Genomic DNA, 288358 nt, shown 5'->3' with positions numbered 1-288358 from the left:
TGGTGTACCTTAATCTCTTGGCACCTACAGCATGCAAATATGCGGCCTCTCGGTGGGTTGGCCTTGACGCAGATCAGCCACATATTTGCATGCAATATTGCAAAACAAGCGGTGCCGAGAGCATGTTTCCAGTACAGTTACCAGCGGCTAACGGAAAGCTCCTAATGACTCTAACGATTTTGCCTCTTTAAGGCCCAACTCACCACCCTCCCTCCACTCTAAAGCTAGCCATACATGGCTAGATTATCTCTTCATGGAGGTGATTCCCACGTCCATGGCAATTCCCCCATTTACAGTGTGTATGAAGGAATTGCCATTGCCATTGGTTGCCTAAATATATTGGTGCTGCCACACAGTGAGTGCATTTGAAGGGATGCAATCACTGTTTGCCCAATAATTTTCTAATGTGGCTCAGTCAATTTTTAGATATACTTATGTTGAGCCAAAGTACTGCCTGCAGGGCCACACATAACTTGAATTTCAGTTGAATAATCAAAACTGTAAGTAATCTATGGCCAGCTTGATTAATTCCTGGCATAGAAAAAAAAAACTAAAATGCTCCATTTTCTTAGCTAAATCTACAGCCACGTGACGTTCTGGTCCCAAGTCTTTTCCTGTGTTCAGAAGGCAGGGTCTCTCTTTGGCTGTCCATATCACTACCTGCATGACATGGACTACTTCCCATTGGCTGTCCTCTGGTGTCCTATCAGGATCCAGAAGGTGAGCCTTGGTGGTGAAGTCAACAAAAATGGGGTCTGCCTGGACATGAGCTATATAAAGTGTAACTATAGACAAAATTAAAAAAAACGACCTCCTTCCCCAGCTCCCTACTCTATTTTTTTCGCTATCCCTCTCCCCATACCTAACTACTCTCTACCCCTTCACCCTCTTTTTCACTCCCATTTAGAATAACACTACCCCTCACCCTCCCCTCCCTTCTTTTTGTTCTCTTCCCTTCTTCCTTCCTTTCCTTCAATTCTCCCTCTATTGATTTTCTTATCCCTATATTCTTGTCCGCACAAATACATCAGAATACAGTTTATCTAAATCACAATATTGAGATATTGACATAGGCAGATACCGCCCTGCCACACCTTTCCTCTCACCTGTTGGATTAAACAAAAAAAATCGAGACAATGTTAAGCAAATATTTTCACTCTTAGTAAGTGGTAGCAGATCACATCAAATGGTTCATAGAATGAAAAAAAATCAGGACCCTGATGAGTCTCATTCTGCTATTCAGTCTAATACGACGAAACTGGTTAAAGTGCAGTCCCACCCAAAAGTGGAACTTCCACTCATCTGATTTCTCCCCCCCCCTACCGGTGCCACAATTGGCACCTTTTTAGGGGGGGAGGGGGTACAGGACACCTGTCTTTGACAGGTATCCTTTCCCACTTCCGGGAGCCTCAGCCGCGGCTATTGACGTCATGGCTGGGGCTCCCTCCTCCTCCCTTCTCCTTCCCCTGTCGCCGGGCCAGTAGGAGAGAGGAACGGGCCAGTAGGGTTCCCGGCGTGAAGCCGAAAATGCTACACTGCCGGGTACCCTTACCAGCAATGGCGGCGGCAGCACTCAACAGCTGATGGAAACATCAGCTGCGATGCCGACATCGCTGGACTCCAGGACAGGTAAGTGTCCTATTATTATAAGCCAGCAGCTGCAGTATGTGTAGCTGCTGGTTTTTGTTTATTTATTTTTTTTGGCCACTTTAAATACTGTATGTAATGATTGTAATGAGACTGCAATGTTGTCTTAAATAATTATTTGTTAGAAGAGTATGAGTGATGAATGTGAGGCAATTATGACTCTACAAAGGTACCATCCTATATAAAACAATCACCGAATGGGAACAAAAATGGGGTGGGACTTTACATGTACCTTGCAGCGTCTAATACATTTTTGTTCTCATTCGGTAATTGTTAAATAATTATTTGTCATGATCTATATGCTGAGTTCCTTGTTGTTTACTTAAAATAAAAAATGTCTACAAATTAAAAATGACATATATGAGGTAGACGTGCAGGATCAATGGATAGTAAAACTATGCTCATTATTGCCAATAAAGATTATCACCTAAACTCTAGTGTGAAGATTTTGTACCAGCATAAAAAAAACAATATACATAATGCATGCTATTTGCAAAGTTGAATATTTTGCCGCCCTGGTTTACAATATCCACCTAGCCATAAAAAATAATATAAGAATCAAAGTTTTAGTTAGAGCTTAGGCGTCAGAAGCAGAAAACCTACCTTACTGCTTCTTTAGAGGTTGGATGGGTTTTCTGTTCATAAGAGGCTGCACTGGACATACGCAGTTTAACAAAGCTGCTCCATAAAGCACCAATCACTGGTAACTAGCAGTGTGCCAATAGAAGAGAAAGTGCTGAGCTGATTATTATCTGTCTGACCCAGCTCCCAGATATTATCAGAAGCAAAGATACAAGGACTGCCAAGGGTGGTGCCCAAATCTGCTGTCCCTTGTACCTACTATATTACATCTAATGATGTAAGTTTGGAAGCAGGTGTGATCATAATATCGTATATTGTTCCTGTTTTGCTAGATAGGTGTTCTGAAAAGCTGATCAGGAATGCAGCGAAACATGTAAATCTAAAAAAAGAAATAATCCCAGGTAATAGGTGTCAGTAGCCCACAGACAGGGCGTGCTGCATTGCTGCGATGTCATGGTGTATCCTGCTGGAAAGGCAAATACATCTGTCCGTCCACTCAGAGAAAAAGCTTACAGATGAAAGGGAACTAAAGCCTATACTGTGTTGTATCCCAATAACGCAAAAGTGTCAATCCATCATTGTAGGGAACAAATGTTAGATCTGCTAAAATGGCAGACACTCAGTAGGGAGGGTTGATAAAGTGGATAGAAACTTGCTTGTCAGCTATAACAAATAATGGGTTTATGGTCATCCAGCTGAAGGTCAAGTGGTCTGAAGCCCTGGAGGCACTGCACCGAGACCCGGACATCAGAAGCAAGGATGAACGACTCTGCTCAGGTTCGACTCGCCAAGTCCTGTTTGAAATTTATAGTATTATATAAAAAGTCTTGCTCCACAAATCAAATATCCACAACAGTAGCAGCAGTTGTAATAACCCTATAGGGTAATAATACAGAGCCTTGAAAAATTATTCATACCCCTTGAAATTGTCCACATTTTGTCATGTTACAACCAAAAATGTAAATGTATTTTAGGTGATAGACCAGTGATGGCGAACCTTGGCACCCCAGATGTTTTGGAACTACATTTCCCATTATGCTCATGCACTCTGCTGTCTAGACAAGCATCATGGAAAATGTAGTTCCAAAACATCTGGGGTGCCAAGGTTCACTATCACTGTGATAGACCAACACATAATTGAGAAGTGGAAGGAAAATAATAAATGGTTTTTAACATTTTTTACAAATAAATATCTGAAAAGGGAGACGTGCATTTGTATTCAGCCCCCTTTACTCTGATACCCCTAACTAAACTCTAGTGGAACCAATTGCCTTCAGAAGTCCACCCGTGTGTAATTTAATCTCAGTATAAAAGCAGCTGTTCTATGAAGCCCTCAGAGGTTTGATAGGGAACCTTAGTGAACAAACAGCATCATGAAGGCCAAGGGACACACCAGACAGGTCAGGGATAAAGTTGTGGTGAAGTTTAAAGGAGGGATAGGTTATAAAAAAAATATCCCAAGCTTTGGACCTCTCACGAAGCACTATTCAATTCATCATCCAAAAATGGAAAGAGTATGGCACAACTGCAAACCTACCAAAGGAAAAGGGAAGTAGAATGTACACCGCTCCAAGGCTGTCTGCAAATTAAAGATCTCTTGATACTGCTGCGGCAACAAGACTGGGTGCCTGCCAAGGTCCGCAACCTGGGAAATCCATGCAACAAAAAGAAAAAGTGGCACATCCAGAGATGAAGAAAAATTGTTGGTTTATTGCAGAATAAAAGGTTTAAAAAACATGACACACGAGGGATCCACACTGTTCAGCAGACACAAGCTTAAGTGCTGAATCATTGCTGACTATCAGCGAGTATGCATGCTCCTTTGTAGACCAAAGTGTGTGACTGGAACCAATCACAAAAAGACAGGTAAAAATCAATAAATCACCTGTCAAAAAAGAAATGTTCAACACACCATGTGCAATTAGGATGATCAGTCAAAGGAGACATACACACCTGGACAAAACACATACACGTATAATACAGAGGCAGAGGGAGATTAGGGAAGTAAACAAGTGGCTGAAGAGCTGGTGTAGTAAGGAGGGGTTTGGGTTCCTGGAGGACTGGGCCGACTTCTCAGTCGGTAACCGGTACTATAGAAGGGACGGACTGCACCTAAATGAGGAGGGTGCAGATCTGCTGGGAATGAAGATGGCCAAAAAGTTAGAGGGGTTTTTAAACTAGGCGATGGGGGGGAGGGTCCAGAGACAGTGATAGCCAGCGCGGAAGATATTCCAGAGGGTAGTATTGGGGGCATTAGTGGTAGGTTAACCAAAGCACAAAAACACAAGGTGAGTATAGTAGCAAGTCCAAGTTGCAATCTTGAAACACCCAATACGAGGACAATATGCGACCGGTCTAATCTATGTGGCATGTTCACCAATGCCAGGAGCCTGGCGGACAAGATGGGTGAACTAGAGATACTGTTGTACAAGGAGGATTTGGATTTTGTGGGAATTTCAGAGACCTAGTTCAACAGCTCTCATGATTGGCTGGCAAACATTCAAGGGTATACCCTATACCGCAAGGACAGAGAGGGTAAAAAAGGGGGAGGGGTATGCCTATATATCAAGAATAATGTACAAGTGAATGTGAGAGATGACATCACTGAGGGGGCTAGGGAGGAGGTGGAATCTTTATGGGTAGAGCTCCAAAGGGATGAAGCTAAGGGGAAAATAATACTGGGAGTATGCTATAGGCCCCCTAACCTGAGGGAGGAAGTGGAGACGGATCTCCTATCACAAATTGGATTAGCAGCAAGGATGGGAAGTGTTATCATAATGGGGGATTTTAATTATCCAGACATAGACTGGGCGGAGGGAACCGCGCATTCATTTAAGGCTCGCCAGTTCCTTAATGTCTTGCAGGACAATTTTATGGGTCAGATGGTAGCCGCACCAACTAGAAATAAAACATTACTAGATCTACTGATTACCAACAATACAGACCTGATAACAGATGTGGAAATACGGGGCAATTTAGGTAACAGCGATCACAGGTCAATTAGTTTCAGTATAAATCACACAAATAGGAGACATGAAAGGAACACAAAGACACTGAATTTCAAAAGAGCCAACTTCCCTAAACTACAAACCTTGCTAAAAGGCATAAATTGGGCTAAAATATTAGGAACAAAGAATACGGAGGAGAGATGGGTTTGCTTTAAGAGCATATTAAATAAGGGCATTAGCCAAGGTATCCCATTGGGTAATAAATTTAAAAGAGCGAACAAACATCCTGGATGGCTTAACTCCAATGTAAAAATGCATATAAAAGCAAAGGAGAAGGCCTTCAAAAAATACAAGGTTGAGGGATCATCCACAGCATTCAGAATTTATAAAGAATGCAATAAGAAATGTAAGGGTGCAATTAGGATGGCTAAGATAGAACATGAAAGACACATAGCGGAGGAGAGCAAAAAAAATCCCAAGAAATTCTTTAAGTATGTAAACAGTAAAAAAGGGGGGACAGACCATATTGGCCCCATAAAGAATGAGGAAGGACATCTGGTTACAAAGGATGGGGAGATGGCAAAGGTATTGAATTTATTCTTCTCCTCAGTCTTCACGAGTGAATCGGGGGGCTTCAGTAACCAAAACTGCAGTGTTTATCCTCATGACACAACACAGGAAGCACCTACATGGTTAACAGAGGATGGAATTAAAATTAGACTTGAGAAACTTAACATTAATAAATCACCGGGACCAGATGGCTTGCATCCGAGGGTACTTAGGGAACTCAGTCAGGTGATTGCCAGACCGTTGTTCCTAATTTTTACAGACAGTCTATTGACTGGAATGGTACCAGCTGATTGGAGAAAAGCCAATGTAGCACCAATATTTAAAAAGGGCCCAAAAAACATCCCTGGGAATTACAGACCAGTTAGCCTAACATCAATAGTATGTAAACTTTTGGAGGGGATGATAAGGGACTATATACAAGATTTTAGTAATAAGAATGATATCATTAGCAGTAATCAGCATGGATTCATGAAGAATCGTTCTTGCCAAACCAATCTATTAACCTTCTATGAGGAGGTGAGTTGCCATCTAGATAAAGGAAGGCCCGTAGACGTGGTGTATCTGGATTTTGCAAAAGCATTTGACACAGTTCCCCATAAACGTTTACTGTACAAAATAAGGTGCGTTGGCATGGACCATAGGGTGAGTACATGGATTGAAAACTGGCTACAAGGGCGTGTTCAGAGGGTGGTGATAAATGGGGAGTACTCAGAATGGTCAGGGGTGGGTAGTGGGGTTCCCCAGGGTTCTGTGCTGGGACCAATCCTATTTAATTTGTTCATAAACGACCTGGAGGATGGGATAAACAGTTCAATCTCTGTATTTGCAGACGATACTATGCTAAGCAGGGCAATAACTTCTCAGCAGGATGTGGAAATCTTGCAAAAAGACCTGAACAAATTAATGGGGTGGGCGACTACATGGCAAATGAGGTTCAATGTAGAAAAATGTAAAATAATGCATTTGGGTGGCAAAAATATGAATGCAATCTATAGACTGGGGGGAGAACCTCTGGGGGAATCTAGGATGGAAAAGGACCTGGGGGTCCTAGTGGATGATAGGCTCAGCAAAGGCATGCAATGCCAAGCTGCTGCTAATAAAGCAAACAGAATATTGGCATGCATTAAAAGGGGGATCAACTGCAGAGATAAAACGATAATTCTCCCGCTCTACAAGACTCTGGTCCGCCCGCACCTGGAGTATGCTGTCCAGTTCTGGGCACCAGTCCTCAGGAGGGACGTACTGGAAATGGAGCGAGTACAAAGAAGGGCAACAAAGCTAATAAAGGGTCTGGAGGATCTTAGTTATGAGGAAAGGTTGCGAGCACTGAACTTATTCTCTCTGGAGAAGAGACGCTTGAGAGGGGATATGATTTCAATTTACAAATACTGTACTGGTGACCCCACAATAGGGATAAAACTTTTTCGCAGAAGAGAGTTTAATAAGACTCGTGGCCACTCATTACAATTAGAAGAAAAGAGGTTTAACCTTAAACTACGTAGAGGGTTCTTTACTGTAAGAGCGGCAAGGATGTGGAATTCCCTTCCACAGGCGGTGGTCTCAGCGGGGAGCATTGATAGCTTCAAGAAACTATTAGATAATCACCTGAATGACCGCAATATACAGGGATATGTAATGTAATACTGACACATAATCACACACATAGGTTGGACTTGATGGACTTGTGTCTTTTTTCAACCTCACCTACTATGTAACTATGTAACAAATGTCAAAATGTCACAGGAGATAATCAATCGCACACCGATGTAAATAGTATAAACATTGAAAAACATGCATAATGGGGTTAAAACAGTATACATAAAAGAATAGGAATGTATACGTATACTTTCAAAAAAACAAACATATAAAATACATATAGATACTAGCCGAGAAAAATCAAGAAAACCAGGCAATTATTCAAAAAATTGCATCTAAAAATCGCATCAGAAATCAGAGTTATAGGAGTTAATAAGAAGGACAAAAAATATATATGAAGCACATTAGAACTACTCAAAATAATGGGAAACATCCCATTCATAGTTTAAGCCAGAGGGAATACGGGTACTCAAATCAAAAATCCAATAAACTTCCCTCCTACATAAAAGTCTAAATAAATCACCCACTCTGGCGGAGAGTTTAACCCTTTCTACTATTTCTACTTGCTCCAGACCAGTATTACCACCGTGGTGGTTGTTAAAATGCGTCGCTACATTAGTGGATTTTTCTGTTCCTGTAGTCTGCGAGTTGTGCATCCCACATATTGGATATTCCATGATTTGCAAGTAATGACATAGACGACATACGTGGTATTACAATTGAAAAAAAAAATTAAATGAAAGATCCTGCCATTACTGCTGGACGTCACCTCCTGACCTCCAGAAATATGCGGACAGCAAGGACAATCCCTGGTCCCACACCTGAAGTTGCCTTTAAAGTGTAACCATGTGGTTGATTGTTTAGGCGTGGAACGAAAAAAGCTAGGAGAAAGAGAGGTACCTAGGGACGTGCCTTACTAGGTATAAAGTTTATCACCCCACTTAGAATCTTCATTAAAGACTTGTCCCATGAAAAGGTTGGTGAGAGAGGGTGAAAACTTAGCCCCCATCGCAGCCCCACACCGCTGGAGATAGAATGTACCATGAAAAATAAAAAATTGTGCTTCAAAAGATAGTCTAAAACGTCCAAGATGAATGCACGTTGAGTTAGAGGTAAAGTAGTGGAGTGTTCTAAATAAAAGGAAACAGTTTGTCTCGCCAGGTGGTTCGGAATACTCAAGTACAAGCTAGTGACATCACATGTCACCCACATATACTCCTGCCTCCACACCACCTCCCTCATGGCATTCAGCAAGTGATTGGTGTCCTTCAAAAAACTAGGTAGGGAACTCACTATGGGTTGTAACTGACCATCTAACCACTGTCCCAATCTCTCATTTAATGAACTGATCCCGGCTACAATTGGTCTACCATACAAGGGATCCAGACCCTTGTGCGTTTTAGGAAGATGGTGAAATGTAGGTATAATGGGGCATTCTGGAATAAGAGATTCTGCTTCCTTAATACTAAAGACACCTAAATGTGTACCTTTTTGAATCAAGTTATACAGAATGCCCCTATTTGTCCTGGTAGGATCCCCCTGTAGTTTCATGTAAATATTCTGGTCAGAAAGCTGTCTGATTGCCTCATCACGATACACACTGACATCCATGACAACTACCATACCTCCCTTATCGGAATTCCTAATCACTATAGAGACATCATCCTGTAAATCACGTAAAGCAGACTTGTCATCCATAGAAAGATTATCAAAACGTGTACTAGTAATATGGGTCAAGTGTATCAGATCTCTCTCCACGCATTTTTGGAATCTATCCATTCCTTTCGTGTATTGACAGGATAGAAATCTAATTTGCTTTTAATGTTAACCCTTTGGATGCTCTCATTCACCACATATCCTATTGAACCCTTACCATAGCTTTCTGCAGCTAGATCAGTGAGATCTTTAATTGAGCAGTGCTCCTGAAAGGAAAAACATTCTGGTATATCATCCTGCATAGACTTAATGTCAGGACACTCTTGGATATTTTCTTCACAGGACAAATAGTGTCTGTTAATGGTGATATTCCTTATAAATCTATTTATATCCAAAAGTGTCCCGAAAATGTCAAAATGCTGAGACGGACAAAAGTTCAAACCCTTTGACAGGAGGTCTGAGGGAATATGCCCCCCTCCTTCTTCTTTTCCTGCCTCCTCTCCTGTTTTTTTTCCTCCCCTCTTGCGGCCCCATTTGGCTTCGTGTTTCCCGTTTTTTTGGAGGGGCGGGAGTGCTCGTACCCAAACCGGCTTCCTGCCGTTCCGCATGATCCAGGTAATTGTCTGATTCAGTAATGGCCAGTGTTATCAAAATATTTGGTTTCAGTGTCTGAGAAACTGACCCTTTTTTCCCAAAATGTTGGCTCCGATTACCTGGTCTGTTGCTTTTCCAGGTGTACACATTGTCAGTGTCATAATCACATTTATCACGTAGCATTTTTTCTTTTTTGCCTAAGACAATGTTCTTTTCCAACTGGGTCATTTAATCATCCAATTTTTTGTCTAATTCAGCAAACTGAGACAAAGTTTTTAATGGTAACAAATTTTGTTGTATATTATAAATCTCCTGTTGCAATCTATCAATCTCTTTGGTCTTGGATTCAGTGATTAGACTCATCAATGTTTGCGAACAAAAAGAAAGAGCATCTGTCCATCTTTTCTTTAAATCATCATTAAAAAGATCGAACGTGGGAAATTTCTTGATCCTGAGTCCACGTGGGATGCGTGTTACACTCAGGTACTCTGTAAGTGTAGTTTTATACCAATAAGCCCGCATCTCTTTATCCATATTCCATTCCAGTTTATGAAATAATGATCTTAGAGAGCCCACATCATCCTCATTGTTGGTATGTAATGTGTCTTGTATATTGGCTCTCAACAGGTTGTCATTGGGTGTGTGGAAGGTGCAGCTGATATGTTGGTGTGAATCCTGTGTAGTCATATTAGATAAACAGTCCTTTAAAAAATAAATCAACTCTGAATGAACAATCCACAGAAGTATGTCAATCTATATAGGTCAAAAAATGGCCTGAGATCCTTATGGCAATAGTATTGCCCAAAATCCAATTAGATGAAACAATATAACATAGAGATCTGATCGGAGATATCATCCAAATAAATATAAAAGTAAATCCATATATAAGCTTCAAAAGACACGAAATAGATTAATCACTCACTTTAGACCTCTGTTGATTGTGTGATTGGAAAGCAGACATACACTCCGAGCTGATGAAAAGCGGAAATCCAAAGGAAAAGGGAAGTAGAATGTACACCGCTCCAAGGCTGTCTGCAAATTAAAGATCTCTTGATACTGCTGTAGCAACAAGACTGGGTGCCTGCCAAGGTCCGTAACCTGGAAAATCCATGCAACAAAGAGAAAAAGTGGCACATCCAGAGATGAAGAAAAATTTGTTGGTTTATTGTAGAAACAAAGAAACAAAGGTCTAAAAAACATGACACACAAGGGATCCACACTGTTCAGCAGACACGTAACCTACCAAAGACATGGCTGTCCACCTAAACTGACAGGCCGGGCAAGGAGAGCATTAATTGGAGAAGCAGCCAAGAGGTCCATGGTAACTCTGGAGGAGCTGCAGAGATTCACAGCTCAGGTGGGAGAATCTGTCCACAGGACAACTATTAGTCGTGCACTCCACAAATCTGGTCTTTATGGAAGAGTGCAAGAAGAAAGCCATTGTTGAAAGAAAGCCATAAAAAAGTCCTGTTTGCAGTTTGTTAGAAGCCATGTGGGGAACAAAGCAAACATGTGGAAGAAGGTGTGCTGGTCAGATGAGACCAAAATTTAACGTTTTGGCCTAAAAGCAAAATGCTATGTGTTGCAGAAAACTAACATTGCACATCAGTCTGAACACACCATCCACTGTGAAACATGATGGTGGCAGTATCATGTTGTGGGGATGCTTTTCTTCAGCAGGGACAGGGAAGCTGGTCAGAGTTGATGGGAAGATGGATGAAGCCAAATACAAGGCAATCATAGAAGAAAACCTGTTAGAGTCTGCAAAAGACTTGAGACGGGGTAAAGGTTCACTTTGCAGCAGGACAACGACCCTAAACATACAGCCAGAGTTACAATAAATTAGATCAAAGCATATTCATGTGTTAGAATGACCCAGTCAAAGTCCAGACCTAAATCCAATTGAGAATCTGTGGCAAGACTTTAAAATTGCTGTTTACAGATGCTCTCCATCCAATCGGACGGAGCTTGAGCTATTTTGCAAAAGAAGAATGGGCAAAAATGTCACTCTCTAGATGTGCAAAGCTGGTAGAGACATCCCCAAAAAGACTTGCAGCTGTAATTGCAGAGAAAGGAGGTTCTACAAAGTATTGACTCAGGAGGGCTGAATATAAATGCACGCCACACTTTTTAGATATTTATTTGTAAAATTTTTAAAAACCATTTATCATTTTCCTTCCACTTCACAATTATGTGCCACTTTGTGTTGGTTTATCACATAAAATCCCAATAAAATACATTTACGCTTTTGGTTGTAACATGACAAAATGTGGAAAGTTTCAAGGGGTATGAATACTTTTTCGAAGGCAATGTAATAATATTAAATACTTCAGCAACCGCACTCAACACTAGTTGAACTAAACTAGGTGTTGTTAAACTGAATAAATGTGCAAATCAACACAAAACCTTCACCCAATACAGTGAGTGAAAAAATGACTATTTACATCCAGTAAAATGTGTAAAGGTTCAAATTTATCAATCAAAAAGTCCCAATCGATCAATCATTAATTATAAATGAATTAATAAAAAAAGAGTTCATTGCTAAAAAAAAATTCAACAAAGAGTTCATAAAGTTGTAAAAACAATGTTCAAAAGAATATTCTGCAAAAAAAATAATAAACATATATAAAACGTCCTCTTCCTTATAACTATACAGAAAAAAACAAAAAATTTAAAAAGTGCAAAAAATGCATGAATCGTAATATGTGCAAAAAAGAGGGAACGAAAAGTTATGCACCCAATGTCCTCCACCCTCGCAAGGAACCGGGTACTCACTAAAACAAAAGTAAAAAACTTGTGATAGCATATATACTCACCGGCCACTTTATTACTAGCAACTAAATGCATTTACGCATCTAGACGTTGTGAAGATGACTTTCTGAAGTTCAAACCAAGCATCAGAATGGGAAAGAAACGGGATTTAAAGCGGAGGTCCACCCACCGCTGCAAAAATTAAAAGCTACACATACTGCAGCTGCTAGCTTTTAATAATAGGACACTTACCTGTCCTGGAGTCCAGCGATGTTGGCGCCGCAGTTGATGTTTCCATCAGCTGTCGGGTGCTGCTACCGCCATTGCGGGTAAGGGAACCCGGCAGTGTTGTTGCCAGAGAGGCTGGTCTAAGTACTTCAAAAACTGCTAATCTACTGGGATTTTCATGCACAACCATCTTTCGGGTTTACAGAGAATGGTCTGAACACCGAAGAAGAGAAACTATCCAGTTAACATCAGTTGTGTGGACGAAAATGCCTTGTTGATGTCAGAGGTCAGAGGAGAATGGGCAGACTGGTTAGAGATGATAGAAAGGCAACAGCAACCCAAATAACCACTTGTTACAACCAAGGTATGCCGAATACCATCTCTGTATGCACAAAACATTGAACCTTGAATCAGATGAGCTACAGCAGCAGAAGAACACACCAGATGCCACTCCGGTCAGCTAAGAACAGGAAACTGAGGCTACAATTTGCACAGGCTCACCACAATTGGACATTAGAAGATTGGAAAAATGTTGCCTGGTCTGATGAGTCTCGATTTTTGCTGCGACATTCAGATGATAGAGTCAGAATTTGGCGTAAACAACATGAAAGCATGGATCTATCCTGCCTTGTATCAACGGTTCAGGCTGGTAGTGGGGGTGTAATGGTGTGGGGGATATTTTCTTGACACGCTTTGGGCCCCTTAGTACCAATTGAGCATCATTTAAACGCCATGGCCTACCTGAGTAGTGTTGCTGACCATGTCCATCCCTTTATGACTACAGTGTACCCATCTTTTAAAGGCTACTTACAGCAGGATAATGCATCATGTCACAAAGCTCAAATCATCTCACCACTGTTTTCTTGAGGTCACTGTACTCCAATGGCCTCCACAGTCACCAGATCTCATCCAATAGAGCACCCCTGGAATGTGGTGGAATGGGAGATTCGCATCATGGATATGTGGCTGACAAAATCTGCAGCAACTGCTTGATGCTATCATGTCAATATGGACCAAAATCTCTGAGGAATGTTTCCACAACCTTGTTGAATCTATGCCACCAAGAATTAAAGTGGTTGGAAACCCACAAAAAAAAAAACTGCAAGACAAAGGCATAATGAGCTAGTATGCATAGCATACTAGCTCATTATGAAATATTCACCTCAGATCGAAGCCCCCGCAGTGGTTCTGGCAGACACACTGCTCCGGTCGGCGACATCGCTCCCGGAGTTACTTCTGGGTATTGCGGGCTCCGGCTTTGTGATTGGTCGGAGCCGCGATGACATCACTCCCGTGGTACCAACACACTAGCTGAAGCAACGGCACGAACATGCCATTGCTTCAGTGCGCATGTGCGATGACGTCGGCACATGCTGATACAGGGGATATCTCCTAAACGTGCAGGTGCGTTCGACCGTTTGTTCGGCCCACTGAACGACCACAATTCACTGCACCACCGCACAGTGCATTGAAAACCCTGATTGGCTGAAGCAATTAAAGCTTTGCCCAATCAGTGCACAGAGCACTTTCAGAGCCATGATTGGACGCTGTCATGATGACTCTATCCAATCATGGCTCATTGCGCTTAGTCCTACTCCACACTGTAAAAGTATTCTTTCAATAGCGGCCATTTTTTGTGTAATAGCGGCGTGGAGAGAGTACCTAGACTAACTGTCTAGTAGCCCTGAACAGAGCCCTGGACAGGGCTCTGTTCAGGGCTACTAGACAGTTAGTGTGCTATAGTGTGCAATTCTGATTCTATTTTCGGTGTAGAATATCAGTTCAGTGAATCTAGGAATAGTTCAGTCAGTGTGAGTATAGTGACCGTTTAACGCCATATACTGTATTTCAGTGTGTTACTGCAAGTTTAACGCTGTATATTTCAGTGCATTACGTGCCATTTAACACAGCATATTTCTGTGCGTTAGTGCACTTTTATCGCAGTATATTTCAGTGCTTTACTGCAAGTTTAACGCCGTATATTTCAGCGCGTTACCTTCCGCTTAACGCAGTATAGTTTAGTGGCAAGTTATATTTTAATGAACGTTAACGCCGTATTTTTCAGTGCGTTACGTGCCTGCTTATTGCAGTATCTTTCAGTGCGTTGCTGCAACTTTAACGCCGTATATTTCAGTGCGTTAAGGCAAGTTTAATGCCATATATTTTGGTGCATTACTGCAAGTTTAACGCCATATATTTCAGTGCGTTACTGCAAGTTTAACGCTGTATATTTTAGTGGGTTACTGCAAGTTTAACACCGTATATGTCAGTGCGTTACCTTTCACTTAACTCAGTATAGTTCAGTGCATTACTGCAAGTTTAATGCCATATATTTCAGTGCATTACATGCTGTTTAATGCAGCACATTTCAGTGCGTTAGTGCACGCTTAACGCAGTATATTTCAGTGTGTTACTGCAAGTTTAACGCCATATATTTCACTGCGTTGCCTTCCTTTTAATGCAGTATAGTTCATTGTGTTACTGCAAGTTTAACGCCGAATATTTTAGTGCGTTACCTTCTGTTTAACACAGAATAGTTCAGTGCGTTACTGCACGTTTAATACCATATATTTCAGTACGTTATGTGCCGTTTCACCACTTTTTTTTTTGCTAGAAAATTACTTAGAACCCCCAAACATTATATATTGTTTTTTTCTAACACCCTAGAGAATAAGATGGCAGTTGTTGCAATACTTTCTGTCACACCGTATTTTCTCAGAGGCCTTACAAGCGCACTTTTTTTGGACAAAAATACAATTTATTTGAATTAAAAATAAGACAACAGCAAAGTTAGTCCAATTGTTTTTATATTGTGAAAGATAATGTTACACCAAGTAAATTGATACCCAACATGTCACGCTTCAAAATTGCGCCCGCTCGTGGAAAGAACTTTTACCCTTAAAAATCTGCATAGGCGACGTTTAAAATTGTCTACAGGTTACCAGTTTTGACTTACAGAGGAGTTCTAGGGCTAGAATTATTGCTCTTGCTCTAACGATCATGGTGATACCTCACATGTGTGGTTTGAACACTGTTTTCATATGCGTGCGCTACTCACATATGCATTCGCTTCTGCGCGTGAGCTCGGAGAGACGGGGCGCTCTAAAAAAATGTTTTTCTTATTTATTTCATTTTTTATTTGACACTGTCTTTTTAAAACAAAATTTGGGGGTCACTTTTATTCCTATTACAAGAAATGTAAACATTCCTTGTAATAGAAAAAAAGCATGACAGGACCTCTTAAATAGGAGATCTCGAGTCAAAAAGACCTCAGATCTCAAATTTGCACAATGAAATTAAAAAAAAAAAATCTCATTTGAAAAAAAAAATTCTCCTTCAAGAGCATTGGACGGAAGTGACGTTTGACGTCGCTTCCGCCAGTCAATGCTATGGAGCCGAGTGGGAGGCATCTTCCCCTCACTGGGCAGCCAAGCAAAGAGGACCGATCATCTCCGCCGCTACCAGCGGCTCCTGTAAGTGGCGGAGACAACCGGAGCGTGGCGGGAAGGGGGCCCCTCTCCCGCCCCCCGATAAAAGTGATTTTGCAGCCAATCCGCCGCAGAGCTGCTGCCATAATGATATTCCTCTTCAAAATGCTGACGTATATCGTCGTGAGCCGGTCCAGAAGTGGTTAACGCAGTATATTTCTGTGTATTAGTGCTAATTTAACGCAGTATATTTCAGTGCGTTACATGCCGTTTAACGCAGTATATTTCTGTGCGTTAGTGCACATTTAACGTAGTATATTTCAGTGCGTTACTGCAAGTTTAACACCGTATATTTCAGTGCGTTACCATCCGTTTAAAGCAGTATAGTTCAGTGTGTTACTGCACGTTTAACACAGTATATTTCCATGCGTTATTGCATGTTTGACGCAGTGTATTGCAGTTTGTCAGTGCAGTTTTACTGCAGTATATTAGAGTGTATCAGTGGAGTGTGCCTGTGTAGTGAGGACTCAAGTTAAAGTGCACTAAACACCACTTTCCACTGATTAAAGTGCAACCACGTACACATTTCCACGCATTTATTACATTTTGTTAATAAGAACTCCCCCCCGCATCAACAATTAACACAAGTGATGCTGATGCAGGGCTTTCTCTCCCGCTGAGCTATTATATTCTGACAGGGGGGCTCAGGTCCCACCCCCTGCCAGAATACACTGATCAGCACTCACGATTGGCGTGAGCACTGATCCAGTGCTGGTTTTCCAGCATGACCATGCAACAGTTAAACTGTCTTCTATTGAACAGACAGATGTACAAACAAAGTGAAAGTCATTCGGTTCCTGCCAATTTTCAGCCTGTGTATAGCAGGCTTAAGGGAGGACAATCCACTGGCAAAATGAAAGTGGGACTTTTTATATTATTAGGCATTCATTTATAGATTTCAGAGCTGCAATAATTTAATGTAATACTAAAGTGTTTTTAGAGAGTATACTTATCTACTATCTGGAACGATATTGCACTGAAAGGCCATGTACCTCCTCTTCTGGCCCTGGCCCTGTTGACTCCCCCCCCTCTTTCAGGTGTCTCCTGTAGCAAGCTGGGTGCTGCTAAGGAGTCCTTCATGTGTGTAAGCTCCTGAGCTGTGTGCATCTATAGACACACACAGCGCCAGTAAGCCACACCCCCACTCTTTCTTCACAGGAGTTTGACAGAAGCAGAAGCTCTACTACCCTCAGGGGTTGATTTACTAAAGGCAACTAGACTGTGCACTTTGCAAAGTGCAGTTGCACGCTGCAGGTGCAATTGCTCCAGAGCTTAGTAAATGAGGTAAAGCTTCACTTTGCAAAGAACACCCAATCACATGCAAAGGAAAATAAAAAAAACAGCATGTTTGCTTGCATGTGATTGGATAATGGAAGTCAGCTGAGCTTCTGCTCATTTACTAAGCTCTGGAGCAACTGCTCTTGTAGAGTGCACAGTCAATTTGCCTTTAGTAAATCAACCGCTCAGTTTCTTCTATGAAAGCAGGAAGTGAGGGGAGCAGTGCTGGAGCCGGAGACGGTGCTGGAGCAGCAGTAGCAGCCATCAGCTTGTGCCTGTTTTCTCAGGTGGCTGCCCAGTTTCACAGTGCGGGTGGTGCAGTTTCCCTTGCATGTTTCCCGGGCTCTCCTGTTCTTAACAGGGGCCACACAATGGAGGGATTCAAAATGGCAGCTGGGAGGAGACTGAAGAACATACGTTTTTCAATCTCCTCTGCCTGGAAGGAAATCAGAAGCAACAATTTTGTCACTTCTGGCTTCAGAGCAGCCTTTTACCTGGCTTATACAGCCAGAGAAGCATGTAACTAAGCAGATCTGTGCACGATTACATGCTTTGGAGGGCATAGAAGACATTAGACCCCATGTCTCCATAAAGAGTACCTGTCACCTGTTTGTTACCCCTTGTGATAGCACTAAAGTTAACCACTTCAGCCCCGGAAGGATTTACCCCCTTAATGACCAGAGCACTTTTTACAATTTGGCACTGCGTCGCTTTAACTGCTAATTGCGCGGTCATGCAGTGCTGTACCCAAACGAAATTTGCATCCTTTTCTTCCCACAAATAGAGCTTTCTTTTGATGGTATTTGATCACCTCTGCCATTTTTATTTTTTGCGCTATAAACGGAAGAAGACCTAAAATTTTGAAAAAAAATTATATTTTCTACTTTTTGTTATAAAAAAAATCCAAAAAACTCAATTTTAGTCATACATTTAGGCCAAAATGTATTTGGCCACATGTCTTTGGTAAAAAAAATGTCAATAAGTGTATATTTATTGGTTTGCGCAAAAGTTATAGCGCCTACAAACTAGGGTACATTTTCTGGAATTTAAACAGCCTTTAATTTATGAATGCCTATGTCATTTCTTGAGGTGCTAAAATGGCAGGGCAGTAAAAAACCCCCACAAATGACCCCATTTTGGAAAGTAGACACCCCAAGGAAATTGCTGAGAGGCATGTTGAGCCCATTGAATATAAATTTTTTTTGTCCCAAGTGATTAAATAATGACAAAAAAAAAAAAAAATTACAAAAAGTTGTCACTAAATGATATATTGCTCACACAGGCCATGGGCATATGTGGAATTGCACCCCAAAATATATTCAGCTGCTTCTCCTGAGTATGGGGATACTACATGTGTGGGACTTTTTGGGAGCGTAGCCGCGTACGGGGCCCCGAAAACCAATCACTGCCTTCAGGATTTCTAAGGGCGTAAATTTTTGATTTTACTCCTCACTACCTCTCACAGTTTTGAAGGCCATAAAATGCCAAGATGGCATAAAACCCCCCCAAATTACCCCATTTTGGAAAGTAGACACCCCAAGCTATTTGCTTTGAGGCATGTTGAGTCCATGGAATATTTTATATTTTGACACAAAATGCGGGAACGTGACAAATTTTTTTTTTTTTTTTTGCACAAAGTTGTCACTAAATGATATATTGCTCACACAGGCCATGGGCATATGTGGAATTGCACCCCAAAATACATTTAGCTGCTTCTCCTGAGTATGGGGATACCACATGTGTGGGACTTTTTAGGAGCCTAGCCGCGTACGGGGCCCCGAAAACCAATCACCGCCTTCAGGATTTCTAAGGGTGTAAATTTTTGATTTCATTCTTCACTGCCTATCACAGTTTCGGAGGCCATGGAATGCCCAGGTGGCACAAACCCCCCCTAATGACCCCATTTTAGAAAGTAGACACCCCAAGCTATTTGCTGAGAGGCATGGTGAGTATTTTGCAGCTCTCATTTGTTTTTGAAAATGAAAAAAGACAAGAAAAAAACTTTTTTTTTTCTTTTTTCAATTTTCAGAACTTTGTGACAAAAAGTGAGGTCTGCAAAATACTCACTATACCTCTCAGCAAATAGCTTGGAGTGTCTACTTTCCAAAATGGGGTCATTTGGGGGGGTTGTGTGCCACCTCCTAAACTGTGATAGGCAGTGAAGAGTGAAATCAAAAATTTACGCCCTTAGAAAGCCTGAAGGCGGTGCTTGGTTTTTGGGGTCCCGTACGAGGCTAGGCTCCAAAAAAGTCTCACACATGTGGTATCCCCATACTCAGGAGAAGCAACAAAATGTATTTTGGGGTGTAATTTGACATATTCCCATGGCATGTTTGAGCAATATATCATTTAGTGACAACTTTGTGCAAAAAAAAAAAAAATTGTCTCTTTCCCGCAACTTGTGTCACAATATAAAATATTCCATGGACTCGACATGCCTCTCAGCAAATAGCTTGGGGTGTCTACTTTCCAAAATGGGGTCATTTGGGGGGGGTTTGAACTGTCCTGGCATTTTATGCACAACAATTAGAAGCTTATGTGATGTTGTCCCTCGCGCTGTATTGAGTACAAGGAATGTGATACAAATCAAAAATAAATATTAAGAATGGTGCCTACGTGAATGAATAGTGATGATGTCTCTGTGGACTGCAGCGAAATCAAAAAGTGTACACATAACACCCAACAAAACTATAACTATAAAGAGATTTCGCGCTTCAAATCTATCACATAATAAACGTGTGAGCTAACATATAGGTGAACGTGTATAGCTATAATAGCTGTAGACACGTGAATATAAACCTGTGAATAAAATAATCAATATGAACAAACAGTCTTTGATGCAATAGTCCAAATATGTGAATGTTATCTTCTCATCATAAAGTGAAAAAGTTCATGATATATGTGACACATCAGCTAGGATCAGATATGGGGGGAGATAATGATGGTAATCCTTCTATGGAGGGATCCGGTTACACCGGGCTCTCAAAACTCTCACCTTAAAGAAAATGGATACAGGCATCAAAAGGTTTCTTTAGTAGATGCTGTAGGATGTTGCTTATTGGTTGTCCAGGTTGGGCATCTCTGATGGATGGGTAATCCTCTTGGTGTATAAGACCTATCAAATAAAGGAGGGGTTGCCCACCATTGACCTGCGAGGAGCCTGTGAAGCCCCATGCAAAAGTGCAATAACAGGAAACATCGTGGACCAGAAGTCCCCTGAAGAGCCGTCAATGGTGGGCAACCCCTCCTTTATTTGATAGGTCTTATACACCAAGAGGATTACCCATCCATCAGAGACGCCCAACCTGGACAACCAATGAGCAACATCCTACAGCATCTACTAAAGAAACCTTTTGATGCCTGTATCCATTTTCTTTAAGGTGAGAGCTTTGAGAGCCCGGTGTAACCGGATCCCTCCATAGAAGGATGGTGATGATGATGGTGATGGTGATGATCGACCAGAGCCCCGGATCCAGGGTCCTGCTGCCACCTCAGGGCAGGAGATTGTGTCCTTCTCTGGGTGCCCTGTCACTAAGCCTGTGTTGAAGCCAGGAGCTGACAGGAGGAGAGGTGAGTGAGCCATCACACTGAGGCAAGTCCTTAGTGAGGTGACTGGGGTAGAAATTTGTGTGTAGGTGGTATTTGTGCAGTGTGGGGGGTAATTATGGAGTGTGGGGGGTATTTGTGCAGTGTGGGGGGTAATGCTGGGTTTAATAATGTGTCTGCTGACACCAGTGCTGGATTTAATAATGCATCCACTGACACCAGTACTGGGGGTTAATAGTTCTCAGAAGGGGAACTGTAAGCTCAGCACACAAATATACACACATTGGGGGTTATTTACTAAAGGCAAATCCACTTTGCACTACAAGTGCACTTGGATGTGCAGTAGGGTGCCCACGTGTTCCGGATTGCCCGGGACAACCCCGCAATTAGCAGGCACCTTCATTCCGGGACAATACGGTGTCCCGGAATTTCCCCCTGGCCCTGGACCGTTCTGATGCCCTCTAAAATATCCCTCACATTGCTGCTGTCACTCACTGACAGCCTGTGGTGGATCCCTGGCTGGTGAGACCCCTTTTACATGAGCTTCTGGCTCAGTGCCCAAATAGTTGCTAGCCACTGCCCGCCTCGCAACTAGCAACCAGTGAAGTCATGAGGAGGAGAGAGACAGAGCCCCAGCATTCACAGCAGGAAGATTTAACTTCCTCCTCCACGCCTACTGATTAGCTCCACCCACCTCCTCCCTGCATCGTTCAGCCAGCAGCAGGCAGAAGTGCATGAAGGAGAGATGAGTTTTGTAGAAAGGCAAGTGAATCCAAAGCACTCACCATGGACAGATCGGGCTTAAAATCCTCAGTTAGCTCTCCCCCAGCAGCCAGCATTCTGTGCTGAACTGTCAGCACTTCACAGGAGCTCCGAGTGTGTGTCAGCCTGGAGCTAGCACCGATTAAAGGACAGGCAGATAAGGGGTCAGCAGAAGAGGAGAGGACACTGATAGATGAGATGACATCCTCAGAGGGATGGAAGGAGGACACACCCTTAGATATCGGGGCAGGGTTTATGCTGAGATGTGACCCCCCCAAAAGTGAAGGACTACAGGTCCCAGCATAAACCCCTAAGAGCTGAAGATGTGACACCCCCCGCATGGGAGAAGTAACATCAGTAGCCAGCGGCAGGAGGGGCGTTCACTTTCCCGGGGCTCCGGTGTATCAGACTGGTGGCAGGCTATAGGTGACAAGTGGCACACTGCATCTGGTGGCAGGCTACGGGTGAAAAGTGGCTGTGACAGACTCACCCGAGACAGAGGCTATTGGAGGGGACTGAACGCTAGCCTGTTGCCTTTTGATTATGGGCCCTGGATTTTCAATGGAACGGTGCTCTTTGTGGGGTGAATTGGAGGTCCGGTTTGAACTGTATTAATCGGACTCAGTCGTGTATATATGTATATATTGTTTGTTGTTTGATTCTGTTGGGGACTCCTTGCTGTGGATCTGTGTCCCTGAAGAGGGAGGGGGGGTTCCTCCAGCAGCCCCCTGCTGATAAGACTGATTCATTCTGTTGGGACACATCCTGTGAGATGCTGGTGTCATCAACCTGTGTTTATGTTAATTGAATGAGCTAATGACATTGTCCTCTATACAATGTAGGAGACGGGACGACTGCCATTGTGTTGATATAACTGTGTGAAGCTCGGTGACCACAAGTCTGGGCGAAAGGTCATGTCTCAGTCACCTAGGCTGTATAAAGGATTAGATAATTAGCTCATGTTAATTAGGTTACGTTTATATTGTTAGAGTAATCTTCTCCTGTGTATATAAGACTGTATTCTGGTTCTGAATAAAGTGAGTTCTTAGTAGCAACTAGCAAGTGTCGCCTTGTTTGTGCTCAGAGAGGTTGGGATATCTGTATACAGACTGGGAGGAAGTGGTATATGACGGAAGCACTCAAGCGGAGTGTGGGACGTTCCGTGACATTAGTGGCAAGCAGCGGGAAAGCTTCCTGAAGTCTGGAACATCCGAACCTCCAACTGGATCCAAGATCAGCATAGCAGACTTCAGTCACCCCAGCGGAGATATGGACCTGGCATTAGAATTCCCGGGGCTGCTGCGGATCATCCTTTCAACATACACCAGGACTGTGTCTGAGGATGAATACCTGGAGCTTAGGCAGCAAATTCGGGTGGAGCTCTGGATTGCAGCCCTCCGTCTCGCTGGTATAAAACAGGGCAAGTGCTTTCCAACCCAAGAGCAACGGGCCAGTGACCAACGGGCATTGCGGATGGCACTCCTGGGAGAGCAGCCCCAGGAGCAATGGGTGACTGAGTTGGACAGGTTGGTCCAGCAGGAGATAGAGCTGGACAATCGTTATCGGGCTCTGCAATGGCACGCAGAGGAGGGATATTTAGGGGAGACAACAGAATGCTCTCCGGAGGGATATGACTTTGGCGGCCCTGGATTGCTGTGGGAGAACCTTACAGATCTTTTTATGTTTGGCGATGAAGGGGAACCTGACCTTGAGGACCTGAGAGACTATAGAGAGTCTATGCTCGGTCTTGCAGGGGTCTCAGAGCTCAAACCTGATCTGGACCATTTGCTAAGGAAGGAACAGCATCTGGAAAGGGCATACAGGAAACTGCTAGAACAAGTTCAGCAGCATGCCAGAGAATCGGCAGTGGAAAATCCGGAGATTGCCGTCCCCAAACCTGAAGTGCTGACAACAGGGCAGAGCTCTGCTAACCTCTGCCCAGAAATGATAGCATCTTCTGGGTTCCATGGACAGGAGATGGTGAACCTCTATCCCCAGACATCAGTTGCAGAGACATGGGATTTGATAGACTTTTCTGCTGAGGAAGAACAACCTGATGAGCCTCCAGCAGAAGAGCTGCTATCAGGGCCAAAGTTCACTGTGTTCTGCCCAGCACCAACAGTGGCTTCGGCCTTCTTGAGAGAAGAGGTAGTCGGCCTTTCTCCCACAACACTGACAGGGACATGTGATTTTCTGCCAGCAGCATCTATGGAGTTAAAACAAACTTCTCCAGCTGAAGATCTGGTAACTGAACAGAGGGTCCAAGACCTCTGCCCCACACTTTTACCAATTCCAGAGACTGGGGATTTAATAGACGTTTCTGTAGAGGAGGAACCACCTGGCAAACCCCCAGCAGAAGTGCTGGCAACCGGACAGAGGGTCCAAGACCTCTGCCCCACACCTGCAGCAATTGTGGAGGCTCAGGGTGAGAAGATGGCAATCACTTCCCAGCAGCAGATACAGGGGGAGAAGGGAGAGGAGGTGTGTGTTGTCCCTCCCCAACAGTTGGCCAGGGTGGAGGAAGCGGGCTTTCCTCCCCAGCAAAGATCCGTGTACCTGGGAGACAGTACCATCGACATGTCGTCCCAGCAGCCAGATGAGGGAATAGAAAAGGAAGCAGCTGGCTCCTTTTTCCAATGGCAACTACACAGTTTGGGAGTGGAGGAAGCCAGCCTCCTGCCCCAACGGTTAGCTGGAGCGGAGGATGCAGAGTCCCCAGCAGAAGTGCTGGCAACAGAGCAGAGTGTTACCAACCTTTTCCCAGCACCAGCAACAACTGTGGAGTTCCAGGGAGCCGGGGCAGTTGGCCCCTCTCTCCGACGACAAGCTGGTGTAGTGGAGCTGCTACTCCCAGCTGAATCGCTGGCAACAGGGCAGAGCACCGCTGGCCTCTGCCTAGCACCTAGTGTCCCTCTACAGCTTCAAGAAGCAGGGGTGATTGGCCCCTCTGCCCAGCAGCAGACCGAGCCCAGGAATGTTAAAAACAATCCAGCTGAAGCCCTGGCAGCCAGACAGAGAGTAAATGACCTCTGCCCCACACCTACTGAGGTCAACTATTCCTTGCAGCCAAGAATGGAGATCGTGCGGGAAGACTATGTGAGTTCACTCTGCCTGACTAACGTATGTCCAGACCAGGTGGAGGTCTGGGACCATGTTAGTCAACCTTTGATGGGGGAGAAATGTGACAGACTCACCCGAAACAGAGGCTATTGGAGGGGACTGAACGCTAGCCTGTTGCCTTTTGATTATGGGCCCTGGATTTTCAATGGAACGGTGCTCTTTGTGGGGTGAATTGGAGGTCCGGTTTGAACTGTATTAATCGGACTCAGTCGTGTATATATGTATATATTGTTTGTTGTTTGATTCTGTTGGGGACTCCTTGCTGTGGATCTGTGTCCCTGAAGAGGGAGGGGGGGTTCCTCCAGCAGCCCCCTGCTGATAAGACTGATTCATTCTGTTGGGACACATCCTGTGAGGAGATGCTGGTGTCATCAACCTGTGTTTATGTTAATTGAATGAGCTAATGACATTGTCCTCTATACAATGTAGGAGACGGGACGACTGCCATTGTGTTGATATAACTGTGTGAAGCTCGGTGACCACAAGTCTGGGCGAAAGGTCATGTCTCAGTCACCTAGGCTGTATAAAGGATTAGATAATTAGCTCATGTTTATTAGGTTACGTTTGTATTGTTAGAGTAATCTTCTCCTGTGTATATAAGACTGTATTCTGGTTCTGAATAAAGTGAGTTCTTAGTAGCAACTAGCAAGTGTCGCCTTGTTTGTGCTCAGAGAGGTTGGGATATCTGTATACAGACTGGGAGGAAGTGGTATATGATGGAAGCACTCAAGCGGAGTGTGGGACGTTCCGTGACAGTGGCACACTGCAACTGGTGGCAAACTATGGGTGGAAAGTGGCACACTGCATCTGGTGTCAGGCAATGGGTTACAATTGGCACACTGCATCTGGTGGCAAGTGACACGCTGCATCTGGCGGCAGGTAATGGTGGCAAGTGGCACACTGCATCTGGTGGCAAGTGACACGCTGCATCTGGGGGCAGGCAATAGTGGCAAGTAACAAGCTGCATCTAGTGGCAGGCAACTGTGGCAAGTGGCACACTGCATCAGGTGGCAAGTGACAAGCTCAGGGTCCCCACTGATTCTGCATTATGGTGAGTTGAACAATTTCATTATATATTACAATGTAGTACAACACCAGCCATTCACCCGACAAATCACCCCTGCCGCCGAATTCCCCGTCAACCCCGAGACTACATTCCCCCAAACCCCCCATCTTTTTTTGGGAAGGGGGGTGTATCTGAATGGCAGTTTGCAAATGTGGTCATCCTAAAGTGCAGTCGCTTTAGATCTGGAAGATATGCAAGGAAAATAAAAAACAGCATTTTAGCTTGCGCGCATGATTGAATGATAAAATCAGTTTGTAACTCGGGGACTTCCTGTACAGGCAGAAACATATTTCAGCATCTTTGTGATGTAATTTGATTGTGTGCCCTGCCTTGGGATAAATTCAGTCACTTTACTGAGGTATACTAGTTGAGCAGAGGCAATGTCTTAAAGAGGCTTTTTGAACTAAGGCAGGAAATCAATACATTTCTGATGGATGGAAGACTGGATGTTCCTGAACTTGATGATCCCAAGTGGATCATGGACTTAGCATTTTTGGTTAATATGACACAGGTGCTGAACAAACTGAATCTGAATCTGCACGGCCCAAACCAATTTGTCACTGTGGCTTTTGACAATGTGAAAGCATTCACCTTAACCACTTAACAACCATCCCATAGCCGAATGACGGCTGCAGGGCGGTTGCTTAACTCTGGGAGGGCGTACTATGACGTCCTCCCAGAATTCCCCTCTCGCGCGCCCCCCTGGGGCGCGCACCCGAACATATCCATGACCGCCGGGTCCGGAGGATCGCGGCCGTTTACCATGTGATCACGCCGTCAAATGATGGCGCGATCACATTTAAACAGACCGGCGTCATCTGATGATGCCGGTTCCTCTCCTCCCCTCCTGTGTACCGATCGGTACACTGTGAGCGGAGAGGGGGATGGATGGATGGCTGCAGCGCTGTGGGCTGAATATGTAGTGCCCACAGCGCTGCACAGTGACATCCAGCCATCCATCCATCCATGCTCAGCCATCCCTACTACTCTGCAATGCTGTGCAATACTCTGCAAAGCCCCACATTACCCTGGAATACCCCACATTACTCTGCAATACCCCCACAATACTCTGCAAAGCCCCACATTACCCTGCAATACCCCGCCATACCCCGCCATACTCCGCCATACCCCGCCATACCCCGCCATACTCCGCCATACCCCGCAATACCCCGCCATACCCCGCAATACCCTGCCATACCCCGCCATACCCCGCAATACCCCGCCATACTCCGCAATACCCCCGCCATACTCCGCAATACCCTGCAATACTCCGCCATACCCCGCCATACCCCGCCATACTCCGCAATACCCCGCCATACTCTGCAATACCCCGCCATACCCAGCCATACCCTGCCATGCTGAGCCATGCTCGGCTGTACTCGGCCTCTGTATGTGGCCAGGCTGTGGAAGTCTCACACATGTGGTATCGCCGTACTCAGGAGGAGCAGGAGAATCTATTTTGGGGTGTCATTTTTGGTATGTACATGTTATGTGGTAGAAATATTGTATAAATGGACAACTTTGTGTTAAAAAAAAAAATGCGTTTTAACCACTTCCCGCCCGCCGGCCATCATACAACGTCCTTGACTTTGTGCGGGGATATCTGAATGATACTTGCAGCTACAGGCATCATTCAGATATCAGCTTTTTCAGTCGGCGATTCCCTACACTATAAGAATGATCATAGCGGCTGTTCCACTGTTTGATCGTTCTTATGGGAGGCGAGAGGGGATGTCCCCCCCTCCCGCGCTTCTACCGACTCACCGCTACGATCGAAGCCAGGATCGTTTTTTTTTTTTTTTTTTTTTTAATTTCAGGCTTCCCAGCCTAGAGGTGAGATGTGGGGTCTTATTGACCCCATATCTCACTGTAAAGAGGACCTGTCATGCCATATTCCTATTACAAGGATGTTTACATTCCTTGTAATAGGAATAAAAGTGGTCAAAATTTTTTTTTTTGGAAAAAAGCATCAAACTAAAATAAATAAAGTAAAATGAACAATAAAAAAAAAAAAAAAATTTTCAAAGCGCCCCTGTCCCTGTGTGCTCGCATGCAGAAGCGAACGCATACGTAAGTCCAGCCCACATATGAAAACGGTGTTCAAACCACACATGTGAGGTATCACTGCAATTGGTAGAGCAAGAGCAATAATTTTGGCCCTAGACCTCCTCTGTAACTCAAAACATGTAACCAGTAAAAAATTTTAAAGCGTCGCCTATGGGGATTTTTGAGTAGCAAAGTTTGGCGCCATTCCACAAGCGCGTGCAATTTTGAAAGGTGACATGTTGGGTATCTCTTTACTCGGCGTAACTTCATCTTTCACATTATGCAAAAACATTGGGCTAACTTTACTGTTTTGGTTTTTGTAAAACACAAAACAGTTTTTTTTCCAAAAAAAACGCGTTAAAAAAATTGCTGCGCAAATACTGTGCGAGATAAAAAGTTGCAAGGACCGCCATTGTATTCTCTAGGGTCTTTGCTAAAAAAAACACATATAATGTTTTGGGGTTCTATGTAATTTTCTAGCTAATAAATGATGATTTTTACATGTAGGAGAGAAATGTCAGAATTGGCCTGGGCACTCCAGAATGCCTGAAGGTGCTCCCCTGCATGTTGGGCCTCTGTATGTGGCCACGCTGTGTAAAAGTCTCACACATGTGGTATCGCCGTACTCGGGAGTAATAGCAGAATGTGTTTTGGGGGGTAATTTGTGCTATGCACATGCGGTGTGTGAGAAATAACCTGCTAATATGACAATTTTGTGGAAAAAAAAAAAAAAAGTAAAAAAAAAACCTTGATTTTGCAAAGAATTGTGGGAAAAAATGACAACTTCAAAAAACTCACCACGCATCTTTCTAAATACCTTGGAATGTCTTCTTTCCAAAAAGGGGTCATTTGGGGGGTATTTGTACTTTTCTGGCATGTTAGGGTCTCAAGAAATTAGATAGGCCGTCAGTACTTCAGGTGTGATCAATTTTCAGATATTCGCACCATAGCTTTTGGACTCTATAACTTTCACAAAGACCAAATAATATCCACCAATTTGGGTTATTTTTACCAAAGATATGTAGCGGTATAAATTTTGGCCAAAATATATGAAGAAAAATTACTAATTTGCAAAATATTATAACAGAAATGAACAAAAATGTATTTTTTTACAGATTTTTCGGTCTTTTTTCTTTTATAGCGCAAAAAATAAAGAACCCAGCGGTGATTAAATACCACCAAAAGAAAGCTCTATTTGTGTGAAAAAAATGACAAAAATTTCATATAGATACAGTGTTGCATGACTGAGTAATTGTCATTCAAAATGTGAGAGCACCAAAAGCTGAAAATTGGTTTGGTTAGGAAGGGGGTTTGTCAAGTGGTTAAAGCTGAAAAACACAGTTCACCCAAAAAAACCTCAGCCATTTTCCAACATTTAAGTCTGTATTTGAAGAAAAGAGTGAAGATCTTTCTGTGCTTTGTATCGATAAATATGTCGGTGCCTTGGAGAACCTTCAACAGGAATTTGATCAGCGGTTTTCTGACTTTGCTATCCACAATGCGACTTTCCAGATGTTTGCAGACCCATTTTCCTGTGAACAGTGCTCCAAATGAGCTGCAAATGGAACTTATAGATCTGCAATGCAGCACTGACCTCAAAGCCAAGTTCAGAGATGCACAGGGAAACACAGAAATGATAGCTCTAGAACCAGGTCTAGGCTAACTGATGCCCACCTTCAGGCTGTTGTTAGGGTCTCAACTGCTAACTCACTTAAAGCAAACTTGGCTCATCTAACACAGATTAAACACTGCCAAGCATCTGGCAGTAAGCAGTGACCGGTAGCAAGCAGTAACTACAACTGTATATAATTTATTGTTTTTGAAGTTTGAAAGTTTGCATGCAGCCCCCATGGGATATGAAAACTTGTCATGTGGCCCTCAGGTAATTTGAGCTTGAGACCCCTGCTCTAAATGTTTTTAAAGCTTCCCCTTTAGAGATTTTTGGGTACCATAGTTTTTCAAGATATTACGGGCGCTCACAAATTTAAAACTTGACGTGTTTGGTATCTATTTTTTTTACTGCAACCTCATATTTTATATTTTGCCATAATTTGGGTATTGTATTGTATGTGTTTGTTTTATTATATTTTTTTCTGAAAATATGCTTTTGCCTGATATAAAAAAAATCTCAACCATGTTTTTTTTCTACAGGATCTCTGCTTTTAGAAACTATATCATGTTCTGGTGGTTTTAAATAATATTATAGCCAAAAATGCAGATTTTTCATGTTAAAAAATGAAAAAATTGCTCTAGTGCTGTAGGAAGAGGTTAAAAAAATCTGCATAACCTAAAGTGGTTCTAAAGGTAGAAGGTTTTTCACCTTAATGCATTCTCTTGCCCTAGCCCCCCCCCCCCCTCCCCAAATACTTACCTGCCTCTTAATTTGATTCATCAGTGTGCCCGTCTGCAGCAGCGCTGCTCTCTCTCTCTTCACACAGGACAAAGTGGCAGCTGCAGGCGCCCTTGGATCCTGCTGCTGTCAATCAAATCCTAAGACTGTGTGCGCTATAGATGCACACAGGCCGGCTCAAGTGCATGCCTGTATGAGTACCCCCACAGCACACAGCTTGCTGTGGGGCACCCAGAGAAGAGCGGACAGCACCAACAGGGGACCTCAGAAGAGAAGGTAAGGTGCTGCTTTGTGCAATATCATTGTACAGAGCAGGTAAGTATAAAATGTTTATTATTTTAAGAAAAAAAAGTGATGTTTTTGTTTTCAGGATTCCTTTCTTCGATTTGCACCTGGTGATCTGGTAAGTAATCTTGTTATTTTTCAAAAGAACAACCACTTTAATACCGGGCACTTTTGCCCCCTTTCTGCCCAGGCCAATTTCCTGCTTTCAGTGCTGTCACATTTTGGATGAAAATTGCGTATGAAAATAGGCAGCACTGATGGGCACTGATTGGCATCCTTGGTGGGCATGGGTTGGCACTCTAGGTGGGCACTTGTTTGCATTCTTGATGGGTCTGCACTGATAATCAAAGCGCCTTGTCAGTGCGAATAGAGGAAAAGCCAATAACCGGCACTTCCTGGTTACGATGTGATCAGCTGTGATTGGACAGCGTGATCAGCTCTGTCAAATTACAGCTGATCAGCTCTGACACACCACATCTCTGATTTCGGTAAAGAGGCTCTTTACCAAGATCGGAGATATGGTGTGTCAGAGCGACACACCGTACCGCCGATAGCAGCGCTGCGCGACCTCAGGGAAGGCTTATCCTGCTGAGCGTCATATGATTCCCAGTCAGGATAATGAAACCACTGCATGGCCGTCATTTTGCTATAGGCCGGTCGGGATGTGGTTCAAAAGCTGTCCTGCAGGACAGTTACCCGAGACAAACCATTCAACACTGGCAGGGGAGTGTACAATGATCAGGTTTTATTTATATAAAATCTTTATCCCAAACTGAACTTTTTTTTTTTTTTTTACTGTAACTGCTTAAAATGTGTTAGCTGGAGTTTGGCTTCGATTTGTTAGTGTATCTAAATCTGCTAGTATATCTAAGATTCCCCTTCCCCCAGACTGACAATGCTGCTGTCCAAATCTGCCCCCTGTACTGCTACATCCAGAGTGTGGGGGCTCTAATACAGGAGGTGTGTTACTGGCCAGATCACCAAGTGAAAACAGTGGGACAATAGACAAAAAAACAATATATTCTATTTTTGATTTTGGGCTTAATACCGCTTTAAAAAGCCATACCTAGAATGTGGTGGGAATGGTTAAAAAGTCTGGGGTATAAGAGTACTGATACTGCCATTAGGGCAGGGACCAGCTAATAAACATTGTCTATACAGGATTATGTAGTATGTATGCAGGTTGGTTAATAATTACATACATAAAAAATGTGGATTTTAGGAAAACAAACATAGCACATTTGCAATAGTACACAATGAATGCCTGGTAGTCTTATGCCCTGTACACACGGTAGGATTTTCCGACAACAAAACCGTGGATTTTTTTCTGAAGGATGTTGGCTCAAACTTGTCTTGCATACACACGGTCACACAAATGTTGTCGGAAATTCCAAACGTCAAGAACGCAGTGACGTACTACACGTACGACGAGCCGAGAAAAATGAAGTTCAATAGCCAGTGCGGCTCTTCTGCTTGATTCTGAGCATGCGTGGAATTTTGTGCGTCGGACTTATGTGCATGCGAAAAAACAAAATGAAATAAGGTAGAACCTATTGGAGTAGAGTTGGAACCAACATGCCAAATATTATATACAGTATCTCACAAAAGTGAGTACACCCCTCACATTTTTGTAAATTTTTTTTAGATCTTTTCATGTGACAACACTGAAGAAATGACACTTTGCTGCTATGTAAAGTAGTGAGTGTACTGCCCCCTCAAAATAACTCAACACACAGCCATTAATGTCTAACCGCTGGCAACAAAAGTGAGTACAGCCCTAATTAGCCATTTTCCCTCCCCGGTGTCATGTGACTCGTTAGTGTTACAAGTTCTCAGGTGTGAATGGGGAGCAGGTGTGTTAATTTGGTGTTATCGCTCTCACTCTCTCATACTGGTCACTGGAAGTTCAACATGGCACCTCATGGCAACTCTCTGAGGATCTGAAAAAAAGAATTGTTGCTCTACATAAAGATGGCCTAGGCTATAAGAAGATTGCCAAGACCCTGAAACTAAGCTGCAGCACGGTGACCAAGACCATACAATGTTTTAACAGGACAGGTTCCACTCAGAACAGGCCTCGCCATGGTCGACCAAAGATGTTGCGTGCACTTGCTCAGCGGCATATCCAGAGGTTGTCTTTAGGAAATAGACGTATGAATGCTGCCAATATTGCTGCAGAGGTTGAAGGGGTGGGAGGTCAGCCTGTCAGTGCTCAGACCATACGCCGCACACTGCATCAAATCGTTCTGCATGGCTGTCGTCCCAGAAGATAGCCTCTTCTAAAGACGATGCACAAGAAAGCCCTCAAACAGTTTGCTGAGAACAAGCAGACTAAGGACATGGATTACTGGAACCATGTCCTGTGGTCTGCTGAGACCAATATAATTGTATTTAGTTCAGATGGTGTCAAGTGTGTGTGGCGGCAACCAGGTGAGGAGTACAAAGACAAGTGTGTCTTGCCTACAGTCAAGCATGCTGGTGGGAGTGGTCTGGTGCTGCATGAGTGTTGCCGGCACTGGGAGCTACAGTTCATTGAGGGAGCCATGAATGCCAACATGTACTGTGACATACTGAAGCAGAGCATGATCCCCTCCCTTCGGAGACTGGGCCACAGGGCTGTATTTCAACATGATAACGACCCCAAACACACCTCCAAGATGACCACTGACTTGCTAAAGAAGCTGAGGGGAAAGGTGATGGACTGGACAAGCATGTCTCCAGACCTAAACCCTATTGAGCATCTGTGGGGAATCCTCAAACCGAAGGTGGAGGAGCGCAAGGTCTCTAACATCCACCAGCTCTGTGATGTCGTCATGGAGGAGTGGAAGAGGACTCCAGTGGCAACCTGTGAAGCTCTGGTGAACTCCATGCCCAAGAGGGTTAAGGCAGTGCTGCAAAATAATGGTGGCCACACAAAATATTGATACTTTGGACCCAATTTGGACATTTTCACTTAGAGGTGTACTCACTTTTGTTGCCAGCGGTTTAGACATTAATGGCTGTGTGTTGAGGTATTTTGAGCGGGACAGCAAATTTACACTTTTATACAAGCTGTACACTCACTACTTTACATTGTAGCAAAGTGTAATTCCTTCAGTGTTGTCACATGAAAAGATATAATAAAATATTTACAAAAAATGTGAGGGGTGTACTCACTTTTGTGAGATACTGTATATTTAGTTACGCTGCACTGTATATGTTCAATTAATTTAGAATTGATGGTGTTATGAAGTGTCCAGCTAGCAACCAATTGAGAGTAAATTTGTTTTATATTTTGTTTGATTTAATTTATACACTTGAGGATTTGGCGGCTGCGCTGATTGTTACTATATAGCTTCAGGGAATGCCTGGGTAATCTTCCTGTAATGCTGGATCCAAATCACACCAATATAGATGAGGATCCGACTTGGAGGCGACTTCCATTAATGTCTGTGGGCACAAGTCCGATAGAAGTCACCTTGAAGTAGGACAGGAACCGTTTCTAAAGTCAGAACGACTTCAGTAGTGCTGATTAAGACAGCTCTCATTGACTAAAATGTAATTTCACATGTCATGCGACTTAGGGTCTCACATGTCGGATCCCAAGTCGCGGCAGTGTGAACCGAGCCTTAACCATTAGTCTTATAACAAGCAGCTCTCAATATACACTTTTTATTATTATTTATTATCTATTTATTTATATATTTTTGTCATTTTCTACTTGTATTATTGTTTACACTTATTACTTTGGTTTGCGCGGGTGTGGGGATTTATGCTGTGAAAGTGGAATTTAAATGGAAGCCAAGTAGACCACATAAGTAGATAAAAGCTCAATATTTTATTAGAAAGTTGTGAGACGTTGTATAAAAGTAATATACATTGTGTAATTATTCCTTTGGGTGTTCCATCTCTCCAACCCAATACATTTATCAAATATATATCATGAACATAACATGGCATGTTACCCTGTAGTATATGGATTCCAAGAGATATTTTAGTCCATTTGTGACAGTGAATGTTATTGCTCAATAGATTTATTGGATAAACTGCTTTATCAGGGCATAAGGAAAGGAGTATTGACATAATCATGCCCTGGGGATCATACCCATGCAATTCCCACATAGGCCTTCAAGGGGCCACAAGGGGTGAAAGGTGGTAATACAGTTGTGCTCATAAGTTTACATACCCTGGCAGAATTTATGATTTATTGGCCATTTTTCAGAGAATATGAATGATAACACAAAACCTTTTCTTTCACTCATGGTTAGTGTTTGGCTGAAGCCATTTATTATCAATCAACTGTGTTTACTCTTTTTAAATCATAATGACAACAGAAACTACCCAAATGACCCTGATCAAAAGTTTACATACCCCAGTTCTTAATATAGTGTATTGCCCAATTTAACATCAATGCCAGCTTGAAGTCTTTTGTGGTATTTGTGGATGAGGCTCTTTATCTTCTCAGATGGTAAAGCTGCCCATTCCTCTTGGCAAAAAGCCTCCAGTTCCTGTAAATTCTTGGGATGTCTTGCATGAATGTTTGAGATCTCCCCAGAGTGGCTCAATGATATTGAGGTCAGGATACTGTGATGGCCACTCCAGAACCTTCACTTTATTCTGCTGTAGCCAATGACAGGTCGACTTAGCCTTGTGTTTTGGATCATTGTCATGTTGGAATGTCCAAGTACGACCCATGCGCAGCTTCCTGGCTGATGAATGCAAATGTTCCTCCAGTATTTTTTTGATAACATACTGCATTCATCTTGCCAACAATTTTGACCAAATTTCCTGTGCCTTTGTAGCTCACACATCCCCAAAACATCAGCGATCCACCTCTATACCTTTCATCACAGGCCTTGTTGGCCTCTAAATGTAGCATTTATGGTTGTGGCCAAAAAGCTCAATTTTGGTCTCATCACTCCAACTGACTTTGTGCCAGAAGGTTTGAGGCTTGTCTCTCTGTGCTGTTTGGCATATTGTAAGTGGGATACTTTGTGGCATTTGCGTAGTAATGGCTTTCTTCTGGCGACTCGACCATGCAGCCCATCTTTCTTCAAGTGCCTCCTTATTGTGCATCTTGAAACAGCCACACCACATGTTTTCAGAGAGTCCTGTATTTCACCTGAAGTTATTTGTGGGTTTTTCTTTGCATCCCGAACAATTTTCCTGGCAGTTGTGGCTGAAATTTTAGTTGGTCTACCTGACTGTGGTTTGGTTTTACCAGAACCCCTCATTTTCCACTTCTTTTTTTTTTTTTAAATCAGAAAAAAAGCTTTTATTGTGTCACAAAGCCAGATGTACAAAAAGAATAGCACATAAGAAACTATCATCAGCGTATACATTAAAAGCAGTATATTATACATGAAATGGTTCAGGGTACATAAAGCTAAGATATGTCATTTCCAGTCACAGCAGAGAATACTTATGACAGATGTACCCCTTCCCAGATTTTATTACCGTACACTCTCACAATGACAACAGACAACAGATTAGTGGACACAATCATAGTCAAATAAGCAAAAGTACTGTAGATGAACTAACTTCCTTCCAACCGGAAGGTAAACTAACTGGGAATTCTATCATAACAAAGACCCAAGGGGTAACAACAGTTATTTCTGTTAGCCGGCCAGTGAGAGAGGCGATACTTAAATTTAACTTTAATTTTGTGATCAAACACATAGCCTATAAATTGTTGTGCTATGGTGAAAGTAATTAGCAATGGTTTTGAGGAGGTAAGATGTTACATTTGAAGAAGTCGACTGAGGACTAGTTGGGAGGGTGCTAAGCCTGGGGTGTCTAGCCAAGGTTGCCATACTTTATAAAACTTATTAGTAGCGTTTCTATGTTGATACGTTAGCTAACCCCGTCCAGACGGCTCTGTGGTCTGGAAGGAATGCATTGTTAAGTGTTTGGGCATTTGTTTATGTACTTTAATAACCCCCCTGGGGCTTCTCTGTGTCATTACACATATCAGTCCTCCTATTCAAGCTATCGGACCAATCCCTGCTGACCCTGTTTCAAGTCCTCATTTGCATGGCCAAGAGGACCTAATTGAGGACTAGAGGGTACTTTACAATTGACCAATAGGAAAGTGGTTGTTGGGGGCGGGGTGTTCAAACTGCTGTGTATAAAAGTGTGTTTTGTGCATCCAATAAAAGTGAGATTCCTGTTTGAACTTACATACAGCCTGCCTGGTGTTTGTTCTGAGCTATCACAACTGGATTCAAACGGCACATAGCTGTAGTTCGAATCCCAGAGCATCAGATGACCGAACCATCAGACGTTGCGATCTGCAATCTGATTCAATAGCTGCAGAGGCGTGTCGGGAGAGTGGAATCAAGCGAGCAGGTGCTCATTACAGGCAATATACAGTATTCCCAATACTGCCACATTAATTGGAGTGGTAAAAAATTCCTCATCAACCGCGCCTAGTAAACAAGTAACTGGATGTAACAGAACAGTGGTTTGATAAACAGACAATATAATATCGGTTACAGCTTTCCAATATCTGAAGAGTTTTGGGCAGCGCCACAGCAAATGTATGAGGTCCCCGTTAGCTCCCTCACATTTGGGACACAAAGGGGGCTCCCTCTCACCCCATCTGTGAAACATCATCGGAGTACGGTAAGTTCTGTGCAGGATGAATAGCTGAGAGAGCCTGTACGAGGGTGAGACTGAGATGGCTGGCATAGACTGCAAACATAATTCCCAGTCCTCACCCCTAAACTCACCCAGCTTTTGTTCCCACCTACATTTACATGGTAGTCTAGCTGCATCCCGTATCCTCGAGGAGAGAGTTCTAGATATCTGTGAAATCATGCCTCTTTTATTCTGTGTGGTGAGTATGTCAGTTATGAAAGGATGTTCTATGAGTTCTAACCTGGACCGTTGTACCTGTGATTGTAAAGCATGTCGAAGTTGGAGATATCTATAAAAATTGTGTTTTGGCAGCCCAAACTCCTCCTGTAAGTCCGTGAAGGATTTAAAAATGGTCTGATTAGAGAGCTGGGAGATGTAGCAAATACCCTTAGACTCCCAGGACTTAAACTCCGCTAGATTGTGTAGTTCCGTGTAGCGAGGGTTACGCCACATTGGAGTATGTACCATGAAGCCCATCATACCCAGACTGTGTTTGATAAGAGCCCATAGTTTTGTCAAAAAAAGTATAGTGGGAATCGATCTAGGGTACTGGAGCAAATCGGCCTCAAGATGAGAAACAGTGGGGAGACGTTGCGTGCTAGAGAATAGTAAACTACGGATAGGATCCGCCATATCTACCTCCCCCAGCCTCTCAGGTGTTGAAGCTGTGAAGCCAGGAATCAGAATCTGATTTTGGGCACTGCCAGGCCACCCTGGTTCTTACTGTACTGCAACGTGGAGAGTTTGATTCTAGCAATCTTCTTTTTCCACATAAGACTTCTAAATAGAGTGTCAATGTGAACCATCTATGGGGAATCCACTGCGGGGAGTTATGGAGTATGTACAGTAGCTGAGGTGCCCACACCATCTTTATAAGGTTGGCTCTACCGGTGACTGAAATAGGCAGCTTACACCAGGCAGTGCATGTGACTTGTAGTTTAGTAAGGATAGGGAGTAAGTTGAGAGTTAAATACCTGGAAGTGTCTGGAGTGACCTGAACCTCCAAATAAATTAAAGGAGAAGACAATCTGGAGAGACTGGGCGCAGTCTGGTAAGGAGGCTGGCAGCTCATCCAGAGGTAGGAGAGCTGACACTCCAGTTTATGGAGAAGCCAGAGAAGGTACTGAATTGTGTTATTAGGGACATCACATTTTGCAGTGGGGTGAAGGTATCTCCTAAGTAAAGGAGAGTGTCGTCTGCATATAACAAAATTTTATCCTCTACAGGGCCTCTTATAAATCCGGAGATCAATGGCGATGCTTCCACTGTCTCCGCCAGATGTTTCAGGGCTAATGCGAACAACAGGGGCGACAATGGGCACCCCTGTCTCGTGCCTCTGTGCAGACGGAAAGGGTCAGAGAGATCACCATTAATGCGTAGCCTAGTGGTGGGATTTGTGTCGAGCAACTGAACCCATCTGATGAAATTATCCCCCAATCCAAACTTCCCCATGACCTCCCACAGGTACAACCACTCAATGCTGTCAAAGGCTTTGGCAGCATTGAGTGATAGCACCGCCCTATTGCCAGGGTTATCCACTGGGATCTGCAGGTTGAGGAATAAACGCTTTATGTTTAACGCTGTTGACCTAGAGGGAATAAACCCTGACTGATCACGGTAAACAAGTTTTTGAATGACAGACGCTAGAAGAGTAGCCAATACTCTGGCCAGAAGTTTCACATCCGTCGTTAACAATGAGATAGGCCTGTAGGGATCCGGAAGGTGGGGGTCTTTGCCTGGCTTAAGTATAAGAATTATGGTAGTTTCCATCATAGAAGGACGCAGTTTCCAGAGCCTCCGTTAAAGTCTGCTTCAGTTGTGGTAGCAGAGAGTCAGCAAACTTTTTGTATACCTCCGCCGGTAGCCCGTCCTCCACCGGAGATTTTCCAGAAGGGGAAAGGGACAGAGCCTCCAGTAATTTGTCGGTTGTGAGAGGGGCATTTAGCATATCCCTATCAGACCAAAAGAGTCGCAGCAAAGTACACCCCGAGAGAAAGTCCTGGACAGCCGTGGGAGTAGATGAGACCTTAGAGGACGACATTTCTGGCGACATTTCTGGAGACCTTAGAGGATGACATTTCTGCCGACATTTCTGGCCTTTATGCAGACTTATAGTCTATACTTATAAGTCTGTACTCATAAGTCTGCATAAAAGGCCAGAAATGTCATCACAGCAGCTATGAAGGAGGAGCCTCTACTGGACTTAGCCATCATGGCCAGCATGTGCCCAGTATTCTCACCCTCCTCATAGAATTTTTGTTGCAAAAAAAAAAAGTTTGTTTTCTGCCTTCGTTAAGGTCATCTGTTTAGCCATATTTTGTGCTTCCAACCCACCTCCTCTCGTTGTGATCTGTAGGGTTTGCAGTGAACCCCAACTTCACCTCTCAAAGTTCCTGTAATACAGAGAGCTCCCAGGCCTTGATCTTGGTCTTTATGAAGGAAATTGATTTAATAAACTGACCTTGGAGAAAGGCCTTAAGGGCGTCCCAGCACATACCTGAAGATGCTGTATTTCTATCGATAGTAATAAAATCAGGGAGAGCAGTAGTTACTGGGTCTGGGGTAGGAAACAAGGAGAGCCAGAATGGATTTATTTTCCAGTGTTTCCTTTTGCAAGGGCCAGAAGTGGTTATCTGAGCCCAGTATGGAGAATGGTCGGAGACCATCCTCGGTTCATACTGGGCATAAGTAATAAGTGAATCATTTCCTCACTGCAGAGACCAAGGTCAATTCTGGAAAGGCCCCTGTGTGAAGCAGAATGGCAAGAATAAGTCCTAGTTTGAGGGTTCTTTAGGCGCCATACATCATGAAGCCCTATCTCCGCCAGGCTGGCAAGGGCGAGCCACCGTAAATTTAACTAACTGTAAATTTAAGTAGTTATTGAAGTCTCCCACAATGAGGGCTGGAACATTAGGATGATGGGCCAAAAAGGCTGCTAAAATCTTAAGGACTTCTACTGAGAAGGGAGGAGGTGTGTACACATTGGCTAATATAAAGTCCAGTCCCTCCAAGTACCTCCCATTTTTATCCACTACTAAAAGTATGCATTAAAAGGGAATCCCTGGGGGGTCAATATACTCACTCCCTGAGAAAACAAGGAATAGGTAGAATGAAACTGTTGGCTAAACAAACAAGCTGAGAATTGCACAGATTGATCTGTATGCATATGTGTTTCTTGCAGACATAGCCGTAGGTGCTTAGTCACATGTGTCACAGCCAACCTTTTCACCTTGTTACCCAGGCCTCTAACGTTCCAACTAAGCACCACATGAGATCTAGCCATGATATGTCAGTGAGAAATAGGTGGCAGACAGATAGCTTTTAAAGTAAAACATAATCTCCCATCATAGAACCTATATATTCACCATACCATTGTCCATATAGAAAGAAAAACATCCGTTGAGCACGGAGAAGTTCAGTTGTTGACCCCAGATCAGCAGTAAACTGGGGAATTAACCCTCCAAAGCTCTGGATAGGGCCTTGATCTGTGAACAAGAACATCAAATAGGCTAACAGGGCCTTTGTAAAAAAACGTATGAAGAAACCTTCGTCCTTTGAGACGTCTGGGGTGTGGGGGACAGGGTATCAGGGATTGCTGTTGGTGCGTCTCATAAGCCTATGTGTCACAACAGGCGACACTAGCTTGAAGATATTTTCGCACATCTTTTAGTACATCCGCCTTGCCAAACATTGAATAACAGTGGACATCAGCAAGTCGTGGTGAAGTTTGAAGTAGATTCGCAGTAAGCTCACGGCCATCAGGCAGCTTGCCTACGGTTCGCGGCTTCCTCCCAAATGAAGCGCTCCTCTCTGCCCGGCCATTGCGACACCAATTGCATTTTTTTGAAGAAATGGACCTGGTCTCTTGCCACCACGCTGAGACGAGAAGGGTACAGCATGAAGTATTGTACGTTGAGGGCGTTTCTTTACTTAATTTAATTGTGTTCTCTGTTTCTGCACTTCCTCAGAGAAGTCAGGGAATAGTGAGATTTTGGATTTAGCCATCTGCAAAGCTTCCCCTAAAATTCCTGGCTTTTGAAAGGATCATGTCTCTATCTTTGTAGTTGAGTAGCTTGAATAGAAACTTGCAGGGGGGGGTGCCCGGCAAGAGTGGTCTCAGGGGTACACTGTGAGCTCTTTGAACACAGAACATGGGAGAAAAGGAGTCTTTCCCATAAATTTGCAGGAGCCACTGTTCAATAAAATGTACCAGGTTCTTCCCCTCGGTCTTTTCTGGAATGCCGATGGCCCCAACATTATTTCTCTGCATTCTGTTTTCCATGTCATCTATGCGGACAGCCTGCTTGGCAACCGCAACTGTATTGTAGCGCACATCTCGTTGTATGGGGGCCCAGTCATTCTCTAATGTACTTAATCTTCCCTCCAATGCAGTAGTGTGGTCCCACAATTTCTGCATGTCCTGCCTGACAAAGGACAGCTCCATTTTAACTCCTTTTATTTCAGCTGTTAGGGCAGCTATAGAGGTGTTGCAAGAGAGAACTGCAGCCATAATGTCGCTCAGGGTAGGTTCTGGGCCATCAGGGTCAGAAGGAGGGACCAACCGCATGTCAGAGCCACTCACAGGGGTACTCACACTATCCCATGGAAGAAGCAGTGTGTCAGGGTCCTTATTGCGGATGTCATCCAATTCAGCCTGGAGAGCAGGCAGCAGAGAGGAGTCCTTGGGCACTGCCTTGGCAAAAAATTTCAGGGCAGCCTCCTTGTATATCTCTTTGGCTGCACGAGGCGCCCCACCGCCATCTTGGCCAGCTTGGTTAAAAAATGGAGCGGGACGCCGATCTGTGTCTAGATGTTCAGCGTCTGAGTTCCAGCCTTGTGGTTTCCAACGTCTGGGTACAGCCTTGTGGTCACCTGCACAACCCTTTGGAGTCACTCTTGGAGGTCCTCGAGTTCCTTGGATTGCTCTGGAGAGCTGCCGATCTAGGCATCCCTGCTTGATTGACTTGTTGTCGCTGACACTTCTGGTAAGAGTACATACCCCTTATTTTCGGTGGAAGATATACTGTCCCTGATGCTCTACATGCCTGTCAATGCCATTGTACCCCATTTCTGAGTAACAACCACTCTGTGGTTGACTTTACAGGTTCATCATAGGATTGTTCCACTGATTGGACTTTTTTCACTTGTGTTTTCACTTTTTATATACATGTTATATTTGAGATTGATTTCTATCACAAAGTCATCATTTGCATATTTGGTACATATTTTTGTTCATTGTTTTTAGCGCTACATTCTTTACTATCCTGTCAACTTGTGTGCATGTTATCAGGCCAAAATCACCAGGGTATGTAAACTTTCAGTTGATTGATAATAAATGGCTTCATCCAAACACTAACCATGAGTGAAAGAAATGTTTTTGTGTTATCATTCATATTCTCTGAAAAATGGCCAAGAAATCATAAATTCTGCCAGGGTATGTAAACTTATGAGCACAACTGTATCTGAAGGCAAACATTTATAATCTAATGATTATCTTTTGTCAAGATTTGACCATTACATTTGGGACATTCAAGTACATAATAATATAGAGACCGTTCTTCCATTTTCAGTTTTCAGCTTTCACTATTGATGTGTTTCAGGTCAGATAGGAGACACACGTTCATTAAATCTGTAATTCTACTCAGATGGTATCACCGTATGTCTAATACATTATTAAACCTAATGAAATGGAAAGTTTATATTAAGGTCTGTGACACCAATGTCCTTTCATTGTTCACCATATCTCCAATCTTCACATGGGCTCACTTGTCATCAGCTTTCATATGTGAAAATGCCCATGTGATCCCTATGGTAATTACAAATGACCAGTATAAATACCTTAGTCCGAGTTTAAGAGGCACATGGGCAAATCGAAAAGACCCACCAACTTTATGAGTTCAAGGATGCAAAACAGAAAAGGATCGGCCAGTATAATAATATATTTATAATATGCTATAACATCATTTTTAGTTAAACCTGAAATCTGCCTCTAAATTAGGGCTCGCAGTATAAGTGCCTGCATTGTAAATGGCAGGTGGAAAGTTTGGGTACATAAGTGGGTTTACAGTAAAAAAGAGAGCTCGTCATTGACACCACCAGCGTGATGATGTTCATTAGCAGTTCAATGGTGGAGGCTGCAGGCAGGGCAGGGGCTCAGTGTCTGAAGAACTAGAACTATAGGCTATGAAAAATGTTGTCAACCTCTCTGTGCTGCTAAATAACACATATAGGTGGGCACATCACAAGTGTATGGCCAATAGTGGGCATATCTACCTGTGTGATACAGGGTTTTTTCTCAGAGAATAGGTGCAGGTAAATCCCCCTCTTCCAAGTTACCCCTTGTCTCCGCCCCTACCCACCTATGAGCACGTCCCTTGGTTCCACCCCTTACCCACCTTCCAATACCACCCTTTTTAGAGAAAACAAAACCAAGTATAATTTTGTGGTGATACGTAATTTGTATGGAATTTGTTGAGGTTACTATAAAAAGCAGTAAAATAGATCACCTGCAACCAGCAATAATAGACCCCCCAGCAACAAAATATCCCCCTGACAACAATAGACCCCCTTTAACAAAATACCCCCTAACAACAAATCTAGCTGAGGAACAATAGGTCCCCACCAACAACAGTAGATCTCCCAACAGCCAGTATTAATAGACCTCCAGCAGCCAGCAACAATAGACCCCTCCCTCAACAGTAGATCCCTCCTAGCAACGATTAACCCCCCCAGCAACATAAGACCCTCCTCCCTCTACAATAGATCGCTCCCTCAACAATAGATTCCCCCAAACAACAATAGATGCTCCAGCAGCCAGCATCAATGGACCCTCTAGCACAACCCAGCACCCCTTGCCATTAGATACTTTCAGTGCTGGAGGTGCCTGAACTGCATTCCCCATGTTCCTGCTGAAAAAAAGCGATAGATAGATAGATAGATAGATAGATAGATAGATAGATAGATAGATAGATAGATAGATAGATAGATAGATAGATAGATAGATAGATAGATAGATAGATAGATAGATAGACAGACAGACAAGTAGAAAAACAGACACAGATGAACATTACTATGCAATATCCTGAACTTTTTCCTGCCCATAATTTCCAACTGGAGTTAGACAGCAAACACTGCCTTCACTTCTTCTTAGTATGTATTATATATGGGTTTTTTGTTTTAAATATTTTCTGTGGTGGAATCTGTTGTGTGACAAAATGATAGCATTACTCACCTTGGTGGTTCAGGATCCCAAATACTCTGTCTGTAGGACCCGCTTTGTCCACTGTTCCAATGGCAGTTGTACCAAGATCAGATTCTTGAATGAAGATAAGCTACTGTCTTTGGGTTTGATTTACTTAAACTGGAAAGTGAACAATCTGCAGCTGTGCATGGTAGCCAATCAGTTTCTAACTTCATCTTGTTCAGTTAGGCTTTCACCAAAAAAAAAAAAAAAACCTGGAAGCTGATTGGTTTGCATTTCCAGTTTTAGTAAATCAACCCCTGTGTGTTAGAAAATATCAAATCCAGTATACCACCTTATATAATAAAGGCAAGCATAAATGACTTAAAATGACTCTGTTGCTTTTAAAAAAAATAAGAAGTTGCTAGCAGGTATAATATAACATACCTGCAACAGTACTCATTCACCTCTGCTATGGCTGAATGGTGGTCACTCTAATTCAGTGGTTCTCAACCCTAGTCCTTAAGTACCCACAATGGGCCATGTTTTGGGAACTTCCCTTAGATAAAATAGCTGTTATCAATACCATGTCATTGATATTGGTTTAAAGCAGCTGTGCAAAGTAAAGGAAAACCTGAAAACATGGCCCGTTGGGGGTACTTGGGGACTGAAGTTGAGAACCACTTCTCTAATTGAGCAAAGTTCTAACACTTCTAAGCAGCTTGCCTGCCTGCTTGCTACCGCTGCCCCCACAAATCCCTATTGACCTATTACTATTAGAGATGAGGGAACTTCAGAAACACTATTCGGTTGTGGTTTGACCAAACCATTTAAAAACGTGCAGCCCTTTAAAATTTAAAAAACATTAACATTTCCAAAGCAGAAGTTCAACTGAAGTCAATGGGAACCTGAATCAGGCTCCAAAAAGGTAGGCCTCAGGAAGCCGCAAATGATGCAAATTGTGCAGAATGGTTTGGCAGCCCTGCCTGGCGAGATGATGGGGCCAAAAAAAAAAAATGGAAAATTGACAAACAATGAGTTCGGTGATGTCAGAAAAAAGTATCAGCTCTGGAAATCCTTACATGATAACCTTTTATTGAAAAAAAAAATTATTCCAATCGCTATAAGTATTTGTGTAAGTATGAGAAGTAGCAGCAGCCAGTTATTTCACCAGGGATACCAAGTTTGGATCTTGTTGGTGGTAGGCTTGGGGTGGTAAGTTAACTAGCGCAGTAGGCAAAGGTGTACTAGCCTTTTGGTAAACCGATGCTCAGGACATCCAAATTAATGAGATTCTGTCTGAATCTAATGCTGTACAAATTTTGGGGTCCACTTTAGTAACAGTGACAGATTTCCTCCATGGCCCATCAGAACCATTTCAGGGCTAGAGGTAAACCTTTAGTGAAAGCTGTGTAACAAAACTGGCCACAGCTGCAAACTGCTTTTATTACCCCAGGGTCCTACTGTATAAGGTCTCCCTGCCGTAGTCCACATAAAAGATTATATTTTTCCAATCTCTATTTGAAGCACAGAAACATTATGACATATGGTTTTGAGAGTAGGTTTGTTGCGAAATGGTTATAGGGCTTCAGGGTATTTAATAGAGGGGAGACATACAGGGGAAGTGTAGGTGAGTATGGTCGTGTATGTAAGGAACCAACACAACAGTTACTATTTATGCACCAAAACTCTAGAGATTCAAGATGCGTTTCTGCTTTTTTTCTCTCTATAGAGTTCATAAAAAGGCACAGTGGCAAAAAGCCTCGTCACTTGGCAAAGGCACAATGGCTTTGTCTGGAATGAAATGTCGGGGAGTTAATACTTGATTCCACATGTTATTATATGTAGTTGAGCAATAATAAATAAGGACAGTTAGCTCATAAAATATTTTAATTGTACCAAGCACAAGATTGATGTATAAGCTAGGCATAATTATGGGATATACACACCAAGGCTCATTTGTAAATTCAATGTAAATTATATTGTATGTTTTAACCACTTGAGCCCCGGACCATTATGCTGCCTAAGGACCAGAGGTCTTTTTCCAATTTGGCACTGCGTCGCTTTAACTGCTAATTGCGCGGTTATGCAATGCTGTACCCAAACGAAATTTGCGTCCTTTTCTTCCCACAAATAGAGCTTTCTTTTGATGGTATTTGATCACTTCTGCAGTTTTTATTTTTTGCGCTATAAACGGAAAAAGACCGAAAATTTTGAAAAAAAATGATATTTTCTACTTTTTGTTATAAAAAAAATCCAATAAACTCAATTTTAGTCATACATTTAGGCCAAAATGTATTCGGCCACATGTCTTTGGTAAAAAAAATGTCAATAAGCGTATATTTATTGGTTTGCGCAAAAGTTATAGCGTCTACAAACTAGGGTACATTTTCTGGAATTTACACAGCTTTTAGTTTATGACTGCCTATGTCATTTCTTGAGGTGCTAAAATGGCAGGGCAGTACAAAACCCCCCCAAATGACCCCATTTTGGAAAGTAGACACCCCAAGGAAATTGCTGATAGGCATGTTGAACCCATTGAATATTTATTTTTTTTGTCCCAAGTGATTGAATAATGACAAAAAAAAAAAAAAAAAAAAATATTTACAAAAAGTTGTCACTAAATGATATATTGCTCACACAGGCCATGGGCCTATGTGGAATTGCACCCCAAAATATATTCAGCTACTTCTCCTGAGTACGGGGATACCACATGTGTGGGACTTTTTGGGAGCCTAGCCGCGTATGGGACCCCGAAAACCAATCACCGCCTTCAGGATTTCTAAGGGTGTAACTTTTTGATTTCACTCTTCACTGCCTATCACAGTTTCGGAGGCCATGGAATGCCCAGGTGGCACAACCCCCCCCCCAAATGACCCCATTTTGGAAAGTAGACACCCCAAGCTATTTGCTGAGAGGCATATTGAGTCCATGGAATATTTTATATTTTGACACAAGTTGCGGGAAAGTGACACTTTTTTTTTTTTTTTTTTTTTTTTTGCACAAAGTTGTCACTAAATGATATATTGCTCACACAGGCCATGGGCCTATGTGGAATTGCACCCCAAAATACATTTAGCTGCTTCTCCTGAGTATGGGGATACCACATGTGTGGGACTTTTTGGGAGCCTAGCCGCGTACGGGGCCCCGAAAACCAATCACCGCCTTCAGCGTTTTTAAGGGCGTGAATTTTTGATTTTACTCTTCACTGCCTAACACCGTTTCGGAGGCCATGGAATGCCCAGGTGGCACAAACCCCCCCCAAATGACCCCATTTTGGAAAGTAGACACCCCAAGCTATTTGCTGAGAGGCATGGTGAGTATTTTGCAGCTCTCATTTGTTTTTGAAAATGAAGAAAGACAAGAAAAAACTTTTTTTTTTTTTCTTTTTTCAAATTTCAAAACTTTGTGACAAAAAGTGAGGTCTGCAAAATACTCACTATACCTCTCAGCAAATAGCTTGGGGTGTCTACTTTCCAAAATGGGGTCATTTGGGGGGGTTTTGTGCCACCTGGGCATTCCATGGCCTCCGAAACTGTGATAGGCAGTGAAGAGTGAAATCAAATATTCACGCCCTTAGAAAGCCTGAAGGCGGTGCTTGGTTTTCGGGGTCCCGTACACGGCTAGGCTCCCAAAAAGTCTCACACATGTGGTATCCCCGTACTCAGGAGAAGCAGCAGAATGTATTTTGGGGTGTAATTTCACATATTCCCATGGCATGTTTGAGCAATATATCATTTAGTGACAACTTTGTGCAAAAAAAAAAAAAAAAAAAAAAAAATTTGTCTCTTTCCCGCAACTTGTGTCGCAATATAAAACATTCCATGGACTCGACATGCCTCTCAGCAAATAGCTTGGGGTGTCTACTTTCCAAAATGGGGTCATTTGGGGGGGTTTTGAACTGTCCTGGCATTTTATGCACAACATTTAGAAGCTTATGTCACACATCACCCACTCTTCTAACCACTTGAAGACAAAGCCCTTTCTGACACTTATTTTTTACATGAAAAAGTTTTTTTTTTTTTGCAAGAAAATTACTTTGAACCCCCAAACATTATATATTTTTTTAAAGCAAATGCCCTACAGATTAAAATGGTGGGTGTTTCATTTTTTTTTTTCACACAGTATTTGCGCAGCGATTTTTCAAACGCATTTTTTGGGGAAAAAACACACTTTTTTAAATTTTAATGCACTAAAACACACTATATTGCCCAAATGTTTGATGAAATAAAAAAGATGATCTTAGACCGAGTACATGGATACCAAACATGACATGCTTTACAATTGCGCACAAACGTGCAGTGGCAACAAAATAAATACATTTTTAAAAGCCTTTAAAAGCCTTTACAGGTTACCACTTTAGATCTACAGAGGAGGTCTACTGCAAAAATTACTGCCCTCGATCTGACCTTCGCGGCGATACCTCACATGCATGGTGCAATTGCTGTTTACGTTTGACGACAGACCGCCGCTTGCGTTCGCCTTAGCGCAAGAGCAGGGGGCGACAGGGGTGCTTTTTTTTTTTTTTTTTTTTTTCTTTATTATTTTTTTGCTTTTTTATCTTATTTTTAAACTGTTCCTTTCATTTTTTTTTTTTTTAAATCATTTTTATTGTTATCTCGGGGAATGTAAATATCCCCTATGATAGCAATAGGTAGTGACAGGTACTCTTTTTTGAAAAAATTGGGGTCTATTAGACCCTAGATCTCTCCTCTGCCCTCAAAGCATCTGACCACACCAAGATCGGTGTGATAAAATGCTTCCCCAATTTCCCAATGGCGCTATTTACATCCGGCGAAATCTAAGTCATAAAATGCTCGTAGCTTCCGGTTTCTTAGGCCATAGAGATGTTTGGAGCCACTCTTGTCTCTGATCAGCTCTATGGTCAGCTGGCTGAATCACCGGCTGCATTCTCAGGTTCCCTGTTGAGACAGGAGAGCCAGAGAAAAACACGGAAGACGGTGGGGGGGGGGGGGCATTCCCTCCCACGGCTTGTAAAGGCAGTCTAGAGGCTAATTAGCCGCTAGGATTGCTTTTACATGAAAGCCGACCGCTGGCTGAAAAGAATGATACCAAGATGATACCTAAACCTGCAGGCATCATTCTGGTATAACCACTCAAAGTTGTGAATGGCGTACCTGAAGACAAAAAAATGGTTAACAATAAAGCACAGTAAACAATAAAGTATAAATAATTACATACCTGAAAAACAAACATGATAAAACATAATAACAATAACAATAACAATAACAACACTGCAGAATAGAATACAGTAAAAAAAGAGCAGAACAATAGAGAGAGAGAATAGAGAGAGAGAACAATAAAACGACAACTATTTTTTTTTATTTTATATATATTTTTTTTTTTTTTTACACTTTTTTTGTAACTAACTTTTATAACTGTAACCGGTTCCAGGTTCGGGTCTCTCAAAATGCGATGGCATCTTGGGAGACCCTGTGAAAGTGTGCCTAGTCTGTGCAATGCTGTACCCTACGCTAATACTCAACTAGTGTATGGTAGCGTTCAAAACATTCACCAATGCAAAGACCAGGATTGTCAGGACAGAAGGGACAATAATAGCGGGTGTCACGCCTATATCCGCGTTTGCTGCAGACACAACATCTTTTTGGGGGGGGTTCGTTGGGTAGGGGTACTCGGGAGCACATAAAAATGCCTCTCATGCAGCCGACTGCATTTCGTTGGGGATGTGAATGGGGGAAGTACGGGCGCTGCAGAAGTGGTGGGTTCCCAATTAGGATTGGCGAATGCAGCAGGAAGGGCACTATGGGCACTACGGGCCTGTGTTTGTCTTTTTGGTGGCAGCGGGACACTACTTGTGCTTGTCACCTCACCAGCTTGAACTGCACTTATGGGACTCGCCACGTCACCAAGTGTTACTGCAGTGCTGGTTTGACTACGACCGGGGTGTACTAGGCCGCTGGTGCTTGCCAGTTCAATAAAAAGCTTCCAAAAAAACTGTTAGCGATCGCAGGGATCAGGCCTGACTCTGCGAACGCTGCAGTAATGCGTTTAGTGTTTTGTAAGTGACAGTGATCGATCGATACTGCACTTGGGTGGGCTGGACTGGGCCGGGCGGAGGGGCAAAACGCAGGTGCTAGCAGGTATCTGGGTTGATCCCGCTAACACTGCGTTTTTGGGAACCCTAAACTGCTGGGGACGCTAGTATAGATCTGATCTGATCGGATCAGATATTGATCCGTTCAGATACTATACCACTAAAGGAGGCGTATGCTGCGTGCGTGGGTGTTAGCGGTACTGGCGCTAACCTGACGCTGCCTGGGGCCGGTGCTTGCTAGTTCACCAAAATGCTACCAAAAAAACTGTTAGCGATCGCAGGGATCAGGCCTGACTCTGCGAACGCTGCAGTTATGCGTTTAGTGCCTTGTAAGTGTCAGTGATCGATCGATACTGCACTTGGGTGGGCTGGGCTGGGCCGGGCGGAGGGGCACAACGCAGGTGCTAGCAGGTATCTGGGCTGATCCCGCTAACACTGCGTTTTTGGGAACCCTAAACTGCTGGGGACGCTAGTATAGATCTGATCGGATCAGATATTGATCCGATCAGATACTATACCACTAAGGGAGGTGTACGGTGCGTGCGTGGGTGTTAGCGCTACTGGCGCTAACCTGACGCTGCCTGGTGCTTGCTTGCCAGTTCACCAAAATGCTACCAAAAAAACTGTTAGCGATCGCAGGGATCAGGCCTGACTCTGCGAACGCTGCAGTTATGCGTTTAGTGTTTTGTAAGTGACAGTGATCGATCGATACTGCACTTGGGTGGGCTGGGCGGAGGGGCAAAACGCAGGTGCTAGCGGGTATCTGGGCTGATCCCGCTAACACTGTGTTTTTGGGAACCCTAAACTGCTGGGGACGCTAGTATAGATCTGATCAGATCAGATATTGATCCGATCAGATACTATACCACTAAGGGAGGCGCATGCTGCGTGCGTGGGTGTTAGCGGTACTGGCGCTAATCTGACGCTGCCTGGGGCGACGCATATCACCGCCGGGCGATCAGGGGGCTAAACCTTTATTAGGTAATAAACGGCGGGTGCCCTGACACTATAAAAAATAAACAAACTAACCAGCGTCACCCGTAACAGTTATACGGTGATCAGTGGTGAAAGGGTTAACTAGGGGGCAATCAAGGGGTTAAAACATTTATTAGGTAGTATATGGGGGTCCCTGTCACTATAAAACGCTGACGGCGAACCTAAATATTTACCTCACTAACTAGCGTCACCAGCGACACTAATACAGCGATCAGAAAAATGATCGCTTAGCAACACTGGTGACAGGGGGTGATCAAGGGGTTAAAACTTTATTAGGGGGGGTTAGGGGGGTACCCTAGACCTAAAGGGGGGTAATACTAACTGTCCCAACACTGTAACTGTCACAAACTGACACTATGCAGTAATCAGAAAAAAAAAAAAAAAAAAAAAAAAAAAACCTGCTGGTGTCAGTTTGTGACAGGGGGGGGGGGGTGATTGGGGGGGGATCGGGGGGCGATCGGGGGGGGGATCGGGGTGTTTTGTATGCCTGGCATGTTCTACTGTGTGTGTAGTGTGTTGTGCACTCACATTGATGTCTTCTCCCCTCGGCGCTGGAACGGAAAATACCGAGCCGAGGGGAGATGACATCATTTCCTTTGCTGCTGTTTAGCATACAGCAGCAAAGGAGTGTTCCCATTGGCCGGCGGCGATCGCGAGGGGGGGGCCACGAACGGATGGCCTCCCCCTCATCTCGGATCGCCGGGGAACAGAACGGGACCGCTTCGGGCACCGGGGGGGGGTCCGATCGGACCCCCCACCCGCGAGAGGCAAATCACGTACATGTACGTGATTTTGCCTGCCCGTGCCGCCTTGCCGACGTAAATCGGCGTTAGGCGGTCCTTAAGTGGTTAACCATAGCAGCCAAAAGGTTGGAGGTGCCATTTGTTCTCTAGAGAGTACCTTCCTAGGTAACATTTGGCAGGTAAAAGGCAGTGAATGTCTAATAGAACCTCCATTAGATATTTGCTGCCTTTTACCTGACACCAGTGGTTTTTGGAAGGGTGGCTATCTGACTGACTGTAATGCCCCGTACACACAGTGGGATTTTCCGAAGGAAAATGTTCGATGGAATTTCCGTCACACAAAATTTGAAATCTGGATCTCAAATTTTCCGTCAACAAAATCTGTTGTCGTAAATTCCAAAGTTCCACGCATGCTTGGAATCAAGCAGAAGAGCCACACTGACTATTGAACTTCATTTTTCTCGGCTCGTTGTGCATGTTGTACGTCACCACGTCCTTGACGTTTGGAATTTCCGACAAGATTTGTGTGACCGTGTGTATGCAAGACAAGTTGAGCCAACAGAAAAAATCAATGGATTTTGTTGTCGGAATGTCCGACCGTGTGTACGTGGCATAAAGCTCTCCAGATTTCAGTAGATACCCTCCGGCCACCTTCAAAGGGTAAAAGACCATTGGTCAGGTTGGAGTTTTTGACAAGGAGCCTAAAGCTCATAATAGTCATACGCAATATATCATATTTTACCTGACATCTATTGCATAATGATGTTTTTTTTTTGGTCTTTTAGGAACAGCTTCTCCATAGATAAGAAAATTGTTTAATAAGAGGTAGTTGGAGGCCAGGGGAAATGTATTATGATTTTCTTTTTATTTTACTTAAATTTAATGTTTGCTGTTGTTTTGCATAGAATACGAAGGGGTATTAAAAGCCATGTCTTTTTTTTTATTTTTGCTAGTGGTGTTCAGTTGGGGAGATTTCCCCTACACCTCCTGTCCAGGAAACAATACAGGAAGTGAGAGGAAATCCAAAGTGAGGGGATGCCCCACTTAGACAGTTGTCATTGGAACAGATGTCCCCACTGGAAAGTTGCTCTTGATTTCCCATCAAGTTTTGGATTTCCCATCAAGTTTTGTCTCAGTGGGGATATCACCAGGACAGAGAGAGAGGGTAAAACTCCCCAGGGGTGCCACAGACAATAATAAAAACTGGATGGAGGTTCTAACCCTTTCCCTTAAAACTTAAAAATTGCTATCTATGCACTTTAAACCCAAAAATCCATTTTGACAAACTGATGTCCAAATGCAGATATCATGTTGTCATTGCAGTAATAGTTCTTTGCATTTGAATTACTAGGAGTCAAGTGTTTTTCCTATTTAAGCTGATAGATATAATGGTAAGGCAATTGGGTGTTTTCAGTTGTAAAGAAAAAATACTGTACCAAGATAAATTACATGCCAGGAACCAATTATTATTATTAAATCTGACTCTTGCCTAGATCTGCCCTACATAATGCCCTCACTGAGGTATGCTAAAGCTATAAAAGTCCCTTCTGGCTTAGATATTGATTAAATAGGAACTGATGTTGGAAGACCTGGCTGACAATGGTTATTCCATTTCATAATGTTGTATAATAATGCCAGAGTGCCACGTGCCGGGCTGCATGGTCACCACATGTACTCATTAACCCATTCATGCTTGAATGTGGCAATGCTTACCCAAAGCACACTGAGATCCTATGGGATCCTTGGGGTACCCAATGACCTTGTAATATACTATGGCTCACCCCTTTGCATGAGCTAATACCTCCAGAGACACCCAGCCTGGCCTAGCAGTATTCTCCAGCTGCACCTCCCATGCCTGCTACAGGCCCTACAGCAATAAGTCACACAGCAGCTGACAATCACACAAGTCCATAACAGGAGAAGTTCCTAATGCTGGTTAGGGGAAGGAAGTGTCCAGAAGAAAAAAGCTTACTTAACAGGTTGCCAGTGACAACTACAGTCATCCTAATCCCAGGTAACAGCACAAAACTTCAGTTACAAAGAGAACATTTGATAGAGAGTGTGGCTTGAGTCAAGCAGTAGCCTGTGCCTTACAGGGATTGCCCAGAGTCCTGCATCCCTAGACAGCAATGTACAAAATCAATAAAGTCCTGATCCTCTCCTTGTATTCTTCCCTACTAAGGGGAAGCTCTGAGATAGATCCTTACAGCATACATCCTGCTATAGATTGTCCCTCAGTGCTACCCATCACGACCAAACCCATGTGGTTCCCCGACAAAGCTATTTATATGCCAGCCTGCTACCCGGGGTGGGGTTGGCATTTACAACAAGTGCCCCTTACCTATCACTGGCATGCTACCTTTTGTGACTGATAGTGTCTCCTACGATACCTACACTACCTAATATTATTATTATATGGAAATTATATAGCGCCAACAGTTTGCTTAGCACTTTACAACGTGAGGGCAGACAGTACAGTTAAAATACAAATCACTAAGGAAATCAGAGGGCCCAGCTCAGTAGAGCTTACAGTCTAGAAGGGAGGGTCGAGTGATACAAAAGGGATGATCTTAATGGAGAAATTAAAAATACAGTAATTAGGTAAAGGCAGGATAGGCTTCTCTGAAGAGAAGGATTTTCAGGGATTGTCTAAATGTAGACAGAGTAGGAGATAGTCGGACAGATTGGGGTAGGGAGTTCCATAGCATGCGAGAGGCTCAGGAAAAGTCCTGGAGGCAAGCATGGGAGGAACTGACAAGGGAGCTAGATAACAGGAAGTCTTGGGAGGAACAAATAGAACAAATGTGGTTGGTATTTTGAGACTAGGTTAGTGATGTATCTGAGGGCTGAGTTGTGGACAGCTTTGTAAGTTGTTGTTAGTATTTTAAATTTAATTCATTGGGTGAGTGGAAGCCAATAGTGGGATTTGCAGAGAGGAGTAGCAGACACTAAATGGTTCGAGAGGTGGATGAGTCTAGCAGCATCATTCATGATGGACTGAACAGGGGATTATGTAAAGGTGAGCCAATGAGGAGGGAGTTATGGTGTCATTGGTTAGGAAGAGGCATATTTTGGAGATGTTGCATGGGTTTAGGAGGCAAGCTTTGGACAGTGATTAGATGTGGAGCCGAAAGGATAGTGCCTATTAATCCAAGTGATCATGGACCTATCCTAATCTATTAACTCTGGCGCCATTTTGTGACAAGAAAAGGGAACTACACCAGGCACATTGTGCCCTTACCTTACAATACCAAACACGTTCTGCAGAGTTGAGGTTAGGGCTATGTACAGGCCACTCAAATTCCTCCACACCAAACTTATTAAACCATGTCTTTATGAAGTTGGCTTTCTGCACAGGGGCACAGTCATGCAGAAACAGGAAAGGGCCTTCCCCAAACTGTTACCGCAAAGTTGGAAGTGCAAAATTGTTCAAAATGGCTTTGTATGCTGTAGCATTAACAGTACTCTTTACTGCAAGCACCTGAACTCAACACTTGGTGGAGTATTCCATACTTTTATTTATTGACACAAAATGCATGCATTTAGGGTTGGATTTCTAATTTTATGTTCTTTGCACATTAAGGCGCGTGGTGTATAGACTTTATCCAAATTAATAAAATGATATATGAAACATTATTTGTGTAGCACCCTCTAGTATGTGTGCTAGAGTTAGGGCAGGGAAACCATACGCTGTACCGCCCAACTTTTGAACTTCAGAATGAGGGACACTGGAGGAGTAAAAAGACCTTCGGCGAGTTACGTCGCAGCAAATTGTTGGAGTGGTCAACGCCTAGCAGTGGGAGGGGCTTAAGGGATGTGGTTAAACAAAACCGTGTTTCCTTGTACCTATAAAATATGCTTTGATTGCTTTTCCTGAGCCTAACTTAAAGAACTTAATTAAAATAGTCAGGGACTGCATAGCAGAGGTATGGACATAATACAGAAGATGTTCAAAGACTGCAAACATGATACAAGAGATGGTCAGAGACTGCGGACATGGTACAGGAGATGCTTAAAAACTGCAGACATACTACAGGAGATGGTCAGAGACTGTAGACATAATACACGAGATGGTCAGGGACTGCAGACATACTACAGGAGATGGTCAGAAACTGCAGACATAGTACAGGAGATGGTCAGAGACTGCAGACATGATACAGGAGATGGTCAGAGACTGCGGACATGATACAATAGGTGATCAGAGACTGCGGACATGATACAAGAGACATTATACAGGATACAGGAGATGGTCAGAGTCTGCAGACATGCTCCAAGAGACTGTCAGAGACTGTGGACATGCTCCAAGAGACTGTCAGAGACTGCAGACATGTTCCAAGAGACTGTCAGAGACTGCAAACATGCTCCAGGAGACTGTCAGAGACTGTGGACTTGCTCCAAGAGACTGTCAGAGACTGCGAACATGCTCCAAGAGACTGTCACAGACTGCGGACATGCTCCAAGAGACTGTCAGAGACTGTGGACATGGTCCAAGAGACTGTCAGAGACTGCAAACATGCTCCAGGAGGCTGTCAGAGACTGTGGACTTACTCCAAGAGACTGTCAGAGACTGCGAACATGCTCCAAGAGACTGTCACAGACTGCGGACATTCTCCAAGAGACTGTCAGAGACTGCGGACATTCTCCAAGAGACTGTTAGAGACTTCAGACGTGCTCCAAGAGACTGCGGACATGCACCAAGAGACTGTCAGAGACTGCAGACATTATACAAGAGACATGATACAGGAGATGGTCAGAGACTGCAGATATGCTCCAAGAGACTGTCAGAGACTGCAATTATGCTCCAAGAGACTATCAGAGACTGCAGCTATGCTCCAAGAGACTATCAGAGACTGCAGTTATGCTCCAAGACACTGTCAGAGACTGCAGATATGGTCCAAGAGAATGCCAGAGACTGCAAATATGCTCCAAGAGACTGTCAGAGACTATGAACATGCTATAGGGGTTGTTGGAGACTGGGGGCATGCTTCAGCAATCATAGACTGGAGTCATGGTACATGACAGATTACAGATAAGTGTCTACAGGGGATCAATGGGCCACACAAAAAGTGGCAATGGGCTACATGTGGACCCAGGCACTACGCACTGCATTGTAAGTTTGGAGGGAAGTGCACATGCTTTTTCCAAAACCCCAAGAGCTTGCACTCCTCTCCAGCTCTGGCAACACTGCCAAGATGTTGGCTATGATACATAAAATACAATCTATTGCTGGAGATTGGGGACATGTATGGGCCAGTCTTCACACAGCAATAATTCTACCACCTGGCAAACCTGAAGACATAACCTGAAATCCCTCAGCACTCTCCTAAAATGTAAAATGCTGTTTAAGTCCAGCTGAACTTGAAAATGATCCCTGATGTGCCAGGAGTGCAAGGGTTACCTGCATTGTAAATTTTTTCAGATCGACTGCTATCCAATGCCATTCAGGCAGCATGGGGTGCCTCCTCCCCCCTCCTCCTCTGTGTACAGGAGAACATTACAGCACAGGAGGAGGAGGGGCGGGTTCCTGCACTGTTTGTAAGAGGCAGAGGGGAGAGATGCGGCTGCCATGTAAGTGTAGCTTGCGGCGTGCGGGAACCATGGCAACCCGCACATGCCGCGGCCATTCCGGGACTCAGCCCTGATTCGCCGGGACTCCAGGAGAGGGTCCAATTTGCAGGACAATCCCGGCGAATCAGGGACGGTTGGATGGTATGCATACTCTGAACTCACACTGTAAATCTGTCTGTAATTGGGTCAGGGTTCTTGGAGTTCAGGCCAGATCCTTGGTGCCTCCCCCTGGTCTGAAAGGTTGGAGAAGCTTCTGGAATTATAGGGTGGGGGTTAGGAGGAGCTACTATGCCTCGGCCAATCCCCAGTAGTGAGCTGGCAGGGGGCAGAGAATACCTCAGACATGGGCCATGCCAGCAGGGGCAGTCGAGTGGAAGATAGAGATGCAGTGTTTGTGAGGCTGTCAGTGGCCCTGAGGGGTACCCCCTAGTCTGGGGGGGGTGACCTTCCTTAGGCCGTGGCTCGGGTGCTGGAGAGATCCTGCCAAAGACACAAGGGAGCAATCTTTCCTGGAGGCACTGGAGTAGGGGGAGGACAAAGTGAGTAGATCAACAGTGGTGGGGTCCAACAAAGGGGGGAGACTACCACATGTAGCCAGTCTCCCTTGAAGACAAAGGTGCACTTAAGTCTTCAGTCCTTTCTCTGAGAGCTCTCCAGAGAGTCAGCCAGGTAGGCTGGTGAGGTCAGTTGGGTGGACTGGTGTGAAGAGGCAGCCAGGAGGGCTAGTGAAGGAGGCAGCAGCAGTCAGGTGGGCTGGCAGGGCCTGAAGAGGTGGTGCTTGGATCAGTGACCACAAAAAGGAAACATGGCAAAGTTACATGCTATGTCACTCCACATGTACTACTGTTAAGGGACTGTGAATTCCTCCTGCTTGTAATGGGCCGGTACTGAAATGACAAAGACTGTCAAGTTCACCTAGGAGTGTACCAGCAGAAGCTGAGCAAGAGAAATGCCAATAGTGTGCAGGAGGAAAGTGAAGAGAAGCCTGTATATACATGTACAGTATCTCACAAAAGTGAGTACACCCCTCACATTTATGTAAATATTTTATTATATCTTTTCATGTGACAACACTGAAGAAATGACACTTTGCTACAATGTAAAGTAGTGAGTGTACAGCTTGTATAACAGTGTAAATTTGTTGTCCCCTCAAAATAAGTCAACACACAGCCATTAATGTTTAAACCGCTGGCAACAAAAGTGAGTACACCCTAAGTGAAAATGTCCAATGGGGCCCAAAGTGTCAATATTACGTGTGGCCCCCATTATTTTCTAGCACTGCCTTATCCCTCTTGGGCATGGAGTTCACCAGAGCTTCACAGGTTGCCACTGAAGTCCTCTTTCACTCCTCCATGATGACATCACGGAGCTGGTGGATGTTAGAGACCTTGCGCTCCTCCACCTTCCGTTTGAGGATGCCCCACAGATGCTCAATAAGGTTTAGGCCTGGGGACATGCTTGGCCAGTCCATCACATTTACCCTCAGCTTCTTTAGCAAGGGAGTGGTCGTCTAGTAGGTGTGTTTTGGGTCGCTATCATATTGGAATACTGCCCTGCGACCCAGTCTCCGAAGGGAGGGTATCATGCTCTGCTTCAGTATGTCACAGTAAATTTGGCATTCATGGTTCCCTCAATGAACTGTAGCCCCCCAGTGCTGGCAGCACTCATGCAGCCCCAGACCATGACACTCCCACCATCATGCTTGACTGTAGGCAAGACACACTTGTCTTTGTACTCCTCACCTGGTTGCCGCCACACACGCTTGACACCATCTGAACCAAATAAGTTTTTCTTGGTCTCATCAGACCACAGGACATGGTTCCAGTAATCCATGTCCTTAGTCTGCTTGTCTTCAGCAAACTGTTTGCGGGCTTTCTTGTGCATCATCTTTAGAAGAGGCTTCCTTCTGGGACGACAGCCATGCAGACCAATTTGATGCAGTGTGCGGCGTATGGTCTGAGCACTGAAAGGATGACCTCCCACCCCTTCAACCTCTGCAGCAATGCTTGCACCACTCATACGTCCATTTCCCAAAGACAACCTCTGGATATGACGCTGAGCACGTGCACTCAACTTCTTTGGTCGACCATGGTGAGGCCTGTTCTGAGTAGAACCTGCCCTGTTAAACCGTTGTATGGTCTTGGCCACTGTGGTGCAGCTCAGTTTCAGGGTCTTGGCACTCTTCTTATAGCCTAGGCCATCTTTATGTAGAGTAACAATTCTTTTTTTCAGATCCACAGAGAGTTATTTGCCATGAGGTGCCATGTTGAACTTCCAGTGACCAGTATAAAAGAGTGAGAGCAATAACACCATCTTTAACACACCTGCTCCCCATTCACACCTGAGACCTTGTTGGGCCCAATTTGGACATTTTCACTTAGGGATGTACTCACTTTTGTTGCCAGCAGTTTAGGCATTAATGGCTGTGTGTTGACTTATTTTGAGGGGACAACAAATTTACACTGTTATACAAGCTGTACACTCACTACTTTACATTGTAGAAAAGTGTCATTTCTTAAGTGATGTCACATGAAAAGATATAATAAAATATTTACAAAAATGTGAGGGGTGTACGCACTTTTGTGAGAAACTGTATATAGGAAGTTGTCCCTGAAGTTTGCTGAAGTTAAGTGGGCATCCCATAGCTTCCCATCCCTGTCCAAGTTTTTAACCCCCTAATAAATAACAAAACAAAGCTACGGACTGTTTTCTGACTCTGTGTGCCTGAGCTGAAGCCACCTTTCACCCACTTACGTTTATGCCACAGTAAGCTGGCGTTTGTGTGTGGATGGGCAAATTTTGTTGAAATACAAATAATGTCTCATATATCATTTTATTCATTTGGATAAAGTCTATACACCACACTACTTAACCTGCATAGAACATAAAGGGGAAATCCAGCCCTATATGCATGCACTTTATGTCAATAAAAAAAAGCACCATTTTCTTTAAGTCTACTGGAGCTTGACAATCCAATCCTGCCCATCCTGCCCCAATTTAATTATGTGCCGATCCAACTGATACAGGTTTGGGGGGCATTTGAGTGGTACTGTTCTTTTTATTTGTATTTAAATGGAATTGACTAAAAACCATTAGGGGTCATTTACACCAGTGTGCTGCAGTATTGAACATTATGTGCGTTAGTGCACTGTGGTGTAATTCATTGTGAATGGGGACCCATCAAACCCTAAAAATGCATGTGCACTGCAATGCACCACAGTCTAGCACAAAGCGAGGTGTGCTGCCCTAACAGGGCATAGAATTGATATAGACTGTTTTCCTAACCATTTTCTATGGACGTTTATATTTAGTTCACATGCTGCCATCTAGTGACCTTTTGTGGTAATGCACTTGTTTTCTCAAGTTTATTTCCCTTATGTTATCACACTCTTCCTTTATATGTAATGCTCCACCGTTCTTCCTGTGTTTGTACTTCCTGCGTCATGGATGCAGCAACAAGCTACATGTAGCAGGGCACATGTACTCTGCACTGTAAGTGTAGCGCGCACCTACTTTTAGGTAGGTGACCTTTTTGCTAGTTTACAATGTCAGGTAAATTTAGGCAGGCTCGTGCTATTACAGTAGGCCTGTTTGTTCATTTCTCATTTGAGTGGCAGGTAGTTTGTATGTTAGTCTCAGCCAATCATTAATTTGCTTGGTAATGCCTGGGACTCTCATATAAAAGCCGGGTCACATGGCTTAGGAAGGAGCCTTCCAGTTCTAGCATGGAGAAGCCAGCCTGGTTCCTGGAGGGGAGAGGTTTCCCCCTCCGGGGATCCAACAGAGATCCCTCCTTGCTAGAAGGGTGGGGAACCGGTCTCCATGGAGGAAGAGACGACACCGTACAGCATGTAGTCGCTGGTGTCGTTGGCCGCCCCTGCGGGAAGGGAGCGGGCCATAAAGGAGGAAAAAGGAACAAAGAATCATTGCGGGAAGTAGCAACAAAGCGGAAGGAAACTGGGCGATCGATCATTTATGTGGCACATGGACTATTGATCACGTGAGTGAAAGCCCAAGGGAAGGGTACTGCCAGAGGCTGAGGGATGTTGGTACGCAAGTCAGTGAGACAGGCGGTGATGGCCTGTGACTTTGGGTTCAGCAATGCCCCAGGGATTCCAATCAGTCAAGCGGGAGAAGTTATTCAGAGTGACTTTTTCTCAGCTCAACTAGGAAGTACCATGCAGATGGGAAGTAGTGGTAAAAAGGAAGCGGTGAAGCTGCAAGCACACATACAAAGATACAGACTGTTCTTGAAAAGTTCTGCAGATAAAGGAGTTATTCAGAGTGAATCTTTATCAATTATTATCTATCAAATCTACTTCCATCTTCCCTGATTGAAGAAATCACACAAAGTGATTCCCTATTATCCGCAATTGATTCTAGTTCTTCCATAAGAGATAGTGAAATGATGATAATGTAACAAAAGAGCATCTCAAAAGAAGTCCTTCTCCCATCCCAGTTCATGTAAATTAATAAAGCAAGAGAAAAAGCATTATGGACTGTGTTTTTTGAATCTATGGGCTGCGAGGGTTGATTGGTAAACAGGAATTACGGATATAACAATTATTTAGCCGCTCCTTCGGGGGTAAGCGTTTCATCTGGGGGCTCGTCCGGGATATCTGTTTCACGTTTACCGCTAACCATCTCCCATAGCAACGAAGTCTGCATTTCAGTAACTGTTGCCAAGATAGCCTGCAGTATACAGTATCTGCCACCAGGGGTCGCTGGTGAGGAATTTGAAAATGTGCAGCTACAGTTCCTCGCGCTCTGAACCAACAAGTGAGGGGTGGAGCCACGCCCCAGAGGAAAAGTTTTCATTGTTCAGCGTGCCACGCGCCAGAGCGAGACAGGCAGAGGAAGATGGCGGAAGGTGTTGGGAATACACTTGCCATGCAGCAGTTATCTGATTTGCAGGACGGGGTTCTGATTGACACCGATGTTCGGTTGGATGGCCTGCAGCAGCAGTGGAGGAGCTCCCGTCTGATTCGGCTGAATCAGAGCCACTAGGAGATCAGGTAGGATATGATGGAAAAGCCTGTAGCCTGGCTGGGGACCCAGGGACTGTTGAATTATTGCCCAGTCTTTGGAAGAAACCCCTGAGGAGCCGGTTAGCAGTAAGCCCTTTGATTTGCCCGTCCGGAAGGAGCCTATGTTACAGGAGGGGGATCCCTCGGGTGAGCCGGACAGGGTAGACAGAGGCCGGGCTGTAGATTGGGGATCACCGCAGATTTTGCAAAAATATGGATCTATGGACAATCTGTTGGAATGGTCATCTCCAGAAGAGTTTGATTCAAGTAGTGAGGAGGAATATTTCCTAGAAAGTTCAACTTCAGTGGAGGCTTCCACAGGAGCGTCAGGAAAGTTATCTGGTACAGTTAAAACTCCAGTACCTCCGTTTAATGTTTCGAGTACTACCCTTCCTACTAGGACAGCTACGTTTCAACAATGGGTCAACAGAGCTACTGACGCTTGTGTTTTGCCTGGTAGAGGAAAGGCTAAAGACTTGCCTAGACTCTCAAGTTTCCAAAGAGAGGTTCAGAGAAAAGTAGTTTAGGAGTGGGGCTTCGACTACCCCTATGTTCCGGAACACATTATGGAAATTATTGAGAGTTCCCGGGAAACATGGGAGGACGAACTTGTTTGGGATTATCTCTACGTTCCTAAGCCAAAGAGGACACCTGACAGTAAGGTTTGGGTCCGGTTTAAAGACATTCAATGGAGAATTGGAAGAGAGATCCACAAAGATAGAGTGTTGGTGGTAAAGGCCAGACAGAACACCCGTAGTTATTCTATCTCGGTGAGAGGACCGGGGGACCGTCGGAAAAGATTGCCTGACCCGAGGTACTACTTGTGAGTAGGATTGTTGAAGTGTATTCACAAATGTATTTCTTACCCAGATTGACTGCAGGATGGCAGATGGGTTAGGGTGGGTTTTCCCCAAATACTTTGCACAGCAGGAGACTCACATTCATGGTGCCTAACAAGGACAGAGTTATGGACACTAGGGTGTGCTGTCTCTGCTACAGTCAGGTCCATAAATATTGGGACATCAACGCAATTCTAATCTTTTTGGCTCTATACACCACCACAATGGGTTTTTTAATGAAACGAACAAGATGTGCTTTAACTGCAGACTTTCAGGTTTACTTTGAGGGTATTTACATCCAAATCAGGTGAATGGTGTAGGAATTACAACAGTTTGTATATGTGCTTCCCACTTTTTAAGGGACCAAAAGTAATGGGACAGATTAACAATCATCCATCAAACTTTCACTTTTTAATACTTGGTTGCAAATCCTTTGCAGTCAATTACAGCCTGAAGTCTGGAATGCATAGACATCACCAGATGCTGGGTTTCATCCCTGGTGATGCTCTGCCAGGCCTCTACTGCATCTGTCTTCAGTACCTGCTTGTTCTTGGGGCATTTTCCCTTCAGTTTTGTCTTCAGCAAGTGAAATGCATGCTCAATCATATTCAGGTCAGGTGATTGACTTGGCTATTGCATAACATTCCACTTCTTTCCCTTAAAAAACTCTTTGGTTGCTTTTGCAGTATGCTTTGGGATCATTGTCCATCTGCACTGTGAAGCGCCGTCCAATGAGTTCTAAAGCATTTTGCTGAATATGAGCAGATAATATTGCCCGAAACAGTTCAGAATTCATTCTGCTGCTTTTGTCAGCAGTCACATCATCAATAAATACAAGAGAACCAGTTCCATTGGCAGCCATACATGCCCACGCCATGTCACTACCACCACCATGCTTCACTGATGAGGTGGTATGCTTTGGATCATGAGCAGTTCCTTTCCTTCTCCATACTCTTCTCTTTCCATCACTTTGGTACAAGTTGATCTTGGTCTCATCTGTCCATAGGATGTTGTTCCAGAACTGTGAAGGCTTTTTTAGATGTTGTTTGTCAAACTCTAATCTGGCCTTCCTGTTTTTCAGGCTCACCAATGGTTTACATCTTGTGGTGAACCCTCTGTATTCACTCTGGTGAAGTCTTCTCTTGATTGTTGATTTTGACACACAGACACCTACCTCCTGGAGAGTGTTCTTGATCTGGCCAACTGTTGTGAAGGGTGTTTTCTTCACCAGGGAAAGAATTCTTCAGTCATCCACCACAGTTGTTTTCTGTGGTCTTCCGGGTCTTTTGGTGTTGCTGAGCTCACCGGTGCATTCTTGCTTTTTAAGGATGTTCCAAACAGTTGATTTGGAAACACCTGTTTTTGCTATCTCTCTGATGGGTTTGTTTTGTTTTTTCAGCCTAATGATGGCTTGCTTCACTGATTGTGACAGCTCTTTGGATCTCATATTGAGAGTTGACAGCAACAGATTCCAAATGCAAATAGCACACTTGAAATGAACTCTGGACCTTTTATCTGCTCCTTGTTAATGGGATAATGAGGGAATAACACACACCTGGCCATGGAACAGCTGAGCAGCCAATTGTCCCATTACGTTTGGTCCCTTAAAAAGTGGGAGGCACATATACAAACTGTTGTAATTCCTACACCGTTCACCTGATTTGGATGTAAATACCCGCAAATTGAAGCTGAAAGTCTGCAGTTAAAGCACATCTTGTTTGTTTCATTTCAAATCCATTGTGGTGGTGTATAGAGCCAAAAAGATTAGAATTATGTCGATGTCCCAATATTTATGGACCTGACTGTAAGTCCCTTTGCTGCACAAGTACTCCTACAAGGACTCTTGTTTAAGAGCCAAACAGAAAGTTTATTTGCCAACGGGCAGACGGATTAAACTGTTGAGCATGTCTGTTTAGGGTACGTTCTGCAGGAGGACTGCTGGACTCCTTTTGAGGGAGCGATGATCCTAACAGAAATGTACATGCCATAAAAACTGTATATATTTGATTGATTACCCTATAGAGGATGATAACCCCCTCTGTTTGGTAATGTGTGTGTAGTAGTTAGAGATATTTTGTGTCTTCTTTTAGAAATATTGAAGATATGACGGCTGTCTATCTCACAGATGAAGGCCTGTGGTAAGCAGAGTATTCCTCCTGCGGGAGCAGTGCTTTGGTTCCGCTTGTATGGAATGTTAGCTGTAGGGACCTACAGTCAGGCCATGAAAATTGTATAAGAAAATATGTTATGTTGCCATTGTGTACAGAGATATTGATGTTATTGTTTTTCAAGTTTATTTTCCTTTTTCCCTATTCCATTGATGTACTGAGATGCTCTTTCCTCCTTAAAACTAAGAAGGTACTCTAAATTCATTCCCCACAACTGGGGACAGTTGTGATTCAAGTGGGGGGTGTATGTAGCGGGCACCTACTTTTAGGTAGGTGACCTTTTTGCTAGTTTACAATGTCAGGTAAATTTAGGCAGGCTCGTGCTATTACAGCAGGCCTGTTCATTTCTCATTTGAGTGGCAGGTAGTTTGTATGCTAGTCTCAGCCAATCATTAATTTGCTTGGTAATGCCCTCACCAAGCAGAAATAGAAACACAAAAGGCAAAGATACAAGCAGGGATTAAAGCTCAACAAGCACAGATGAAAGCTCAACAAGCAGAGGTGGAAGTTCAACAAGCAGAGGCAGATTCCCAAAAAAAGATTCTACAAAAGGAAAAAGAGGAAGCAGCTGCCCTAGCAAGGCTGAGAGTCCTTGAACAAGCAATAAGAGAAAGTGATAACTCAGACTGTTCCATCCCAGCGGACCCAGATGAATGCACCAGTGAATATGTATTAAAGCAGCATGTTTGCAATGATACAGAGTTATCTCCTGTACGTCTTACTAACAACACTGTTCTGACTCTCAACACAGAGACCTCTCAGCTTCAATTGCCTGAGCCTCTTCAAGTCTACAACACAAGTGCATTTCTGCAACAAACCGCATCGCCTCTTGCTGACAACAAGGTAACTTTCAGGGACAAGCCGCAGCTCAAGCCACAGCCAGCACAAGCCTTAGGGACTACACCACAGTTAAACACTCTTGCAACATAATTTCATCCTGGTAAACCTCTCCCTACTTCACCAGAGAACTTTCACACCCGAGGGGTTCCACAAGTTACTTTGGCACCTAAGAGTGAGAGATCAGACTTGAATGACTTTGCCAGATATATGGTACGTAGTGAGCTCATTAACACTACCCTCTCAAGGTTTTGACGTCTGTCCGGAGAGCTACAGGGCCTGGAGATCAACCTTCAAAGCTGCCATTGCTGATCTCAACCTTACTACCAAGGAGGAACTTGATTTGCTCATAAAGTGGCTGGGGCCAGAATCTGTAGATCGTGTTAAAAGACTGAGAACAGTGCATGTTGACCACCCGGATGCAGGTCTTGTTGCTGCATGGACAAGACTTGAGCAAGCCTATGGTAGCTCTGAAGCCAAAGAAAGCGCTCTATGCAAGAGACTGCAAAACTTCCCAGAAATAGGGAACAAAGACCGAGTGATCTTGTCATGGAGCTGGAGTTGGCAAAGACAGACCCACGTCTACCTGAACTAAGCTTCTTGGACACTGCTCATGGTGTCAATCCAGTGGTGTCTAAACTGCCATACGGCCTGCAAGAGAAATGGGCACAACAGGGCTCAAGGTACAAAAGAGACTATAACGTATCTTTTCCTCCATTCGCATGTTTTTGCAGGTTCATCAGTGATCAAGCCTGAAAGAGAAACGATCCCGGCTTCAGCTTCATTGAACCCAACTTGCCTGCTTCATCATCATCATCTTCATAAAGGTATGATAACATAGCAGCAAACGTAGAGACTTTAATAGAGCAATATCTGTTAAAAGGACAGACATCCCACCACCCGTATCCTGTCCTGCTCACCAGAGCGATTCGGGTGACAGAGATAAAGACCCTAATTGTCAGTGCCCTATTCACAAGAAGCCTCACCCCCTAAAGAAATGTCGTGGGCTTAGGACAAAGACGCTACAAGAGCGCAGGGAGATTCTTTAGAAACTTGGAATATGCTACAGGTGCTGTGCTTGTTATGGACATTTTGCTAAAGACTGTAAAGTTGTCATCAAGTGCACAGAATGCAGTAGCGACAGACATGTTACAGCTATGCATCTGGGCCCACCCTCAGATAATTCACAGCAGCCTCCTATCTCCAACCCTGTATCAAGTCATGGCGGGGAGTAACAAGGTCATGCTCCAGCTACAGCTAACATTTCTCCTTCATGCACAGAAGTCTGTGGAGAAGGCTTAGATCACAAATGCTGTGCTAAGATATGCCTAGTCAAGATATACCCAAAGGGTCAACCTGAGGAAGCTATTAGGATGTATGCCATAATAGATAAACAGAGCAACAGGTCCCTGGTTAAGCCTAAATTCTTTGAGATCTTTGGTATAGAGGGACACGCATCACCGTATACTCTCAGAACCTGTTCTGGTCGTGAAGAGACCTTCGGTAGAAGGGCCGATGGGTTCATGGTCTCTCATATGAATAAGGGAGAGGGCATACCCCTACCAACATTAGTTGAGTGTGACCAGATACCAGACGAAAGGGAAGAAATTCCTACTCCAGAGGCTGCATATTACCATCCTCACTTGAGGCAACTTGTTAATGAAATTCCTGCAATGGACATGAATGCTGACATCTTGATCTTGCTAGGAAGAGACATTATCAGAGTACACAAAGTACGCAAGCAGTGCAATGGACCTCATGATGCCCCTTACGCACAAAAACTCGATCTAGGCTGGGTAATCGTGGGCAAAGTATGCTTGGATAGAATGCGTACATCATCCGAGATTTACTCCTTCAAAACGTACATGTTAGGAAACGGACGTGCATCCCACTTCAAACAGTGCCCTCACCATTATGAAGTAAAAGAGAAGCCTCTTGACATCATCCAAGTACCTGATGTCACTCCTAACCTTTGTGATGACAACATAGGTACCACAGTGTTTTGTATTACAAGCGATGACAACAAAATAGCCTTGTCAGTCGAAGACAGAGAGTTTGTCAAAATAATGGACGAAGAATTCTTCCAGGATGAGTCTAACAGCTGGGTTGCACCATTACCTCTTCGTGCTGCAAGGGTTAAACTCCCAAACAATTGTGAACAGGCTCTATCCAGATTCAACTCACTTCAACGAACACTAAAGAACAGGCCTGAAATGAAGGACCATTTCATCACCTTTATGAAAAAGATCTTTGACAATGATCACACAGAACCAACTCCACTACCAATAGACCAGCTTTCAAAGTGGGAGTCCTGGAAACAATCTCTACATGCCTTAGATGGAATCCGTATACCACGCTGCTATACTTCTACCTCCCTTGCCACAAGTCAGAGGAAAGAGCTTCACATCTTCTCAGATGCATCTACTGAGGCCATAACAGCTGTCGCTTACCTCAAGGTAAGAGATTCTTCTAATCAAGCCCACATAGGGTTTCTGTTTGGGAAAGCTAAGTTAGCACCTAAGCCTGAACACACTATTCCCAGGCTTGAACTTTGTGGGACTGTGCTAGCTGTAGAAATAGCAGATTTCAGACTGCGTGAGCTAGACATTCAGATAGATGACGTCAGATTCTACACAGACAGCAAGGTTGTTCTGGGCTACATAAACAACCAGACTAAACGTTTCTATGTCTATGTCAGCAATCATGTAGAGAGAATCAGGAAATCATCTAAACCTGAACAATGGCATTATGTTCCATCTGAAATTAACCCTGCAGATCATGCCACCAGGCCAGTGTCTGCAAGTGTCTTTGCAAATTCTTCTTGGTTAACAGGGCCTGAATTCCTGCTGGATTATCCAAAAGAAACCAAAGCTGATGTCTTCAGTCTTCTAGAACCTGACAAAGATCCAGAGACCCCAACTATCCTTACCCCAGTTACTCTTCTTACCCAGAAGCTTGGGTCTGTTCCTGTTCCACCTGGAAACTTTAAAACACGAAATCTGTGCTATGACCAGTGAAAACGCGTACAACACCTCGCCAACTGCTTCTGGAATCGTTGGAAGATGGAGTATCTTTCTACTCTGCAAGTACACAGGAAATGGCAATGGCTGAACCCTAATATACAAGTTGGACATCTTGTTCTGCTTAAGGACCAGCAAGCTGAAAGAATCGAATGGCCCGTGGGACTTATTGTAAATAGCGTTCCTAGTGATGACAGTAAGGTACGTAAGGTGGTGGTGAAGGCTTCAAGACAAGGGACTGTAAAGACTTACATCAGACTTATCATGGAACTTATTCTGCTCTTACCCTTTGGAGAATGAACTTGTTTGCCTACGCTACTGGATCCTACCTGTGACTTCAAGAAGAAAGTGTCTTGAACTTTATTTGACATAACTAGAAGCCTTGAATTAAGAGTTATTGTTATTGCATTATATGCATGTTCTTTTTATGTCTTTCAGGTCTTCAAGACATCCAGCAAGTTACACTGTTGTTATCTGCAGTTGCATAACTACCATTCTGATGTATATAGTGACATTTACAATGCCAGACGGGGAGTGTGCTGCCCCAACGGGGCATAGAATTGATATAGACTGTTTTCCTAACCATTTTCTATGGACGTTTATATTTAGTTCACATGCTGCCATCTAGTGACCTTTTGTGATAATGCACTTGTTTTCTCAAGTTTATTTTCCCTTATGTTATGACACACTTCCTTTATATGTAATGCTCCACCGTTCTTCTTGTGTTTGTACTTCCTGTGGCATAGATGCAGCAACAAGCTACATGTAGCAGGGCACATGTATTCTGCATTGTAAGCTACAGTCAATATCATCTTTTGACCGCATAAATACCACAAACTATTCATCTGTTTGTATCCTGTCATCTGCTGTAACCTGATGTTCAGAATAAAAGCATCTCTGTGACCTAATAGGGAAGCAAAGGACAATTCTCTTCGTGCAATCTCATTGATCCAATATGTCCAGAGGCGCTCCCAGTCCACCCTGCTCCTCTCCACTGACGCTGAGAAGGCTTTTGACAGGGTGGACTGGGAATACCTTAAAATGACCCTACGATACTTCGGGCTGGGCCCTAAGATGTTTCATCGAATTTCATCCCTATACTCTAATCCTACAGCGCAAATTAGGATAAATGGGATGCTGAGTGACCCTTTCGTCCTACACAATGGAACCAGGCAAGGCTGCCCCCTGTCTCCCCTTCTTTTTGCTATTACCCTAGAACCCTTTCTAGCAACAATCAGACATAACGTTGATATCAAAGGCATACAAATAGGCAACAGATCACATAAATACGCAGCCTATGCTGATGATATATTATTCTTTATTCAACAACCACGCATTTCAATTCCAAATTTAATGACAGAATTCTCCAATTTCCACTCCATTTCTAACTTCAAAATAAATTTATCCAAATCTGAAATTTTAAACATTAATATCCCTAAGTCGGAGGCTCTCTCTCTTAAACCTTTGTTTCCCTTTAAGTGGGAACCAAAATGTATGAAATATCTGGGTATTTATCTTACTCCTCACCCCCATTCTCTTTTTCAATACAATTATATCCCCTTGCTAAATAAGATTAGATACGATCTACGAAAGTGGTCCAATTTATCACATACTTGGCTGGGGAAAGTAAATATAATTAAAATGAATATATTACCTCGCATCCTTTTTATTTTCCAAATGCTCTCATTAGGTGTACCGGTGGGGTTTTTCACTATTTTACAAACCATGATTTCCAAATTTATTTGGAAGAATAGGCACACCGGGATATTCAGGGAGCTATTGTTCCGCTCTAAATGCTCTGGCGGTCTGGCTCTTCCTAATTTCAAAACATACTATCAAGCGGTTGTTCTTTCCAGACTGGCGGATTGGAAATATGCTCTCAAAACGAAATTGTGGGTACAAATTGAATACTCTCTAAGTGAAATGGACCTTTCTATAGCTCCCTGGATACCCCAGTCTTGCAGAAATCTGGCTCATAATACCTCGGTTCTTACTATATCCTCTTTAGATATATGGGATGCATTACACAAAAAATTTTCATGGAACTATAACTCCCCTTTAATGCCTCTCCTCAACCAATATTTTTTGCCGGGTCTATTAGACCCAGGTTTTAAATCATGGAAATCTGCAGAACCCCTACTACTACATCATATCCTCCGAGACAACACAATTAAACCACTGAGTATGATTCTAGCCCCTAAACCTGCTACATTTATGGATAAATGGAGATATCACCAATTACAACATTTTTTAAATTCCCTTCCTAAATCAAGTAGAGATACTGAGGATTTGCATGCTATAGAAGAGATTTTCTATCCAAAAGATCCACCTTTACATAGTATATCTCTATTTTACAAAGCTCTCATTGCTCTACAAAATCCCAACTTTCCACCTTTCCTTGCTAAATGGGAATCTGATTTAAATTCTTCCCTCACTGACAACCAAAAAATCAAGATTCTTCAATTAGTCCACACTTCTTCCATAGCCTCGAAAATGTCAGAGGTTAACTATAAACTGTTATCCAGATGGCATTACACCCCAGCTAGATTACACCAAATGTTCCCAGCCGGTTCCCCATTATGCTGGAGGAACTGTGGGAACAACGCTACTCACGCACACATCTGGTGGTTTTGCCCAATGATTAGACCTTTCTGGGATGCCATTCGTACTCTGATAACACAGATCTCAGATACGAATATACCCAATGACCCTTGGGCTATTCTCTTCCACTCTACAAATACCCCTATGAGATTATATAAACGTTCAATTATCCCCCACTTGCTGAACACGGCCAAAGCTTTAATCCCGACTCTATGGGGACAACCAACAATCCCTTCTGTTCGAGTTTGGCTACAAATGGTTGAAAACGTACATCTTATGGAGAGTATTACACACAACATCAGAGGTACCTCCAAGAAACATTCTATAACATGGGATTCATGGATAAAATTTCAATCCACTTCCACTTATAAAGACATTATAACACAAACCCCTTAAATTGACTTACTAAGAGTAGCTGTTTATATTCCGTTGTTCAGGTTCCTTTCAATGTGATAACATGTGTGCCAACAATTCATCCCTCCCCCCCTCCCCTCCCCATCCCTACTTCTTGCTCTCTCTTTTCCTCTATCCTCTCTCTCTATCTATACTTTCACTTTTCCTCTTACTCTTTACTTCTGCTAAACTAATACACAGATCATTTTTCATTATGTTTGACTTAAAGACTCAAAGACTGTGAACCTCCCCTTCTTTTTTACTTAAATACTGCAATAATACTCTTTATAAATATATAGATACTTGCTGGGTGTATGGTTCATATTTTACTGATATAGCCGATACAGTCTAAACCTAAATCTATCATTTTGAATTCTAAATATGTACCTTTTATGTGCATTATGTTTGTCTTTGATCTGTTTTTCTTTAATAAAAACTTATTAAACAAAAAAAAAAAAAAAAGCATCTCTGTGGATGGTATTTGGTGAGTTCAAGCTATCAGATGAGGATTGTCCTCAGTGGTTATATCTTATACAGGCCAGGCGTAGAGGTCTCTCAAGGGATAAATCGCTTCACAACAATCAGAGTCAGAATACAAGGTGTCCTATGGCTGTGTTGCGCTGCAGAAAAATGCAGCCTGCTCAGTTTTTCCATGCACTGTGGTGCATTTCAGCCCATTGATTTTCAATGGGCTATTTAACATACCACAATTTACCAAGTGTCAAGGAATATATATGTAACGCTATCGGTAACCAGTCCTGGCATATTTGGCTCTACTGATGTCCAGTAGGTACATGTAAATGTCCCAGACCCACTTACTTGGTGATAAATGTCCCAGGCACATTCCTTTTCAGGGTGTAAGTCCTTTTTCCAGGTGGTGGTGGATTAATTAAGGGCGCCAGTCACTTTGAATACATTTTATATGTTTTAATAATGAACATGCACGAAGAGCGGGAAGAAGGGTGGAGGGAATACAGGATACCTGAGGGTTCCATTAACAATACACAGTCTCTGGTCCCATAGATGGTCTTCTCACTAATATCAATCCTTCTGTAACAGAACTCTGCTGGATGGAATACATCTCATAAATGTGGCTCCTTGTCAACTGAGAAGGGTGGAGGGAACACAGGATACCTGAGGGTTCCATTAACAATACACAGTCTCTGGTCCCATACATGGTCTTATCACTAATATCAATCCTTCTGTAACAGAACTCTGCTGGATGGAATACATCTCATAAATGTGGCTCCTTGTCAACTGAGGTTCCTGTGTATTCTCAGTCTTAGGATACAAGGCAGGACAGCAGTAGGAAGGTTCATGTGGTGCTTCCCAGCTCGGTCGGTCACTCACCATCCCTGTGGTAGGACAATTGCAGATTTGCTTCCCCAAATGGCCAGTAGCACTTCATCTCAGCCAGCAGCTTAGGGACACCTCCCATGACAGGAGATCCCTCAACACTCCAAACCTCTAGGCCCTAAGACCTGAGGCCTAGATAATTGGATCACACAGACATCCTCTCAAGGTAATCCCTGGAGGGAAAGAGAAAGAGCAGGAAGTGACTCAGATATTTAATAGTTCTCCCAACATGCACAGCAAGCTCCCCAGGTCTGCTGATTGGCCAGGTATTAAATATATATATTGTGCAGTAAAATCTCTAGCACACCCTGCTGGAGAATACTCACACAGCATGTGACTGAGAATAATCACTAGACATGTGCACAACCAAAAAAATTCATTCATTTTCGTTTTCGTTTCATTCGTTTATTATTTGTTTCGTTTTTCGGGTCATTCGTTATGATCGCGATTCGTAAATTCGTTCATTCGTAAATTCGTAAATGCGTTCATTCGTACATTCGTTCATTCGTAATTCGAACATTCGTTCATTCGTACATTCGTATATTTGTACATTCGTACATTTTTACATTTGTAAATTCATACATTCGTAAAATCGTACATTTGTAAATTAGAAAATTCGGAAATTTGTAAATTCGAAGTTTGAAAATCCAAAAACCCGAAAATTCAAAAATCTGAAATAGTAACTAACTATTAAATTATAGGTATTGTAATTTCCTTTCAAACTTGACTGTCAGTGAACGTGACAAATACAAATTTAACCGAAGTTACGAATTATCCAAAACGAATGCTGCATCTAAACAAATGGAACGGAACAAATTAATAATCAATAATAATAATAAAACGTTGTTATTATTATTATTATTATTGTTATTTATTATTATTAATTCACTACGTTCCATTCCCTTTTTTCGGATCATTCATAACTTCGGATAAATTTGTACGTGGTATGTTCACTAACAGCCAAATTTAAAAGGAAATTACAATACCTATAAATTAAAAGTTACTAGTAATTACTAATAGTTAAGTTATTATTAGTTAACTATTATTTCAGATTTCCGAATTTTCGAATTTACAAATTTACGAATTCACTAATTTACTAATGTACGAATGCACGAATGTACGAATGTAAATTGCGAATGTACGAATGCCCGAATTTACGAATGTCCAATTTTATCGAATTTACGAATATTCGGAAAAAATTCATTAAACGGGTTATCGTTAATTCGGATATTCCCGAATTAACGAATTTGTCAAAATTCGTTAAAAAACGAATTCGGAACGAAACGATTTGCACTTGCCTAATAATCACTGGACACTTAGACCTCATGTATACTGCTGCTTGTAAACGGACGTTCAGAGGCAGTTGGCTGTTTTTTTCAGCTGCCCCTGAACTGATCCAATGTTATCTTATCAGTACATGTACAATTAGTTCAGATGCTGAGTTTAGAGGCATTTCAAGGACTAAACGTGGAAACTCACCTTTAGTCGCGTTTCATTTACAGGCATTTTTCATTTTTCGCTACTTTGAAAAAAAAATCTTTTTTCAAACGCTTCTAAAAGCAAACGCGGCTAAACGCGGCATGTAAACACAGCAAAACGGACGTTTTAAACGTGGGTTACTTTCTGTCAAGTTAAATCGTTCAGGAGAGGTTGTAAAAACGTCCCATGTGAGTGCACAGCCAGCACACAACTAAGCTGACTAATACTACACTAACAGATCACAATACACAGCAAAAAGAATTTAGGAAATCACTACATCCCTACATATACTTATGCTGTACCTTTTGGTGATGTAACATGACTAGCATACAGTGACAATAACAGAACCAGTAAGATAATAATAGTGTAACCAAATCAGACTGTGACCTTCCAAACAAGTGTACTTGGTGCTGTCATTGGGAAATACATAATTGCACACAATCCATTAGTCAAAAATTCCCAACTGTTGACTGCATACATCAGCAGGGAAACCTGATATGTACAGTACCTGACCGCGAGATTGTGTTTCCAGCGCGATCCCATCGCGCTGGTTCTCGGCGACAGGGTACTGTGCATGTCGCGCTGGCTCACTCATCGGGAAAGGAAAACTTTGTTTTCCTTCCCCGATGAGTGACAGGCAGTGCTGACAGCTGTCTGGTATGAATCCTGAGGCGGGAACATCGCGCCAAATTTTAAATGAAAAAACCGGCGTGGGTTCCCCCCCCAGGGGCATACCGCCGCTATCTTCTTCCAGCTCTATTGCCAGCGAGGGGCCTGGTCTGCTGCCGCTGTCTCGTCGCCGCTGTCTCACCTCTTCTTTTCTTCTCTTCTTCTCTTCTACCCCGATGTTGACACGACGCTCTCTCCGGCTCGAATGCTGTGTGCGAGCTGCCGAGCCATTTATATAGGCGGTGACCCCGCCCCCTTACGACGTCATGGTCCCAGCATGCGCAGGGACTCTGGCGTCATAAGGGGGCGTGACCCAAGAGTCCCTGCGCATGCTGGGACCATGACGTCGTAAGGGGGCGGGGTCACCGCCTATATAAGTGGCTCCGCAGCTCGCACACAGTATTCGAGCTGGAGAGAGCGTCGTGTCAACATCGGGAAAGAAGAGAAGAAGAGAAGAAGAGGCGAGACAGCGGCGGCGAGACATCGGCGACGAGACAGCGGCAGCAGACTGGGCCCCTCGCTGGCAATAGAGCTGGAAGAAGATAGCGGCGGGGCCCGGGAGAAGAGGCCGAACACCGGGAGAAGTCGGAAGGAGACCCCCGAAGTCGGAAGAAGATCCCGGAGCTGACTAATAAATTACTCTTAAAACCTGTGTATTGTGTTTTTTTTATATTGACACTTTTCCCTAGGTGAATGGGTAGGGGTACCATGTACCCCATACTCATTCACATAGGGTGGGGGGCCGGGATCTGGGGGCCCCCTTATTAAAGGGGGCTCCCGGATTCCGATAAGCCCCCCGCCCGCAGACCCCGACAACCAACGGCCAGGGTTGTCGGGAAGAGGCCCTTGTCCTCATCAACATGGGGAAAAGGTGCTTTGGGGTGGGGGGCCCCACAGGGCGCCCCCCTCCCCCAAGGCACCCACCCCCCCATGTTGAGGGCATGCGGCCTGGTACAGCTCAGGAGGGGGGGCGCTCGCTCCTCCCCACCCCCATTCCTGGCCGGCCAGGCTGCGTGCTCGTATAAGGGTCTGGTATGGATTTGGGGGGGACCCCCACGCCAATTTTTCGGCGTAGGGGGTTTCCCTTACAATCCATGCCAGACCTAAGGGCCTGGTATGCTCCTGGGGGGGAACCCACGCCGGTTTTTTCATTTAAAATTTGGCGCGGTGTTCCCACCTCAGGATTCATACCAGACAGCTGTCAGCACTGCCTGTCACTCATCGCGGAAGGAAAACAAAGTTTTCCTTTCCCGATGAGTGAGCCATCTCGGCGCTGGCTCCTGCGACGGGGATCGCAGGTGTCAAATCCCGCCGAGAAATGCGGCGAGATTGACACAATATCGCGGTCACCTACTGTATGAAACATTAGGTCTGTTAAAGCTGAACTCTGGGCTCCTGAGGAATTTAAGCTTGCATTGTCCCCCTACCACTACTGCACTACTAGGGTTAAAAGCTCATTTTGTTTAGTGGATAAGTCTGGTTGAAAAAAGTGCCACAGTAGAGTTAAATATTACATTATGGTACCTTCGTCCCAACGATATGAGAAGAAACTATAGAGGAAGGAGGCAGGAGTGGATTTTAATGGTACCTTATGACAACTGAAGATAACAATATAATATTTTTTATAAATTTTATTACAAAAGTATAAATAAAATATAATACAGGATATTTTAAAACCAACAAAGATATGTTTAAAAAAGTACTGCAGCAAAATTACATTTCTAAAGGAAAAAATGTCATTTAAAATTGCTCATGGCTGTAATGTATGAGAAAAGGGAAAAAGGCGGGACTTTATATGAAGCGCGTAGTCAATAGTGAGGGGTCAGGAAATTGTATATATTATGTAAAGTATAATAAAATCTTCCATAAAAATAGGTACATAGGTCACAAAAATTCATAATTTATTGCATATATTTATATTATAACGGTATTACACATTGCATGTACAAGGGTTCATAATTCATCTGTATTACATATGTCTATATTACACTGGTATTACACATTGCATGTACAGAGGCTCTACGCATTTCGTGGAGTATTTATATCCACTCTTCAGGAGCAACAATGTGTGTTAGCTGAAAATAAAACATAATAAGTTTCAAGATCAATGCTTATAAAGTATAGAAAAATATAAAAATGTATATAACTTGGGAATATCACTGGTTATGAATATACTCACAACTACCATGCAGTAAGAGTGCAGTAGTGAGAGCTGGGGGCTCCCCGAAGTGGCATCTTTTCCGGGAGCTGCGCCAGCGACCGGCGCATGCAGGACCCCCCCCCACATGACATCACCGGGGGTGGACGCAACTCCAAAGGGTGGTGGTCCCTGGGGGTTGTGTGGGTGATAAAAAACATATTGAGGGGTTTCTGAAAAAAATGTGAAAGTGAATTGGATGACGTGTGGGAAGAAAAAAAAAATATGTAAAAATGTTGGTATGAAAGTGTGAACAATATGAAGGCAGGGTATAGCACCCGTGTCAGTGATAGTGAACAGTGAAAACTAAACCAATTAGAACAATTGTAATGTGTGATATACAAATCCAAAATAAATAAAATGGCTGTAATGTATTGCCAGATCCTGGCAATATACATAAAAAAATCAGCATGCCCCCCCCCAGTCCATACCAGGCCCTTCAGGTCTAGTATGGATATTAAGGTGAACTCAACGCCAACATTTTTTATAAAAATGGCGTGGGGGTCCCATGCCGTTTTTTTCTTAATTCTGTCATAGGGCTCCCCTTAACCACTTCAATACACTATATTATATATATATATATATATATATATATATATATATATATATATATATTATATATTGTACACTGCACTATATACCCTGCACTGTATTACTACACTGAGTGCACTGTATACTCTGAACTGCAGTATATATATACTATACGGACTGCATTATATACTCTGCTAAAAAATTGGTTGGGCCTTAGGTGTTGGTGGTGGCAGAACACGGTAACCCCTCACTCTTGTTGGGGGCAGGAATGGGCCCTGCTGTTAAATTTTATTTCAAAAATTGTAATTACATGGCCCTGTCAAACAGGGGCAGAAACATTGGGCCTTAGGTGGTAGTACCAGAACACTATAACCCCTCACAGTTACTCTTGTTGGGTGCAGGAACAGTCCTGCTATTAAATATTATTTCAGAGGCTGCTTGCCCACTTTTAGTGACCTGTGAGCGTCTGCCTCTCCTTGGAGGCCTTCCAGATATGATGGGTATACTGTGTACACCACCCGAGGTGCATTTAAAACTGTTCACACTGTATTAGAAACTGTGTATACCGCCTGCACTGTATTAGAATCCGTGCACCGCCGAATGCACTCTATATATAGGCTACACTGAATGCAGAGTATATATATACATATATATATATATACTAGTAGACTGTATATATAAATATCAGATATACTGCCTGTACTGACTGAATATATATATATATATATATATATATATATATATATATATATATATATATATATATATATATATATATATACTAGTCTGACTGTTTATATATATATATATCCAATACACTGCCACTAACTAACCTGCCTGCCTTATCTAGCTCAATCTCTTTCTCCGTCCACTATAATACACTATACGGAGCTGTGTAAGCAGCCCTATATAGTGTGGGGCGTGCACTTAGTCCCCCTGAGCCATGTTTGGCCAAAGGCACCCTGCCTTTGGCCAATCATGGCTCTTGCTGAGAAACGCTCTGTGATTGGCCAAAGCATGCAGGTCAGGTGTATGCTTTGGCCAATCATCATACAGCAATGCACTGCGGTCTCGCACTGTGGTACTCGAATTTGCCGCGAACGCCTATTAAAATTCGCTGTTGGGTGAACACCTGACTTGAAGCTCATCCCCAGTGGCTGGTAACTGGATTTGTGGGCAGGTGCCCTCTCACCAATCTTGAGAACTTTGTAGGAACTTCCTGAAGAGCGATCCAAGTCGATTCTTCTTATTGTAGGTGGGCTGAGATGGCGAGTTGTCTGCTGGAACAGTGATTAGTCCGATTCTGCTGCTTTCAGTGATGCTGCGGTGCTACCCCTTGTGTGGCGGGTGGCTTCTGTCCCGCTTGGGCTGGAGCTGCAAGAGCTGTGTACCGCATGGTAGGCCGCAGTCCTCTCACAAATTGGCAAACAGGTGCTTACTTGATGGGACCCGGGAAGCCAGACAGCTTGGGCCTGGACTGCAGATCCCTTAATAGCCTCTCCCATAATTCTCCCCCTGGAGCAGATGGCTTGCTGGGAGGTGTAATTCATGGATAGTTCTGCAGTTCAGTGATGTCTGTTCAGGAGACTACAGTTTCCACAATTCTTTCTTTTTGGCTCAGGAGTATGATGCATGTTATCCTAGCCCAGCACTAGGGGATATAGAGACAGTCTGGGAAGATAGGGGGCAAGTCTGCAGTATCAGATAACTGTAGCCCGCTCCCGACTGCATACATTTACCACAGGTTGACTCCAATCAAGTTGTAGAAACTGTAAATGATTGAAACAACACTCCTAAGGCCACATCCGTATAATGTTTAACTCAGAAGAGGAGAGGATTAAAGGGGCAGAGGCCCTCGTTCTGACTTTTCAGGCAATGGACAAAAAGTATAATAAAATTATTTTATTAATAAACAAGATTACAACAGACAGGTCATATATAGAAAAGAGTTAAAAGCATACAATACATATTGACAAAAAATTTACACTGAATAGATGCTAGTGAGCCCCTGTGCGTCAATGCATTTTGCTATTGCTTCTTCAGGTTTTGGTTGAAAGAAAACAGGTCTCACTTACAGATAACCGGTTGTGTACACATGGAAATCTCCTGGATGATCAGAAGTAAATCACCATTTATAACAGGAGGTGGACTTTCAATAATACCAATAGTCGGAGGGTAGGCTGATAACATACATAGATATAGGTATATCATTCACCGGGGAGAGAGGGGGATGAGAAGTGCAAAACTTGAAAAATCCTGGATAATCAAGGAGGAGGCAAGAAAAGCCTCTCTGACCCTTAACAGTCCACATTCATTGGGAGATTAGACAATTAGTTCCAAAAGGCTGGAAAAATGCTTTCAAATAGATTCAGCAGGCACTTTTGCATCAACCCATCAGATGTCTGTAAAGTCCACTGTAGTGCGGCTCCACTCTGTAGGTTCCTGGGGGTATTACTGAATAGTCACCACTGCATGTTTAAACACTACAGTGGACTTTACAGACATCTGATGGGTTGATGCACAAGTGCCTCCTGTTGTAATCCTGTTTGTTAATAAAATTGTTTTATTATACTTTTGTCCATTGCCTGAAAAGTCCGAACGAGGGCCTCTGCCCTTTATTTCTCTCCTCTTCCAAGTTGTAGAAACATCTCAAGGATGATCAGTAGAAACAGGGTGTACCTGAACTCAATTTTGAGGGTCATGGCAAAGTCTGTAAATACTTATGTACATGTGATATTTTCGTTTTTTATTTTTAATAAATTTGCAAAGATTTCAAATAAACTTATTTCATGTTGTCATTATGTGATATTGTTTGTAGAATTGTGAGGAAAAAAAATTAATTTAATCCATTATGGAATAAGGCTGTAACACAACAAAATGCTGATAAAGTGATGCGTCGTGAATACTTTCCAGATGCACTGTACCTACAGTAGATCAGGAGGCTGGACGTATGGAAAGGGGAAGCGGCTCCCGTGCGCCCTCTATGGACGGCTGCCACTGCTGCTGTCAATTCTCTTCTTGGTTGTAAGTGGCCCCGGACTGGTGAGCTTCCCACTGTGATGATTTTAACACCAAGAATAGCAGACAGCAGAAGCTTTAACATGAGCCTGGTGTTTATTCAGCAGCATCCATCTTACAGAACTAACCACAGCTCCCCGCCCCCAGATCACATGACAAAAACTGTTAACTGTTTCCTAACATACAATTGAACTTGAATTATAACATAAGCATACACATCATTACATCTTCCCTCTCAAGTATGAAGCATTTAATATGAGACAAATCTTTAGTTTAATAGCTCGACCATAGCGAGAGAAAGTAATCGCTGGCTCATCATCCGCAGGATTGGTGTCCAGTTGAGAGTCACTACCAGCATTATCACATGCTCATACGTTTATGCTGTCCTCGGTATCCTCAGTAGACTCAATATCCGTGTTTAGGACTTCTGTGTCATCATGTGCTTGTTCTTTATCTCCATTGTCATCCAGTTCCTCTAATGATGTATCCTCTCAGTGTCTGGAGGAAGATGACGCCTGTTTCATCTCAGTTTCCATCAACACTTGGTCTCGATTATATATGATTTTGGTGAATTGGCTTCTTTGACAATTCGAGCAGGTTCCCATGTATTCCCAGTGACTCTGTGTCGCACAGCTTGCCCAGCAGAGAGTGGACGAAGGGATTTTGTAGATTTATCAAAATACAGTTTTTGCCTTTTCATGTTTATGATCCTCTGAGCTGTTACTCGATCCTGTGGAATAGACTGAGGCTGCAATTTCTGTGGTGCAATAAGCACTGTGGACCCCAGTGTTCTACCCATGAGCAGCTGTGCAGGTGAGCATAAACCTTCAATAGGTGTTGCACGATAGTTTAACAGTCCTAGGTACACATCCTGCCCTGATGATTGCGCTTTCAGTATAATGGATTTGGCTATGGCAGCATACATCTCTGCTAGACCATTGGCCTGTGGGTGATAGGGGCTTGTGGGTCTGTGCCTGATTCCCCATTCACACAGGAAGCACTGGAACTCAGAACATGAGAATTGTGACCCATTATCAGACACAAGTTCTTCACAAACTCCATGTCTTGAAAGTATTGTTTTGAAAGCCCATATGACTGTTGATGCTTTTAAATTTCTCAGCTGCACTAGCTCAAAGTATTTGCTGTAGTAATCTACTACTATCAGGTAATGGTTGTCCTCAAAATGAAAAAAATCTGTAGCCAGTCTCTGCCATGCCCATGAAGGAGCATTCCACGGTGTAAGAGGTTCCTTTGCATTGTGTTTTTGAAATGACTGGCAGGTTCCACACTTCTTCACAAGTGTCTCAATATCAAAGTCCAAATTAGGCCAGTAGACCAACTCCCGCGCTCTGCGCTTACACAGAGTGATGCCCAAATGCCCCTGGTGGATTTGTTTCTGCCTGCTGTGACTTAGGAATGAGAATACAGTCACCCATCAATATGATATCAGAATGAATGTATAGCTCATCTTTCATAGGCCAGAATCCCTGTAGTTCAGGACACAGCTTCTTTAGTTTTACTGGACAGCCATTGCACATGACACGAGTTAGTTTTTCTAGGACTTTATCCTGTTTGGTGTCTTGTCTTATCTTCTCCAGCCGTACATCCGATATTGGAATGTGCGCTAGTACTGTATGTACCAGTTCTTCCAACTCAGGTTCATCTCGTGCTTCATGTCCTTCTAGAAACACCCTAGACAGGGTATCTGCCATTGGAATTTCCTTTCCAGGCTTGTACTTTACTGTGAGATCATACTGCTGTAATTTCATAACCATCCGCTGCAGACGTGGAGGTGTAGAAGCTAGCGATTTCTTTAGGATGTACTCCAATGGCTTGTGGTCTGTTTCCACAACTACCGGGCGACTATACATGTACTGGTGAAATTTCTCACATCCATTCACAATAGCCAGCATCTCTTTCTCAATTTGGGCATAATTGGCTTGCGTTGTGGTCAGTGCTCGTGAAGCATATGCCACAGGATGTCCTTGTTGAGTCAGTACAGCACCTAACCCAAACTGGGATCCATCCACTTGAAGTACAGTGTCACAGTTTACGTCAAAATATTTCAGTATTGGCCCTGGATGTTTAGTGATCAGTTTTTCACTTTGTCGAAAGTCTTTTCCATGTTTGCATCCCAACACCAAACAGCATCCTTCTGTAGCAGTGTACGTAGCGGTGCTATCTGTTGAGCAAGGCCCTGAGAGAATTTGGATAGATAGTTGAAAAAGTTGAAAATACCTAGTGATGTCTCCAGCTCCTTGGGGCCTTCATGTTGAGAACTGCTGTAATCTTCTTTGGATCAGGTTTCAAGCCCTCTTTGGTTAGTAGGTGACCAAAATATGTAACTTCTACCCCAATTTGCATTTTGTTTGGATTGAGTGTAAGATTCTTCTCACAACACCGATTGAGCAAAGCAGTAAGGTTTTTGTCATGTTCCATTTGATCCTTTCCATAGACCAGCAAATCATCAACTATTACTTCAACACCCTGTAGACCAGCGATCAATTTGTGTGATTTCTTTTGAAATATTTTCTGTGCAGATGCTATGCTGAAAGGTACCCTTGTGAAGCCCCATCAACCCAAAGGGGAGTTAAAAGTGGTCAAGTAACTGCTGGCTTCATCAATACGCAATTGCCAGTAACCCGAATGGGCGTCTAGTACACTAAATACTGTTGCTCCTACTAGCTTGTGCTCTATATCCTCTATGGTGGGGAGTTTGTAGTGTTCTCTCATTATGACTTTATTCAAATCACGTGGGTCAATGCATATACGAATTGCACCTGTGTTCTTCTCCACCACAACCATAGAACTGACCCATTCCGATGGTTTTGTGACCTTTTTTACTACTCCCAGCTTCTCCATCCTAGTGAGTTCTTGTCTGACTTTATCCACAAGAGTTAAAGGTATTCTCCTTGGGGCATGAATGACAGGCTGTGTACCCTCTTTTAAACGTATGCGGCTTACACCCGGGAGGCACCCCAGGCCCTTGAATAGATCACAGTACTCATGTTTAATGTTAGCCTCTGTCAGACCTCTGTGCCCACCATCCACAGTCATTATGATCTTCACAAGTCCAATCTCTTTACTTGTTCTGAGAGCTAGCAGGGCTGGGGCTTGTGTTTCTATCACAAACAATTGTAAAACCTTTTCAGATCCCTTGTATGAAGATTTTGCATGACAGCGACCCATTACTTTCAGCTTTTCACCACCATATCCCATTAGTTTTGGTAGGTCCTGAGTCTCTAAGGGGGATTCATTACTGAGGTGTTCCAGGTATATGTGGCTTGGCACACAATTTACTTGTGCTCCTGTATCTATTTTGAATGTGATTGGAGTTTTGTTAGCCCCTATCTGTAATGTTACAGTTGCGTTATCTGCAGGCTGATGTGTTTTTTGTACTGCTGCAAGATATATTGGGGTTCAGTCTGAGTCTGACCCTGCATTGTCATCATTGTCCTCTATGGCGTGTACAGAACATGTTTTTGACCTTCCGGTTTGTGAAGATAGTTTACATATCTGCCCCCTTGCTGGACAGACACTATTTTTATGGTGCACGTTTCCACAATATCCACACGCTTCTTGTGTGTTATTTGTCCCAGTGCCATAGGTGTTCTTTATTCCTTCGTGTGTTCTTTCTTGCCCATATCTGCTGCTGTGATTTTCTATAGCATTAATCGGGAGCTGTGTTCCTTCCAGTACCTGCATGTCCTTTCTTGACATTTCATATGCTCTGGTAATCCTTATGGCTTTCTCAAGATTTAAGTCTTCTTCCTGCAGCAGCTTTTCCTGAACTTCCTTAAACTTACTGCCCACTAGAATGCAGTCTTTTATCATATCTCCAGCATCATAGAAAGCACAGTCTTTGGCAAGCAAGCACAGCTGTGTCACCCATTCATCCACAGACTCACCTCCACACTGGTTCCTCTCATAAAACAGTTTCCTTTGCACTGTGGAGTTTCTCCTTAGGTTGCAGTATGCCTCAAACGTTGCAAACAGTACCTTTGTTTAATTTTTGTCCTCTGCAGTGATCTCCCCACTTGCGTGCCAGCCTCGGCACACATCACGTCCTTTTTGTACCACACATATCAGAAAGTGAGCTGCTTTCTGCTGATCAGACCATTTGTCTGCATCTGGTCCTGCAAACACAAGCTCTATCAGCTCTCTCCATTGTGACCAGTTTTCAGATACATTCCCTGATTCCAAATCCAGGGATGGAATGTTCTTCGTGTTGCTGTTTGCTGCCATGACTCTTCTGACCCGACTTCTGGTACCATGTGATGATTTTAACACCAAGAATAGCAGACAGCAGGAGCTTTAACATGAGCCTGGTGTTTATTCAGCAGCATCCATCTTACAGAACAAACCACAGCTCCTCGCCCCCAGATCACATGACAAAAACTGTTAACTGTTTCCTAACATGCATAAGGAACTAGACATAACAATTGAACTTGAATTATAACATAAGCATACACATCATTACACCCACCAGGCCTTTTCTGCTATTGTTTTAATGCAATGTTCTTGCAAACGGGAACTCTGAGTGTTTACTCCCATTCACATGCAGATTTCCCCTTCACATCAGAGTTCCGTCCTACACATTAAACTCCCTCCTTTATATTGGAGCTACCCCATTCACACCAGAGTCCTCTCATCACACCAGAGTCTCCGCTTTACATTAGATCTCAATCATCACCATAGCTGTGGCAGCAGGGCGGAACAGGTCTTAGAGAAAGCAGGACTTTCACCCTTTTATGAATGCTTCAACCCTGGATCAATGATATCTGTTTCCATGGTGCAGACAGGCTGTCCTCCAGCACCATAGCAGCAAATGACGCAATGCTTCATTGGTCGACCCCCCCTGCACCATGGAAACAAATTAAGCTGTGTGGCGGATAGAGCAGGGCATGCTGACTCAGAATCACTGAGGCTACACGTTGTCCCCTGGTCCCTCCGCTTCCTGATACTGTTGTCACTGGTCCTGGGGGGGGGGGGGGGGCATAAATTTAATCTGGGGGGGTGCATCTCCCCCAGCACCACTGAAGATCCAGCCTTGATATAGATATGCTTAAATATTTTGAGACACTGAACTGAGACAAGGGTGCAGAATCAGAACTGTTGATTTGCAAACTTCCTTTGATTCAGTTACATAGAAAGTAGTGAAGCCAATGGACCAGCATGACAGGTATTTTCACATGGAGGGGTTGCCATTAGCATCTTTCATTATACTTCCCTGTAGGTTTCCTTTAAGTTTACACAAAGGATGTACTGCCATTATTTCTATCATTGTACAGTATAATGACACGGCACCATACAATATAATTACAGATCCAGATATAAGTACATTAGACTTTTGTTATTATTACGGAGACGTGTAATTACCTTGTGAAAACTCTTACACCCCATCCCACACTTCAATCCGGGATCTGACAGCTGACAAATCACAAGCCAGAAACAGGATACACCCACGGCGCAGCATAAAACTTTTATTTCTATTCTTGTTCAGTCAGCTCCAACATCATTGACTTTGGTGCTCCAGGCCTGTCTGTTAGCAGCTGCTTCTCTGAGCTTTATACATGTTTTATGTTTGGTGACGAGTCGATGATGTGTGATCTAGCTCTGTTTATTTGTCACCTCATAAAGTGACACTAAATGATATCCTCAGGGGCGGCTCCAGACAACATTTTTTAGGGGGTGCAGTGCAGGTGCCAGAAGTAGGAATGGGGGAGATGATGCAGCACGAGTAGCACACTATCCACATTTGCCCACAAGTGTGGGTGTGGCCAAAAGGTGGGTATGGCCCAAATTGGGCACGCCAAAAGAGTGTTTCCTCACGATCTACACCTCATAGTGTGCCACCATCAGGGCTGGGACAAGGGGTGGGCATGAGGGACGGCTGCCTTGGGCACTGTGGTGTCATGTGAGGTGGAGGGCACCACAAGGAGATTGGTGGGGGGATTTGTGTTGAGAAGGGGAATTTGGGGGGGGGCAGGGGGTAAGAATTTTTCTAGGAGGGCAAATTTGGGGAGGTATCCTAGGAGTGGTGATTTGGGGGGGATTTGTGTTGGGAGGGGGGAAGGGGTAAGAGGATTTGTGCTAGGAGGGGGAATTTGTGCTGGGAGGGAGGGGGATTTGTGCTAGGAGGGGGGATTTGTGATTGGAGACAGATTTGTGCTTGGAGGGGGGATCTGTGCTTGGAGGGAGATTTGTGCTTGGAGGGAGGGGGATTTGTGCTTTGAGGGAGGGGATTTGTGCTTGGAAGGAGGGGGATTTGTGCTTGGAGGGAGGGGGTTTGTGCTTGGAGGGGGATTTTTGCTTGGAGGAGGGATCTGTGCATGGAGGGGGGATTTATGCTTGGAGGGAGATTTGTGCTTGGAGGGAGGGGGATTTGTGCTTGGAGGGGGGATTTGTGCTATAAAAGTAAAATAGTAGGGGGGATATATTTTTGGTGTGTGTGTGTGTGTGGGGGGGGGGATTTGTGCTAGTAGGGATGATTGGGGGGGGGGTATTTGTGCTAGGAGGGGAAATTTGTGGAGTTTAGGTTATTGCTAGATTGGGGGAGGGGAATTTATGCTGGAAGGGGGGATTTGAAGTGAAGATGGAGACAATTTGAACTTGGAGGGGAAATCTGAGGGGTAGAAGATTTGTGCTAGGAGGGAATGGGGGGTAAGGATTCGTGTTGGGAGGGTCGATCTCATCAGGGAGGCAGATTTGTACTGGTCATTTTTGCTTAGGCGGGCAAGCATGCAGAATAGTGCTGAATTTTTTTGCGGGGGGGTGGAGGGTATTTTCGCTGACACATAATGCTCATATATCTTGGGAGGCACAATTTGGCATGTTCGCCCTGGGCTCTAGATGACCTTGTCCTGGCACTAGCCACCATTCCCCCCTTTATATAGACTAAAAATAATCTGGAGCAGGGGCCACACTCCCCCCCCCCATCCATGCGTCTGGCCCATATCAGGACGCAGGACGCATGAATTATTAGAGCCAGAGGCTCTAATAGGCTTCAAAATAGGGTGGGCTCTGGACGCAGAGCATTGCGTCCAGAGCCCACCCAGGTGTGTTGCAACAGCAAATGAATATTCGCTATTGTAACACTGATCCTCCTCTCGGCCAATGAGAAAGCAGGTCTGAGACCCATCACCCGACTGGCTGAAAGGATATCTGGATACCTAGGAGGGGAGGAGATGCACGGCGGAAGTGAGGAGGAGAAGACACAGGAGCCCGATGCCCACCGCTGCCTGATGCCTGCTGATTCCCACCGTTAGCCAATGCCCGCCACCTAGATGGGGTAAGTGCCAGAGGACCGACTGGCAGACAGCGAGTAGGGGGGTGGTGGTTGTTTGCGGCGGAGGATTGATCAGACACTTTTGACACTTTTTTGGGACCATTGATATTTATACAGCGATCGGTGCTATAAAAATGCACTGATTACTGTGTAAGGGTCAGTGGCAGGGAAGGGGGTAACACTAGGGGGTGTTCAAGGGGATAAATGTGTTCCCTAGGTGTGTTTCTAACTGTGAGGGGATTGGACTGACTAGAGGAGGAGCCAGATTGTTGTTCTTACTTCGTAGGAACAGACAATCAGTTTCACCTCCCTTGTCAGAACCGGATTTGTGTGTTTACACACACAAATCCCTGTTATGGCTCTCGTGCCCGCTGGCCACGCGCAGCAGGTCCCCCTGGTGTGTAGTGGGCGCGCACCTGCTATGGCTCTTGAAGGGTATGGGTACGGCAGTTCGCTCAGCGGTGCCATTCTGCTGACGTATATCGGCACGAGCCGGTCGGCAAGCGGATAATTTGGCTTCTTCACATAAGGCTTGCTCACTGTGGTGCAAAAATGTGTTATTTCCATTCAAAGTCTGCCAAAGAGACACCAGAATTTATCCCAAAAATTGTGGCCTCATCATACAGACTGGCCCCCAAACAAAATTAAGAAAGCTTGCAGGGAAAATAAATTTTAATGTCTTTTTTGTCTTTATATATGTCAGTTTTGCTGCAGCAGGTTCTATACACGGTACAGATGCACCACTTTACAGGCTGACAAAGGGGACACCCCCCAGGCACTATATTTGAAGAAATTTTTCATTTTATTGTTTCACTTTAAGCATCATTAAAAAAAAATCAATAAAAATAAGCTGGGTCCCCATATCCTTTTTATGGCTAATAACTTGCATATAAGCCATTAAAATGACTTTTGATTTTTCACATTCGGATCCCATAGACTTCAATGGGGTTCGGAGTTCAGGTCCAAACTTTTGCAATGTTCGAGAGTTCAGTGCTTAGTGTTACCTCTTCCATTGGTGGTCAGTGCTTAGTGTTACCTCTTTCATTAGTGGTCGATGCTTAGTGTTACCTCTTACATTGATGGTCAGTGCTCAGTGTTACCTCTTACATTGGTGGTCAGTGCTTAGTGTTACCTCTTACATTGGTGGTCAGTGCTTATTGTTACCTCTTCCAACGGTGGTCAGTGCTCAGTGTTACCTCTTCCATTGGTGGTCAGTGCTTAGTGTTACCTCTTCCATTGGTGGTCAGTGCTCAGTGTTACTTCTTCCATTGTTGGTCAGTGCTCAGTGTTACCTCTTCCATTGGTGGTCAGTGCTCAGTGTTACCTCTTCCATTAGTGATCGGTGCTCAGTGTTACCTCTTACATTGGCGGTCACTGCTCAGTGTTATTTCTTCCATTGGTGGTCAGTGCTCAGTGTTACCTCTTACATTGGTGGCCAGTGCTCAGTGTTACGTCTTACATTGGTGGTCAGTGCTCAGTGTTACCTCATACATTGGTGGTCAGTGCTCAGTGTTACCTCTTACATTGGTGGTCAGTGTTCAGTGTTACCTCTTACATTGGTGCTCAGTGTTACCTCTTCCATTGGAGGTCTGTGCTCAGTGTTACCTCTTCCATTGGTGGTCAGTGCTTAGTGTTAGGTGTGCCCCTGGAAGACGTCATCTGTGACGAAACGGCGTAGGGAGGAGCAGCGTGCTGATGTCACCACATACCGCGCTAGACCCGGAAGCTACGGGCAGCATACGAGAGCCGGCCGGCTCGTGATTCTGATTTTAATCCATCACTGATATTTATCTGCATAATTGTAAGTGCAATTTTTTTATTATAATAAATTTTTAAATACATATTACGCTATGGAAGCTTTATGTCATTTCACGGCTTATGAACACTCACTTGCCAAACGAGTTGACATCTTGTGCTGAGACTGTGAGAAATCCCCTTAGCGTTGACAGCCGCGACAGACCTGAGGCGGGGGTAGAAGCCAAAGGCACGTTAGATCTCCGTAAAAAGAGATCTAGGGAGCTGGTAAGCGGCAGCATTTCTCGTGGGTGGAGGCACTTTTGTATTGTACCCCAGCACATACCACCTCTAGTGTCGAAGTTGCATGTCACCGCTTGTAGGAAAAATATAAAGTCACCCCCTGGAGGACTGTCTATACAAGTGGGCTTTTTACATCAGCCTATTTGAGTGGACTTTATTTTTCTGTATTTTGTTATATATATTTTTTTCACTGTTTGTTTTTTTTTCTTTTTGCACATATCACTGGTGATAAGGAATGTTAATGTGATATTGTATATATGTATATATGTGTATTTACACAACCTTTCAATGTTTTTTTTTTCTTTTTTTTGATTTTTTTCAAATCAATTTATAGCGCAGCTTATTATTTTGTATGTTACTTTGAGTGTGTGTGTCTCACATTATTAGTTGCAGCTTTCTTTTACAGTATTTAAGTTGAACCTTACACACAAGATCACTTTTGGGATAGCGCAGTAAAAACAATTTTGAGTTTTACCTCTTACATTGGTGGTCAGTGCTCAGTGTTACCTCATACATTCGTGGTCAGTGCTCAGTGTTACCTCTTACATTGGTGGTCAGTGCTCAGCGTTACCTCTTACATTGATGGTCAGTGCTCAGTGTTACCTCTTACATTGGTGCTCAGTGTTACCTCTTCCATTGGAGGTCAGTGCTCAGTGTTACCTCTTACATTGGTGGTCAGTGCTCAGTGTTACATCTTACAATGGTGGTCAGTGCTCAGTGTTACCTCTTACATTGGTGGTCAGTGCTCAGTGTTACATCTTCCATTGGTGGTCAGTGTTTAGTGTTACCTCTTACATTGATGGTCAGTGCTCAGTGTTACCTCTTCCATTGGTGGTCAGTGCTCAGCGTTACCTCTTACATTGGTGGTCAGTGCTCAGTGTTACATCTTCCATTGGTGGTCAGTGTTTAGTGTTACCTCTTACATTGATGGTCAGTGCTCAGTGTTACCTCTTCCATTGGTGGTCAGTGCTCAGCGTTACCTCTTACATTGGTGGTCAGTGCTCAGTGTTACATCTTCCATTGGTGGTCAGTGTTTAGTGTTACCTCTTACATTGATGGTCAGTGCTCAGTGTTACCTCTTCCATTGGTGGTCAGTGCTCAGCGTTACCTCTTACATTGGTGGTCAGTGCTCAGCGTTACCTCTTCCATTGGTGGTCAGTGCTCAGCGTTACCTCTTCCATTGGTGGTCAGTGCTCAGCGTTACCTCTTACATTGATGGTCAGTGCTCAGTGTTACCTCTTTAATTGGTGGTCAGTGCTCGGTGTTACTCTTCCATTGGTGGTCAGTAATTAGTGTGTTCCTTTACATTGGTGGTCAATGCACCCTTTGACATTGGTGTCCAGTGAGTGAGGGTGAGGGCGGCTACATTACTACATACAATGGGACCATGGGGAATGAACGTAGCTACCTTCTAACAGGAAGTCAGATCACAGCAGCAAAAAAGAAGGAATTTGGGAAGCTGAGAGCAAGTACTTTTTAAGTTAGGAATAGATACTTTTTAACCAGAGTTTAGTGTCACTTTAAACAAAGTGGTTTAATACTACTTTAACAAACAAAATTAATACAAATGAGAAAAAAAATATGGAACAGCTCAAGAAGAGTGAGTACTGTACATACAGTATAGATAGTTATTATATACCAAAGGAAAATGAATAGTAGAAGCTGACTTTTATTTTATTTCTTCTAAATAAAGGTCTGATATTTTGGGACAGGAGCTTCAGTACTTTTGACTTTGCTGTGACCCCATATGCTGCATGCTTCTTCCAGGTCAGGGACTCAAAAAGTACTGAATCAGTTAAACAGGGATGCAAGTAATGCCTCGTTTCCACTGAGCGGATCAGTTCAGTTCGGTTTGGTATGGTACGCTATTTTGGGAGTTTCCATTATGAAAGTGGCCAACCGAACCGTTCCATTCAGGGTCCTGCTTCAGATGTGGGGCCATAGAAAATGGAACCGTTCGGTTAGGGCGGAGCTACGATACATTCCACTGATTGGCTGACAGAAAACCCTCTGCTGTGCTATGCTGAGGCATTTTTTCTAAACCCTGTATGGCCCCTTGTGGTCCCACTTGCAGTGGAAACGCTCACCAGAATAGACCGGACCATTCTAGGCCATTCAAACTGTACCGACCCAAACCGATCCGCTCAGTGGAAACAAGGCATTTGTGACCAATGACAGCCTACAGATCCCTTACAGTATAGGTAGCAGTTAAAACCAAAGTGAAAAAAGAAAAGTGTGTGAGTGTGGCGCTGTCCCAAAGTTGCAGAAGAAATGTCTGCATATATACAGTTTTATCAAAAGTGTCACGTGTGTATTCCTTTAAGTGAAATATGTATGGCAGTTATTACCACTCCTGTGGGTTAAAGTGACTGGTGATTTAAACATGAGAAGCATAATGAGTGCAATAAATCGCATCCAAGGTGTCTAGTGCTATATTCCCTCAAAAGGAAAAAACAGTATTAACCACTGCTAAGAGCATGAAGCGGTCTGTGTCTAAACACTAGAAAACACAAAGTTGCAATAAATACATCACACGTGACATGCAAAAAATTCTAAAGTGTCTAGTGCTAAATAAATAAATATTAAAATGTTGTTCTACAAACGTTGCAAATAACAAAGTGACAAGTGCCCTATGAAGAGGTCACTCTGAAAAGTGCTAAACACACGTGCCATGCAAATGGTTCTATGATAGTAAACAGTTCATATGGGTAAGTCCCCGGTGCACTATAAGTGAAAAAAGGCGTCCTTTGTGGGATTCCTCAAAGCATACAACAGGTGTTAATCCAGTGCTGGTGTCTCGCGTTGTGATTGTGCAGAGACTCACCAGCTGTATATCCCCTGCAGGGGTAACGAGTAGTCACAGTATGTGCCACTGTGCAGCAGTGCTTGGCAAGACCAGGACCAGGATGATATCATAAGGACATAAGAAGAAAGGATTCCATAGTGTGAAACCGTTTAAAACCACTATTTATTAGGTCAGATAAAAAGGGTACTCACATTGTAATGGAAAAAATGAGCGGTGTACAATGCTTACAAAGATGTTCCTAAGCGTCAGCTTTGCAGGGAGATGTCAGCAAGGCGTTCAGTCAAAGGCCTTTGACTGAACGCCTTGCTGACATCTCCCTGCAAAGCTGACGCTTAGGAACATCTTTGTAAGCATTGTACACCGCTCATTTTTTCCATTACAATGTGAGTACCCTTTTTATCTGACCTAATAAATAGTGGTTTTAAACAGTTTCACACTATGGAATCCTTTCTTCTTATGTCCTTATGATATCATCCTGGTCCTGGTCTTGCCAAGCACTGCTGCACAGTGGCACATACTGTGACTACTCGTTACCCCTGCAGGGGATATACAGCTGGTGAGTCTCTGCACAATCACAACGCGAGACACCAGAACTGGATTAACACCTGTTGTATGCTTTGAGGAATCCCACAAAGGACGCCTTTTTTCACTTATAGTGCACCGGGGACTTACCCATATGAACTGTTTACTATCATAGAACCATTTGCATGGCACGTGTGTTTAGCACTTTTCAGAGTGACCTCTTCATAGGGCACTTGTCACTTTGTTATTTGCAACGTTTGTAGAACAACATTTTAATATTTATTTATTTAGCACTAGACACTTTAGAATTTTTTGCATGTCACGTGTGATGTATTTATTGCAACTTTGTGTTTTCTAGTGTTTAGACACAGACCGCTTCATGCTCTTAGCAGTGGTTAATACTGTTTTTTCCTTTTGAGGGAATATAGCACTAGACACCTTGGATGCGATTTATTGCACTCATTATGCTTCTCATGTTTAAATCACCAGTCACTTTAACCCACAGGAGTGGTAATAACTGCCATACATATTTCACTTAAAGGAATACACACGTGACACTTTTGATAAAACTGTATATATGCAGACATTTCTTCTGCAACTTTGGGACAGCGCCACACTCACACACTTTTCTTTTTTCACTTTTTCCGCTCATTCCACCCCCTGTGGAGTCAGCGTATGTGAGGGCAGCAGTCTATCAATTTAGGAATATACTTCCCACCTAGGCTTCTAATTACACCCATTAGCGCGGACTCCCTATTTCCTCTGTTACAGCAGTTAAAACCAAAATTAGGTTTCCCCAATGTGACATTCCTAAATGGCTTTGTTATAATATCAGTACTGGTACTTCTATTGGTGTTGCAATGTCGCCGCCATGTGGACAACATACTAATTGTAGTTAAACTTATAGCTTTTTAAATATTATGTATTTAGATTATATAATATTCGTTTTTTTCTCTCTTTTTTTTAAATATCTTTATGTAAATGTAGCGCACTACTCCCTTGGGATCTGCTGGTAGTTCATTCTTTTCTTATAGATTTGGCATTAAGTGAAGCAAATCCTGTGAATACATAGTCCAGATAATGTAGAGCCACTGTAAATAACTCTTAACCTGCACTTGCTTCCAGTTGTACTGTGCAGCTTTCCTTCCTCCTGTTTATTGCTACTTCCTGACCGTACAGCACTTCCAAGTATTCCCAAAGAACGTTACTCTGAATAAAGTTCTTTCAAGGTATTAATTCTTTAAGGCCCAACTCCCTTTGCACAGACTTCTGTATTGACCCGCACACCAACCCTTCTTTAGAGGCATCGATTCTCTTAGGCCGAAGATCTGTACCTCCTCCAAGACCCGCACTTTAACACCTTTAAGTCTCTTAGAAGCACTGATTCCTTGGGTTTCCACTCACTTGTACATCTGAGCAACCGTCCATGCTTGCCACAGAGGGTCCTCTCCCAGTCTTTGTTTCTGTTAGTAATAGCAACTTCCTCCTGATGTCTCCTCCATTTCTCCTCTCCATATGGCACGTTCCCCTCCCCCAGAGGGGAGAGCCCCCGAGCTGCACCAGCTCCTACATGCTGTCTTCTTCTTCTCTAAATCTCAACCCCCCAGGAGCATGTGACCTTTGCTTTTATAGCAGTCCCGCCTCTGCCCAAGCAAAACAATGATTGGTTTAGAGGGGTCTCCAAAAACTACCTGCCACTCTACTCCTTTAGTCCACCCACTTTCCAGAACATCTCCGAAAAAGTGATGGAAATCTTGCAGGGCAGAGTGTAGGTGGCCACACCCCCCTTTATTCTAACAATTCTCCCAACCACATTAACCCACCAGCTTACACCAACAGGGTAAAACACTGGCAATTTTACCTAGCATTAATCCTAACTGCCTACTTTAGCACACACCTAAGTAGGTGGGCACTACATAAAAATATCAATAATATATAAAATACCTCATCAGTGTGTTGTTGTGCTATGTTCTATTGTATTTACCTATGCACATCAGGGCAGCCTTTTGGTTCTCTTATCTTACATCTGTTAGAAAATTATAGACTCGTTTCTGCAATGGGATGTTTAAGCTGACCACTCACTTTATCTGATTGTACAATCTCCTTTAGCTCTACGAATAAGTATGTAGTGCAAGGACCTACTGGACTGGATAGAAATTGATTGGTTAGTTTAGTTAGGTCCTCCAGATTACATCGTTTTGGTTACATTATTACTATTGTAAGTGGCGCTTTACCGTCGGTATTCGGCCGCTAGTGGGGGGGCAGTTTTACCCCCCCGCTAGCGACCGAGAAAGGGTTAAAAACCACCGCAAAGCGCCTCTGCAGAGGCACTTTGCCGGCAGTATAGCCGCGCTGTCCCATTGATTTCAATGGGCAGGAGCGGTGAAGGAGCGGTGTATACACCACTCCTTCAGCGCTCCGAAGATGCTGCTAGCAGGACTTTTTTCCCATCCTGCTAGCGCACCACTCCAGTGTGAAAGCCCTCGGGGCTTTCACACTGGAGATACAGCAGTGGCTGTTTCGGGCCAGTTTGCAGGCGCTATTATTAGCGCAATAGTGCCTGCAAACCGCCCCAGTGTAAAAGGGGTCTTTGCTGTGACACTCATATATTTAACTCGGGTGCTGTCCATTTCTTCTGATCATCCTTGAGATGGTTCTAATCTACACCTTCATTTGAGCCCAGCTGTTTGATTATACTGATTGGACTTGATTAGGAAAGCCACACACCTGTCTATATAAGACCTTACAGCTCACAGTGCATGTCAGAGCAAATGAGAATCATGAGGTCAAAGGAACTGCATGAAGAGCTCAGAGACAGAATTGTGGCAAGGCACAGATCTAGCCAAGGTTACAAAAAAATTTCTGCTGCACTTAAGGTTACTAAGGGCACAGTGGCCTCCATAATCCTTAAATGGAAGACGTTTGAGATGACCATAACCCTTCCTAGAGCTGGCCGTCCGGCCAAACTGAGCTATCGGGGAGGAGAGCCTTGGTGAGAGAGGTAAAGAAAAAGCCAAAGATCACTGTGGCTGAGCTCCAGAGATGCAGTCGGGAGATGGGAGAAAGTTGTAGAAAGTCAACCATCACTGCAGCCCTGCACCAGTCGGGGCTTTATGGCAGAGTGGCCCGACGGAAGCCTCTCCTCAGTGCAAGACAAATGAAAGCCTGCATGGAGTTTGCTAAAAAAAAAACACCTGAAGGACTCCAAGATGGTGAGAAATAAGATTCTCTGGTCTGATGAGACCAAGATATAACTTTTTGGCCTTAATTCTAAGCGGTATGTGTGGAGAAAACCAGGCACTGCTCATCACCTGTCCAATACAGTCCCAACAGTGAAGCATGGTGGTGGCAGTATCATGCTGTGGGGGTGTTTTTTAGCTGCAGGGAGAGGATGACTGGTTGCAATCGAGGGAAAGATGAATGTGGCCAAGTAGAGGGATATCCTGGACGAAAACCTTCCCCAGAGTGCTCAGGACCTCAGACTGAGCCGAAGGTTTACCTTCCAACAAGAAAATGACCCTAAGCACACAGCTAAAATAACAAAGTGGCTTCACAACAACTCTGTGACTGTTCTTGAATGGCCCAGCCAGAGCCCTGACTTAAACCCAATTGAGTATCTCTGGAGAGACCTAAAAATGGCTGTCCACCAACGTTTACCAGCCAACCTGACAGAACTGGAGAGGATCTGCAAGGAGGGATGGCAGAGGATCCCCAGATCCAGGTGTGATAAACTTGTTGCATCTTTCCCAAAAAGACTCATGGCTGTATTGGATCAAAAGGGTGCTTCTACTAAATACTGAGCAAAGGGTCTGAATACTTAGGGCCATGTGATATTTCAGTTTTTCTTTTTTTAATAAATCTGCAAAAATGTCAACAATTCTGTGTTTTTCTGTCAATATGGGGTGCTGTGTGTACATTAATGAGGAAAAAATGAACTTAAATGATTTTAGCAAATGGCTGCAATATAACAAAGAGTGAAAAATGTAAGGGGGTCTGAATACTTTCTGTCCCCACTGTATATTGTATATATAAGATTGGTTTGCGCAAAAGTTATAGCGTCTACAAAATAGGGGATAGTTTTATAGCATTTTTATTATTAAATTTTTTTATTAGTAATGGTGGCGATCTGTGATTTTTTTTTGGGACTGTGACATTGGCAGACACGTTTGACACTATTTTGGGACCATTGTCATTTATACAGCGATCAGTGCTATAAAAATGCACTAATTACTGTGTAAATGACACTGGCAGTGAAGGGGTTAACCACTAGGGGGCGATCAAGGGGTTAAGTGTGTCCTAGGAAGTGATTCTAACTGTGGGGGAATGGGCTTCCAGTCACATGACAGCGATCACTGCTCCAGATGACAGGGAGCAGTGATCTCTGTCATGACACAAGGTAGAACGGGGAAATGCCTTGTTTACATAGGCACTTCCCCGTTCTGAGGCTCCGTGACACGATCGCCGGGAGACCGGCGGACATCGAGTCGGCCGGTCCCGCGGGGACGGTCACGCTGTACATTGCGCCTGCCATCACGCGCGCCTGCTATCCCCCCCCCTATTAAAGTCCATTTGCCCACCGCTGCCATTGTGCCGACGTAGATCGGCATGCGGCGGTCGGCAAGTGGTTAAACATCAGAGAGAATTGGAAGACATTGTTACCAGAAGATTTAGACAGGGTACTCTAACTAAGAAAGAGAAACTGTTTCTAGTCCCTATAGCACCACGTACCCCAATTATCTATTATTTATCTATTATTTGCCCAACTTACATAAGAATCTCCCCCCCCCAGGCCGCTCAATAGTCAGTGGTAGTCAGGGGAGTTACAACCCGGGTGGGCAGGTATATTGATTTTATTTACAACCCCTGGTCCAAAATATGCCTTCCCACACTAAAGACTATAGACATGTAATCAATCTACTCTCAGGATATACTCCAAAACAAGGGATGTGGCTTGTGACAGTGGATGTTACCTCGCTTTATAGGATTATACCCCATGATCAGGGTTTGGGGGCTGTGAAATATTATTTAGAGCGAGATTCAGGTTTAGTTTCTGAACAGGTTACTTTTATAATGGAACTTCTTGAATTCGCAGCTTCACATAACTACTTTTGGTTCGATAATCTATTTTTTGCCAAGATAGGGGATTAGCAATGGGGGCAGTGGGGGCTAAATATGCCCCTAGTCTTGCGAACCTTTTTATGGCCCGATGAGAGGAGGATGTCGTCTATGCCCAACAGAGACCCCACTTGGTCCTGTGGGCAAGATTTATAGACGACATTCTCTTCCTGTGGGATGGTAGGGGCCCTGACTTGGATGTTCATGGAATCCCTTAATATTACCAATAAGGGGATAAGTTCTAAGCTATGAGGCCAGCCAGTTTGGGATCATTTTTTGGACCTTAAAATATCGGTTAGAGGAGATAAATTCTATCACCTCAACATATTTTAAGACAACAGACAGGAATTCCTATATACCTGTTGATAGCTGTCACTACAATTCATGGCTCAGATCGGTTCCTAAAATCCAATATATGAGGAATTCTTGGTGCAGGCTTACATTCTAACCAAGAGATTAGTTGAAAAGGGTTATGCTATAGAGGCATTGAGGGCGACTCTTGATCAAGTTTCACAAATGCATAGGGGAGACCCATTAAAAGAGATGTCCCTACAGGAGAAACAATTCTCCTCACCTGTAGTCCTTTTTATTACCACCTTCTCTGTGCATAAAAGTATCAATTGATTTGTAAGCATTGGCACATTCTGGGTAACGATCGGGTGTTGAATACTATCTTGCCTACTAAAGCTTAAGTTGTGTATAAGGGTGCTCCTTCTCTTAGGGATAGAGTAGCTCCTAACATATTTGACCCCCCCCTACAATTAAAAGAGACTTTTTTCAAAGCCATACGGGTTTTTATTAATGAAGGAGGTGTCGAGGGTGCTCTCCAAGTGAGTGCACACATAGGAGAATTGAACGGTTTACCTCCACTAGCACTTGGTGGAATGTACAATTAAGCCCTTTCACATGTTCTACGGTAGGAGTGGTTTACATTCTTCAATGCCCATGTGGGCTACAATATGTAGGTAGGACTAAATGCCCCCTATAAGTTGGACTAAACAAATATATTACAAACATTAAAACAGGGACCACTCTGTGTTAAAACATCTGACTTTTCATAACAAGGACCCCATGGGTTGAATGTGGACGGTGACGTGAATGTATTTATTGATAATTCTTGATAGGAATATTATTGCAATGTAAACTCAGTCTGAGTCTTGGGTTGTAGCCTTAATCTAGATATGTGTTAGAATATCATATATCTACATTGATTATGATGAGTGCTTTTATTAGGCTGGTTCTTTATTTTTAGTCAACTGCCATTTCCAGTTTGATCGCTGGGGTCCACTGCGAAGAAATTGTTCGTGTCCCCATGGTGATCATCCTGGTTGTTTTTGTTAGAATCACCTAATTATATAGTTTAGAGGTTTCTTAATTTTTTGAGATATGTAGGCCCATGGAATTTGTTGCTTAGGACGAGCGTTCCATTTTTTCAGTTGTCCCCTTGATGATCATCTTGCTGTGATCCCGTTAGATTTGCTCTTAACACACCATTCAATTTTGTTAATAATATATTAAAACAATTTTTTTTTTTTTTTTTAAGATAGAATCCCTGAGAGGTGATTGTGGAGAGGATTCAATGAGTTAGTACCCATTTCCAATTTAGCCTTTTCCCTATTTGTTAATATTAGTTTAAAACTTGGATGTGGCTGTGGTTGGCAGGTACTAATAATTTTAATTGACGTTAGGTATTAGTGATCCTGCTATGCTAGTTACGGCCACCCTTTTTTGTTATGGATATGTGCGTTTCACCATGATGGTCCGAATTGGGTGCCAGATTTGTTCCTTTTAGAGCAGTGGTCTTCAACCCTGTCCTCAGGGCCCACTAACAGGCCAGGTTTTATATATTACCTTGGGGAGATACAGACTAGAATACTGCAATCACTGAGCAGCAAATGATATCACCTGTTATGTATTTCAGTTATCTTGCAAACCTGGCCTGTTAGTGGGCCCTGAGGACAGGGTTGATGACCACTGTTTTAGAGGCATTGTTGGTTATCATACATATCCTTATAAACTGGAAGGGTTCCCATTTCCAAAATGGTGGAACTTTGGCCAGCTGCCCGAGACTCAGATTGAGGTGTGGTTCTTTGTTTGCTATGTAAGCGGTGAGTCAGCACGCCACCCGTGCCCCAGAACGATGTCATCTTGTGACAAAACACGGCATGAGGAGGGACGTGCTGATGTCACCACGTTACTAAGATTGCAGAAGGATGGGTGGTCTATGCAAGCCGGCCGGCTTTTTATTCCTTGTTTTTTTATCTGCTCTTTGCTGTAAGTGCAATACCATTTTTTACCAATAAAGGTGTAGTTGATTTTACACTATAGCGAGTTTTTCTTTTTGGGTATCCTGGCTCATTGTCCATTGAATGCTGACGTAGAGGAGTACTCCTTGGTTCTTGCAAAAGTGGTGAGACGTCTGCTTGACTTTTCCCGCACGGAGTGAGATCCCTCCTAGAACTGCCATCAGATTTCTCCCCAGGATAAATGCCCTGGCTGGGTATTAGCCACAAACTTTCCAAGCTTACCACCTGGTAAGCATGTTTTTTATGTGGTGGAGGTGCACGTATTTGGGCTGTCAAATACTGTTTGCATTGTTATAATGCTGATGTTGTAAAATCAAAGTGTATGCTGTGACCATAGATTTCCTTTAATCTGATCTTTGTGAAATCTGCAGCAGAATAAGCACACTCGGCTCCATAGAGGGTCAGGTAGCTCTTTCTGGAGCCTGTTCTGTTTAACACCTTTTCTATTCTAATATCCTCCAATCACCATCAGATATTTACAACAGGACACAGTAGTGACACCACGGCCTGCAGGAGGAATAGCAGCACCCAACACACAGTGCACTATCCAACTCACCTGGAAGTATCACAAGGTATTGGTGCTTGTATGAAAATGGCACTAAACCCAAAAGCAAACATTATATTGCAACTTACCGATTCTTAGATGTGATGGCTGCATTTGTTTTCTTTGGCTTTAGCTCTTCTGTTTTCATTTGGCGATCCAGCCAGTAAGTCTGCTGTTTTTCAAAAGTACAAGCTCCCTTCCAGATGTATCAATTTACAGGGATGAAACAAACCATTTAACACTGGCAGGGGTGCTTCCAATGATCAGTTTTTATTTATTCATGTAAAACCTTTATCCTAAAAAATAAAAACTATTTTCTGTAACTGATTATAAAGTATTAGCTGGAGTTTGGCTTCAATGTGTTAGTGTATCTAAATTGGCCAGTCCATCCAACACTTCCCTCAGCTAGACTGACAATGCTGCTGTCTGCTGTGCCTCCTGTGCTTCTTCATCCAGAGCGGAGGCACTCTAATACAGGAGGTGATTTCTGGCCCCCGTCCACTCCCCCTTCCCTTTTTTCCCCCATCTGTTACGCTCACACTCTGTTAAGCTGCATTTCTAGCAAGCTCGACAATGGGTATTTTATGTACTTGGTGAAAATGTTCTTAGCCTGAAAAAAAGAAAACAAATGCAGTCACCACATCTAAAGAATGCTAAGCTCCAATGTACTGTATTTAATTTTGGTTTTTGGGTCTGTGGCTGAAAGGATCATAATTGCCCACTAGGTGGCAGTATTTCTAAATGAAGAATTATATGACAGACTTAATAAGTAGTATAAAGCTATTGCCTGTAGACTGCATTACTAACTAGATTTTCATAATTATGAGCAAAAGTATTACATATGAATTTAAATATTGTTATTTAAAGGTTTAGTCTGCCTTACAAAAAAAATAGTAAATGCAGCAGCATTGATCAAATGATAAATGTGTATTTACTCAAGCCTGCAGAGCCATTGCACCTGTGCTTAGTGCCTTGTGGGTACAATGCACAAGCTTCATCAATGTTTACCTTCAGCCTTAGATCTGCACATAAATCGGGAATGTAGTTATTCACACAGAGCAATCCCAGACCTGGATGACATTATTATTATACAGAATTTATATAGAGCCAACAGTTTACGCAGCGCGTTACGATATAAAAAGGAGACAATACAGTTATAATACAATAAAATACACGAGGATTAAGAGGGCCCTGCTCAGAAGAGCTTACAATCTAATAGGGTGGGACAGGTAGTACAAAAGGCTGTAACTGTGGGGAATGAGCTGATGGAAGTGGTAGAAGATTAGTTGGAGACGAGATAGGCTTTCCTGAAGAGATGAGCTTTCAGGGATCGCCTGAAGGTAGCAAGAGTAGGGGATAACCAGATCAGTGGAGGTAGCGAGTTCCAGAGGATGGGAGAGGCTCTGGAGAAATCCTGGAGACGAGCATGGGAGGAGGAGATGAGAGAGCTTGAAAGCAGGTCTTGAAGAGAGTGGAGAGGACGATTTGGATGATATTTGGAGACAAGATTAGTGATGTAGCTCGGGGCAGAGTTGTGAATGGCTTTGTACGTTGTGGTTAGTATTTTGAATTTAATTTGCTGGGTGATTGGGAGCCAGTGTAGGGATTGGAGTAGAGGACTAGCAGACTCTGAGCGGTTGGTAAGGTGGATAAGTCTGGTAGCAGCATTCATGATAGACTGAAGAGGGGATAGCCTATGGAGAAGCAGGCCAATGAGAAGGGAGTTGCAATAGTCAAGGTGAGAGATAACAAGGGAGTGAATGAGGAGCTTGGTGGTTTCATTTGTTAAAAAAGGGAGAATTTTAGAGATGTTACGGAGGTGAATTCTACAAACTTTTGACAATGATTGGATTTGAGGCTTAAATGACAAGTCAGAGTCTAGGATTACACCTAGTACCCTGGCGTGAGGGGAGGGACTGATAGTTTCATTGTTGATTTTGATGAAAAAGTCAGGGAGAGGGGCACGGGCGGGGGGGAATATTAATAGCTCAGTTTTAGAGAGATTTAGTTTAAGGAAGTGGTACGACATCCATGCTGATATGCCAGTTAGTAGCGTGAGAGGAGACTGAAGGAGTGAGGTGAGGAGTAGACAGATAGATTTGGGTGTCATCGGCCTATAAGTGGTATTGGAAGCCATGGGTGGTTATCAAGTGACCAAGGGAGGAGGTGTATATAGGGAAGGGGTCCAAGAACAGAGCCTTGGGAGACCACCACAGAAAGGGGCAATGGAGAGGAGGAGACAGAGTTGTAGGTGACACTGAAGGAGCGCTGTGAAAGACAGAGAACCAGGATAGAGCAGAATCTCGGAGGCCAAGGGAATGTAGTTTATTGAGAAGGAGCAGGTGGTCAACAGTATCAAAGGCCGCAGAGAGGTCAAGTAGTAGGAGTATGGAGTATTGGCTGTTGGTTTTAGCAGTTAGTAAATCGTTAGTGAGTTTTAGTAAGGCAGTTTCCGTGGAGTGCTGCGAGTGAAAGCCAGACTGTAAGGGGTCAAGAAGGTTATTTTCACTGAGGTAGGAGCTAAGATGGCTGTAGACTAAGCGTTCTAGAAGTTTAGCGGTGAATGGGAGCAATGAGATGGGTCTTAAGTTGTTCAGGTTGGTGGGGTCCAGTGAGGGCTTTTTAAGTATGGGAGTGATCTGCGCATGTTTTAGAGGGGAGGGAAAGATGCCACTAGAGAGGGAGAGATTGAAGATGTGAGTGAGAGAGCATAGGATAAAAGAAGAGGGTGACCATAGTAGTTGTGAGGGAACAGGATCCAGGGGACAATTGGTTAGGTGGGCATGTGAGAAAAGTTTTGTAACATCTTCAGTAGTAGCCAATTCAAAAGAGGAGAGAGTGTTGAATGTGCTGTTATGCAAGGTATGTTGGGTGGGGAAGATGTATGCACAGTGGAGGTGTTCTCACGAATTGCCAATCACTTCAAAGACAAGATTGATGCAATCTCTTGGGCAGTGAGTTAGTGGGTAGAGGGGGTGGGGACGAAGCAGAGAGTTAAAGGTTGAGAGGAGCCGACGGGGACTGGATGACAAAATAAGAGAGACAAAAGTAGCCTTGTTTGGCAGCATGGAGGCAGATTTTGTATTTTAGAAAGGCAGATCTATATAAGGTGAAGTCTTGCAGGCATTTGGTTTGAGGCCACAGACCTGGATGACATTGCTAAAGCCAAACGTTTCTTACAGAAGAAGCACCCGGCAATTCAGTTATAGGGGTAAGGGGGAGGGGGGTTGGGTTTTGGGTGTAGTGTATGTGACCATGCTTTATGTTACACTCTAAATAAGTGTGGACAGGGCTGGACAGGTGCCATGACTTCTCCTTTAAGCGTTTATTTTATGTAACGAGTAATCAGCAGTTATAACAATGCATTATTCTTCCTTCAAAGATCAACTCTGTACAAGGCATAATATATACACTGCTCCAAAAAAATTAAAGGAACACTTTTTAATCAGAGTATAGCATCAAGTCAATTAAACTCCTGGGATATTGATCTGGTCAGTTAAGTAGCAGAGGGGTTTGTTGCTCAGTTTCAGCTGCTTTGGTGTTAATGAAATTAACAACAGGTGCACTAGATGGGCAACAATGAGAGGACCTCCAAAACAGGAATGGTTTTGCAGGTGGAGGCCACTGACATTTTTTTCCCCTACTCATCTTTTCTGTCTTTTTTTCACTAGTTTTGCATTTGGCTAGGGTCAGTTTCACTACTGGTACATGAGGTGGATACCTGGACCCTATAGAGCAGATCAACCCTGTCCTCAGGGCCCACTAACAGGACAGATTATAAGTATTACCTTGGGGAGATGCAGACTAGAATACTGCAATCACTAAGCAGCAAATGATATCACCTGTGATGTATTTCAGTTATCTTGCAAACCTGGCCTGTTAGTGGGCCCTGAGGACAGGGTTGATGACCACTGCTATACAGGTTGCACAGGCAGTCCAACTCCTCCAGTATGGCACATCAATACGTGCCATTGCCAGAAGGTTTGCTGTGTCTCCCAGCACAGTCTCAAGAGCATGGAGGAGATTCCAGGAGACAGGCAATTACTCTAGGAGAGCAGGACAGGGCAGTAGAAGGTCCTTAACCCATCATTGTCATTGGTTTCTGTGCCAGTATCCTAGCAACCATGGTGGGGGGTGTATCTTGGGCAGCATTTCACAATACCTGGTAGCCACCCTCACATACGCACTCCCGGCCAGGACTACAAGAGTGCACGCATAGGTGCGGGCACAAGGTGTGCCGAGTGTGACTCTGGGCACATCCTAATTACCCTGTATGGTGCTGAATACCCCTGCTGCCCACCCCCCTCCCTGCAGCACCGCCGGCTGCTGTGGGGGATGTTTCAGGATGGACAGCAGGGAAAGGGGTTGATAAATATGTCATTTACAGGCCCCTACATTTACTGAATTAACACAAAGAGTGATTGGTACAGATTGCGCATGCCCGTTCATAACTGAAGCATTGTAAATAGTCTTTGCTATGCTTCAGTTTCTAAATGAACAGGAAGCCGCTTAGCACAGAGCACTTCCCATTCATTTACTGTCCAGTACATCTGGGGCTGCAGAGAAAGGGACTGGGGAAGCTCTGTCCTCGATTCCATTCTGTCTCAAAAGTGAGGCATCAGGGGTATGTTTAGACCCCTGGTATTAAATCAAAGCCCCCATTGGGGCTCCTAAAAAACAGTTAAAAAAAAAAAAGATAAAAAAAAATATTGTAAAAAAATTAAATTTTAAGAAATAGAAAAATACCACCGTTTTAAAGCATTTGGAAACTGTATACTTCTTTATGAATTACACTGTATAATTGAAAAAAAAACTACTAACAAGATCCACTGCTCTACTGACAACATCCATGTTTTAATACGAGAGAGTGTGTGTGTGTGTGTATATATATATATATATATATATATATATATATATATATATATACACACACACACACACACACACACACACACACACACACACACACACACAGTATCTCACAAAAGTGAATGTGAAAATGTAAATATTTTATTATACCTTTTCATGTGACAACACTGAAGAAATGACACTTTGCTACAATGTAAAGTAGTGAGTGTACAGCTTGTATAACAGTGTAAATTTGCTGTCCCCTCAAAATAACTCAACATACAGCCATTAATGTCTAAACCTCTGGCAACAAAAGTGAGTGCAACCCTGAGTGAAAACATCCAAATTGGGCCCAATTAGCCATTTTCCCTCCCCGGTGTCATGTGACTCGTTAGTGTTACAAGGTCTCAGGTGTGAATACAAAGCAGGTGTGTAAAATTTGGTGTTATCGCTCTCACTCTCTCATACTGGTCACTGGAAGTTCAACATGGCACCTCATGGCAAAGAACTCTCTGAGAATCTGAAAAAAAGAATTGTTGCTCTACATAAAGATGGCCTAGGCTATAAGAAGATTGCCAAGACCCTGAAGCTGAGCTGCAGCACGGTGGCCAAGACCATACAGCGGTTTAACAGGACAGGTTCCACTCAGAACAGGCCTCGCCACCAAAGAAGTTGAGTGCACGTGCTCAGCGTCATATCCAAAGGTTGTCTTTGGGAAATAGACGTACGAGTGCTGCCAGCATTGCTGCAGAAATTGAAGGGGTGGTGGGTCGGCCTGTCAGTGCTCAGACTGCATCAGTCGCATAAGCCGCACACTGCATCAAATTGGTCTGCATGGCTGTTATCCCAAAAGGAAGCCTCTTCTAAACATGATGCACAAGAAAGCCCACAAACAGTTTTCTGAAGACAAGCAGACTAAGGACATGGATTACTGGAACCATGTCCTGTGGTCTGATGAGACCAAGATACATTTATTTGGTTCAGATGGTGTCAAGCGTGTATTGCAGCAACCAGGTGAGGAGTACAAAGACAAGTGCGTCTTGCCTACAGTCAAGCATGGTGGTGGGAGTGTCATGGTCTGGGGCTGTATGAGTGCTGCCGACACTGGGGAGCTACAGTTCATTGAGGGAACCATGAATGTCAACATGTACTGTGACATACTGAAGCAGAGCATGATCCCCTCCCTTCGGAGACTGGGCCGCAGGGCAGTATTCCAACATAACGACCCCAAGCACAAGATAAACACTGCCTTGCTAAAAAGCTGATGGTTAAGGTGATGTACTGGCCAAGCATGTCTCCAGACCTAAACCCTACTGAGCATCTGTGGGGCATCCTCAAATGGAAGGTGGACGAGCGCAAGGTCTCTAACATCCACCAGCTCTGTGATGTCGTCATGGAGGAGGACTCCAGTGGCAACCTGTGAAGCTCTGGTGAACTCCATGCCCAAGAGGGTTAAAGCAGTGCTGAAAAATAATGGTGGCCACACAAAGTATTGAAACTTTGGGCCCAATTTGGACATTTTCACTTAGGGGTGTACCCACTTTTGTGGTCAGCGGTTTAGACATTAATGGCTGTGTGTTGAGTTATTTTGAGGGGACAGCAAATTTACACTGTTATACAAGCTGTACACTCACTACTTTACATTGTAGCAAAGTGTCATTTCTTCAGTGTTGTCACATGAAAAGGTGTAATAAAATAATTACAAAAATATGAGGGGTATACTCACTATTGTGAGATACTGTATAAATATATATATATATATATATATATATATATATATATATATATATATATATATATATATATATATATATATATATATATATACACACACACACACACATATATATACACAATTACACACACACAAAATATTACCAAAAGTATTGGGACACCTGCCTTTACACGCTCATGAACTTTAATGGCTTCCCATAGTCCAAAGGGTTCTATATTGAGTTGGTCCACCCTTTGCAGCTATAACAGCCTCAACTGTTCTGGGAAGGCTGTCCGCAAGGTTTAGGAGTGTGTCTATGGGAATGTTTGACCATTCTTCCAGAAGCGCATTTGTGAGGTCAGGCACTGATGTTGGACGAGAAGGCCTGGCTTGTTGTCACCGCTCCAATTAATCCCAAAGGTGTTCTAGAAGGTTGAGGTCAGGACTCCACCCAATATTGCAGACCAGTCAAGTTCCCCCCTCCCCAAACCTGACCTCACAAATGCGCTTCTGGAAGAATGGTCAAACATTCCCATAGACACACTCCTAAACCTTGTGGACAGCCTTTCCAGAAGAGTTGAAGCTGTTCTAGCTGCAAAGGGTGGGCCAACTCAATTGAACCCTACCAACTAAGACTGGGATGCCATCAAAGTTCATGTACGTGAAAAGGCAGACGTCCCAATACTTTTGGTAATATACTGTATATTTCATGCCTGGCCGATCCCTGTGAAAGCAGAGAATGGCTGTAGTAGTCGCTGCTACTACAGGCATCCTCGCTGTCTTCCAGGTCCTGTGCCCTGCTGTATTGAGAACACAGGAATTCATACACTCAGCACTAGTGCCGTTCAGAGAATGCATTCTATTCTTCTCAAAGAATGCAAATCGCTTTTTGACTGGATGGGGTGGAGAGGCGGGGCAGTGATGTCATGATTTTAACTCATCCATTCAGAGAACGCCATGTATTCATTGGGAAAAGTACAAGACGAAGCGTTCGGGGCTGCTCACTCACACCAGCACAGACTTTTAAATTAGGATGGGCAGCTGTGTCTCTGCAGCTGATCCGCCCCCTATAGACTTACAGGGGTTGCTTGCAAGCAGCTGCATAAACAAATGGGCAATTCACAGTGTACGGCCTTAGCACCCATGTGAATGAGGCCTTGAAAGCACATTGTCAGCATTCTACATAGGCTATTATTGCCCAATAAGAACAGATAACAGTGAATGTGTTTTTTACCAAGTGAATGTTGGATAAATGTACATGGAACTGGAATTTGTTAGTGAATGTGGGGCAAATGTATGGTGAATGTCTTGTTAAACCCTTTAGTGCTGTTGGGGTAACATATGTAAAGCCCAATTTTTTCTTCATTTTAGGTGGAGTAAGGACATTTAAAACCCATCAGGATTTTTTGCAATCGAAGTCTGACTGGAGAGATTGTCCTTCATTTCCTGTCTGGATGAGTCATGAAATGAGAAGAAATCTCTCCAGGGTGAGGGGGAAATCCCATCTTAGGCAGATGTCAACAGGAGAAGATTCCTGTCCAGGTGACAACTAGAAATGTAAAACTTCCAGAAATTTTGGAGCCATGGGAAATAAACCGTTTTTTTCCAGAAAAGATTGAAATTTTCAGAAAAATGTAAAAAAAAAAAAAAAAAAAATCAGCATAGAGTAGTTTTACAAATGGAAAAACTATCCCAAAACTCACCCAACTGTAGGAGGTATAAGATGGAGCCCACAAGCAAACTAAACTGGAGCCTTTCCCCTGCAGTGCCCCCTAGTGGCAGAATTGCATATTGCTCTTGTTGGAGAACTGCATTGAGAAGTACAGTGTTACTTGAACTGTATTCCAGGACTTGTTTGCCTTCAGCTGAGAACTTGCAATAATTTAAGACTTTACATAAAGTCTCAGAAATCTTTCATTAAGGTCTTCATGTTATATAGTTTGAATATCATAGATATATTAATTATGATTGAAAAAGAACATATTTCACTTCTTTTTTTGTCCAATTCTTCTGGAAAAAAAAGAAGAAACGGCTTTGAAAGAAACAGTCCCCCCCCCCCCCCCCCCCAATATTTCCATTCAAGGCCTTCCCATCTTTAGTGACAACTCAAAATTTTGGATTTTTCTGCATTTTGAGTACCAGTGATGATGACCACAAGGTCAAATAGAGAAGGTGAATCTCCCCAGCGTGGAGGAGAGGGGTTATAAGATTCAGGCAGATTTCTATGGAAAATAGGATCAGCACAAGGGACATATACTAACTGTCCCTTGTGTTGAAGGATCAATATATTGAAGGTAAAGGTGAGGGCTCAAATAGGCCACTGACCAATTATAGAATTTTTGTTTTTCGTTTTTTAAGCTGGAGGGTTTTAAGGTGCCATTGACCACCAGTGATTATGGGATTGTTTTTTTTTCTAAAAGGTGGAAAGGCGAGTTAAAGTGCCACTGACCATAAATGATTGTGGAATCATTAAAGTAAAGGTAAGAAATTAAACTTAGATGTAAGCAAACAGAAAATGTTGGTCCTTTTTCCAAAAGAAAGCTTCATCTGCCTCAAAACATGATATAATTTGGGTCTAGTGTTGCATGACAGTGTAATTGTCAATCAAACTATCACAGCAATGAAAACAGAAAATGGCCTGGTAAAAAAAAAAAAGTATGAAAAACACTGGGTACTCGATTGGTTAATCATCTCCTGCACACCTCCTGAAATACCAGATCAGGCTGACAGTCATAAACATCTGCTCAGGAAAAGGAGTCTACAAGTAGACAGTGGTCATTAGGACTGCTTGAAAAGAGGATTTTATTAATTTTTTTTGGCTTAAGTGGAAAGGTATACATAACACAGACCCTTCTGAAACAGACTTTAGAAAGAACGCACCATGTTGTACAATATCGGTTGAGTTTATTTCCTCTCCGTTTGGAGCCATACACAATGACAATTTATTGTGCGTGATTGAAGCCTTTTCTTTTCTACATATTTACACTTGCTCATAAGTATACAGTACAGGTTGGTCATACTGAACTGACATATGCTTTATGACACAAGGGGAGACATTAGAGCACCCTCTGTAGCCAAGATGAAAAGACTTCCAACAGAAACACCCAGTGTTGGCACTACCATGTCCTGTTACGAAATACCACCTGGCAGATGTAACTACAGCACCCAACGGGGGTATGTGATAGCAGCGCTCTGATCAGACTGGCCACTCAACCCGACATGTAAGTATTTAAAGATGAACTCAGTCAGATATAATTGACAGAAATACATAAAGCGCTGAAATCATTAATAAATCATTTAACCACTTCCTCCAGGTAGACATCATATGACATCATTTACTTTGAGTGGAGATATCTGGATGATGGGTGCAGCTACAGGCATCAGATTCCTTTTTTTTTTTTCAGCTAGCAATTACCTACATTGTAAAAGCCATCATAGCGGCTGTTTAGCTACTTGATTGCTTTTACAGGCCACCACCCTCTAGTGCTTCTCCAGGCTCTTCCGTGCGATCGGGGAGCTGGAGAATGAATCTGCAGCCTCTGTCGGTTTACTATAGAGCTGACTGTGGATCAGATGGTCCTAGGCCATCTCTATGTCCCTTGGAGGCCGAAAGTGACGCCATAATGTCACTTCGGGTGTCAGGAGATGTAAACACTGCCGTTCTTGCTGGAAAGCCTAAGATCAATTTGTTTTTTAAATCTCAGGCTTTTCAGCATAGAGGAGAGATGTGGGGACTTCTAGACCCCAGATCTCTCTGTAAAGAGGACCCGTGATTACAAGGAATGTTTACATTCCGTATAATAGGAATAAAAGTGATCAAAAAATAAAAAATTAAAAAGGGAAAGTGTAAAAGTAATAAAAATATGAAAAACAAAATGTTTTTAAAGTGCCCCGATCCCTGCTTGCTCACACGTAGAAGTGAACGCATACGTAGGTTGCGCCTGCATATATAAATGTTGTTCAAACCACACATTTAGGTATTGAGGCGATCACTTGAGCAAAAGCAATGATTCTGGAACTAGACCTCCTCTGTAACGCTCAACTGGGAACCTGTAAACAATTTTAAAGCGTCGCCTATGGAGTTTTTTAAGTACTGTAGTTTGGCGCCATTCCACGAGTGTGCACAATTTTAAAGCGTGACATGTTTGGTGTCTATTTACTCAGCATAACATCATCTTTTACATTATACAAAAAAAATTTGGGGTAAATATTGTTTTTTTTTTTAATTCATGTTTTTTAAACAAAATTGCTGCACAAATGCATAAAAAATTGCAATGACCGACGTTTTATTCCCTAGGGTCTCTGCTAAAAAATATGTATATAATGTTTGGGGTTCTGAGTAATTTTCTAGCAAAAAAATGATAATTTATACATGTAGAGAAATGCCAGAATTGGCTTTGGTGGCAAGTGGTTAAAAGCATTTATTTTAAATGCAAGGAAGTACCTGAATGTGACCTGGTATCAGCCTATTGCAGACCCTGTACAGCAGGGCTGGAGTGTGAGAAGACAAAGCTGCAGGAGGAGGCAATCAAGTCATGTAATGACAAGAAGCATGCCAATAAGAGGAAAGAACAGAGTGATAGGGAGCTGACCTAATCACCATGCTGCTTCTCCTTTCGCTGTCCACTCACAGGCTAGGGCAGGTTCCGGCTCAGGGGAAGTGGACTGAATGATGCTGGCCTGAGGACATCTTGTGGCGAAAAAGAAGTATGTTGGATTAAAAGTGAATTTTACATTAAAAGCTTTTTTTTTATTGGGCTATTTGTTGTTGTAATCTTATTTTTTGGCTGGAGTTCTGCTTTACAGGAGGCTTCTGTTGGAACCTTTCCATCTTAGCGACAAGCCTGCTAGAATATCTGTACTGTTCACTTTCATTCATATGAGCATCCTGCACTTGTTTTATTTAAAGGCAGAAAAAATTGGTCTAATCAAGTTCTCCTGCATTTAAATGTACATGCGTTTAACCATGTTCAAAGTATCTAATCTGCTCTCGGACGAACAGAATTTCACACACAGAAAACCTGAATGCGTCCAAACAAAGGTAAATGCACAAAGTGAAATATACCATTTTAAATAATTCTATACATTTATAAGCATTTAGAAATGTCCTATAAATTTATATAAATGTTTATAATGGTATACCAGTGTAAAAGAGGCCTTAGCTTAGAGTAACTGCCCCACCTACAGGCCCATTGTGAAATTGCATGAGAATACTGAACAGTTCCATCAAAATGAGAACATGGGTGCTCAACTTGTGGCCTTCCAGCTGTTGGGGAACTACAAGTCCCATCATGTCTCTGTCTTGCAATGCCTCATGTGACTTGTAGTTCTGCAATAGCTAGAGGGTAATAGGTTGAGCACCCATGCCCTAAATGTATGACAGCAAGGAACGGTCAACCCAAAAAGACACAGCCTACAAAAAAACAACCTTTACCACTATAGTGCTCCTTAGCCTTGGTGGGTCTCGGAAAACAAGCATCTCTGTGCTGCCCAAAGCAATCCGTTATATTCTCACTTTTATTCTTCCAGTGCAGCCTTAAAAATACGAGAGTGACCTATTGGTTCAAAAAAATGAAGTACTCTCCTTCAAACCCAACCCTGAACAAAAATTAGCCTTGCAGCGTTTCCCCCTTCCTTTAACACATACACTGCAAGGGTTAAATGCTTGTTAAGTCTAGGGGCAGAGGATAAGGTGATCTACTTGCTGTGTACCTTGCTTTATTCAGGCTTAGTGCCTCCCCAGGCTGCGGGTGGCTCCTAACTGTCCTCATGTACAATGCATAACTGTTGGTCCTGCACTGAACTTGACGTCAGGATGCGACCACAGCCAGAGGCCCTTAGAAAAGAAGCTTTAGGGGACCGGTTGCACAGAAGGGGGAGCCTATTGGTGCGAGGAACATGTTAGGGGCTCATTACCCAACCTCTAGACTTAACAAGCATTTAACCTCTGCAGTGCTGAGGTCACACTGCAAGGGTCATTTTAGTGTAATTCCTGGAGTTGGACTTTAACTGGGTAAGAAACACACAATCCTTATAACCCTGTATTATCAATTGTACATAAGTGAATTGCATGACGCTGCCATGACATAAGGACTAGTCAGGTAACAAAGCAATGACAACAGACTCAACACCGGTACTGTATATCACAGTGAAAGCCAGAGACCCAACGCAGCGCTCAAATTATAAACAAGTATGCATGGGCCTCGCGGCTGGAATTGAAGGCAGATCAGTTCCCATAGCCCTATACAACCAAAATTTCCCTTTCCCACAGCCGTACTGAGTTAGACACCTGAAAGGGATCATCTGATTGTTACGGACAACAGTATTTCAAATGCTTGTCATTGGAGCACGCAGTGGGAGACATTTACAAAACTAGCATTGGCTAAAAAAGATGGCGATTGCTGCTTTGTGTACTTTATTTTCCCTAGTGGGTGTTGCACATTATTTTCTGCTTTCCAGTTCAGCAATTTTTTACTATAGGAAACAAGAACTAAAAGGTACCTATTTTCAGCACTGGAAGCACTAACTCTTTTGGCCAACATTAGGTTTGCAACTGTCCCACTCGATTTCCACTACCACACCCACAGCACACACACCATAAAATGTTGTCATAAAAAGCTATTTCAGTGCAAAGTTTACACTGCCTAAGTATCACAATGGACATTCTTAGTGACAAAAAAAAGAAAAAACGAAGTCAATAGTTAAAAGTCTTCCCCTTCGGTCCTCGGGGGGCTTCAAATTCAACACATGGTTAAATACATCAAGTTTCCAGATGCAAAAATCACACAGTCAATGATTCTAGGTTCAGAATTTCCAAAGTTTGAAAACGAATTTAGAAACAAACGATAAGCAGTTCACATGCAATATGAAGATAAAAAAAAGGAAAAAATATAGGTATACATTTCCCCAACTTCATCTTAAGATCAGCAAGTTGTAGTGGAAAGATGTACCGGCGTCTATGTACATATGGTGGAGTTACATTGACGATATACTAATATCTTCCACACTTCGGCCCATCAGGCAAGGAGCCTTCGAGATTTCCTTATCCATAGGTAAAGCAAACTAGCTACACAGCTTCAAAAACAGTATCTGATCTTCGCCTCGTCCCGCGCTGAAGCCTTGGACCATCCAATAAAAACACGGCGACTGACTTATACAAAAACAAAGCCGGAAACACGCCAGGACAGCTAAGTCGGGTATATAAACAGCCACTATCGCCACTGTCCTAGGCGGCGTTCCCACCAACTTTACGTTAAAAGTTTTGTGGAGAGGAACAGACTTTAAATCTCAAAGCTTGCTGCAGCTCCTCCTTCAGCTTAGATGGATGGGCATGTAGTCTGGCCTCCTGGTCTGGATGATTTTCGGCTTCTCTTTACGGGTGCCATCCTCATCCTCGTCCACCTCAAGCTCATTTTCGGGATCACTCTCACACACGTGGACCACCACACTGGGGGTTGTGTCTGTGGCTGCATGCAATTCGTATTGTTCTCCTGCAAGCAAAATTAAAAAAAAAAAAAAAAGTTGTTTAGGAAAAAAAATAGTTTTGACCAATTGTTAGCATTAGGTGAAATAAAGCTGAAGTTTAATCTGCTTATATTTTGCCTTCTGTGGTTCTTCCCTCCCACCTCTTCAACATGATAACAATGACAATTTAAAATAAAAATTTCACTTCATTTACTTGTGTATAGGCATGCGCCCCTTTTTTTTTTAGTTTGTACATGGCTATATGCAAGGTCTTTATGGAACATACATTTTTGCTTTTTACTCAGGATCTTTCTGCCAGCCTCTGCCTGCCAGATCATGTATATAAACATCTGCAAAATGATTACATCCCTGTGCAAGAGACCATAACCTTAAAAAGTCCAGTTCAGGTACCAAATCTTTTTATCTTTTCATAGTCCCACACCTCGGCATTTAATTTATGACTTATTATTGTATGTAAATTATTTAACCACTTAAGGACCAGGCCTATTTTTGACACCTGTTGTTTAAAAGTTAAAATCATGTTTTTTGGCTAGAAAATTACTTCAAACCCCCAAACATTGTATATTTATTTTTTCAGACACCCTAGAGAATAAAATGGCGGTCAATGCAATACTTTATGTCACACCGTTTTTGTGCAGCAGTCTTACAAATGCAATTTTTTTGCAAAAAATAAAGGAAGAACATAGTAAAGTTAACCCAATTTTTTTTTATATTGTGAAAGCTGATGTTATGCCAAGTAAATTGATACCCAACATGTCACATGCTTCAAAATTTCACCCGCTCGTGGAATGGCGACAAACTTTGGCACTTAAAAATCTCCATAGGCGTCGTTTAAAAATTTCTACAGGTTACCAGTTTTGAGTTACAGAGGAGGTCCTGTGCTAGAATTATTGCTCTCACTCTAATGATCGCGGCGATAGCCCATGTGTGGTTTGAACACCGTTTTCATATGTGGGTGCGACTTACGTATGCGTTTGCTTCTGCGTGCAAGTTTGGAGGGACGGGGCACTTTAAAAAAAAAAAAATTGTTTTCATTATTTATTTTACTTCTTAAATTTTTACACTGTCCTTTTAAAATAAAAAATGTGGATCACTTTTATTTCTATTACAAGGAATGTAAACCCTTGTAATAGAAAAAAAAGCACGGACCTCTTTAATGTAAGATCTGGGGTCAAAAAAGTAAAAGTAATAAAGAACAATTAAAAAAAAAGTATTTTTTATTTTTCAATAAAAAAAAAATCGTCCCTTTAAGGGCGTTGAGTGGAAGTGACATTGGGCCATAGAGTTGAGTGGGGGGCCATCAACCCCTCACTCGATTTAGTGGCAAGCAGGGGAAAGCATCGGATCATCTCCGCTGCTAAGACGGATCTGGTAAGCAGCGGAGATGACCGGGACGCAAATCCGCCGCAGAAAGCCACTTTTATCTTAAAGCAGAGCGCCCGCCGCTGAAGAAAATACCAGGGTTACGGCAGCTATCTGCTGCCGTAACCACGGTATTTAACGTCAAAGGACCGACTTATACCGACAGCAAGCGGTCCGGAAGTGGTAAAAAATACCTTTTCCTCTCAGACAAAAAGCCTGCTTTAGGCTCGTTTCACATATGAGCCGCATCTGCTGCACAGCAGGGGTCTGGTGCGTCCTGGTTCTCCGTTTCAGGTCAAATTTCAGTCCGAATTTTGGGCTGAATTCAGACCTGAAACAGACCAAAAAATGCACACGTTTTTCTTGCAATACTCATCGGATCTGCTGCAGAGATATGTGAACCGGCTCCATAGAGAGCCAGTCACATTCTCCTGCTATTCAAATTGGATGCATAGGTGTGAACTCAGCCTTATGCTTTTGCAGGGCTCTGTGCTGACAGGGCCGGGACAAGGAGTGGGCAGGAGGGGTGGCTGCCCTGGGCACTGTGGTATCATGTGAGATAGGGGGGCAAACTTTGGTGGGTTAGGAGTGGGTGGGGGAGAGGACTTCTGTTTGGAGGAAAAATTTAAGTGGTAGAAGATTTGTACTAGGAAGGGGAAGATTTTTTTTTTTGGGAGGGAAGGGGATTTATGCTGGGGGAATATAGGGAGAGAGAATTTGAGACAAAGATTTGTGCTGGGAAGGTTGATTTTAGCAGGGGGGGGGAATTTTGCTTAGGGAGTGAGCATGCTCATTAGTGCCAATTTTAATTTTCTTGCAGGGGGGCGGATTTTTGCTGACACATAATGCTCATACATCCTGGGGGGGCGTAGGCGCAATTTTGCATGTTCGCCCTTGGCTCTAGATGACCTTGTCCCGACATTGGCTGGCAGAGCTGAGTAACAGCCACACCCCTAACACAGACTGATGTTGCAGAGGAAGAGTGTGTCTAGGGTTGCCACCTTTGCCAGGATAAAATATTGGCCTTATGGGCTTTTTCCTAGTAGTAACATTGGCAATAAGTTCTATTTTCAGTGGACATGTTGGTAAAATACTGGCCAGGTGGCATGCCAAGGCATCAAGGCATTTACAATGGGAAAATGTATTGAGCCTGGGTATGCCCAATAGGCGCTGTTTTGCATCAAAACTTTTTTTCTCTTAATAAAAAATAATTCATAAAAAAAAAAAAAAAACACAGGTCTACAACATTACTGTGTGTAGTAGAGTCAAAAGTGAAGCCTGTTGGTCTGCACAGTCATTTTATGTATATATAAATCAATCCAGCTATATCAGACCCTCTGCAATTCTTTAGGCCAGCAATCTGGGAACCATGTTTTATATACTTGAGAGCCTTTTCCTTAGATTTATCTTTTTTCTATTTTTTTTTTTTTTTACAAGATTGGCCGCCAGGTCTTTCCTCAGCCCTCCCCAATGGCACTGCTTGGGACTGGCATGTAGAATGTGATAACACATGTGCATATCCAAATTGTGGACACATACTAGGGTCAATTTAGACAGGAGCCAATAAACATACCAGCATGTCTTTGGAGCGTGGGAGGAAACCGGAGTTCCCAGTGTAAACCCATGCAGGCTCAAAGGAGATAGTGTCCTGGTTAAGATTAGAACTAAAGGACCCCAGTGCTGCAAGGAATAAATGCTGACCACTAAGCCCATAGTCATATTTAGACCCCCTGCAAAACCTCAAAGTGAATCTAGGGCTAGTGAATTGTTTTTTTGTTTTTTTTATACAATGTTTATTGGACTGAACATCTATTTCTGTAACAGGCTAAAAAAAAAAAAAAAATTAAAACAAATGTAACAAAAACTGTCTGTATTGCCTTTAACAACCATTCCGTCCACTTGTTTTCGTTCACTGCACTGAAAAAGCAAATCAGTCTGGTAAAACCAATGCAGTCTCCATTTGACTTAGATAAACAAGGCCCAGTGAAATATGGCCGCTGCCCCCCCCCCCCCCCCCCCAGTGAGCAGGCCTCGGTGCCAGAGTTCCCACATTAACACCCGTACGAGGCATCCTTTCACAGCACTGTCATGGGATCTTTTTTTCCCCTTTAGCCTAATGTAGGAAAAATGTGCTACTGAGAATTAAAAATAAAACCAAATGATTTTGTCTGGAAAGAATGGAAACTTGGCCCCACGTGTGTTCTATAATCACATCAGCTATTTCTGGACCACTCGAGAGAAAACGTTCCCTTTCAGAGAATTCTCGCAAACAGGAAAAAGTACTGCAGAGGGATAGAATGATTTCTGTGCAAACTCGGGGAAAGGAGTCTGTTTTAAAGGAAATCTCTTATGGCAGGAATACAACAGCGGCTGCCGATTGAGCTCTGGGGGTCTCATCTTCATCCCTGATCCACAACTGCTCCTGCACAGTGAAGCAGATTCTGGGGCCTCAAAGCAACACAGCAGCAAAACTGAATTGGGATCCAAGAGCAACACAGGAGTGAAGCTGACTCTGAACCCCAGAGCAACTCAGGAATGAAGCTGACTCTGAACCCCAGAGCAACTCAGGAGTGAAGCTGACTCTGAACACCAGAGCAACTCAGGAGTGAAGCTGACTCTGAACCCCAGAGCAACTCAGGAGTGAGGCTGACTCTGAACCCCAGAGCAACTCAGGAGTGAGGCTGACTCTGAACCCCAGAGCAACTCAGGAGTGAGGCTGACTCTGAACCCCAGAGCAACTCAGGAGTGAGGCTGACTCTGAACCCCAGAGCAACTCAGGAGTGAAGCTGACTCTGAACCCCAGAGCAACTCAGGAGCGAAGCTGACTGAGCAGCATAGGAGTGAAGCTGCCCCAGAGTAACACAGGTGTTAAGCTGACTCTGAGCCACAGAACACCACAGGAGTGAAGCGGAATCTGGGCCCCAGAGCAACACATAAGTGAAGCTGACTCTGGGTCTGAGCCACAAAGGAGCAAAGCTGACCCTGTGCCCCAGAGCAACTCAAGAGTGAAGGGGACCCTGTGCCCCAGAGGAACTCAGGAGTGAAGCTGACCCTGAGCCCCAGAGCAACACAGGAGTGAAGTGACTAAGGCCGGCCATACATGGTTCAAATCTTGGGCCGTTGATGGGCAGGCTGAATGTACAAAGTTGATTTGCAGGAAAGAAATTTGCACCATGTATGGCCGGCCTAAGGGTCTCAGAGCAACACAACACCAGAATGAAGTTGTCTGTGAGCCCCAGAGCAACAATGGAGTGAAGTATACTCTGGATCCCAGAGCAACACAGGAGTGAAGCTGACTCTGAGCCCCAGAGAAACACAGGAGTGAAGTGGACCTATGGAAATACAAAGGTGAAGCTTCCCCAGACGGGGAGTTCTAAACACACAAACCTTAGAAGTTGAAATATGTCTTTAGAAACAATGGCAGAAAAGAGCGCAATTCCTACCTGGGCCAAGCTTGGAGATGGCGTACAGGAGATCGTAATTAATAACTGGGGTGGCATCTTCCGCTTGCTTCCAGCCCACCGGAGGAGATGAAGGTGGTGAGATGAGAAACTGCTTCTCAGGGTTAGGTGGAGCCAGATGAGAACTGCCTATGTGTAAAGTCTGCAGAAGGATGAAAAGAGAGTAAAAGATTAGTACAGATACGTCCTTGGGCTTACAAAGGAATGGAAAGCATCATAAAAGGAACCCTGTACTGAGAGACATATGTAGGCTGTGATTGCTGACCTTCTGACAATGCTAGTTGCCTGGTTGGGCTCTAGGAAAGCAGGGACAGCCAGGCAACTAGAATCCTCACAAGGAGGGCCCATCTACTTCAACGTGTACAACAACCAGGTACCACCTAGAGGTCTCCAGAGTAAGAAAACAGCTTCTACACCATCTATTCTAGTGGCCAGATCTGCAAGCCTGAGGTCCCAACCCTGCACACCAGCTCAGTCAGTTTTTTAAATGACTTAAAGTCAAAATGTAAACAAAAACATTAAAAAAATAAAACACAAGGGATGGAGCTTACAATGAATACAAAGTGTCCCCTGTGCTGCTGGCTGCAGTATTAATCTGGCTGCAGAAATCCTCTATCCTCAGCTGACTCCAATACCCCTACAGCGGTAATCTTCCAGTGCTGTGGGGGTTAAAGGGAGTGATGGAACTAACCTATGCCTTGCTGTAAACACATAGTGAGCACTGAGCCCCGCACATCTTTATGAAGTACCAATCATCTTCTGGCCATGGCTTCAACCCTTATATAGAGATAAATGTTCCCGATTCCCACCAATAAGGACACAATATGGAGGACAAACCTGAGCAAAGTACAGCTTGATCTCCTTCCCCAGGAACTCCATCTTGTGCAGCTGGATCCTGGCCTCCGCAGCCAACAGCGGGTTACTGAAGTTGATTCTCACCCTCTTAAAGCTTTTGAAGTACTGGAAGGTGGCCTCTTTGTCATACGTCCTGAAGAGGGACTCAAACTTTGCCTGGAAAAAAAAAAAGCAAGCAATAAATACAATTGTTTTCTTGCTTTCTGGGACTCATTTATAGCCAAATAATCCATCATTTTTAGATTATTTATTGCCTACTGTATGACATGGAACCAAAAAATATTTCAGTTTTTAGTATAGACTGTGGAACTGAAGCAGAACGCCGGGCACAATACATTCCTCAATAACCACAAAGGATCTAAATCTACTGTGTTCAGCAAACGCCTTTGCAAATCCAGTTTTTACCTTGTACAAATAGTGGTGACATGATCACTGTGCAGAGAGCAGAGCTGTGGGAGGGGCCCAGCAACTCCACCCACTACAAGCTGCCTGGAAAAATCTACAGGAGGGGGCGGAGACAAGACCAGTCACCCTGCACAAGGGGAGAGAGCAGCAGTGACCGGTCTTTATTACAGGAAGCCAAATGATGACTGCACAGATCTGGAACAAATACACAAAGGACACCAAGATTCAATTAACAATGCACATGACAAACGTATTTTGACAAAATCTGCTTATCCTGGAGTAAGATTTATTCTTTTGAAATCTTGGGAACATCCAAAACTTCCAGATAGACAGAAACCAAACTGAGAATTATGTTAGGGAGCTTTTACTGTTGGAGTATCCAGGACACACTATATATATGAAAGCAGGAGGTCAGCCCATCAGGCTCTTCCTATAAAATGTCATATGACTGCTAGGTGGACAGGCCCTTTAATATAAGATCTTTTCTTTTTTTTTTGTAGAATAGTACTGCAGTGTAGTGCAATTTGATTAACCATTAAAAGGGGTTGTAAACCCTCGTGTTTTTTCACCTTGGTGAAAAAACACCTGGCAGTGACCAGCCCCCCAGTTTTACTAACTCCCGGTGCTGTCAATCAAATCCAAAGATCCGGGCACCGCGGGGACAGGGCTGAGTCATACATTCGGCGGCTATGGACGCCGAATAATGGACTCGGGAGCGCGCCCGCAAGGTAACCCCCCGGAGGAGTGCTTGTCCTAGGGGGTTATATGATGTGGGGAGGAGCCACTAGGGGACCCCAGAAGACGAAATTCATGGCCACTCTGTGCAAAACGAGCTGCACAGTAGACGTAAGTATGATATGTTTGTTATTTAAAAAAAAAACCCCTTACAATCACTTTAAAAGTATAACTAAAGGCAAAATCTTTTTTTTTCAGTGTTGGATAGACTGTAGAACACTTCTTGGGTTTTTATTGCTGGCTGTGTCCCCATTAGGGGGATTCATCCTCTCTATTTTTCCTGTTTTCTGTTATCACCGAAAAAAAATCCTTACATTTTAGAGATTGTCACCAGAACAGGAATAAAAGGGGGAATTTTCCAATGGGGGCACCAGTTCTGGTGACAACCAGGGGATTCCCTCACTTCCTGTTTTGGCTATGAGACAGGAAGTGATGGGAAATCACCCCAGTGGGGACACAGATGACAGGGGTTATAATCTTACTCTAATATAGAATTTTGCTTTTAATTCTACTTTAAACCTCCCATGTCCTGCATCCATAAAGGGCAGCATTGGTGTGCACGGCCTATTGCTTTAGGGTGTGCACCCCAAAGCTCAAACATATTTGCATGTGTATATATATTGACGGTGTCAGCAAAGCAAAGGACAGTGTCAGTAGTTTTTGTTTTTTTTACAATTTTATTTAAGAGCCCTGTTAGGGGGCTTTGGTGAAATTTCAGGAGTATAAACAGGGGAAATCTACACCAAACAGAGCGATTAGGGTGTGCCCAGGCACACCCTGTGTGCATGCCTATGAAGGGCAGTAATTAGGAAAAAACACCCATGACATAGAGCTGCACGATTAATCGTTAAAGAATCAAAATCGCGATTCAACTCTCCTCACGATCTTAAAACAGCATTTTCTGATTCTATGTAACAAGTGCAGAGAGTTCTCTGCTCACTTCTGACAGCTGACAAAAAAAAAGAAAAAATCCAGGCAGCCTGCCAAGTTTATCATAACATCAGATAAAACTTTGGTCTGTAAATGAGGGCAGTTTAACCACTTAAAGACTAAACCTTTTTCTGACACTTGTTGCTTACAAGTTAAAATTTGTATTTTTTGCTAGAAAATTACAAATATATATTTTAGCAGAGACCCTAAAGAATAAAACGGCGGTTGTTGCAATATTTATTGTCACATTGTATGTGCGCAGCGGTCTTTCAAAATGCAATTTTTACACTTTAATGAATTAGAAAAAAGACTAAACAGTACAGTTAGCCCAATTTTTTTGTATAATGTGAAAGATGATGTTATGCTGCGAGAATCGTGATCTTTATTCTAAGCAAAAAAAAAATCGTGATTCTCATTTTAGCCAGAATCGTGCAGCTCTACCATGACACACAACCTGAGATTATATCCTATTATTTTTGGTGATTCCAGAACAGTACAGGTCTCGGATTGGTTGCTGGCTGTCAGCATTGCTCTGCTGTAATGTGCTGTGAATAAGCATCGTTGCTCTCATTTTCTTTACATTTGTTATAAGCTGTCAGCAGAAAAAGTAAAGATTACGGATTAGGCGCCTAAACTGAACTTTATTTAGGGAGGCGATGACAAATTGTACAAACCATATGGCGATTACATTTTCCACTACCCCGTCTGTCATTTTCCTTCTGGAAAGAAAAACAGCTTCCTCTGCGGAAATAAATCTCCCAAATCGCAGAGCCTGAGGCTAAAGAGCCCTTCACCAATGTAAGGCATGTCTGTAGTGGAGAGCGCAGGCAGGAGGGAACAGCTGGATATTAAAGAGGCCCTGTCATCTCATCAACTTTATAAAAAAAAATGCAGGTAGAAGCACAGAAAAAAAATTGTTTTTAAAAATAATTATATAATATTTAAAGTCTTTAAAAGCTTGATTGATTTTTCCTTTCTATAAACTATTTTTATTGACTTGTATTGTGCCTTTGAACTTGCTAGAAAATGTGCTAGGGAAGCAAATCCCTAGCACAGCTCCCTCCCTCCTTGCATATCATAACCCTCCTTTTCTTTTGTGAGTGTCTAATTACTTTAATTACTGCCTCTGCTGGCCCAGCTCCTCTGCCCCTCCCCTCCTAATCATAGGGTGAAAGCTCAAATGACAGCTCTGAGTCAGCCTGGGGCTGCTGAACTCACATCTTATATGGTGGGACTGAGCAGCAATCTCAGGGCTTCCAGACACAAGGGAGGCTGTTCCAGGCAAATAGCATGTATAAAATCATAGGTGTGTGCAGCCTGATGCATTAGGGTGTGCGTCCCAAAGCTCAAAGAGAAACTGCAGTCTGCTCACATAACTGCCAATCTGAAGCTTCCCTCCAACCACTTTGCATATTATTTTATATATACTGTGATTCTGTACTTGCCAAATATGCTGCAGAAATCTCCCTCCACTGAGTCTGGCTGCAGCCATTTTAACTGTGGGCAGCTGAAGCTGCTGCCTGTTCACTTCCTGGATTTACACAGACACATAGGGGCACACCTTCAGCTCTCATTGGCCCTCTTACAACTCACCCCCCCTCCCTTCCTGGCAAACTCTCACGAGAGAGACAGAGTACTGGTAACTGTAAGCGCAAACACACAAGTCCATATATAACAGGAGATATAAAGGGCTGAGCAACTTAGTCCATAGGGGACAGGCTGGAAGTTCAAGGGTTAAGTGGTAACCGGTAATGTAATGGTTAAAGTAGGCTGGTAGGCTAGGCGGCTGCTGTCCTCAGAGAGCTGGCTCTGTGATGGATGAGAGAGGGGTGGAGAAGGAAGCGCCACCTGAGTGTAGTATTAACAAATGATATGATTCATATCATATCATTTGTTAATACTACACTCAGGTGGCGCTTCCTTCTCTACCCCTCTCTCACAAGAGTGAGAGCTGTGCATGATGTCATAGGCCTAGGCTTTTTACCAGACAAGAAACAGGAAGTGGGCTGTATAAGGTATTTACTGGCAGAAAAAAAAAATGTTACTATCCAAAATTAAAACAACAAGGGCAGAAGATTTAATAGATGGAAAGATGAAAAAATGACTGAAGTTCCGCTTTAGAGTCAAATATATTTTTATTGCATTTTACAAGGCAAAAACAACAGTACATGGATGATAATCAGATGTTCTGTACAGTAGGCAAAACAGAGATCCACATCTAATACACGTCCGCATGCCTTCCAGTACGGCATGCAAGCGTACCCGTTTTTCAAAAAATGGTGATTGGAACCACGATGTTTTGCATGACTAATTATAGAGAATGGGAGACATCCCATTCTCAATATTGGCAGATAGGAGGTCTTTAGAGGGGAGATAGGAGTCATCTATGTGGTTGAACGCTGCGACTAATAGTGGGGTAAGGGACTGGGGCGAATGATTTAAAGAACCTAGGGGAGAACCTGTCTGGGCCTGGGCATTTCCAAGATTTCAATCCCTTGATGGCAGACAAAAATTCAGATCCTGTTAAGGGGGTTATCTAGGTCTGCGGACTCATTGGGGTCTATTTGTGGTAGAGCTGTTTCCGAGATGTAGTCTCGCATGTCGGATAGGTGTGGGTCTACCCTCAGGTATCTGTCTAGTCCATGTGGGTAGGTTGTATAGTTGGGAGTAATATTGGTGGAAGGCGCTTGCTATGCCCTGAAGATTACTATTATTATTATTATTATTAGATTATGATTATTCTTATCTTCTTTTGGTCGGGAGTACAGATGTGTGGGATGGGCCGACATGGGGGCGAGGGTGGAGAACCCTCACAAGATGCTGTCCACATTTGTTAGGTAAGATATAATGCCGGTTACGTCCCCTATACCTGGCAATGAGGGAGTGGGCATCTAGAATGTGGAGTAGCTCCCTACGCACATTGGAGAGGTCAACATATACTGTGGGATCTGGGTTTTGTTTGCGGGTCAGTTCTAGTGTGTGTATAGTGGTTAATAATTTTGTGATGTCAGCGGTCCTGGCCTTTTTTTAGTCGAGATCCGTGTTAAATGAACATCCCATGAATAACGCATTTTAGAGCTTCCCATTTAGTGAGGGGATTGGTGTCGTCGTTTTGATGGTCTCGGATAAAGTCGCAAATTGTCTGCTCAACAGCTGCAATGCACAGGGTGTCTTTCAGTAAAGTTGTCTTTTAGGCGCCAGGAAAATGATTTACAGAATTTAGGGGGGTGGGCTAGGCTCAAATGTGCGGGGGCATGGTCATGAAGTTCCGCTTTAAACACACGTCTTTCTCTGCAGCCTCAGCTGCACTGGGCAGTGAATGATTGGGAAGTGCTCTGTGCTGAGTGGCTTCCTGTTCATTCTCAAACTGAAGCATAGTAAGCACAGTTTACTATGCTTCAGTTATGACTGAACACAGTTAGTGTGTTCACTGCGTTCATTTAAAAAAGGAAGGGGCTGGTTAATGACAATGATTAGCCCCTTCCCACCACCTATGCTCAAACATGAGAGGAGGGAAGCCAACAGCACTGCGGTGTGGGGGGGGGGGGGGGAGGGGAAGGCACAGCACAGGGGGAAGCCCAGGCATTAGGGGGAATTCTGGACTGGATGGACAGAAATAAAAACCCTTTAGCTCCCATAAATGTATTCCAGCTAGCTGTTTGCATAGAGTTCCTCAGTTGGAAAGTCTCTCCTTTCTATTATGCTGTATGGAAGAAAAAACTTCAATACAGAGAATGAACCCCCTCCTCCCCCAGCATGAATAGATACCCCCTTCCCACCTCCCAGAGTGCACTGCATTTATTATTTTTAATCCATCCCCGGCCAGGCTGTCTGATGACTATGCTCAGAATACTTGACAACCTTCAAGCAGCCTTTCCCACGTGGCTTAGTGGTTACCACATCTGTTTTGCAACATAACGTCCTCACTTTGAACCTCAATGTGGGCACTATCTGCATGGTGTTTGCATGCTCTCCCTGTGCTTGTGTTCCTCCCACACTCCAAAGTCATGCTGATAGGTAAGGTCAACCAGCTAATGTCTAAACTGCAGAGTCTGATGGCAGGGAGCCCGTTGTGCACACTTCTATGCCCATGTGCCATGATCTCTGCCACATTCTGGTGACCTTCCAGTGTGCAACATGAGTATTTCTGGACCCAGACTGATTTATTAATACTGCCAATACCGGAGGAGGGATCTATGATCAGCCACCCTGCGTAGCCTCAGGTGACCCTAAGTTAAGTATCCAAGTCATCATTCCCGTCTCTGGGCTCTGCTCAATTATTAACAGTCGAGACTGGAACCAATGTCGTCACTCACCCTGAGGCTGCTGGCAAAAGCCAAAGATAGAAATAAATGTTAGGTTACACAATGCCCAATGCTCATTTGTTTCTAAGGTCTAGTTGTCCTTTAACAATGATGGTGACCACTGCCACAAATATGACATACGCCATCCTTCCCTAGGTGTGCCCTCTCTCTCTCTCGCGCCTAATTAGTGACAATACTTTGAAAAAAAACTCATATCTTAACTTTTTCTTTTTCAGAAATTCACAAATTTGTCCCCTGGGACTCAGTGTCCCTAGATCTGTATATTGCCAAACAGAGAACAAGGTTAGGATTGGCTATAACAATGATGGCCTCAAAGCAAATGACTTACTTTCTATAGTTTCTCATGAGCTTCTTCACGTTAGGCTCAATTGATTAAGGACCAATGTATAATACCGAGCTGCAGTAACGCGTTACATGTCTTGTTGCACTGCTGTGGCATTCATTTTCATTTACGAGTTGTGCTGCGCTTTGTAAATGCTCCTGCAGTCTTCTAGGACCTGTGTGTGTTCCAGAAGGCTGCGGGGGGGGGGTGGGCAAAGATCCTTGATCACTGCGGCAATCTGACCTGGAAGTGGAAGCAGGTACCTGTCCACCAGGTATCTGTTCCCCTCAAAAAAGGGTCAAATGTGGCAGTGGAGGGTGCAAACAAGTGGAGCTTCTCCATTTGGGTGGAGCTCCGCATAAGACTGAACCACTTCTCATTTGACAGGTGGTGCTGAGGCATTATGTCACCTCCTCACTGCCTGTTATAACTCCTACAAACCCACACCACCATGCCAGGGCGGTTGCAATGCGGCCCAATTAAGGTGTATCGGTCGTGTTCGGTGGATCGCAATGCTCGCTAAGTGCAACAGGGGAGTTAATCCTTGCCACGCCCACAGAGCAAAGCATCTTACCTGTTGCGTGTGTACAACCCCATCCACTGCTTTTGCAGCTTAAGGTGGAGAGATCAGGAGGAGGTAAAAACGCAGCTCCTGTTCTCACACCTGTCCCCAAAAAATCACAAATGTAAATGAGGCCTTGAGTCAGGATCACAAGTGTGACATTAGCCTAAGTAACATTTATCTGCAAGCAAAGCTGCTCCAGGTGAGTAATAAGCAGGCCATCTACTAACCACCTATTATGAAGGTGCTAGCACAGCTAGGGGAAAAAAAGGATCCGGAATCTGCAGATTCTGGATCCTTTTCTTCTCTAAGTGCGTTTACTTCAACCACCCAATCAAATGCTAGCAAAAATCTCTTTTCCTTCCTTTTTTTTTCTCTCTTGGGTGTTCACTGTTCTTGCCTAAATTTTGCAGGCGACTCTGTGGTTAGTGATTCTGCTGCAAGCAATTGCAATGACCAGAGACAGAAACATTACGAGGCTGCCTGTTTGTTCCTATGGAATGGCTCCCTCACCTGCTGACGCAGTGAGAGGTCAACTCCCACCACTAGTGATCAAGAGTTGGTAGCATTCGGGGACCGTTTCAGCTGCTTTAGCTGGCGAGGGAGTGAATCCACAGGGACAAACAGGCAGCCCCCTTAGCTATTTTGTCACTAACGCCCGTCAGCCTTAGTAAATCCACTCCAATGCGTACAACTATAAGAAATATGGGCAATTTCACAAACCCATTGCTGTAAATGGGAAGTGTCCAGGTTTTATGGTGTTATTAAATAATAAAAAACCGTAAGGAATTATAGGATTTCTCTTGGCAATTTCAACTATATGGAGATCCAGAATCGGTTTGAGCCTTTGGGATTGCCAGATTTGGAGCAACAGGATTATCTTACTGGGGAGATGACAAGAGAAAAACAATATTTATGAACAGAACCCAGACTTATAGGAAGTGGTTCTTGTGCTGATGCCAATAACAAATTGATCTCCTGGTATATTGACAGAATACAGAAAACGATGTTTGGAAAACAGGAGCTCAATTAAATTTTATGCGGTGGATTTAGACGATTGTAGTCTTAATAATACGTTTTCCCCTCTGCTGCTCAGTTTGTGCTAAAGAAAACATGCCTCTGACCACTTCCTTCATTTGCTTCTGCTTAAACAAAAAAAAAATTTCGCAAGTGAGACTACATTTTTTACATATGACCAAACTGTGGAAAGCATGTGAAGCGTGCAAGGTCCCAAAAAGAAAATCACCACAAATCATTTGATAAATGAGACGGCACCCAATTTTGAAGCAGAAATGTATACAATTTTGATGTTGGATTCCTCAAATTCTCCCAGGTAGTTTTTTTTTTTCTCAAATCTACAGTGCTTTGAAAAAGTATTCATACCCTTTGAAATTTTCCACATTTTATCATGGTACAACCAAAACTGCAAATGTATTTTATTGGGATTGTATGTGATAGACCAACACAAAATGGCACATAAATTAGAAGTGGAAGGAAAATGATAAATGGTTTTCCAATTTTTTTACAAATAAATATGTGAAAAGTGTGGCATGCTTTTGTATTCAGCCCCCCTGGGTCAATACTTTGTAGAACCTCCTTTCGCTGCAATTACAGCTGCGAGTCTTTTTGGGGATGTACTGGATTTGCACATCTAGAGAGTGAAATTGCTGCCCATTCTTCTTTGCAAAATAACTACTCAAGCTCTGTCAGATTGGATGGAGAGCATCGGTGAACAGCAATTTTCAAGTTTTGTCACAGATTCTCAACTGGATTTATGTCTGGGCCTTGACTGGGCCATTCTAACACATGAATTTGCTTTGATCTAAACCATTCCATTGTAGCCCTGGCTGTATTGTTTAGGGTCGTTGTCCTGCTGGAAGTTGAACCTCCGCTCCAGTCCCAAGTCTTTTGCAGACTCTAATAGGTTTTCTTCTAAGATTGCCCTGTATTTGGCTCCATCCATCTTCCCATCACGATGGGGATGGTGTGTTCAGGGTGATGTGCAGCGTTAGTTTTCCGCCACACAAAGTGTTTTGTTTTTAGGCCAAAAAGCTCAATTTTGGTCTCATCAGACTAGAGCATCTTCTACGTTTGCTGTGTTCCCCACATGGATTCTCGTAAACTACAAATGGGACTGCTTATCTCTTTCTTTCAACAATGGTTTTCTTCTTGAAACTCTTACATTAAAGGACAGATTTGTGGAGTGCACGACTAACAGTTGTCCTGTGGACAGATTCTCACACCTGAGCTGTGGATCTCTGCAGCTTCTTCAGAGTTATCATGGGCCTCTTGGCTGTTTCTCTGATTTATGCTCTCCTTGCCCGGCCTGTCAGTTTAGGTGGACAGCCATGTCTTGGTAGGTTTGCAGTTGTGCCATACTCTTTACATTTTTGGATGATGGATTGAACAGTGCTCTGTAAGATGTTCAATGCTTGGGATATTTTTTTTATAACCTAACCCTGCTTTAAACTTCTCCATAACTTTGTCCCTGACCTGTCTGGTGTGTTCCTTGGCCTTCATGATGCGGTTTGTTCACTAAGGTTCTCTAACAAACCTCTGAGGGCTTCACAGAACAGCTGTATTTATACTGAGGTTAAAATTACACACAGGAGGACTCTATTTACTAAATAGGTGACTTCTGAAGACAATTGGTTGCACTAGATTTTAGTTAGGAGTATCAGAGTAAAGGGGCTGAATACAAATGCACGCCACAATTTTCAGATATGTATTTGTAAAAAATTTGGAAAAACCATTGATCATTTTCCTTTGTGTTGGTCTATCATATAAAATCCGAAAATAATACATTAAGGTTTTGGTTGTAACATGACAAAATGTGGAAAATTTCAAGGGGTATGAATACTTTTTCAAGGCACTGTATATTAGGCTGAAGAAAATACATATGCCTGTTATATTCCACCTAGGTAAAAAGCTTAACTATCCCAAAATGTTATGGAAAAAGACATGTATGTAAAAGTGCAACGAAAGACCATGGGGTTAATTTATTAAAACTGGAGAGTGCAAAATCTGGTGCAGCTGTGCATGGTAGCCAATAAGCTTCTAACGTCCGCTTGTTCAATTAAGCCTTGACTAAAAATAAACTGGAAGCTGATTGGTTACTATGCAGAGGTGCACCAGATTGTGCACTCTCCAGTTTTAGTAAATCAACCACCATGTTGGCACCTTGTGGTTGGAAGCAAGTGTCAGAGAAACACATTTGAAATTCAAAGTAGGCAGATCTGGTAGTTGGTCAACCCAAACCCAAAGTTATTAGAGGCTGATGCATGAGTACATGCACTAAACTACGTTTTCGGCATTAGTAAGCAATTCCACTGGGTTTTATTTAGTAAAGGTGAAAAGGCAATACCAAAAATTGACCCATCAGATATTCATTTTTGTCATTTTGGATGCTCAACAAGGAATCCTGGTTGCTTTGAATGAGGACTCCTTCACACCACTTCAGTTGAGCTTCATTGATCTGTATAGATCAACACAGGCTCAACACCAGGGCACATAGAAAGTTCCCCACACCTGCTACACAATGGACACCAGCCCGCACCCATATTAGCATGCTGATGGGAACAAGACTGTATTATGCTTTGCTCAATGGTGTGCAACGGTTTGTGTAAAACAGTAACGTACAGTAAACCAGAAATGTAATATATTGCAGCTAACCTATCCATCAGTGTGGTGGCTGAATTTATTTTCTTTCATAAGGCTCCCCCCCCTTTTATTCTCACTTGGTGATCCTGCCACTAACACACATCCTGTCCTAGGGTGACAACGCTCACTCACTATATTGTATCTGTGAATAAACAGCATGGTCACCCTAAGCTGCTCTCCTGTTTTGGGCTACAACCACCTCCGTCTGTTCTCATCTCCATTAAGTAGAGTAGCCTTTCTCCACCTTTTTATCTCAAAAACAATTCAGGTCTTGAGGAATTCTTACTAAAACCAATACGGCATCAATGGCAAAAATGCATCTTACATGATTGGTCAGTAAAAAGAATGCAACGCTTGCAATGTTGGTCAAAATTTCACAAAACACCTATAATATGTTGGAGTCAATGAACTATGCAGTCACCATCAAACAGGAGGGTCAGTGACTCAAGGAACCCCTAGAAACCTTCGGAGAAACCCTGGTTGAGACCGGCTGACATCGAGGGAAGGTGTGCTGTGGTTCACAATAGATAGCTGGGAATGTTTTACATTGTTTGAGATATTTCAGTACACAGGAAGGTATAATGGTCACAAATTTTTATAAGGACCAACAGGTCTTTTTTTACTTTCAGATTAAATCAGAAAAATAAGAAAACGAGGGCAGCCACTACATCTAAGGGTTTGTAACTTGCAATATATTACATTTTGCTTAGGGGTTTAGACATCCTTTATTGTAGTTTTTTTTATATATATATATATATATATAGTGGTGAAAATAGAATCAGTGCTTTTCATATTGTACATTTACATCAGTCCCTGTCCTCGAGGAGCTTACAATCTTAAAGTCCTATATTTAAAAAAAAAAAAGGTGTATCGTAAAAAAAAAAAAAAAACACATTGAGCTATATGAACAAAAAAGAATATATAAACTAAAAACAATAGAATTAGACAACAAATAAAAAAAAATCCATTTGGCAAGGGCAATCTTACCCTGGCTTCGTTCTGGTTGAAGATATCGCTGTCTTGCACACAAGCCACCAGGGAGGAGAAGGTGTAGTTAAAGTTTCTGAAGTGCATGTTGGTTGCCGATTGCCCCAAGCAGAAACAAGCTGCTTTCACTCGAAGTTCCAAGATGCGAGTGTGACTATACAGAGCAAAGCTTACAGTAAACTGTTTATAAGGGAACTGCTTCAACTCCTCCCCATGAAACTTTACAGCTTGCCTGCTATGGGGCAGCACATTCCTCTACTGAGTTCTACATGCTCTGCAAGCGAAGCTGGGGAGAGGACTAGCTGGAAAGGGCGTGACGTCACCATTACTCACTTTCTGTATGCTAATTAAGTTTGCCTGTTTTTTTTCTTTTTGCTTTGCAGGATGGAAAAACAGCTGAGGTTTGCATAGCAGCTGCTTTATCAAAACCTTTGGCTGCATAGTTTCCACTGCTAGTAATTCCATTCAGCACTCAGACTTACATGTTCTCACCACTTGAGCTGGGCAGCCGGTCTTAAGATGGAAAATGTTAATGCACAAGGCCCGAGCTGTATAGCAACAAACACTTATTATCTGACAGCGATACTTAAGGCTTTGGGAGAGGAAAGGGAGCACACAGTTAATTAGACGTGTTGAACACAATTGGGACAGAGTAAAAAATGATGTACGATAACCCTACAAGGGTCAGCATTTATATGGTAGGCTGCTCCTGTATGCTTGCCAAGAATATTACAGCACTACAAGATTAATGCTGATTAAAACCCAAAAACAAATAGAATATATATTGCAAATTAGCAGTCCTTATATATGGTGACTGCATTAGAGTACATGCACACGGTCATATGAAAATACTAGTATGCAGAAACTTGCTGGCAAGATCCTTCGTTAAAATAACTCTTTACACATGTAATATTTGAGCAATATATTTAAATGCATTCAGTGTAAATTGCCTCCTGTTGCTAGGGATGCAGGCCCTTTTTTAAAGTAAACACCTGGCATCCTTGTGTTGCTAGTATACAGGGGTCTTCTGACACCTAGCATTCCTCTGTTGCTAGGCTGCAGGTGGCCTCTACCACCTAGAGTCCTCTGTCAATAGGATACAAGCAGTTTCTGCAGCCTACCGTCCCTCTGTTGCTAGGTCGCAAGTGGTTTCTGCTGCCTATTGTCCATCTGTCTGTTGCTGGGACACAGGTGGCCTCTACCACCTAGAGTCCTCTAATGGTAGGATACAAGCAGTTTCTGACACCTACCATCCCTTTGTTGCTAGGTCACAAGTGGCTTCTGCCACCTATTGTCCATCTGTCTGTTGCTAGGACGCAAGTGTGTATGTATTCACCCCCTTTGTTATGAAGCCCATAAAAAGCTTTGGTGCAACCAATTACCTTCAGAAGTCACATAATTAGTGTCACAGGATCTGTCATTACATATACACACCTTTTTGAAAGGCCCCAGAGGCTGCAACACCTAAGCAAGAGGCACCACTAACCAAACACTGCCATGAAGACCAAGGAACTCTCCAAACAAGTAAGGGACAATGTTGTTGAGAAGTACAAGTCAGGGTTAGGTTATGAAAAAATATCCAAATCTTTGATGATCCCTAGGAGCACCATCAAATCTATCATAACCAAATGGAAAGAAAATGGCACAACAGCAAACCTGCCAAGAGACGGCCCCACACCAAAACTCACGGACCGGGCAAGGAGGGCATTAATCAGAGAGGCAGCACAGAGACCTAAGGTAACCCCGGAGGAGCTGCAGAGTTCCACAGCAGAGACTGGAGTATCTGTACATAGGACGACAATAAGCCGTACGCTCCATAGAGTTGGGTTTTATGGTAGAGTGGCCAGAAGAAAGCCATTACTTTCAGCAAAAAACAAAATGGCACGTTTTGAGTTTGCGAAAAGGCATGTGGGAGACTCCCAAAATGTATGGAGGAAGGTGCTCCGGTCTGATGAGACTAAAATTGAACTTTTTAGCCAAAGAAAACGCTATGTCTGGCGCAAACCCAACACATCACACCACCCAAAGAACACCATCCCCACAGTGAAACATGGTGGTGGCAGCATCATGCTGTGGGGATGTTTTTCAGCAGTCGGGACTGGGAAACTGGTCAGAGTTGAGGGAAAGATGGATGGTGCCAAATTCAGGGATATTCTTGAGCAAAACCTGTACCACTCTGTGTGTGATTTGAGACTAGGACTGAGGTTCACCTTCCAGTAGGATAATGACCCCAAACACACTGCTAAAGCAACACTTGAGTGGTTTAAGGGGAAACATGTAAAATGTGTTGGAATGGCCTAGTCAAAACCCAGACCTCAATCCAATAGAAAATGTGTGGTCAGACTTAAAGATTGCTGTTCACAAGCGCAAACCATCCAACTTGAAGGAGCTGAAGCAGTTTTGCGAGGAGGAATGGGCAAAAATCCCAGTGGTAAGATGTGGCAAGCTCACAGAGACTTATCCAAAGCAACTTGGAGCTGTGATAGCCGCAAAAGGTGGCTCTACAAAGTATTGACTTTAGGGGGGTGAATAGTTATGCACATTGACTTTTCTGTTATTTTGTTCTATTTGTTGTTTGCTTCACAATGAAAAAAAAAAATCTCCAAAGTTGTGGGCATGTTCTGTAAATTAAATGATGCAAATCCTCAAACAATCCATGTTAATTCCAGGTTGTGAGGCAACAAAACACGAAAAATGCCAAGGGGGGCGAATACTTTTGCAAGGCACTGTATTATTTTTACACCAGATACCATATATATTGGGGACTTCTGACTCCAGCTAGCCGCCTGCCTTGGCTATCCCTGCCTTGTTTCCCCATCTGCGGGCATGATGTTGCGCCGCCCCTCTGGCATCATGATGGATACCATTGCATGCTTTTAATCTTTGGCTGATATATAGCAATTGTTTTTTTTACTAACATGATGCCCAGTATACAAACAACAAAAAGATGACGCTGTTCAATACACTGCACATGAATTTGGTGTTTTGACTGTACACGTATGCTGATTTCTAGGAAGTGCCTTTGTTCAACATACTCTACACCCCTGAAGAAAGAATGTACTTCTGAGACGCCTCAGATAATTCTGTTTTCACTGGCCATTGTTGGACTTTTTGTGATGTCAACAGATTCTGTAGAACACTGTTCATGTATACAACTTTTCTTTTGAGAAAAAAGTGTGTATATATCGCGCTATAGATTAAATTAAATAAGCAGCTAACACGCAACAAGTGATCTAATCTTGCAAAGAACTATGCGAAAGAAGTGCAGCACTAAAAGAATATTTAAATAGTCTATAAGGCTATTTGATATATTACAACCAGTGATATTTTATAAATCTGTGATACCTTGTAAAGGTATCATGTGAAAAATAACTATGATTGAATAATGGTCTTAATTTCATAAACTTAGTCCATATACAGGTGACACATAAACTTAGTCTGTATAAAGGTGACATAACAAAATGTGACACAAAAAAATAGTGAAAGTGTGTTGATAGAAGATTCACCACCGCTCTTAATGGAGGCTTACCAGAAAGATTGGACCCAGGTGGGCTTTTACCCACTGGGTCAATCAGGCTTGTAAAGTGGAGATCCTTGATGGTGGCTACCGCTGAGGACTCATTTCCAGGTGGCCCGGGTGCTTGTTAGCACAAAATAAGCTCCTCAATGTATTTTCCCTGCTGATTTCGTAAGTGGACGATACAGTCACAAAATCCAAGTCTGCTTCTTCTTCCATATTTTATAAAGATAGGTCCAATCAGGCATCAAGGTTATATGTGAAATAAATATGAGAGCACATAGCGTGATACTGTATAAAAAAGCTCATAGCATATTTATTGAGGGTATTTTGCCTAATGTTATACCAGCCACAACCTGTTTTTAACCACTTGCCAACTGCGCTATAGCCAAATGACAGCTACAGCGAGGCCGGCTAGTTCTGGGAGGCCGTCACATGATGGCCTTCCATGATCGTGCCCCTCACCCACCAGTCAGTGCCTTCTCATTAGTGTCACCTATCAGTGCCGCCTACCAGTGCCCAAAAGTGCTACATATTAGTGCCCATCAGTGCAGTCTCATCAGCACACATCAGAAAGGGAGAAAAATTACCTGTTTGCTCAATTTTATAACAAACTATGAATTTTTTTTTTCTTCAAAATTTTCGGTATTTATTCTTTATCAAAAAATTTTAAAAAATTGTGGTGATTAAACAAAACTATTTGTGTAAAATTATAAATGTTTTGTTTGGGTACAGCATAGCATGACCACGCAACTGTCATTCAAAGTGCGACACCGCTGAAAGCTGAAAATTGGCCTGGGCAGGAAGGGGGTAAAAGTGCCCAGTGGGCAAGTAATTAATAAAAATCTGAGATTTTACATTCAACTGTCATTTATGACTACGCGTGTGTGTGTGTGTGTGATATATATATATATAGATAATATATATCTCTCTAATATATATATATCTCTCTCTCTCATATATATATATATATATATATATATATATATATATATATATATCTCTATCTATCTATATATATCTCTATCTCTATATATATATATATATATATATATATATATATATATATATATATATATATCTATCTCTCTCTCTATATATATATATGCCTGTAAAATCCTAAAGTGTTTTTTTTTTTTTTTTTTGGTCGTTTTACAGATTAAATGTCAACACCAATTTGCATTGTGACACAAGAAAATCTTTTGGCACCAGCAGGCACATTATATGTAAATGAAAAGGAAAAGACAAGGAGTACACATTTGTATCCGGGACAAGAGGAAAAAGACACAAGTTCCTGGACCTCGTTAGCACAAAATAAGCTCCTCAATGTATTTTCCCTGCTGATTTCGTAAGTGGACGATACAGTCACAAAATCCAAGTCTGCTTCTTCTTCCATATTTCTGGGGAAAGAACTGCATGCAACACACAAGGGAGGTATGAATTCCTAAACAGGAAGACCAGATTTAAAGGTTTGCTCCCCCTGGATGTGGAAACAAGTGCTGAATTACTGAACACACATTACTAATGTGTTTATTACAGGGACGCTCTAGGAAATTGCAAAGCTCAAAAGGAAAAATAAGATGTAAGAGGGAGCAGTAATTACAGTTGTTCAATCATTCCCCCCCCTCCCAAATCCGAGCAGAGATTTAACTATTCCCAGCACAGACTGGGCGTCACCACTACATGTACATAGCCGTTATGTATTCTTTCCGTTTAAAGTGAACCTGTCAGGATGAAAGTATGGGAGATGCTTCATTTTTGCCTGGAGATGGGCTTTAAAACTGAAGTGCGTGTTCCTGTCACTTTAAATAGTTTGTTTTATCCAAGCTGGCCCAAACAAAACATTTCCATGTTGCCGCTGTATCATACTGTGGTAGCAACAGCTATATACAGTAAGTGGCCCTGTGTTCCGCTGCAGTACGGGCGACTTCCCATCTGTTGCTGGAACACATTTTAAATTGCCCTCAATGATTCTCAGCCATTCAGGAGAAGCCTTCTATTTTTATTAGTGAATACTGATTGGCCGAGATGGAGATTATGTTGTCAAGATCTCCACCTCCACCAACCAAAGAAAGCCTTGAAAAAAAAAAAGCAAGGCTTCTCCTGCAGTGGCGGCTGGTGCTCCATATTTTTTGGGGGGGCAGCAAACAAACCATCCGACATATTTCCCCCCACCATTCGGTCGGTCGACCCCCCCACCCCCTCCCTTCGCTCACTCGTCTGCCCACTAGCCCCGCACTTACCCTATCTAGGTCACGGGCAGCTTCTGCTTCTTCCTGGTCTCCTCCTCAGCGGCTTCCCCTGCGTTTCCTCCTCCTCGGCGGGCAATACGGTCGCTTCTCCTCTCAACCAATCAGGACTTAAGACTCGCTTTCTGATTGGGTGGGAGAATCAGGAAGACAACAGTGAAAATTAAAATTGCTATTGTCACACAACTGAGAGGGCTCAGGGTGCAGTGCCCACCCTTTTTTGAAGCCAATTAGAGCCTCAGGCTCTAATCATGCGCTTCCAAAAAAAAAAAAAAAAAACCCCATTGAAATCCATGCGTCCGGCATCCTGTATGTAGATTAGGGGCCGGGCGCATGGATTAGGGGGCCAGCACCCCTGCGCCCCTTATGGACGGGCCGCCACTGTTCTCCTGATTGATTGAGAAGCATTCAGGCTGGCCCGATTTTGTTGCGGCAGCAGACTGGAGGTCACCAGTACTGCAGTGAAACACAGCGCCACATACCCTATGTAGCTGATAATACAGCCCTGGCCAAAATGAGAATGACACAAATATTTTTCACAAAGTCTGCTGCTTCAGTGTTTTTAGATCTTTTTGTCAGATGTTACTATGGTATACTATATAATTACCAGCATTTCATAAATGTCAAAGGCTTTTATTGACACTTACATTAAGTTTATGCAAAGAGTCAATATTTGCAGTGTTTGCCCTGTTTTTCCCCAAGACTTCTGAAATTCACCCTGGCATGCTGTCCATCAACTTCTGGGCCATATCCTGACTGATGGCAGCCCATTCTTGCATAATCAATGCTTGGAGTTTGTGGGGTTTTTTTGTTCAACCGCCTCTTGAGGATTGACCACAATTTCTCAATGGGATCAAGGTCGGGGGAGTTTCCTGGCCATGGACCCAAAATTTTGATGTTTTGTTCCCCAAGCCACTTTGTTAATCACTTTTGCCTTATAGCAGGGTGCTCCATCATGCTGGAAAAGGCATTGTTCCTCACCAAACTGTTCTTGGATGGTTGGGAGAAGTTGCTCTCACAGGATGTTTTTGTATCATTCTTTATTCTTGGCTGTGTTCTTAGGCAAAATTATGAGTGAGCCCAATCCCTTAGCTAAGAAGCAACCCCACACATGAATGGTCTCAGGATGCTGCTGTTGGCATGACACAGGACAGGTAGCGCTCAACTTTTCTTCTCCGGACAAGGTTTGTTTCCCAGATGCCCCAAACAATCGGAAAGGGAATTTATCAGAGAAAATGACTTTACCCCAGTCCTCAGCAGTCCAATCCCTGTACATTTGCAGAATATCAGTCTGTCCCTGATGTTTTTCCTGGAGAGAACTGGTTTCTTTGCTGCCCTTCTTGACACCAGGCCATCCTCCAAAAATCTTCGCCTCACTGTGCTTGCAGATGTACTCAGACCTGCCTGCTGCCATTCCAAAGCAAGCTCTGCACTGGTGGTGCACCAATCCCAAAGCTAAATCAAGTGTAGAAGATGGTCCTGGCACTTGCTGGACTTTCTTGGGTGCCCTGAAGCCTTCTTCACGACAATTGAACCTCCCTCCTTGAAGTTCTTGATGATCCGATAAATGGTTGATTTAGGTGCGATCTTGGTAGCAGCAATATCCTTGCCTCTAAATCCCTTTTTGTGCAAAGCAATGATGACTACATGAGTTTCGTTGCAGGCAACCATGGTTAACAGAGGAAAAGCAATGATTTCAAGCACCTCCCTCCTTTTAAAGCTTCCAGTCTGTTTTTCTAACTCAATCAGCATTACAGAGCGATTTCCAGCCTTGTTCTCGTCAACACTGACACCTGTGTTAATGAGAGAAACACTGACATGCTGTCAGCTGGTCCTTTTGTGGCAGGGTTGAAATGCAATGGTTATTTTTTGGGATTAAGTTGAATTTCATGGCAAAGAGGGACTTTGCAATTAATCTGATCACTCTTCATAACATTCTGGAGTATATGCAAATTGCCATCATAAAAACGTAGGTAGCAGACTTTGTGAAAATTAATATTTGTGTCATTCGCCATAGCTGTACAGTATGATACAGCACACACAGGGGTTGAATCACTTAGTAATGCAAATAGTTTGTTTGGGCCTGCTTGGTGACAGGAAACATGGAATTCAGCTTTAATACAAACCATCATGGAACCCTCCTCCTCTTTTCCAGTAGTGGCCATTAGCAGTCCTTACTTCAGAAGTGAACGCTGCTGACTAAGGCCTCACGGTCGAAACGTGTACGTTTTTTTATCCTGTACTTACCCTGTAGCAAATAAAGATTATCTTATTTGGATGGCAGTGAGTGGCAGAGGACGACACGCAAATCAATGCTGCAGCATTAGGAGAATGAGTAGTGCAACAAAAAAAAAAAATTTTTTTGAAACACCATTGAGGTGGGGAGGATGGTGGAAAGAATATGTCGCAGCACACCATGGATTAGTTTGAAATATTTGTTTAAGCCGGTGGTCTCCTAACTGGTGCCCGTTGCTTGTCTTTATCCGGCCCTTGGGACATCATTCTACCCACTGACACCAATGATAGGGCACCATTCCATCCACTGACCAAAGATAATGGGGCACATTTCCCTCCCATTGATACAATGCGTCACTATTTCTCCTATTAAAACCAATGATGGAGCATTGTTTACCTCCACTGGCATTTTCTACTCCCACTGGCCATAGTCTGGGCCCACCAAAGCCTGAAGGACAGTAAACTGGCCCTTTGATTAGAAAGTTTGGAGACCCCTTGTTTAAGCGATCACATAAAATGTAAGTGCGACATTTTGTAATCATGCAGCACCCTTTCTTTATGCCAGATGAAGGTGTTGTGTGCAATTTAAAACATTTGCACTTACACAATGTAACTCACTGCTGTCACTGATAATGGTCACGTACCTCCCACACACAGCTTCAGCAATTTGAAGCTTCACAGGCAGCAGGCAGACACCTTTGTGATGGCAGAGCCAGTACAGGACCTACTACATAAAGCCTTCTAGAAGTGTCAGGGCCCATTTACACTAAAGTGTCCACTACAGTGCGTCAACTTGCACTTTGACATGTTTTAATATGCATTGCATTAAGGCAATAATACAAAGAGTAGGAAATATCCGCAGAACTTCCCTAATAAAGAGGACCAATAATTTATGTACAGTGAGGAAAAAAAAAAGTATTTGATTCCCTGCTGATTTTGCACATTTGCCCACTGACAAAGAAGTGATCAGTCTATAATTTTAATGGTAGGTTTATTTTTAACAGTTAGAGACAGAACAACAAACATATCCAAAAAAAAAGCATTTCAAAAAAGTAAAAAATTGATTTGCATTTTAATGAGTGAAATAAGTATTTGATCCCCTATCAATCAGCAAGATTTCGGGCTCCCAGGTGTTTTCTATACAGGTAACGAGCTGAGATTAGGAGAGCTCTCTTAAAAGGAGTGCTCCTAATCTCTGCTTGTTACCTTTATAAAAGACACCTGTCCACAGAAGCAATCTATCAGATTTCAATCTCTTCACCATGGCCAAGACCAAAGAGCTGTCCAATTATGTCAGGGATAAGATTCTAGACCTACACAAGGCTGATATGGACTACAAGACCACCGCCAAGCAGCTTGGTGAGAGGGTGGCAACAGTTAATGTGATTATTTGCAAATGGAAGAAACACAAAATAACTGTTAATCTCCCTCGGTCTGGGGCTCCATGCAATATCTCACCTCGTGGAGTTTCAATGATTATGAGAACGGTGAGGAATCAGCCCAGAACTACATGGGAGAATCATTTCAATGATCAAGGCAGCTGGGACCATAGTCACCAAGAAAACAATTGGAAATATACTACGTCGTGAAGGACTGAAATTCTGCAGCACTTGCAAGGCCCCCCTGCTCAAGAAAGCACATGTACAGGCCCGTCTGAAGTTTGCTAATGAACATCTATTTGATTTAGAGGAGAACTGGGTAAAAGTGTTGTGGTCAGATGAGACCAAAATAGAGCTCTTTGGCATCAACTCAACTTGCCATGTTTGGAGGAGGAATGCTACCTATGACCCCAAGAACACCGTCAAACATGGAGGTGGAAACATTATGCTCTGGAGTGTTTTTCTGCTTAGGGGACATCTGCATCAAAGGGACGATGGACGGGGCCATGTACCATCAAATCTTGGGTGAGAACCTCCTTACCTCAGCCAGGGCATTGAAATTGGTTCGTGGATGGGTATACCAGCATGACAATGACCCAAAACACACAGCCAAGGCAACAAAGGAGTAGCTCAAAAAGAAGCACATTAAGGTCCTGGAGTGACCTAACCAGTCTCCAGACCTTAATACCATAGAGAATATGTGAAGGGAGCTGAAGGTTCGAGTTACCAAACCTAAGCCTCAAAACCTTAATGACTTGGAGAGGATCTGCTAAGATGAGTGGGACAAAATCCTTTCTGAGATGTGTGCAAGCCTGGTGGTCAACTACAAGAAGCGTCTGACCTCTGTGATTGCCAACAAGAGTTTTGCCACCAAGTACTAAGTCATGTTTTGCGAAGGGGTCAAATACTTATTTCACTCATTAAAATGCAAATCAGTTTATAACTTTTTTGAAATGCATTTTTCTGGATTTTTGTTGTTATTCTGTCTCGCACTGTTAAAATAGACCTACCTTTAAAATTATAGACTGATCATTTCTTTGTCAGTGGACAAACGTACAAAGTCAACAGGGGAGCAAATACTTTTTTCCCTCACTGTAGTCCACTTTACCACCAGTATGGTGTTGATTATCGTAGCCAGACACAAAACTATAAAAATAAACATTGGGAAGGCTCCCAAAAAAGGTAGGTACTACTGTTATTTTGACTTGTTCAAAATACATTATTACAGGCCATTAGACAGTATACAAAAACTCACTAAACGATTGTTTACTCCCGACCCATCACCAAAGTAAAAAAAATGACAAGACTCAGATGTTAACTGGCAGCAGTGGTGTATTTTGGTTTTGTGCTGCCCTAGGCAAGATTAAAAATTGGGCACCCCCCTCCCCTATCTAAATTTGTCCCAACCCTTCCTGTTTAAGATCCACCCCTTCATCTGTAAACTCCAACCCTTCCCCTTTAGGCCTCTTTCACACGGATGATCCGTATGTCCGTTTTTCATCCATCCGTTTTCGGATGAAAAACGGACATACAGTCATCCTTATGGAGCGTCGGATGTCAGCGGTGACATGTCCGCTGACATCCGACCCCGCTCCGATCCGAAAAGTGTAACGGAGGAAAAACCTACTTTTCCCTCCGTTTTCGGATCGGATCGGATGACGACGGACACTACGGACCGTCATCATCCGATCCCCCCATAGGGGAGAGCGGCGCTCTGACAGGTCCGTCGCTGCACAGCGTGCAGCGATGCACCTGTCATCTTCCTGCTCAGCGGGGATCGGCGGAGCGATCCCCGCTGAGCCAGCGTGTGTTCACGGGGCGGATCATGACTGATCTGCCCCGTGTGAAAGAGGCCTTAGGCTCAACTCCTTCCTATTAGAGCTCCACCACTTCGGGGGGGAGAGGTTGAGAGAATGAGAGGGGGGTGAGAGAATGAGAGGGGGGGTGAGAGGGCGAGAGAGAGAGGGTGAGAGAATGAGAGGGGGGGTGAGAGGGCGAGAGAGAGAGGGTGAGAGAATGAGAGGGGGGTGAGAGAGAGAGAGGGTGAGAGAATGAGAGGGGGGTGAGAGAAAGAGGGGGTGAGAGGTGGGTGAGAGAGGGGGGTGAGAGACAGAGAGAAGGGGGGTGAGAGACAGAGAGAGGAGGGGTGAGAGACAGAAAGAGAGGGGGGTGAGAGACAGAAAGAGAGGGGGGTGAGAGAGGGGTGAGAGAGAGGGGGGGTGAGAGAGAGGGGGGTGAGAGAGAAGGGAGAGAGGTGTGTGTGTGAGAGAGAGGGGGGAGAGAAGAGAGAGAGAAAGAGAGAGAAAGAGAGAGAGAGGGGGGGGAGAGAAAGAAAAGGAGGTGAGAGAGAGAGGGGGTGAGAGAGGGAGCAGATAAGAGGGAGGAAGAGGTGGGGTGGAGAGAGTTGGGGCTGCCCTATCCCCCCCTATCCCAAAAAAAAAAAAAAAAAAAATACACAGGACTCTCACCTTCCCGCAGCCCGCCGGCTCCTTTTTAACAGCTGTGTGTAGCGAGGCTGCCGAGGCATGATCACAGCCCAGGACTCCGACCTGCTCTGCCAAGTGAGCCACTTCCGGGATCAGAGGCTGCAGCCACCGCCACCATCACCCCCTGCTTCCGATTTGCAGCTGCCCCTGGTGTCACCCCTCTGGCGAGTGTTACCCAGGTGCTCTCCCATTTGCTGATGGCATTTAAACAGCAAACTCACCATTATAAGTTCAGGGAATAGATCCGGATAAAAGAGAAATCAAGGTTGATTCAATATATCATGACATATAGTGATATCATATGAATTGCAGCATTCATTTATAAAGGGCACCAGCTGAAAATAGATGTCACTCAGTAATCTGGTCATATAGCAGCATTCAGGCTCATTATAATATCTGTGCAAACCAAGCACTCTCAAATGTAATGTCCAGAGCAATAAAGACCAAAGCATGCTGAGACAAGCTGACTCATGAAGTTAGTAATCAATTAGGCAATACACTATTGCACATGGCAAGTCATCACCCAGAGTCTCTTAAGCGAGGAATACCTGGTACAGGTACATAAAGACAGCTGAAAGACAAAAAAGGAGAAGCAGGAGCCGATTAGGTTCATCACAAAATATGGGTCACAATGGAAAGAGGTAAGATCCATACTGGACAAACATTGGCATGTGCTTCCCTTGAAGCCCCAAATTGCTAGAATGGGATCTGGAGGTATATGGAAGTATTTCGGTTGAGCCTTTAAACTTGCCTGATACACACAGAGTTTTTTTTTCGTTCAACCCAGCGAGCTGAACTTAAAAAAAAAAAAACCTGACAGCTCTGGTGGGAGCCGTTGTACTAACTATGCAAAGTTTGTACAGTGGTCTTCCCCGCTGAGCTGTTGTATTCTGACAGGGGGAATGGGGACTCCCTTGTGACGTCACTGCCTGTGGCATGATGGGGTGGTAAAGTCACATGGGGGCAGGGCCTCTGTATAATGTCGCCATGTGGCCACATCCCATGGCTATATAATTAATGGCACACGGTGGACCTAGCATTACAGCGGGAGCGAGCGTCGGGAGAAGATCAGAGGGAGAAGTGGAGAGAGGAGAACTGGCAGAGGGAGAAGACAGTGGAGAGAGAACTGGTAGTGGAAGAAGAAAAGGACAATTCCATAGCTCAACTCACCAACCAGTCTGCTGACCAACCAAATTTACCTGTCTCAGTGTCTTGTTACCGTTTGTATATTTGGGTCGGGGACACACTGGACGCCTTTGCTGCTCTTGCTGGGTGTCCAGTGTGTGTCCTGTCCCTTTAAGGGGGCTAGGGCGGCCTCCAGGCTCACCTGTCTCACACCTATCCATTCAATGCATGTGCTTCCACTGTGGAGACACTTATAAATTTAGTGTTAGGACTGCAAGTAATACAGGGTGCCTTGACGAGGCCTTGCAGCTTTCACATGCGTTTGCAAATGTGTGCTAACTAAACCCCTGCTTTTAACATACGGTTAGACAGGTAAATTTGGTTGGTCAGCAGACTGGTTGGTGAGTTGAGCTATGGAATTGTCCTTTTCTTGTATGTATATGCCCTCCATGTGCTCCTTACTGTGAAGGCCAGTTATGGGTGTGGGCGGTGACCAGTGTCTTGTTACCGTTTGTATATTTGGGTCGGGGACACACTGGACGCCTTTGCTGCTCTTGCTGGGTGTCCAGTGTGTGTCCTGTCCCTTTAAGGGGGCTAGGGCGGCCTCCAGGCTCACCTGTCTCACACCTATCCATTCAATGCATGTGCTTCCACTGTGGAGACACTTATAAATTTAGTGTTAGGACTGCAAGTAATACAGGGTGCCCTGACGAGGCCTTGCAGCTTTCACATGCGTTTGCAAATGTGTGCTAACTAAACCCCTGCTTTTAACATACGGTTAGACAGGTAAATTTGGTTGGTCAGCAGACTGGTTGGTGAGTTGAGCTATGGAATTGTCCTTTTCTTGTATGTATATGCCCTCCATGTGCTCCTTACTGTGAAGGCCAGTTATGGGTGTGGGCGGTGACCAGTGTCTTGTTACCGTTTGTATATTTGGGTCGGGGACACACTGGACGCCTTTGCTGCTCTTGCTGGGTGTCCAGTGTGTGTCCTGTCCCTTTAAGGGGGCTAGGGCGGCCTCCAGGCTCACCTGTCTCACACCTATCCATTCAATGCATGTGCTTCCACTGTGGAGACACTTATAAATTTAGTGTTAGGACTGCAAGTAATACAGGGTGCCTTGACGAGGCCTTGCAGCTTTCACATGCGTTTGCAAATGTGTGCTAACTAAACCCCTGCTTTTAACATACGGTTAGACAGGTAAATTTGGTTGGTCAGCAGACTGGTTGGTGAGTTGAGCTATGGAATTGTCCTTTTCTTGTATGTATATGCCCTCCATGTGCTCCTTACTGTGAAGGCCAGTTATGGGTGTGGGCGGTGACCAGTGTCTTGTTAGTGGAAGAAGACATCAGCGGAGGAAGAGGAACCGAACCGGAGGGAGAGGAACCGAACCGGAGGAGGTCATCAGCGGAGGGAGAAGAAATTGGAGGAAGAAGAGACGCCGGAGCAGCTTTAATAAATTATTTTGTCAAAAACCTGTGTACTGTTTTTTATTTTTGACACTTTTTTAGGTGAATGGGTAGGGGTACAATGTACCCTATACTTATTCACATAGGGTGGGGGGGGGGGGCTGGGATCTGGGGGCCGTCCTGTCAAAGGGGGCTTCCATATTCCGAGAAGAACCGGAGGATGAAGTCATCACCAGAGGGAGAAGAAATCGGAAGGAGAAGAGACACCAGAGCAGCTTTAATAAATTACTGTCAAAAACCTGTGTACTGTTTTTGTATTTTTGACACTTAAAGCATCCACACCACCATGTTGGGGGGATGTGGCCTGGTATGCTCCAGGAGGGGGGAGGGCACTCGCTTGTTCCCACCCCCTTTCCTGCCCTGGCTGTGTGCTCGGATAAGGGTCAGATACGGATTTTGGGGGGGAATCCATGCAATTTTTTTGGCGTGGGGGTTCCCCTTAAAACCCATAGCAGACCAAAGGTATGGTATGGTCTTGGAGGGTGAACTCTATGGCATTTTTTTTTTTTTTTTATTATGGCGTGGGGTTCCCCTTCAAGATCCTCAGAACAAAAGTCGCATGCCAAAGTCGGATCAGTTAAGACGATGATCCGACTTTGATCAGACTTTAATGATATTCAATGGGCTGAAGTAGGATCAAAGTCGGACCAAAGTAGTGCAGGAAACTTTTTCAAAGTCGGACCGACTTGTGTCAGACCAGTTCAGACTGCTCTCATAGGGAACCATTGATTTATACACGTCATGCGACATGTGCTCCCAAAAAATAAAAGGTAGAAAAAGTGTGATTACTATTCTTCTGTTGGTTGACATAGCTACATACTAAAGAACATTTGTATTTATTGTTCTCTTTGTCACCTCATCTCCAGGAAGTTCACAGGTTTCCCCTTGTATGCTGCCTTTGTTTAGAACAGACTTTCTACCTTTACTGTAGCCTTTTTCCTCCTAGCAACATTCACTAAACTATGACTGATTCTCACGATATTTGTATTGAAACATGTTCGTTTTGTCTTGACATCCTGCACACACCTGATAGAATGAAAAGACCACAGTGAGAGGAAACGATACTAAACATGATGGAGTAAAATTGAGATAAAAACGCATGAAATCCAGCCAAAAAAAAAGAAATAAAAAATAGAACCTTTCCACCCCACAGATAAAATGAAGATCATTGACAACCATTTTGAACCCTTATAGGGAACCTGTGCATTGCTCTTGCAGGACAAAGCAAAAGGCTCACTTTAATGATGGCCACACCAGGAGCATATATTCACCCTTCCTTTGGTCCCCCAGTCACTTTCTCTTCCACGTATAGGAAAATATGCTGCTCACTCTCACACAAAATCCATTTAGCTGCCAGAGGTGATAAATAAAATTAGTGACAGTAATGCATGTGGCAATATTTATGGAACACAATAACTTCGCTGGAAGGATTGCCACATCATAGCTATCTTTGTTGTCGGGCGAATCAAGCAATTTTCAGGAAAGAAAATCGATCCATCTATGACCAGATTTAGGTATCAAATTGCTCGGACTTTCAACCTGGGCTTCCAAAATCTGAACATCAAAGGCAATGCCTATTGTAGCAGATCTAGACTATAGAACTCAGGTGCCAAAACCGCAGCAATTGTCATTCACTGTGTTGCCCCTGGGCCACTAATTTTAAGGCGGCAGGCTGTAGTAAAATTTAGCAGTCTCATGTATCATGTCCCCATTTTCTAACCATTTCCTGCTGCAAGTTCTTAGGTCAGCCAAACATGGTTTGAATGTTGGATGGTTCAGCAAGAACAACTTTGGTACAACCAGCCTGACAGATTCTCTTACGATTATCGCTAGCGGCTGCTATAGCCACTAGCAATATTTACTATCCTTTCCCGGTGGAGGCGGCTTCCTGTTCGGGAGCAGACACTTGCTCAGCAGGAGGGATTCCTCTGTCAGCACTGTCTGTGTTGATGGTGGAATCGTGTGAATTTCTTTCCTGCAACCTCTGGTTGAGAGCGCTGATCAGGAGCCAGTCGGCTGGTGGTTTTCCAGCATGCTCCTCCAACAGAAGCCAGCCAAATGGCCGGCTTCTGTCTTACAGGCTGCCTTACATACGGACCGAATGTCGGCCAATTTTTATTGAACTGGCCGATGTTGCACGGCATTCGGCCCTTGTGTATGAGGCTTTAGTCTCCAACCAAACCATTATTATGTCTGCAGTGTCTATCACCTGTATTATATGTGTCTTCTATAGAATTGTGTGGGCTGATTATGTGTGATCATTGATGTCTGGTGACCCATCTGAGGTCCCTATATCTGTTGGTCACCACTGCTCCAGGACACAAAAACCATCATAGAGCAATAAAGCCCTCTCTTTACCTATCAGCCTCAACTTCCTTTCTCCACACTGTTGCAGCTGGCACTGCACACTGGACTATTGACAATACACAGTAATTACTGTTTTCTTGAATTTCATGCTGTGATATCATTGTGATAAAACACTTTTGAATACATCACCACAAACTGACCAATATATAATTATATAAATTGGCCTTATACCCCTTTTTTGTTATATTATGGCTGTGTGTCCCATAGGCTGTATTAGGAAGCAAAATAAAGTCTACGAAATGCATCAAATGAATTCCATCCCTACTCCGCTATGATTTTTAGTTACAAAGTTAATAGAACATACCGTAACATCTTGAGAACAATACAACATGATAATGACCAATGGATGGTAAAGGGTAATGATACGGGTTGGATATGTTTATTTATGTGATCTATACATACATCTTCATTGCTGTATAAATTACGGTGATTTAGTCTTTATATGTGCTTTTAACAGCTTTCTAATTAACAATACTGTTTCTTAAAGTGGACATTTCCCTAAATTTCACATAAACATTCATTTCTACATGCTGATGTGAAATTGTCTATTTTTTGCTGCTTTAGTTACCTTTTTTTCTCTTGCACTTCTTGGTTTCAAAGAAGGCAGTGGTGACGTAGTCTCGGCCGCACAGAAGCCCTCTGGGAAGGCAATGTCACCATTTTCTTCAGGGAAATCCCATATCTAGACTAGGAGATCTTGCAGTATTGTCATTCGCTTATTCATGTGCACGTGCCATACAAAATTACATTAATTTGCTAGGGAAAAAAAAAAAAAAGCTTCTTCCTGACAGCTCAAAAGATCTCAAGCTAGGCTTTTTTCCCCGACAGATGTTCTATGGTGCATGTACGCGAAGAAGTGCATGATGTCATCACAGACATGGTGGCGTGGCAATTAGACAACAGAGAATAGGACAAAAAATAGGCAAGAATGAAGAAAAAGTCACAAGGATACAGGCAAGCACCATTATTTCCTTCCTATTCACGTATACAGGTTTATACAGAGTAGGGACAGGAGGGCGGAAGGTGGAAGGATGTACAAGTTGCATGTTCTTTGTATGACACCTATAAGGCCCCGTATAATGGAACACGTTTCTGGTTTCACTCACAATTTCATTTTTGGGATGTGGTGTCCATAATGACTTCCAGTCCTCGCGTTATCAGGATATTAGAAAATCTGCACTTGGTTCTTCACACGTGAAGAGAAAGCATATGCACCTGAACTGGAGGGAAGATGCTTGTTTACTTGTGCCAGAATATGTAAGCAGCGCATTGAAACCACAAGCCCAGATCCATAGACCAGAACAAACCTGAACAACCACAATAAAACCTGATGAAATTGGCTGCAACGAGTCGTATTGTTACCTAATTGTTATTTCGCAGAATTTACAGGCTCGGGGGAGAATTGTGGTTTATACATTATACTCACCAGGGAAACCAGACATGTACACTGAAAGCTCAGGAGAAGTGTGAGGAGCAATATACACTATATGGTAAAAATTATTGGGACACCTGTCTTTATACACATAATAGGATTTTTAAAACAGTTTACCTGTAAAAATCCCTTTCTTTGAAGTACATCACAGGACACAGAGCCATAGTAGTTACTATGTGGGTTATTGGCCACCTTCAGGTGATGGACACTGGCACACCCTAAGAGAAGAAGTCCACTCCCTATATAACCCCTCCCACTACTGGGAGTACCTCAGTTTTGTAGCAAAGCAATACACGTGTATACCAAAAAGAAGGGAGGAACCTCTGTGTCCCGTGATGTACTTCAAAGAAAAGGATTTTACAGGTAAGTAGTTTTAAAAATCCTATTTTCTTATCGTACATCACGGGACACAGAGCCATAGTAGTTATTACGTGGGATGTCCCATAGCAATGCCAACTAAAGGGAGGGAGACACAACAAAAATAGGGCACTAAGAGACTAGAGGACTTATACTGCATACACTGCTCCCAAAGGTGATATCATCATGACCTTTTCCATCTACTTGATAGAATCTGGTAAATGTATGGACTGAAGACCAAGTTGCGGCCTTGCAGATTTGAGCCATGGAGGCTTGGTGATGCACTGCCCAGGAAGTACTAACAGCCCTGGTGGAGTGCGCTTTAATATGAAAAGGTGGAATTTTCCTCTTCTAAACGATAAGCTTGAACAATCACTTGACGAATCCATTTAGAAATAGTAGATTTCGATGCTGCCTGTCCTCTCTTAGGACCTTTTGGCAACACAAACAAAACATCTGTTTTACGAATCTGAGCAGTCGCCTTCAAGTAGACCTTGACTGCTCTCCCCACATCATGAGAATGTAGTGACCTCTCTTCCACAGAACGAAGTTCTGGAAAAAATGAAGGCAGAATAATATCCTGGTTTAAATGAAAACCTGACACTACCTTTGGTAGGAAATTAGGATGAGGACGTAATTCAACCTTATCCTTATGAATAATCAAATATGGCTCTTTACAAGAAAGAGCAGCCAACTCTGATTAATCTTCTTGCAGAAGATATGGCAACCAGAAAAACTAATTTCCTTGTCAAAAGGACCAAGGGAATATCTCGTATTGGCTGTTTCTGTAACGCCGACAGGACTAAATTCAAGTCCCAAGGGTTCAGGGGTGACCTAACTGGAGGATTAATCCGCATTATCCCCTGAATAAAGCTACGAACCAGAGAGTGTGAAGCAAGTGGCCGCTGAAAAAATACTGATAAGGCCGACACCTGGCCTTTGATAGTACTCAAGGCCAGCTTCATTTCTAATCCCATCTGTAGAAATTCAAGGATCCCACCTATGACATATTTCCTGGGGTGCCAACCCCTGGATTCACACCAGGAGACATATGGAATGTCCAGACTCTATAATATATGACTCTGGAGGCCGGCTTTCTAGCATTAACCAAAGTAGAAACTACTGAACCTGACATCCCACAGTCTTTCTGAATGTGGGTCTCGATAGCCAAACCATTAAATTTAGCGTTTGTAAGGTAGGATGGAATACCGGACCTTGCGAGAGAAGGGTCGTGGTGGTAGGGTCCATGGGTCCCCTACCGCCATCTTTACGATCTCTGCATACCAAGATCTCCTGGGCCACAAGAATCACCTCCTTCCCTTCCTGCTTGATCCTGCAAAGAAGGCGCGGAAGCAGCAGAACAGGAGGGAACGCATAGATCAGTGAAAACTGATCCTATGGAAAAACCAAGGCATCTGTTCCACATGCCAGCGGATCCTTTGTCCTTGACACAAAGTTGTCGATCTTTTTGTTGAACCTGGAAGCAAACAGATCCACGTCTGGAATTCCCCATCTTTGGCATATTGATAGAAAGATGTCGGGGTGAAGAGACCATTCTCCTGGGAACAACTGTTGATGACTCAAGTAGTCTGCCTGCCAATTCTCTATTCCTGGAATGAAGACTGCCGATAGGCAAGGAATGTTATCTTCTGCCTAAGATAGGATATGATTCATCTCTCTCTGGGCGGCACGACTTCTCGTGCCCCCTTGGTGATTGATATGGGCCACTACTGTGGCATTGTCGGATTGGATCCGGACAGGACAATTCCATAATCTGATCGTCCAGGCTTTTAGGGTCAGACGAGCTGCCCGAATCTCTCAAAATATTGATGGACAAGGTCATTTCTGATTTGGACCATCTTCCCTGGACAGACGCTTCTTCTAGGACTGCTCCCCAGCCCAGAAGGCTGGCATCTGTTGTTACCACTTTCCAGGTAACTGGTAGAAAGGATTTTCCTTTTTGGAGATTCTTGGTTATCAACCACCAACTGAGGCTTTGACGCACTTTTGGGGATAAATGCATTGGGAAGTCTAGAGCTTGAATGAAACTGATCATAAGGAATGGCCTTGAATGAAGCTACTATCTTTCTCAACAATCTCATGCAAAGTTGAATAGAAGGATTCTTCTTTGCTTTGACCACCTGAATCAGTTAGTTCCCTTACGGAACTGATCTTTGCCTGGGGCAAAAACACCCTCTTCTGAGCTGTATCTAAGATCAGACCCAAGTACTCCAATCTCCTTGATGGTTTTAAGGAGGATTTCTCTAGGTTGAGAATCCAACCTAGGTATTCCAGGTTGCTGACTGTGGTGACCAAAGTTTGGTTTAAGCGGGCTACTGACTGATCTATCAAGAGTAGATCGTCTAAGTAAGCTAGACTTGTTATACCCTGAGCCCTTAATCCGGCTAAAGGGAGAGCCAAGACCTTTGTAAACACTTGGGATGCAGTAGCTAGACCGAAAGGCAGAGCTACAAACTGAAAATGAAGATTTTATATCTTGAAGCGTAGATATTTCTGGTGAGCGGGAAAAATAGGAACATGGAGATAAGCATCCTTGATGTTGATTGATGCTAGCAGTTCTCCACCTTGTAGAATGGAGACCACTGATCGGATTGACTCCATGCGAAAAGAGCGGATATTCAAAAACCGGTTTAGATCTTTGAGATCTAAAATGGGTCTGACATCCCCGTTTGGTTTTGGTACCGTGAAAAGGTTTGCATAAAACCCTAACCCTCGCTCTTCCATGGGGACCACCGATATCACCTTTTGAGACAAGAGATGATCCAAAGCCAGAAAGAGAGACTTCTTTTTTCCTGGATCTCTGGGAACGTTTGATCCGAGAGTTCCCGTCTCCTCGTTTTCTCAGAACTCCAGTTTGTAATCTAGAGATATTGAGGAAGCCACCCATTTGTCTCGACACTATTTCTGCCAGACCCTTGAGAACTGCAGAAGTCTTCCCCCCACTCGAGCGAGCGGGGGCGCCCCTTCATAAGGAGGTTTTAGTATTTTGTTTAGTGGGTTTCCTCCCCCAGGGCCTCTTTTGACCCTGGGGTTGACCCTGAGGTTTACCTCTTGAACTTGACGGTGGAGGCCGTCGTGACTGCCTGGAGGCTGATGCTCCTGGCACTGGAGAAGAAGCTTGTTTAAAAGAAAAACGCTTAAACTTCTTAACTGGTAAAAGGGAACTTTTTCCATTAGAAATTCTTTGGATGTATTTATCCAGATCGTCCTCAAACAACCATTCACCGTGAAATGGAAAACTAGCCAAGAGTTTTTTGCATGGCGCATCGGCTGACCAATTTTTTAACCACAGAATTCTACGCGCATATGTCTTTTAAGGACGGACATACCCCGATCGCTGCCAGCGCAGGCTGAACCACTGAACCTGCCAGAGAAATATTGTTTTTAAATAGGAATTCCAACTTCTGTTGGATCCTTCAGCATTTGAGCATTATCTAGCGGACAAGTCAAGTTTTTATTCACAGAGGATATAGCAGTGTCAATTGCTGGAATCCCCCCATTTCTTTTTGAACTATTCCTCCATAGGATAAAGTGTTGAAAACTTTTTTGGAGGGAAAAAAAATGTTAATCTGGGTGTTCCTACTCAGAATACATAAGCATTTTTTAGTAATTAATGGATGAGAAAAGCATGAATAGCTTGGAGAGGTTTAGGGAACCCAAACAAGAAGTGGGCTCATCAACTGACTCCCCTACTGGTAGCAAAAATGTGGAGCGGACCAATTTAGTGAGAGATTGTACCAACAACCTTCCTTGTGAACCCGATCCTTCCGTATTAGACTCTTCAGAGGAGGAGTCATCAGCCTCTTCCTGGTCCCCTGAGAGAAATTCATCATCTACCACCCCTTGTTCCTCAGTTTTAGGGTCCTGGGTAATGGAAGGGGACCTGTCATGCTTAGTCCCACTCTGGGATGTGATTAACGCATCAATTTTTGTTCCAAGCCTAAAATGGTTGAGGAAAAAAACCTCTTCAGTATATATACAGAGGATGCAGTGTTAAGAGCAGCTGCAACACTCGACGTCCCTGATGGCTCACTCTGACCAGCCATATCACTCTCAGGGGAGAATGCCATCTTTTTTTGAGATGGTTCTAGGCTTCCTTGTAGCTGTAGAAGTCTTTCTATAGCCCTTTTTTGAGGTGTTTTTACCCCCCCTTCCAACCATAGCCTGATGTACAAAGCAGAGGTACTACCAGAAGGAACACATCCACTGCCTGAGCAATAGTCCAGCCCTGCCGCTGCAATTAATGCTCAGCCTGATGCAATAGTAAATGTGTCAAAAGGAATTCCTGTGTCACCAAACCTCTTTCATGCCCCTGTTTGCTCTTGTGTCCCTCCGTCAGCTTGCAGCAGCAATAATGGTGCTTTTAAAAAAAAACACATACCCGCACTCGACGTTGGAAGACGCCAATGCTCGTGACCAACACCTTAGACACTGGCAAAAAAACGGAGGTACTCCCAGTAGTGGGAGGGGTTATATAGGGAGTGGACTTCCTGTCTTAAGGTGTGCCAGTGTCCATCACCTGAAGGTGGCCTATAACCCACATTAGTAACTACTATGGCTCTGTGTCCCCTGATGTACGATAAGAAATGAACTTTAATGGCAAGTCTTAGTCCGTAGGGTTCAATATTGAGTTGGCCCACTCTTTGCAACTATAACAGCTTAAACTCTTCTGGGAAGGCTGTCCACAAGGTTTAGAATTGTGTCTATAGGAATGTTTGGCCATTCTTCAAGAAGCGCATTTGTGAGGTCAGGCACTGATGTTGGACGAGAAGACCTGGCTCGCATTCTCCACTCTAATTCATCCCAAAGATGTTCTATCGTGTTGAGGCCAAGTCAAGTTCCTCCATCCCAAACTCGCTCATCCATGTCCTTAAGGACTTTGCTTTGTGCACCTGTCCAAATCATTTGGTGGAGGGGGGATTATTGTATGGGGTTGTTCAGATCTTAATTAATTTATTCAGATCTTTTTTGCAAGGTTTCCACATCCTGCGGAGAAGTTATTGCCCTGCTTAGCTTAGTACTGTCCGCAAATACAGAGATTGAACCATTTACCCCATCCTCCAGGTATTTTGTGAACAAATTAAATAGGATTGGTCCCAGTACAGAACCCTGGGGGCACCCCCCTACCCACCTCTGACTATTCCGAGTACTTCTCATTTATCACAACCTTCTGAACTCGCCCTTGTAGCCAGTTTTCAATCCATGTACTCACCCTATGGTTCACGCCAACGGACCTTATTTTGTACAGTAAACGTTTATGGGGAACTGTGTCAAATGCTTTTGCAAAATCCAGATACACCACGTCTACGGGCCTTTCTTTATCTAGATGGCAACTCACCTCCTCATAGAAGGTTAATAGATTGGTTTGGCAAGAACGATTCTTCATGAATCCATGCTGATTACTGCTAATGATACTGTTTTCATTACTAAAATCTTGTATATAGTCCCTTATCATCCCCTCCAAGAGCTTGCATACTATTGATGTTAGGCTAACTGGTCTGTAATTCCCAGGGATGCATTTTGGGCCCTTTTTAAATATTGGCGCTACATTGGCTTTTCTCCAATCAGCTGGTACCATTCCAATCAGTAGACAGTCAGTAAAAATTAGTAACAATGGTCTGGCAATTACTTGACAGAGTTCCCCAAGTACCCCCTCGGATGCAAGCCATCTGGTCCCGGTGATTTATTAATGTTAAGTTTTACCTAGTCTCATTTTAATTCTGTCCTCTGTTAACCATGGAGGTGCTTCCTGTGATGTGTCATGAGGATCAATACTGCAATTTTGGTTACTGAAGCCCCCCGATTCCCTCGTAAAGACAGAGGAGAAGAATTCAATACCTTCGCCATCTCCCCATCCTTTGTAACCAGATGTCCCTCCTCATTCTTTATGGGGCCAACATGGTCTGTCCTCCCTTTTTTACTGTTTACATACTTAAAGAATTTCTTGGGATTTTTTATGCTCTCCACCACTATGTGTATTTCGTGTTCTATCTTAGCCGCCCTAATTGCACCCTTACATTTCTTGTTGCATTCTTTAAAAAGTCTGAATGCTGATGATGATTCCTCAACCCCTTATTTTTTTAAGGCCTTCTCCTTTGCTTTTACATGCATTTTTACATTGGAGTCAAGCCATCCAGGACTTTTGTTCGCTCTTTTAAAATGTATCACCCAATGGGATGCATTGACTAATGCCCTTATTTAAAGCGGTTGTATACACGCTGACATTTTTCTTTTTTTTTACCCCTGTAAGGCAAAAGGCATAATCAGCTAGTATGCACCGCATACTAGCTGATTATGAAATACTTACCTTAGAACGAGGCATCGGTATCTTACCTGGTCCACGCCGAGGTAGCTGACATGTTGCCTCGGCGTGTCTTCTGGGTATCGCGGCTCCAGCTCTGTGAGTGGCTGGAGCCGCGATGTCGTCACTCCCGCGCTAAGCGCGGGAGATTTCTTTCCCGGCTACTGCCGGGCCTTCAGCCGAGAATCCCCTGTGCGCATGCGCCGCTGCAGTCAGCGGCTCATAGCAAGGGGAATATCTCCTAAACCGTACAGGTTTAGGAGAGATTTTTTTTTTTACCTACAGATAAGCCTTATTATAGGCTTACCTGTAGGTAAAAGTTAAAAAATAGGACTATACAACCACTTTAATATGCTCTTAAAGCAAACCCATCTCTCCTCTGTCTTCTTTGTTTCTAAGACTGTATCCCAATTCATGCCTTCTAGCAAGGTTCGTAGTTTAGGGAAGTTTTTGAAATTCAGTGTCTTTGTATTCCCCTTATGTTTCCTATTTGTGTGATTTATACTGAAGCCAATTGACCTGTGATCGCTGTGATCAGGTCTGTATTGTTGGTAATCAGTAGATCCAGTAATGCTTTATTTCTAGTTGGTGTGTCTACCATCAATGCACAAGTGATGTTTTTTTTTTCAGCCTCTAAACGCTCCTCTCTCTAAACTCCTGTAAACGTCCATGTGTGCATGGACACACCAGTTAACAGAGGCAAAAAAAATGTCCAACTTCTGTAACACGGGCGTTCTTGAGCTCAAGTGTGCATGAGGCCTTACACAGGTGATACTGTGGCTGGTGAGAAGTCACCAGTATCAGAATTGCTTTGGAGAGAGAGAAAACACCCACATGCTCCCGCTACAAATCAAAGGGAGAACGAAGAGGACCAGTCCAAGGACCACAGTTATGGAACGGTCTACTCGCCAACATCCGCATGGAAGAAACTCATCGGGCCTTCAGAAAAAAACTCAAGACCCATCTCTTCTAAGAAACAGGACTAACAGCACAGATCAAGCACCTTGAGGCGATTCAGTTCGCATTTGCAGCGCTATACAAATCTTTCATTCATTCACATGCAAGCATTCATCGCTCCCTCGCAGGCTGGAGGAATGAGATGGAACTCGTTCTCAGGGTGACTATGGTTTTGCAACATTTTCAGGAGTGAGAGAGCAGTGCTTCACTGCCAAAACCAGCAAGGAAGCAGCACAAACAAATCAGGTACGTGTCCTCCTTGCATTTTCTAGCGATCCTATCACTGGAGAGTATTTGCTGGCGACAGCATTATTTATGTGATATGGGCCTAAGGGCGGGCAGTCTTGCACGTACATTTGGAACCATTGCATTTCTAAGTGCACCCTATAACCGAACAAGGGGGACTATTCATAAAGTGATCATTTGCATTGTCCAAGTTTCTTTAGATACAACTTCTGTGTCTTTTTGTAGAGTTAAGCTGCCCGTGGATGGTGCCAAGTCAGCAGATAACCATACTGTCCAAACAGACTGGGCCTATGGAGGCATGTGAATGCATAAAGCTGCATTTAAAACAAATGTTCACTACTGTAGGTTTATAATATTTTCAAAGAATATCCATCTATTATAACATAATATTGAGTTGGCCCACCTTTTGCAGCTATGACAGCTTCAGCCCTTCACTGGAACTAAGGACCAAGCCCAACCCCTGAAAAACAACCCTACACCATAATACCCCCTCCACCAAATGATTTGAATCAGAGCACAAAGCAAGGTCCATAAAGACATGGATGAGCGGGTTTGGGGTGGAGGAACTTGACCCGATAGAACACCTTTGGGATAAATTAGAATGGAGACTGCGAGCCAGGCCTTTTCGTCCACATGCCTGACCTCACAAATGCGCTTCTGAAAAAATGGTCAAACATTCCCATAGACACACTCCTAAACCTTGTGGACAGCCTTCCCAGAAGTGTTGAAGCTGTTATAGCTGCAAAGGATGGGCCAACTTAATATTGACTCTTATGGACTAAGACTGGGATGCCATTAAAGTTCATGTGTGTCAGTGGAGGAACTACCAGGGTCGTAGCAGTTGCACTTGCGACCGGGCCCTGGCATTCCGCCACTGGGGGGGTTGCTAGTCCCATGGCTCTGAGCGGAGAGCGTATCTTTCATACAGCTCAGAGCCGACCATTCTCCCTGCTCCTCCTTATTTCTTCTCTCGCACAGGATGACAGCCGATCTGCTCCTTCTCCCCCCTACCCTCTCCTGTGTGTGTTTTGTGGCAAGTCTAGTGTGAATCTAATGAGCTCACACCCCCCGCGGTACACATACGGGAGAGCGGTGAGGGGGAGAAGCCTGTGTCATCACGTGCGAGAGAGGAGGGAGGGAGGACGGAGGGGGGAGAACTGCCGTTTCTGAGCCATGCGAGAGATTCGCTCTCCGCTCAGAGCCCTGCTGAGGAGGCAGGCAGCATTGATGAGCACTGATCGGCTGCACTGCTGATAGGTGGCATGGATGAGCAATGATCTGTGGCACGGATAGGCGGCACGGCACTGATGGGCATTGATGAGCACTGGTAGGTGGCACCGATAGGCAGCACTGATAAGCAATTGTCTGTGGTATGGATAGGCGGCGCGGCGCGGCACTGAACGGCATTGATGAGCACTGATAGGCTGCACTGATGGGCACTTATAGGTGGATTGATGAGCACTGATAGGCAGCATTGATGGGCACTGATAGGCATTGAGCAATGATAGGTGGCGCTGATAGGCAGCACTGATAGGCGGCACTGATGGGCATCATTGATGAGCACTGATAGGTGGAATTGATGGGCATTGAGCACTGATAAGCAGCATTGATAGATGGCACTGATGGACACTGATAGGCTGCACTTATAGACACTGATAGGAGACATTGATGGGCACTGGTAGGCAGCATCAATGAGCTTAGATAAAGCACAATTTGTGTGTGAAACATGTAAGCCGTTCCCTCCCTTGCTTGTACGTGTAGCGTTCCTCATGTTCTTCATGGTTTTATGTGAATAAAGGCATTTGGATCTTAGTTTGGTGTGCAGCCATCTGGACTTTCCTTTCATTATTGATGGGCACTGATAGGCGATATTGATGAGCACTGATAGGTGGTACTGATAGGCAGCATTGATGAGCACTGATAGGTGGTACTGATAGGCAGCACTGAAACGCAGCATTTATGGATACTAATAGGTGGCACTGATGAGCACTGATAGGCAGCACTGATTATCAGTGTAAACAATTTACTGACATTGTTGACAGTTAACGCCTCTCCTTTCCTTACACAGACACAGCATGGGAGGAAAGGGCTGCCGATACCCAGCAAGACTGTTTACATGTGATCAGCTAATCACATGTTAAAGGGCCGCCGTGATTGCGCTGGATGCATGTCCCAGGGGGCATACGAGAAGCAGATTTCTGGGAGCATATCCATGGACACCCTCCCAAAATTTGAAGCCCGGGGGGGCCCCATCATGGTTTCTTGCACCAGGGCTCTGAAGGTTCTAGTTGCACCCCTAATGTGCGTGTAAAGGCAGGTGTCCCAATACTTTTGACAATATAGTGTATATGATATTAGAACTCATATGGCACAAGTAAAAGACACAACTAAAGTAGTACTAAGGGCAGAATAAATGACCTCCATAACATATATGCTAGGGATACAAAAAAACAAAAAAAGCAGAACGTTCACAAGTTACGCAAATGTTTTGACCAAAACACAAATGTATCTTATCTGACCCACTGATCTGGAAAATCCTGACTTGGGGTAAAATAACACATTTCAGTAAATATTTACCTATAGATCTCTGAAGGTGATAGGGAGGATTATATTTTCCAGTAAAGCACACGGCGTTTCATGTACATTTTTCTTACTATTGTGAACACAGAAAAGTAACAAGTCATAGGAATGCGTGCCAAACTTGTCTGGAAAGTGACCCTGTCTGCACTTTGTACTATACTAGAGCTGGCCATATATGGGGTGAATTTCAAAAAAATGGCTCCATGGCCTTACTGGCACCCATCCGCACGGCATCCTTTAATTGAAAAATCCAAACAACCAGACGGAAAATTGATGGTCGAACAGATGCAGGCACTGTTCAGGTATTTTCACAGCATGTGGCACAAAGAAGAAGAGTGCCCAGGTCTAGTGCATTACCATCAACATCTTCATAGAAAATAAAAATGAATGAGCACATACTCACAAGAGCCAAAAGGTATCAACGTTGTACAAAAACCCAGGAAACAAAATGGGATTCCAGATGATGAAACTTGCATGAATCAAAATATCCGCTGACGGGTTTCGAGGGACATGCCCTCTTCTTCAGAGCAAATACAACCAGTTGTGCCAGCTGTCAGAATACAGCAGCAGCAGGAGAGTCCTCCATCCACACTGATTGACGTAGATGGAGGAATCAATAACATTTGAACAAAAAAATCTATTGGAGAGGCATGTAGATTATGTCACAATTTCCACCTCAGCCAATCAGAGGAAGCCTTGTATTCACTGATAAAAATACAAGTCTTCCTCTGAATGGCTGAGGAGCAATCAGCCCAGGTTGTGCCCAGTGGGAGTAAACAATGCCGGATCTTCGGTATTAGGGGGAGAAAGTGTTGGTGTAGTTGGAAGGAATTATGCCCCATCATTGGTGTCAGTGGCAGTAATAGTGCCCCATTGTTGGTTTCAGTGGCAGGAATAATGTCTCAAGGGCCAGATAAAGGCAAGCAAAGGGTGGCATCCAGTCCCAGGGCCGCAGTTTGGAGACCACTGTACTACAGTATGATACAGTGCTGACAGCAGCTGAATGTCTTAGGACCCATTCATCTGGGTGCAGGACAATCATTCTGTTCATGTTTCCTAAGAGACCGGAAAGGAATCCCCACCCCCACACCCGTAATGACCAGGCCATTTTCTGCGATACGGCGCTACGGTGCTTTAACTGACAATTGTGTGGTCGTGCAACGCTGTACCCAAACAAAATTGATGTCCTTTTTTTTCCCCTTTTTTCTGTTTTTTTTAATTTACCTTGCATGTCCCCCGCAAATCTACAGCGACTGCACTTCCAAGTGCACTTGTAGTGCAAAGTGGATTTGCCTTTAGTAAATAACCCCCCATGGCACACCACAAGCTACACATACCTGCATTTTATGAATGGGCTGTAAAATGCAGGCTGAAAGTGTGGCGCATAGCAGAGAGTGATATCCACTAAAAAGCATTTGTGAAATCTGAGTTCATACCAGTGTGTTGCCTTAATACACATGCTGTGAACATGCAATATTAGCCATTTTATATGAGCCATGTTAAGAAGCCCATTCAAAACGTTGGGGGTGCTATTCAAAATAAACGGCACTGCACTGCAGTACAGGTGTTGCCATGTATTTACAGGGTTTATTTACTAAAGGCAAATCTACTTTGCACTACAAGTGCACTTGGAAGTGGAGTCACTGTAGATCTGAGGGGGACATGCAAGGAAGGAAAATTAAAAAAAGCATTTTTGCTTGTACATGATTGGATGATATATCCAATCCTGATTTTATCATCCAATCATGTACAAGCAAAAATGCTGTTTTTTTTATTTTCCTTCCTTGCATGTCCCCCTCAGATCTACAGCAACTCCACTTCCAAGTGCACTTGTAGTGCAAAGTGGATTTGCCTTTAGTAAATAAACCCCAGTGTGTTACTGTTATGAATCTCTCTCTAGGGTTTACTTTCATGCACCTTGCCTTGGCATGCGTTTAGAAAATATAAGATATTGCCGAGAGTGCATTGAGGAACTGACTTGAGTGCACAATGTGCTTCTGAAGTGTTGCGTTTTTAAATGGCTCCACACAAATTGACTTGAATGGCAGTTTTCAGGTCAAAAGCTGCTGGCTAGCTGGTAACATCTCGCACTTTGGGATGGTGGGCAGAATTGCCATGATACTGCCCATGGTCCCCAATCCTGTGGCAATCTGTGCAAAACTCGCAATGTGTGTGTTGGGTGCCATTCTTCATTCGCGGTTTTGCCACGACTCTCACGCGACAGGATCGCAGTAAAAAGTGTCATTAAAAATCGCGTAAAGCTTGTCACCCAAAAAGGCGCAGGAGCTTTATTTGGGCAACAGGGCAGCCCATTGAAGTGAATGTGACACACGGAATGGCGTGAAAATCGCCCACACAAAATCGCAAATAGGAACGCAAGTTCCTGCTATGCAAAGTGTGAATGGGGCCTAAGAGTGCTTGCAACACTGTTTTGTTTATTCTGTACAAAGCCCTTCAATGTGCACTTTGCGTTAAAAGCCATCTATGAATAAAGGTGCGATTGCCATTTTTATCTCTCTTGCTGAAATAGAAATGGAGACACATTGAACGTCCTCAGCTGCCATTGGGCAGTGCTGGGGGTTCTGGTGTGTCGCTGCACCTTTAAGAAGGAATAGGCTCCCTCCAGGTATACCTGCCCCCCAACATTTCATATTCCTGATATGTGTCTGCTGTACCATGTACTTGTAAGAGAAAGTCTCCTGTTCTCTTTGTATTGCTTCCTTTGTGTGTAATCCCTAATGTTCCTACCAGTGCCTCTGCTTTCCTATTCCAAACTGACCATGCTAGGCATGAGAGCACAGCTTTCCCAGTGTGGTCAGTTTTCTGGCTGTGCTGAGAGACATGCCTTTGCGTTCTCCAAAAGGCCAAAACATTTGCCGACACCCCCCTCTGCACAGCCATTCACTGGGAAGATCAACATGCTACTGTTTCTCCACCCCTACCTCTCAAAGTCCTTTATGCAGCTGAGAACAGAGATTATGTGATCACCTATAAAAGAAGAAAAAAGGTATTCATAATGTTTTTTTTTTTTAATATATGTTTACAAAGGTTTTGCCTTTCATTTCTATGTTAAAGGATACGTTCACATTTCTGAACATGTTATATGTTACACCCATATTTAGGGTGTAACATGTTCAGCATCTGACCCCTCTCCCTCTGATGCCCCCCCCTCTCCGTGTGGCAGTGAGACAGGGATCTTCTCCCTGCACTCGCTGTCACAATTCGCTCCACCCACACGGCCTGGTCGTTGACTCACAGATCCCTGTGAATCAATGAACTACAAGTACCATCAGCCTTTGCAGCTGTACTCTTATAGTTCTCAATGAGCTACCAGGGCGCGGTTGAGCACTGTGATAGTTCATTGAGCTCCCTGTCAGAGTGTAACTGTCTGCCCATATTGGAAATATGGGCAGACAGCTACACAGACAGTCAGCAGGACCGTGGCATTACACCCGCAATCTGCTGATCGAGGGTGCAATGCTTTACAGGCTCCTAACGAAAAAAAAAAGAACCTGAAAAAAAAGTGCATTTATTATATTTTATTTTTGTAAAGGTGATCTGATCCTTTAAATCAGGGGTAGGCAACCTCGGCCCTCCAGCTGTGGTGAAACTACAAGTCCCATAAGACATTGCGAGACTCTGACAATCACAGGCATGACTCCTAGAGGCAGAGGTATGATGGGATTTGTAGTTTCACCACAGCTGGAGGGCCTAGGTTGCTCACCCCTGCTTTAAACACTTCACCCGCGGAAGGTTTCACCCCCTTAATGACCAGGCCATTTTTTGCAATACGGCACTGCGTTACTTTAACTGACAATTGCGCGGTCGTGCAACTTTAGTTGGTGGTATTTGATCACCTCTGCGGTTTTTTTATTTTTTGCGCTATAAACAAACTAAAAAAAAAAAAGACAATTTAAAAAAAAAAAAATCTATAATTTTTTACTTTGTGCTATAAAACATCTAATAAAAAAAAATGTAAAAAAAACAAAATTTGGTAAAACAAAATCTCAATAAGCGTAAATTGATTGGTTTGCGCAAATGTTATAGCGTCTACAAACTAAGGGATATTTTTATGGCTTTTTTTTTATACTAGTAAAGGCGGCGACCAGCAATTTTTAGCGGGACTGCGACATTGCGGAGGACAAATTAGATACCTGACAATTTTTTGGGAACCAGTAACATTACAGTGATCAGTGCCGATCACTCGGTTCTGACAGCTCCCCGAGAAGAGAGCTGCTGACTGTCAGTTACAACTCTCTGCTCTGCCTCCTCCACGCTCACTCGAGTGCTGAGCTGTGGAGGGGCGGGGAGCGGCTCGCTGAGAGGCTGAGCGGGGTGTCAGTCCAGGCACCTGGCGGATCCAGACTTTATTGTCGGGATGACGCGGGGCCTGGACTGATTTCTGTGATGTCAGCAGAGGGCGGACTTTAGCCCGCTCTCTGCTGAAAATGGGTCACAGGAGTGCAGAACGAATTGCACTCCTGTAACCCATAGAAGTACAGCCAAAACAAGCTTAGGCTATACTTCTCCTTTAAGTGTGTGCCTAGGACAGTGATGGCGAACCTTGGCACCCCAGATGTTTTGGAACTACATTTCCCATGATGCTCATGCACTCTGCAGTGTAGTTGAGCATCGTGGGAAATGTAGTTGGAAAACATCTGGAGTGCCCATATTCGCCATCACTGCCCTAGGAGGTGCTTGCTAACTGTGTGGGGGATGGACTGACTGGGGGAACACAGAGGTCCATGTTCCTGCTTAGCAGGAACAGAAGATCTCTGTGTCCTCCCCTGCCAGAATGGCGATCTGCCTTGGTTACATAGGCAGATCGCCAATCTGCCTCTCCGAGGAACGATCGCGGGTGGCCGCCGGACCCACCGATTGGCTCCCGCTCTGTCAAATGGGCACACGCCCCCAGTATCTATTGCATGAAATGACGTACAAGTACGTGATTTTGCGCAATAGAGCCGCCCTGTCACAGTATATATGCGGTAGGCGATGTTTAGGTGGTTAAAGTAGAACTATAGGCAAAACTTTTTTTTTTTTTTTTTCCCATTTTGGATAGCGTAAGGGAGGGTTATAACCCGTTAGTGTTTTTTTATTTATTTTTTGCCATTTGTGTCACATTGGGTAGATTTCCCTTTACTTCCTGCCCCATAGCCAAAACAGGAAGTGGTAGGAAATCCCTGCAAATTACGGGGAATACCTTGGGGTCTCTCAGGTCACCAGAGCTAGTGTCCCCATTGGAAGAGTTCCCCTCTATTACTGTTCTGGGGACAACCCAAAATTTAGGATTTTCTTTTACTCTCAATGATAATGGTGAAAAAAAAAAAAGACAAATAATGATAATGGTAAAAAAGACAAATAGAGTGGGTGACTACCTAATTGGGGGGACAGACAACAATAAAAAGTGTTCTAATCACTCTCCACTCTATCCAAAACTAAAAAAAATAACGTTTTGAACTGAATGGGTTGTTTTATAAGGTAGGGGATCACATATTATTATTATACAGGATTTATATAGATATATACTTTAATTTATCCGCTGCTATATATACTTTAATTTATCTGCTGCTATATATGCTCCAACCTGGAGACTCTCACAGATTACAGATAAGGCCGCACCATACAGAGCAGCCTTGGCCAGGTAGTCCGGCCTCCACATATATATTTGCAAATGCATGTTTTTAATGCAAATTGGTAGACAGTGTGATTTGTTTTTGTTGTTTTTTTTTTCTCGCTGGCTAGCTAATAAGTGTTCTGGGAAAAGCAAAGCCCTTCCATATGCACCTTACTTTAAAATCTAATTATGTTTATTTTTATGTAAACCATGGAATGCAAGAATGTAAAATATTGAATTGTGAAGATGAATTTATAATGGAAAAATAAAAAATTTTGATTATAAAAAAAAAAAAAAAAAAAAATCAAATTATAATCTGGGGCCATTTAGTATGAAGAACTTTGCTCTGATGAGCTGCGACATAATCTACCGATTAGGTATGCCCCGATACCGTTTTTTTTTTATCGGCGAGCATGAGTAACGATACTTTTGGTCAAGTACTCGCCAATACCGAGTACCGATACTTTGTGGTGCAATTTCAGCCCATACAAAAAAAAAAAATAAAAAAAATATAGTGCAGGGGGAATAGGAGCCAAACCCTTGGTGTTTTTACCCCGCGGTCATCATCACTGATGCTGAAGCACTTGTGGGAGTAGATTATCTGTTTGATACGCCGGCACGGCTGAGTGCCTTTTATGCGAGTGTGCTACTTTGATTTTATTCAACATTATAAATTCCGACAGAGAGCACTCGATTATTCTTTTGTTTGATTTTCATATACCGCTGATCAGTGGCGGCTGGTGCTCAAAATTTTTTAAACAAATTTGCGCACAAGTCCTAAAAATAGGCCGCGGGGGGGGAAAAAAAGCCGACAGATTATGACGGATTGTTGGCGACAGAGGAAGCTGTGCACATGGACAAAAATGAGGATCTGTCCATGTACTCGTGCTGCTGAGTGTAAACAAATGTAATATTCTGACGCTGCGCAGAATCAGTACATTCAGAAAATGCTGCAGCTCAGCTTAAAGGGTCAGTCCACCCAGAATCATCCCTGTGCTGAGTTTCCGGGTCTGTACACCTGCTGTACCTATTATGAGGGGTTCCCACCATCCCTGTGCCAAGTTCCCGGGTCTGTACACCTGCTGTGCCCATTATGAGGGGTTTCCACCATCCCTGTGCCAAGTTCCCGGGTCTGTACACCTACTGTGCCCATTATGAGGGGTTCCCACCGTCCCTGTGCTGAGTCCCTGAGTTTGTACACCTGCTGGTTGCTGTGCCCATTATGAGGGGTCCCCACCATCCTTGTGCCGAGTTCCCGGGTCTGTACATCTACTGTACCCATTATGAGGGGTTCCCACCATCCCTGTGCTGAGTTCCCGGGTCTGTACACCTGCTGGTTGCTGTGCCCATTATGAGGGGTTCTCACCATCCTTGTGCCGAGTTCCTGGGTCTGTACACCTATTATACCCATTATGAGGGGTTCCCACCATCCCTGTGCTGAGTTTACGGGTCTGGGCACCTGCTGCTGTGCTCTTTATAAGGGGTTCCCAGTGATGCAGCTCTGCCAGCAGCAGCAACACACAGGGACTAGTCTGGGAGTCAGGGACAACGTCTGTAGTCTGAAGTCCACCACCAGCTAAGAAACACATCACAAGATAAGTTCCTTCCTAAGCCCACGTAACCAACCACACTTCCCTTCCCTGCACTGATATCTTGCTCCAGCAGTGTTATTCCCAGTTTGAAGCGCATCCACACCAGCTAAATCACTACATCTTCCTTTCCCATATCGACCAACAAGGTAGTAAGTAACTTGCTGCCGGTGCTTACCAGTCTGGCCAAGACTCAAGGAGGCGGGCGCCGCTCAGGCCTTGCGTTCCATCCATGGCCAGGGGGAAACCGGAAGTGATGCTGCGGCTCCAGGGAGAGCACCGCCCATGTCCTACAGAGGGGCCAATAGAAAACCCCACAACAAGGAGAACGTTGGAAGATGAGAGTGTTGTGGTGCATTGTTTTGCGCCACAAGGACTCCCAAAATCAGGCAAATGAGGCGTCTCATCTGCAATCATGTGACTGCATAGATGTCACGCTGCCCATAGTGCACTGTGTCCGGCGCCTGTACACAGTGCACTTAAAGGACATTGTTTTATTTATTTTTTGGTGACCAGCTTTTGGGGGGGGGGGGCGGTGTCCGTGCGCCCCCTATGGATGGGCCGCCACTGCTTGAGAGCATGCAACACTGACAGGAGGTGTTGGAGATCAAAGCATAGACCAGGAGCATTCATCTAAAATCACACCCATTAAGGGACTACTTGCTTGGACCCACTAGTGAAACAGGTCTAAGGATAAGGTGAGCGGCCATCCATTCACTGGTGGAGAATTATTATTGATGAGCACATTTATTTTGCAACACGGAGATGGAAGATCACAGTATTGTTCATTTTTAACTCAATGAACTTTTGGGTTACTTTATTTGGACTGATTTCACCATTTTCTTTGATTGTAGCAAATTTGTTTGGTTTTGACAACACATTGACACATTTATTCACATGAACTTTTTTGAATGTTTGATATATTGCTGCTAGTTGTGCTGCAGTATATTATTTTGATTATATTTTTTATATATATATTATTTTGATTATACGTTGAAGTGAGAGTGATTGGCAGCAACGGGACCATTTCATAATATATTGATAGATAGAGATATATATATATATCTCTATATATAATATATATATCTCTATCTCTCTCTCTATATATATATATATATATATATATATATATATATATATATATATATATATACACACACACACACACACACACACACACACACACACACACACACACACACACACACACACACACACACACACACACACACACAGACAGACAGACAGATATAAAAATTGACGTTTTTTTGATACGTCATCATTGATTTTTTTACTTGATTACTTATATTTATTTGCGCTGAAGGTTAAGTATTATTTGGCATACAAAATAAAAAGACTCAAATCGCACTGCAAAGAATCACATGCAATTTGAACAAGAATGTAATTCAGAATTCCTGTCTGAATCACATGCGGTTTCCCCCACTGCTCCTGTGAACGCAGGATGAAATCACTATGACAAGCCTTGGTTGGCACTGCATTCCTGTCCAGATCACATGCGGGGTTCCCCCCACCTCTTCTATGGGATCCCAATACAGAAAGACAGGGAAGCGCCATCTAAGAAGTGCAGCAATGGGTAAACAAAGTCTATTAACCACTTGCGGACCGCCCACCATAGATGTGCAGAGTGGCCGCCCTGCCACAGTATAAGATCACGTACCTAGTCGGTGATCTGACACTTCCAGGTCTGAGGCGCCTCCCGCTGTGATCACACGCAGCAGGAGCCCAGCACCGGGTACCACGGAAGTGATGTCCGCCAGCACCTGTCGATTGTTTAGTACACAGGTACACTATGTAAACAAGACAGATTGCTATACTGTCAGTAGGGAAGGCATTGATCCTGTGTTCCTGCAAAGCAGGGACACAGATCTATGCTTTCCCCTAGTAAAAGCACATCCCCCACAGTACACAAGCACTAGCCAGGAACACAACTAACCCTTTGATCGCCCCTGATGTTAACCCTTCCCAGCCAGTGTCATTAGTACAGTGACAGTGCATTTTTTTTAGCACTGATCACAGTATTGGTGTAACTGGTTCCCCAAAAAGGGTCAAAAGTGTCAGTGTCCGGTTTGTCTGCTGCAATATTATAGTCCTTGATCGCTGCCATTAGTAGTAAATCCCATCGTTTGGAGACACTAACTTTTGGGCAAACCAATCAATATACGCTTATTGAGATTTAATTTATCAACAATATATAGCAGAATACATTTTGGCCTAAATTGATGAAGACATTTTTTTTTAATGGATATGTTTTATAGCAGAAAGTAAAACATCGTGCTTTTTCAAAATAGTTTTTTTTTTTTTTTTTTCTTTATAGCGAAAAAAGTAAAAACCACAGAGACAATCAAATACAACCAAAAGGGGGAAAAAAAAGGACAGATATTTTCGTTAGGTACATTGTCGCACGTCCGCGCAATTGTCAGTTCAATGAATGCAGTGCCGTATCGCAAAAAATGGCCTGGTCATAAAGGGGGGGGTAAATCTTTCGGAGGGCAAGTGGTTAAAAAATGTTATCACAATTTACATGTTAAAAATATATGATATATCTTGCATATCAAATCCAAAACCATGGCTGCTTGTGGTGCTCACAGGGCTGGAGGAGATGTAGGAAGTTCCGGTGTTCTATCACTGCGGTCATCAACCCTGTCCTCAGGGTCCACTAACAGGCCAGGTTTTATGTATTACCTTGGGGAGATGCAGACTAGAATACTGCAATCACTGAGCAGCAAATCATATCACCTGTGATGTATTTCAGTTATCTTGCAAAACTGGCCTGTTAGAGGGCCCTGAGGACAGGGTTGATGACCACTGTGCTATCAGATTACCGCTACCCATCAGATTGTGCAACGGAAGTGACGTTCTGACCAAAAATACTTACTGCGCACGCGCGATGCGTTCCACACACTTTATGATCTGATGGGTAGCGGTATTCTGATAGAAGATCCATGCGGACATCTTACTACACCCAGCTTTGTCTTGAATTTCAAAGTAATTTTAGCAATAAAGTGAGTGTAAATAAATATACCATCTTGATATCTTTGATGCTGCATGGACGTTTAATTTTAAAAAGGTTAAAAGGTTTAGTACTGAGCAGTGCGGGGTGTACCAACATGGCCTCCGCCACCTTCCTACTGCTGGCGTCCAGCTTCTTTATCAATGTAACATCCAAACAGCATCACAGATATCCATATAGTATATTTATTTATATACGCTCACTTTATTGCTAAAATTACTCTGAATTTCAAAACGTAGCTGGGTGTACTAAGATGTCCGCATGGGTGTTCTATCAGAATACCGCTACTCGTCAGATCATGAAGTGTGTGAAACACATTTTGGCGTGGAACACATCATGCATGCGCAGTAAGTATTTTTTGGGTCGGAATGTCACTTCCGTTGCACAATCTGATGCGTAGTGGTAATCTGATAGAACACCAGGACTCCTGTGGGTATAGGGCGGAAGTGGTATCAGCTTGGGGGCGGACCACTTATGCATGTCCTCCAGCCCTGTGAGCACCGCATGCGAGATGTGATAATTTTTAATAAACTGTTTGTGTGCCCATTGCTGCCATACTTATGCCCCGTACACACGATCGGACATTCAGACAACAAAATCCATAGATTTTTTTTCCCCCGACGGATGTTGGCTCAAACTTGTCTTGCATACACACGGTCACACAAATCTTGACGTAAATTCCAAACATCAAGAACGCGGTGACATACAACACATAAGACGAGCCGAGAAAAAAAAAAGTTCAATAGCCAGTGCGGCTCTTCTGCTTGATTCCGAGCATGCGTGGAAACTTTGTGCGTCGGAATTGTGTACACACGATCGGAATTTACGCCAACGGATTTTGTTGTCGGAAAATTTGAGATCCAGATCTCGAATTTTGTGTGACGGAAATTCTGATGGAAAATGTCCGATGGAGCCAACACACAGCCGGAATTTCCGACAACATTTCCGATCGAACATTTTCTGTTGGAAAATCCGACCGTGTGTGGGCGGGGCATTAGATGGCGCTTCACTGTCTTTCTATACTGGGATCACACAGGAGAGATGGGGAAACAGCATGCCATTCGGACAGGAATTGCACCACATTCTTGTTCAAATCGGATGCAATTCATTGCAGTGCGATTTGAGTCCATTCATTTTGTATAATATCAGTTTCGGGAATTGGCAGCATTTGCACAAGTACTTGGTATTGGTACCGGTACTGATACCAGTATTGGTGCAAACCCTACCACCAACATGAACATTTTTATATTTGGTGTCTTTGCGTTCTACCCACGCTGCAAAATGCAGGAAAATGCACAATGTTGCATAATGGGTGCACAAGGCCAATCGGAATTTTGCCAGCTCTGATTTTCTCAATGGGAAAAAAATAAAAATCCCGACTTGATAAGCTCATGTGTAATCTGGCCCGAAGTACGATAGGACATTTATTTACTGGGCGGTTTAAAAAAAATTCTGACAACTCCCTACTTCGCCCAACACCATCGGAAAATATTTCACTAAGTACATATCAGCTGCCCGTACTTCCTGCTAATCTGCAAATACAATTGTCCTTTTCTACATTTCTTAAATGACTCGGCACACACCTCCCTCCTGCATGACAATATCTAATTGTACATCGTCTGGAGAAAAGAGCTGACCTCAGCCAGTATGTTCAGATATGTGTGTCATTACAGACATTGGCAGGGGCCTTGTTTTTCCATTCAGGTAAAACCATAAACATTCACAGTGCAGTTAAATGATGAGCGGGTTTTATAATGAGGTATATAGGGAAGACATTCTTGGATGACTAAAGAGCATCTCAAACTTGGGGGCTGCAGTCTTACATCAAGTACCCCAAAAACGAATATATATATATATATATATATATATATATATATATATATATATATATATATATATATATATACATACACACATATATATATATATATATATACACACACACATATATACACACACCATATGCTCCAGTGGTGGACTATCCCTTGACCTCATCAAGTCAAATGCAGGGCTTTGGATTTTGCGCTGGTTCTTGATGACATCAGGACCTTAGACTGCTGTAGAGGAGAACATGTTGCATGGTTCGGGAAGTAAATCTTTCTGTGGATCTCAAGCAATTAACCCTTGCAGTGTGGGCACAGCTCCTCTGCAAGGGATAGTTTTATTTATCCAAGAGCTAGCCTTTAAATCAAAACATTCTAAATAAAGGGTTAGGGCTCTTTCACATGGGGCGGATCAGTGATGATCCGCCCCGTGAACATCCGCTTGCTCAGCGGGGATCGCTCCGCTGATCTCCGCTGAGCAGGAAGATGACAGGTCCGTCGCTGCACACTGTGCAGCGACCCTGTCAGAGCGCCGCTCTCCCCTATGGGGGATCGGGTGATGACGGACCATGGAGTCCGTCGTCACCCGATCCGAAAACGGATGGATAAGTAGGGTTTTCCTCCGTTACACTTTTTCGGATCGGAGCGGGTCGGATGTCAGCGGACATGTCACCGCTGACATCCGACGCTCCATAGACCTCCATGGAGTGTCCGTTCAGGTCCGCCTAAAAAACTGAAGGGCGGACCTGAACGGACAGTCCGTGTGAAAGAGGCCTTAGTTTACTGTTCTTCAGACTTTAGGGAGGCCAGACTGACCAGTGGGAATAGAAATTGTCCTGGTATCAGTGGGAGTAAAGAATGCATCTTTGGTATTAGCAGAAGGAAAAGCGCCCCGTCATTGGTGTCAGTGAGAGTAATAGTGCCCTATCATTGATATCAGTGGGAGGAATCGTGTCCCATCATTGGCATCAGTGGAAGGAGTAGTGTCCCATCATTGGTATCAGTGGAAGGAGTGGTGTCCCATCATTGGTATCAGTGGAAGGAGTGGTGTCCCATCATTGGTATCAGCGGAAGGAGGGGTGTCCCATCATTGGTATCAGTGGGAGCAGTAGTGTCCCATCATTGGTATCAGTGGGAGCAGTAGTGTCCCATCATTGGTATCAGTGGGAGCAGTAGTGTCCCATCATTGGTATCAGTGGGAGCAGTAGTGTCCCATCATTGGTATCAGTGGGAGCAGTAGTGTCCCATCATTGGTATCAGTGGGAGCAGTAGTGTCCCATCATTGGTATCAGTGGGAGCAGTAGTGTCCCATCATTGGTATCAGTGGGAGCAGTAGTGTCCCATCATTGGTATCAGTGGGAGCAGTAGTGTCCCATCATTGGTATCAGTGGGAGCAGTAGTGTCCCATCATTGGTATCAGTGGGAGGAGTAATGTCCCATCATTGGTATCAGTGGAAGAAGTGGTGTTCCATCATTGGTATCAGTGGGAGTAGTAGTGTCCCATCATTGGGATCAGTGAGATGAATTGTGTACCATCATTAGTGTCACTAGGGATAGTTTTAATTATCCAAGAGCTAGGCTTTAAATCAAAACATTCTAAATAAAGGGTCAGTTTACTGTCCTTCAGAATTTAAGGAGGCCAAACTGTGGCCAGTGGGAAAAGAAATTGTCCTGGCGTCAGTGGGAGTAAACAATGCATCTTTGAGCGCCCCATCATTGGTGTCGGGGGGGGGGGGGGGGGGGGGTTGGGATAGTGTCCCATCATTGGGGTCAGTGAAAGGAATAGTGCCCCAATCATTGGTATCAGTGGAAAGAGTATTATCCCATTATCTGTGTCAGTGGGGGGAATAGTGTCCCATCATTGGTGTCACCGGAAGGAGTGGTGTCCCATCATTGGCATCAGTGGTCAGTAGTCTCCCATTATTGGTGTTAGTGGGAGGAGTATCACCCCATTATTGGTACCAGCAGAAGGAATCGTCATTGGTATCAGTGGGATGAATAGTGCCTCATTGTTTGTGTCAGTGAAAGAAATAATGCCCCATTGTTGGTGTCGTTGAGCGGAATAGATCCCCATCATTGGGGTCAGTGGGAGGAATAGTGCCCTGTTGTTGATGTCAGTAGCAGGAATTATGCCCCATTGTTGCTGTTAGTGGGAGGAATAGTGTCCCAGATAAAGGCAAGCAGAGGGCAGCAGTTTGGAAACTACTGTTTTAAATACCAACTTCACTCACCCCTTTTAGGTTTTCTTTTTCCATCCCCTTTTACCTTGACTGCTGGTTGTCTTAAAAAAAACATGCTCACATGGCCAGCGAATCTGCTGCACCCCACGCCACCATCTTCTAAACCAGTGATCTCCAAACTGGGGCTCGTGGGCAAAATGCAGCTCTTTGACTGCCTTTATCCAGTCCTTGGGGATTCCTCCCACTGATATAAATGTTGAAACATTATTTCTTTCACGGACAATAATAATGGGGCTCTATTCCTTCCACTGATACCAATGCTGGGGCTCTACATCTCCCAGTGACACCAAAGATGGGGCACTATTCCTTCCACTAACACCAACAATGGGGCACTATTCCTCCCAATGACACCAATGATGGGGCATTATTTCTCCCACTGACACCAATGATGGGGCATTATTTGTCCCACTGACACCAATGATGGGGCATTATTTCTTTCACTGACCTCAACAATAGGGCATTATTCCTATCACTAAGACCCATTATGGGGCAAGATTCCTTCATCTACCGACCACAGGCGCTATGTAATTTTTTTACTCCCACGGATCACAGAAATTTGAGAAGCATGTGACCTTCTCCCATGATGCAATGCAGCAATTGGCCACTAAACCTGAACAGCCATCACTAAGTATTTTACTGTATCCGCGATGAAGAAAGGAGTGGTGGGAGAATGCTGTGAAGGAAAGTATAACTGCGTCCAGAGGTGGGCATTACAGAGACCCCGTTTTCCCTGTGAATGGTGCCTTGCATATCGGTCAGGCCCATTATGTTAGCTGTTATCAGAATGGAAATTGCACTTTAAATTTCTTGACTGGAGAGATTATGGCAGAGCACTCTAGTGTTCTCAGACGCCTTCAGCGCAGCCTGGCCTCTGTGGCTGGGAAGGGACTATTTTTATTCCCATGGATATCATTCTGTTACTTTGATCTGCCTTCCTACAGTCAGGGGAGTCTCCAAATATGGATCAGCCAAATGTCAGACTAACCACAACCTGTATACATGTATGAAAAGGGTCAAATCAAGAGAAAATGCTTGATTTCACTAAGGAGTTCAGTCATTCCCAACAATTGCCAATAAACAACCTCTACATCAGAGTAATTGCAGCCAAGTTACCTCTGCCCAGTCATCCCAGGTGCAGCATACAACCTGTCATTAATTTGAATGGCTGTGCGCCAATGTACAGCAGAGAACAGCAGACGAACGTTTGCAAAAAATAGAACATTTCTTGCTCTGTCAAAGCCACGCACTCAACATTTTCAAAAGGCCAGCATGACACCATTAAAGTGGAACTAAAGTCAGGAATACTCACCTATTCTCCAACATTCTGCTGCTCATGACATTCCTTGCTGGTGGTGGCATCTTCCTCCAGAATGCCGGCCTTTGGTCATTTTGATTGGCCAATGCGGGAAGACATCACTTTTGTGGATTCATTCATTCCAGCACACTGGTACTGTACCGAAAATGGAAACGGAGCTGCACATGCGCAGCTCCATGTACATTTTGCAGAAGATGGCAAACAGGCAGGTAAGTATATTTTATTGCAGAAGAGACATTGTATGTCTTTTGTTTTATTTCCTCTTATAGCTCCACTTTGCCTATCTATAGCCCAATAACAACAAATAAGCAACGCACCTAAATCACGCCTGTGATAATTGTTTTCTGATCTACCTCTTGGCAATAACACGTGCCCAAGGTAGTCAGGGTGTCCATCATGGCACAAACCAGATGATTAGGCCATCTGAAAAAAATGGATTTTTGTACTCACCGTAAAATCCATTTCTCTGAGTACGACAGACACAGCGCCTCCTTAATCTTGACTATTGGGTTATATCGCCTCCGCAGGAGTAGGACTAGGCAAAACAAAAAACACCTGGCTACAACCATGGGCTGTCCTCGGTCAGTATATAACCCCCTCCCTGCGCTAGGTATTCAGTTAGTAGCAAGCAGTAATAGAAGTATCAAAAACGTCATAGAGGGGTAGGTGCTGTGTCCGTTGTTGAACTCAGAGAAATTAATTTTACGGTGAGTACAAAAATCCCATTTTCTCTTTCGTTCATCAATGGACACAGCGCCTCCTTAATCTTGACCATTGGGACGTCCAAAAGCAGTGCCAAAAAAAAAAAATGAGGGGTGGGCAAAATAACCCAAGGGTAACCACAAGAGCCCTAATCAGGACAAAGGAACCTTAACCATGTCACAGGAGCCCCATCTGAAAAATAAAAATTTGAAGAAAAAAAAACACCCTTCAAGAGGGAACCCCCTCTTAAACAGCAGCCTGCAAAACCTTGCTGCCAAAATATCTACTTTATAGAATTTAGTGAAGGTGTGCACTGACGACCAAGTGGCTGCCTTGCAAACCTGTGATATTGAGGATTGATGACGGAAGATCCAAGTACTAAGCGCCCGAGTAGAATGCGCCGTGGCAGGGTAAGAAGGAACCGGACCTTTAATAGAACAGGCCTGAGTCACAGTCTGTCTGATCCATCTGGAGATGGTAGCCGAGGAAGCGGCCAGCCCTTTCCTTGGTCGCTGCGTACCCAAAAAAAGTGATTTTGACCTCTGGAAGGACTCAGTGGCTGCCAGATACACCCGAAATCGCACAAACCACATCCAAGGTATGCAAAGCAAATTCCTTGGGATAAGCCAGATTGGGACACAAGGATGGCAATACAATGTCCTTATTCAAATGGAAGTCAGAGACCACTTTAGGTAGAAACGATGGACCGGGGCGAAGAACCACTTTATCCCTATGGAGTACTAAATGGGGACTACTACAGGATAATGCCGCCAACTCCGAAACCCTGCGGGCCGAGGTAATAGCCACCAAGAATGCCACCTTCTGGGACAATGTAGGTAAGGGAATCTCCCGAATATTCTCAAAAGGAGGTTTCTGGAGAACCGATAGTACCAAGTTTAAATCCCATGGCGGGAAAAGAGACTGTACAGGCGGAGCCACATGCCGGACTCCTCAAATGAAGGTATGAACTAAAGAGTGAGAGGCTAGGGGTCGCTGAAAGAAGATTGCTAAGGCTGGCCCTTGATTGTACTTAAGGTCAACCTCTGCTCAACGCCCCATTGCAGGAAGGCCAAGATCCGACCTATAGAAAAGGAGTATGAGAGAATGAGCGCCAATCGACTCACACCAAAAAATCTACGCTTTCCACAAACGATGGTATATCTTACTAGAAGTCGAATTCTCACCTTCACCATAGTAGGGATCACTGATCCCGACAAACCTATCTCTCAGTACCTGGCTTTTAATGGCCAGACCATTAAAACCAGCAACTGTAAAGCAGGATGGTAAATCATCCCTTGGGGCCACTGGTCCTCTCTGAGAGGTAACTCTCAAGGGACGATTACGGCCACCAGAATGACCAGAAGATTTCAGCCCCCGGTCCTTCACAAGCACCGCAGAAGAGGAAGTTGTTGGCCCCGTATTGGCACTAGGCCGACCATGGTGTTCCCCAGAGGAATCCGGGAGATTGTTACGAGTCTCCGTAACTTCCTGTTGAACTAAACCTGTTGAAGAAGCAAAGTTTGAGTAGAAAAAAAGACTACCCTGCTCAGTATTAAATCCAGAGTCCGACCCAGGCAATTCACTTTCCTGGACGGACAGAGGAGACTTTGGGTAGTTCGGACGTCACCCGAACCTTTACAGGAATTATGGGAAAAAGAAAAAACAAACTGCGCTGTTAAGAAAAAATAATGCCTAAACCCATTCAAAATTGACTAATGAATAAACAAGTGAAAAAATTAGCAGCAATTCTCCTGCATAACATAAATACAGTGCACAAAAATTAGAAAACCTAGAATCGCACTAAACATAAAAAAGTGAAATAAATGTGTTCTCATATACCAATCGAATGAATGGTCATATATCTGGTGAATACAAACAAAATAAATACAGGATATAGACAATCAATGTTAGAAAACCCCACCTCAGTGTGTGGGAATGTCAAAACCAATAATCTTGTGACAGTGTCATAAAACAAAAATAAATGAACCACAATAAGTGTCCAAATGAGCCTAAACGGCAATAACACCCGTGATTTAAAAAGTCCAACCATACATGGTGCCGCTTTTCAAATAGTAGAAAAAACTAGTGAGGAAATCCACTACCGGTAAGTAAGGGGTTACTGCTTACCAAAAGCCCACGATCCCCCACTACAGAGGATCACGGGGAGCCTGTGTATACAAAAGTCTTGCAGGACACATCAAGAGGATCAGCTGTTCTCAGTGGAGTGGGGATGATGCTGCGATCTCCAAAGTATCCCAACGAGGCTCCGAACATTCAAAACTCTCCTCATGCCATTTGGGGATCATGGTTGAAAACACATAGCGGGGAAAGAAATGAACGCTCCATAGTGTAAAATCTTCTTGTTTATTAGATAGTAAAAAAATATATGCACTCACATGAGAAGCAGAAAGACAAGCCTTTAAGTCTGGTGCGCCGGCCAGTATCACACAGACCAACCCGTCCTGCTGGAACGATCAATCACAATACGAGGTGATGTCAGCGCGTCGCTCCGCCCTACGCGGCATTTCGTAATAGGTTACGTCGTCTAATTTACAGTAATTATACCCACACAAGGAGACACAGGGCCCCCCGAAGTGGAGGAACTTGGTCCCCCTTCTTTGGTACCCCCAAAAGGGTTCAAATTCCTGGACCCCCTTGACACTCATGAAGGAGGTCCATGAATTTGGAAACCAGCGAAGATGTCCCCCCAGCAATGGGTGAGGGCAGACCGAGAAGGAAGGCCCCCCGTCTGCGAGGAGGCTCCTTCCCTTTCCTAGATTGAGGCAGGAAGGTACTCTTCCCCCCTGTGACACCCTTAATGATATCATCCAAGGTAGCCCCAAACAGGCGGTCGCCTTGAAAGGGCAAATCAATGAGAGCTTTCTTAGATTCTTGGTCTGCCAACCAATTCTTAAGCCACAACACACATCTAATCACCACCGCTGAAACAAAAAGCTTGGACAGCACAGGAGCTGCATCCAAGGCTGCATCACAAATATACTGCAGCCTATGGACCAAATGGTCCACTAAATGAATATAAGCAGCGGGAACCTGCTCACTACCCAGACCCTGGATCAAAAGCTTGGCCCATTCAGTTAGGGTCTGCGACACCAGGGTCGAGGCCAAGACTGGACACAATGCCGAACCAGCCATAGTAAACATGCTGCATGCCACAGCCTCTGCTTTCCTGTCAGCCGGGTCCTTAAAAGACGGGGATTCCTCTACTGGGATCATGGTTACTTTATTCAACAAGGAAACAGGAGGGTCCACCACTGGTGGGGTAGTCCACTTTTTCAAAAGCGATTCCTCAAAGGCGTAGCGTACTGAGAAACGTTTGGGGACCACAAAGGGTGACTTTGGTTGTTCCCATTCCTTATAAGTAAACCTATCAAAATAAGGCAGATAAGTAAACACCTTTGGTGTGCAAGGTGACTTATGCGTACCAATGGACACAGTCACATCTGTGGCCCCGTCGGCCACATCCTCCACCTTTAGAGTCTCCTGCACCGCAGTAACAAGTGCATCCACCAGCGCTTTTTCACTCGCTGCTGAGACTGCGGAGGACTCATCCTCACTATTGAACGGGTCAGGGGGCGAGATATTAAACACCCCTGGACGGGCCGCATCACTGGCGGCATCAGGCTCAGTATCAGATAAGACAGACTGAGCAGGGGAAGGCGGGGGGGGGGGTGGCGCTTCCTCCTGGGTCTTTGCCCACACGCAACTTCCACCCGGAATATCAATGACTCAAGGACCGCCGTCAGCGCAACCGTGTGAAGCTGGGGTGCCACGGGACCTGCCACCTCCATGAGGGGATCAGTGGGTGAGATGTGACTCTGAGGCTCCAAAGGGAAGAAGACCCTGTAGTACAAAGGAACTTTGGCACCACTAAGAGACGCCACAAGGCCCCCAAAGGATACCTACCAGCAGAGAGGGAGACACACAAGGACCCCCAAAGGCTAACCATACAAGCGGAGGATCGCACCACAATTTGGACCCAGCAATACCATTGGCGTCGTCTAATTCATATATCCCGGGACAGGAAGAGAGGAGGAAGAGGAGGAGCAGCTCCGGCGTCTCCATGAGGTTCCGGCCGTCTCCAGCGTCTCACTAGACTAACGGCAAATGGCCGTCGTGACCTCCTCAGCTACACAAACATGGCCGCCGGACAGAGAACAGACAAATCAAGGGAAAATGGCTGCCGTGATGTCATCGGACCTCCCAAACATGGCCGCTGGCCGTTTGACATGCTGAAGCATGCTGCCAGGATCCTCTCTGTGCTGGACCCTCTGCAAGAGGACACCCCTCTAAAAAGGTACTGTACTCCACCAGGCAGGGTGAACATTGAGGGGACACCGCTGTGCACTCTGCACCGCTGCGCTCTCTGCACTGGGACCCCCAAACTGCACACTACCTCACACACAGCAGGGCATGCACCTAGGGGTCTCCGCTGCACCCTCTGCACTGGAACCCCCCCATACCCCCAGGGCAGGACACATACCACCCAGAAGGGGAATAGCGCGGGAGACCCCCAGGAGTCTCTGTTGCCTGCCCTGGGACTCCCACCAATCCGTGGGGGGGGGGGGGAACCCAGCTTAAACATGGGACTTTAGGATGGGAGGAGGGATCCTGTAGGCAGGTCCGACCATCCCTGGAGGGTACCCGCGTCCACCCCAAACCGCAGAAAGAGGGGGACAGGGGACTGTACTTACCGATCCATGGTGCGGGTGAAACACCGAGTTTCCGGCTGTCGACCAAGGGACCGATGCGACTCGGACCACAGCCCGGTTGTATGCGACCCTGCGAGACGTTTAACTTGCGGGCCAGCCTCCGTCCGCTGAGGCCATATAGTGGCCGACCCAGCACGTAGCTGTGGTCTGGTCACGCTCGCTGGCTGGACTGGGGAGACCACCGGATCTAGATTATACAGCCTGTACACGGTCATTGGCAATGTCTCTGTCTCTGAGTGATCTCATACTACCCAATAGAAGAGGATGTGTCATACTTCAATTAGCAACTATAAGTTTGTGCAGGAGGAATCAAGTCTGTACAGAAGATGAAGAGATCTAAGACAATTGCTTTTACACGGTCAAAAGTGATGTTTCTGTCCCTCACACAGTGGCAGATGGAGAACTTTTAGAAACAGTAGTCTGCATGGAGATGCAGGGAGCTGCAGGATAAGATTTATACCTAGTCAGAAATGCACATTGAATCTTCAGGCTCTAACTTTGTTCAAAGTGTATTGAATCCTTTAAATATGATGGCAATGATTAATTCCATGGGCATCCCATATCCCTATCCAAGTTGTACCCCCAATAAAACAACAAAAACAAAGCTTGCAAAAGACTGTTCATTGACTCTGGAAAGGATGCATGGAGTCTGGCAGTGGGGTGATTTGGCGGATTGTTTGTCAGTAGTGCTAACACCATGGCTACATATATTTGATAGAGTAATTGGACTTCCAATTGCATTTTTTGCCAAAATCACAAAGCAACTGGAGGCTTAAAATGGTGGTTTGATCAACAGCAAGGAAAGGAAAAGAGAAATCAAGGGAGGATGCCCCAAGTAAAGAGGTTGTGTAAACGTAGGCCAACAAAGAAGAAATATCCAGGTACTTTTGATAAAATTGGTGTTTTTTTTTGTTCAGCTCTATGCTCCGTTTTCAATACAAGACAAAAGGGTTAGGAGGGCCCTGCTTGTAGGAGCCTGCAAACTAAAATGGAGGGGCAAGTGATACAAAAGGTAATAACCATGAAAGGGTTGAATTGATGGAGGAATAAAAAGGTAAAAGTTTTACATAGGAGGATAGGCTTCCCTAAAAAAAAAAAAAAAATAGTTTTCAAGGATTGTCTAAAGGCAGGCAGAGGTAGAAACAGGTGTTCAATTTGGGGTAAGGGAGTTTTAAATGATGGAAGAGGCTCTGGAGTAGTCCTGGAGATGAGTAATGGTAGAGATGATGAAGGAGGTACACAAGAGGAGGTTTTGGAAGGAACACAAATGAAGATTTGGGGGATGTTTTGAGATGATGTAGCTCGAGGCAGAGTTGCGCATGGCTTTGTATGTTGTTTGTATTTTGAAACTTTTTTCATTAGGTGATTGGAAGCCATTGGAGGGATCAGATGAGGGCGGTAGATAATTAGCAGTTGGTAAGCTGGATGATTCTGGCAGCATCATTCATGATAGACTGAAGGGAGGATATCCTGAGTAGAGGTATGCAAGCAAGGAGAAAGTAGCAATATTAGAGGTGAGAGTTAACAAGGGAGTGTAATTTGTAAATGTTACAAAGGTGAAGGATGCAAAACTTAGAGAAAGATTGGGAAAAAATGTATTGCTCAGTTTCAACTTCACAATTGCCTAAATTGTGGTGGTCCATCAAACCTGGAACGTTTTCTAGTTTTTGGTAATTGCTTGAAATGGTGTTTGCGATTCCTGGAGAATAAATAAACCAATTTGACTTGGGCCTCATACAAAGAGATACAGACAAAAATATTAGGTAAATACCGGATTGAAAACCCCAGTAACCTACAATGACGAACTATAACGGCCACAGAGAGGAAACATGTTAAGTAAAATTACAGGATTTTATTAAACAAATGTAAAATATTTAGGAAAAGGAATACCCCACCAAAGGGGAGGAATTGATACATAGGAAATACTAAATATAAAAATCAATGTATATAGTTGGAACAATACAATTCATACAATGATGTGGTCTGATGTTGCCTGTACGGTCAACATTTTGCCACCAATTTGGCTTCTTCAGGACCCAGTCATATAGTTGATTTTAGAGTTACCTAGAACAACAGAGTATTAGTGACAAATATATATATAGCTCGATATAATATATATTTGTTACTAATATTGTGTTGTTCTAGGTAATTAAAATCAACTAAATGTCTGGGTCCCGAAGAAGCCAAATTGGTGGTGAAACGTTGACTGTACAGAAAACTTCAGACCACATCATGGTATGAATTGTATCGTTCCAATTATATACATTTATTCTATATTTAGTATTTCCTATGTACCAATTCCTCCCCTTTGGTGGGGTATTCCTTTTTTCCAAATACTTTAAATTTGTTTAATAAAATTGTGTAATTTTACTTAACAAGTCTCCTCTCTGTGGCCGTTCTAGTCCTTCATTGTAGGGTATTAGGGTTTTCACCCTGCTATTTACCTAATATTTTTGTCTCCATTCCCGGAGAATGGACACTAGATGAAATGAACAGAAAACTGCCATGGGTATGGACAGCTTTGCAATAAGCACAATCCAGTTCATACACAGATTAGGTCATGGAACATTTTAGCACCCACGTTTATTACTATAACTGTTATAATACACACAATAATCTTTTATGGATACTCCCATAAGGTTTTTAAATAAATTAACGCTGTTGTAAATACATATAGTATTATCTTATGGATATTCTCTTAAGACGATTTGTAAATGAATCACTTTGATCCGATCAATTCTATTTCTGTTTATGGCAAACTAGTAAAACTGGTTCAAGTTGTTTCTACAAGAGAATGTTTCCATAGGTTTACAATAGTATTTATCGGCTCAGTAAGGCTAGAAGTGCAAACAGCTCGGGGACGGAGATAGACACAAAGGACTTTTGGAAACGATCCTGTATACACACGGTTATTGTGTAACTAGATGCCGCCACTTGGGGTGACGCTATTCAGAGTTAAATACCAGGACAGGTCAGGCAGAAGGGAGGCATTTGTCATTACGGGTGATAAAAGAATGGAAAAATAAATATATGAACATTGTGACAAGGGTCACATGCGTGTCAGCCAGCCATATACCAACCGACTTTCCATACCAATGCAGCAGAGTCAATAACTGTTAATAGACTTCAGTAGCATTTAAAGTGACACTAAACTCTGGTTTCAAGATAACAAGTATTTTCAATTTGTTTTTATTGAACAATATTGCAATTTACAAATAGTCAACTGTTAAGCTGTCCTGCAAAATATACTTTTCACATACATGGGATGCATAATATATTCCGCCATAGTGATAACATACAAGAGAAATGGGAAAACAGTTTGGGCTGTTTTTATGTTTAAAATTAGTTTTTCAAGAGAAAAAAAATCTATCCAAGCATATATTCTTAACTCAGAAAAGCTCCTTCTATTGCTCTCAGCCTCTTCCAAATCTCTAAATTCCTTTTCCTTTACAGCTGGGAATGCGACCCTGTGTTCAGTCCACAGCAGTGCAGCAGCTCAGCATGGGACCCAGTAGCTAGCGGCAGTCCTACCAGTGTCTACTACCGTGATTTACAGCTTCCATGGGTATCCCACAGGTATGGCACGTACATACCTACATTTGTCCAAGGCTTCTGCTTAACCCTTTGAATGCCATGAACTATGGTACACATAAGTACCCTGTCAAGCACACAAATGCGCCTGTTGATCCTGCCAACCAAGTCTGGAGCATCCCATTTCCTTTGATCAGCTAATAACACCGACCCTCACTTCCAAATTCAGGGCCGCATCATCACCAAAAATTCTAGCTCATCAATGCGTGACCATGTCTAGCCCTGTAACCTCACTTGAGACTGCAGAATGCCCAGCAACTCATACGCAAGTGACAACTAATTAACATATTGCACTAGTAATCATGAGAATGGTAGTCCATGCAGCACATTACTCATTGTTGACATGTAAATTCTGGATAGACCCTCCTATATGCCATCCACTGGGACAAATGAGGACTCGGTAAAGGCGACTTTATTGGCTTTGTGAGAAGCATACAACTTTTTTTTTTAATGAATGGCGCAGGTCACCGAGGGCCAACCAGTGCCCCTTTAGCAATTGTTGTGTGGTCCTTGGACCCCAGTGGTCCATAATAAGAGAGAGAGAGCACAGATTTGTAAAGGTCTGTAAAGGCAATGATCTCTTGTAACCTATTCCCAGTCTCTGACTTTCTCCTGTAGTATGGTCATGGTTTCTAAAACCAGCCATAGATGATGCGATTTTCTTTTCTGCAACCACGCACTGCAGGAAGGAAAGAAAATTGCTTGATTATCCCATCAACACGGACTATGGAATCCCTCCCGCCAATCTATTGTGTTATCGGGGGGGGGTTAGCGCAGTAATCCGTCCCTTATTATACGTTACCGCTGGCAAAAATTGAACGTAAAAATTATGGCATGCTGGTTGTACCCAAGTCAATAGATGGATCGACCTGGGTAAAATCAGCCTGCCCTTAGATGGTTCGGCAGAGATTCAAACCATCTTTGGCCGGCTTTACAGTTTAACACTGCATACCCTGTCAGAGAGTCATGCAGGAGTCACCCCTCCAACCTCCATAATGCAAAGCCAATCAGGTGCCAGCCTAAGGAGCCCGTTCTCGCTTCGTTGCTTCTAGGAGTTTCCTGTATCTCTGCTCTGTTCCCCTTTCCCCCCCCCTTTCCTTTTCCATTTCTTTCCTACTTTGTTTTTTATTCTTTCTTCTTTTCCTTCATGCTGAAACATGTCAGAAATGGGCGGTCTCCAGGTAGGGATGAGCTGCTTTGTTTGTATGACTGAAAATTTTTTTACTGAGCCGAGTGATGTCATCAATGTGCGACTTCTCCTTTTCTGTTATTTCATATACTGATTATAGTGTGTAACCCGTGTACCTTTTATAGCAAAACTTTGCTTGCCTCTCCTTGTTCCCTCAAGGCAGCAACATTTTCCATCTTCTTCAAGATCTTTGGCCATCTTGATTGGCCTGATTGCAAAGACATACAGTGAGGGAAAAAAAGTACTTGATCCCCTGCTGATTTTGTAAGTTTGCCCACTGACAAAGAAATGATCAGTCTATAGTTTTAATGGTAGGTCTATTTTATTTTAACAGTGAGAGACAGAATAACAACAAAAACATCCAGAAAAGCGCATTTCAAAATAGTTAGAAATTGATTTGCATTTTAATGAGTAAAATAAGTATTTTATCCCCTATCAATCAGCAAGATTTCTGGCTCCCAGGTGCCTTCTATACAGGGAACGAGCTGAGATTAGGAGCATTCATAGCGGTTCACACTAGGGGTGGCACGATTCGCAGGTCGCCTCACCGAGGCGCCCTGCACGCGACTGCCAAAATGACTTCTGTATAGAAGTCTATGCAAGTCGCCTCAAGTCACCCCAAAAGAAGTACAGGAACCTTTTTCTAAGTCGGAGCGACCTGCGTCGCTCCTATTAGAACGGTTCCATTGTACAGAACGGGAGGCGACTTGTCAGGCGACCTAGTCGCCCCTGTGTGTACCGGGGCTTAAAGAGAGTGCTCCTGATCTCAGCGTGTTACCTGTATAAAAGACACCTGTCCACAGAAGCAATCAGATTCCAAACTTTCCACCATGGCCAAGACCAAAGAGCAAGGATGTCAGGGACAAGACTGTAGACGTACACAAGGCTGGAAAGGGCTACAAGACCATCACCAAGCAGTTTGGTGAGAGTTTTGCAACAGTTGGTGCGATTATTCGCAAATGGAAGAAACACAAAATAACTGTCAATCTCCCTCGGTCTGGGGCTCCATGCAAGATCTCACCTCGTGGAGTATCAGTTATCAAGAGAACGGTGAGGAATCAGCCCAGAACTACACATGAGAATCTTGACAATGATCTCAAGGCAGCTGGGACCAAAGTCACCAAGAAAAAACAATTGGTAACACACTACGCGGTGAAGGACTGAAATCCTGCAGCTCCCGCAAGGTCCCCCTGCTCAAGAAAGCACATGTACAGACCCGTCTGAAGTTTGCTAATGAACATCTGAATGATTCAGAGAAGAACTGTGTGAAAGTATTGTGGTCAGATGAGACCAAAATAGAGCTCTTCGGCATCAACTCAACTCGCCGTGTTTGGAGGAGGAGGAACGCTGCCTATGACCCCAAGAACACCATCCCCACCGTCAAACATGGAGGTGGAAACATTATGTTTTGGGGGTGTTTTTTCTGCCAAGAGACAACTTCACCGCATTAAAAGGGATGATGGACGGGGCCATGTACCGTCAAATCTTGGGTGAGCCAGGATTTCTACTTAGGGATGCATAACTGCTTAGATATAGAGGAATAAGCTATAATGTATAATATTGTTTAACACCTGCTAAGGTCGACCAGTGAACCTGGATCTCTAACTTTGTCAGTTGCATTTTCCCCCCAAAGTTTGGGATACCGGTTGTCAAGATCATGCCATGTATGCACTGTTCTTATCCCCCCCACCCCTCTTCTCTAACCTTTCTACCTGCCCTCTTCTATACCCCCCGCTCACCTGTTTATTTTTGAGTTGTATACCATTACCTGTAACCCAAACTGTCATTAATATCCAACTATGTTATGGAAAACTGTTTCAAGAACTTATACAACTGTTTGTAATTATGTTATACATGGTGGTATTTGCCTACCACTACCCCCCCCCCCCCTCCTTTTCTTTATTCTGTACCCCCTGTTGTTTTATATGAAAATCAATAAAAAAAACATTCAACCTCAAATCTTGGTTGAGAACCTCCTTCCCTCAGCCAGGGCATTGAAAATGGGTCATATATGGGTATTCCGGCATGACACATTAAGGTCCTGGAGTGGCCTAGCTCTCAACACCTTAGTCCCATAGAAAATATGTGGAGGGAGCTGAAGGTTTGAGTTACCAAATGTCAGCCTCGAAACCTTAATGACTCGGAGAGGATCTGCAAAGAGGAGTGGAACAAAATCTCTCCTGAGGTGTGTGCAAACCTGGTGGCCAACTACAAGAAATGTTTGACCTCTGTGACTGTCAACAAGGATTTTGTCACCAAGTACTAGTCATGTTTTGCAAAGGGGTCAAATACTTATTTCACTTTAAAATGCAAATTTATTATTTGTAACTTTTAAAGTTCCTTTATAACTTTTTTGAAATGCGTTGTTCTGGATATTTTTCTTGCTATTTGGTCTTTCACTGTTAAATAAACCTAATATTAAAATTATAGACTGATCATTTGTCAATGGGCAAACATGCAAAATCAGCAGGGGATCAAATACTTTCCCTCACTGTAAGTCCCATGCATGTGCACAGTAGTTCATTCATTCCAACCACATACCATGGCATGCTGAGAACATACACCAAGCTGTCTCTTCTGCAATATGGAGTCTGCATGCTAGAACATTACGTGGACCACCACTACCATACAGAATGATAAAAATAAATTTTGCTCATCTTGCACTGAGACTATAGATATTCTTTACTCATCTCCCTTTGCTTCAGACTGAAAGGCTTAGCCTACCTAGAGAACATGTGCAGGCCACATGGAATAGATGATCTCATTCCAGATCAAAACAAATAAGGAACTGAAGAATTCTGATGTCTCCTATGTGTCATTCTGGACACTGAAGAACAAGGCCTACTAATGTGGGAGCCTTGATCATTCGCTTCTTTGAAGTCAACTGCCCAACCCTTAATCCTTCTTCCATGTCCAGGATGGAAAATCTATGGTACACCGGCAGAGTCAAGCAAGGACACCAAAACCGGCTAGTTACAGTACATTCTTGCTTGGGGAATTGACAGATACCCGTTTGATCTTGGAGAAGTCTATTTCCAACCACAGTAATGCCTCAGTTAACACTGCATCTGCAATTAAGGAATAATTACTTCATTGTTTCTTTTTTCCTCTTACGGGAATATTGTTAAGAGCAAATAGACATGGCTTTGTTCTCCGTTATCCCACTTGCTGAATATTTACAGGCTAGATGTCAGTAAGTTCATGAGTGACAAAGAAGGAACGTCATGGTGAAATGACAAAACCTGGTTCACCAACTTTCCCGTATGTTGACCCTAGGTCAACGCAACGCACGCCAACGTGAATGCATTAACACTGCGCAACTTCGTGAATGGGCCCAAAAAGAGGTTTTCAAGTAATTCTGAGTCCACCATCCATGCCCCAGAAGTTGAAATCAGTGATCCAGCACTACAGTCTGTGTCGACGTTGTCCCATCCCCTAGTCATGATGTCATCACCAGAACTGCACTGGTTTAAAACCAATAGGAAGCATCTACCCAATGAAGGACTCTGCATTAAAGAAGAGCAGAAACTCAGGACCCAGAGAGTTTTGGCTTCAGTGGTTAGAGGGGGTAAGGGGTATAAGCAAAGTTAAAGCTGAACTCCAGGGAAAAAAAAAAAAAAAAAAACTAAATCCACAGATGAAATGCATAGATGGGAGCAGTTTTACTTCATCCAGGCCCTTTTGCAGGCCCAGATCTAGGGGCGTGCTGTTTAAGTTGCCCACACCCCCCCTCAAGTCTCAGAGTGCATCCAATGATCTACGAATCAGTCTAATGGAGCAATTCATGTAAGGAAGCACTCTGATGGGGACAACAGATGTAAGGAGGCACTCTGATGGGGACAACAGATGTAAGGAGGCACTCTGATGGGGACACCTGAGCTGATAGGAGCAATATAAGGGGGCACTCTGAGGGGGGGCAACGAATGTAGGGGGCACTCTGAGGGGGGGCAACGAATGTAGGGGGGCACTCTGAGGGGGGGCAACGAATGTAAGGGGGCACTCTGAGGGGGGGCAACGAATGTAAGGGGGCACTCTGAGGGGGGGACAACGAATGTAAGGGGGCACTCTGAGGGGGGGCAACCAATGTAAGGGGGCACTCTGAGGGGGGGCAACCAATGTAAGGGGGCACTCTGAGGGGGGGCAACCAATGTAAGGGGGCACTCTGAGGGGGGGACAACGAATGTAAGGGGGCACTCTGAGGGGGGGCAACCAATGTAAGGGGGCACTCTGAGGGGGGGCAACCAATGTAAGGGGGCACTCTGAGGGGGGGCAACCAATGTAAGGGGGCACTCTGAGGGGGGCAACCAATGTAAGGGGGCACTCTGAGGGGGGCAACCAATGTAAGGGGGCACTCTGAGGGGGGCAACGAATGTAAGGGGGCACTCTGAGGGGGGCAACGAATGTAAGGGGGCACTCTGAGGGGGGCAACGAATGTAAGGGGGCACTCTGAGGGGGGGCAACAAACGTAAGGGGGCAACGAATGTAAGGGGGGCAACGAATGTAAGGGGGGCAACGAATGTAAGGGGGCACTCTGAGGGGGGGCAACGAATGTAAGGGGGCACTCTGAGCCATCCTGTTTAGGAACTACAAGAGGCTGATACCAAGTCAAATTCAAGCACTTTTACTGCTTTAATATAAAATATCACATTTCATTTTGTATTACTGAAACAAGCGCTGCATTATTTTATGATTTTCTGTCTTATTTCCAGTGTAAAATGCTTAAGAGTTCCTTGCATAAGTATTCACACCCTATGGACATAGAACCTGGAATTCAAATTGGTTGAATTTACGGTTACTGATCCATAGAAAATATTCATATTTCATGCTGAGATAGAAAAATCTACATAGTTTTTCAAATTATTACCAAGGAAAAAAAACACAAAAACTCCTGATGCATGACTGTTCTACTTTGCAATGAATCTCTTAATACGCTCCAGTACAACCAACTGGCAGAACTCATGGAATTCCCCGAATAGAGTTCACCCGTATGTAATTAAAGTGACACATGATCTCATGTGTCACTCATTAGGGCGGCACAGCGGTGCAGTGGTTAGCACTCTCGCCTAGCAGTAAAAAAACAAGGGTCGCTGGTTCGAATCCCAACCACGACACTACCTGCCTGGAGTTTGCATGTTCTCCCTGTGCCTGCGTGGGTTTCCTCCGGGTACTCCGGTTTCCTCCCACACTCCAAAGACATGCTGGTAGGTTAATTGGCTTCTGTCCAAAATTGGCCCTAGTATATGAATGGGGACCTTGGATTGAGGGTAGGGATTGATGTGAGTGTGCGATGTTCAGGGTTAGGGACAAGGGTCAGGGTTGTAGACCCACACTCACTCAGGTTGAACTGGATGGACTGGTGTCTTTATTCAACCTTACTAACTATGTAACTAACTAACTATGTAACTAATCTAGTCCTGAGACTTATGGCCCGTACACACGATCCGAAATATCGTACGAAAACTGTCGTCCGAGGAAGAATCGTACGATTTTTGGATCGTGTGTACACTACTTTTGACAGCTGATCAAGACAGTTCATCCGATATTATTCGATCGGACATGCACGAAAATTTTCCTTGTACAATTTTTGTTTAGTCAGTATAGTTGTCGTCCGAAAATACAATGCAAATAATTACAACACATGACATCACTTTGATTTTTTTTTCTGTCATACAAGAATTTTCGTGACTTTATTTACCTATTCAATTTCTACTTGCAACTATTAAGCGAAAAAGGTCGTACGATCTGTTGTGCGATATTCGGATCGTGTGCACGGGCCATTACACTGCTCTGTCCTGTCTGGAAGTGAAAGAGACCTGCTTTTCTGCTGCAATTAAAAGACACTTGTGGGTCTTCTCCCTCCCCCATCCTAGGACTGGATAGTGAAAGGAAAAACAGCAGACTGATGAGCTCATTTCTCTGCTCTCTCCTTCATTCAACATGCTCCTTGCCCTGTGGCATAACTGCTGCTTTCATACCTCCTAGTCTAAGCTCTGCTATATAGGGACTGCCAGAGTACCAAGTCATATTCAGAAATACATTTCATGTTGAATTAACGAACACAGAGCTGCAAAAATTGTCTGTTATATCAGCCTGATGTGTAGGAGATTTAAAGCGGGGTTCCACCCAAATTTTGAACATTATCTCTATGCATTCTCTTCCTTGCCTAGATGCTGACATGCTGTGTAAAAAAATTTAAAATCGCCGTAATTACCTTTTTTTTTCTAATCTTCTTAGCACTTCCTGGTTTTCCTCCCATGGGAGTAGGCGTGTTTCTAGCCTCTCCCAGACCTCCCACAGTCCCCTGGGAGCTAGTCTCAGGCTTCCCAGCATGCATTGTGCAACAGCGTCATCACAACATCTCGGTGAATGCTGGGAGCACAGCATTCACCGCATCCAGGAAATACATGCTTGTGGGCTTCAAATGCCCACAATGAAGATGGAAACCGCCTTCAGTGAATTTTATAAGTTATTCTTTACAACGAAATCGGACACAGGCGGACATATTACACAGAACATGTGAGTAGATAATCATGAGAAGAAAAGTTTGTGAATGAACTCCAAAAAAAAAAACGATAGATAGGTGGACCCCCGCTTTAAAGAGAAGCTCCAGGCTCCCCTTTAAAAAATGTAAAGTCAGCAGCTACAAATACTATAGCTGCTGATTTTTAAAGCGGAGTTCCACCCATAAAATCAACAATATTTGGAAAACTTTTTTTTTTTTTTTTTACTCACTCTGTAACTGCTGTAGCTATGGGGTCCCTTCTATTGTGCCACTTGTGGTCCGCGGCGATTGACGTCATTTCCCTCGGCGCCTATGCTTCTGGAAGATGTGTGTCATCCTTTCCCAGGAGTCAGTGGGCAGCGTCGAGGGCTAGCATTGTGTTATTTGGAACCTGGAGCTGATGCAAGCAAAGGCCACTACCCATCAGAATATGCAACTGGAGTGATGTTGTGTAGCGGCCATCTTGGTACACCCACACTCATCCGCAGTAAGCCTTACAAGTCGGCAAGCGGACATCTTTATACACCCACCGGAGTCTTGCTTTTCACAGTTATTTTTAACAGTAAACTCAGCTTATATAGTGAAATACAGTGTATATATATATATATATATATATATATATATATATATATATACTGAGTTTACTGTTAGGAACACAGAAAAATTTTTTAAAAAGATGGAGTGGAATTCCGCTTTAACTGGGCAAAAGGGAGCAAATAAGAGAAGTCTATTGTCAGGGATTACATACAATTTAAAGGATTTTAAAAGAAACTTGCTAAAAGCTTTACAAATGCTTTGTAAAATCTTGCTGCACACAAACGGCTGTTATGTAAAGCCAAAGCTTATGTGTACAAGGCCTTAGTCAACAGAATTCGGAAACGCTGCCAGCTGGAACTTTTTATAGAGAATTGACCAGTCATCTTCCGGGATCAGCAAACTCATTCTACATTGTTCAACTTGAATATCTGACATATACCCCAAGCAGCAATTCCTGTTCGTGATTTCACAATCTGAACTGCCACTTCTGAGGTCAGCGGATATATTTAGACGGAAAAAAAAAAAAATTACTTTACAGAAGAAAAGCAATGATCTGCAAGAATTATCTGCGGGACAGTGACTTGTGACCTGGCTAAGTACATATGTGACATCAGCCGGCTTCCTGATGGGGCCATGCTGTCAAAGCAGAAAATGAACCCTCTTCATTTCATACCACTTTGCCGGAATTTAAGCCTCAAAATTTTTCTTCTTGTATGGCAAAAAGCTGAACTCTACGCAGATATAAAAGTCATAAATGGTGTCCGAGTAGGATGGGTTGCCCTGTTCGCCCAGAGATCAACATCTATGTTTATCGTTTGCAAATTTACTAATGATAGTTATGGAGTTAATTGCATACTTTATTATTCCTTTATGTTTTCTTCTTGACTGTATAACACCCTTCTATGCTTTGTTGTATGGTAAACGGTGAATGTTGAAACTACATTTGTACTGCCGATTATCTTGAATAAAAAATTGAACCAAAAAATAAAAAAAGTCATCAATGAATGCAGATATGTAATCAATAATGCATCATCAGATGATGGTCAGTGGGAGAAGGGCCCCCTTACATTGGTGGTCAGTGGAAGAAGGGCCCCCTTACATTGGTGGTCAATGGGAGAAGGGCCCCCTTACATTGGTGGTCAATGGGAGAAGGGCCCCCTTACATTGGTGGTCAGTGGGAGAAGGGAGGCCATACATTATACGTTGGTAGTCAGGGGGAGAAGGGCCCCCTTAAATTAGTGGTCAGTGACAAAAGAGCCCCCTTACACTTGTGGTCAGAGAGAGAAAAGCTCCCTTACATTGGTAATTAGTGTGAGAGTGACCCCCTTATACTGGTGGTCACTGACAGCAGAGCCCCCTTTCATTAGTGGTTGGTGAGAGACAAGCTGCCTTACATTGGTGGTCAGTGGGAGAAGGGTCCTATTACAATGGGGGTAAGTGACAGAAGAACCCCCTTACACTGATGGTCAGTGACAAAAGAGCCCCCTTACATTGGTGGTCAGTATGAGAATAACCCCCTTTACAATGATGGTCATTGGGAGAAGGGCCCCCATACATTGGTGGCCAGTGTGAGAAGACACCCCCTTACACTGGTCATCAGAGAAAAGTTCCATTATGTTGTTGGCCAGTTGGAGAAAAGGTTCCCTTACATTGGTGGTCAGTAGGAGAACTATTCTCGTACTATTCCTTACACTGGTGTCCGGTGACAGAAGAGCCTCCTTACATTGGTGGCAAGTGGGAGAAGAGCCCCCTTACATTGGTGGCAAGTGGGAGAAGAGCCCGCTTACATTGGTGGCAAGTGGGAGAAGAGCCCCCTTACAATGGTGGTAAGTGGGAGAAGGGAGGTCATAAGTTATATGTTGGTAGTGAGGGGGAGAATGGCCCCCTTAAATTAGTGGTCGGTGACAAAAGAGCCCCCTTACACTCGTGGTCAGAGAGACAAAAGCTCCCTTACATTAGTAATTAGTGTGAGAGTGATCCCCTACTGGTGATAAGTGGGAGAAAAGCCCCATTACATTGGTGGTAAGTGGGAGAAGAGCCCCATTACATTGGTGGTAAGTGGGAGAAGAGCCCCATTACATTGGTGGTAAGTGGGAGAAGAGCCCCATTACATTGGTGGTAAGTGAGAGAAGAGCCCCATTACATTGGTGGTAAGTGGGAGAAGAGCCCCATTACATTGGTGGTAAGTGGGAGAAGAGCCCCATTACATTGGTGGTAAGTGGGAGAAGAGCCCCATTACATTGGTGGTAAGTGGGAGAAGAGCCCCATTACATTGGTGGTAAGTGGGAGAAGAGCCCCATTACATTGGTGGTAAGTGGGAGAAGAGCCCCATTACATTGGTGGTAAGTGGGAGAAGAGCCCCATTACATTGGTGGTAAGTGGGAGAAGAGCCCCATTACATTGGTGGTAAGTGGGAGAAGAGCCCCATTACATTGGTGGTAAGTGGGAGAAGAGCCCCATTACATTGGTGGTCAGTAAGTGAAGGGCTCCTTTACATCAGTGGTCAGTGTGTAAACGATTCCCTTACACTGGTGGTCAGTGGGATAAGGCTCCTTTAACACTGATAGTGGAAAAAATCCCTTTACATTTGTGGTAAGTGGGGAACATACCCCTCTTACAGAGAACTCAAAAGATCAATGGTGTCATTGGGAACTGTTCTGAGAGGCAGAACCCCTAGAGCAGGCATGTCCAAAGTGCGGCCTGCATTCCGGTTTCGAATGGCCCGCCTGGCAATTTGGACATATATATCTTTTGTGGCCCCCAACGAATCTCTGAGTGCCGGGGCCACAAAAGATATATGTTCTGGCTGCCTCAGAGGGGACAGGAAAGGGGAAGGACAAGTGCCGTACATACAGGAGAATTTCCTATTTACGCGGCGGCCTCTGTAATAGTAAGTCCCGTCTCCTGCGCTGCCATTGGACGACTGTTCTGTCCATCATAAAAGGAGGGAATTTGTATTAGAGAGGACGCCGAGAAAACAGGAGTTTCTCCTGTATGTAATCTGTCGGCGCTCCTCCCACCCCCCTCCCTGTCCCTTTCCGGGGCTGCAGATGGGGCTGCTGCATTCTCGGCAATGGCGGGGCTGCTGCATTCTCGGCAATGGCGGGGCGGCCGCATTCACGGCAATGGCGGGGCGGCCGCATTCACGGCAATGGCGGGGCGGCCGCATTCACGGCAATGGCGGGGCGGCCGCATTCACGGCAATGGCGGGGCGGCCGCATTCACGGCAATGGCGGGGCGGCCGCATTCACGGCAATGGCGGGGCGGCCGCATTCACGGCAAAGGCGGGGCTGCCGCATTCACGGCAATGGCGGGGCTGCCGCATTCACGGCAATGGCGGGGCTGCCGCATTCACGGCAATGGCGGGGCGGCTGCATTCACGGCAATGGGGGGGGCTGCATTCATTGCAATGGTGGGGCTGCATTCGCGGCAATGGCGGGCCTGCATTCGCGGCAATGGCGGGCCTGCATTCGCAGCAATGGCGGGCCTGCATTCGCGGCAATGGCGGGGCTGCATTTACGGCAATGGGGGGGGCTGCATTCATTGCAATGGTGGGGCTGCATTCGCGGCAATGGCGGGCCTGCATTCGCGGCAATGGCGGGCCTGCATTCGCGGCAATGGCGGGGCTGCATTCGCAGCAATGGCGGGGCTGCATTCGCGCCAATGGTGGGGCTGCCATTATGGCAATGGGGGCTGCATTCATGGCAATTGTGCGGCTGCAGATGGGCACTGACCCTTATTTTGCTTCACATTTCTTTATTTAAAATTTAAGTTTTTTTTCCTGAAACTTCCCTCCTAAAGTGAAGGTGCGCGTTATGCCGATAAATACGGTATATCAAATAACACGCACGAGCTCATCTCTTCATCACACAGCCACAAAGGCAAGATAATTCTTGTTGGGCAGTGTATTAGTGCTTGGGCGAACACACATAGACCGAATTTTAATGGTTCAAAGAATGTCAGGCAAAATGGTCGGCCCTCACGCACGTTCACTTCATCAAATCTGGCCCTCTTTGAAAAAAGTTTAAACACCCCTGCCCTAGAGGAACCCTGGCTGAAAAAGGCTGGTCCAGACCTTCACTAGCACTGTCAAACAATTCAGCTATGGATGGTACAAACATAACGTTGCCGTCCCCCCCCCCCAAAAACATTTTCCAAGTGATTATGTAGGTATAGGGGCTTCCTGTTCATGAGTCATTTCTGAATTAACCCAGTTTGATTGTTCATTGACCTGTGAATGAGCACCTGAGGTTCAAAGACATGGATGGCTGAGTGACCAACAGATTGTGTCACTTTGTAGAGAGCTAGCTGCGAAGATTCGCTACAGAAGGCATTCTGGTTTCACATATTATGACTGCCATCAGTCACATTATATGACTTCCTGATGACAATAAAAAGAGACCCAGTGACTAACTTCTTCCACCGGGCTAATTTCCATAAACATCTCTCTGATCAAACAAGATAATCTCTGCAATCAGCAAGATAGAGGACAGAGCAAAACAATGATTACAAGTGCCAGCCATAGACTGAAGGCGCCACGAAAAGGAAAACAAAATGTTATTTTCAATCATTCTTTTAACCTAGGGACCTATAGGTTAAAGAGTTTCTAAAGCCAAGAAAAAAAAAAATATATATATATAGAGAAGATGAATCTCTCCCACAGAGAATGAGACAGCAATAAAATCCAATGAGTTCCAACCCTGCCTTAGGCCCCATTCACACCTGAGCTTGGCGTGTTCAGGCAGAATTTCACCGCGATATTGCGGCGTTTTTTGCGGGGATTTGCCGCAATTTTGTGCAGGGCAAAAGGTCACCAATGTAAAAAGCAGAAAAACGCCCAAACCTTCAGGCGTAGGGCTTCAGGCGTTTTGGAGTGGAGATGTGAACCATCTCCATAGAGAATAATTGATTTTTTTCCCCTCCAGCGTTTTGTAGCTTCAGTGCCGGTTCACACTAGACGCGGCACGACTTGCAGGTCGCCTCACCGAGGCGACCTGCACACGACTGCCGGGGCGACTTGCAAGACGACTTCTGTATAGAAGTCTATGCAAGTCGCCCCCAAAGTAGTACAGGAACCTTTCTTCTAAGTCGGAGCGACTTGCGTCGCTCCGATTAGAACGGTTCCATTGTACAGAACGGGAGGCGACTTGTCAGGCGGCTAGGTCGCCTGACAAGTCGCCCCCGTGTGAACCGAGCCTAAGGCTTCAAGCTACAAAACGCTCAGGTGTGAATGGAGCCTTAGAACAGTGGTGTCTAAATTGCGGCCTTTTGCTTGCATTTATCCGGCCCCTGGGGTACTATTTTCATCCACTGATACCAGCAATGGGGCATAATCTCACACACACACCAATGAAGGGGCAGCATTCCTCCCAATGTCACCAAAGTTGGGGCACAATTCCTCCCAATGACATCAACAATAGAAACCTATGACACCAACAATAGGGCGCTATTCCTCCCACTGACACCAAAGATGGGGCATTGTTTATTCCCACTAACATCAGGAGGACCTTTTCTACTCCCAATGCCCACAGTCTGGTCCCCCTTAAGTCTGAAGGACGGTAAACTGGCCCTTTGTTTAGAAAGTTTAGAGACCCCTGCCCTAGAAGATGATTTCACATCTGGGCACCCTAAATCAGTTCATTTTTTATTTTTTTATTTTATGGCCATAAAATTATTTAAAACCCCCAGAACATTACATATTTTCTAAAAGCAGAGGCCCTGTAGAATAAATAGATCATAATTGCAATTTTTTTTGTTGCATGATATTTGTGCATTTGTTTATCAAATGCATATTTTCAAGAAACATATTAAAATTCATTTTAGCACAACTTCACACAATACCAAATTGTCTGGGTTTTGGTTTTGAGCCAAGTAAATAAATAAGAGAAATGTCAAGTCTTAAGATTGTGTGCGCCTGTGATATCACAAAAAAACGATGGTACCCAAAAATAATCTATAGGCAACGCTTTAAAAGACTTGATGCTAGAATTATTGTTCTCGCTCAGACCTTTGCGGCGATACCTCACATGTGTGCGGCGTAAATGCAGTTTACACACACATGTGCACCCTGTGCTGCGTTGGCATTTGTGGGTGTGCAGGGGGGAAAAAGGTGTTACGTTTAATTTTTTTAATAAAATGTATTAATATTTTTTACCTTTTTTCTTTTAAATTAAAAACTCTACTGCTATCAGAAGGGGGTTAACAAACCCCCACGTGATAGTATTGGGCAGGTGACAGGTACTCTTTATGGGAACATTGGGGGTTTAGTAGACCCCCCCAATACCCCCTTCTCCCCGCCCTCCAAAGCAGCCAACCAAGCACAGAACTTGCTCAGTTAGCTGCCAGAAGTGATGAAATCATCTGAACAAAAACGAGCACAGGCTTATAGCTGCCACACGCCATGAGCTTGTTCTCAGCCCTTCACTCTCTGGACATACTACGTACGTCCAAAGAGCTGAATTGGTTAAAGAGAACCTGCCACCAGACCATTTTTTTAACCAAAGTCGTCCTAGTGTCAACATTCAAAAGGCCGAGACTGCTTGATGGTTGCCGCCACCTTGGATGTGATGTTGGCAGCCTCAGTGTCACCCTATAGCAGCCTTACTCAACCATTTTACCATTGAGAAATAGTTTTCAGATCTCAGGGAACCTCCACTAAAAATCATATCTGCAGCTCACGGTACATTCATGTGCCCAGTAGGCTGTATGGGGGTTTAAATTAAGGAATAAAGAATGATATGTCTGCCTCATGTTGTAAAGCGCTGCGCAAACTGTTGGCGCTATATAAATCCTGTATAATAATAATAATAATAATACCTCATCTCTTCCTCTGCTTCAATGGAACACAATTGTCTTCAGTGATGTTCATGAAACAAACTTTGATGGTGATTGGTCAGTAATATGCCACTGCTCTCCTCAAACCCCAAGCAGCCTCTGGAGGAAACCTGGTTAAGAAAGGCTGATCTACAGTATTCCATTTCACTTCTCCCCAGCTGCTGCATAAAATATTAAGTAGGGAAGTGGAAGGAGAGGAGGAGCTGGGCCATCACAGACAGTATATAGACACTCCAAAGGTTAAGAGAGGGAAAATTCACTCTTCCCGAAGAACTCAGTTCAGTTCACTGCAAGAGAATTAAAAAAAAATACTGCAAGCAAGTGTTTAAAAAAACTTGATTTTTCTGTGCTTTTACCTGCAATTTTTTTTTAAGTTGGTGACAGTATCTCTTTACAAGTCTATTCTACAAAGCAAATCTTTTTTGTGAAAGTGGAATTTCCAATTCTCTCAATGGGATCCAAGATGATAAAATACTTTCAACATGGAGGTTAAAAAGGAGAAGTATAGCCAAAGCTTGTTTGGCTGTATTTATCCTATGGGTCACAGGAGTGCAATTCGTTTTGCACTTCTGCGACGCGTTTTCAGCAGAGAGCGTTCTGAAGTCTGCTCTCTGCTGACATCACCAATGTCAATCCGGGCACCGCGTCATCCTGATAAAAAGGTCTGGATCCGCTAGGTGCCTGGACTGACACCCGTCTCAGCCTATCAGCGAGCCGCAGAGAGCCCGAGGCGGCCGCTCCGCCTCCTCCACAGCTCAGCGCTCCAATGAGCGAGGAGGGAGCAGAGTAGAGAGCTGTGACTGACAGACAGCAGCCCTCTGCTCACGGACCTCTGAAAACCGAGTGATCGGCGATGTTCGATTGCTCGATTTTGTTTTCGATTGATCGTTTTCAGTGCAGAAGCGCCAGGGGATAGATGCAGCATCGAACCGATGCTGCATCCACCTAGGTAAGTACGAATCTAAAAAATATTTACAAATAAAAAAAAGATTCCTTTACTTCTCTTAACTACCTGATGCCCTCACTGTGCCGGTCTTCTGTATTTTTTGTGTGGGGATGGTGGTCGTTTTTGGTTTTTCCCATTAGCATCTTGGGTTTGCATGATTTTTTGAGGGTTCCTTGTTGGGTATTCTGGTCCACATTTGGTGCACAGTGGTCCGGAGGGAGGGTCTGTTCTTTTAATGGTTCTGGTCATATTCATTCATTATTTATGATATCCGGCCATGCCCTCTGAAGAAGATCTGGATTCTTTTGATTGAAACATGTCGGGGCTTTCCCCTGGATATTGTATGAGAATTCATTTTGAAACCATGATGAATAATATTATATAAGGATAGATGTATATCGTATGGTAAATATATCATACTGGAGTAATAATGTTATGTGTTACTCTCACGCTACCACTAGGTATGTGGGGTGAATAGATAGCAAGACCGCTGCCCTCACTTAAATAGCATATCTATAACTATTAATAAAATCAAAAATAGTGAGGCGCTGGTTGGTAAACCTAATTGGTCACTGCCATTAAAATATCATCAAAATATAAAACAAATATAAAGTGAATTCAGTGCATAAAACAATCAAGGATCAATGTGTGTCGCCTAAACATCAGGTGATTAACACAATCCTTAAGCTGTGTTTAATAGTGCAGACAGCAAAAAAAGAAAAAATGTAGATGAACCCAATAAATTATCGACATTTAAATTCATAAAGGTTAAAGTGATTCTAGTGCATAAATATTTAATGTTTCCTTGCGTCTCAGGGCTGGACACCTAACATACAAATATCAAAAGAAATAATAGTGTACTGTATGTCCATAAATGAGTTTCCTTATATAGAAAGTTCTTTCTGTGAAGTTGTGCTCTACTTCCCTTCACCATTAGTAATGACTATCTTGCTCCCGTGTCACCTCCGGGCTCAGCATCTTGGGTCCACGTGATTCCGTGTTGGGTATTCTGGTCCGGATTTGGTGCTCAGTAGTCTGGAGGGAGAGTCTGTTCTTTTAATGGTTCTGGTCATGTTCATTCATTATGTGGAATATGATATCAGGCCATGCCCCCTGAAGAAGATTTAGACTCTTGATTGAAACGTGTTGGGGCTTTCATCTGGATATTGTATGAGAATTCGTTTTGAAACCATGGTCATTAAGATTTTATAAGGATAGATGTATATTGTATGGTAAATATATCATATTGCTCTTCAAAATTCTCTGCCTTTAGGCTCCTGAGATGTAAATCTGGCCCTGGATATCAGGCCATGTCCCCTGAAGAAGATCTAGACTCTTTTGATTGAAACGTGTCGGGGCTTTCACCTGGATATTGTATGAGAATTTATTTTGAACGCATAAATAGTATTTTATAAGGATTGATGTATATTGTATGGTGAATGTATATCATACTGGAACCACCTATTTTAGGATACCCCATGTTAAATTACTTTCAACCATGTACAAATAAAATTATATTCCTTTAAAGATATTCTGCGTTTGGTTTCTGCCTCAAAGTCCCAAGGGGTATTGGTAAAGGTGCTTTGTTGTTAGTGGCACAGATTGGACACCCCCATTTCACTCCGCACAGACCCGTCACCACTTTGTTTCTGCTGGTGGGCTACCGAATTATATGCACAGATGCTTTCCATCTATAGTATGTATTGTAAAACTTCAATCAGGGAGGAAAAAAAAAAATCTCTTGTAAGCTGAACCAGCAACCTTGTCTTTGGGCAATATAGTTCTATTACCTAAAACACATGTTTTATATTATTTTCATACTCTCAGAAGTTCTATGCTGACCCAATTTTGGGATTTGCTGTAATTACATAATAGCAACTGGAGAAAAAGCACAGCAAATCACATGTCTCACTAATTATTACCTAGAATAAACATTTATGCATGTAAATGTGCGAACACATAAAATCTGTTCCTCTGCGGGAAAAGTGATTCAGAAGTATTTTAGCAAAGGCTGCAAAACCCAAAGCATACACCTTTTTATATAGTAAATGTGTTAGTACATGCCTGCAAATCATACAAGCCCATTCAGAGCTCATAGACACGCAGCAGCCTGGCTCATCCAGTGCAAAAAACGGGCATTTTTGAGTGCAAGGGAGGCACAGGTGGTGTGAACAGCCCACTGCCAGCAGCCTGTGTGAATCAATGACAGGCTAAAATTTGTGGTGGCTGGATGTTGGTACGAGTTGTATGTGCTCAGGGATGCAAGCCCCAAATGCAGGCATATGTCTGTGTGAGCTGAGACACCTACAATGGGTATAGAAAAGAGTTCCCCCTTTAAAATCACATCTTGTTGCTTTGCAGCCTGAAATTAAAACAGTTTTTGTTTTATCCAGCTGTATTTACTCAGTGCAACTTATAACATCCAAGTGAAAAAGCTTTAAACACCAACATGCCAGAAAAAAAAAAATCAAAAAACAGAATCACTGAGTTGGAGAAAGGATTACCCCCTTGTGTCAGCATTTTGTTAAACCACCTTTTGTTTTAAATACAGGCTTTTAGTCTGTTGGGATTTTTCTCTACTAACATTGCACATCTAGACTTTGCAATATTTGCCCACACTTCTCTGCAGAACTGCCCAAGTTCAGTTACATTTGATGGTGACCGTTTGTGGACTGCAGTATTCAAGTCATTCCACAGATTTTCAATGGGGTTGAAGTCTGGGCTCTGACTAGGCCATGCAAAGACATTCTTTTTCTCCTTCAGCCACTGTGTGGTCATTTTTGCCGTGTGCTTTGGGTCATTGTCATGTTGGAAGCTAAACCTTCTTCCCATTGACAACTTTCTGGCAGAGGGCAGCAGATTTTCCTCAAGAATATGATGGTATTTTGCCACATCCATTTTTACTTCTAATCCTGACAAGTGCTCCAGTCTCTGCTGCAGAGAAACACCCCATAGCAGGATATTGTCACCTCCATGCTCTACTGTAACGCGCGCAATTTCTTATGGAGTCCCTCAAGGATCACCCTTATCACCCATGCTCTAGAAACATCTACATCCCCACTCCTCAATATCATCAGAAAATCGGACCTATGCTTCCACTCATACGCCGATGATACTCAACTCTACTTTCGAATCACCAGACAAAAAAGACCAATATCAAGGACTAGAAAAATGCCTCACACTGATAGATGACTGGATGACCACGAGCTCCCTCAAACTCAATGGATCCAAAACAGAGCTTCTTCTCCAAGCAAACCAAAATACAAAAACTAAGACCCCATGGACACCGCCCACCATCCTTGGACAGACAATCTCCGCAAGCACCAAAGCCAAAAGTCTCGGAGTCATCTTTAACTCAGAGATGTCGAAGGGATGCACAAATAGGATCAGTAGTCAGCGGATCTCACCATCTTCTCCGCCTGCTACGTAGACTCATCCCCTTCATTCTAGAAGAGGACAAAGCAGCAGTAGTTGGAATGATCATCAATTCCCGACTCAACTACGCATACTCCCACCACATAGGACTACCTAAATACCAGATTGCACGCCTACAAGTCATCCAAAACACGGCAGCAAGGCTAGTAACAGGAAAAAAACCCTGGGACCCTCTGCCTCACCCACAAATGCACACAAGGAAATGCTCCACAATACCTATGCAAGAAAATAAAACACTACACACCCGATCGAAGTCTCTGATCAACTAACCAAAACTTTCTCCTCATTCCCAAGTCCCGCTACAAATCAAAGGGAGAACGAAGATTTGCAGTCCAAGGTCCATGGATATGGAACGCTCTACCCACTAACATCCGCATGGAAGAAAACCATCGGGCCTTCAGAAAAAAAACTCAAGACCCACCTCTTCTAAGAAGCAGGATAACACAGAATCGCCTTGAGGCGATTCAGTTTGCATTTGTAGCGCTATACAAGTCTTTCATTCATTCATACTGTAGGAATGGTGTTATTTGGATGGTGTGCTGTATTGGATTTCTGCCAGACATATCGTTTGGTGTTGAGGCTAAATAATTCAATTTTAGACTCATCTGACCAGAACACCTTTTATCAAGTGGCCTTAGAATCTTCAAGGTGCATTTTGGCAAAGCTCAGTCATGACTCTGCAAGTGGCGTTTTTCTTGCAGCCCTCCCACACAAGCCACATTTGTGGAGAATTTGTGATATTTGTTGTCACATGCACATAATGACCACTCTTTATCATCAATTTCTGCAACTACTTCAGGAGTTGCTGTAGGCCTCTTGGTAGTCTCTCTGACCAGTTTCCTCCTGGCTCCTTCATCCAGTTTGGAGCGACATCATGATCCAGGGACGGTCTGTGTTGTACCAAATACCTTCCACTTCCTAATAATATACTTCACTGTGCTTCTAGACAATGATAAAGCTTTTGACATTTTTTTTTCGTATCCATCTTCTGACTTGTGCCTATCCACAACTTTATCCCAGAGGTCTTTTGACAGTGCTCTGCTACCCATAGTCGATGGTTTGCTTCAGTTGCACTACCAGGGACTGAAATGCTCCTGGAAAGCTTTTTTCATGCTGAGCTAATCAAAATGACTACAGCTGAAAGTCAAATGGCTTTGTGTGCCATTGAGAAGGTGAGTAGCTATACCTGATTGAGTTTACAAGTCATTTTTAGGAGGGGGTGTTCTTTTTCCAACTCAGTGCTTTTGTTTTTGATTTTTTTTTTTTGACATGTTGATGTAATATTTTTCGCTTGGATATTATAAGAGTAAATACAGCTGGATAAAAACAACAACCGTGCCTGTCTTCATTTAAGGCTGCAAAGCAACAAAATGTGATTAGGGGGGCGATTCTTTTCTATACCCACTGTACCTGCGCCTCTGCCATTGATTCCACACTATTTTGTTTCCATGTTGGTCATGAATGAGTTATTCATGCAGTGGGGGGGGCGTAGGCACAGAATGCCCTCAGGCTTCAGTCATTCAGCGCCCATGCTGCCTGCGCATTGATGATTTTATACGTTAGACTTAAATGCACAGGGCAGAAACAGCAGTGCAGGGTCCATTTAAGCTATACACATTAAGTAAACAATTGTTCCTGGATGCTGCATGGGACTAAGTGTCCATATGAATGACCCCTAAAAGTCACAGCAATGGCAATATTGATTTACTGCTTGCATGTCTTAAAAAAAAAAAAAAAAAATTTAAAGTATAGTCGTTTTTAAAGCCCATTCCTGGGTTGATTGCTTTTTTGAAGGTGTAATAATAAAAATAAACCGTGGCTGCAATACTCATCTCCTATCTGGAGCTGTTTCCTTCAGTAATTTCTTTTCACTACAAGATGTCCTCAGACAAGGGGAAGAAAACCCACATGACCGGAAATCACATGAAGATTTTAAATGGTTGTAAAGGCTGAACTGAAAGGGTTTTTTTTTTTGTTTTTTTAACCTTCATGCACTCTCTGCATTAGGGTAAAAAGAAAAAAAACCTTCTATTGTCAGCTCCAATGAGCTGTAGAGCTGGGTCATTTCCCATCCTGTAGCTCATATCTCTAGATGTTACCCGATTTACTCTAAGTGCTGGCTGCACAGATTCCTACTCGAAGTCTAGCGGGCTAAATGAAAACAAAAAAAGGAACAGATTTCTCCATCAAGACAAACAAGGTGGATGGAGGAATCCCCCCGCCAGGACATTGTATTCTGACAGCGGGACTCTAAGATTCAGCCACAGATCAACAAAGTTTTCCAGCTTTTCCATTCGACAGAAGAATGGGGAAGGTCACACATGAATTGAAATTCGGTCGGTCTTTGATGAACTGGCCAAATTTCAATCTGTCTATGGTCAGTGTTACTCTATACCATTTGAGAGCCTACTCAAACATTGGGGTTCCAGAATAGACTTCTACACTCTGATCCTCATCTTCTTCCACTGTCTCCAATTCATCTGCTGATAGCACATAGCCTTTGGAGTCACTCTGCACATGCTCCGTTTGGTGTGTACTACTAGGGGAGGGTGCATGTGATTGGCACAGGGCCAATCAGCACTGTCCAGACAAGGGGTGAGGGGTCATGTGGCCTCATAGGACAGTCACAGGAGAATGAAAACTCCTCCTACAAGCTTTAACCAGACACTGATAGAAGTCACAAGACTGTTACATACTGCTGATGAGAAAAGGTATTTAGCAGTTTATATTTACTAAAATATTTACATTTCCATGTTCTGTGTACTGTGGGAGACCAGATATAGTGAATGCAGGGTCCTGGGTTTAGGAACACTTTAAGCCACGGGTCTCCCAGCTTTCTATACAAAGGGCCAGTTTACTTTCCTTTAGAGCTTAGAGGGGCTGGATTTTGACCAGTCGGAGTAGAAAATGTGTGCGAGACTGATAGGCAGACTCCTGCCTGTCAGGTGAGAGCATTCGTGCGGCTCCGCTGACGCCCGATCGCTCTCACACATCCCCATCCCCTGCATATCTCAAGAAAGAGAACCTGTCACCTAAAAAACATCATATACTTTTCGTCTCCTATGTGATGGAATAAAAAAATTTTTTTTTTGCAAAAAAATAAAGTTACACCCAAGTACATAACATCCCCCCTCCCCCAAAAATTTGGAGGCCCCCCTCCAGCCCCACATAAACACATGCGGCAAGGCGCCTACTCGTGAAAACATTGATTGCGATACACATATTACATGTCGCCGCGCACGCTGGAGTAAGAGCAATAATTCTAACACAAGACCTCCTCCGTAACACTAAACTGATACCTATAGGAGACATTTGAAGCGTCGCCTATAGAACATATAGGGTACTGAAGTTATACCCAATTTCACAGGTGCACAAAATTAAGGTTTGACATGTTGGGTATGTATTTACTCGGTGCAACCTCGTCTTTTATATTTTACCAAACATTTGGGTAATTTAATGTGTTCGTTTGCCCTAAAATTCACATTAGTGTGTTTACTGAAATTTTGCGTTTCCTAGACCTTTGCAGTAATATCATGTGACATAAAAAATTGGAACTACCATAATTTATTCTCTAGGGTATCTGCTTTCAGAAAATGCATAATATTTGTGGGGTTTGTGTAATCTTCACGCCTAAAATTATTTTTTAAGCGCTTGCCGACCAGCCACCGCAGTTGTACTGCGGCAATATGGCTTGGCTGCGCAAATCGCCGTCACGTTACGTCGGTAACATATACGGCCACTAGGGGGGCGCGTGCACGCCGCCGGAGGCACGCTTGACCACGGAGCTGATGCGAGTGCCCGGCGGTGCCAATCACCACCGGGCTCCCGCGATCGCTTGGGCACACCGAGAACCAGGATCTGTTTGTGTGTAAACACAGTTTCCGGTTCTCTGAGGGGAGAACAGACAGATCGTCTGTTCATACAGAGTATGAATAGCGATCTGTCATCTCCCCTGCACAGTCCCCTCCCCCCTTCAGTTAGAACACACAAAAAGGGAACACATTAACCCCTTGATCGCCCCCTAGTGGTTAACCCCTTCACTGTCAGTGACATTTTTACAGTAATCAATGCATTTTTATTGCACTGATCACTGTAAAAATGCCAATGGTCCCAAAAATGTAGCAAAATTGTCCAACGTGTCCGCCATAATGTCGCAGTCCCGATAAAAAAAAAAAAAAAAAAAACGCAGATCGCCGCCATTACTAGTAAAAAAAAAAAAAATGAATAATAAAAATGCCATTAAAAAATCCCCTATTTTGTAGACGCTATAACTTTTGCGCAAACCAATCAATATACGCTTATTGCAATTTTTTTACCAAAAATATTGTAGAAAAATACATAGCGGCCTAAACTGAGGAAAAAAATATTTTTTTATATATATTTTTGGGGGATATTATAGCAAAAAGTAAAAAATATTGCGTTTTTTTCAAAATTGATGCTTTTTTTTTGTTTATAGCGCAAAAAATAAAAACTTCAGGAGGTGATCAAATACCACCAAAAGAAAGCTCTATTTGTGGGAAAAAAGGACATCAATTTTGTTTGGGTGCAACGTCGCACGACCGCACCATTGTCAGTTTCAGCGACGCAGTGCCGAATTGCAAAAAGTGCTCTGGTCAGGAACGGGGGGTATATCTTCCGGGGCTGAAGCGGTTAAACGTGTGCAAAAAAAAAAAATGCAAAAACAGCTCTGGCAGCGAAAGGGTTAAACAATGCCCCATAATTGTTATTACAGAAAGGAATAGTAATCCATCGTTGGTATCAGTGGGAGGAATTGTGCCCCATCATTGGAGTCAGTGGGAGAAATGGTGCCCTATTGTTGGTGTCAATGGGAGGAATAGTGCCTAGTCATCAGTGACAGTGAAGGAATAGTGCCCCAAGGGGCAGATAAAGCCTAGCAAAGGGCCGCATTCAGCTCTCAAGTCACATTTTATAGACCACTGTACTAAGCTGAAACTTTTTTTTTTTTTTTTTTTTTTTTTTAAGTGATCCTAAAGCAGGGTCCATATAGTCAAAGCTATGGTATTCCCAACTTTCCTATGGCTGTGAAAGTTGGACCATAAGGAAGGCTGAACACTGAAGAATTGATGCTTTGGAACTAAGGTGATGGATTAGACTCTTGAAAGTCCCTTGGACGGCAAGAAGATAAAACCAGTCAATCTTGAAGGAAATCAACCCTGAATATTCACTGGAAGGACAGATCCTGAAACTGAAATTTAAATACTTTGGCCACCTAATGTGAAGAGAAGGCTCTTTAGAAAAGACCCTCATGCTGGGAAACATGGAAGGAAAAAGGACAAAAGGACAACAAAAAACAAGATGGATAGCATAATCGAAACAATGAACATAAAGTTAAGCAAGCTCCGGGAGGCAGTGGAAGAAAGAAAAACCTATCACGCTATGGTCCATGAGGTCATGAAGAGTTGGACACGACTAAATGAATGAACAACAATGAAGGGTCCGCCATATGCAGGAGGGTCACCCTCTTCATCAAGTTATAGGAAGAGAGAAATTTTCTATATCTACATTTGGAAGTTTAAAAGCAGAAGAACCCCTACAAAAAAGAAAACTAAGAAAAAGGCACCACTCCAACGGGTGGTGAATCCAAACTTGGCAGTCTTCAAACACTAAAGTCTCCAGGAGAATCTTCAACATTCAACACGTCCAGGTTTTGGATGCCTGGTCCCCTACTTAACTCAATGGTTCCTGCTACTGGCCATCATGTGCCATTTCTGTGCTTTGCAGTGATGTGGGGTCAGTAGATGGAGTCAGTGTCGGAAGAGGGGCAGATTGTGGATGCAAGCCTCCAGCACCAGAAAAGTCAGTGATGAACATTCTGTCAGAGACTGGAGTGTAGAGTCTTCTACTGCAGGTTGCATTGCTTAGATTTTTTTTTCCGGCAGAGACACAGTAGCTTTAAGATGGCACATAACCGTAACCCAGCCGATTATTCCCCTGAAGACAGCTGTAAGCCTTCATGTAGCATAATATTACCAAATTCAAGTCAATAAAATAAAACTAAATTGAAACCTATTCTCAGTGAAACAGTACATCCCCTTAAAGTGATAATCTCTTCTTGCAAATTCAGGAACCGACATACAGCTACATCTCTACACTTATTTTTTCCACCCCTAGAGAGCCAGGCAAAAAAAAAAAAAAAAAACAGAATACCATATTACAAAAGGTCATCTTGCACAACCCCGGCACATTATGTAAAAAACTGAGGTTTGCATGCTTTCCATGCTAGGAAAATGTGTTCTAGCATACAGCAAAATGTTCCACTAAAATGGAAAAGAAGCATTCAGGAATCTTTGTAAATGGTGTCTGTAATAGAGGGTCAATAGAAAGAGAGACGGTGAAGACCAACTGTAGTGAGTTATTGATCTGTAATATTAAGTGATCATCAAATAATACTTCAACATTGCAAAATTAAAGCACCCAATCCCTGCTAAAGATAAAAGTCAGAAAGCAGTTTTGTGTCATAATTTTACTATTGCACCACCATTGACCAAGACTATCCAAAGAATGAGTTAGGCTGGCCATAGACTGTTTGTTTTTTTTTTATTTTTTGTTCAGCCATGGGGCAGAATGATAAAAAAAAAAAAAAAAAGAAAAAAAAAAAAAAGGAGTACAGATTCCTCCATCCACATAATCAAACTGAATGGAGGAATCCTTCCCACCAGGACGTTGTATTCTGATAGACAAAAGTTTTTCAGGATGTCCCACTCTGTTTCAACCTCATAATGTAACTTGTCCAAGTGACAGTCTAGACCAGTGTTTCTCAACTCCATTCCTCAAGGCGCCCCAACAGGTCATGTTTTCAGACTCTCCATTATTTTGCACAGGTGATTTGATCAGTGTCGCTGCCTTAGGCTGGGTTCACACTGGTCCGACAAACGCTCCGACATTGGGAGCTCATGTCGCATGACGTGTGAAATCCAATGTTTCCCTATGGGAGCCGTCCTAACTGGTCCGACTTTAGAAATGCTCCCTGTACTACTTTGGTCCGACTTTGATCCTACTTCAGCCTATTGACTATCATTGAAGTCGGATCAAAGTCGGATTGCCGTCTTGCATGATCCGACTTCGGCACGCGACTTGTGCTCAGATGTTCTTGAGGGGGAACTCCGCGCCAAATTTTAAATAAAAAACCGGCATGGGTTCCCCCTCCAAGAGCATACCAGGCCCTTGGGTCTGGTATGGACCTTGAGGGGAACCCCCTACGCCGAAAAAACGGCGTGGGGGTCGCCCCCAATCCATACCAGACCCTTATCCGAGCACGCAGCCCGGCCGGACAGGAATGGGGGTGGGGACGAGCGAGCGCCCCCCCCTCCTGAACCGTACCAGGCCGCATGCCCTCAACATGGGGGGTGGTGCCTTGGGGGAGGGGGCGCGCTGCGGCCCCCCCACCCCAAAGCACCTTGTCCCCAATGTTGATGAGGACAAGGGCCTCTTCCCGACAACCCTGGCCGTTGGTTGTCGGGGTCTGCGGGCGGGGGCTTATCGGAATCCGGGAGCCCCCTTTAATAAGGGGGCCCCCAGATCCCGGCCCCCCACCCTATGTGAATGAGTATGGGGTACATCGTACCCCTACCCATTCACCTAGGGAAAAAGTGTCAATTAAAAAAAAACACTACACAGATTTTTAAAGTAATTTATTAGACAGCTCCGGGGGTCTTCTTCCGACTTCGGGGGTCTCTCCGGTTCTTCTCCGCGCTCTCCGGGTCTTCTGCCGGGCTCCTCCGCTATTTTCTGCTCTTTTGCTATAGCGGAGGAGCCCGGTCTGCTGCCTTCTTCTCTTCGGGGGTCTCTCCGGTTCTTCTCCGCGCTCTCCGGACCTTCTGCCGGGCTCCTCCGCTCTCTTCTGCTCTTTTGCCGCTCTTTTGCTATAGCGAAGGAGCCCGGTCTTCAATCTTCTGCCTTCTGCCTTCTGCTCTCTTCTCCTGATGTTGACACGACGCTCTCTGGGGCTGGAATGCACTCTGAGCGCTCCGCTCTGACTTAGGTGGTGACCACGCCCCCTTATGCCGTCACAGTCCCTGGGCATGCTGGGACTATGACGGCATAAGGGGGCGTGGTCATCGGGTGATGACCACGCCCCCTAAAACGTCACAGTCCCAGCATGCCCAGGGACTGTGACGGCATAAGGGGGCGAGGTCACCACCTATATAAGTCAGAGCGGAGCGCTCAGAGTGCATTCCAGTGCAAAAGAGCAGAAGAGAGCGGAGGAGCCCGGCAGAAGGTCCGGAGAGCGCGGAGAAGAACCGGAGAGACCCCCGAAGAGAAGAAGGCAGCAGACCGGGCTCCTCAGCTATAGCAAAAGAGCAGAAAATAGCGGAGGAGCCCGGCAGAAGACCCGGAGAGCGCGGAGAAGAACCGGAGAGACCCCCGAAGTCGGAAGAAGACCCCCGGAGCTGTCTAATAAATTACTTTAAAAATCTGTGTAGTGTTTTTTTTTAATTGACACTTTTTCCCTAGGTGAATGGGTAGGGGTACGATGTACCCCATACTCATTCACATAGGGTGGGGGGCCGGGATCTGGGGGCCCCCTTATTAAAGGGGGCTCCCGGATTCCGATAAGCCCCCGCCCGCAGACCCCGACAACCAACGGCCAGGGTTGTCGGGAAGAGGCCCTTGTCCTCATCAACATGGGGACAAGGTGCTTTGGGGTGGGGGGGCCGCAGCGCGCCCCCTCCCCCAAGGCACCACCCCCCATGTTGAGGGCATGCGGCCTGGTACGGTTCAGGAGGGGGGGGGCGCTCGCTCGTCCCCACCCCCATTCCTGTCCGGCCGGGCTGCGTGCTCGGATAAGGGTCTGGTATGGATTGGGGGCGACCCCCCATGCCGTTTTTTCGGCGTAGGGGGTTCCCCTCAAGGTCCATACCAGACCCAAGGGCCTGGTATGATCTTGGAGGGGGAACCCATGCCGGTTTTTTATTTAAAATTTGGCGCGGAGTTCCCCCCAATACCAAACAATGCCGGGCATTGGCGGGGATCCAAGTCGGATCCCCGTTCATTGAAAGTCGGACACATGCCGGCTTTATGTCGCAGGGCAAAGTCGGATCCAAAGTAGGACGGCTGTCGTGTCGCACCAGTGTGAACCCAGCCTCAGTAATTACCATAGGCCTTTCATCTGAGGGAAATCCTGAACACATGACCTGTTGAGGCGCCTTGAGGACTGGAGTTAAGAAACACTGGTCTAAACAACTGCAAAGGCTGCAGGGAACTACAATTTCCATGATATCAAGATGGATGAGAGAGGCGAGCGGAAGTGGTAGGCCGACTTGTGAGTGACATCAAACGCACAAAAGAAGCAGAGAGCTTCGGGGCATCACAAACCTTTAGGCCATGTTGCACTGAGCACATCACACCTGATTGGCTGCCTGAAATTTTTCAATTTGAAGGCTACTCATGGATACGATGGGCCTGGTACAGCATATAGCCATTTGCTTTTTTTGATGGACACCGAGCCAGTCCTGGAGGAGCTGCGGGCAGGAGTTTTTAGGTGTTTTTAGGCTCGCCTAAAAACTCCTGTCCGCAGCTCCTCAGGACCGGCGCGGTGTCAGCACCGGTCCTGGTGAAAAAAAAAAAAAAAAAAATTGATTTGCTGAAAATTTGAATCGGTTTGACCTCTGAACTTGATTCAAGATTCAAATAGATTTTTTCCCCAGCCCTAATGGAAACACAGGCTTTTATGGAGTTGAGTTTAGGAGCTTTGGCAAAAAAAAAACACCAAAAGCTCATAAACTCAAGTTTAGGAGCTGCCAGGAGCTCCAAGTGTACAAACTAATGCAGACACCACATCCAGGGATGAATAATCCGTAATATATTTCATTTTTGTGGCCCACTTTCAGCCCCCACTCTCCAAATAAAATAATTAAAAAAAAAAAAAAAAACCCTCACATATAATGGCCAAAAATAATGTATTTGTAAAAAAAAATAAAAAACACTATTTACCCTGGCCGTGAGTCCATTTCATAGAGATGTCTCCTATGTCTCACTGCCTAACCCCTTCCTCCCAGGAAAGTTGGGCCCTCAAAATCCCATGAGAATGTGCTCCTGCATTTTGCTAATAGCCCTCCACCCCACCTAGGAAGGTCCGTTCACCCATCCAGATGTTCTCAATTTTTTTTACCCCAGAACAACTCTTGAAATAATATTCAGGTCTTGAGGAACCCATGCCAAAATTTTTTAATCGGTATTCTGCCAAGTGGCGTTGGCTCCAGAATTAAGCAGCCACCATCAGGTGAGCGTTCAGTCAGCCACAGCTCAAGGAATCTAAAATAATTAGAAGACTAGACTAGACTTATATGGGATGATGCCCTTACAAGTATATATCTACTTTGTTGATTTATTTGATGCTCCATCATTACATCCTGGCTTGTAGCTCAAGAACCCCTGGCAACCTCTGGCGGAACCTTGGCTGCAATGGCTGTACCCTCCCATGCTCTTTGCTGCCTCCATGCTGTAGAAGTCAACATTGATTAAGATCCGATGTCAGATGGTGTTGGCACTTAGATAAGTGGCTGAGCCTCCCAATGTGACAGTGATGGGGCCTTGTGACTGGTCACTCAGGTCTGACCACTGTCACATGCGGTGGATCATGCTCCCCCATGCCTGGAAGCCCAGCTTTACCTGAGCAATGGAGCAAACTTTCCAATGTTATAGTAAAGACTACAGATGGGTGAGTATAATTGCTGGTGGAGGGAGAGGGGCAATTAGCCATGTCCCCTGAAGGGGGAATGTAGACAAGAGGTGGCTGAACAAAGTTGAAGGAGATCAGCAGCACTGAGATGCATGAAAGGATGAAAAGGTCTTAGGATCTACAGGTTTAGCATAACTGGAAGACGTTTAAATTGATTTTAAATAATCTTAGGCCAAGTCACTTTAAGGGTCTAAAATTATCCTCTAAGGAACGTTATACAACAAAACGCACACATTCTACAAGGACAACTGAGAAACGTGCGGTCAAACACAAATATTAAACATCTGCAGCTTATATTAAACAGCTCTATAATTATATCCTATGATTGCTCGATGACACCTATTAAGCAATGGAAAAATAGCTCAGATCTAAAATAGACTTTGCCTGGAATAATGACAGAATGAAACTTGACAGGAGATGTAATTTATATGGACGATGATCATGTCAACCGCCATATAAATGAGCGATGACATTATAATTACGCATCAGAAATTAACTTCAGTTCAAGAATTTTTATGTTTCTGCAGTCACATGGGAGTTGATTTGTTAAAACTGAGAAAAGAAAAATGAGCACAAAAATAGAATAGCTGCCCATAGCGACCAATCAAGTTTCACCTTTCCCGAATCCTCAATGGTCACTATATGCAACAACTTTTATTCTGAATGGGATGCCAACGCACAGCAAACTGGACCTTCAGCATTGTTTAACACAAATTACCCCAACGCACAGCGCAGGCACCTACTGTATATGTACGTTAGCGCCGCATAAAGTACAAGCTTTTACATTGTTTTCAAAGTGGTTGTTAACCTCAGACATGAAATATGAACAAAGCATATCCCTCTATAGTGTGTACTTGCCTCAATTAATAGCACTAAGTGTCTTTTGTCTTCTGCCTCATTTCTCTGCTTTCAGCATGAATCAACTCTTACAAGTTTTCCTGACATCAAGAGAAAAATGGTGACGGGGGGAGGGACCTCCAGCTGATTGACAGTCTCAGCTCTGTTCCTGTGTGAAGGGGTGTGTCCCTTCCCTCCAATCAGCTCTCAGAGCTCTCCTCACTGAGATCTGCAAAGTGTAACTCCAGTTCTTCTTCCCCTTTTTTCTGAACTCTCAGACAAGGTTTATAAATTCAGCACTTTGAATGGATGTAAAGAGAAGAGAAGACTGCAGATAAACAAAAACAATGTATGGTATGTAGGAGGATTTGTTTAATCTCTGTGTATCACGAGTCCAGTCACTTCACTGTATATATATAATATATATCAGGGTTTACAACCACTTTAAAGTAGAAATTAACTGATTTGTGATGGGTGAGCCTTTTTTCATCACATTAAGCATACATTGAGGCACACTTACCGCTTACAACCCAACTCTGGGAAACCTGAATGACCTACAATGCAGTAGGGCTTATCTGCTCATTTAAAAGGAGTAGTACAGTCAAAGCTCATTTGGCTATATTTCTCCTGTGGATGACAAGAGTGCAGTTCATTCTGCAATCCTGTGACCCGTTTTCAGCAGACAGTGGGCTGAAGCCCGCTGTTGGCTGACATCACAGAGCCGGTCCAGGCTCGGGAAAGATTGGGATCCACCCACATACCTGGACCGACACCTGGCTTAGCCTCTTAGTGACCAAATAAAGGTATGTTGCACTACAGTGACTGATAATAAAAGAAACTGAAAAAAATATAAACAGTCCAGAAAAATCAGTCTCTTAAAGCGGATTTCCACACAAAAATGGAACTTCCGCTTTTCGGAACCCTCCCCCCTCCGGTGTCACATTTGGCACCTTTCAGGGGGGAGGGGGGTGCAGATACCTGTCTAAGACAGGTATTTGCACCCACTTCCGGCATAGACTCCCATGGGAGTCTACGCCTCTTCCCGTCCCCACCGCGCTGTCTCCTGGGAAACACACAGCTCCCAGGAGAGAGTGGGGACCACTTGGGACGCGCAGCGCGACTCGCGCATGCGCAGTAGAGAACCGGGAAGTGAAGCCGCAACGCTTCACTTCCTGATTCCCTCACTTAGGATGGCGGCGGCAGCTGCCGAGAACCGAGCGGGTTCTCGGCGTCGCCTGCCGACATCGCTGGACCCTGGGACAGGTAAGTGGCCATGTATTAAAAGTCAGCAGCTGCAGTATTTGTAGCTGCTGGCTTTTAATATTTTTTTTTTTTTTGGCGGTGTGGGTGGACCCCCGCTTTAAATGGACGATAATGGTCACATGGCAAACTCCATTATTCAAATATGAATAAGGTTATCCAATCCCTTCACCAAGTGAACCACCAGAATAGGTTGGACTCTTACCAGAGAGCCTGGACCTTTTATTACGAAGTGTCAAACAGGCTTGATGAATATGTCCCGGTAGGAGTCATCAGCAAGGGATATACAAAGAAACCACGTCAGGAACAGCTCCAGAGCATCCAGGGGACTCCACCCAAACGACGATCGTATAGTCAGATCCAAATAATAATATCCATAGTAAAAACAGCATTGCATGGTAAAAAAGGGAATACGCCCGCCACAGAACAAATATGTAAAATGCGCGATAACAGGAACATACAGCTCAGCCCGACCAATTTCGACGACAAAAGGACTTTCTCCGGGGCATGTGCTCATTTAAAGGAGAAGTACAGTCGCAGTTCGTTCTGCACTCCTATGACCCATTTACAGAAGACAGCGGGCTGAAGCCCGCTGACGTCACAGAGCCGGTCCAGGCTTGGGAAAGATCGTGATCAGGATCCTCCCTCATGCCTGGACCGTCACCTGGCTTAGCCTCTTAGTGAGCCGCTGAGAGCCTGAGCCAGCCAGCCACCCCACCCCCCCACAGCCCAGCGCTCCAGTGAGCGTGGAAGGAGGGGCAGAGCAGACAGCGATGACTGACAGTCAACAGTTCTCGGCTCACGGAGCCCTGAGAACCGAGCGATCAGCAGTGTTTGAGCCAGCGGGGGACCAATTCTGCACCCAGCTAAGCAAGTACGATTCAAGTAAAAAAATTAACAGAAAAATCCCATACTTCTCTTAAGTATAGGGGAGAGTAAAAGCACTTTTATTTACTTGATCCTCTGATCCCCGGCAGATGGTGCTCTGCCATGCTCCAGTGGTTGACTGCCCTTCAGCGTCTTCACGTCCAATGCAGGACTACAGACCCTGCGTCAATCTTTATGATGTCAGGACATTAGACTAATGGATCATGAGGGAGAACATGCTGCAGGGACTGGTCTAGCAGAGAGGCGGAGCAGGTAAGTAAATCTACTTTAACAAGCCCCCTAAAAAGTCAACACGACCTTGCAGTGGGTTTTACAAGTTTACTGGAGATAGGCTTTAATTGTCTTCCTACAGGGATGCAAAGTCCACGATCCCCCTCCTCGCTCTACTGCTATTTTCTTTTGATGTCTTCCGTGTCTCCCATTGGGCCTCCAGTGATGATTAAAGTGATTGTAAAGGCTTGTTTTTTTTTCTCTAAAAATAACAAACATGTTATACTTACCTGCTCTGTTGCAGTGGATTTTCACAGCGCAGCCCAGATTCTCCTCTTCTGGGGTTCCTCTTCTGGGATCCTGAACCCTCCCTCCTGTTCACTGACCCCACAGCAAGCAGCTTGCTATGGGGGCACCAGAGCTGAGTCACAGCTCCCTGTGTCCATGCAGACACGGAGCCCCGACCTAGCCCGCCCTCTCTCTCCCAATTGGCTAGCTGATTGACAGCAGCGGGAGTCAATGGCGCTGCTGCTGTGTCTCAGCCAATCAGGAGGAGCATCTTGGACAGCCAAGGCACTCGTGGACATGGCTGGACAGAGATGGGGCTCAGGTAAGTATTAGGGGGGCTGCTGAACACAGAAGGCTTTTTATCTTAACGCATAGAATGCATTAAGATAAAAAAAACCTTCTGCCTTTACAACTTCTTTAACTCCTGCATATCAAGAAATGCCAACTGCTCGATCTTCCCTGATCATGGCACTAAGTACAGGGTCAGTCCACCCAAAACTGATGTCCCAGTGGTTGTGGATGCCAAAGATTTCAGCATTTTAAACTAGGGCAGCATTGCCCAAAACCGAGATGAATTTTGTACTGACTCTTTAGCTGCATGGTGTCATTCTGATGGTCCCTCTAGAGAAGCATTACACAGCCCAACAGATGCATTGGGCCGTCCAATTCTGGTATAATCAGGCTGTGTATGGATACCTTAACCTACCACTATGCTAACCCCAGCACCACTGTGGAAATCGAGGATTCTTTTTTTGGCACCAGAACTTTTTTTGCCTTTTAAAGGGACTCACAGATAATTTACAATGTGTGAACTGCCCTTACTATAAACCCTTACATGATCGGTCTTAGAACATCAGTCTTTCCAGGAAAACAAACCAGCAGTTGGCAACATTTGGCAGTAATGAGGCATGATGAAACTCCACATCTAAAAATATTTCATTCCATATTCTCATTTTTAAAAATGCTTTAACAGAAGCCAGGAACATTTTATATATACACAGAACGTTGACTCTATAAAAGGGGGATTTTAATGGGTACCCCGATTTAAGGGGGGATCCTGATGTAAAGGGGACCCTGAAGCAGAGGGGACTCCGAACAAAGGGGACCCTGAAGCAGAGGGGACTCCGAACAAAGGGGACCCTGAAGCAGAGGGGACTCCGAACAAAGGGGACCCTGAAGCAGAGGGGACTCCGAACAAAGGGGACCCTGAAGCAGAGGGGACTCCGAACAAAGGGGACCCTGAAGCAGAGGGGACTCCGAACAAAGGGGACCCTGAAGCAGAGGGGACTCCGAACAAAGGGGACCCTGAAGCAGAGGGGACTCCGAACAAAGGGGACCCTGAAGCAGAGGGGACTCCGAACAAAGGGGACCCTGAAGCAGAGGGGACTCCGAACAAAGGGGACCCTGAAGCAGAGGGGACTCCGAACAAAGGGGACCCTGAAGCAGAGGGGACTCCGAACAAAGGGGACCCTGAAGCAGAGGGGACTCCGAACAAAGGGGACCCTGAAGCAGAGGGGACTCCGAACAAAGGGGACCCTGAAGCAGAGGGGACTCCGAACAAAGGGGACCCTGAAGCAGAGGGGACTCCGAACAAAGGGGACCCTGAAGCAGAGGGGACTCCGAACAAAGGGGACCCTGAAGCAGAGGGGACTCCGAACAAAGGGGACCCTGAAGCAGAGGGGACTCCGAACAAAGGGGACCCTGAAGCAGAGGGGACTCCGAACAAAGGGGACCCTGAAGCAGAGGGGACTCCGAACAAAGGGGACCCTGAAGCAGAGGGGACTCCGAACAAAGGGGACCCTGAAGCAGAGGGGACTCCGAACAAAGGGGACCCTGAAGCAGAGGGGACTCCGAACAAAGGGGACCCTGAAGCAGAGGGGACTCCGAACAAAGGGGACCCTGAAGCAGAGGGGACTCCGAACAAAGGGGACCCTGAAGCAGAGGGGACTCCGAACAAAGGGGACCCTGAAGCAGAGGGGACTCCGAACAAAGGGGACCCTGAAGCAGAGGGGACTCCGAACAAAGGGGACCCTGAAGCAGAGGGGACTCCGAACAAAGGGGACCCTGAAGCAGAGGGGACTCCGAACAAAGGGGACCCTGAAGCAGAGGGGACTCCGAACAAAGGGGACCCTGAAGCAGAGGGGACTCCGAACAAAGGGGACCCTGAAGCAGAGGGGACTCCGAACAAAGGGGACCCTGAAGCAGAGGGGACTCCGAACAAAGGGGACCCTGAAGCAGAGGGGACTCCGAACAAAGGGGACCCTGAAGCAGAGGGGACTCCGAACAAAGGGGACCCTGAAGCAGAGGGGACTCCGAACAAAGGGGACCCTGAAGCAGAGGGGACTCCGAACAAAGGGGACCCTGAAGCAGAGGGGACTCCGAACAAAGGGGACCCTGAAGCAGAGGGGACTCCGAACAAAGGGGACCCTGAAGCAGAGGGGACTCCGAACAAAGGGGACCCTGAAGCAGAGGGGACTCCGAACAAAGGGGACCCTGAAGCAGAGGGGACTCCGAACAAAGGGGACCCTGAAGCAGAGGGGACTCCGAACAAAGGGGACCCTGAAGCAGAGGGGACTCCGAACAAAGGGGACCCTGAAGCAGAGGGGACTCCGAACAAAGGGGACCCTGAAGCAGAGGGGACTCCGAACAAAGGGGACCCTGAAGCAGAGGGGACTCCGAACAAAGGGGACCCTGAAGCAGAGGGGACTCCGAACAAAGGGGACCCTGAAGCAGAGGGGACTCCGAACAAAGGGGACCCTGAAGCAGAGGGGACTCCGAACAAAGGGGACCCTGAAGCAGAGGGGACTCCGAACAAAGGGGACCCTGAAGCAGAGGGGACTCCGAACAAAGGGGACCCTGAAGCAGAGGGGACTCCGAACAAAGGGGACCCTGAAGCAGAGGGGACTCCGAACAAAGGGGACCCTGAAGCAGAGGGGACTCCGAACAAAGGGGACCCTGAAGCAGAGGGGACTCCGAACAAAGGGGACCCTGAAGCAGAGGGGACTCCGAACAAAGGGGACCCTGAAGCAGAGGGGACTCCGAACAAAGGGGACCCTGAAGCAGAGGGGACTCCGAACAAAGGGGACCCTGAAGCAGAGGGGACTCCGAACAAAGGGGACCCTGAAGCAGAGGGGACTCCGAACAAAGGGGACCCTGAAGCAGAGGGGACTCCGAACAAAGGGGACCCTGAAGCAGAGGGGACTCCGAACAAAGGGGACCCTGAAGCAGAGGGGACTCCGAACAAAGGGGACCCTGAAGCAGAGGGGACCACGAACAAAGGGGACCCTGAAGCAGAGGGGACCCCGAACAAAGGGGACCCTGAAGCAGAGGGGACTCCGAACAAAGGGGACCCTGAAGCAGAGGGGACTCCGAACAAAGGGGACCCTGAAGCAGAGGGGACTCCGAACAAAGGGGACCCTGAAGCAGAGGGGACTCCGAACAAAGGGGACCCTGAAGCAGAGGGGACTCCGAACAAAGGGGACCCTGAAGCAGAGGGGACTCCGAACAAAGGGGACCCTGAAGCAGAGGGGACTCCGAACAAAGGGGACCCTGAAGCAGAGGGGACTCCGAACAAAGGGGACCCTGAAGCAGAGGGGACTCCGAACAAAGGGGACCCTGAAGCAGAGGGGACTCCGAACAAAGGGGACCCTGAAGCAGAGGGGACTCCGAACAAAAGGGGACCCTGAAGCAGAGGGGACTCCGAACAAAAGGGGACCCTGAAGCAGAGGGGACTCCGAACAAAAGGGGACCCTGAAGCAGAGGGGACTCCGAACAAAAGGGGACCCTGAAGCAGAGGGGACTCCGAACAAAGGGGACCCTGAAGCAGAGGGGACTCCGAACAAAGGGGACCCTGAAGCAGAGGGGACTCCGAACAAAGGGGACCCTGAAGCAGAGGGGACTCCGAACAAAGGGGACCCTGAAGCAGAGGGGACTCCGAACAAAGGGGACCCTGAAGCAGAGGGGACTCCGAACAAAGGGGACCCTGAAGCAGAGGGGACTCCGAACAAAGGGGACCCTGAAGCAGAGGGGACTCCGAACAAAGGGGACCCTGAAGCAGAGGGGACTCCGAACAAAGGGGACCCTGAAGCAGAGGGGACTCCGAACAAAGGGGACCCTGAAGCAGAGGGGACTCCGAACAAAGGGGACCCTGAAGCAGAGGGGACTCCGAACAAAGGGGACCCTGAAGCAGAGGGGACTCCGAACAAAGGGGACCCTGAAGCAGAGGGGACTCCGAACAAAGGGGACCCTGAAGCAGAGGGGACTCCGAACAAAGGGGACCCTGAAGCAGAGGGGACTCCGAACAAAGGGGACCCTGAAGCAGAGGGGACTCCGAACAAAGGGGACCCTGAAGCAGAGGGGACTCCGAACAAAGGGGACCCTGAAGCAGAGGGGACTCCGAACAAAGGGGACCCTGAAGCAGAGGGGACTCCGAACAAAGGGGACCCTGAAGCAGAGGGGACTCCGAACAAAGGGGACCCTGAAGCAGAGGGGACTCCGAACAAAGGGGACCCTGAAGCAGAGGGGACTCCGAACAAAGGGGACCCTGAAGCAGAGGGGACTCCGAACAAAGGGGACCCTGAAGCAGAGGGGACTCCGAACAAAGGGGACCCAGAAGCAGAGGGGACTCCGAACAAAGGGGACCCTGAAGCAGAGGGGACTCCGAACAAAGGGGACCCTGAAGCAGAGGGGACTCCGAACAAAGGGGACCCTGAAGCAGAGGGGACTCGTGAACAAAGGGGACCCTGAAGCAGAGGGGACTCGTGAACAAAGGGGACCCTGAAGCAGAGGGGACTCGTGAACAAAGGGGACCCTGAAGCAGAGGGGACTCGTGAACAAAGGGGACCCTGAAGCAGAGGGGACTCGTGAACAAAGGGGACCCTGAAGCAGAGGAGACTCGTGAACAAAGGGGACCCTGAAGCAGAGGGGACTCCAAAACGAAGGGGACCCTGAAGAAGCGGGGATTTCGAAGGGGACCCTGAAATAAAAGAGAACTCCAAAGAGGACCCTGAAGTAAAAGGGACTCCAAAGGGGACCCTGAAGTAAAGGGGACTCCAAAGGGGACACTGAACTAAAGGGGACTCCAAAGGGGACCCTGAAGTAAAGGGGACTCCAAAGGGGACCCTGAAGTAAAGGGGACTCCGATGTAAGGGGGGGGATCTAGTATAAGGGGGACGCTGAAAAATGTACAATAAAGATTGGAGACCCCTGGCTTAGTACAAGAGGCTCTCATTAAGCAGGGATGCTAATCACAAGAGCAACAATCAAAATATAAAACAAGCAGCATATTAATAGCGTATGCACGTGAGTTTCCTAAATTTGTCTAATTTACAGCTTACATAGAAAAACACAGAACTGCCGAGAATTCTGACCCGTTTTTGTGAGTTTGTGTCACTCAATAATTGCTGCGCTACCACAATTCAAGAAATGGCGGTTCACAGCCATTAAATAAGGATTAGATTAATCTCTTAGGTCTTGAAACACCTCTGAAAACATGCTCCCTTACACAACAAGCTCAGCTTAAAGACAGGAAATTAAAATGAAATGGAAAAACATCTTAAATAAGAATGAAATTATGTGCTTTGAGGACACAGAGGATCTGGAAGAACTTTCCATGATGTATAAATTATTTATAAAACGATTGCACGGAATGACAATTCGATTTATATTTTATAGGGACGGACTGCAAGTTAAAAGAGGTTATGTTATTATACACAGTTGTGTTTTTTTAGATCTATAATGCCTGTACATATAGCACTGGTTTGTCCCCTCCGACCTTTTTTATTATTATTATTGAAGGGTCGTCATTTTCAATGGGTGGGCCAACTTTGTGAGAAGGATCAGTAAGTCCTCCCGCACATGGGCATAGGAATTTATGCCACCAGAAGTTGGCTGATAAAAATGCCTTGTGTTCTTTCCAATTGCGTTTAGGATAATTTATATGCGTATGGCATTTAGAAGCATTTGCGCGTGAATTTATTCTATTGGCTAGAATGTATTCTAACCATCAGAATAAATTTACGCACATAAGTGTGCATTTATGCTTGTTTATATGCAGGGTTGTTTTTCTCAGGGAATAGGTGCAGGAGCTGCCACCTTTTGAATCACCCAGTCTCTGCCTCCTACCCACCTCCAAGCACCGTCCCTTGGTTCCACCCCCCCAAGCACCGTCCCTTGGTTCCACCCCCCCAAGCACCGTCCCTTGGTTCCACCCCCCCAAGCACCGTCCCTTGGTTCCACCCCCCCAAGCACCGTCCCTTGGTTCCACCCCCCCAAGCACCGTCCCTTGGTTCCACCCCCCCAAGCACCGTCCCTTGGTTCCACCCCCCCAAGCACCGTCCCTTGGTTCCACCCCCCCAAGCACCGTCCCTTGGTTCCACCCCCCCAAGCACCGTCCCTTGGTTCCACCCCCCCAAGCACCGTCCCTTGGTTCCACCCCCCCAAGCACCGTCCCTTGGTTCCACCCCCCCAAGCACCGTCCCTTGGTTCCACCCCCCCAAGCACCGTCCCTTGGTTCCACCCCCCCAAGCACCGTCCCTTGGTTCCACCCCCCCAAGCACCGTCCCTTGGTTCCACCCCCCCCAAGCACCGTCCCTTGGTTCCACCCCCCCAAGCACCGTCCCTTGGTTCCACCCCCCCAAGCACCGTCCCTTGGTTCCACCCCCCCAAGCACCGTCCCTTGGTTCCACCCCCCCAAGCACCGTCCCTTGGTTCCACCCCCCCAAGCACCGTCCCTTGGTTCCACCCCCCCAAGCACCGTCCCTTGGTTCCACCCCATACCCACCTCCAAGCACTGTCCCTAGGTTCCACCTCTACCCACCTCCGAGCACCGTCCCTTGGTTCAACCCCCGAGCACCGTCCCTTGGTTCCACCCTATACCCACCTCCGAGCACCGTCCCTTGGTTCCGCCCCTACCACCATCCCTTGGTTCCACCCTGACCCACCTCCGAGCACCGTCACTTGGTTCCACCCCCTACCCACCTTCCAGTACCATCCCTTTTTGAGAATACAGAATCTGTAATTTGTATGGAATTTGATAGTGGAATTAGATCCCCTGCAGCTAACAATAGACACCCACTGATGACATGAAAAGAAAAAAATAGATCCCCTGCAGCCAACAATAGACACCCACTCCATCAATAATAGACCCCCAGCAACAAAAGACCCCCAGCAACAAAAGACCCCCAGCAACAATAGAGCCGTCACACAAAATACCCCCACCCCAGCAACAATAGACCCCCACTAGGAACAATAGATCCCCCAGCAGCCAGCAACAATAGACCCCTCTCTCAACAGTAGATCCCTCCCAGCAACCATTAACCCCCCTCCAGCAACAATAGATCCTCCGCCAGAATTAAACCTTCCCAGCAACACTAGACCCCCCACAACAATAGATCCCCCCCAGCAGCCAGCATCAGTAGACTTTCCAGCACACTCTAGTACCCCTTGCCATCACATACATGCTGCGCTGGTGGTGCCGATACTGCGTTCCTGCTGAAAAAGGAAGCCCCGTTTATATGCATTTAGGAGTGTTTGCTCAAAATTATGTGCCTGAGCCATTTTTTTTCCACCCCAGAACGCTGTGCATAAAAACGCACTAAAGCATCTGCATGTGCAGGGGCACCTTAGCTCACATGCAGGTGAGCTCAGAGGTTAAAAAAAATATATATATATATATATGCACCCCCTGAAAATGTCATTTTTTTGCATCAAGGAGTGATTGGCCAATTGATTAATTTGAACGATTCACTTCTGCTAATAATCTGGGGGGAAAAAAAATGTAAAACTCCTACAGCTACAGTGGCTGGCAGTCTGTTTACAAGCTGGCACTGCCGCCAATGTCAGGCTTATGCACACAGGGCTTTAAAAATGCCACTTTTAGAGTCGTTTTGCGGGTTTTTTTTCAGTCACTAAACACCCCTCTATGCAAGTCTATGCGTCCATGCACACATAGGTGTTTACAGGCATTTAGAGGCAGGAGCATTTAGGGGCAGAAGAAAACGTCAGTGGCAATGTGTTCATTAGAGAAGTGTTTTGCCAATGCAGCCTAAATGTGTGTAAATGCACTTTAGTGCTGGGCGTTCATTAATTCCAATGACCAGAATAAATTATTATTCTGGCCAATGGAATGAATGAATGCCCAGAACTTGACGCAACAAAAGTGCCTTTGGACAAAAATACGGCTTTAGGCGCGTTTTTAAAGTGGTTCTAAAGGCAGACGATTTTTATATCTTAATGCATTCTATGCATTAAGATAAAAAAACCTTCTGTGTGCAGCAGCCGCTCTAATAATAACCTGAGCCCCATATGGTCCGGCGATGTTGCACAAGAGCCTCGACTGTCCAGGACTTTACCTCCTCATTGGCTGAGACAGCAGCGGCCGCGCCATTGGCTCTTGCTGTTGTCAGGGAGTCAATGAGGAGAGAGGGGGCAGGACTGAGTTGCGGCTCCTTGTCTGAATGGACACACAGCAGCGGCTCAGCTCGGGTGCCCCCATAGCAAGCTGCTTGCTGTGGGGGAACTTGGCAGCGGGGAGGGACCAAGAGTGCCTGCAAGGGACCCGAGAAGAGGAGGATCTGGGCTGCTCTGTGCAAAACCAACTGCAACAGAGCAGGTAAGTAGAACATATAAAAAAAAAAGAAATTTGACTTTAATATCACTTCAGCCCCAAAAGGATTTGCCCCCTTAATGACCAGGCCATTTTTTTCAATACAGCACTGCGTCGCTTTAACTGACAATTGCACGGTCTTGCAACACTGTACCCAAACAAAATTGACGTCCTTTTTTTTTCCCCACAAATAGAGCTTCCTTTTGGTGGTATTTAATCACCTCTGCGGTTCTTATTTTTTGCGCTATAAACAAAGAGCAACAATTTTGAAATTTTTTTTTTTTTTTTTTAACATTTTGCTATAATACATATCCAAAAAATATATAAAAAAAAAAAAAAAAACAAAAAAAAAAAAAAACCCCACATATATTCATCAGTTTAGGCCGATATATAGTCTTCTACATATTTTTGGTAAAAAAATAAAAAAAATCGCAATGGCCGTATATTGATTGGTTTGCACAAAAGTTATCAAATCTACAAATTATGGGATAGATTTAGGGACTTTTGTTTTTACTAGTGATGTCGGCGATCTGCGATTTTTAGCAGGACTGCAACATTGCGGCGGCCTCCAAATGACACTTTTTGGGAACCAATGACATTATTACATTGATCAGTGCTATAAAAATGCAGTGATCAATGTAAAAATGACACTGGCAGGGAAGGGGTTAACACTAGAGGGCGATCAAGGGGTTAACTGTGTTCCCTGGGTGTGTTCTAACTGTAGGGGATGGGCTGCCAGGGATATGACAGGGATCACTGTTCCCGATCACTGGGAACAGAAGATCTCTGACATGTCACTAGGCAGAATGGGGAATCGCCTTGTTTACATAGGCAGATCCCTGTTCTGCCTCTGTACTAGGAGATAGTGGGTCGCCAGCGGACATGGAGTGCACCCGCCTGCACGAGACGCCGTACAACTACGGTGATTCGCGCAGGAGAGCCGACCTGCCGCCATATAACGACGACGGCTGGTCGGCAATTGGTTAAGGCAGGCTCTTTTCATTCGAATTTTGCACCTTTAGTAAGCTGCAGCAACGGCCAATTTTCATGTGGCCACTGAATTTGAGTTAATTGGGCACGTTGGGAATATTTTGAAAAACAAATGATTTTCTAATCAATAATGGGAGAATTGTATGAGAAATATAAAAATCGAAAAAGAAATGAGCATGGGCAAAAGAAAAGAAAAAAAAAAAAAAAAAAGGATTCCCAGCAAAGAAAATTCTTTTCTGTACCAACATGAGATGGAATTGAAGGCTTGGTTGGTTGAATTTTGAAATCAATGGTGACCCCATCGGATCACAAAAACGCACAACATTTTTGGATCTTCGGAAAAAAAAATGCATTCGGAATTCGACCCATGTATGGCCAGCATAAGGCTGCTTTTTCTTCTCCTGGAGCACGATAGACATCCAGGGGAGGGGAAAAAACAACCTGTGTGCATGGGGCCTAGTAGTTATGTCGGAAGCAGCCAAAGCGATCATGTGGATCTATGATTTGATAACATGCATGGACTTTAGCATGAAAAAATATAAGTAACGTATAAGTATAACAATTCACAATAAATAAAACTTTTCAAAATAAAAAAGTATAACAATTCACTTTAGCTATTTGCTTTTACAGAGATCACAGAAGCCCCCCCCCAACAATGCCTTCATCGACTTCTCGCTCTTTTTAAGCCAATAAAATCACCTCTATGCAAGTCCATACACACATAGGTCCTTACAGACGTATTATAAGAGAAGCATTTACAGGCAGAAAAAGAAAAAAAAAAAAAAAAGTAAAAACAAAAAAGAATGCAAAGGCCTAGTGCATTACTAACAGCACTTTTTCAAAGGTTAAAATATACATGCTCACAAAAGCAATTTAACAGCACGGTGTGAAAACTCAGGGACCAAAAGGTTTTCAACACAACGGAACTCATGTAGTCCAAATGAACATCATGAACTAGCTGGCATGTTTCGTACAACGCTGTTACATCCATTGCTTTTGTGAGTATTTTATCATTTAACAAAGGGCTGTTGGTAATGCACTAGGTCTTTGTACCCTTTTGTTTTACTTTTTTTATGCAGTTTTAAGATCTCAAAGACGCTATGCACTAGTCCTGTTTGGGCATCAGTGGCGGTGTTCTATCGAATAGTGCCCGTGCATGCATCGTAAAGTGCCCGTGCATGCGCAGTACGGAAGGCCACTCCAACTGGATTTCCCGATCAGCTGGCGTGACGTCACCATAGCACATGCGCACATTGTAGGGGGTATTTTTCGATGGGAGATACCATATGACAGGCAGAATTAAAAGCTATGCAAACAGCGGAGGTAGACCGTAGATGTCAGATTGTGCCTCGCTGTTGCAAGGCGGATTTAGTCTATGTTGCAACCCGCCCTTAGACACCAGCAAAACCTGCCGCTCAACACAGCAAACCCGCCCTGCAACACAGACAAAACCCGACCTTGAGCACACTGTAAACCCGCCCCGCAACAGCGAGGCACAATCTGACATCTACGGTCTCCCTCCGCTGTTTGCATAGCTTTTAATTCTGCCCGTCAAATGGTATCTCTGGTCTAAAAAAATGCCCCTAACGGTGTGCACATGCGCTATGCTGATGTCACGCCAGCTGATCGGAAAATCAGCTGGAGTGGCCTCCCATACTGCGCATGCACGGGCACTTTTCGACGGAAGGCACTATTCGATAGAACACCGGGCCAAGATCATCTATAGCTCAGGGCGAACATAACAAACTGCGACACTCCTCCCCCTTCCAAGATGTACAAGTTTTATGTGTGAGCAAAAATCCCCACACCCCCACCCCCACCCCTCAAAAAAGCACTAATCTGCATGCTTACCCCTTAAAATTCCCCCTCTTCTCAGCACAAATCTGTCCACTGCTAAAATCCCCCCTCCCCTCCACAAAAATTCCCTTCTAGCACAAATTCCCTCCCCCCTCTACCATATCAGCTTTTCTAGCCCAAACCCCAAAGATCTGCACTCCTAGCACAAATCCCCATCCCAATACAAACCCACCCAAATTACCACTCCTAGAACAATTTTTACCCCTTGCCGCCCTCCAAATTCCCCCTTCCAATACAAATCTCCTCCCCCCAATCTCCTTGCAGCACCCCCCCCCCCCCCCACACACACACACACACACACACACACACACACACACACACACACACACTAATGATGACACAGTGCCCAGGGCAGACAAACGATTAATCAACAACTAATCGATTACTATTTTCATAATCAATTAATCGGCCAGTAACATAATGGGGTTAAAAAAAAAACTAAAATGAGCCCTTTATTAGTACAAAAAGAGCAAATAATCGCTACTGTAAATAAATTAAATAAATACATTTAGTTGTCTACCTGACCGTTGTTTGGTTTCAACAGAACCCCTAATTTTCCACTTCTTGATTAGAGTTTGAACACTGCTGATTGTCATTCTCAATTCCTGGGATATCTTTTTATATCCCTTTCCTGTTTTATACAGTTCAACTACCTTTACCCGCAGATCCTTTGACAATTCGATTTGACCCCACTAACGATTAGAAAATCGAACGAACGTTCTTAAAATTACATTTTTGTCATTTGTCGGGGAAGACGTTGTTTGTATTTTTAAATAAAAAATAGATCTCTGAGTCCGATGATATTTACCAGATTTGCCCTTTAATAGTATATACAGTATATCTCTCCTCTAATAGTATATACAGTATATCTCCTCTAATAGTATATACAGTATATCTCTCCTCTAATAGTATATACAGTATATCTCCTCTAATAGTGTATACAGTATATCTCTCCTCTAATAGTATATACAGTATATCTCCTCTAATAGTATATACAGTATATCTCCTCTAATAGTATATACAGTATATCTCTTCGGTCTGTTATTCTTAGAGTGGATTAGATATTTTGCTCCCTAACCATATAGTTGGTTATTTATATTTACCACTGCATAGAGATATTCAAGAATAAAACTTAACATATTAACTAAATTATACACCACACTTTTTTTTAAGGTTATTAACCGATTAATCGAAACAATAAATCGGCCAACTAATCGATTATGACAATAATCGTTAGTTGCAGCCCTACACCTAAACATGCCTATACGCTGGACATGTTTAGCGTTTGAGCGTGAATGCATTCCAATGGGAAATATACATTAATATTCTGGCCAATGGAATGCATTCATTCTCAAACATGCGGCAAGCTTAAACACGCATTTTACTGCATTTCTGAAAGCGGCTTTTCTCCTCCCAGGAGTTCTGGCATTCAGAGGGGCTAAACAGATGCCCTGTGTGCAAGAGGCCTTAGTCCGATTCCTGCAGCAGAGTAGACTGAGGAAATGTCACCATCTCAGCCTAGGTAAAGTCCCGGACTGGGGGGCGTGGCCTGGACCGGTATGTGAGTAGCAGCTAACTCACAGAGCTCCCGACTGTAACCCTATACCTATCCTGTTCCCTCCCACATCACGCTGCTTGAAGGCTATCAGCCGAATCTGGAACCTAGTGGGACCAAGTTGTGGTACCTGTTCAGGTAGAACTCATGATGGTTCTGCGGGGAAAGAACAAAGAAGAAGGACACCACTCATAGATCCAAGATGGCGCCGCCACGGGGTCTCAGCAGCGTGGACAGCGCGGCGCTGATAAAACAAAGGACACGGTGAGTAAACCACCAAAAAACCCTAAGGATGCTAGCGGTGACCCCCTAACCAAAGAAACTGGCAAGCACCCTGAATTTAGAAGAGCCAGCTGAGGGGGGGGACCCTGAGGGGGAACTCACAGCACAGGGTAATATGGTGGAAGGTTTTCTAGAGTGCACAGGGCCCAGCCTCATAGCAGCACAGGCGGGGGAGCTGGAGGAGAACAGTGAGGATGAGGAGCCTGCGCGGCCTACCTATGCTGAGATCCTGAGGGCTGTTAACAAGTGCAAAATGGTTGCTGGAGGTGTTTGGGAAGGAGGCGTTTACACCCCTTCATGCGCTGGAGAGAGCCCACAGGGTGCCTTTGCGCCCTCTTCCCCGGGACATCCCCCTCACCCTATCCTTGCCCGGCTACTACACTACAGAGAGATCATTCTGTGTTTAGCCAGAGAGAGAGAAGCAAAACCTATGGTTCAATAGAGCACACATCTCCTTTTACCCTGATTTTTCCTCGGATTTACAGAAAAGGATGGCCCGGTTCACGGAGGTCAAGAAAAGGCTACAGCAGTTACAAGCCCTGTGCGCTGTTACACCCAGCCCGACTCCGAATTACAGCGAGAGGCCAGGCTCACTTCTTTGAACAGGCGGCGGATGTGTTGGCCTGGTTGGATATGAACGAAAATTATTTTCACCTGGCCAAAAGGATGGCGGCCGAGGAGGACTGATATTCCCTGAGTACTCAAGGGATACCGGCTCACGGGAGCCTGGGCAGCCCACATGATTGATAACTGCACTGTCTGTTTCCTTTCCTGCTCCTAGGTGCAGTGTTTTTCAGCTATGCCGGGAACAAGAGATGATTTGTTGCTCTCTGTCCTCCCACGGAGAGAGTGTGCGATGCAACGACAAAACGTATTCTAAGTGCTTGATACATTACGGTTTGCCTGACAAGACCCTCCGACTGGTGGTTGTGATGTCAGTGGAGAGTAGGACCTGTTGTCCTACATGACTAGTCATGCCTGTTGTACAATCCCTTATATATGACCTTCCCTTGAGGGCCCGTGGGATCGCGGAGGCGACCGTGGTCACACATCAGCTTGTGGTCATACTTGAGGCCTCGAGCCACGGGCTTGTACACAGAAATGTTAGAGTGCAGTTGCGCTCAGAAGTTCAGAAAGTTTGGAACAGTTCATGCAGTACGGTACAACACCTACAGACTCAGACTGTAAACTTGGTGCTTCAGTTAAATTGTTCTCATGTGGGATGTATTGGAATGTGATATGTTGTCATTACCACAATGTGTTTATACCATTGCGGGAAGGGTGAATGTGCTTAAGGTGGTGTCATGGAATGTTAGGGGACTTGGTGACCCTCTCAAGCGCACAATCGTTTCCACCTCTATAAGGAAATATCTCCCGGCCATTTGTGCATTACAGGAAATTCATCTTAGCCCCGATACCTGGTCATGCCTCAACTTTAGGTGGGTGGGTAGGGCCTATCACTCCACTCACCCTTTGTTCTCCAGAGGGGTGAGTGTGTTGATACACAGCGCACTGGATTACCAGGAGCTGGATAGTGTGGTGGACAGTGAGGGGAGATATGTCATTTTGTATTGTCGTTTGTTCTCGTTGAAATGCATACTTGCCTTTGTATATATCCCGCCTCCTTATAGCCATCGGGTCCTGAGGGCAGTCCTGGACTTTCAGTTCGGATGGCCCGGAAGCGCCGATGTATATTATGGGTGACTTTAATTGTTACTTAGATCCACTGGTAGACAAACACCCTCCGGTTTTGTCAGGGTTGAGGCTCTTGCCGCACAGCCCTGAGGAAGCTGATTGAGGAGGTGGGATGGATAGATTTGTGGAGGACGAGTAGGAACCCTGGGAAATGCAAGTTTTCATGTTTTTCAAAATCACATATGTCCCTGTCACGCATTGACCTATGCTTATGTTCGGAGTCTGCAGTCCGCTCGGTGGCAGAAATAACCTATGCCCTGAGAGGGATCAGTCACCCCTGATTATAGAAATGGAGGTATGCCCCCCATCAACACTGCGTAGGGCTCCCTGGAAGCTCAATGCCTTTTGGCTTAATCTACTACCATCACCTTCCCAAATACTACAAGATATAGTTCACTTCTGGGGGGAGCAGGCAGATTACCTGGATGTAGGGGTGAGATGGGACACATTCAAGGCCTTTCTTAGGGGGTTGTTTATAAGAGATAAATACCTTTAAAAAGAAGTCTAATGCACAGAGCGAGGGGGTGGAGCGCTTGGTCCATGACTGGAAGGCAAAATTTGTAGCTGACCCTAGTGAGGAATGTAGGGATGCATGGCTGTCTGCGCAGGACGCGCTGACTCGGCTCACCTCTTCTACAGGTGAGCAGAAATGCTTCTTCAGCAAACTCGCCTTCTATGAGGGGGAACATACTGGTCGCGTCCTGGCAAAAATCTCCTGGGCTCAGCAGGCATCGCCGTCGATTGGTGCATTGCGGGCATCTGATGGCAAGATAACCAACTCCCCAGATAACATTATGATGATTCCTAGCTCCTTTTACCCAGATTTATATTGCTCCCGGCAAAATTACACGGATGCCTCCCTACAGGAGTATCTTGGGAGGATAGAGTTGCCCACTCTGTCAGACATGGATCGACAACAACTAGACGCTCCTCTGACTTTGGAGGAGTTTCAAACAGCGACCGGTATGTTCCCCAACTCCAAGGCACCAGATGAGCATGGAATACCTATAGAGGTATATAAGAACTATGGGGAACAACTATTGCCTAAACTATTGGGGGTGTTTAATGATGCTAAGACGACTGGGTGTCTTCCCCTGTCCATGTCCAAGGCTATCATAGTATTGCTTCTGAAACCGGGCAAGGATGTGAAAATACTTGCCAAGGTGCTAGCCCTGAGACTGAACAAATCTATCTCGTCCATAATTCACTCAGATCAGGCAGGGTTCATGCCTCAAAAATCTACACTGTTTGTTTGTTAATTTACAATTTCTGACAATATGGATTATAATGGATATCGGATTCAGTATCCCACACCCATCTTTAATTACATGAAGGAAGTAACCACATATAAAAGGGTTCATATCATGCAGCTATTCCATGCTCTTCACCAAGTTCCTTCCTGACAACACTGCAGGGATCATATCCAAGTGGGAGAGAGACATGGGTTCCTTTGAGGAAGACCAATGGGAGGAGGCACTCCCAGCAGTTCCCTTATGTTCCCTAAACGTGACCCAAAGATTGCCCCAGTTGTATATTCTTCTGCGTGTACACTACACACCAGCTAGGCTGGTGAGAATGGGGGTGAGAGAGGATCCTTCCTGTACTAGATACAAGAGGGACCATGAGGACCCGATCCACATGCTGTGGAGGTGCCCCAAATTGCATATTAATTGGAAGCAGGTGTTGGATACAATCAACCAAGTATTTCATGTTCAGCTGAAGGCACACCTTAAACTGTGCTTACTGGGTATTATAGACAATGTCCGGAGGAGGAGCCTGCTAGGATAGCGATATCCAGGACTCTCTTCCAGGCTAGGAAGCTTATTTTGAGGCACTGGAAGTCGGAAGAACCCCCTACGACAGGCATCCTCAAACTACGGCCCTCCAGCTGTTGCAGAACTACTCGTCCCATGAGGCATTGTAAAGCTCTGACATTCACAGACATGACTAGGCATGAAGGGAATTGCAGTTCCTGAACAACTGGAGGGCCGTAGTTTGAAGACCCCTGCCCTACGATGAGGGAATGGTTAAACCAAATGGGTGATACTATCAGATTAGAGAAATACATCTATCAGCATAGGGGGGAGTATGAGGAAATTTGATAAAATTTGGGCAAACTGGTTGAATGTCCCTGGTTTAGCTCCAGTTGATCTGATCTTGGACCATCTGCTGCTATAAAGGGCAGAAAGAGGAAAGGGGGTGGAGAGGGGCTCTAGCGATGCCAATCCCTTGCAAAAGGCTGTTGGTGGAAAGGAGGTGGTAATTTAAATGGTGCTCGCCGTTTTTATTCCCTGATATGTGTTGCCCACCTGGGCTTATCCCACGCAGTACATCCTTGTGTGGTGCAAACTGCTTTTTCTGCTATGTATCAATGGCTTGATGATGTAAGACCAATTTGCAAAATGATTGGGTTTATGGTACTGCATATATTCATGTTGTGTTTTTTGTTTTTTCAATAAAATCCTCTGATTTAAAAAGTCCCTGACTGGAGCTTTTAATAATTGAAGGTAAAGATTTTTTTTAAACATTATACTGTGAAATGTATTCATGCTGACATGTAAGTTTACTGAAAAGTCCACTTTAACTTCTTGAATACTTGCTGTGGTACATGAGGATAACACGAGACTCTGTCCCAGCAAAAAAAAACAAGGCTGGTTAATCTTATCTCCTGTGCTGAAAGGAAGAAACTTAACAAAAGGAAACATTCACAATCCCCGCTCTCCTCTTCCAGTTTCCTGATACCGCCGCCAGGTCACCGAGGTTCCATAGAAAATAGAAGTCTTTATGGAAACACTGATTACATGGCGAGAGATATATAAACCAGCTGCTGCCGGGGAAGATGGAAAAAGTAAGAGGACTCCAAGAGCGGAGATCTGGCATGTACGCTATCGGTTGTGTATGACCTCACATAAATGAGCAACAGCACAGCCGCTTATAGGTTGATCCCGGATATAAGGTCACTAGAGCTTCATAAACTCTAAAAAGACACCAATAAACCCCTGCTGACGTTATGGGAAAGCCAGCCATCAGTTTCTTATGCATACGCTCAAATCCAGCCATTAGTTCCATATGCATACACTTGGTTCTAGTCATCAATTCCATATGTGTATACAGTACTAGACTCCGGCCATCAATTCCATAAGCATACGGACCCTGGCCATCAGTTCCATATACATACACTCAAATCCAGCCATAAGTTCCATATGCATACACTCGAATCTGGCCATTAGTTCCATATGAATACTTTTTACTCCGGCCATCAGTTCCATTATGAATACTCTCTACTCAGGTCATGAATTTCTTATGCATACTAGAGCTGCACAATTAATCGTTAAAAAAATCGTGATCTCGATTCAACCCCCCCTGACGATCTCTATTGTAGAGTTTGCCGATTCTTTCATATAACAAGTGGAGAGACTTATCTGCTCTGATTCAGCTGTCAAAAGAAAACATCCGGGCAGTCTGACAAGTTTTTAACTTGAAACATTGTAACTAACTCTTCCTTCTTAGATCAAAGGGATAAACTTCTGTGTGAAAAAAAAAAAATCCTTGCACAATGTGCAACAATCCCTCCAGGAAATCCTCGCTGGTCCTTGGTGACCTCTATCGGACTCTCAAGACCCAGATAATAGTGCAAATCTGATAAGGGTTCCTCCCACTGTGCTACTTCAGACTTGGATCCAATGTAATCCACATTAGCTGCCAGTAGTTTCAACTATACATGGAAAAAAAATAGAAAGTGCCTCCAATAGTGCAGTATACAAGGGATTCAAAATGAACCTCTCCACCCCAGCTAGTATACAACTCACATTTATTAAAAACATTAAAAGCATAAGGCCTCTTTCACACGAGGGATCCATATGTCCGTTTTTCATCCTTCCGTTTTCGGATGAAAAACGGACGTACATGTATCCTTATGGAGCGTCGGATGTCAGCGGTGACATGTCCGCTGACATCCGATCCGCTCTGATCCGAAAAGTGTAACGGAGGAAAACCCTACTTTTCCATCCGTTTTCGGATCGGGTGACGACGGACACTACGGTCCGTCATCATCCGATCCCCCATAGGGGAGAGCGGCGCTCTGACAGGTCCGTAGCTGTACAGTGTGCAGCGATGGACCTGTCCTCTTTCTGCTCAGCGGGGATCGGCGGAGCGATCCCCGCTGAGCAAGCGGGTGTTCACGGGGCGGATCATCACTGATCCGCCCCGTGTGAAAGAGCTCTAAGTGATACATCAGAAAGGCCTCACTCAAGGCAAGGCATGTTTGACCCTCTTTAGGGTCTTGCAAGGAGGTGAGCGAGTAGTACATGTGGTGGCGGGAGCACTATGCATATAGAGGCTGTGTGAAGTAAAGAAGTACTTTGCATTTCTCTGCATGTTAACGTTAGAAATTATCACTTTATTAATTGGACTTTTTATCTCTGAACACTTTTGTTGCACATCATTGTTGTCATTTTATTTTATTTTATTATTGATACAGCACTGCCTCATTTAAATTTTATTAAGGGCTCTTTCACACGGGGCGGATCAGTGATGATCTGCCCCGTGAACACCCGCTTGCTCAGCGGGGATCGCTCCGCCGATCCCCGCTGAGCAGGAAGATGACAGGTCCATCGCTGCACACTGTGCAGCGACAGACCTGTCAGAGCGCCGCTCTCCCCTATGGGGGATCGGGTGATGACGGACCGTAGTGTCCGTCGTCACCCGATCCGATAACGGATGGAAAAGTAGGGTTTTCCTCCGTTACACTTTTCGGATCGGAGCGGGTCGGATGTCAGCGGACATGTCACCGTTGACATCCGACGCTCCATAGGGATACATGTATGTCCGTTTTTCATCCGAAAACGGAAGGATGAAAAACGGACATACGGATCCCTCGTGTGAAAGAGGCCTTACTGTTTTTTTGTGGGAGCACATAAGTGACACCAGAAGCAATCTCAGTTTTTTTTTTTTTTATAGATTTATTAATTCATTTTATTGCATTATAGCGTACAACTACCTCACTTTTAATCTACATATGCATATACTCAACTCCAGCAATCAGTTCCATATGTATGCACTTATTTCTGGCCATTAGTTCCATATGTACACACTTGCCTCCAGCCATATGTTCCATATGCATTCACTAAATTCATCGGTTCCATATACATACACTTGAATCTAGCCATCAGTGCCATCACTTGAGAAAGGAGCGTGCATGCTCCGTATGGAGTCTCGCTCATTCTCTGAAACGCGCTGTGTTTTTCCCATACCCCGGTGACGTCACATGCTCACTAGCGCGCTCCAAGAGCCGAATACCTCCAGCCACCGAGAGGATCAGCCCGCTTCCTCCAGGGTCATCCCAGTTACCGCAGCTGGACATTCCACTCACACAGGACACGCCAGAGACGTTGGAGATCTCACTTCCCACAAGCCTGTCATGCCTTACTTTGATGTAAGTGTTGGATAACATACTACTGTAACATTAAACCTTGCACTCAGAGGCGCTTTTCTGTTTTTTCTCATAAAGACATGGATGAGCGAGTTTGGGGTGGAGGAACTTGACTGGCCTCAACTCAATAGAATACTTTTGGGGTGAATTAGAGCAGAGACTGTGAGCCAGGCCTTCTCACCCAACATCAGTGCCTGACCTCACAAATGTGCTTCTGGAAGAAGGATCAAACATTCCCATAGACACACTCCTAAACCTTGTGGACGGCCTTCCCAGAAGAGTTGAAGCTGCAAAGGGTAGGCCAACCCAATATTGAACCCTACGGACTAAGACTGGGATGCCATTAAAGTTCATGTGTGTGTAAAGGCAGGTGTCCCAAACATATTACACACATACATACACACAGTATATACGTACACGCATATATATAATTTAAGGTGCAGAATTTTATAAAACACACACCCAGACAAAACCTCGAGTCCACATCTAATCCTCTTTGACACCACCAGCAACTGCCAGCAGTCAGACAAAGGGACGTCTTTCTATCCAGGTGCCTGCGGCCTCCAGACACTTCGATTACATAACCTAACCTCAGCTCCACACAACCCTGTCATTTGTTTTTTCCATTTACTTCTAAGAAGCTGTGCCAAACAAAAGCTTATGGCGGCGTCCTGCCCATCCTAGCAGAATATTTTCCATTGACACGCCTCGGATGAATTGGGTCTCGTGTCGATGACCTCATGGAAAAAATGTCACTCACGACTTTCATAACTAAAATTACAAATACTTGTTACCACTTCGCACCTTCAGGAATGCTCGCTGGAATCCACAGAAATCGCTTCAAATTATATTCCTGAAAATCATGCAACTTAAAAGCCGATCTCCCCTCACACATGAAAGGGAACCTGTCGTGAAGATTAACGCATAGGCCGCCGCTACTAACTTCTGATCAGGACTAGGGTGGAAACAACTAATCGATCGGCTAGTAACATGATGGGGCAAAAAAAAAAAAAAAAAAAAAAAAAAAACTAAAATGAGCCCTTTATAGTACAAAAAGAGCAAATAATCGCTACTGTAAATATTACTTTCACAGTTCTACAGTAGAAAAAAAAATGAACCCCTTACAGTAGTGATTTGCTTTTTTTGTACTATAAAAAGGGCTAATTTTAGTTTTTTTTAACCCCATTATGTTACTAAACGTCTTAGACCTGGTTCACATCTATGTGTTTTTTGGTGCTTTTTGCAGAAACGCATTACAGTTCATTTACATGGTTTCCTATGGGACACGTTCACATCTATGCTTTTTTCAACCGCTGCGTATTTGGAAAGGGTCAGGGACTTTTTTTTTTAAAACGCTAAAACGGTGCTTTTTGGTTCAATATACTTCAATGGAGAAGCTGCAGAAAAGCATGTAATGCGTTTTTGCAGCAATTTGTGTTCTCTTATTTGCCCAACAAATTGGCCAAAAAAAATGCAAAAACGCAAATCGCAGCAAAATCACGTGCGCAAAAATCAAACCGCACAGCAAAAAGCACTGCAGAAACAGATCAAAAGCAAACTGCATAGGTGAGTACCGAGCCTTATGCTGGCCACACCGATCAATTTTCAGACGAGAATATTCATATGAAAAATCTTTGTACATTCGCTGAATGAAAGAATGTTGTTTGAAATTTTCACTTGTTTTTAAAACAATTGTAATTTCTGAACGAAAACCACATACACTGTCTGAGAATTCCTTTGACCAAGAAGTTTTCTATTATTTCCAAATTTTCCAGGGAAGCGAGAGACATGAAGTCAACTAGGTGAATAATCCTCACTATAAAGTTGATGGTAACACGTGTACCAAGGCTCTTGTACCATCTGGGTGTGGTGTGAAAAAACAAAAACAAAACAAAACGAGGTGTTAACCACTTTGCGCCCGTGCTATAGCCGAAAGACGGCTGCAGCGTTAACGCCAATAGCCGGGAGGCCGTCCCTGAACGTCCTCCCGTTTACTTCCGCGGGCGCGCATCGGGGAAGTTCTGTGCTGGCCGTGTCCCTTGGACACAGCCAGTCACAGATCGCTGTAAGCGGCCAATTACAGCGGCCGTTTACAGTGCGATCGGCGGTGCCAATGAGAGATGATCTCATATGTAAACAGAGAGAGCGAACAGCTGCAGCGTGTCAAAAAAAAAAAAAAACTAAAAAAAGTGATGTCAGTGCCATCTGTCATCAGTGCCACATATTAGTGCCATCTGTCATCAGTGTCACGTGTCATCAGTGTCACGTGTCATCAGTGTCACGTGTCATCAGTGTCACGTGTCATCAGTGCCACGCATTAGTGCCATCTGTCATCAGTGCCACGCATTAGTGCCATCTGTCATCAGTGCCATCTGTCAACAGTGCCACGCATTAGTGCCATCTGTCATCAGTGCCACGCATTAGTGCCATCTGTCATCAGTGCCACGTGTCATCAGTGCCACATATTAGTGCCATCTGTCAGTGTCACGTGTCATCAGTGCCACGTATTAGTGCCATCTGTCATCAGTGCCACGTATTAGTGCCATCTGTCATCAGTGCCACGTATTAGTGCCATCTGTCATCAGTGCCACGTATTAGTGCCATCTGTCATCAGTGCCACGTATTAGTGCCATCTGTCATCAGTGCCACGTATTAGTGCCATCTGTCATCAGTGCCACGTATTAGTGCCATCTGTCATCAGTGCCACGTATTAGTGCCATCTGTCATCAGTGCCACGTATTAGTGCCATCTGTCATCAGTGCCACGTATTAGTGCCATCTGTCATCAGTGCCACGTATTAGTGCCATCTGTCATCAGTGCCACTTATTAGTGCCATCTGTCATCAGTGCCACATATTAGTGCCATCTGTCATCAGTGCCACATATTAGTGCCATCTGTCATCAGTGCCACATATTAGTGCCATCTGTCATCAGTGCCATCTGTCATCAGTGCCACGTGTCATTGTCCTGGTGCTCCAGGGCCTTCAAAAGTGTAATAGTTAGTCAACAAGTTAGATGTGTAATTTATGCTCCTAGAACACCTGATGGTGCTCCCCTGATGGTGAAAAAAGGACAAACAATTCATTTGGGTACAGTATTACATGACTGAGTAATTGTTATTCAAAGTGTGAGAGCGCTGAAAGCTGAAAATTGGTCTGGGCAGGAGGGGGGTTTAAGTGCCCAGTAGGCAAGTGGTTAAAGAAGTGGTAGACACGGTATTGAAACGGTGAAGGCAATGATCAGTGAAAAATAATATCACACATTTTTTTTATTTTTCACTGATCATTGTCTTCACTATTTCAACACAGTGTCTACCACTTCTTTAACACCAACCCCTTTTTGTTTTGGTTTTGTTTGGTTTTTCTTTTGTTTTTTTCACACCACGCCCAGATGGTACAAGAGTCTTGGTACACGTGTTACTATCAACTTTATAGTGAGGATTATTCACCTAGCTGACTTCATGTCTCTCGCTTCCCTGATTTGCCGCATGCTGTGCCACCTCAGCTCCCGTGCCAGATCCTGTCCCCAGCTGCCCACGCAACCACTGCCACGCCCTTCCCATCACCTCACCTGTGAGTATGGGTGGTTGATTCAAGCATATTCCGTTGATTTCGATTTTTACTTTTTATATACAAGACGTACTCATTGTCTGGTATAATACTCTCATTTTATAGACATCCAATTTACATCAGCTTCTGAAGAGTGGCAAGGTAGCCATGAAACGCGTCGAGCTTCAGATGCCACTCATTTTATAACTATGCAGCTTTGTTATATTATTCTGTATATACCGTTTCACCCATTTTACTTGAATGTTATGTGCAATATGCTAATGCATTAATCAATTAATCATGATGGAAGATGCAATATGTACCACTGCTTTCGATGCATTTTACTGTGTAATATTTAATAAATTCAACATTATCAGATTTATAGAGCTCATTTTTGCCACCAAATCCGCATGCTTTATGCAAAGCCCCAAAATAAGTCATGTAAGCATGCACTGGAGTTTTCTTATGTGGTCAGTTTAGAGGCAAGCAACGTCATTAAGTTCTTCCTTCATGAAAAAAGACCCCTTTGCACAAAATGTTCCGTGTCATTCAATATAATGGAAACTAGACCTGAATGGAACAAGCATCTTCAGCCATCTATTTATATTTCCGTGGCTGGAAAGCGCACATGGAAATAGGCTGGAAATTTGTCATAAAGTCTAAGCTAGGGCAACAAAAACATACAGTACATCTCTGCAATACAGGCAGCATCTCCCCAGGTTTATCCATTTATCTACCTAACCACTTCAGCCCCGGAAGATTTGGCTGCTCAATGACCAGAGCACTTTTTACGATTCGGCACTGCGTCGCTTTAACTGACAATTGCGCGGTCATGCGACGCTGCACCCAAACAAAATTGATGTCCTTTTTTTCCCACAAATAGAGCTTTCTTTTGGTAATATTTGATCATCTCTGTGTTTTTTATTTTTTGCGCTATAAAAAAAAAAAAAAAAAAAAAAAGCTTCAATTATGAAAAAAAAACAAAAAAAACAAAAAAAACTACATTTTGTACTTCTTGCTGTAATAAATAGCCCCAATTTTTTTTTAAAAAAAAAGCAAATTTTTTCCTCAGTTTAGGCCGATGTGTATTCTTCTACATATTTTTGGTAATAAACATTGCAAAAATCAAATATTGATTGGTTTGCACAAAAGTTATAGTGGCTACAAAATAGGGGATAGATTGATGGCATTTTTTTTTTTTTACTAGTAATGGTGGCGATCTGCGATTTTTATTGAGACTGCGACATCATGACGGACACTTTTGACACATTTATGGGTCGATTGACGATTATACAGCGATCGGTGCTATAAAAATGCACTGATTACTGTAGGTCACTGGCAGGGAAGGGGTTAACACAAGGGGGCAATCAAGGGGTTAAATATGTTCCCTAGGTGTGTGTTCCAACTGTGGGGGATGGGAGTGACTATAGGAGCTGAGAGATCGTGGTTCCCAGCTCGTAGGAACTCACAATCTCCCTCTCCTCACAGAACTGGGATGTGTGTGTTTACACACACACGTCCTTGTTCTGCCTCTCGTGCCCGCAATCGCTCGTAGCCGGCAGTCATTGCGCCTGCCGGTCACGAGCATCGGCACCTCCGCTGTGCAGTGGGCACGTACGCGCCTGTTATCCCGCTTAAAGGGACCAACGTATATATATAAAAAAAAGCCATTTTTCGGCCTAGTGTATTTTTCATTTTCGGTATCAGTTTCGGCACCAAAAAACCCATTCAGTGCACCCCTAGCTACGACGGTTCGCGGGATCGTGCCGACCTGCCGCAGTATAGTGACGGCGGCTGGTCGGCAAGCGGTTAAAATATTACTAAACCCACTACAGTAAAATCAGTCTGTATATGCATTAAAGCATGCTTGTTATACTCACTGTGGAATGTGGGGTTAATCCTACACATTGTGCAAAAAGGCTGTTTGAGCCTGGTCTTCTCTGATCCTCCTCTTCCTCCACTGTCCCCTAACCCATCCCCTGTTAGTACAGAGCCTTGGGGGACAAGCTGCACATGCTCAGTTTGGTGTGTATTGCTAGAGAGTTTTTCTTTTTTTTGGTAGGGTGCATGTGATCCGCACAGGGCCAATCAGCACTGTCCAGACAGAGGGTCAGGGGTTCTGTAGACTCATAAGACAGTCAGAGTAGAATGAAAACTTCTCTTACAAGCTTTAACCAGATACTGATAGAAGTCACAAGACTGCTATATACTGCTGATGGGAAAAGGTATTTATCAGTTTCTAGTTACTAAAAAAATAATAATTATTATTATTCAGGATTTATATAGCGCCGTTTAGCTTTACAACATGAGGGCAGACCGCACAGTTATAATACAATTCAATAAATGCAGGGTCCTGGGTTTAGTAACACTTTAACCCCTTCCTGATCAGCCGCCGCAGTTGTACTGCGGCAGATTGGCTCCCCTGGGCGAGACGACGTTACCGTACGTTGTTTCGTCTTTCAATCACTAGGGGGCGCGCTCACACCGCCGTAGCCGATGCGAGTGCCGGCAGACGCGATGACCGCCGGGCAACCGCAATCGCTGGTGACAGAGCGAGAACTGGGATATCTGTGTGTGTAAACACACAGATCCCGGTTCTCTCAGGGGAGAGGAGACAGATCGCGTGTTCATACTAAGTATGAACATCGATCTCTCTCTCTCCTCCTAGTCACTCCCATCCCACCACAGTTAGAACACACCTAGGGAACACATTTAACCCCTTGATCGCCCCCCAGTGTTAACCCCTTCCCTGCCAGTGACTTTTATACTGTAATCGGTGCATTTTTAATCGCACTGATCGCTGTATAATTGGCACTGATCCCAAAAATGTGTCAAAAGTGTCCGATCTGTCCGCTGCAATATTGCAGTCCCAATAAAAATCGCTGATCACCGCCATTACTAGGAAAAAAATAAAATAATAAAAATGCCATAAATCTATCCCCTATTTTGTAGACGCTAAAACTTTTTCGCAAACCAATTAATATACGCCAATTGCGATTTTTTTACCAAAAATATGTAGAAAAATTATATAAAATCGGCCTATTTTTTTAAATTTGGGATATTTATTATAGCAAAAAAAGTATTTTTTTTTTTTTTAAATTGACGCTCTTTTTTTTATAGCCCAAAAAATAAAAACCGCAGAGATGATCAAATACCACCAAAAGAAAGCTCTATGTGTGGGAAAAAAAGGACATCAATTTTGTTTGGGTACAGCGTTGCACGACCGCGCAATTGTCAGTTAAAGCGACGCAGTGCCGTATCGCAAAAAATGGCCTGGTCATTGAGCAGCCAAATCTTCCGGGGCTGAAGTGGTTAAGCCATTCATGGCCAGACCATTTTTTGCCATTTAGCACTGCGCTATTTTAACTGGTAATTGCACAGTCATGCAACGCTGTACCCAAAACTAAATTTATCTCTCTTTTTCACACAAATAGAGCTTTCTTTTGGTGGTATTTGATCACCACTGGGTTTTTCTTTTTGACATAAATGAAAAAAGAGACCAAACATTTTGAAAGAAGAACAATATTTTTTACTTTCTGCTATAAAACATATCCAATGAAAATTTTTTTAAAAAAATCTAAATTCTTCATAAAATTTTGGCCAAAATGCTGCTACGTTTTTGATAAAAAAAAAAAAAAAATCCCAATAAGTGTATATGGATTGCTCCAGATCTCAAATTTTGTGTGACGGAAATTCCGATGGAAAATGTCCGATGGAGCCTACACACCGGTCAGAATTTCCGACAACAAGGTCCTATAGAACATTTTCCATCGGAATATCTGACCGTGTGTACAGGGCATAAGACTTTGTACACATTTTTATGCATCTAAAATGTATTTGGCAGATTTTAACTGACAGTTTAATTGAGCTCTAGGGCTGGTTCACACCACAAAAAATGCACTGCAGATCAGTTTCTGCATGCGACTTTTCAATGCATTTCTGCATTTCCAGATGCTGATTTTCTTTTTTTCTGTTTTTTTTTTTTTTTGCAGTTCGGTGCATTTTTTATGCATTTTACTGCGTTCCAGTACAGACCAGTGCAGGATAATTGCAGCATGTTCTAACTTTTTTTTCTGAAACTTGAACGCCCTGGAACGGACCACACTGGTATGAACTATGCCATTGCAAACCATATAACCTACTTTCCATGTATTTTTGATGCAGAAAAAAAAAATGCACCGGAGTCCATGTGGTGTGAATTGGCCCTTAAAAAGGTTAGCTCCACTTTTGTGAGGAAAAAAAAAAAATAGCAAATAAAACAAAAAATAATAATAAACACATACAAATACTAAGTAAGTCATATTGTGATTGAATGCTATTAGAAATGACTTTTCCTTTTCATTCTGCAGCTTTGTAATTCTCAAAATTCTTAAAATGTAAAATGCAATATGGCTGCCTGGATGTGTTCTGTACACAGAATGGGATTTCCTGCTTGTGCGATTGGCTGACTGGTTTTCCCAGAAGTCTGTACTAAGATACAAGTCAGATTTTGTACATCCCCTGCAACAAAAATGTCATTTTTGGCGAGATACTCCCACAAGGAAATTACATTGAAAAGGGGATGCAGACCCTGCAACTTTCTTCATAGGAATCCTGCAAGTGCAATCAGCTGATTGATCATTATAAAATCACTCCCATACAGATTTACTGTGCACATGGACACAGACAAACCGAAAGGAATCAAACAAAGTTTGATAAAATCCCTACAATGTCCAAAGATCACCCAGAGGATGAATGTTTTTTTTCTACTCTCAACAAAAGTGGAGTTACTCTTTAACCGCTTAGTGCCCACCCAAAGTACATATACTGCGGCAGGGCGGCCGCTCTGTACCAGATCACAGTGATCCGACACTTCCAGGTCTGGGGTGCACCGCCAGCGACCCACTAATGCTGCGATTGGACACAGTGGGAGCCAATCAGCGGGTCCGGCAGACGCGATGTCCGCCAGGACCCGCCGATACAAGGCAGACCGCCGTTCTGAGAGAGGGGAATGTGCTGATCCTGTGTTCCTGCTGAGCAAAAACATGGATCTTTACATTTCCCCCCCCCCCAGTCAAAGCACCTCTCCCACAGTTAGTAAGTACACCCAGCGAACACATTTACTCCTTCGATCGCCCCTGATGTGAACCCCTTCCCAGCCAGTGTCATTAGTACAGTGACAGTGCATGTTTTTAGCACCGATCACTGTATTAGTGTCACTGGTCCCCAAAAAGTGTCAAAAGAGCCACCTAGTATCCGATTTGTCCACCGCAATATCACAGTCCCACTATGAGTTGCTGATCACTGCCATTACTAGTAAAAAAAAATAAATAAAAATATACCATAGTTTGGTTTGCGCAAAAGTTATAGCGTCTACAATCAATATGCACGTATTGGGATTTTTATTTTGCCAAATATATGTAGTAGAATACATATTTGCCTAAAATGACGAAGAAATTTGATTTTTACATTTTTTTTTATTGGATATGTTTTACAGTGGAAAGTAAAAAAATATTGATTTTTTTTTTTTTTTTTTAATTGTCGCTCTTTTTTTGTTTATAGCACAAAAAATAAAAACCGCAGAGGTGATCAAATACCACCAAAAGAAAGCTCTATTTGTGGGGGGGAAAAAAAAGGCAAACATTTTGTTTGGGTAAAACGTCACACTGTACAATTGTCAGTTAAAGTAACGGTGCCGTATCGCAAAAAAATGGCCTGGTCAAGAAGGGGGGGTGGGGGGGGAGTAAATCTTCCGGAGCTGAAGTGGTTAAAGTAAATGTTGTTGCACATTTGTACACTGTCTGCGCCTCTCACACAGCATGCATCGGCATATCTACATCTCCAAATACTGCTTTCAACCAGCCTCCTGACTTTGCAGAATAATTTTCCGTGCGCTCGGTTTCTGCGACACCCCTGGCTCCTATTTTTAAACAAAGTAGTTGTTGGGCAGTAAAAAGGCTGCATTGTTGGACGGACAAACATGGAACATCCGTCCTGCTGACTCGAGACACACAGCGGCATTACTTGGCTGTTTTCTGAGCCGTGTCAAGGGCTCTGCACTAATCGTAAAGAATGTGCTGCGTGCAAGCTTTGTGTATAAACCGCTCAGACACGGGCAATGGACAGAGCGATTAATATAACCAACCGCCAGAAATACCGCAGTCTACAGAACACACAAACAACCTCCATTTCTACTTGTGCTACGTTCACACATTTGTACTTTTTGGTGCGTTTTGTAAATAGCAGAAATGCACTACAGTTCATTTAACCACTTGCTTACTGGGAGCAAACCCCCCCCCCCCCCCAACTCCTGCCTAGACCAATTTTCAGCTTTTAGCGCTGTCACTCTTTGAATGACAATTACGCGGTCATACCACACTGTACTCAAAATGAAATTTTTATTATTTTTTTTTCCCAGAAATAGAGCTTTTTTTTGGTGGTATTTTATCACCTCTTGACTTTTTATTAAAAAAAATTAAAAAGACCGATTTAAAAAAAAAAAAATATATATATATAATAATAATAATAATAATACAAAACCGTTTTATATGGTACTGGTAGGGCACTGAGAGGTGGCACTGGTGGGTGGCACTGAAGGGCATTGATAGGTGGCACTGACAGGCACTAATAGGTGGCACTGATGGGCACTGATTGGCACTGGTAGGCAACACTGCTAAGGCACCGATTGGCACCACTGGTGGGCATTGATAGGTGGCACTGATTGCTGGCACTAACTACTGTGGGCACTGATTTGTGGTACTGGCAGGTGGCACATATGAGGCAGCCTCTTCCTCTTTGGGACCGGTGTCCCTTCAAACAGAAGCCGGCGATCGGCTTTTTTTCTTCTCGCGCTGTCAGCTTCTAGACGCAAACGCGACTAATTGCGGCATGTAAATGCGCCTAAAGGCCGTTTTTAGACACCGGTTTCTAGCCGTCACGTTCAATCGTTCAGGAGAGGTTGAACAATGTCCCGTGTACATGAAGCCTAAGCACAGGAAGTAGTAACAGTGCCTTTCCAGACAGCAGTATTGATTTTAGATATCCAGACTGAGTTATACAGAATTGTAAACGGCGAGGACAAGGTTGGCGATTACCAATAAAGCAGACAAACAATGCAATCGTTATAATATTCAATGTCACTGTGCAATAAAAAGAAGTAGCGCTACGATCGAAGGCATAATACATATAGAGTAGGAGCAAAGAGTTTTTAATGGAACATAACACATACAAAAAGGAAAAAAAATGCATATGAAGGGGGGAAAAAAAAGCAAAATATAATAGCCAAGAGCAGAATGGTAGGAAGGAGGTAATTATGTCTGTCTAGCCCACGGTTAAAAGAAGGAACAATCGTTATTACAAATAAAAACTTTATTTATTTATTTTTAATGCCAGGATGCAGAAGCAGATAGACATTTAGATTTAGGGCCCATTCACACCAGAAACTGCATGTCTGCTGTGCGTTTCTTCATGCACAGCTGTATGCATTCGATGGACCCTTTTTATGTGCGTTTACATGCAGTTAACAAATGTTTCTCCATCCATGCTTGTCCTTTGAGGGCACTTCCTTCTTTCTATTGGCTTTTATGTGCACTGCAATGCTTTGCGGTGCGTTTTCATGCATTTACATGCGTTTTCTGTGTTTGTGGTGTGGAAAAATGCAGCTTGCTGTACTGGTGTGAACTATGACCATAAGATAACTTGGATTTTAGGCGGTCTATGCAGTTGGAATGCATTAAAAAAATTGTATCCAACTGCATCTGGTGTCAATGGGCCCTAAAAGATGCTGCTTTGATCACTGGATCTGATGTCAAACAATCATATTGTTAAAAGCTTATAAAAAAACACAGCAACAATCATTTACTAGCTTTATTCACAAGCAAGCCACATTTATATATTCATTCATGCAGACTACTATATACACAGTGTACACTGTATATACTATGTGTATGTATACACAGTATCTTACAAAAGTGAGTACACCCCTCACATTTTTGTAAATATTTTATTCTATCTTTTCATGTGACAACACTGAAGAAATGACACTTTGCTACAATGTAAAGTAGTGAGTGTACAGCTTGTATAAGGCTGAGTTCACAATGGCATTAAGAGCAGGCGTTTGAGAGGCGTTAAAAAGGCCCCTCAAACGCCCATACATAAGATACAATAGACAGCACATAGTGCTGTTCAATCTAAGCGTTAGCGTTGCGTCAAAATTGAAGCCTCATGTCAAGTCAGGAGGCGTTTGAAGCATTTCAACGCCTCTCATTCAAGTCTATGATAACGCCTCACAAATGCTCTGGCATGCAGTTGTGGAGCGTTTGCGGGGCGTTAAGATTCGTTCAATTACTGTAATGGAATAGGTATTTGTGGAACAGTTTTAACGCTTGTCAAGCGCTTCAAATCTGGCCATAGGGCATATGGGGAGCATTTTTAACTCCTCATTAATGCTTCTAAAATGCCCATACTAACGCAATGCAAACGCTATAGCAGTGTAAATTTGCTGTCCCCTCAAAATAACTCAACACACAGCCATAAATGTCTAAACCTCTGGCAACAAAAGTGAGTGCACCCCTAAGTGAAAATGTCCAAATTCGGCCCAAAATGTCAATATTTTGTGTGGCCACCATTATTTTCCAGCACTGCCTTAACCCTCTTGGGCATGGAGTTCCCCAGAGCTTCAGAGGTTTCCACTGAAGTCCTCTTCCACTCCTCCATGACCACATCTCGAAGCTGGTGGATGTTAGAGACCTTGCGCTCCTCCACCTTCCGTTTGAGGATGCCCCACAGATGCTCAATAGGGTTTAGGTCTGGAGACATGCTTGGCCAGTCCATCACCTTTACCCTCAGCTTCTTTAGCAAGGCAGTGGTCATCTTGGAGATGTGTTTGGGGTTGTTATGCTGGAATACTGCCCTGCGGCCCAGTCCCTGAAGGGAGGTGATCATGCTCTGCTTCAGTATGTCACAGTACATGTTGACATTCATGGTTCCCTCAATGAACTGTAGCTCCCCAGTGCTGGCAGCACTCATGCAGCCTCAGACCATGACACTCCCACCACCATGCTTGACTGTAGGCTTCCTTCTGGGACAACAGCCATGCAGACCAATGTGATGCAGTGTGCAGCGTATGGTCTGAGCACTGACAGGCTGACCCCCCACCCCTTCAACCTCTGCAGCGATGCTGGCAGAACTCATACGTCTATTTCCCAAATACAACCTCTGGATATGATGCTGAGCACGTGCACTCAACTTCTTTGGAGGATCATGGCAAGGCCTGTTCTGAATGGAACCTGTCCTGTTAAACCGCTGTATGGTCTTGGCTACCATGCTGCAGCTCAGTTTCAGGGTCTTGGCAATCTTCTTATAGCCTAGGCCATCTTTATGTAGAGCAACAATTCTTTTTTTTAGATCCCCAGAGAGTTCTTTGCCATGAAGGTGCCATGTTCAACCTCCAGTGACCAGTATGAGAGAGTGAGAGCGATAACACCAAATTTAACACACCTGCTCCCCATTCACACCTGAGACCTTGTAACACTAAGGAGTCACATGATACAGGGGGGGGGGGGGTGGCTAACTGGGCCAAATTTGGACATTTTCCCTTAGGGGTGTACTCACTTTTGTTGCCAGCGGTTTAGACATTAATGGCTGTGTGTTGAGTTATTTTGAGAGGACAGCAAATTTACACTGTTATACAAGCTGTACACTCACTACTTTACATTGTAGCAAAGTGTCATTTCTTCAGTGTTGTCACATGAAAAGATAATAATAAAATATTTACAAAAATTTGAGGGGTGTACTCACTTTTGTGAGATACGGATATAGAGATTATATCATAATGTAGAAACATGATAGAGGAATGCTGCACAAAAAAAAGTTTTATTTGCAACTGGTTGTACCTGGTTTTTGATGTAACTTTTTCTTTGCAAATAAAACTTTTTTGTAAAGCAATCCATATATATATATATATATATTTATTTCCTACTTTTAACTGTTGGATAGTCATAATCAACTCCTTTCTGCTCTTAGCTATCATATTTGCTCCTTTCCACCTTCATATGCATTTTTTTTCTTTTTATGTTTTATTAAAAAAGAAAAGAAAAAAAAATTATATATATATATAATTTTTTTTTTTTTTCCTTTTCTTTTTTAATAAAACATAAAAAGAAAAAAAATGCATATGAAGGTGGAAAGGAGCAAATATGATATATATATATTTGGAATGAGGCTGTAACATAACAAAATGTGGAAAGAGTGAAGCGCTGTGAATACTTTCCAGATGCACTGTAAAATATATATTTATTTATTTTATTTTTTTTTTTAAATGTACTTTTCCCCAGACATTCTTCAAATTACTGTTGGTTGTTTTGTGTGTTGTTTTTATGAGCTGTCAAGGATGGAAAAAAATTGTAAAAATCGATTGAGCGTATAAAACATGACCTGGGCAGAGTCCAGAAGATTGTGATAAGTCAGTGAATCTCTTGAATGGAAAATAAACACCAAGTTCATCACAGAGACCTGACCTGTACTCTAGATTAAGGGAAGTGGAAAAAGAACTGTCAGCGCAACGACACAGCTGGCCAGTGGAAAGGAGGAAAATAGAAGGTGAACAACCCAAGTAGGGGGGGGCCTCATGGTGCTACCCCTCCCTCCATCAGCACACATATCAGCAGCAAAATTCCACCTTATTTTTAATTATTACCAGTACTTACATAGCGCTCACCATACATGTTAAAATCAAAAGATCCCAACATTAGAAGTGCTGCTAATGTTAGGATCTTTTTACTTTAACATGGTCATGCTCAAAAGTTTGCATACCCTGGCAGAAATTGTGAAATTTTGGCATTAAAGCGGAGTTCCACACAAAAATGGAACTTCCGCTTTTCGGAACCCTCCCCCCCTCCGGTGTCACATTTGGCACCTTTCAGGGGGGAGGGGGGTGCAGATACCTGTCTAAGGTATTTGCACCCACTTCCGGCATAGACTCCCATGGGAGTCTATGCCTCTTCCCGTCCCGACCGCGCTGTCTGCTGGGAACACACAGCTCCCAGGAGAGAGCGGGGACCACTAGGGACGCGCAGCGCGACTCGCGCATGCGCAGTAGGGAACCGGGAAGTGAAGCCGCAACGCTTCACTTCCTGATACCCTCACCTAGGATGGCGGCGGCAGCTGCCGAGAACCGAGCGGGTTCTCGGCGTCTCCTGCCGACATCACTGGACCCTGGGACAGGTGAGTGGGCATGTATTAAAAGTCAGCAGCTGCAGTATTTGTAGCTGCTGGCTTTTAATATTTTTTTTTTTTGGCGGTGTGGGTGAACCCCCGCTTTAATATTGGCAAACGGCTTATAATTCTCAATGACTACGAGGGCACTGGTGAGCGCTCTCATCTTCACAGACTTCACTAACTGTCCAAGGTCCATAAAGACATATATGAGAGAGTTTGGGGTGGAGGAACTTAACTGGCCTGCACAGAGTCCTGACCTCAACCCGATAGAACACCTTTGGGATGAATAAATGTGGACACTGCGAGCCAAGGCTTCTCGTCCAATATCAGTGCCTGACCTCACAAATGTGCTTTTGGAAGAATGGTCAAAAATTACCCTAGACACACTCCTAAACCTTGTGGACGGCCTTCCCAGAAGAGTTGAAGCTGTTATAGCTGCAAAGGGTGGACCAACTCAATATTGAACCCTACAGACTAAGACTGGGATGCCATTAAAGTTCATGTGGGTGTAAAGGCAGGAGTCCCAAAACTTTTGACAATATACTGTATATGTAGATTTCTGTCCTCCCCTGACACTCTTCAGATGAATGTTGGTTGTTCATCCTTATCAGTCTGTTTGTTTTATGGGCTGCTAAGGATGGAAAAAAATTGTAAAATAATTGAAAATGTTTAAAACCTGGGCAGAGTCCAGAAGATTGGGAGAGGTCAATGAATCTCTTGGATGAAAAAAAATAAACACCAAGTTCATCACAGAGACCCGACCTTCACTTCAGATTAGAGAAAGTAGAAAAAGAATAGTCAGCGCAAAAGCACAGTTGGGCAGCGGAACATGGAAGGTGAACAACCCGGGGGGGGGGGGGGCCTAATGTTGCTACCCTTCCATCAGCACACATATCAGCAGTAACAGTGGCATCTCGTCCACAGGGGGCGCAGGGGCACTGCCCCCCCCATCCATGCATCCGGCCCCTAATCTACATGCAGGGCGCCAGATACATGGATTCCAACTGGGTTTTTTTTTTTTGAAGCACATGATTAGAATCTGAGGCTCTAATTGGCTTCAAAAAAGGGCGGGCTCGGGGCGCAGAGCACTTCGCCTTGAGCCCACCCAGTTGTGCAGAATAGCAAACATTCGCTATTGTCTTCCTGCTTCTCCTCCCAGCCAATCAGGAAGGGGGTCCTCCTGAGACCCTATTGGAGAAGAGACTGTATTGGCCGGGCAGGGGGGAGGATTCCAGCTGTAGAGGTGCGAGTAGAGGCGCGGACAGACTTCACTCACCCGCCTCCATGCCTGGATTACATCAAATGTTCAACACCATTTACGAGGCCGATTCCGCTTCTTCCACAGATGCCATTCGATGGGGAGACAAGGAGCTGAGGAGCGGCCAACACACCGGGGGAGCAGGTAAGTGACCGCACTCCTCATCTACCATCATTATTATCATCACTCTCTAGTATCATCACATCACACTCTGTGCAACCTCTTATTACAAGTACATACCTACCAACTTCTCCCTCCATACACCTTCTATCAGATGGGACTGTGCATCCCCTAGGGCAGGGACAGGTGTAGATGTCATGTATACACCGGCGGGAGGATCTGCTGCCGCCTCTCACCTATCCCTCTGTGGACTGCCTGTAATAAAGGGGACTGGCAGACGCTTGTGTGTCGCCTGGGTGCGGAGTGACCATTTAGGACAGTCATAGTTTGTCCCCCATGGCAGAGCCCCCCAGATCCCCTCCTTACAGGGAATCCCCTGGATGGATGGATGGATGGATGGATGGAGGACAGAAGATGTCACAGATGTCTTAGCTCCTATTAGGGGCAGCTTGCCTCTCCGCTGTCACCCCCCAAATCCAAAATCCCCCTTTCCAAGCAGGTGGAAGGCGTTGACAGGCAAAGTTTATCCCCCCGTCATAAACAGGCCATTTTTTATGATACGGCACTGTGTTATTTTAACTGACAACTGCAAGGTTGTGTGATTCTGTACCTAAACAAAATGTATGTCCTTTTTTTCCCCCCACAAATAGAGCTTTCATTTGGTGGTATTTGATCACCTCTGTGCTTTCTATTTTTTGCGCTATAAACAAAAAAACCAAAAAAAAGTAAAAAACATTTAATTTCTTCATCAATTTAGGCTAATAATTTTTCTGCTACATATATTTTTGGTAAAAAAAATGCCAATAAGCGGATATTGATTGGTTTATGCGAAAGTTATAGTGTCTACAAACCGCTTTGCAGAAACACAGGATAAATACCTTCCCCTCTGACAGAACGACAATCTTCCTTGCTTACACAGGTAGACTGCTGTTCTGCCTGTGTTCCCAAGGGGTCTAGGCGAATATAGAGTGATTGGACACAGCGGGAGCGGGTCAACGGCGGCACGCGCGCCCCAGACCCGGAATTGTCAGATCACGTACCAGTATGTGATTCTGCACAGAGTGGCCGTCCCACTGCAATAAAATGTACATGAAGCAGTCGGGAACCGGTTAATGTACTACAACATAGTGAATTCAGCCTTACACCATATAGCAGTTGTCTACAGTCAGAGAGCATGGACGCTTTTTAGAGGTTATTGCAAAAAAAATGAAAAATAAGTTTAAACCATATATGAGTAAAATTCTGACCATTGTAAGCACTCCTGACAGTGAATTACAGTTCATTGCAACCCCTTAACTTTTGCTGGACAGCTTGGTCTGCACATAAAAGATGGAGGAAAGTATATAAAAGACATGTGAAGGGAAAAAAAAAAAAAAAAGCAATTCCTCGGGTGAACGCTATTATTACAGTTATTACCTCCATACAGGTACCGGAAGACAAGATTTTCTATATTGTGGTCATTTACTCTCAGGCTGGAGATACTTTGACTCCCTGAAGCTGGACTCTAGTTTTCCTACATCGTGGTCTTTCGATCGCTGGAAATGTCATCTTTCAGGTGTTTCCTGTCATCATTCCAGAGCCTCCATTTCCATAAACGGCAAATTATTATATTTCCCCTGATGAAATCGGCTAATTTTAGCCGGTATGAGGCAGGCTGGGGGATTTACAGAATATATGTGGAAAGAGGGTGATGTGTCCTTCCATTACTTAAATCATTCCCAACCACTTCACACCATGGCTTGTCATCTCCGCCTGTTCTCCTCTCCGGATTAATGATGAGAATCGTATATAAAGTCACGTTTCACAAGATCGCAATTGCTGTTTGGAAACTGTCATTAAAATTTACAGTAGTGAACGAGTTTGCTAGGATTATGAATTACAGCCCTTTTCCAGTCTACAAAGCCAACAGGGTTTTAGGTTCTCTACAGCTGTGTGCTGTGAGGAGGTCCATCTCCTGTAAGTGCAGGACAAAAAAAAAAAAAATTATCTGCAATACATGAAAAAAGGTTTAAAAAAAATAAAATAAAATGATAAGGAACGATCCCTCCATGTTCCAAGTCTCCTCAGCCAGAGCCGCAAGTTACCGCAACTTCCGAATACAGGAGTGACGTACCCCGGAAGTGACACAGGTCCAGTCCACCTAATTATTGTGCTCATCGGAAGTGACAACCGAGAGGAGGCGAGTCACTTTCACTCAATCCGTTCCACCTGGCGCCATCTTGCTACACCCGGGGGTATCGGGTGGCCTATTCTCGATCTTTTGGCTAAGATCAAGTGTAGCATCTGTTCTTATCAGTGACCAGTAGGGGGTGCTACATTGTCATTCTGGCACTCCAGCAGCTGGCATGTCTGGCGTTATAGTATCCCTGCTGGTATGATGGGGGCTCTGAAGGCTAGTACTGTCTGGAACAGAAACAGGGGCGCCCATAGGCAGTTGGGGCATGGTGCCTGGTCTGAATAGAACTACCTTGTCTGGTCATGGGCTTGGAAGTGTTCACCCTAGGGGTGCTCTTAGTAACACTTTTTGTTACCAGGCCACAGGGCCTGGCCAGTGCACGGCCACTTACCGTATATACTCGAGTATAAGCCGACCCGAATATAAGCCCAGGCACCTAATTTTACCACAAAAAAACGGGAAAACTTATTGAGTATAAGCCTAGGGTGAGAAATGCGCAGCTACTGTAAGTGGAAGAGAGGGTCAACAATGCCCATTTGCAGCCTCACTATGCCCATTTGCATGCCTCACTGTGCCCATTTGCAGCCATAGGTCCCCCGAACTTCAAACTCGGTAGTTAAGGGTTCCTAGATGCCCCCTAGCTGCAGCCAAAATTTGGGGTCTCTGGACCCAAAGGGTCCTGAAATGACATTGCTGCAGATGGACACAGTTGACCTACTTTGGGGCCCCGTATCTCGGGGCAACTTGGTGCTAGGAACCCCAAATTTGGTGTGTAAACCCAGTGGAACTAGCACTACAACATATCTAAAGAGGAGAGTGGAGTTCCTAGCACCAAGTGGCCCCGAGATATGGGGCCCCAAAGTCGGTTCGGAAAATGTCATTCTGTTTCTGCAGAAAAGTGCTTGACTCGAGTACAGGCCGAGGGGGGCACTTTCAGCACAAGAAAATGTGCTGAAAAACTCGGCTTATACTCGAGTATATATGGTATATCATTTATTTTGTCCTTCACATTTTGTCACCTTTCACTTTTGTGTGTTTTTTTTTTTCACTAGGATGAAGGGTGCGAGTCCTTGGCCTTGCCCTGACATCTAGGGGGAGGATGCGTTACCCTCAGGCTCCTTCCTCCCCTGACCAGGGGGGGGTCTCTTCGGGAGAGCCCCTCAACCTAGTACTCAGTGGTCGCTTTCGGCTTGCTATGTTGAACCCTATGTTACTGTCAAGAGCCTTGCGTCCTGGGGGATCAGGGAGAGGTCCTACCCCTTTGGGGGTGGACAAAGCACACCCTTAAGTCCACGTTTTAGCGTGTTTCATATGCATGTTTTTTGTTCACTTAATGGGTTTTTCTGTTTTCGTTTTTCAGCACCACCACGGATTAAAAAAAAACAAAAAAAAAAAAAACCTAGCACTAGTTCAGTGCACGTAACACCATGCAGGGTGCCTGTCCCCCATTGCTGGACTGGATATGCATAGGGGCCGCTGGGGGGAGGCACATGGCTAGCAAAAAGCCTTACAGCTGGGAGAATGATTGCGGACCTCCTAATGGAAACAAAACCTAAGGCAGAGGGAAAATTTGCATGGGGAGAACACAGGCCATCTCTTTTCCAGCAAAACCCTGCCTGGGCATGCCTAGCCTCCTCTGATACCATGGGAAGGAAGCCGGGCAGAGAAGTTCCTGCAACAAGCAAGACAGCCTAGCAAATATTTCATGCTCCTGTTGGTCCAAAGGAAACACAAAGAACTGAGGCACAGAGGTGTGTTTGCCTTTTTTATAATGGTGGATGTAATGTTTTCTGTTTTTTTTTTTTGTGGGAGGAGCCTTCTCTCAGAGGCTGCCCTGAAGGAGGACTTGAGAAAAATGTGCTAGTACAGAAAAATGGATTTCAAAACGTGTATCTAAGGCCTCATGCACTAAAAAACGCATACGCTGCCGTCAAGAAAAAAAGCAGTGTCAAAAGCGCACTTTAAGCCGCGTTTTAAATAGCGTTTATGGGAGTTTTTAACAGTCCCTAAAATGTATAAAGGCCAATACGTGGCTAAAAGCTACAGCATTAGCAGCATTTTGCATTTTTACAACTCAACAGCCTCTGCTCCTGGATGCACTGGCAGTCTTTTTTACTGCACCTAAACGTCTATGCCTCCAAACTCCTCTGAATGCTTATGTGTGCATGGACGCATAGGCTAACATGGAGGAGCGTTCAGAGCAGTGGCGGCTGCGGTTTTGTTTTTTGTTTTTTTTTGGGGAGGGGCCAGAAAACCCGCCCCCCCCCCCCCCCCCAGGGGGTCTCACAGTCGGTCATCCACTCATCCAATCTAGGTTCCGGGCAGGCAGCGCTCTGACGGGTGGCCATCTCCTCCTCCACATCACGGCGGATTCCGCTGTGCGTCTCCTCCCTCCTCCTCCTAAGCGTCCAATAGGATCGCCCAATCCTTTTAGCCAATCAAGTGAACGGTCTCAGGACCCGCTTCCCGATTGGCCAGGAAGAGGATCAGTGTGAGAATAGCGAATATTCATTTGCTATTCTCACACAACTGGGTGGGCTCGGAACGCAGTGCTTTGCGCCTTGGGACCACCCTTTTTTGAAGCCAAGTAGAGCCTCTGGCTGTAATCACTTGCTTAAAGCAAAAAAAAATTTTTTGGTATAAACAATACTTGGCTCCTCTGATGCAATGTTGCAGTTCTTTGGCACCATCTATGAGACACAACCAGATAGATCGTGGTCTTCTCTAGACTTTTCAGTTAGGTGGGCCACAAAGTATTTCATATATATTCATTGGCAGAAAGTTAAGCTGGCTATACATATTTAGCATTTTGTTCAAAGTTTTCTGATCGTTAGTAGGGTCAAATTCACATTAATTTTCAACCACAGTGGCGAGAAATTCAAAGAAGCAGGATGGACAGTTTTTCCTCGAACAAATTTCTAAAAGTGAATGTGGTTTTCGGTCAGGAAACTACATTCATTCCAAAACCGAATGTAAAAAAGGAAACATAAGTGTAGCACAAGTACGCGATTGGTTGTTAGGTCCCTAGCAGTCCTAGTAATCAACGATGGTACTATGACAATGCAGCCAGAGGAACCACTGGAGACCAAAGGGGTGGTTGTGAATGTTGGGGAGGAATGGAGACCGTAGGCTCCTGAACACCAGTGAGAAAGCTCTGACCATAGCTCGGGCTGGATAAAATCCTGTACCAGGCCAGATTTGGCCAAAAAGTCATAGTTTGAACATCCGAGCTAGATAAATGGCTGCCACTTTCTATAAAACCCAATGCTGGTCACAGGATAGCAATGGAGCATCTCAATCACATAAAACAACTTACCAGGGAGCAAAGTGCATCATTTTTAAGGTAAACATAAACTGTAAGCAGAACAGAAATGAGTAAACTGAAGGAAAAGGATAGAAGTCAAATATCCATTAACCTTCCCCATGTTAATATTTAATGGCGGAAATGTTGGTTCCTCTGCTTAGTGATATTTTAACCTCTTGGCTATCGAATGCACTTAGAAATAGGAGCCGACATTAATTGCCTAGAGAGAATCCAGAATGAAACAATGAGTTTTTGTTACATTTCTTTTTAAAAGTAATTTTAATAATGTGATTTTAAGACTGTCAATATTTTAGAGTATAAATTAAAAAAAAAAACAATACAAAACAATAATATTACTTAAAGAGGAGTGCCAATCAAAAAAAAAAAAAAAAAAATTAAAAGTCAGCAGCTACAAATACTGCAGCTGCTGGCTTTTAATTGGACACTTACCTGTCCCAGGGTCCAGCGATGCGGGGGATCGAAGCCCCGCTCGTCTCCCCCTCCGTTCAGCGGCGCCGGCATTGCAACTGTGGGCGCCGGGTTGTGGCTTCACAGCCTGGCACCCACTGCGCATGCGCGAGCGGCGCCGCGCGCCGTGATTGGCTGCTCAGTCACCTGGGACCTGTAATGGGTCCCAGATGATTGACAGGAGGGAGGGAGCAGAGCTGAGCCCTTCCTGTGCCTGGGGGGAAGTGATGTCACCAGCCCAGGCACTGAAAGAGGCAGACTACGAGGGACCCCCTAGCAACAGGCATTTAGAGGTGAGTAAAAAAAAAAAAAAAAAATCCAAATTTTTTTGTATTTTTTTTTAGAATTTTTCATGTAGTTTTGTTTGACTCGGTGATCACAGCGGCAACACCACGCGCCCTGCAGGGTGCGAGTGCACAAGGGAGGATGTCCCATGACGGCCTCCCGGAAATTGAGGTCCGCGCTGTGGCTGTCATTCGGCTATGGCCCGGAACTCAAGTGGTTAAAGTTGCATTTTTTTTTTTTCACAATTTTTTAGAAAATTAAGAAATTCAATAAAATGTGGGGTTTTTTCATTATTTTTTTCCCCATCTTGTCACCAGTGCAGTACAAATTCATCATATGACTGGTGTGGCGGTGATCAGAAATACTGACTGATAACAGTATGTAAAAAAATAAATAAATAAATAAATAAAAAAAGTTGAATCATTTATTGGTGGAGGGGGGATTATGGTGTGGGGTTGTTTTTCAGGGGTTGGGATTGACACCTTAGTTCCAGTGAAGGGAACTCTTAAGGCTTCAGCATACCAAGACATTTTGGATGATTTCATGCTCCCAACTTTGTGGGAATAGTTTGGGGATGGCTCCTTCCTGTTCCAACCTGCTTGTGCACCAGTGCACAAAGCAAGGTCCATAAAGACATGGATGAGCGAGTTTGGGGTGGAGGAACTTGCATGGCCTGCACAGAGTCCTGACCTCAACTTGATAGAACACCTTTGGGATTAATTAGAGTGGAGACTGCGAGCCAGGCCTTCTCATCCAACATCAGTGTCTGACCTCATAAATGCTCTTCTAGAAGAATGGTCAAACATTCCCATAGACACACTCCTAAACCTTGTGGACAGACTTCCCAGAAGAGTTGAAGCTGTTATAGCTGCAAAGGGTGGGCCAACTCAATATTGAATTCTACGGACTAAGACTGGGATGACAGTAAAGTTCATGTGTGTGTGTAAAGTAGAGCTGGCCAATTAATTGCCAAGAATCGTTATCACGATCTTGACTAAAGCGTTTCACAATTCTTTCTATGCAAAGAATTCTCTCTGCTCTTCTGAAGCCACAGCCATTAAAAGAAAGGAAGAGAAAAACCAGACAGTCTGCCAAGAATCAACACATTCTTTATCAGTTGAACTAAGTATGAACATTGTAACAATTTGTCAATGGAATAGACTTTGTTTGTAAGTGAAAAAAGTTTAAGCACTTAAAGTGGTTGTATAGTCTCTTTTTTTACACTTTTACCTGCAGGTAAGCCTATAATAAGGCTTACCTGTAGGTAAAAAAAATATCTCCTAAACCTGTACGGTTTAGGAGATATTCCCCTTGCTATGAGCCACTGACTGCAGCGGCGCATGCGCACAGGGGATTCTCGGCTGAAGGCCCGGCAACTGCTGGACCTTGCCGGGTAAGAAATCTCCCGTGTGCATGCGTGGGAGTGACGACATCGCGGCTCCAGCCACTCACAACGCTGGAACCGCGATACCCGGAAGACACGCCGAGGCAACATGACAGCTCCCTCGGCGTGGACCAGGTAAGATACCGACACCTCGTTCTAAGGTAAGTATTTCATAATGAGCTAGTATGCGGTGCATACTAGCTCATTATGCCTTTTGCTTTACAGGGGGTAAAAAAAAAAAAAAAATTTCAGCGGGTATACAACCGCTTTAAACACTAAACCTTTTTCTGACATTTGTTGGTTTCAAGTTAAAATAATTTTTTTGCTAAAAATTACTTAGAACCCCCAAACATTATATACCGGTATATTTTTTTAGTAGACACCCTAGAGAATAAAATGGTGGTCGTTTCAATATTTTGTCACACTGTATTTGCGCAGCGGTCTTTCAAATGAAATTTTTTTTTGGAAAAAATAACTTTAATGAATTTAAAAAACACCCCAGTAAAGTTAGACCATTTTTTTTTTTTTTTTTTTTTTTTGTATAATGTGAAAGATTTTACGTTGCGAGAATCGTGATCTTTTTATTCTAAGCAAAAAAAAAATTGTGATTCTCATTTTAGCCACAATCGTGCAGCTCTAGTGTAAAGGCAGGCATCCCAATACTTTTGGCAATATAATATTTATATATATATATATATATATATATATATATATATATATATATATATATATATATATATATATATATACACACATACACACACACACACACACACACACACAGTACTTTTGACTGGAGCATGCCTCATAGTACGTTAGGCGCATGATACCCTCTACAGGAAGAACAATGCATAATACAACCTGCATATATTTTCCCACTCTCCTCTGTGTGCACCACATTTACAAAACCTCTGAGTGTTCCTGTACCTGGCACCAGACAGGAGGAAGTACTGTAAGGTCCTGGGATTTATTCAAATCCTGGGACAGTCCCAAAGTTCAGAAGGTTAGGAAGTATGGAAAAGCAAAGAGCAAGGAGGACCCAGTGGTGTCACATGACCAACCTGAAGGCCTCTTTCCCCCTTTTGTTCTCCCTCCCCTAAACCCAAATTCTCGCTCTCTTCCATCCTTTTTTCCTTCATCCAGGTCTTCTACCTTCATTTCCTTGTCACACAGGTGACACATCATCAAATCCTATGAGGAGGGAGCGGGGAATGTGGCCGAGCCTCACTCTCTGTGTCTATGGACGCAGAGAGCTCAGCTCCAAATCACACCCACATGGGTACCCCATAGCAAGGGCCAGAGAGGCCAGCGCTGGAGAGGGGGGGCGGGGTGCTAAACAAGAGGTAAGGGTTTGCCCTGTGCAATATCCTTGCGCAAGGCAAGTATAAACCTCTTTATTTTTATTTTATTTTTTTACACAACACATATCCTCTATGTGATGCTTTTTTTGGTGACCAGTTCTCTTTAATAAGATATCCAGAGTCTAAACGACCCAGAGTGTCTATGTGCTTCACTGAATGTAAAGCAATGCACATCGCACTGCATTACATTCTTTCCAGGGAAACTGTCAACGAGGACCCAGAAGCAACATCACACGTCACTTCCGGGTCAACAAGAAGGGGAGGAGAGCGCTCTCCTCCTAATGGCTGCACCCGCTATGCCAGTCCCAAGCCCGCAGATGGGCAAGTGAAGCTGTGGAGCCCGGAATACATATCAAGGGGGGGGGGGGGCGTGGGCGTGGTGTGTGCAGCATTCGGGCGGCAGCCCAGGTGCTAGGACGCAATTTCTTGTCGCCATTGTGACCTGGCGCCTGGGGTTTGTCGAGCCTTGGTGGGTTTACAATCATATTTTAGGTGGTCAGTAAAGAAAATGTGTCATGACAGTAAATTTTCCCTGTTTAGTCTGAAAAAAAATTTTTTTTAAGTTGTTGGGGGTTGGCAACCTTGCTGTTCCCTGCTTTGATGTACCTGGAATGTATTTAGCAAATTTAAACTAAAAGCTCAATTGGGCTTTAAAATATTGATCAGAAGATAGTCAACATGTTTAGATTTAAAAAAAAAAAAAAAAAAAATGCACAGGAGTGAAAAACCTAGAGAGGTAATGGTGTCAGGCAGCAAGTCTAGCATGGCAGTCCAATACAAGCCGCAGGAAGTATCGTAATACTGGAAGATGTTCACTTAGCGCCCTCTAGTGGTCAGATCTGTATACTTTTACCATGCATCATTCTTAAAAGGGTAACTCCACTTTCGTGGGAAAACAAAATAGAAAATTAAGAAAAAAATGATATAGCGTGTACAATTGTGATACAAGTCATATTGTAATTGAATGTTATTAAAAATTACCTTACCAATCTGCAGCCACTGTAATTTTCTATAAATGCAAAGCAATATGGCTACCTAGAGGTGTTCTGTACACAGAATGTGTGTTGACCACTCCCCAGAAACATTTCCTGCTTGTGTGATTTGCTCACCAATTTTCCCAGAAGTCTGCCTAAGATACGAGTCAGATTTCAGGCATCCCCTGCAACAAAAATGTCATTTTTGGTGAGATATTTCCAATAGGAAATCACGTCTAAAGGGATGCAGACCCAGCAGATTTCCTCATTAGTGCCCTGCAGCTGCCACAGCTGATTGATAATTATGAAACCACTCCGATTAGACCCACTCAGAACAGAGGCACAGACAGACAAACACACAGGGACACTTCAGAACAACAAAAAAGGTTGTTATAATCCTTGCAATGTACATAGATCACCCAGAGGGAAATGTTTTTTTCTCAATAAAAAAGTGGAGTTACGCTTTAACCGGTTCCCGACCAGGTCAAGTACTTTTACTGCGACACAATGGCACCGCTGCATGAAACCCTGTACGGGTTTCCCTTTAGGAGCCTCCAGAGTGCGCACAGGCTGCACGGTGGGGGAGTGGATACGCGTGCACAAGAGCCAGCACGGGGATGTGTGTGTGTAAACACACAAATCCCTGTTCCATCCTGGGAGAGGAGACATATTATTGTTCCTACTTAGTAGGAACAAAGGATATGTCTCCTCCCCCAGTCAGTCCTATCCCCTCACAGTTAGAACACACCCAGGGAACACATTTCACCCTTTCATCGCCCCCTAGTGTTAACCTCTTCCCTGCCAGTGACATTTACACAGTAATCGGTGCATATTTATAGCACTGATCCCAAAAATGTGTCAAAAGTGTACAATCCATCGAAATGTTGCAGTACCGCTGAAAATCGCAGATCACCGCCATTAAAAGTAAAAAATAAATATGCCATAAATCTTTCCCATAGTTTGGCTTGTGTACAATCAATAAACGCTTATTGCGATTTTTTTTTTAACCAAAAATATGTAGAAGAATATATAGAATATATATATTGGCCTAAACTGAGGAAGAAATCTGTTTAATTTTATTTTGTATTTTTGGGGATATTTATTATAGCAAAAAATATTTATTTTTTTTCAAAATTGTCGCTTTTTTTGTTTATAGCGCAAACATTAAATAACAGAGGTGATCAAATACCACCAAAAGAAAGCTCTATTTGTGGGAAAAAAAAGGACGCAAATTTTGTTTGGGTACAGCATTGCATGACCGCGCAACTCTCAGTTAAAGCGACGCAGTGCCAAATTGTAAAAAGTACTCTGGTCACTTTAATTTTCTGTAGCCAATGACAGGTCGACTTGGCCTTGTATTTTGGAATGTCCAAGTACGTGCACAGCTTCCTGGCTGATGAATGCAAATGTTCCTCCAGTATTTTTGATAACACACTGCATTCATCTTGCCATCAATTTTGATCAGATTTCCTGTGCCTTTGTATCTCACACATCCCCAAAACATCAGCGATCCACCTCCATGTTTCGCAGTAGGAATGGTGTACCTTTCATCATAGGCCTTGTTGAATCCTCTCCAAATGTAGTGTTTATGGTTGTGGCCAAAAAGCTCAATTTTGGTCTTATAACTCCAAATGACTTTGTGCCAGAAGGTTTGAGGCTTGTCTCTGTGCTGTTTGGCATATTGTAAGCGGGATACTTTGTGGCATTTGCATAGTAATGGCTTTCTTCTGGCGACTCGACCATGCAGCCCATCTTTCTTCAAGTGCCTCCTTATTGTGCATCTTGAAACAACCACACTACATGTTTTCAGAGAGTCCTGTATTTCACCTGAAGTTATTTGTGGGTTTTCTTTGCATCCCGAACAATTTTCCTGGCAGTTGTGGCTGAAATTTTAGTTGGTCTACCTGACCGTGGTTTGGTTTCAACAGAACCCCTCATTGTCCACTTCTTGATTAGAGTTTGAACACTGCTGATTGGCATTCTCAATTACTTGGATATCTTTTTATATCCCTTTCCTGTCTTATATAGCCCTTTCCCCATGACTCTTGGAGGGGATGATAAGGGACTATATACAAGATTTTAGTAATGAGAACGGTACCATTAGCAGTAATCAGCATGGATTCATGAAGAATAGTTCTTGCCAAACCAATCTATTAACCTTCTATGAGGAGGTGAGTTGCCATCTAGATAAAGGAAGGCCCGTAGACGTGGTGTATCTGGATTTTGCAAAAGCATTTGACACAGTTCCCCATAAATGTTTACTGTACAAAATAAGGTCCGTTGGCATGGACCATAGGGTGAGTACATGGATTGAGAACTGGCTACAAGGGCGAGTTCAGAGGGTGGTGATAAATGGGGAGTACTCGGAATGGTCAGGGGTGGGTAGTGGGGTCCCATAGGGTTCTGTGCTGGGACCAATCCTATTTAATTCATTCATAAACGACCTGGAGGATGGGATAAACAGTTCAATCTCTATTTGTGGACGATACTAAGCTAAGCAGGGCAATAACTTCTCTGAAGGATGTGGAAACCTTGCAAAAAGATCTGAACAAATTAATGGGGTGGCAAATGAGGTTCAATGTAGAAAAATGTAAAATAATGCATTTGGGCGGCAAAAATATGAATACAATCTATACACTGGGGGGAGAACCTCTGGGGGAATCTAGGATGGAAAAGGACCTGGGGGTCCTAGTAGATGATAGGCTCAGCAATGACATGCAATGACAAGCTGCTGCTAACAAAGCAAACAGAATATTGGCATGCATTAAAAAGGGGACCAACTCCAGAGATAAAACAATAATTCTACAAGACTCTGGTCCGGCCGCACCTAGAGTATGCTGTCCAGTTCTGGGCACCAGTCCTCAGGAAGGATGTTTATGGAAATGGAGCGAATACAAGGAAGGACAACAAAGCTAATAAAGGTCTGAGGGACGGAGTTTCCGCGCTCACGGACCTGAAGGCTTGCAGCCTCCCCTTACACTTACCCCCGAAGGGGTGAGTTAAATGGAAAAAGGAATGTTAATTAAGGGTGAGTGGCGCTACCTTACCTTACCAATTAATAATATAATAAACCCCAAAAATAAAATATATATGCTTAGTGCAAGCCCTTAATCATACAAATTCATTGGGTAGTGAATGTGAGTGTCCACCACTAAAAGAGTGGACTGTACTAGCGTGTCAGTCTCATAACCTACATAAAGTGTACACCGTGTGGCTGACCATCGCAAATTGATTAATAAGTGACCACTTATAGAAATATAGTAAATGACAGTGCAAAAAATATAAATGACAGTAAAAAATGACAGTAAATTAAACCACAGTCTGTGCCATGGAAGGGAATCAATCCAAGAGGGATCCCCCTTCTGAAAATCAGTGTGCAACCCACTTTCTAAATGGCATTAATCAGGATATCTCAATCCTATGTTGATCCACAAATATGTCCAAAAATTACATAAGGTGAAAAAAACTAATAAATGTAGATATATGTATCATAAAAATACCTTGGAATGAGAAATGGTATCGCCTAAAGCTAATTAGAGAGGCTAATGGAGCACCAATGTTACGTTTAGACATTATTACCTATGCAGTTAAGGATCGCATTATGTTATGTCTGCCCTATTAACGACAAGCGGGGATATAAGTTCAGGTTCCCTTATATGGTAATTGGATTATCCTCCTTTGTCCGCAATGCTTTGACCCGGGAGGCGATATGAGACTGATTACGCCCAGGGGAGGAGTGTGGGAGGAATATACCATCACTGCTTGTCTTTAAATAACACAGGACGAGGTACGTCAGCCGCGCCTTTGATAACGTCGATGACGAAACGCGTAAGTCGGAGCTACGCACTGACGTCACACGCGGAAGTAGGAGAGTGTGGAACGCAGCTGAGGCGCACGCCGCTTAGCTGATGGTTCCAGATGCACGAGCTCTCTCCATACTAAAATAGACTACACGCTGTGTGACCATTTGGTTCTTTTAGAAGAAGCCTGGATTTTATTTTATTTATTTTAGTTATTTTATTTTATTTATTTTATCTTATGTGCTGTTATGATAGCTGAATAAATTATTTAAAACGTATCACACTATGGAGCCCTGTTTCTTCCATATGAGGATATACTGAAGGATACTTCACAGCTGGAGCGGGAGACCCTGAAACATCATATCGCCGTTTGGTACTACATGCCTACTACCCCTGCAGGGGTGCAGGGAACTGGTGAGTGGGGATCTTTGAGGGGGAGCACCGCAAGTCACTGGATTTGAACAGCTGTCTTCACGAAAGTCACTTACCACAGACGTTTTGTTTTTTATGCTGGACTCTGATACACCCAATTTTTTCACCATTTTTTCACTAATTTTTAGGTGCGCATTTTTGCATTTTATGTCTAAGTGGGATTACTTATGATACATATATCTACATTTATTAGTTTTTTTCACCTTATATAATTTTTGGACATATTTGTGGATCAACATAGGATTGAGATATCCTGATTAATGCCATTTAGAAAGTGGGTTGCACACTGATTTTCAGAAGGGGGATCCCTCTTGGTCACTTATTAATCAATTTGCGATGGTCAGCCACACGGTGTACACTTTATGTAGGTTATGAGACTGACACGCTAGTACAGTCCACTCTTTTAGTGGTGGACACTCACATTCACTACCCAATGAATTTGTATGATTAAGGGCTTGCACTAAGCATACATATTTTATTTTTGGGGTTTAATATATTATTAATTAAGGTACCCTGGTAAGGTAGCGCCACTCACCCTTAATTAACATTCCTTTTTCCAACAAAGCTAATAAAGGGTCTGGAGGATCTTAGTTATGAGGAAAGGTTGTGAGCACTGATCTTATTCTCTCTGGAGAAGAGACTCTTGAGAGGGGATATGATTTCAATTTACAAATACTGTACTGGTGACCCCACAATAGGGATAAAACTTTTTCGCGGAAGGGAGTTGAACAAGAAATGTGGCCGCTCATTAAAATGAGAACAAAAGAGGTTTAACATTAAACTACGTAGAGGGTTCTTTACTGTAATGCCCCGTACACACGGTCGGATTTTCCGATGGAAAATGCGTGATAGGACCTTGTTGTCGGAAATTCCGACCGTGTGTAGGCTCCATCACAAATTTTCCATCGGATTTTCCGACACACAAAGTTTGAGAGCAGGATATAAAATTTTCCGACAACAAAATCCGTTGTCGGAAATTCCGATCGTGTGTACACAAATCCGACGGACAAAGTGCCACGCATGCTCAGAATAAATAAAGGGATGAAAGCTATTAGCCACTGCCCCGTTTATAGTCCCGACGTACGTGTTTTACGTCACCGCGTTTAGAACGATCGGATTTTCCAACAACTTTGTGTGACCGTGTGTATGCAAGACAAGTTTGAGCCAACATCCGTCGGAAAAAATCCTAGGATTTTGTTGTCGGAATGTCCGATCAATGTCCGACCGTGTGTACGGGGCATAAGAGTGGCAAGGATGTGGAATTCCCTTCCACAGGTGGTGGTCTCAGCAGCATTGATAGTTTCACGAAACTATTAGATAAGCACCTGAATGACCACAACATACAGGGATATACAATGTAATACTGACATATAATCGCACACATAGGTTGGACTTGATAGACTTGTGTCTTTTTTCGACCTCACCTACTATGTAACTTTGACTCAGAATCCAGAAACGTCAGTGCAGCACTGGATGAAAGATGCAAGTATCTGTCAGGAGTCCAGAAACTCATTGATCTTTTATACACACACTAATTACAAGCAAACAGATCACAGGTGAGGATGGTTACCTTTAATAGCCATTCAAACCCCTTTGTGTCAACTTATGTGCATGTTATCAGGACAAAATCACCAGGGTATGTAAACTTTTGATCAGGGTCATTTGGGTAGGTTCTGTTGTGATGATTTAAAAAGAGTAAACACAGTTGATTGATAATAAATGGCTTCAGCCAAACACTAACCATGAGTGAAAGAAAAGTTTTTGTTTTATCATTTGTATTCTCTGAAAAATGGCCAAGAAATCATAAATTCTGCAAGGGTATGTAAACTTATGAGCACAACTGTATGTGTGCATTTATCTTATATCTATCAATCTTATCTTTAATGTCTATTCATCTTACATTTGATATCGGTCTATCAAATCTAAAATTTGATCTCTCTCCATCTTCTATTTGATATCTAACTAATATTTGATCTCTATCTCTTATACTGTATATGATACCTGTATATTTAGTTTGTATTTGATATCAATTTATCTTACTGTAAATTTGATATCTCTTGATCATTTGATATCCGTCTATCACTCTATTTGATAGATATATAGAGATCAGATATTATTGATACCTGTCTATCTTATACTTGGTATCTATTGATCATTTGAGATCAGTCTATCAATCTAATATTACATTTCTATGTATCTATCTTATATAGTAGATATCCATTGATCATTTCAAATCTATTATACTAATTATATAAGCATTAATCTTATATTTACCTCGTATTTGATATCTCTTGATCATTTGATAGCTGTCTAATATTTGATATCTAAATAACGAATATTTGATCTCTATATATCTATCTTAAATTTGTTATCTATTGATCATTTGATATCGGTCTAATATTTGATCTCCATCTACCTTATACTGTATATATCTATGGATCATTTAAAATCTATTGATTTTCTATTTGATATCTGTATTTGATACCTCTTGATCATCTGATATCTGCCTATCACTCTATTTGATATCTAAATATTTGATCTCTATATATCTCAAATATGAGATCTATCGATCTTACATTTGATACCTGTCTAGCTTACATTTGGCATCTATTGATCATTTGATATCTATCTAATATTTAATTTCTATGTATCTATCTTATACAGTATATAATTGCTATTGATCATTTCAAATATATTAATCTTATATTTGATATCTGTCTATTTACCTCATATTTAAACACTATCTTATATATGATATCAAATTTACAATCAATAGATATCTGACTATCTTAAATTTGATATCTATTGGGATCATTTGATATGTCTATTGATCTAATATTTGATCACTATGTATCTTATACTAAATATGATATCTATCAATCTTACATTTGATATCTGTATATTTATCTTATACTTGGTATCCATCGATCATTTATATCTTATCTAATGTTCGATCTCTATGTATCTATCAAAGTGTATATGGCATCTATGGATCGTTTGATATATATTCATATTATATTTGATATCTATTTATATTTGAGATCTATTGATCTTGTATTTGATATCTATTTTACTGTATACTAGATCCCTCTTGATCATTTGATATGTTTATCGCTCCAATATTTAATATCTCTCTATCGTAAAAGATAGATGTTTGAAGCTGGCACCTACATGAAATCTTGTGTTTCATACTCGCCGTCTCTATAGAATTGCCATGCGATAACTTGTATCTGCTGTCTGTACATAAGGTGAACGCACTTCCTGAGCTCTCACACACACAATGGGCTCTCTCCTTTCCTAACCATCATCACACCTATCAATTTACAGCAGGCTGCATTTCCAGCATCTGTTGCCATGGCAACCCGCTACACTGTCCTGACATGCACTTATCATTAAATGTACCCAGCATGCCACAGTACAAAACAACTGTCTGTCTCCATGCCAAGACCATCTCAGGGGTACATGTGGGGGGGGACAGGTGAAAATATATTCTGCTCCAGAGACGCACAGGAAATGCAATGGTTTGTATATAGGTCAGAACTAGTTGTTTTTTACATTTTGGGTAAAGTGGGTAAGTGTTAGAACCCCTGTCAGACTGTTACTGCTATCCAGGGCTTCATTAGAGAGATTTCCCCTCACTTCCTGTCAACTGGAGAAGTGAAGAGCTCTAACAGCAACGCAGACAAATATAAAAACTGTATTTTTTGTGAATGAAAAGGCTAGAACCCCTGTCATATTTTTATTTCTGTCTGTGTTCCTGATTTTCATAAATGTTCCATCTGGTGACACTGCTGTCAGCAGGACAGGAAGCGAGAGAGAATCTCCCTAACGGGGGCCTGAATAGCAGTAAAAACATGGCAAGGGTTCTAATCCCTTCCCACACTACTACAAAAACATATTTGGTTTGCCATGAACGTTACAAAATGAAACTCTTCCATTATATGGGCTTTTATGCACACAGAATATAGACAGTATACTATGTGTAAAAAAATGTGCTGTGCAGATTTTTAAAAAGCTAAACTCCGGGTACAAAAGCTCTCACGTAAAATACAATTCCTTAAAGCCACAAGGGATAGATAACCACTTTGTGAGCCCCAAATGCTTTTGCAAGCCCAGACATTACCTTGTAAAAGTAGCAGTGACATCATCACTGTGCTGTCCATAGCCTGTGCAGAGAGCAGAGCTGTGGGAGGGGCCTAACTGACAAATGCAGCCCCCCCCCCCCCAGCACTGAGCTGCCGCCGTTGGTCACAGGCGCCTCCATATTTACCCGGGTCTTCCTTCCACGTTCACTCTCTCCAGCTGCGATGACATCACTCCCCCCCAGATATCACAGAGAGGTGCCATGAATGCACACTGAGCTGCACATGCGTGGGACAATGTACATTACAGCTGGCAAGCAGGGAGAAGCATTTATGACAGAAGAGATCGATAGGGTCTCCTCTGTCATAAAACCCTTGCTTGTCAGCAAAAAAAAGAGTGTTTAATACCATTTTATGCATTTTCACAGGCTCCAAAAAATGATCCCCAAATTGTTTGTAATATAATTTTCAGCTATGATCGTCAGCTCCATCTAGTGGTCAAAATACAATCATTTTTCTGAAATACCTCATTTAAAAAAAACAAAACTGCATTGTGGCCACTAGATGGAGATGACGAGCTTAGGAGGTAATCATATTTACAAGCAATATGGTGATCATTTGTTTTATATACTTAGCACACATCCCCCGCCCCTCCTCTGTATGCAGCACAGCACCCCCAGTATACAGTACACCCCCTCCTCTGTATGCAGCCCAGCCCCTCCCTGGTATATAGTACACCCCCTCCTCTGTACACAGCCCCCCCCCCCAGTATACAGCACACCCCTCTTCTGTACACAGCCCCCCCCCCCCAGTATACAGCACACCCCTCTTCTGTACGCAGCCCACCCCCCCCCCCCAGTATACAGCACACCCCTCTTCTGTACACAACCCCCCCCCGTATACAGCACACCCCTCTTCTGTACACAGCCCCCCCCCTCCCAGTATACAGCACACCCCTCTTCTGTACACAACCCCCCCCCAGTATACAGCACACCCCCCTTCTGTACACAGCCCCCCCCCCAGTATACAGCCCCCCCCCCCAGTATACAGCACCCCCCCTTCTGTACACAAACCCCCCCCCAGTATACAGCACACCCCTCTTCTGTACACAGCCCCCCCTCCAGTATACAGCACCCCCCCCTTCTGTACACAAACCCCCCCCAGTATACAGCACACCCCTCTTCTGTACACAGCCCCCCTCCAGTATACAGCACACCCCCCTTCTGTACACAACCCCCCCCAGTATACAGCACACCCCCCTTCTGTACACAACCCCCCCCCCCAGTATACAGCACACCCCTCTTCTGTACACAGCCCCCCCAGTATACAGCACACCCCTCTTCTGTACACAGCCCCCCTCCAGTATACAGTACACCCCTCTTCTGTACACAGCCCCCCCCCCGTATACAGCACACCCCTCTTCTGTACACAGCCCCCCCCCCCAGTATACAGCACACCCCTCTTCTGTACACAGTCCCCACCCCAGTATACAGCACACCCCTCTTCTGTACACAGCCCCCCCAGTATACAGCACACCCCTCTTCTGTACACAGCCCCCCCAGTATACAGCACACCCCTCTTCTGTACACAACCCCCCCAGTATACAGCACACCCCTCTTCTGTACACAGCCCCCCCCCCCAGTATACAGCACACCCCTCTTCTGTACACAGCCCCCCCCCCCCAGTATACAGCACACCCCTCTTCTGTACACAGCCCCCCCCAGTATACAGCACACCCCTCTTCTGTACACAGCCCCCCCCCCTCAGTATACAGCACACCCCTCTTCTGTACACAGCCCCCCCCCCAGTATACAGCACACCCCTCTTCTGTACACAGCCCCCCCCCCCAGTATACAGCACACCCCTCTTCTGTACACAACCCCCCCAGTATACAGCACACCCCTCTTCTGTACACAGCCCCCCCCCCCCCAGTATACAGCACACCCCTCTTCTGTACACAGCCCCCCCCCCCAGTATACAGCACACCCCTCTTCTGTACACAGCCCCCCCCCCCAGTATACAGCACACCCCTCTTCTGTACACAGCCCCCCCAGTATACAGCACACCCCTCTTCTGTACACAGCCCCCCCCAGTATACAGCACACCCCTCTTCTGTACACAGCCCCCCCCCCCAGTATACAGCACACCCCTCTTCTGTACACAGCCCCCCCCCCAGTATACAGCACACCCCTCTTCTGTACACAGCCCCCCCTCAGTATACAGCACACCCCTCTTCTGTACACAGCCCCCCCTCCAGTATACAGCACACCCCTCTTCTGTACACAGCCCCCCCCCCCCAGTATACAGCACACCCCTCTTCTGTACACAGCCCCCCCCCCCAGTATACAGCACACCCCTCTTCTGTACACAGCCCCCCCTCCAGTATACAGCACACCCCTCTTCTGTACACAGCCCCCCCCCCCCCAGTACACAGTCCCCCCTCCTCCTCTGTACACAGCCCCCCCTCCTCCTCTGTACACAGCCCCCCCTCCTCCTCTGTACACAGCCCCCCCTCCTCTGTACACAGCCCCCCCCCTCTGTACACAGCCCCCCTCCTCTGTACACAGCCCCCCATCCTCCTCTGTATACAGCCCCCCCCCCTCCTCTGTACACAGCCCCCCCTCCTCTGTACACAGCCCCCCCCTCTGTACACAGCCCCCCTCCTCTGTACACAGCCCCCCCCTCCTCTGTACACAGCCCCCCCTCCTCTGTACACAGCCCCCCCATCAGACATGTTGCTGTCACTCACCCTGCAGCGGCCATCATAGAACAAGCTGGGCTCCAGGTTGCAGCAGATGACGGCGCTGGGAAGGGATCTCAGATCGATGTCCTCCATATCGATATCCAGGAAATCCCAGTCGTTGGCGTCCCGATGGGGCCCGGGGCCCTCAGAGCACACTCCTAGGTGAGCTGCCAGTTCCCGCAGGGCTTGCTCCATGACGTCACCAGCAGCAGGACATGGACCGCACACACGTCACCGGCCTAATCCTTACCGGATAGAACGGCGCTCATCGCTCTCACCCATACAATGTATTACTCCTGACACCGCACTGACGTCACGTGCACAGCGCCACCTGCTGGAGGGCTCGCTGTCATCGCTGCAGCGTCATGGTTAGCGCTGGAATTAGAATTCAGTGCAAAGCGGACCTGTCACCAGACATGGCAGATCTCATCATGTATGGAATGGTCAGATCATGGGAAATGGCTGCCCAGGTTGTGAACATTCTATAATTGTATCTGACTCTGGCTTTGTATAGAAATGATGCGACTAGCTGTATGCTGCGCTGACATTTGTGTGTTGCAGGAACGCACGCAAAATCACATGTTCCTGCAACGCACAAAAAAAACGCACATCCTGTTCTACGCATGTGGCGGTGATTAATGGCACTCTGTACAGGGGCAGCTGGTGCTCAAAATTTTTGGAGGGGCGCAAAACAAACTGAAAAATTGCAACCACTGTGCCCATCAAATGCAGCCACTGTGCCCATCAAATGCAGCCACTGTGCCCATCAAATGCAACCAATGTGCCCATCAAATGCAACCACTGTGCCCATCAAATGCAGCCACTGTGCCCATCAAACGCAACCACTGTGCCCATCAAATGCAACCACTGTGCCTATCAAATGCAACCACTGTGCCCATCAAATGCAGCCACTGTGCAACCACTGTGCCCGTCATACCAGTTACATTATGACGGGCACAGTGGTGTATTTGAAGTGGTCAAGGGGAACCCTGAGCCAACATTTTTTAAAAAATGCTGTGCCCCCCCCAAAATCCATACCAGGCCCTTCTCCGAGCACGCAACTTGGCAGGCCGCAGGAAAAGGAGGGGGGACGGGAGAGCGCCCCCCCTCCTGAACCGTACTAGGCCACATGCCCTCAACATGGGGAGGGTGCTTTGGGGTCCCCCCAAAGCACCTTGTCCCCATGTTAATGGAGACAAGTGCCTGATCCCCACAATCCTTGCCCGGTGGTTGTGGGGGTCTGCGGATGGGGGCTTATCGGAATCTGGAAGCCCCCTTTAACAAGAGGGCCTCCAGATCCCACACCCCCCCCCCCCATGTGAATGGGTATGGGGTACATTGCACTCCTACCGATTTACCAAAAAAGTAAAAATAACAGAAGACAGTTTTGGACAATTCCTTTATTAAAAAAAAAAAATGTCCCGCGATGTCCATTCATTTTCAATCACGGCGCCGACGGTCCCGGAAAAAAAAATGTCATGTCATATCAGAGGGGGGCAGGGTCACCCATTTACGTCACTGGGTGGCCCTGCCCTTGACTATATAAGAGCTGTCAAAGCAAAAAGACGGCAGTCGGCGGGACGCCTCCCATGGAGGCAGAGTTTTTCCTTTTATTTAAATTTTTTTCTTGGGACCATCAGACGTGTGATTTAACCACTTCAGCCCCGGAAGGATTTACCCCCTTCCTGACCAGAGCACTTTTTACAAATTGGCACTGCGTCGCTTTAACTGCTAATTGCGCGGTCATGCAATGCTGTAACCAAACGAAATTTGCGTCCTTTTCTTCCCACAAATAGAGCTTTCTTTTGATGGTATTTGATCACCTCTGCCGTTTTTATTTTTTGCGCTATACACGGAAAAAGACCGAAAATTTTGAAAAAAAATGATATTTTCTACTTTTTGTTCTAAAAAAAATCCAATAAACTCAATTTTAGTCATACATTTAGGCCAAAATGTATTTGGCCACATGTCTTTGGTAAAAAAAATGTCAATAAGTGTATATTTATTGGTTTGCGCAAAAGTTATAGCGCCTACAATCTAGGGTACATTTTCTGGAATTTACACAGCCTTTAATTTATGACTGCCTATGTCGTTTCTTGAGGTGCTAAAATGGCAGGGCAGTACAAAACCCCCACAAATGACCCCATTTTGGAAAGTAGACACCCCAAGGAAATTGCTGATAGGCATGTTGAGCCCATTGAATATTCATTTTTTTTGTCCCAAGTGATTGAATAATGACAAAAAAAAAAAAAAAAAAAAAAAAATTACAAAAAGTTGTCACTAAATGATATATTGCTCACACAGGCCATGGGCATATGTGGAATTGCACCCCAAAATACATTTAGCTGCTTCTCCTGAGTATGGGGATACCACATGTGTGGGACTTTTTGGGAGCCTAGCCGCATACGGGGCCCCGAAAACCAATCACCGCCTTCAGGATTTCTAAGGGCGTACATTTTTGATTTTACTCCTCACTACCTATCACAGTTTTGAAGGCCATAAAATGCCCAGATGGCACAAACCCCCCCCAAATGACCCCATTTTGGAAAGTAGACACCCCAAGCTATTTGCTGAGAGGCATGTTGAGTCCATGGAATATTTTATATTTTGACACAAGTTGCGGGAAAGTGACAATTTATTTATTTTTTTTTTTTTTTTTGCACAAAGTTGTCACTAAATGATATATTGCTCACACAGGTCATGGGCATATGTGGAATTGCACCCCAAAATACATTCTGCTGCTTCTCCTGAGTATGGGGATACCACATGTGTGGGACTTTTTAGGAGCCTAGCCGCGTACGGGACCCCGAAAACCAATCACCGCCTTCAGGATTTCTAAGGGTGTACATTTTTGATTTCACTCTTCACTGCCTATCACAGTTTCGGAGGTCATGGAATGCCCAGGTGGCACAAACCCCCCCCAAATGACCCCATTTTGGAAAGTAGACACCCCAAGCTATTTGCTGAGAGGCATGGTGAGTATTTTGCAGCTCTCATTTGTTTTTGAAAATGAAGAAAGACAAAAAAAAAAATTTTTTTTTTCTTTTTTTAATTTTCAAAACTTTGTGACAAAAAGTGAGGTCTGCAAAATACTCACTATACCGCTCAGCAAATAGCTTTGGGTGTCTACTTTCCAAAATGGGGTCATTTGGGGGGGGTTTGTGCCACCTGGGCATTCCATGGCCTCCGAGACTGTGATAGGCAGTGAAGAGTGAAATCAAAAATTTACGCCCTTAGAAAGCCTGAAGGCGGTGCTTGGTTTTCGGGGTCCCATACGCGGCTAGGCTCCCAAAAAGTCTCACACATGTGGTATCCCCGTACTCAGGAGAAGCAGCAGAATGTATTTTGGGGTGTAATTTCACATATTCCCATGGCATGTTTGAGCAATATATAATTTAGTGACAACTTTGTGCAAAAAAAAAAAAAAAAAAAAAAAAAATTTGTCTCTTTCCCGCAACTTGTGTCACAATATAAAATATTCCATGGACTCGACATGCCTCTCAGCAAATAGCTTGGGGTGTCTACTTTCCAAAATGGGGTCATTTGGGGGGGGTTTGAACTGTCCTGGCATTTTATGCACAACATTTAGAAGCTTATGTCACACATCACCCACTCTTCTAACCACTTGAAGACAATGCCCTTTCTGACACTTTTTGATTACATGAAAAAATTATTTTTTTTTGCAAGAAAATTACTTTGAACCCCCACACATTATATATTTTTTTAAAGCAAATGCCCTACAGATTAAAATGGTGGGTGTTTAATTTTTTTTTTTCACACAGTATTTTTTTTCAAACGCATTTTTTGGGGAAAAAACACACTTTTTTACATTTTAATGCACTAAAACACACTATATTGCCCAAATGTTTGATGAAATAAAAAAGATGATCTTAGGCCGAGTACATGGATACCAAACATGACATGCTTTACAATTGCGCACAAACGTGCAGTGGCAACAAAATAAATACATTTTTAAAAGCCTTTAAAAGCCTTTACAGGTTACCACTTTAGATTTACAGAGGAGGTCTACTGCTAAAATTACTGCCCTCGATCTAACCGTCGCGGTGATACCTCACATGCATGGTGCAATTGCTGTTTACATTTGACGCCAGACCGACGCTTGCGTTCGCCTTAGCGCGAGAGCAGGGGGGACAGGGGTGCTTTTTTTTTTTTTTTTTTTTTTCTTTATTATTTTTTTGCTTTTTTATCTTATTTTAAAACTGTTCCTTTCATTTTTTTTTTTTTTTAATCATTTTTACTGTTATCTCAGGGAATGTAAATATCCCCTATGATAGCAATAGGTAGTGACAGGTACTCTTTTTTGAAAAAATTGGGGTCTATTAGACCCTAGATTTCTCCTCTGCCCTCAAAGCATCTGACCACACCAAGATCGGTGTGATAAAATGCTTCCCCAATTTCCCAATGGCGCTATTTACATCCGGCGAAATCTAAGTCATAAAATGCTCGTAGCTTCCGGTTTCTTAGGCCATAGAGATGTTTGGAGCCACTCTGGTCTCTGATCAGCTCTATGGTCAGCTGGCTGAATCACCGGCTGCATTCTCAGGTTCCCTGTTGAGACAGGAGAGCCAGAGAAAAACACGGAAGACGATGGGGGGGGGGGGGCATTCTCTCCCACTGCTTGTAAAAGCAGTCTAGAGGCTAATTAGCCGCTAGGATTGCTTTTACATGAAAGCCGACCGCTGGCTGAAAAGAATGATACCAAGATGATACCTAAACCTGCAAGCATCATTTTGGTATAACCACTCAAAGTCGTGAATGCTGTACCTGAAGACAAAAATATGGCTAACAATAAAGCACAGTAAATGGTAAAGTATAAAAAATTGCATACCTGAAAAGCAAACATGATAAAACATAATAACAATAAAACATTGCAGAATAGAATACAGTAACAAAAGAGCAGAACAATAGAGAGAATAGAGAGAGAGAGAATAGAGAGAGAACAATAAAACGACAACTATTACTTTTTATTTTATATTTTTGTTTGTGTTTTTTTTTTTTTTTTTTACACTTTTTTTGTAACTGTAACTTTTATAACGGTAACCGGTTCCAGGTTCGGGTCTCTCAAAATGCGATGGCATCTTGGGAGACCCTGTGAAAGTGTGTCCTAGTCTGTGCAATGCTGTACCCTACGCTAATACTCAGCTAGTGAATGGTAGCATTCAAAACATTCACCAATGCAAAGACCAGGATTGTCAGGACAGGAGGGACAATAATAGTGGGTGTCACGCCTATATCCGCGCTTGCTGCAGACACGACATCTTTTTTGGGAGGGTTCGTTGGGTAGGGGTACTCGGGAGGACATAAAGAAAATGCCTCTCATGCAGCCGACTGCATTTGGTTGGGGATGTGAATGGGGGAAGTACGGGCGCTGCAGAAGCGGTGGGTTCCCAATTAGGATTGGCGAATGCAGCAGGAAGGGCATTATGGGCACGACGGGCCTGTGTTTGTCTTCTTTGTGGCAGCGGGACACTACTTGTGCTTGCCACCTCACCAGCTTGAACTGCACTTATGGGACTCGCCACGTCACCAAGTGTTACTGCAGTGCTGGTTTGACTATGACCGGGGTGTACTAGGCCGCTGGCGCTTGCCAGTTCACCAAAACGCTACCAAAAAAACTGTTAACGATCGCAGGGATCAGGCCTGACTCTGCGAACGCTGCAGTTATGCGTTTAGTGTTTTGTAAGTGACAGTGATCGATCGATACTGCACTTGGGTGGGCTGGGCTGGGCCGGGCGGAGGGGCAAAACGCAGGTGCTAGCAGGTATCTGGGCTGATCCCGCTAACACTGCGTTTTTGGGAACCCTAAACTGCTGGGGACGCCTAGTATAGATCTGATCGGATCAGATCAGATATTGATCAGTTCAGATACTATACCACTAAAGGAGGTGTACGGTGCGTGCGTGGGTGTTAGCGCTACTGGCACTAACCTGACGCTGCCTGGGGCTGGTGCTTGCCAGTTCACCAAAACGCTACCAAAAAAACTGTTAGCGATCGCAGGGATCAGGCCTGACTCTGCGAACGCTGCAGTTATGCGTTTAGTGTTTTGTAAGTGACAGTGATCGATCGATACTGCACTTGGGTGGGCTGGGCTGGGCCGGGCGGAGGGGCAAAACGCAGGTGCTAGCAGGTATCTGGGCTGATCCCGCTAACACTGCGTTTTTGGGAATCCTAAACTGTTGGGGACGCTAGTATAGATCTGATCGGATCAGATATTGATGCGTTCAGATACTATACCACTAAGGGAGGTGTACGGTGCGTGCGTGGGTGTTAGCGCTACTGGCACTAACCTGACGCTGCCTGGGGCTGGTGCTTGCCATTTCACCAAAACGCTACCAAAAAAACTGTTAGCGATCGCAGGGATCAGGCCTGACTCTGCGAACGCTGCAGTTATGCGTTTAGTGTTTTGTAAGTGACCGTGATCGATCGATACTGCACTTGGGTGGGCTGGGCCGAGCCGGGCGGAGGGGCAAAACGCAGGTGCTAGCAGGTATCTGGGCTGATCCCGCTAACACTGTGTTTTTGGGAACCCTAAACTGCTGGGGACGCTAGTATAGATCTGATCAGATCAGATATTGATCCGTACAGATACTATACCACTAAGGGAGGCGTATGCTGCGTGCGTGGGTGTTAGCGTTACTGGCGCTAATCTGACGCTGCCTGGGGCGACGCATATCACCGCCGGGCGATCGGGGGCTAAATCTTTATTCGGCGGGTGCCCTGACACTATAAAAAATAAACAAACTAACCAGCGTCACCCGTAACAGTTATACGGTGATCAGTGGTGAAAGGGTTAACTAGGGGGCAATCAAGGGGTTAAAACATTTATTAGGTAGTATATGGGGGTCCCTGTCGCTATAAAACGCTGACGGCGAACCTAAATATTTACCTCACTAACTAGCGTCACCAGCGACACTAATACAGCGATCAGAAAAATGATCGCTTAGCGACACTGGTGACGGGGGGTGATCAAGGGGTTAAAACTTTATTAGGGGGGGTTAGGGGGGTACCCTAGACCTACAGGGGGGTAATACTAACTGTCCTAACACTGTAAATGTCACAAACTGACACCAATACAGTAATCAGAAAAAAAAAAAAAAAAAACCTGCTGGTGTCAGTTTGTGACAGGGGGGGGGGTGATTGGGGGGGGATCGGGGGGCGATCGGGGGGGGGATCGGGGTGTTTTGTGTGCCTGGCATGTTCTACTGTGTGTGTAGTGTGTTGTGCACTCACATTGCAGTCTTCTCTCCTCGGCCCGGAACGGAAAATACCGAGCCGAGGAGAGATGACATCATTTCCTCTGCCTCTGTGTACAATACAGAGGCAGGGAAATGATCCCATTGGCTGAGAGCGATCGCGAGGGGGGGGCCACGAATGGATGGCCTCCCCCTCACCTCCGATCGCCGGGGGAGATTTGCCGACCGCCGCTGGCACCGGGGGGGGGTCCGATCGGACCCCCCACCCGCGGGCAGGCAAGGACGTACATGTAAGTCCTTTTGCCTGCCCGTGCCATTCTGCCGACGTATATAGTCGTGCGGCGGTCGGCAAGTGGTTAAGATGTATAGACATCGCGGGACACTTTTTTTATAAAGGAACTGTCTCATGTCATTTTTAGACACTTTTTTGACACTTTTTTTGGGGAATGGGTAGGGGTACAATGTACCCAATATCCATTCACATGGGGGGTGGGATCTGGGGGTCCCCTTGTTAAAGGGGGCTTCCAGATTCTGAAAAGCACCCCGCTCGCAGACCCCCACAACCACCGGGCAAGGGTTGTGGGGATGAGGCCCTTGTCCCCATCAACATAGGGACAAGGTGCTTTGGGGGGGACCCCAAAGCACCCTCCCCATGTTGAGGGCATATGGCCTGGTACGGTTTTAGGAGGGAGAGGAACTCTCCCCCCTTCTTTTCCTTCGGTTTGCCAGGTTGTGATAAGGATCTGGTATGAATTTTGGGGGGAACCCCGCGCCATTTTTTTTACATTTTGGCACGGTGTTCCCCTTAAAATCCATACCAGACCTGAAGGGCCTGGTATGGATTTTGGGAGGACCCCCACGCCATTTTTTTAAATTTTGGCGCAGGGTTCCCCTTAATATTCATACCAGACCCAAAGGGCCAATTAATGGACTGGGGGGGAACCCACGCTGTTTTTTTAGGTTCAATAAAAATTTTATTGTTTTCGTTTAATAAAGCATGAAAAAGAACCGGAGCCTAACGTTAGGCAATCCGGATAACCAAGTACAGGTGCGTACATGTATAAATACAGTGTGATGTATTCTGTTACTTATAAAAAGATTGCTGAACATAATGTTTATAAAGTAAACGTTTAAACAGTAATCCATCTTAAAGTGCTAATGCCCTGTCGTAAATTCTGGACGCCCCAATGGGGAACTACTGCGTCCAGGTTGAGGGAAATTATTGATAAGGCATTTACATTCGGTGTGGATAAGAATAAATGAAAAGGAAAAGGAATGTTCTTCCAGTTCTTTTAAGTCGTGGGAGGACTTGTGGTAGGAGCTTCAGAATACTAATAATTCCTTGGTGTAGCCAAGAGAGGCCAGAGAGGATAGCTTTGAGTGTGCTACAGGTAGCAGAGTAAGGAAAGGAAGGATATAGTATAGGAGGATAAGGAAATCTGGGGAAGGAGGGGGGGTAGGGGGGTGGACAGTGGACCCCGACTCAATATCAGCATCTATTCCGGGCATTTGGAAAAGCTGTTGTACAGAGATTTAGAGTTTTAGAGTCTCAGGTCCCATTAGCTGCTGAGAGCCTATGTTTAAGTTTATCAGAAGCAGAGTAATGCCTCCAGATGCTCCAGATAAAAGAGAATTTTGATTGTGTATCTAATACCTCAGCATGCATTTTTTCCATGTGCATTGCATTGTTCATTTCATTAACCCATTCCATCAGGGAGGGAGGAGTAGTCGTTTTCCAATGTCTCGGTATTAACTGTCTCCCTACACTGAGAAAGAATTTCAGAAGATTATGCTTTTGTGATTTAATGGTGCCAGGGAGTATTGAAAGGAGAGCAATGGCTGGAGATGGTGTGAGTGGTTTATCATATATTTCCGTATATATTTGAAAAATATGTGTCCAAAAAGGGAAAAGCACATCGCACTCCCATCAAATATGTATGTACGTACCTTTTGCTGAGTTACATCTCCAACATATATCAGAGGCTAGAGGGTACATTACCTTGAGAGAGGTTGGGACTCGATACCACCTTGACACCAGTTTGTAGTTTTTTTCCCGAGTATAGCTCGAGATTTATGATTTATTAGTGAAGAGGAAGGCTTTCTCCCATTCGGCTTCTGTCATATCTCTCCCGAGTTCCCCAGACCAAATTTTGGTATATTTAGGTAGGGATGTATGTATATTGCCTGAAACTAGTTGATATATCAGTGATAAAGTGTGTCTAGGAGTTTCCGGGAGTGTGCAAAGTTGCTCGAATCCAGTCAGGGGTCTATGAATTTGTTTAGAGTTATAGAGTTGTTTACAGAAAGTATCCAGGTGTAGACGTGTAAGCCATGATATCTTGGGTGATAAAACGACTCGGTCTGTGGCATATGTGCCTAGAGTGTTGTGCACGAATTGTCTGGCTGTGGGCCAGGAAGCTCTATCGTAGTCGTCTAGGTTTAGTACCGAGTTACCTTCGGGGAAGGCAGGATTATCAAATAAGGGAGTAAGAGGACTTGGTTCAGAAGTTAGAG

General features: G+C 44.1%; 1 protein-coding gene across 2 annotated transcripts; it reads right to left on the bottom strand.

Annotated features, from left to right (window-relative positions):
• Positions 1 to 113219: 113219 nt before the first annotated feature.
• RCAN1 (regulator of calcineurin 1) lies at positions 113220 to 278965 on the bottom strand. 2 transcript variants are annotated; one of them, XM_073617177.1, is made up of 4 exons: positions 278637 to 278965; positions 122155 to 122328; positions 121300 to 121459; positions 113220 to 116499 (listed from the first exon to the last, which is right to left on the bottom strand). In XM_073617177.1, exons 1-4 carry the CDS (start codon positions 278823 to 278825, stop codon positions 116321 to 116323), a joined length of 702 nt encoding a protein of 233 aa, XP_073473278.1. In that variant the 5' UTR covers positions 278826 to 278965; the 3' UTR covers positions 113220 to 116320. The 2 variants fall into 2 exon arrangements, with proteins under 2 accessions (XP_073473278.1, XP_073473279.1); XM_073617178.1 differs by lacking the exon at positions 278637 to 278965 and adding an exon at positions 134099 to 134377.
• Between the last annotated feature and the right edge of the window lie 9393 nt (positions 278966 to 288358).

The sequence above is a fragment of the Aquarana catesbeiana genome, linkage group LG02, assembly GCF_042186555.1.
Source record: "Aquarana catesbeiana isolate 2022-GZ linkage group LG02, ASM4218655v1, whole genome shotgun sequence".
Classification (NCBI taxonomy): Eukaryota; Metazoa; Chordata; class Amphibia; order Anura; family Ranidae; genus Aquarana; species Aquarana catesbeiana.
The sequence above is the reverse complement of the archived record's forward strand: the minus strand, read 5'-3'. Positions and strand labels throughout refer to the sequence as shown.

Excerpts from the sequence above, each read along its gene's own strand:
- RCAN1 (XM_073617177.1), bottom strand. The coding sequence starts at position 278,825 with ATGGAGCAAGCCCTGCGGGAACTGGCAGCTCACCTAGGAGTGTGCTCT. Across the intron at positions 121,460-122,154 it reads TCAAGCTGTACTTTGCTCAG|ACTTTACACATAGGCAGTTC; the intron begins GTTTGTCCTCCA and ends ATCCTTCTGCAG. Across the intron at positions 116,500-121,299 it reads CATCTCCAAGCTTGGCCCAG|GAGAACAATACGAATTGCAT; the intron begins GTAGGAATTGCG and ends TTTTGCTTGCAG.